This window comes from Typopeltis vanoorti, chromosome 19 (genome assembly GCF_054136105.1).
Source record: "Typopeltis vanoorti isolate ZY-2024b chromosome 19, IOZ_Tvanoo_1.0, whole genome shotgun sequence".
NCBI lineage: Eukaryota > Metazoa > Arthropoda > Arachnida > Uropygi > Thelyphonidae > Typopeltis > Typopeltis vanoorti.
In genome coordinates this window covers 3686897-3975254 of record NC_143567.1, presented here as the reverse complement: position 1 = coordinate 3975254, position 288358 = coordinate 3686897, and the positions used below count along the sequence as shown (strand labels likewise).

Here is a 288358-nt window from a genome sequence, read left to right as displayed (position 1 = left end):
TGTAACCACCACGACTGAAATAATTCAAGAGCTTTGTAAAAAGAAAAGAAAACTGGATTTTATTCTTTAAATAAATGTTTATAATCACCTAATGAATTTTATTTAATGAATTTTATTGAATAATGAAATTTAACGAATTTTAATTGAACGGATAAAAATATTTTTAATGCAAATTCATTGCATTAAAAATATTTTTATCCGTTCAACTCGGCCCCCCCAAGATTAAATCCTGGATGCGCCACTGAGAGAAACCATGTTTCTCTGGAGGAGAGTTACCAGCGGAGTCACGCAGGGCTTTGTTCTAGGACTGCTGTTGTTTAACTTGTTTGTTAATGATATTGAGAGTGATTTGCAAGCTGATGTTCAGCTGTTTGCAGATAATGCTAAGTTGATAAATTTTATTAGGAATGATGCAGATGTATTAGTGCTTCAGAGCGATTTGAATAAAGTGGCTATGTGGGATGACAAGTGAGGATGTCAATTAAATGTGAGGTTTTTGCACTTTGAATCTCAAAAAGTAAAGCTGTGTATCATATTGGAGACGTCGTATTACAGGAGGTGGAGGAAGCGAAGGATCTTTGAATATTGGTGGATGAAGAATTGAAGTTCAAGGTACATATTGCAAAAATGATAAAAACAACACAAAGAAATGCCAGATACTAAAAAGTTAAGATACTAAGAACACTGCCAAGTAGAGATGACGATATCGTCATTCCGCGGTAGGAAGTTTTGATTATACTTCAACAGGACTACTTGCATCGATTAGGCTATCTGCATGAGAAGCAAGTTGTGAAAAGAGTTCACAGACGGATAACAAAAGCAATATCAGGATTGTGTAATACCGACCGGTGGCGCACTCAGGATTTAATCTTGGAGGGGGGGCCGAGCGCTCAGGATTTAACCTTTGGGGGGGGCGAGTTGAGTAGACGTTTTGCGAATACACACTACACATCGCATACGACCTATTACTGAGCATCTGCAGTGATCGCTAATTCATAAGTAGCACACAACATAAATAAAAAAAATGAATTTTAATTAGGAAAAGATTTTTGGAAATTTTTCTAGTGTTTTTTCCTTTTCTTTGGGGGTGCCCGGGCCCCTTGCCCCCCTCCCCTCTGGGTGCGCCACTGATACCGACTATGACAACAGCTTGAGAGAATGTAAATTGCAGACTCTAGTAGGCGGGCGAGGGACGATATGATTGAGACGTATAAATTGTTAATGGTCATCAAATAGATACCCCGGATATTTTTCAAAGGGTTGAAGGAAGTTTTTCTTGGTTGAAAGTTTTCTTGGAAGTTGTATAAATGTGTGAGGCATAAGAGAATGCGGCATGACGTTTTTTGTACGGAGAGTGGTTGATGAATGGAATGCAAATGAGGTGTGACTGCGGAAACATTGAACCAATTTAAGACGAAGTACGATATACATTATCTCTGTTAGAATGTATCTTACTATTGCCTCCCTTGATGAGTCGTGACTCCAGGAGGTGTTTGTATAATAATAATAATAATAAATTCCTTAGGTTTATATACTTTTAACGGTACGATTCACATTTATAAAAATAAATATAGAAATTGAGTCTGCAGAAAAAGCAAAAATTGATTCTGGGTTCAATTGTTTTGATAATGAACCACTTTGTTTAGGATTACGAAAAGGAATGGGGCCAATTTATTACATCTATTAATTGTTTGTTTACTGACTGGATTCTGTCTATTTTATGAAGGTGAGAAACCGCAGTTTCCTTGAGAGAAACTCCTTTACCAATGCATGAGAATATCTAACTCGTCTTCAGTTAAAAACCATTGTGAACGTTATCTGAGGGAGGAAAGGAGGGGGGTGTACGTTTGTAAGCGAAGTTCATAAGCATTTATAATTTTTACAATCAAAGGATGTGTATTTCTTCCAACTTGGTTCTACTCTATTGTTTTAAAATGATTTAGCTCGTAGCTGGTCAACAAAATACAATCTTTTTGCATCAACTGCAATGCACATACACGTTGCCATCCTTTGAAAATAGCTTTCCAGTCAGGTACTCCCGATCATTCAAAAAATGGAAATCACGGGGTATCAAGAGCTGCAACATGCAGCGAGGGGTCTTGTTACAGCAAGAAAATCCTCGGGTTACATGGTCGGGGAACTCTACTATCCTATACACCAAAGGTTGGAATTTTCAAGCTACTGCACATTCTGGCAGGCAACTTCGTCAAGGAGCGTTAGCGGCTACTTGTCTTGGATATCTATTCTGCATCAGCAAAAGGCATCACACCAAACCTGTTTCCGTGTTTATTGCTTGAACGTCCTACCAACTGGTGTTTCTTTTTCTTTCCTGCTGGTGGGTTAACATGCAGATCCTACTAAAGTTTGCACAAATTAGTGTTTCAAAATCATCCTACGAAAAAATTAGATTAAATATAATAAATAATAAAAATAAAATTAAGAAATTAAAGCAGGTAAAGAAGGTAGGAAATTCATCAAAATAAAATTTCAAACTCGCTGCATTAAATATATATACCAACAGTCCTATCAGATTTGAAAACTATGAATAAATGTATTTTGAAAGTAATTTCGAGTGTTCTGAAATATTATTTCAGAAATAGTAACCCTTGTAACACAACAAGAGTGTTAGAATTACTTGTATCTTAGAAAGTATTTTAAAAAAATCTTGTAGTAAATCTCGAGCCTGATTTTGCAATTCAAATAACTTGTGTAATCACACGAAATAATGAATATTTTTAACTTCGGTTGTTCGCAGGATTGAAACCTCTCTCGTAATTTCAGTAATTTTGAAAGAAAATATTTGCTCTTATTCGAATAAAAACAATCGTAATTGACAATAATTCTCATCGAATGCATATCAAGAACGAGATATGCATATCAATGCATATCTCGTTATAACTCTAATGATAGACATAAGACGTTTAAAGTATATTTTAAGAATTTCAGAAAAGATTTAAACTATTTAGGATGTTGATTTATAGAGTACAAAAAAAAAACAATATAAATTACATTATTATTTCTGAGATATGAGATGAATTACATTGTAATCTATGTGCATCGCATCTTATCCCTCTAAAACTGTATCAAATAAACAAAGGTTTTATATGGCCTTGAACAACTCTTGGATCGCACAAGAGAAAATCTTGAGGAAATTAGAAGAAATCGCATTTTTTATGTGAATTCCACTCATGAAATGTTAAACTTAATAGTTCATTAGTATGATGGGAAAATAAGGTGTAGATAATCTAAACATGACTCACATTCCTGAATTATTTCATCGCTAAAAGTTCCATGTGTTGTCCGTCCAGAGACCAAGCACAGAACTTTTACAACTCAATTTAGGCCTCCAATAAGCAGGGAGGAGGTCTCACAATTGGGGAGTTATGAAATCAATCTGCTACTTCAAGACATTCACTAATATGCTATGAGATCCACTATAAGATTCGAATCCACAGCGTGTTATTTGGAAAGTGGTCACGGAATGCACTCAACCAGGTCAGTAGACATTCATACCATTAGAAATAAATTATTCATAATTCACTGTGTAGTAATTTATATTCCTTGTGAAGACGTCCATCTCAACTTTGCTAATACACTGCCAACGATTCCTTCCATCACAAAGAATGAGCAAGTGCCTTTGTGAAGTATGACATCCCGTGCCTGAGAATGACATTCCATGAATCCTCTCGTTGCGACATGCTGAACCTCAAAATTTCCTTTTCATGACCAGTTACGTTCACTTGCTGTCTCTATCGCTGTTACAATTCTGATAAACACGCTAACCTTTTCAACTCTCTCTCTCTCTCTCTCTCTCTCTATATATATATATATATATATATACATGCATGTATATATATATATGCACTTAAAAATAAAAAAAAATAAAAAATTGTGTTAAAAATAAATAAATAATAAATAAATAGAACTTCATCGACATAAAAATTCAAATCAAATGCATTAAAATGTGTGTCTGTATTGAACAAAGGGAGAGAGAGAGAGAGAGAGAGAGAGAGAGAGAGAGAGAGAGAGAGGGAGAGGGAGAGAGAGAACATCAACTTTAAAGCCTATGAATCTATAAAACGACATACCCTGGCTGGTTGGAAAGAAGTCAACGGACACCATTGTGTGAGGAACAAACAGCCAAGGCGCTCGCCTTAATACGATGTAGGATCACCTTTCTCTGTGATGAATGCAGCATACTTTCCACAAGCGTTCGATAGCGACCAGTCGGAATTTTGGACCATTCTTCCTGTAGGCATGTAATGAAGTCCTGAGTGTTATGGGGACCGACGTCCATTAATCTGACCCGACGCTCCAGTTAATCTCAAAGATGTGCAGTACTGTTCAGATTAGAGCTCTGTGGAGTCAGTTGTGGTGACGTTTATGTCCACAAACGACGGAATAACAGTAGCAGACTTATGAAGCGGTGAATTACCTTGTCGAAAGAGACAATGGTCAGCTCCGTAAAAATGCCACAAAGTAGGAAGCATTGCATTGTCGAGGATGTTCAAATACTTCTCGAAGTCCAATGTTTGTTGCTCCGCAAACAGTGGTCCGAGGCCAAATCAGGAAAAACATGACCATACCATACCATCACACCGCCACCTCCGAATTTCATAGTTGGGGTTGCACACTCTGGTAAGAAACGTTCACCGGGCATCTGCCACACCCAAACCCATCCATTTCCTCTGTAGTAGGTACAGCCTAATTGGTCGCTCCATAACACAACTTTTGAAGTTTCCACGTTTCACTGCAGACGCTCTTTGCACCACTGAATATTGGTATGGGTAATGTGGGACTTGCATATTACGGTCCTACCATGGAAACCCACGTTATGAGCTTAGGTTGCGAACATTTTAGTGCAGATTCTTGTTTCAGTCGATGCCGGAGTTCTTCATTTAAGCGTCGCCCGAGGATTTTAAATATCCTCCTTAGTAGCACCCTACGATCATGTTCGGTGAGTGAGATGGGTCATTCACCGAGGGCAGCACTGGCGGTTGACTCCCTACGCTTCCATATCGACATGATACCGATTGTTGATTTGAAAGGGCCCAATTTGTTAACAATTTGCCGAACAGATAGGTCTTTAAACTCCGTCAGTTCCCTTCTTACAGCTATTTCACCCGGACAGAGTTGCACGGACTTAGGAGCATCATATTCCTCCAATTTATACTGGGTATAAACACGTCACTCGTAACATGGCACTTTGCTCATGGGGGTGTCCACTGACTTCGTTCCAAACAGTGTATATCGAAATTAATTTTAAAAATCTTCTAAGAAATCTTGAAGAGTTCTTATGCTCCCAACTGAAAATGGCCTCCCTTCTTCATTTGATTTGTTCAAGCCAGCAGTGATATTATGAGATTTTCGCTGTCACTAACACTCTTTCTCCTGCGACCAGGATACCTTTTAATCTTCCTTTCCATTGATCACTTCTTAACTAGTTGTCCTCATAAAGAGTACTAATTGAAACCATAACTTATCGAAGTCTTCTTTCATCCACCGAACTCTCATCATTGCGTCCTTTGAAGCTATAATAGCTTATTTAGCGCAAAAAATATTCAAGACACTACATTCACCAATAAGAAATGAAACTAACCCAAACAAATTCAAAACTCGAATGAAAGAATATTTATTTTCAAAAAGAAATGAGTAAGCTCTACTCAGAATAATTGTATTAATGATTGGTTTTGCATATTGGTATTAACCAGTTTCAGGTGTAAAATGTAAAAAGTTAAATGCTATTTAACTTCTTTGTTTCATTTTGTTCTTAACATATTAACATGCTTCCTGTGATTTTATTATGTTATTATATTATAATAATATATAACATATGTTTATATAACATATAACATATTATATGTTTATATAATGATAATGCATTACATAATTTTTTGTACCTTTATGCATATCGTAACCTGGATGAGTTGTTACTTTTAGATTGCACATATGATTATGAAAATTTTGCACTATAATATGAAGCTTGCAATAAAATATATATACATCTAAAAAAAAATATTGCCATATGGGAAAACCTGCACAATTTCTATTTCTTCTTTCAACGGGTTCCTGCTCACCGAATAACTGAAATATTTGTACTGAAATGGAGGCTTTATCGACCATTCCAGCCAAAAGACAGATCACTATTTAAACTTCGTTTTCTAACGAATGTTCCAACGCAGTTCAAGAAAAGAATCCTGTTTATTGCAAATGACTCACAACCAGAACCCAAATATTCCACTCAGCCTCTCACGCAGCCTTTTTGAAGTCATTTTTGCGTTGTCTGGTGGCCCTTTTGCAACTTCTTCATGCTGTCTTGTGGGTTGAGTGAGATGCTGTTGGGTTTCTGGTTTTGAACTGCTTGCGATAAACAGGATTCTTTTTTTTTTCTTCAACTGCTTGGAACACGCATTGGAAAACTAAGTTTAAAGAGTGACCTGTGCTTGGTAGAATGGAAGATAAAAACCTCCATTCCAGTAACAATTATTTCAATTATTTGGCTGGACCGGAAACCCGAAGAAAAGGAAAAGGAATTGCGTAGGTTATACGATTTGCGGAAGGTAAATGCAACAAACTTGCCGTCTACTCATGTGGCAGTCGTGCTTTTTGGTCCTTCAAAAGACCTCAAAGACCTGAATGACCTCTTAGTATTATTCTTCTCCTCCAAGTCCTACACTGATAATCAGTGTAGGACTTGGAGGAGAAGAATCCTGAACAACTTGGATAAGTCAAATTTTATAGTTCTAAGGATATTCCCTCCCAGTTTTGCTTAAAATGCTTGTGCTTTTCTGAATTAACATCCATCCTATATCATCTTTACAATCTCTCATAATCATCTGGCACTCTTTCCTTCAGCATCAAAAGTAGCTTATATCTTACTAATCCCAAAGAAATGAGATAAAAATACGCCATCCAATTCTCGTTCCATTATACTCATCTTAGTTCTATCGAAAATTATGGAGAGCGTCATTAACAATCAAATCCCACACCAGCACTACCTAGAAGCCAACCAATTAATTAGTGACAACCAATATCGATTCTGCGCTTTCGCTCCAGAACAGATTTCTTTGCCAACATGACCAATCTATAAATCCAAGTTCTGAAAAAGTTTGGTGAAATCAGTGTGGCTGCTCTGGTTAGGCTTCTGATCAGGTCTGACACAAAGGACTAGATTATGAATTTCATATGGTCTCTTATCCATCCTTTGCGAGTGGATTGTCAATTTGCTCTTTGACATACACTGCATATTATGATCTTTCCACAAATTCCGTATTACCCCTATATCACTAACCTCAAATCCTATTCACAATTTTCCTGACGACAATACACATTTTGTCGTTTTTCATTCGACACATAGTATTTATTTCAAGACAAGATAAACATCCTAAACACCGATATTCTTTCTATTTAAGTGTGATCGGGACAACCTTCTTTACTTCAATCTTTCTACTTCTCTCCTCCTAAAGCAAAATCTTGCCTTATTTCACGGAAGAGAGCCTGAACTTCAAATTCCCTTGTTTTTGGCAATTTCCAGATTCCCAAGCAAGTTCAGAGATCTCTTCATGGACTGCCTTATACATCTACTCTCTATCCTATGCACATCACGGCATAGCCTCCTCTGCATCCAAAGGAACTAGTTATGCTTTTCCACTGAAAACATTTAACATCACATACCCAACTGCTAACACTGTACAAATCTCCAATCTGTTTCAGAATATGCTCTCGTATATGGATGTCGCACGAAAACCTCGCTATTAATGCTTGTTGCTGTCGAGAAGAATTAACTTCGGTTAACCTAGTTGCCTTTCTTTTACAGGCTCAGTGCAGCCACTTTATCTTAAACGCACTGTTTCTGCGCTGTGTCTCTTCCACAAGTTTTATTCATAGGCGTCTTTCCACCAAAATTGTGGATTCCTTTTCTCAAATACATAAAAAGACGAGCGGCTACTGGTCAATGTTCATTCACTGTCCAGTGTATTAGAAAACTGTTAATTTTTTGTAAAAAATATATAACTAACTTCTCGTCTTCCTCTTTCATACTTTGTACATGTATGCTCAGTCTTGAACACACAGTTTACCCCCTGAGGACTACAGCCTTCGATTGCTACGATGTCACGTAATAATAACAATACACCAGCAGGTTTCTTCGTTCTTAAAGACCATTTGCCTACAAATCTCGAAGTATACGTGGTACTGATGTACAATAGCTTTCGGAAACCCATCGCGTGTGACACTGATATTAGAACAGTAATAATAATTTACATTATGGAAGATAAGCGGCCTTGCAGTGTCCATACCACACTCCACATACCTGGACACGCGTCAGTATTTTGAAAACAAGATCAGTTCTTCTGAAATAACGAATTAAAGAAAGTGTTAATCACGCAGTTTATTATAGTATGACAATGCTGCACGTTACGTCAATTATAGGAAAAATTAAAGAATTAGAAATGACTATCACAGAGGTCCTAAAACAAGTCTCTCTCTCTCTCTCTCTCTCTCTCTAATGTGGGTGGCTGACTAGTCACGTGTGGCAAGCAGCCAGAACATTCCGGTCATTAAATGCGCTGTTTTTGCGTGAAGGATATTGCGTAATGCTTTTTCTGACCTTGTCCATAACGTGATTCAAACACGCTATGGGTGAGGTGATCGTCTCGTTATGGCAAGTAATGGAACGCGTTTACATTATGGAAGATACGAGGCCTTGCAGTGTCCATACCACACTCCACATGCCTGAACACGCGTCATTATTAAAGAAGAGACTGAATACTTTTTTCTGATAAAGGGAATACTCTGCTTGTTTATCTGTTTCCGTACTCTAAATCAGTTCAATTCGGGAGACTTTTAAATTGCCGTGGAATGTTTCGATTTCGACACATATTTCAGTTATTCTCAAAATTAGCATCACTGGACGAAATCAGGATTACGGAAAGAGTTTAAATCCCTTCCAAAGAACAGAAATTTGTAAACTACACGTACAAGCTAGGAAGCAGTGCTTTTGATTCTTTCCCTTCTTTATGTGCTGTGCATAATCAATATCCTCATTGCAATATCCTCATTCTTCTGCCTCCAACTCCCTCCTTTCATCCCTAAAATACCTAATTATATCGCTGCATATCGCAATAAAATCCTTTTCGATTTACATAATTCTGCGACTCAAAAGAAACAAGATACCCGTATATGTCTTAGGACATTTAATTAAAAATAAGCGATTATACTGAATATAATTCATAATTATAAAACTCTTTCCCCTGCATCGGCGTGGTCGTAAGCGGAATCATTGAGTGTTGCCAGGAGGAGAGGGAGACGTCATCATCATCAGACTGTGGCTCAAATCTCTTGTGGCGTGAATGTCTGTGAATATCTGTAATAGTAGATTAACATCATCGCTTTGTGTGAAACTACCATTGCTATGCTTATTGCAGGCGAAAAGGACTGAAAAATATATCATACTCAGTCTATAGATAGGGATTTGGATTATTCCCCTCTCCGTCTTAATCCGCCGGCCTACAGTTTTTTTTTTTTTTTAGTCTTTATTTGAATCGTGGTTGGGAAGACCACAATATGTCATCAAAATTTTCTGATATATTAGGAATATTAGATATTATGAGAGTCTAGCACATTTAAGATTTCATTGACACTGTTTAAGTGTGCATTCGTTCTTGAATACCTTCTTATTCTTCTCTTCTTGTTCTTTTTTTTTTTTTTTTCAAAGTCTCACGCCATCTCTTTAACGATCTTCCTGTCTTTCATTTTCCTTTTGGATTATAAACACTTGAAAAGTGTTTATAAATATGGCACTTGAAAAATATTCAAGTGCCATAATTCGTGATGTAGTGCCTGTAAATTTTTTTATTTTCTTTTTTTTTAAAAAAAACATCTTGTTTAATGCATCCTGCTCTTCTTAAAAAAATTCATTTATTTCTGGTGATGTTATTCTTTGTTGGTCTATTTTTTTTATCGTCTGCTTCACTCCACAGAACATAATGGGTTCATCTAAAACATTGAAATCCTGTATTTCTTTGTACTAAATTTCGTTAAAGATATAATTAATCATGCCTATAATTTTGGTTACTTTCTTAATTTTAGGCTTTGGATCTCTTTCTTCAACGTAGCTTATATTACAGCCTATATAATACACGAATACTAATGATATAAAATTCTTTTCTGGCGTCTTTATTCTGAATATACTTGTGTTATTGGTGTCATGTCTTCACCCCTTAAATTTTCCTCAAAACTCTCATGTCCAGTCTTTCATCAGCTGTTTTATTTATGTATATATTTAACACAGCTCTTCGACCCATAGGTTAAAATTAGTTTGAACACTGTCTTGTGTACTGTGGGATTAATTTTTTTGGCTCATTTTCTGTTCAAACTTTTTCAGCCATCTTCCGCCAAACTATCCCTACGCATTCAAAACGGAAGAGAGCAAATTTTAATTTGCTACCTACACAAAAAATTATTCTAAATAAATCGTTCCCAAATTGTTTTTAAAATTTGCCGAATGCTGTCTTGTAATTGTGTTTAACTGTCTACAAATGTCTGGGATTGTCTTTAGGTAGGAGACTGTGTAAAAAGTAAGTTCAGAAATATAAAATTAATAAAATAAATCAAAAAATTCTTTAGCCGATCCACGATGCTGAAGTACATGTTTACAACCCAGTCACATAAAAAATAGCTAAATCATCGTGTAACGTATTCTTTCAGTCATTACCGAGAATGCAGTTGATATTTTTGCTTCTATACCCATTAGTCTAGTTCTAGTCTCTTTTTTATTATTACTGTTGTTTCTGATTTTCCTATCATTTTTGTCTCTTTATCTAAAAGGATAATGTCATTTGTATAAAGGACTCAATTATCTTAGGTTTGTGTGTGTGCACACCGGCTTTGTCTCATTACTTTTTAATTCCCAGAATATTCCATTATTCTTATAATTGAAAATAAAAGAGAGCAAGCTGAAGAATTAAACGTTGCATAAATAAATGAAATATTGAAAATATTCAAGTGCCATAATTATTGAAAAATGGAAAGAGGCGCGTAGTTGCTACATATCACCTGGATTAGCAGCGGTGCCCTCCATAGAGGTTGCTTCACCTGTAAGGGCAACAGGGGCGTGGGAGAATCAAATACTTACGCAAGTAACAACATAAATCTAGACATGAAGTTTTCCCACAATGAGTTTTATTGTACACTTTGAGTAGCCGGAAGTTTCGTGGAAATAGAATTCGCCAAAATAGGTCATTACGTAGTGGTGGTGGAACTTGACACGAACAGCGTCAGCATAAAGTGTTACGCTTTAGTGTGTGTGTGTGTGTGTGTGTGTGTGTGTGTGTGTGTGTGTGCGTACATCGCATCTTTCACGATTTACAAATATTACTTGGCTAGCCACAATCTCCTTTCTAGATATGCAGTAAGCCACAGCCTTTAAAATTACAAAGAACTATTAAGAAAAGCGTACTTTCGCTATCTACTCTAGTTATTTGTAGCTGAATTTTGGCGAACAAGAAAAATTAACATTGTTGGAGGAAATTAAAATAAGATGGTCTCATTATCGAATGCTTATTAAAAAAAAAAAAAAAAAAGATACTCTCTATGGAACGACATTTCTTCCAAATATTTTAATGATTAAGCAAATTATGAATAACTTGGAACGAGAATGATATGAGAATTGCCTGCCGCGAATCAGCAGACAAAACAGAATTCAGTTTACACCGTTATATGAGGTTGTAAAACATTTATTCGCAGAAAATAATAAAAAACAAAAACATTTTTAAAAAAATAAACAGAATAAAAAAACCTTTAATTTTCCTCTTGGAAAATTAAGATTTTGTTCACGGATGGAAAGTTATGAAGGGAAATAAATGGTACTTTTTCGTTCACTATTCTAATATCATTATAGTTATTCGATCACACTCTCGTTTAGTCAAGCTGCTATAACACGGTGCCCTTGCGGCGAAGGCTATTTAGCTGATCTCATAAGGCGGTGGCAGAGATTCCCCACCCCCTCCTGGAAGCTCGGGTTTTTCAGGCGAACTGGAGAGTTTACAGAATTTGTATCCATTGCCTTAATTGCTTATATTATAAATGCAGGACGAAGTGCCTGGCGTTGAAGTGCCTGTTTCAAGAAGAGTTTGCATTCCCTTCGTCTTTGCTGCTAGAATGCAAGTGCACCGAATTGTTTCCGACTAAACGTGTAGTGATTTTAGTTTCAGAACTTATAAATTTTTACAAACAGAATTCTCGCTCCTGCTAGCAAAGTAGCACTTTAATGGATATGCAGCAACCGAACTTATTAATCTAGTTGAGTGATTTGGAAATTTTGAACTTTTTTCTTATATTCGTAAATGCGCTCTCTCTCTCTCTCTCTCTCTCTCTCTCTCTCCCCTTCTGTATTCACACATCCCATTAGAAAAATAAATGCAGAATTCTTAAAAAACCTGCTCTTCTTTTCTCCGAGTTTAGAGGAACCTTGATAAAAGCTGACCACCGCTAACTACCTTCAATTGAAAGTATTATCTGATTATTTAAATTTCGGTTTGGAGGTAGTATGAGGCTTTCAGCAAAATACGAAAGGAGGACAAGCAGTTAATAGAAGTATATGGATGGCCTCACAGTCTTACTTGCTTCTGCCGTAATACCTTCTGAACAAAACCACCGCTCCTCAGGGGAACGGCCACCTGCGGTTGTTTTTAGTTGTTATTATTTTCTTGTACTGCCAAATATTACAGGAACATTATCGCAGATATCATTAGCATACCGGTCATTTGTCCCAGATTTTCGTGGCCAGGCAGACTCTGAACCAAAACTTCTTCCAGCCTGTTCATACGCTCCATTTTTTTTTTTTTAATTAAATTTATTTCGCCTTCTGGATTATGATATTCACTATTAGGGATTATATTACCACTTCAAACAAAAATTTGCTTATCTTGCAAAACACTCAGAGAGAAGCTGGCACCATATCTTCATTTATTGAAGATGATACTTTTTTCTCTTTAAAAATATCCCACCTCCTGTTAATTAACACATTTAAATCGGCGTAAAAGTCCACTTTTAAATTAAACCTGTACAAATACAAATTGTTAAATTTTAAATGTACATTTTTTTTCTTATCTAAAATCGATAATTAAAAAAGGCTAAGATGAAGAGTATGTTTATTCTAAACATACTCTTCATCTTACTCGTCGAAGTGTGCATGTTATTTTTTTTTCTGTTTAATCATTTCTCAGTAGCATTTATTACTGACAAATTCACGACTTTTTTTTTAGCTCGAAACAAATCACATTAGTGTGCAGTAAACTACAGCAATTAGCATTTATTACTAATGTTTTGTTACGAATGGTGTTAACTTCATTCGCCCAATACGTCACTTAGAACATTCTAACTCTCACGAAGGGATTTCTTAAATGAGTGGAAGTCAATTACTGATGTAATTCCACACCACAGAAAAACAGACCTCGATTAGAAAACCTTTTGCCTTTTAGCGAGCAATTTACTGAGAACCCTCATTTTCTTTTTCTTGCCCCCTGTAAGATTTATTATTTGTACTCTCTTAGATATATTCGAAAGCAAAATTGTCGTTCTTATCCTTGAACTGACTTGCTATAGTCTGAAATCATTAATGTCGTCTTTTAGTTACAGTTAATAAAATGATGATGGTGTTTGATGCAATAAATAATAAATACGGTGAAATAAGCGAAGGTCGGCTGTATCTTTTGTTAATATGATACTATACAACATCGATTTAGCTTCCATTCCCAAGAGTGCCTTAATCTGTTGGAATAGTTTTTGTATGAAATATGAAAAGCTCGAAATCGATGCGTGTTCACTTTTCTCTCAAACACTGCAAACATATGGGTAGACTGTCCGTAACAGGATGAAAAGATTTAATGCCATTTTTAAACGCGAACAAGATAGTTCCGAGACAGTCGTTTTGTGACAAAGCATTGTAAGCAGTAGAAATAAATCAGCCATAAATTTCTGAGCAAAACTCTACCTAGCGACAATCAAACGCGCAACAAAACTGTGAGCCATCTTCGAACAAACACAAATGAAACATTGTAATAATAGCACTTTTAGCCCATCAATCAACTTCTTTGGCCTGTTTGCATCGCTTGACTTTGATCCGCGATGAACCGATGCTCCATATATTCTAGGCCATTTGCTAACCCCCCGATGTGTTGGGGCATAGAAAGAAAAACGTGCCCCTGAAAAGGGCTAACAATGTTGACAGGAAGCTCCTCTCTAAAAGTTGTCCCGACTACAGATGTGCTGGAGAAAAAAAAAAAAAAAAAAAAGCTATAAAAAACTTCCCCTCCAGTAGTGCTATTCACACCGCCCCAGGGGGTATCCCCGTATAGCTAGAAAGTTGTAGTCTCAAACTGCACATTAAAAAACTTGTACTCTCCACATAGTTTCTCTCTCTCTCTCTCTCTCTCTCTCTCTCTCTCTCTCTCTCTCTCTCTCTCTCTCGAGCTCCATTGAAAAGAACAAGAGTGGGCATATGAGTGAGCTTACCACTGCATCTGATACAAGCATTCATTCAGCCAACATTTCTGTGGGAATTTTTTGGACTCTGTGACCTGCCGTATTGTACGTCACACTGAAATATTATCCCATTGGTTGACTCAGAGTCGAACAACAAAATCTGCTGTGAAGAAATTCCACTGTGAAAATACACAACACTGGAAACAAACAATTGAGTGAGAGAATTTTATCTCGCAGGTGATCCTCGCGATGTTTTTGCTTTCGTTCTTTCAAACCTGTCAGCAAATCATACCAGATATTTCCAACCACGTGTCCTAAACGAATGAAGACATGCTCGCTAATACTTCAACGGTAAATGCATTTCAGAGAAAGAACTTATGCATGCGCAAAGAAAACTACACATCCAGTTTATTTACATAGTTCGAGACTATAATTCTTATTACTAATGCACGTGTTATGATCATTATGATACCTTAAATGTAAAGTAAAAGTACTGAAATTGTTTTGCCAGCATGGGTCTAGACATCGGAAGAATCCGCAATCCAGTGGTACTGCATTAACCAAAAACAGTTGTTTTTGGTTAATGCAGAACGTACAGTTGTTTTAAGTAACATCTAAAAATATAAAAAGCGTTTTATCGAAGCAATGCCCTATAGTAGGCTGAACTGTACGTTCTTCCAACAGGACTGTTGGGCAGTAGCGAATTCTCCATGCTTGCTATGCTTGCTGCGCAAGCTCATTAATTGAGAAAGAAGTAATATTTATTTGTTAATAAATGCATGTATTTATAAGCATTCCATTTAGGCTTTTATTTTTGTAGGCAGAAGACGTTTTAAGCTTGGAATAATTGAGCTTTGCGTTGTGTATCGAAGGCCGACGCTAGTCAAGCTGCCTTGGCTTGCTCGGTTGTGGGAGCATCCAGGTCCTCGCTTCAGCACTGTGATTTCATGAGCGCGCATAGCCATTTCCGCTCCCTCCACGTCATCTCACCCTGTTACTTAAACACGGGCCATGCGCAGTCAAAATAGCTCTAACCAGTGAGCTTCAGCCAGCCTTTACAAGTGTGCATGTTGCTTGGGAAAATTAAGTTACAACCAGCTTTTTATGACGATGTTATTGACCATTTCATAAAGAAGAACCGGAGGGTAGAATTTGTATTCAAGTAGCTAAATTGAAAAAGATAGAATATCATTTGTAAAATAAATGTTGTATTTGCATGATTGATTGTGCGCAAATATCTAAATACAGGTAACCCTTGTATAATGCAGTACTTATACAACGCGGTTTCGATATAACGCAGTCTAAATTTGTAGTAACCTTTGTTGAACGCGTTACTTATACAACACGGTTCCGATAAAAACATGTTTTCCAAATTGTAGTAACCCTTTATCTTTTCATATGTTTTTCACCGCGCGACTTAAAAATCAAATTTTATCTTCGTTAAATTTTTGTCTTCCTGTATCCTGCATGTAATTATAAGTAGTGAATTTATATTAGGGGAAATACCCTTTAGCACGCATGTACCTCAATTGTTTACCGTATAAAACGTTTATTGTTGAAAATTGTCCTCGTTTCTGCCAGGAAAGTGCATTAAAAATCAAAAGTGTGTTCATCTCAAGCTGAGTACTTTATTTTCTGGTGAGTTACATACAATATATAATGCTTGCTTTTTTTATGTAAGAAAATTATTTTTATAGTAATGGCCACAAACTGCAACGAAAGAGAAAAACCAACATTGAAAACAAAATTAATTTCTCTCGAAGAAAAATATTCTAAATCTTGGATCGGTTGAAAAATGGAGAAAAACCAGGAGTTTATGCAGGGACTTTGAATAATGAGTGCAAAGCGCGTTGCTTGTGTAGGCGATATTCTAATGGAAAAATGGAGAAATCTCTAATGATTTCGATAGAAGATTGCACCTCAAAAGAAAATTCCTGTGGATGGAAATCTTATTAAACAAACACTCTCACAGTTTATAAACATTTATAGTGCCGACCAGGTGTTCGATGCGGATGAATCCGGGTTATATTGGAAAAAAATGCAAAAACGCACCTATATTTCGAAAAATGAAAGATCAGCTCCTGGATTCAAAGTTTCCAAAGATAGAATTACTCTACTGTTTTGTAGTAATATATCAGGTGATACATGACAAAACCAATGTTAATTAACCGATCCTCAAATCCTCGTGCTATGAAAAATTAAAATATGCGCTGTATTTTATTTTGCCTAAAACATTTATGCATTCTGTGCAATGAAGTTTAAGCACAATTTGTAATTATAAAAATATTTTTTTGTTGGACATGTCATTGTTGTTTATATAATTAAAAAAAAAAAAACGATTTCGGAACATCACCCTAGTTTTTTCTCTGTGATCTGAGGCTCGCATAACGCGATTTATATAACGCCGCATTTCTGCGGAACCTAACATCCGTTATACGAGGGTTACCTGTATATAGTTTTAAATAGTCAGTAACTCATTATTCCACTAATCAGACTTCAATCACACCTCTCATTCCCTGAACGATAACAACAGCAAGCGTGAATTTCAAGACCAGCATTCGCCCTTGCTGTTGAGTTAACTTATGAGAGATTTGTTACTCGAAGTATTTTGGTTTTCAAGAAGGAAAATAAATTGCTATTATTACTCATATAATTATAAAGCAATATATTCGTGATGTAAAACAATAAATTGCTTTATATCACGAATCGTATTAAAGAATATTAATCGTATTAATTAAAGAATTAATACCATTCGTTATTAATTCTTTTTTGAATAAACGTTTGAGTGGTCTGACAGTTATTTCCCACTCGTGTGTCTTATCGGAAACAAAAAGGTTTAGCAATCTGAAAGTTACGTTTTTCGCAAGTGAACTTCCAATTTACTGCTCAGCTCGTAATAAAACGAAAATATTATTCGGTGAGTATTGTGTGCCATTTGTATATTTTTAGTACTTACTCCAACTCCTAAGGCAACTCAGTCTAACCGATTTCAGTCCTTTCCTGTCATCAACATCCAGCCAGGTGCAGTGGAATCTAATCTAGTGACCTATTATTTTGCTGGTAGCCGTCATACAAGCAGTGACCATCCAATATATCATGTTTGTGTGTTCCTGGGAAGGTCTGCTAGTTTATCAAAACGAAAAACCCACGTTCATGGGAGAATACACCTCTCTCTCTCTCTCTCTCTCTCTCTCTCTCTCTCTCTAATTAACTAAGTTAGACTTTTCTAATAAACGTAACTTTCTTTAGACCTTTTGAAAGCGTTGCCAAGTTGGACAACTTTCTCAAAACGTCTTATATAATGAGGTTAAGTTCCCGTTCTTCATCCAAGTAACATGAATACACGCCTTCGACAGATATAATACACTTCACAACTCCAGCCAGCTTGTGGCAAAATATAGGTTGCCTGGGTAGTGCATCACACCTAAGCTCAGATTCCTAACAAAATATTCGGTGGTGGGGGGGGGGAGCACCAGCTGTTACTGTATCATGGAGGAGAGGTATGATTTTCTTATATAAAAAGTGATAGAAGCTTTACAATGAAAACTAACAACAAAATTATTTCAGACCAAATATAATGAATTTTTGAGTAGGTTTCCAGTCGAAACTGCGACATAGATAATGTTTTTTTTTTGTTTGTTTGTTTGTTTTTTGTATGGCGCCACTTTCATTTGGTATATATTATTGGCATACCACAGGTAAAAAAAATAAAATAAAATAAAAACATGGAAACTACAAGCGCACAGTAAAAAGCAGTTTTGACTAGAAAATATCGCGGAAAACATTTAAGATTTTAAGAAGAAATTTAAATAAAATAGTTTTAATTAAATTAAATAACTGATAGAAGGAAGGATACGAAGAGCTCCATATTTATTAAGTAAAGGAAGAAATTGACTTCCCAAGGATAATTTCAAGGTATGCGCCATTCTCACAGTTATAATAAATAAATAAATAAATAAACAGTTAATTCATCCGGAGAACGCGCATGTAACAACAACACCATCACCGACTCTTAAGACTTTCGCTTCTAATCGTGATTCCAACCAACTGATTTTCTTCGTCTTTATTGTGAACTGCTAACTTGCACTTGTCGAAAGGAACTGCTTAGAAATGCCATCGTGGATTGGGTTTCATTGATAGTTTTATTGATCAATCAAAAGAATATGTTTTCTCTTGTTTGTTTGTTCTTTTATGAACGTTGTGTTTAATCACGTCCTCAAACACCTATCAACACTTTTTATCAAAAACAAATCAGATTTGATGAATTTTAAATATTTAAGAATATTAATAATTTTGTAGAGCAATCGTACGAATTTACTTTTTGTTAATTCGTACAATAATAACTACCCCTCATTAGATGAAACTTAAACACATTTGTCTCACTGTGCGAGTGTTAGGCACCAACTGATGTTGATCACTATCTCCTGATGTTATTTATAGCGGCGTTTGAATGCAGTCTTTACTAAAACGTCTTAAGATCGCGAATGCGCCTGCAGAGTTACATTGCACACACATCTCCTAAATTGTTTTTATTAACATTTGTTTTGAAAACTTTCTGCAATTTCATTCTCTTCTTTATGAACACTGTTCTTTGTTAAAGTTTATTTTCACATAAACCAAGCAGATAAATCCTCAAGATTTGAATTAAGATCTCCTCTATCTCTCCCTTTCCATCTCATTCAGACGGGTTGGATCTCCTCCTAATGAGGAGTCACGGCGAAATACTGCAGCCGGCACACCACTAATCGGCTGCATCTCTAATGAAGGTATTCATGGCTGTAGGCCATGTGTGTTCACGGGGCCGGTTTGCCTGCTTGCGGGATGAAAAAACCCCAGCTAAACCGGGGGTGGGGGGACCCTACTGCCCGCGTCCAAGACCGGCTAAATTGGCTTTGCTTGAGGAAGATCCTTAAGCTCCTCACGTCGTCGACGAGAATCGAACCTAGGACACTTCTTCCCCAGGCATATGGTTGCGAAGCGCAAGCCACTAGGCTAACCGCGGGGACGCATTAAGGTATATCAAAAAGAATAAAAAAAAAAAAAAAATAGAGCCTCCGTAGCTCAGTCAGTATACACGAAAGACCGGAATTCGATTCCCGTCAGTGACGTGAGGAACCTTTATCTGGCTTCTTTCAACTAAACCTGAGTTAGCCGGTGTCATACTAGGTGGAGAATTTTTCTTCCGGAGACTCGGGTTTTTCGTCCCTCAGAACAGGAAAACCGGCCCCCTGAACACACACACACACACACACACACACACACCTCTACAGACATAAAAATGCTTAAAATGCTCTGCGACAAGTCCGTTGAGATCGCGCGCGTAAAGTGGCATCATGTAAAAGGCCGATCCATAATAAATGGGATAAGGCACAAGAGGAAGAAGAAGATAAAGAGCACAAACTGGAATCTGTTTTAGTATACTAAAATATCTCGAGCTGATACAACTGATAAAATTCCTCAAAAAAAACAAAAAAAAACACGATGATACCTGAAATTGTTACACGTTATGGGGATTATTTTTCATAGCCATAACCACGTTTTCGTATTGACCCACACAACATGCGAAATCCTATTCTGAAAGGATCCCAAACGTATATTTACTATCATTCATCAGTATATCATTACATTCTCCAATACTTTCGTGTCTTTAACCTCGTCCACATAATCTTCAAAATTACGCTGCCTGCAGCACTAATACGACACATGCATCTTGAGGAGTGCCTCGAAAAATGTAAGAACCCATTACATTTGGTTCCATTCGCTTTGTACACCAATTGCTCTTGGACACTGCGAGACAGATTTTACTGAAATTCGTATTTGGAATCCTTATAAAAATTCATCAAGTCACATGAGCTGATTGCTTTAGAATTCAACCTTAGCTGCGTTGAATTACGTTCGAAGCAACTAAGCCTATGCCGCCAGTGTATGTTGAAGTGGGAATTTCTTCAGACCGTTTATTGATGAAAACCTGACTTTCCGGAAAAAATAAATCCTTTCACCTCCGCATGAAATAGACTCACCTACAAATGAAAAAAAAAAAAAAAAACCTTACAAATTCTTCGCGTCCTAGAAAGGATTCGAGCCAAAGGCGTTTTGGGCTGAGTCACCGAGACCCAGTTGCAACAAAGATGTTTTTGGTGAAATTTGGTATTCAGAATTTGTTTCGAAAATCTGTTAATTGAGCCATCCCAATTTTGATTTTCATCGAACAGTTTTCATTAACAAAAGTAGAAAAGACAAAATGATATCCCTACAGCACATCACACAATAAGTGAAAATCGTAGACAATCAAAAGAGATATGGAAATAATTGTATACGACAATAAAAAATGCGCGTTCCATAATCCACTCCTGGACTAGAAATATCATTCTTTGTTGCAATAGTTGAACTTGGAGCGGTTTTTAATGTCATTGTAATACCCAGTAAATATTACATTAAAACTTTCCAATTCTATATTAAATCCAATAAGATTTATTCCTTGAGATGTTAAAGCAACAAATCTTATTGGGTGAGCTCTGCGATACAGCTTATTCAGCTCCGAATAACGCTACTTTATATTTGCACTAGTTCTTAATTTTAAAAGCTTTAGACACGAATGGAACACGCAGTTCTCTTAAATAAACTCGACGGAGTTGGTTTAAAAGGAAAACATCAGGGTCACGAAGTGCCGTCTTGGCACTATTAATGCAGTTTCAAGAGACAAGAACCATTACTAAAAGAGCTCGCCAAGGTTGCGCGAAGGCTACGTCAACCGGAACCAACCGCCATCTTGGATATAAAGACAAGATGGAACCATACGATGTCCTGTCACCAACTTTCTTCCGAAGTGGCTGCAGCTACTTCTTTAATGGAACACAAACCTCTTCTCTGGTTTGTGTCCCATTAAACACAAACCACAGAAGAAGCTCGTCGAAACCGGTGGAACATGTAACCTGACAATTTTGTTTTCTGAGTCCCGTTTCAGCCTGCAAACAGATTATAGACGTCCGATCTGGAGAGAAAGAACTTAAATCATTACATTAATGCAAACTTATATGTCCGATTGATCATGTGTGGGACGCCTGGCTCGCCGACGGCCATTGTTTCGGTCACTTGATGAGTTAAGTCTGTTCTGGTGAAAGAAATAAATTTACTACCAAAGAATCTTATAGAAACCTTATTTGGCATTATGTCCAGCGAAGTCCACCGCTGTCATGCCTATTTAGTCGCTAGAGGAAATCACACGCCGTGCGGATATTGTGTGACCATATTTTCGAGCGTTTGGTATTCGCTTCTGTAATGTAATTTTTTACTAATTCTTATATTTCCCTTAGGTAATGTCCCTTATATCTGTTCGATATCTCTTCTCGCTGTCTCCGCATTTCATTGTTATTCTGTTATACCCCGCCATACGATATTTTGTCCTGCTTTATCATAAAATGTAATAGTTATACCACATTTTCTAATTTTTTTTTAAAATTTTGCCGTAAACTAACGCTGTATGACAATAGCCCTTTCATCATCATTATATTCATCGAACAGGATTTACAGTCAAAGAGTGCAAAAAAAAAAGTAACAAGTTAACCACATCTTTGACTGGCAGATGTTGTCTGTTCTAACCTTATTGGGAGAAGGACGTTCTGTAGAAAATGAAACATGGACCGGGTTATGGTAATACTTATCAACAGTATATTTGTAAGGAGAGCTACTTAATAAAAAGTCCAGGATATTGCCATAGAATGACGAAGATTATCAGGAATTCTGGTAGGTAGGCGAACAGAAATGTTAAATCGTTAGAGCAAGAGTAACTTCTCTTCCGGCTTGGCAAGTCTGAATTGTGAACGCTGAAATCACTTGGAAGATTGTCTCACTGTTGGGCTGACGTCTTTCAAAATCAGTGTTTAGCTTTTAAAGTAGCCATTAAATTAGCCAATATGAATGTTTTGTAGCAAATTCGCATCTGGTTAATACGATGTGGACTCCTTACTAATCTATTGTACAAGTGTTGTAAAGTGTATCATATCTGAGTATGAACTCATCTAGAAATTTCTAGATGGTTTCCTAGTACTTTTCGGGACATCTTACATTTTACGGCGATATCTAAGCCGTAAGGTTAGAAGGTAAGGTAATTTCCCTTAGGTAATGTCCTTTATATCTGTTCGATATCTCTTCTCGCTGTCTCTCATTTCATTGTAATTCTGTTGTACCCCGCCATACGATATTTTGTCCTGCTTTATCATAAAATATAATAGTCATATATTAAAAGCTAAACACTGATTTTGAAAGACGTCAGCCCAACAGTGAGACAATCTTCCAAGTGATTTCAGCGTTCACAATTCAGACTTGCCAAGCCGGAAGAGAAGTTACTCTTGCTCTAACGATTTAACATTTCTGTTCGCCTACCTACCAGAATTCCTGATAATCTTCGTCATTCTATGGCAATATCCTGGACTTTTTATTAACTAGCTCTCCTTACAAATATACTGTTGATGTTAGCTCTTGATAAGTATGACCATAACCTGGTCCATGTTTCATTTTCTACAGAACGTCCTTCTCCCAGTTATTCTCAGCCTCGCATCCTAATACTACACTGGTACCAACTGGAATAATCGCTACTATGGTTTAATTTCTGCTTCTGCTCTTCTGATCTCAGCATAGAAATTATTCTGTCTGGGATGAGTGCTTTTATTCCGCACTCCACTCCAAACCAAACCGTAGATCAACAACTGTGCCAAGCCAAAAATTCAAATTTTTTACAAAATTGAAAATAAAAAATGAGGGGAGAGTACTGTTATCAGCATAGCTTTGAATATGATTGGATGTCAGAGAGATGGTATCATTAATCTATAGGAAGAAGAATGGAAGTGAAAACACAGAGCTGCACCAGCATAGATTATAAACCTGATGAATGTAGACTATTCACCTTGACATGCAATGCCTTAGAAACATCAAAAAAGACCACGTCACTGTTTCCAAAATTTTCCATACATGTCCAAAGGCGGGTGAGATTGGTTAGGAGATCTGCTGTGGAACGAGAATGACGGAATTCATACTGGTGATCACTTTTTAATTAGTGAGTCTCCTAGTAGTGAAACGATTTACTGTTGATGACCTTTTCCATTATATTTGTGAGTATTGAAGTTAGAAAAATGGGGCTATAGTCTGATGTGTGACTTGCATCTCCGATTTTTTTTTTTTTTTTTTTTGCGGGGAAGGAAGGCTGGATAAAAGCTTGGTTCCAAGTTGTGGGAAAGGTGGCAGATGAGTACTGCATCTTGTGGAGACAGTACAATACGGGGGTCAGTTCTGGAGTACACACTTTTAATACAACTGTAGGATAGCTATCGTGCAGTTGTATTAAAAGCGTGTGGTTAGAATATCAGTAAAATGTATTAGTATCAAGGCTACTGAGTATTTTTATGAAGTTCTTCTGGTAAAATTTCAGAGGAGGCATACTGTAAATAGTTCATAGAACAGTGGGAGGAGATTTGCCTTGGTCGTTTATAAAGAGTTGGAGGGAAAAAACTGATTCTAGGAGGTTTGCCTTTTCTTTAGGAGAAGTTGCCATTGTACCATCAGGATGTAAGAGCATAATTGGAAACGTGAAAGAACAAAAGCCACGTTTACACAGCCTTGGCGACGGACCAGAAGACTCGATTGCTCATTGAACAGGAGACAAACACGTGCATTTTTTTCCCGAAGGGAATTAAAGGGATTATTCGGTTCTGGTTGTGATATCTGCATAACTATCAAGTTGTTAATAAACTTGTTGTTTATCAACAAATTTATATGTTTATTAACAAACTGTTGATACGCTGCTAACCTGTTAATAAAGGTTCTACTGTTGGTGGAAAATTGATATGCGTTTAAGAATTTTGAGAGAATGACTGACTTTCTGATGGCGTATGGATAGCAAGAGTTGAAGTACAGGTAGTTATCAATATACAGTATGCAGACTTGTTTAATCATTTTGTTTTAATATGGTTATTAAGTTGGTAAAATTTAGTTTGTTGCTGAAGTTATTGAGTGACATTTGTAGCACTGATATGCATTTTGAGTCTCCAGTACACAAGAGATCGTCTCCATAATGGTCATAAGAAAGTAATGTCGATGTAAGTATATAATGGAAGGTATTAATACATTGTATACCAGATGTACCAAAAACAGTTATGCTAAAATGGCCCCTGATGTTTTGTCCATACAGATTCCAAAGGTTTGAATGTAGAAACCATTCTTGATTCTAAAGAAATTTACCAAAACTATCAGACTGATAAGGGTTAGAATATCAGTGGAGTTAATTTGGTGCGTCATCTTAATGAAGCATCCTACAGAAATAATGTGGGAAGAAATGGGTCCAGCGTTTTGGGAACGTCAACATTAATAAATAATGCTGTAACATTTAGGGAGCTTCCGTAGCTCAATCGGTTTCGATTATGCCCTATGGTTGGAAAGAGCTGGATTCGAATCCCATCTAGGACGCATTGAACCTTTACCAGCCCTTTTCAACTAAAAGCTGGGTTACCATGAGTCATACGTTGGTGGAACTCTCTGAAACTCCGGTTTCTCCATCCTGAAAAGGAAGCTAGTCTGAAGAACACGAGCAATGTGCAGATACTAAGGGGAATTAGAATTAACCATCCTATTCCGTCAGGTTTGGTTTGGAAATTTTATCATGAATTTTGCTACGTAGAGATGATGTTATGAAAGTAAATCTGTCTAAAATTTATCCGGGAATTTTTTTAATTTTTTTTCACTACTGACTTATCTATTTTTCTTTCTTTTTTTTTTTTTATTTATTTTATTTATACCATATAAACGTATATACAGATAACATATCGTATAAACGGTATATTATCTGTTTTATAAGATGAGAGTCAGATCGTTGAATATTTTTCTTATATACGTTTGGGCCCTTTTAGAATCTCTTTTAATTTGATGTAGTAATCGATTTTATTTATGATGAGCACTGCATAACCTTAATCAGCTTTAGTTACCATTGTGTCCGAATTTCTTTTTAAACATGTTAGGGATCTCTGCAAATTGGGAGAAAGGATAGGTTGCATTTTTATTTTACTATTGATGATATTACTAATTTTGTTGAAAATAGCATTTTTTTATGTTGTTGTTGTTGTTGTTGGATCGGTTCCCAATTTAGTCTGGGGTCAATAATAATGCCATTACCCGTGACCTCTCTTGTGGCAAAAAGCAAATTTCAGTCCTTTATTTAATGCAGATTTAATGCATGGGAGTGGGGTTATAGTTAGATAAGTTAATTATCGAGTTTACAGACTTGCATTGTGTTTATAGTGCACTTTTATGGGGTTGTTCGTCACATTCCATTTTTAGTATGGTTAGTTCAGCGCTATTATTAATTTGTGATTGGATATGATCCCGAAAAAATGTCCAGGCACTCTGGTGTAATAGCACTTAGAGTCTATTTTATGTTTGTTGAATATATATGCATCTATATGTTTAATAAGAAATCTCTCTTTTAAAGGCCTCCTGTTTAATGAGTGTTTTAGAATGGCAGCAGATTTTTCTGTTACCTAAAATTGATGTATCTTATAGTGGATGGCACAAAAAAAGAGAACACCAAGGTGTCTTCACTCTCCAAGACTGAGATGAAATGCAAGGATATGACATGCAGGAAATACTCAAAGTTCACTAACTTTGATTTCCTACCTTTCTCTCATCCCCTTACGGGGCATACCTGACTGTCACACTGATTCAGCCTTGAACTTGAAAGAAGTCGATGCTCGGTTGAGGAGTTTCTCTATCAGAAAGGACGTAAGATCATCTGCAAAATGCCACAGCATTAACACTAGTTTGTAAAATGAGCAGCTAATGTGGCTTGGAAGAACAAACTCATGGATACATAATTTTTTTTTAGAAAAATGAGATATTGGGACTCCATTACCTACACTTCGAAGTTGGGATGGACGTCTATCAGTGAGATAGATGTCCATCCCAACAATATAAGGGAATTTGCAGAGTAAATCCCTGAAACATATTCAAGAAAAGCATCAGGACATCCTGTAGTAGACGTGTCAAGCCCTCGAAAAGCCAGGAATTCCATAAAAAAATTCGAAGTTACGTCGGGACTCAAATTAAAAAGATAAAAGAATTTTCAGCACATCTGAAAGAAAGCCTACCTAACGTTTACCTAAAACCTCATGCGGAGAACAGCAGCTGTGATAAGACGATTAATCAAGGTAATCAGAGAGTGCCGATGCATCTTTCTTCTTTGGAATGAACACTGTTCTTAACTGATGAAGATACAGTACAGTGGTATACATTTCGAAAATAGAAATAAATTTATTAGATCTTAAGCTGATGACGTGACTGGAATAGAAGACTTTCTTTCATCAAAAAGAAGAAGTTCTGTTTCTGGAATGGAATAGAAAGAAGCACAAAATCAAGCAGCTATATGATGGTAGAATGGAAAAGATCTAAAAACGAACATACGAGGGTGGTCTGAAAGGTTCTCGGCCTAACAATGAAAAAACTAATTTATAATTTCATTTTTTTTCCCAACATAATCTCCCTTAATACATTTATTCAAGCGATGCTCCAGCGCCATTATCTCGTCCCTATAGTGGTTCTCAGTAAGATCTCAAAATACCGCTCTACAGCTGCAATCACCTCTTGATTCGAAGAAAAACGCTGACCAGCGAGGAAGAGTTTTAGTTTTGGGAAGAGATACAAATGAGGGAGCCAAATCTGGGGAATAGGGTAAATGTTCCAACAATTCATAGTGCAGATCCCTTAATTTTCCCATTGCCGAAACACTTTTGTGGGCAGGTGCATTATCCTGATGAAAGATAATTTTTTTTCTTCTGCAAACCGGGTCTTTTCTCACGAATTTTTTCGTCTCGTCTGGTTAAAAGATCGGAATAATATTCCCCGGTTATTGTTTTACCCTTTTCAAGATAATTAATAAACAAAATGTCTTTAGTATCCCAAAACACCGAATGCCATGACCTTTCCTACCGATGAAACCGACTTTGTCTTCTTTTCTTTGGCACTGAACAACCGGCTTCTGTGCACTGTTTTGATTACTGTTTGGATTCTAGTGTGTAATGGTGAATCTAAATCTCATCCGTAGTAATAAATCGACGCACAAAATCAGTTTTATTCTTATGTTGAATTTTTTCTTGACAATTATTCATAAGACTATTACACTTTTTTATAAAATCTTTATCAAGTAGCTTTATTTTTATCCTCCTACATGTTTCGCCAATCTGTTTCTATTGGCATCCTCAGGGAATACAAATCAGTAAGCACAAAATGAAGGTTACAGACTAGGTTATAACCGATGGTTATAAATCATACAAAAAATTGGTATTGTGCATGACAATGTGCGTGTCTCGTTAACGTGATTTATTCGTGATGACTCATGACGTAATTGTTATGAAAGTTCATTTCTTTGATATTTAATGATCTGATAAAAGTTTTCCAAATTTCTGGTAAAATTAGAACTTGATTCTTGTTTAGGTTTTCAGTTTTACGGACGACTGTAGCTGCTTCTTTAAAGGTTCTTGAATGGTAGTTATCTTCTACGTATGGCATAAGACTCTTATCTCACTCAATGTGATGGTTAGTAGAGGCAAATTGGCATGAAAGGCCTGAAATATCTTGTCTGTTATTTCTGACATATCCTATGTGTTCTTTCTTTCCCGTTTCGAAGCTTCTAGCTGTCTGACCTACGTAACTAATACCACATGAGCAAGGAATATTATATACTCCAGAGTATTTGTAGAATGGGTGAGGATCTTTCGGTGATCTTAAAAATTTCCGAATAGTATTGATTGGTTTGAATGCCACTCTGATCTTGTATGGTTTTAAAAGGTTAGCTAATTTTTTTGGAAAGGTTGTTGACAAAAGGAATTGTAATTGTACTGATGTATTGGACGTCATCACGTTGTCGATGTGGTATATCAGTAAATAGAATCTTGTTATAAAGTCTTTTCGGGTAACCATTTAAAGAAAGTTCTCTGGATATTGTGGTTAATTCCGTTAGTAGGTCATCCTTGTCTGTCGTATGCTGTATAGCTCTTTTCTTGAGACTATGGATAATGCTAAGTTTCTGAGCTATGTGATGAGCTGAGTTGAAATGGAGGTAACGTCCAGTATTTGTAGGTTTTCTGTATACAGATAGGTTGATACTATTATTGGATTGTTTCTTTATTAAAATGTCAAGGAATGGCAGTTTTTTTATCTTTTTCCATTTCTAATGTGAATTTGATGGTATTGTGGACACTATTGATTTGGTTGAGGTAATTCATTAGTTCTTCTTTTGTATGATCCCAAATGATAAAGATGTCATCTCCATATCTGTACCAAATTCTCCCACTTACCAACTATCCAAGTATCTTGCGAAGATTTTACAACAACACATTCACGTCTCGGATACTTATATTAAAAACTCAAAACATTTTATAGATAAAATAAAAAACATTCCTATTTTTGAAGAGGATATACTAGCAAGCCTGGACATCACATCTCTGTTTACTAACATTCCAGTGGTTGAAATCATCAACATCTTAGACAAATTGTTCCCAAGAAATATCACTACTTTGTTCAATCACTGTTTAACTTCTAACTATTTCATTTGGCAAGAAACAATCTACAAACAACTCACTGGATTAGCTATGGGTAGCCCCCTCTCACCTCCTTGTGCTGACTTATTCATGGAAGATCTAGAGAAAAAAATCTTAACCCAGATCTTTCCAAAACCGAAAATTTGGTACAGATATGTAGATGATATCTTTATCATTTGGGATCACACAAAAGAAGAACTAATGAATTACCTCAACCAAATCAATAGTTTCCACAATACCATCAAATTCACATTAGAAATGGAAAAAGATAAAAAACTGCCATTCCTTGACATTTTAATAAAGAAACAATCCAATAATAGTATCAACCTATCTGTATACAGAAAACCTACAAATACTGGACGTTACCTCCATTTCAACTCAGCTCATCACATAGCTCAGAAACTTAGCATTATCCATAGTCTCAAGAAAAGAGCTATACAGCATACGACAGACAAGGATGACCTACTAACGGAATTAACCACAATATCCAGAGAACTTTCTTTAAATGGTTACCCGAAAAGACTTTATAACAAGATTCTATTTACTGATATACCACATCGACAACGTGATGACGTCCAATACATCAGTACAATTACAATTCCTTTTGTCAACAACCTTTCCAAAAAAATTAGCTAACCTTTTAAAACCATACAAGATCAGAGTGGCATTCAAACCAATCAATACTATTCGGAAATTTTTAAGATCACCGAAAGATCCTCACCCATTCTACAAATACTCTGGAGTATATAATATTCCTTGCTCATGTGGTATTAGTTACGTAGGTCAGACAGCTAGAAGCTTCGAAACGGGAAAGAAAGAACACATAGGATATGTCAGAAATAACAGACAAGACATTTCAGGCCTTTCATGCCACTTTGCCTCTACTAACCATCACATTGAGTGGGATAAGAGCCTTATGCCATACGTAGAAGATAACTACCATTCAAGAACCTTTAAAGAAGCAGCTACAGTCGTCCGTAAAACTGAAAACCTAAACAAGAATCAAGATCTAATTTTACCAGAAATTTGGAAAACTTTTATCAGATCATTAAATATCAAAGAAATGAACTTTCATAACAATTACGTCATGAGTCATCACGAATAAATCACGTTAACGAGACACGCACATTGTCACGCACAATACCAATTTTTTGTATGATTTATAACCATCGGTTATAACCTAGTCTGTAACCTTCATTTTGTGCTTACTGATTTGTATTCCCTGAGGATGCCAATAGAAACAGATTGGCGAAACATGTAGGAGGATAAAAATAAAGCTACTTGATAAAGATTTTATAAAAAAGTGTAATAGTCTTATCAGTTTTATTCTTGTTAAAACGCTCCAAGCACTGTTCAGAGATTTTCATGCGAGTGCGTTTTTGATCTGCTGTGAGCAAGCCCGGCACCCATTTTGCGCAAAGCTTTTTCATTCGCAATTCTTCATGCAAAATATATCCTACACAATCTTTTGAAATGTCTACAGTCTCAGCAATTTCACGCACTTTGACTCGCCGGTCAACCAATACCATATCGTCCACTTGATCAATGATTTCTGGTGTTGTTACACTTTTTGGACGTTCTTCACGTGGGTCATCTTCAAAGATGGCATGGCCACGTTTAAACTCGGCAGCCCATTTCTTAATTGTCGAAGACGAAGGAGAAGAGTGCCCATAAACGTTTATGAACTTCGAATGAATTTCTTTTGCCATTAAACCTTCTTTTACAAAGAATTTTATAACCGATACCCAATTTTACCCATTTCAAGAGATACAGACAACAATTTTGCATCAGACAGCTGCATACAACAAACTACTTGATAGAATGCAATTTCACATGGATGCTTATGACAGATGTATCAACTTGGAAAAAAAAATCTTGCCGATAGTGTTGACATCTATGGTCGAGGCCGAGAACTTTTCAGACCACACTCGTACACCTCGGGTATCTCAATTTGAGGAGGAGGTGCTCCATCCATAGTCGTTCTTCCATAAGCACTTTATATATTGCATGTATCCGGACATAAATGCGCTTTCTTTCTTTCGTTTTTAATTGATCAGATAATGCAGGATTTTCTCAGATGAAAGGAGGATATTGCCTAGCAAACTAAGTCTCCAAATAATTATTCAACTTTGCCATCAGAATGTCACTCCATTAAGTCTTTTTTTATAACAGAGGAGAGACATTCTGATATAACTGTTTTTACAATCTCGTGTCTACAGTGAATGAGAGAGGACTGATCCCGAGATATTTTAACAAGTTCTTGAATCAGGGAAGAAGCTATACTGCTCCTGCTCCTCTCTTGAGTTAGTAGCTGGAAAGATGAGAGCCTAGAGAAGGAGGCACTGAGATTTTATATACTCTAGTCACAAGATTCCACAAGAGTCTTGTGGAATCTTCGAACACAGATGTCCACATTTGCATCACGGATACTCAAAATACATTAATATTATCACCATGGATGATTCAGTTCACTAATTCAAGTTCTTGGATTACTAACTTCTTAATTCGTCCTCTTGTAAAGACCACACATGGATATTTTATCAAGAAACTTTAGGATTAAGCAGTGTGGTCTCACTTTGGCCAATAAAGTTCATCTACCACTTACAGGGTTTCGTACCCACCATGGAATTTGAACCTGCAGACCCTTGGTTAAAGAAGAATGTGCTTTCTCATTCTTACTCTCTAGTTAGTTAGCTTTCATTTCCGTGCATATTGTTTTATTTATTATTCTCAACCACTTGTTTTCTAAACCTGTCACTCTTTCTGCTTCTTTTCATTTAAAAATCCAATTCTTTGCACGAAAAAGAACTATGGAGAATTCAGATACCTTTGAACTTGGATTTCATGTTCGTTGAAGGGATGTATATTTTTCCAATATTTTCCAATTAAGTATGGCCATATGAACCAACCTTTATGCTATAATTAAGAGTTTATAATTTATTTTGTCTGTGAAAACGTTTAACCTGTTTTTTTGTTTCTTTTCCCTGTAGATTAAGTCTCTCTCTCTCTCTCCTGTTTTCACTGTTTTGGCTTTTTTTCTAATATTTCTCTGCGGAATTCCCCATCATTCTCATTCGTTCAGGACAGGCTAAGTGTTCGATTTAATTCTTTTCTTCCACGGGATTGAATTCTCTGCGAGTCTTGCCATCTGTTGGAATGAGGCAAGCCTGATCGGGTCATCACAGCTTAACATCTTCTGCCTCGGTAGCTTCTTACATTTCGTAAAAAAGAACATACAGCAGTCTTCTTTGCACGTATATCTCGAACCCCTGATTTCACTTTACAGAAAGTGAAATTCAAAAGTTTCTCATATACCTCGCACACGAAAAAAGTTTAAAACTTTAAGAAATAGATAATGAATGTTGTTATGGCAGTTTCAGATATTTTGGAATTCGGTTGAAGAGAATCAGCATTTTAACTCAACAACTGTCGGCTTGCCTTTGTCGTTGGGTCGCGTGAGCTTTTGTTAACACCGCACCAGCCATATACAGAGATGGAAGCAACAACCAGTAGAGGAAATGCGGGAGTGTGAGATCATTGACTTCTACTAGATCTTGGATTAACGGGGGTGAAGTGGCGAATGAGGTGAGGTTTAGATTCTATACGGAGTGGATGATTTCACCAGAAATAATTGACAAGTTTTTTTTTTTAAAAGAAACAAAAAAAAAAAAAAAAAAAAAACGCCATTTCTAATGCCCTGGATGGATCGAAGATGATGCTATTTCAGTAGCTGACCGTTTGTTTTAATTGAATCACAGAAGCATTGTAACAGAAATTACAGAAACAGCGGCCGATCGCGTAAATAACGTTCATAATTAAAACACAAAGTGAGCAATTATAAATTATAATGAATACTGAGTACCGAGGATTTAATTATAAACGTCGATTTTGTGTTTTTTTCCTGAAAAGTTTTAGTTTCCGAAAATCCCCGCATTACGATTTTTTAACTTTAATTTTTGGGAAAAAAGTGCGAGTTATATTTGAGTAAATACGGTACTTGAAATTATTGTCTATCAGAACATCATCTGCGTATTTTAAGTGGGTGATGTTTCTTCCATTGAGAGTTACTCACAGCGGCAATTCACAAAGGATTCTCAACCACTTCTCTGAAGAACAAGTTGATCTCTTCCTTACAAGTAAGGAGAGAGGGATCAACTTTGCCTGACTCCCCTCTTGGATAAAATTTTACTTGTTTCGGTATTCGTGAACGTTGTTATTGCCTCTGTAGTGTCTCTGTAGTACTTAGTGATTACACAGATTAAATATGGTTTCATTTTTTGTAGTGTTTTCATCATATAGTTTCTGTCTGCTGAATCGAAGGCGCTTGCTTGTAGTCATACAAACATACACTTTTTTTTTCGTTTCTTCTTTACACTCTTTCTTTATTCTGTTTCGAATGGTTCTAATAAAACTCGTATCTTGTATGCATGGCTCAGCAAGGATATGGGCCTGTAGCTGTCGAATTTTCTTTTCTTTTTTATGTACTGGGATGATTTCACTGAGTCTCCAATCACCAGGAATTTATTATTCTAATGTTAGGTTTTATAAATAGTTCAGGTATTATAGTCTTTATTACACAGTTCTCTTGGAATGCCATCCACTCCAGGTGCCTTTTCATTCTTTATTGATTTTATTGCCACGATATTTCTAGAATTTTTATTTAGCTGCTATTATTAATCTATTTGCAAGGCTTAAATGGGAGATACTGATGTTTCTGAGCAACTGAGGAAGTGTTTTGTCAAGATTGTCTCCATATCTGTCGGATTCCCGCGTATCTTGTCTCCGTTAAGCACAGCAATTGGGGGAAGAGAAGTAGCTCTTTGCTATTTGGGTGATTGTTTTGTACAAAGGTTTTTTTTTTTCCCAATGTATCTTTGCATTCGTGTCCTTCTTCATTCAGTCCCTGGGTCTTTCTTTCACTGCATTTCCGTGATTCGAACTAGTGTTAACACCAGTTCGAATCACATTTCCCATACAACTGAAACAAAATTGAAAATCTCATGGACATTTTCTTTCGTGTATCATCAATCTCAATTGGAATGCAGGGCTTACGTTACGCGCAGGATAAGATACACAGTAATAATCCAACAAAAATCGTTGCCACCATATGTGGATGAAATTTTTCGTTGCTTACTAATGGATTGAATCTTTATCTTCCTCCTCCGCCTAATACTGGTTCAGGCTGCAATTAACAATATCCAATTTTTAGTCCAATCAATCAGCAGCGAAATTATTTAAATTTCTATAAGAGATGTTTCTGAGCAACTGAGAAAAGTGTTTTGTCCAGATTGACCATATGATAATGTAATTTTTCTTTGATCTGGTTGGTTTTCATTTCAGCCCATGATGGGTTTTTCCCCCCTTCACAAACACGTTTTAAAACATGTTCTTCCTTCCGTTTTAATAACTCATCACCATAAAGAACTGCGGAGAGTACCATTGAACTATATACTTTGATTTTAAGTTCATTGAAGAGATGTGTAGTTTTCCATATATTGGTTGAATAACATGGTGTGGGGGGGGCATAATAATAATATTAATAATAAAAACCTGCAAATAATAAAAACCTGCAAAGTTGCAGGGTTATTATTATTATTAGAGAGCCCTCCAGGGAGTGATTATCAATGGAGGCCACATACTACACGCACCAGCTTCATTCACATTGCTTGCACTCATAACATCCAATGGCAATCCATTCCAATCATGCACCACCCTATGAGAGAAAAATCTAACCCTCATCCCTTCTTAGCGGCATTCATTCTCAGCTTCCAAGTGCCCTCGTGTCCTTTCCCCACCCTGCATAAATTGAAAAATTCCATCAAATGAAATCCTATATGATATTTTCAGACGTTCGCAAGTCTCAATCATATGACCCCCCTTTCTCCTGTTTGCTAGTGTCTGCAGTCCACAAATTCTCAATCCTTCTTTATAATCAGCATTCCACAATCTTGATATCATTTTAACACTCTCTCCACTATATCAGTCATATTATATTAGTGAATCCACGATACACAACAGCCTCTCACGATTGTTACTCCCCCCCCCCCTTCTTTTCTGATAGCCTGATAATATGCATGCTATTTCCTATGATTGTCAACTGCGTGTGTTCTTCTAGCAATTGGAACATAGTTTCGGGAAGGAAAAACTTTTTCGCCTCTTATGAGACCAGCTAACTCGACTTCAGTTGAAAAGCCCTTATAAACGTTTTTGCATCCTGGATGGAATGGAAAAAAAGAAAAGGAAGAAATCTGTTGCGTATTATGCAAAAAAGCATTTCACTATAGAAAAGGGAAAAATGAAAGTACTGATACTTTCATTTTTCCACAGTACTTGAGGTACTGATGCTTTTTTTAAATTTTTTTTTTAACATGATTCCATTCAGTTACTGCAATACATAATTTCAAAGGACTTTCCATTTGTGTTCCTGAAAATGATTCGATTGGAACGAAAATTGAAATGACTCAATAAATTTTTATAAAAATACACGTAGAACAGGAAAATTAGTTCAGGACAAGTAGAGATAAGCAATACGGAGATCCGACACCACCAAGAATCTTCATAGCTAAAAAGTGCAGTGGACAAGATCAAGAAAATGATAAAAGAGATAAGTTAAAAAAATTCAATAATTTGAAATCTCCAAACAAAGAACATGGATAACCCTCATTGAAGCACATGACTATTAGACTAATAGTTCAACTGTGATTTCTGTTCTTTATTTACTTCGTTAGTTAAGTTCATTAAAATAGTTCTGATAACTAAAGATTCCAAAAGATGACTTTCCAATTGCTAAAGGATTTTAAAAATTCGACACATAGAAAGGTCCACTATTAAGAAATAGAACACAAAAGCTAATTTCATGCAGAAAGTTCTAGTACGTAAGTTACAATTTGAACATACTTGTAGTATGAATGATGAATCAAAAATAAAGAACTCGGTTGTGTTCGGTTATAATGGATGGGTCCGAAGAGACAGATGACTTCACAAAGAGTATGTAAGCGATAGTCAATGGTGGTTGAAAGAATTTCAGAAATTAACACATTCTGAACCTTCTAAGGAGAGAGATGAAGAATCAACTGACAAGATTAGACATCAGCGGTGAGTTTGTTTCTTGATAAATCAAATTCACCTCACCATGTAGACAGAATACTGACAGTATGAACAGGTGGCGTCCACTAATTTTTACACGAGACCTATTTCTCCAATAAAATATCCCTCGCTGATCGTCGTTGTTTACTTAAGTTTTTTTGTCATATTTATTTTTGATTAAAAATTTTAAATTTTGTTTACACAACGACGAGGACTACTAAGAAGCCCGATAACTTTTAAATAAACTTTTCTTCTTTTTTTTTTCTCACAAAATTCAGACGTGTAGGGTAGGTCAGGCTTATTTAACATCCTAGGTCAGGGCTGTCCAACCTTAAGTAATCCGAGGGCCGCATTAGAAATAAAAAAAAATTACCCGAAGCCCGCATCACAATTGGTGAACAGCAGCCACACAACCTCGATAGCTGAACAAACGAACAACACTAACTGCGTACTCACGTTCCCCGTGGGGACCCGGAGCATGCGCGTTGGAACAAAAGTGTAAGAGCGCTTCTTTGACACATCTCACACAATATTTGAAAAAAAAGTGTATACAGTGATGTAAAAACACCAAATAAAATTATCAACATCGAGATTATCGATTAGTGATAGAATTAAAATTTTTAATACGCATTCGATTCAAAATAATTTTTTTTTTGCTCCTGAAAATCAAAAACCACAGGCGGCCAGCGAGCTTTGGACAGCCCTATCCTAGGTGATAACAATGGCTTTATGATAGTATTGTTAATAAGAGAAAATAATAAAAGGAAACAACTTTTTTTTTTAATTCATGGAGTGTCGAAATTTTCACCGCTTGTTTGGCACTGCAATGAATCCACAATCTTTTTGTAATTTGGTGTGCACCCTCTGACTCGTAAACACGAGTTTGAGGGTTCACCTGTCAAAGTGGTCATTTGGCTTAGTTATATTCATTTGTGAGAATGCTGCTTCGCACAAATACGTTGAAACAAACCAGACATACCATTTTTCTGCAAATTTTTAACAAAATCCATTTTTGATAATTACTGTCTTAAAAGTCTTATACGAATATATGAGACTTTGAAGACAGTAAATGCCTTATATGAATATATTCTAGGGCCTAGAATATGGCGAACCTATGACAAGCGTGTCAGCACTGACACACCTTGGATGTTGAAAAATATTGGTATTCTGATGAAAAAACTGTGATAAATCGTGTAAGAGCACTCTCAGTTAAGGCGAAGGTAGGTTTGTTCATTGAAAGAACTTTCTACCAGTAGTCAGCAACAGAAAAGTCATTAAATGTAATGTAAGTTTGTAATTTCAGTTTATTAAATTAATTGTATAATATGAATTCATAGATTTCATATCAATATCCCATTAAATAAATAGCCTAATATGATATGTATAAGTCATCATCTATGATAATGTAGTTACATTTATAATGCATGTATGCAAGTGGCACATCAACAAAGTCAATATTTAAAAACAAAAAAAAAAAAGTTTGACGCCTGGGTAAAAAGGTTCGCCATCACTGTTCTAGGCAATCGACGTTATAGACTTCATATACATTTTTGGCACCTTGAAATGTTGATTTAATGTGCCTGTGGTGACACACCAGTGTACTATTTGATTTCACCCACTCTCTACTGCGCGCCTTTCAGAAGTATGTATTTTATACGGTTTAGAAAATGTGCGCTTAATAGGTATTCAGCAAAGAAAAAAATGCTATGTGCTTAAATAAATTACTGCTCAGACAAGCAGTAATTCTTACTGTTGGCAGGTGATGCCAGAAGTGAACTATAATGTGTTTGACGCATCTTCCTCAGCAAGAATGACTAAGTACCAAGACTGTACCTCAGCTGTGCTTGATATTACTTTGAAACCACTATTGCGCTGACAAACAGAGATGGCTTATTCATAGCTATGCAAATATTAATAAAAATTAAAAAATGAATAAGACAAAAAACACATAAAACAAAATTTCAGCCAACATGCAAATGTTTAATACTGCTGTTAGAACCAAGGAGGAGTGGTTGAGTTTTTGTTGATTTTTTCCTTAGGAAACTGAGTATGAAAATACACGCAACATCCCACTGCTTAACAGACATGCTAATCATTCATTAAATCCACAACTAAATATAGTCTTGGTATTAATTTTATTTTTTTGTTAAATGGATAAAATATAATCATTAAATAAAATAATTTCATCACCTCCTTCCCAAACCAACTCCTTGTCAGATCATATTTCAAATGTAATTACTTAAAAGATAGTTATTGTTCCCCTAGTTTGGTATGGTTCAATTTTTGCATTCCAACTTTTATCCTGTGGTTCACTTCTGATGTATGGGACACAGCACCAACTCTTTACCTCTTTGACCTTGAATACGGAGGACTGTTTTACAAACACACTGGAATAGATTTAATTGTATATTTCTAATTGCCTGCAACAATTTCAACAATGCATTACATCAACAGTAGAACCATTTACCCTAACTCCTCGGGAAAAAAAAAAAAAAAAAAAAAAAAAAAAAAAAAAAAATCATCCAATATTATTATTATTATTATTATTATTATTATTATTACGGGCAACTCCAGGGAGTCATTAGACTCATCGAGGGAGGCCCCAAATCATTTTCATCACAACTATTCGACATTCATACAGTATCTATCATACCTCGCCTTAAACTCATTCACTGTCACAGCATCCACCACAGACTCAGGGAGCGCATTCCACTCATTCACTACTCTAAAAGTAAAGAACCCAGCTCTAACACCTTTACTAACCACACTTTTGCCCAGTTTCCATACCAACTCCTTGTCAGATCATATTTCAAATGTAATTACTTAAAAGATAGTTATTGTTCCCCTAGTTTGGTATGGTTCAATTTTTGCATTCCAACTTTTATCCTGTGGTTCACTTCTGATGTATGGGACACAGCACCAACTCTTTACCTCTTTGACCTTGAATATCCTAAACAGCACAAATGAACCATGGGACAAAGGACTAAGACAACCAAGAGAATAAACAGAACTATCTTTTACATAATGAAATTTCAATTTGGCACTTCTACTCTCCACCTAATATTGTTCACATTCCATTGCAGGCATGGATGTTGTGAATATTTTTATGTGGAAAACCATGTGTGAAAGTTTCATCCTGCTTATTAGAGGTCTCAAAAAATTTCCATGTTTGGTCTGCATTATGTAAAAAATTATGTAACCATCCTTTCTCAATGAGTTCACGGACACCATGGAGGTGTCACATAACAGTAATAATAGCACAGCAATGGTACCCACCTTTAATAAATGGGATTAACATAAATAAATGAAATTTGAAAAGTGAACTATTGAATTTCAGCCAGTCAAATAAAATGGGATGGAGACGTAATATTTAAGACATTTCTGAGCAATATATATATATATATATATATATATATATAAGCATGAAAGAAAAATATTTTTTCAAGCAAACCCAAGTATCACATGGGCATACCTGTGTTGAGTTTATTGTTTTGTTCGCTGTCAGTAAATATATTTGTTCTATACGTGTGTAGAGGCTTAAGTGCTGTGAGGACATCATGTTTGAGGCTTAATGGATTTTTTACAACACTCAAAAAGAATTAAAATAGAATTTAATACTTCCTATATTTCGTCCTAGTCACTAGGACATCTACAGGGATTACAAAAACAATTAATGTAACATATACACAAATAACAAACAATACGAAGCCCAACCACGTGGGTGACACTAAAGTCCTATCTAGGTAGAGCACCCTCTGAGGGCAGTAGTAGGTGGCCTGGAATGTAAGGTGGGAACTCTGGTGATGAGTGTTTCCCAAATCTTCGGAAGCTTAATGCAACCGTATTTATTGAGATTTGGTTGGTTTTTGAAAGCTGCTGCTGCTTCTAAGAAAAGTCTCTCTTTCTTGAATTTGCTGTGGTGGAGCATGGTGGTTTTCTTCCATGATACCCTGTGGGTGGTGTCCAAAACATGGTCAGCCAAGCCTGAATGGCCATAGTTGTGTTTGAAGATGTAAGACTTGTGTTCCTCTAGACGGATGGATGCTGATCTGCCTGTCTGTCCAAAGTACGCCAGCTTACAGGAACAGGGTACTTTGTAAACTCCAGGCAGAGAGAGAGAAGGGAGCTGATCTTTCGTAGAACGGATAAGGGTAGCAAGTTTGCGGTGGGGCTTATATGCTGTGTGTAGGTTGTACTGTTACAGTGATCACAGTATCAAAAAAATAATCAACTCCTCCCCCATTCCCCATCCTTCTCGTCAACAAGATTTTAAAAATGCCATCACCATACCCTACATCCGTGGCACATCCGAAAAAATAGCCAAGATACTAAAACAGTACAACCTACACACAGCATATAAGCCCCACCGCAAACTTGCTACCCTTATCCGTTCTACGAAAGATCAGCTCCCTCCTCTCTCTCTGCCTGGAGTTTACAAAGTACCCTGTTCCTGTAAGCTGGCGTACTTTGGACAGACAGGCAGATCAGCATCCATCCGTCTAGAGGAACACAAGTCTTACATCTTCAAACACAACTATGGCCATTCAGGCTTGGCTGACCATGTTTTGGACACCACCCACAGGGTATCATGGAAGAACACCACCATGCTCCACCACAGCAAATTCAAGAAAGAGACACTTTTCTTAGAAGCAGCAGCAGCTCTCAGAAACCAACCAAATCTTAATAAATACGGTTGCATTAAGCTTCCGAAGATTTGGGAAACACTCATCACCAGAGTTCCCACCTTACATTCCAGGCCACCTACTACTGCCCTTAGAGGGTGCTCTACCTAGATAGGACTTTAGTGTCACCCACGTGGTTGGGCTTAGTATTGTTTGTTATTTGTGTATATGTTACATTAATTGTTTTTGTAATCCCCGTAGATGTCCTAGTGACTAGGACGAAATATAGGAAGTATTAAATTCTATTTTAATTCTTTTTGAGTGTTTTAAAAAATCCATTAAGCCTCCAACATGATATTTGTTCTATCTAAGTTTATAAAATGAAAATATGAGGTAAAGCACTTAGGCATTAGATTAGATTTATAAAATTAGTAGTTTATTGGTAAAAAATTCGTATGAAACCAAACTAGGTATCATTTGTCTATCTTCCATCATCTTGATCATGCACTAAGAATGATGCACAGAATCATGGAAAATCTTGAATATATATTTGCAACTATTTCAAAAAACACCTTTCCTTTCCACCAAAATAAAGTACAAAATAATATCATAATTTGATCACATAACAACTACTTGCAGGAAGTAGCTTTTATTAATTCATTTATGTGGAGCACACAATAAAGTAATCCACTTAAAAAATTACAAGTCAATTTTGCTTAAAGCATCTGCTTTTAAGAAAAGCAATTAAAGGATTTCTAAACTAAAAAAAAAATCTAATACTGTACATTACATCTTTAAAATTTGTACTACACATCACAGTATATATGTGTGAAATATGAAATAAAATAATGCAAAATGTAAAATGTCTTTTCACAGATACTGCTTGAGCACATTTTCAGAGAGCAGAAAAAGTGTTCATTCAACAAACAAGTGAAAATAGAATATAGTAATATGAGAAGAAATAAATTGCATTGCATTTCAACCAAGAACACTAATATGGTATTACATGACATTATTCATGTGCTCATCAAAATTATCCCTGAAAAGTCTTATTTAAATGAATATCATACCCCCCCCCCAAGTTATTATTTTTGTTTAAACTTACATGTTAATAAACTTCAATTATACATTTTTTTTAAAGTCAACACATAAATTCAAAAATCAGCCTTTCATCTCCACACATAGCATAATTACACCTTGATGCAATGGCAAAAATATTCAAACTTAATATTCATTGAATGCCCTTTGGTTCAGTATATTGTTTCTGACAGATGTTTAGTGAGGTTTATAAGCAATTATGACTGGATGCCATTTGGAGGCACTAATAGCTTGAACTAACAAACTCTGAACAGCAATATCCAATAATAATAATAACATTTGGCATCATATTTTTATGAAGTCCTACTGTTAACATGGTAGACATGATCTATCATTCTGTGTTGAGGCTTAAGTGCTGTTAGGACATCATGTTGGAGGCTTAATGGAATATATACAACATCGGAGAGGATTAAAACTGATTTTAATGGCTCCAATATTTTGTCTCAGTCACTGTTCAGACATCTTCAGGGATTACAAAAAACTAATGTCATACTCAAATACAACACAATACTAAGTGAAACACGTGGGTGAGTCTTAAAGTCCTATCTTGGTGCCGCACCGTCTATGGGCATTTGTGGGCCTAGGATGTAATCTCTGATAATTAATTATCAGAGATTACATCTCAGTGACCGAGAGAAAATATTGGAAACATTAAAATCAGTTTTAATCCTTTCTGAGTGCTGTATATATTCCATTAAGCCTCCAACATGAGTCTATCATTTGCAATATTATGCAGGAAGTGATTAGTAATTAGCAGTGAGTAGTGTTTACCAGTGAAAAACTGTTCCATAGGTCCATTTGGCAAGCAAACACAATCACACCAGACAGTTGCTTCTCTGGACTGAACTGCAGTACATCTGTCACAAAGAGGAGCCTCACCACTTCCTATCTCAAAACTGCTAAACTAAAAATTGAAATCTGGCAATATGAGCAGGTTTAATCAAGTATGGTAAAATCACCCTTTTGCTCCTGGAACCATAGTACATCATCCTGCTGGGAGTAATTATTATCAAATGTGTATATGAAGATTTCTCCACTGTTATCAGCGGAGCTAATGTGTGCCAACAAAAGCACTTCCTCAACCATGTCACAATCATTATGCAACATCATCCCTAGCACAGCTGGTGAATTCATGCGTGCTTTATATATCCTAGAAAATATGTAATACAAAGCAGTGGATTCCATCGATAATGAGATCATGCAATATACTTGATTTTGTTATCAGCATTCAACCAGAGGACTAGTTACACCTATTCACTGAAGCTCCAATGTTGGTGTTCCATTTCCCACTGCTGCTGCTTGTGCTTGTTTTTAACTGATAGACGAGAAATTCTGAGGTCATTCTTTAGCTGTAGTCCATATGTGGCAAGATGTGACACATTGTGCATTCAAGTATATATATTTGTATTCCATTTGTACTGTGTGATTCTTGTAACAGTTGCTGACATCAACCAGCTACCTCTAACCACACGACCTCTGTTGTCTGATATTTTTTTTTTTTTTTTTTTTTTTTTTTTTTTTTTGCAAACTGAGTATTATCCTGCAAGCTAGAATATACTATGCTTGAACACTCTAGCAAAGCCAGCAGCCCATTAAAATACTCTAATGGGCATATTAAATTTTATGTCATGCTGCTACCAATAAATTGCATGGAATGAACATGCACACCATCACTGAATATCTGCCTACCTGTTTTATATATCCTGGAATTAACACATGGCATCTCACAAAATATATCAAAAGCACTTTCCAAAAATGTCCATGAATAACAAAGGCATACCTAATAAACCGTCAACCACATGTACACACACACACACACACACACACACACACAACAAAATGGTTTTTTAAGTCAAATGTGATGTTATGCTTCCATGTCTCATGGCAGCAACACATTCTGCTTATATGTGTGCAAGTGACAATTCCAAGACTACAAAAATTAATTAAAAAACTTAAAATTAGTGCTTGTAGTTTTGAAATTGTCATACAACTGGTGTGAGCACAACTTGCGAGAATTTTTTTTTGTTTAATATATATATATATAGTGATTTATATGTTTATTAATAATTATTATTATTTTTTTTTGTGGCCATCTAGTTAAGGAGAAAGAAGGAAACTATTAACAAGTTTCTTGAAAAGCTGATATTGTATTCATTTAAAGGCTGTTTCAAAGAACAGTGTTTTAAATTGCGTATTTACAGATTAAATAAATCATTTTTATTAACCACAAATCTTCATAAAGTCAGACTTGTACAAAAGCTTCACTCGACCAGCTTTAAACTCATTCACGCACTCTGGCAATGCATTCCACTCACCTACCATTCTCTTCATGTAAAAAATTTACTCCTTATTGCTCTCTTCATTACATATATAACTTCTAAGGTTGGCCCCTCATTCATGTCCTGTCATCTTCACATGCTATCTTATATAAAATCCTTTCTGTATTAAATCTACAAAATCTAAATACCCACTTAAATGTCTCTGTAATTTCTACTTTGTATAGCATATTCACTAAACTCTACAATTTAAATTTTCTCAACCGCTCTAATACCTAATTAATTCCAGAGTTCTTAAGCTGCGTTAGTCACTTATCTCTGACTCCTCTCCTGCATTTTCTCATCACAATGGAAACAGATATGCATACAACAGCCTGTGGTTGTACACTGAAGATACCACCTTGTATAATGAACAACAATCTTATCTCTACTTGTCAGCTATCACAGCAATAATATGCTAGGTAGTTTTTGCAACACTTACAATGTTACCTCTGAACTTCAGGCCTCTGTTAATCATCAACACAAATCTTGAATTTCATCTGTCTTCTGGAATACACTTCCAGTAATATAGTAGACCTATATACTCCAAATTACATGTTGTCTATATACACCAACTACATCATTTATTCATCTAAGCTAAAGGACTTTTAAATCTTCCTAAATGGACTTGGTGGCACCACTCCTTAAAATTCTTCACAACTTTGTCTCATCAACAACTGAATATCCTGTCAATTCAAGTAAAATATTAGTAACTAATAAGATGAACAGTGGTGGTTCCAGAACAGAAACCTGAGGCAAATGATTCTTTCCTTTACTGGGACACTTCTCCGGTCATAAACAACAGGCTGGTATCCTTCAGACAACCAATCACCAATCCATCCTCATTTGCTCCAGCATGCACACTCTAATTTGCCATGCAACAATCTGTTGAATGCCTTTGAACTCCCAGAATATCACCATATTGTCTTCCTTATTTCAGTATGCATCACATGGTCATAAACGACAAGCAGAATGTTCAGATTTGCTAAGTACTTAAATAATTTAACAGAAATAAAGACACAGGAATATAACTGAAAACATCTGTCTTAGCACCCATTTTATTATTATTATTATTATTATTATTATTATTCTTGATACCTCCAAGGAGTCCAAAGACTCATCGCGGGAGGACATCTACAAAAACCTCTACTACGAATCATCTCCATCAACGCCATCTACCGCCCACCTCCAACACCACCCCAACTAGTAATTTTTTTGTTTGTAAATTGCGTGTGTTCTGAAGGGCCGATTTGTATGTATGCGGGATGAAAAACCCGAGTTTCTGGGAGAAAAAACCCTGCTACCTCCATATGAGATCGGCTAACTCACCTTCGATTGAAATCGACCAGATAAAGATTCCTCCCGTCGTGACGAGAATCGAACTTAGGCCTATTCCAAATCGAAGGGCGCAATGTACCGTCGTTCTTCCAATTGCGCTACGGAGGCGCTATTTCAGTGACACTATTTTTCTTTCTCTGAGAACCTCTCCTTTGAGATCCTCCCTACTGCAACACTCATTAAGCAATTAGTCAAGAGTCAAACTTTTTAGTCAAAAGTAAACTTTTTTTTTTTTTTTTTGCACATCCTCTAAAAATAGGTGATAGTATGGCATTCAAACCCAATAATATCTAGCCCACTAAACCTTACACAGGTATGTCAGAATGTTAATACAAATATAAAAATAAAAGTCTTTCATTAATAAAAGTAGCAGTGCTGCAATTTAAAAAAAACACACAAAAATATGGATTTTGGCAGTCTTTTGTGTTTCAGGATGGGATATTTTGGTTATCATGTTTTCACTTCACTCATTCATTTATAAATATTGTATTTATAAATATTGTTTGATATGAACATGGGAGGCTAGCTATCATATGACATAAAATATCAGTTACTGAGAACAGAAGTTTAGCATGTATCGAATGATTACTAAAAGATTAGTATAGTTAAATGCATGGATATGGATCTACATGTCCATATACTGTCTTTGTGAATAAGACAATTCAACTTCATATAATTCAAACTTCATGCATTTCAAAATCATGTCATTTTTCAATCTGTAATCTTCAAACTGTGAATAAAGAACATTTTGACTAGTTGCAATGTAACATTCTGTTGTAGCTTAAAATTTAAAAATATCAATGCCTTCTTTCTGAAATGCTTTATTTTTCAACTGCAACACTTAACTGAGACATCATAATATGATAACACTTTATGTTGAAGACCAAACTTCATTGGAATTTTGCATTAATTTTAATCTGATTTGAAAATTATAAAATTTATGTTTCTGGTGATCAACTGCATTGGTTGGCCAGATTATAAGACTAGCTGGATATTGGATGACCAGATATTTGAATTAATGTATATATACACACACAGACTCTTCCCTACTAAAGAAAACCTTATGAATATGCAAATACTCCAATACCAGGAACATTTGTGTACTCATGAAATATATGTGCACCTAAATATTAATCACATATAAATAAATTTGAATTAATTTAAATACTGCAAGGGCTGAAAACCCACCTGCATTCCAAAAGAATACTTTTGTAATTTATTACACTGATCAGGTGAGCTGTGACTTAGAAAGTTTACTTACAAGAGACGATTCTATGACATGCTATAAAATTTATAGAATTTTTTCAAGTACATAGTTCATAGCAATACTTTGGAGCAATCAGTTTGTTCAATATAGTGAAACCTGTCAAATCTGGCAGCATCCTGACTTAGGCAGTACAACTAACTAATTGTGTAGCTTACCATTATACAGTCATCCTGGTGTTCATTGCATGAAATGGCTTTTTTTTTCCCTTTTTAAGAAAAAAAAAAAAAGAAGAAGAAACTGCTGCATTTGTTTTGTTTCTTATGCAGAACAGGGTCTTTATGCAATGCAAATTTTCTCTTAAAGTACTCACTTTAGAAAAATAGCCAGTTTAGTTATGGAATGAGATTTCTGACAATGAAAATAGTATATGATTATGTTATTATAATGTAATGTAAAATGATAACATTCAAGTGTATACAAGTATATACAAGTGTATGCATGTAAATATCTATGCAAACACCCATACATACTAGAAGACTAAGCATAAAGAAACTGCTTATTTTACTGAACTATCAGAAGAAAAAACAACAAATTATTTCTCTAAATCGTTTTTTATTGTCTTCTCACACATCCACACCTGAGGGCAATATATGAAATATGGCACATGGTGTAAACGCCAGGCAGCAATAGTGCTGGTTGTACATGTGGGACATGTAAAAAGGGAGGGAAAATAAATTGGGGAGGTAAGTGACCTTGTAAAATACAAATTAGACAAAAAATCAACTTAAGTAGAAGTCATACTAAACAAATACTCTGTAGCACAATTTAAAATCACAATACATACAGTCACAATCACATGATACAAAATGAGAATCTCAGACTGCGAGTCAAATCTAAGAAAAGAAAAAAAAAAAAGTGCGTTTATAAACCCCTTGAGTTCCCTGAGTTTAAACATAACCCCATGTATAAAGGGATTCTACTAGCAACTAAATAATAACTAAATGGACCCATCTAGGGAAGTTTTGGTACCACAAGCATGCAAAGGAGCACATACATTGAGGTAGACATAAAAAAACTTATTTTCAAATATAGTGTGCTTTAAAAATAAAATAAAGTGACACTAGTCAGGCATTTAATGAAATTGACAACCCGTGAAGTTATTGACAAAAGGACTTAACATGTATATTCCCAGATAATGAGTTTGGTAAAACTGTTCAAAATAGAAAGTTTTTTTCCTTAAAAAATGACATAAAAAAAAGATATGGCTTGCTTATTTGGCCAGGCTAGGGCCCATGATGGAATCTTATTTACCACAATTCATGATTTTTAAAACTTACTGTAGAAACTGCCTACTCCAATATATAACTCACGTAAAAAAAAGTCTTATTTACTATCTGTTAATAATAGCACCCTGAGTTCAAATACTGCATTCAGGGGTGACCTACATCGTTGCAGGCAAGGACGCTACGGAGGGACTTGGAGTTTGGTAATCATTTATTTCACTTTGTGGTGACGCAGGAGGAGGCACTTCCAGCTTTGCATTATTTTTTAATCGCTCCCACCAGATTTGTTCTTGCTGGCTTGTTAATGAAAGTGGTGTAGGAATTCCATCCACATAGGCAACAGTAGCTGACACAGGCATGGATGTGGAAAAAGAATTAGCTGAGGATGTGTTAGAAAGAGCTGTTGAAGGGAGGCCAAGGTAAGAAGAAGGATCTAGTCTAGAAAAATCATCGATACGACCACCATCTATGCCTGACATAAACTGGCCTCCCCCCATATGAGGAGCAATAGATACAGACTGATTAGAAGCTGACGGAGACTTCAGCCCAGGATTTGAAGTAGGTGTGCTCATTATCACAGGGTGTCCTGAGCTGAAGAGAGAAGCAATTGCAGGAAGAGAAACAGGATGACAAGATGAAGACAGAGATGTAGGAAACAGGTTATATGTATTGATAATACTTGTATATGTATTCATAGATGTGGTCGTATTCGATAAAAAAGGCTGCGATTCTGCAGACTCACTAGAATTTGTTCCAGTACCTACATTACTTGTAGGTGTGGAAGCATTAATATTGTTTGTTGTGCCAGAAGACACACTATCTGAGGATCTTCCATCTCCTGAATGATCAAAGGCCCTTGGGGATGAGGTATTTGTAAATGAAGATGGCACTTGTTCTTGTCCCACAGGCGACTCAGATGGAGAAAATGCTGAAGAACGATTCACACTCTGCCCTATAGAGGCATTTGGAAATGGTGAATGCGAAGGCATAGGAGACTGAGAAGTGACTGGAGCAGAGTATGGACTAACATCGGATGATGATGATGATGATGGATGGAAATACTGATTATTCATATTCTGAGACTCTAGTGACTGAGATGAGAACTTTGCTGGAGGAGTGGATGTTCCACTGGCACTTATAGGAAATGATTCTGAGGTTTGAGCATCAGATCCAAATGGCTGTTCAGATGGAACTCGACTACCTTCTCTTGTAGCTTCAGGACCATAGAAGGCACTGTATGGAAGACCATTCATTGGGTCTCGCTGATCCTCTACTGCTCCAACATATCCTTGCGGTTGTTCTTGTTGTTCAGTAGATGGCCGAAATTCCCTTCCCGAGTCACTTCCCCTAGAAAAGGGCCTCTCATTTCTATTTGTGCTGCCCTTTTGAAACTGGTGTGTTTCAGCTTGCATTTCACTTCCATGATTTTGTTGCAATGACTGCGGACCTTTAACCCAATGTGGAGTACCATCACTTGGAGGTGTACGAGAGGATACATTTGGCATTTGTTCTGACATAACTGGAAGAGACTGATTAACATAGGAAGACTCTTCGTGCTGAGGAAGACTGCTACCACTACCACCTCCAATGGCACTAGAAGGATGCTGCTGGCTGATATAGGATTGACTTGGGTGTTGAGATCCAGATGGACTATGAGATGGCAGTGGTGGCTGTCCACCAAATGCATGCATATTTCCTGGTGCAGAATTAAAAGTATGAATCTGTTCCTTCTGACTTTGGCGACTTTGAATTAAAGTTTTCAAACGAGTATTCATTACCTGATGCCTTGTTGGTCCATAGTCACTTAAAGTTTCTTCAGCAATTAATGGTCCAAGCCTACCAGAATCCATAGGTGGCAAATGTCCATTATATGGCTGCACATGCTGAGGCTGAGGCGAAAAGCTGCCAAAATGAGGATTCACTTCATATATTTGGTTTATTCCACCAGGCACAGATCCAACAATTGATCCTGGTACTCCAGGTTTCTGTGGTCCTCCAATGCCATAGTCCATATGGGAGAAACCTTGCATCTTAAAGGAAACAAAATTCACAGTATGTTATTATCATTAGTAGATTATATCTAACTACATAAGCAATATCAAACAGAACTATCAAAAACAACTTGAGTTTATTAATCCCCTCAATAAAATATATAAAAGTGCCATAAAACAAAACAAATTATGCAATATCAATCTTTTACCAACTGCCAATCAGTGAACTATTTAGGCTTAGATGTTATAAACTCCACATCATCATTAGTGCATATATATTAATATGTTCCAAAATAACAGCAAAGCCTAGTGGAAATATAATCTAATAATGACAAATTTACTAATGGCCAGCACACCATCATTAATAGTCATTACTTGTTATGCATACTACAAGTTTTTTTTTTCTTTTTCAATTCTAAATATTTTTATGTTGTCTTATTCTTGTCATTTCCCATTTTCTATACTCATTTCTTAGTTCTTCACTTTCTGCACTATTTTTCAATCTTATACTACTTTTAGCCCAATATTAAGTTCAACACTAAGAAAATAAATTTTAACTGTTAATTTAAGCATACAATTGGTTGTCTTAATGGGTTAATTATACAGGAGCAGCTCCATTTCTACTATGCCTAGCATAGTAGAAATGGAGCTGCCTAATAAATGTTATATTTGGTATCAAATATAACATTTATTAGAAATAATTGGAGCTACATGAAAAAATATTTTCAGAAATTGCAACAATTAAAATTTATAAGCATTTTTTTTTTTATTCACATTCATGAGGATAAGTTTAAATATAATTTTATTCAAAATTTTTAGGTAACTGATTTACAGAATAAGTTATAAATTGTTTATAAAAGGTATTCTAAAATAACATATGCAACATTAGATTCAGCAGAAACAATCCCAGTGTCTAAATCTCATTTGTGGATACACCATGAAAGAAGAGGAGAATCCCACAAGCCCAACAATTTATTTTCCTATGATGCAACTATGCTAATTGAGCAAAAGTACTACTTATACACAGTTTTACTTATTACAATTGCAATAAGGAGATTGATTTTCCATAGAAAGTACATCAAAATAAACTGTCATGGCTGACAATTTACTTTGGTAAACTCTCAGAGCCAAAACAAACTGGAGCATGGATATCAGCAATAATAAGTATATAGACTGATTAAGAAACCTCATTCCCAGAGATAAGGTAGAGAAAAGGCTACCACGATAGAAAAGAAAACTGTGACAATGTGAAATTTGTGATATTTCTGAACACCTTATACGTTGAAAATAACTGCAATGAAATAATTTCATTATATCAATCTGTTATCTGTATTTAAATTACCTCTTTTGATTCTATCAGTCCATCTGTCCGCACGGTTAGCCTAGTGGCTTTGCACTTTACAACCATATGCCTGGGGAAGGAGTGTCCCAGGTTCGATTCCCGTCGAAGACGTGAGGAACTTGAGGATCTTCCTCAGGCATAGCCTGGTCTTGGGCGCGGGCAGTAGGGTTTTTTCCGCAAGCAGGCAAACCGGCCCCGTGAACATACACTGTTACGGTCAAAAATATATCCTCCCAGTGGCAGACCAGGCGACAGGTCGGTTGCGAGTGGTACTAACAAGAAGTCGCATCCAAGTAACATGCGGACCCTGCATAGGAAGCGGGAATAACATGTAGTGAAAGAAAGAAAGATTCTATCAGTCTGTCTACTGGAAATTGAAGCAATGAATAAATTGTCCACAGGTGTAGCAAGTCAGCCTCTTATTTTTATACAATAAAAATATTTATCATCACTTTATTCATAAAGTAGTGGTGTTTGCACTCTACAACGCTTGACCGCACGACGAAAGGCGTTCGAATTTAGTTGCCGACTAGAGGAACTTTTTCTAGGCCTTTTCTCGACCAGTTTAAGAGTTAGTCAATCTCTGGCACGGGCTAGCGGGTTTTCCTCCCGGAAACTCAAGAAAATCGGCTGTTGAACCCACACTATTTTCAGACATTCAATTATTAGAGTATTAGGGTTAAGGGCCACCAGATGGCAGCACTTACTAGCTGCCTTCTTCACTGTGTACTAATTAATTAGTGATAGCCTTGGGCCAGCTAAGTCTGATTGGCTACCAGTGGAGATTGAACTGCCCACTCAGTCTCCAAAAATTAGATAGGGCTTAAAAACGACCTTACCTACTGCCTATACGAGAACAAAAAGGCGTTAGCTGATTTTTTTTTTTTTTACTTTATTCATATGACACACAATTTATTTTTTGTAGAAAATGCACAAATCTGCAGCATTTTGCTATACTTTTTTATTATTTTAGAATTTGGGACCAAAAAATCTATATCAATTTGTGAAATATTCAAGCATATATAAGATTATGTGTAAATATGGAAAAGTTTGCATGGGACAAACCACAAGAGATCTGCTTGCATCAGTGTTTCTTAATTTTATAACCACCTATGCTAAATCAGTACCATAGATAAGTTTGATATCCTGTTGGGAGCAATGTGGAACTTACTTCGAGTCATTTTTACAACAAACAAGAATGGTCTCACTCCAGGCAATAAAATTAATTTACCATCAAAGGCCACAGGTGGTTTGAGAAAAGTTCCATGTCTGGTTTCTACAGCAGGATATCCAGACTATGTAAAATATAGATAAAATACAAACACATTTAAAAAATTAATAAAAATAGAAATCTCATGTTGTGCCATCATGTGCATTTCTTCTATGCATTGAGATCCTACTAAATAATAATAATAATAATTATTATTATTATTTAGGCCTCCAAGGAGTGAAAAGACTCATTGCGTGAGGTCCTTCCTAGAAAACACAAGTCTATCAAGAGGTCCCTCCTAGGAAACACAAAGTCTATCATACCACTCCTTAAACTCAATGACCGTTCTCGCTCTCACCACTCTATCAGGCAATGCATTTCACAGTTCAACCACCCCTCACCCTCTTGCTCACAGTTTCCTTTCGTAACTTCCAGGGAAGGGCCCCTTTTCATCACTCCTTCCCGCTGTTCAACCAAGCGAAAGAACTCCCCAGTGTCAACCCTTTAACCACCTCTCAACAGTTTAAAAGTCTCAATCATATCACCTCTCTTTCTTCTATCCACCAAATTCTGCAGCCCATATTCCCTCAGACGATCCTCATAACTAAAATTGTACAGTCCTGAAACTGTCTGTTATCTATCTGCTTCTGTACCGTTTCCACAGTTAATTTATCCCCTTCAAATCTGAGAACAATAGTCTAAGTGTGGTCTGATCAGGGTCTTATACAATGGAATGATAACTCTTTTATCTCTGCAGGTCAGCATCCTTCTCATTATTGCAGCAATCCTCTGTGTTACCTTCACCACCTTTGCAATATGTCCCTTGAATTTCAGGTTTCTATCAATCATCAACCATACATCTCTTGTCTCCCCTACTTCCTCCAGTATATCCCCTCCAATAGAGTATGCAGCGTCCCAAACCTCAAGACCTTACATTTTGCTGCATTAAACCGACACCCCCATTCATTTGCCTATCTGTCAAGCTTATTCAAATCCTCTTGCATGACTACCACATCTGCACTATTACTAATAACCCTTCCCAGCTTCACATCATCTGCAAACAACTGCATATCCCCCTGCAATCCACTGACAATGTCATTGATATAAAGGTTAAACAATATAGATCCCAGTACTGAGCCCTGTGGGACCACACTTGTAACCCTCTGCCTCCTTGAAACTGCTCCACCATACACAACTCTCTGATACCTTTCGAACAGCCAATCCTAAATCCAGTTGACCAACCTGACATCCAAACCCATGCACTTCAACCTAATATCAGCTATATAATAAGTACAGGATGTTATATTTATTATTATTATTATTAAACAAGACCTCATGGAGTCAAAGACTCATCTGGGAGGTCCTTTTATCACACACACATCTCATCATACCGTGTCTAAAACACACTCAAACTCCTTGCAGACACCACACTCTCAGGCAAGGCATTCCAATCATTCACAACTCTGCACGAAAAAAACCTGCCTCTCACTCCCCTACTCACGCCCTCTTTATACGGTTTCCAGGGATGACCTCTGGTTCTCCTCTGATCTCCCACTATTCTCTGTAGAACTTCTCCACCATTGATCTTATAACAACCCCTTACCAACTTGTAGGTCTCTATCATATCTCCCCTCTTCCTTCTCTCCACCAGACTCTGCAAATTACATCTTCTCAATCTTTCCCCATACTCAACATTCCAGAGGTCAGAAACTACCTTAGTCAGTCGCCTTTGGACCTTTCCAACATTTCTTCATCCTTCTGAAAACCCGGTGACCAAATCAGGACACAAGAGTCCATGTGTGGCCTAATCAAAGCCTCATACAATGGAACAAGAATCTCCCTGCTTCTACACGTCAGTGTCCTCCACATCATTCCCAGAAGTCTTTGTGTTGTCTTCACAATTTTGGCGATGTGTCCCCTAAATGTTAGATCCTTATCCACTATCACTCCCAGATCTCTTATTTCCTACCTACCTCCAACAATATATTCTCACCAAACATAAATTCTGCATCCCATCTTTGTTTTCCAAATTTTAAAACCTTACATTTTGCAACATTGAACTCACATCCCCATTTGCTTGCCAAATCACTCAATTTATTCAAGTCTTCTTGAAAGGCCACAACATCTTCACTACTCTTTATGGTTCGTCCCAACTTTGCATCATCTGCAAACAACTGAATATCTCCATCCAAATCTTCGCCAATATCATTAATATACAAGTTAAATAGTAATGGCCCTAAAACAGACCCCTGAGGCACTCCACTAGTGACTTTCCTTTTCTTGGATATCTCACCCCCATACACAACTTGTTGATACCTATCAGATAGCCAGTCTCCAATCCAATGCACTAATCTAATATCCAACCCCATCTGCTCTAGTTTGACTGTCAACTTATCATGAGGTACACTATCAAAAGCTTTTGCGAAATCCAAGTATATTGCTGTGTATCCTTCTCCTCTGTCCAAGGAAGCAGTCACTTTATTGTAATAAGTAAGTAGATTACTAAAACATGACCTCTCTTTAGCAAATCCATGCTGTCCATCAAAGATTATACCATTGTTGTCAACCCAACTCTGGATCCTAGTTCTCACAAGCTTCTCCAACAACTTAACCACAACACCTGACACAGAGATAGGCCTATAGTTTGATGCTTGAGTTCAATCACCTCCTTTATGAAGTAGCACAATCTTGCCCTCCTTCCATTCTTTAGGAACTTGACCAAGTGCAAGACTCGTATTAAAAAAATATGTCAAGGCAGGTGTCAACTTTCTGGCACATTCCTTCAGAATATGCGGTGATATATTATCAGGTCCCACAGCCTTATTTATATCTAGTTTACTCAACTCCCCAAACACCTCTTGCTCACTTACAATCAGTCTCTCCTCCCCATCATCAACTGCTCTCAATCTCTCCATGAAGTCACATTCACAAGATTGAAAGATCTTTATGAGCTGCTCATTAAGTATCTCCACCACACATTCTGCAACAGCTGTCTTTATACCATTTCCTCCAATCAATGTCATCCTTCCATAATCATTCTTTCTTTTGCTGGCTACATATCGAAAGAACTCCCTAGGATTCTTTTTGGGTTCATTAGCTAACTGCTGTTCATACCTCTCTTTAGCTACTCTCACCAACCAAGTCACCCTCCTTGCCTGGTCTTTGTAGACCTCATGAAATTGGTTACTTCCACTTCTCTTTATGCTGCCTCTACAATGCCCTTTTTCTCTGTATCGCATGCTTAATCTCTTTATTCATCCATCTCGCACCAACTTATTTAACCTTCTCACCCGTGGAATACATTTAGACATTGCATCTACTAAATAGCTTTTGAAAATCCCCCAAACTGCATTGATCTCTTTTCCAGCTAACTCCTCATTCCATGCTACACCTGCAAGCTGTCTCCTGAGCTCTTCATAATCACCCCCCCCCTTGTAGTTCCACATATACCCTTTTTTCACAGGGATCCTTGCACATTTGGATAATAACAATCTGAGAAAAGAAAGTAACAATAGCATCAACACCAAATGTGAAGAGAAACTTGTTGATTGGAAGGCAATTTCAAGTAGCATTATGTGAACAAACTTTATTAGAAAATGAACAATGAAACTTTATTAGTACCCATGGCCCTACAGAAGGTTCTCAGAGTAGGTAATTGACATGAAGAAAATAGAAAAAGTCGTCCTTGTTAGAGATGTAAACAGCAGAGTAGGAAATGAATCCCACTAGGCATACAGAAAAATATTACAAAAATTTGGAGAAAAGGGCAAGGCAAGTATCTGCTGGATTTCTGTTCAGGATACAGAATAGTCATTACTAACACCATGTTCCTTCACTTGTTCACTATGCTGGTTCAGGATACAAGAATGTACAGAGGATTTGAAATTGGAAGTGACTATCATTTAGTACTAAGTAGGATATCATATTGAAAAAGAAAAATATGTAAGAAAGTTTTTTAAAAAAAAAAAACGAAGTTGAGTAGTTTTTACAGGTAAACTGTAGTATCAAGCATACAAACATTATTGAAGAAAAAATTTAAAAGTTCAAAAACAGGAACCAAACCTTGGTGAACTCTGATGAAAACATTGATTGATTCAGCTAGAGAAGCATGTCGTGAAGTCGCTTGTAAGGACAGACAAATAATAACCTCATGGTGGACACAACATGTTAAAAAAGCAGTCCTGGAAAATAAGAAAGCATACTAAAAGTTCCTGGCCAATAAGCTGGTAGATACCTAAAAGGAAAGAAAGAAAGTGTAAGAGAACTAAGCTAAAAGTAGCTAAACAAAAGTAATGGGAAGACTTCAGTGAAAATATAAATATCAGGGAGGAGGCAAAATGTTCCAGAGGCCATTGAAAAAACTTAGGGAATGGAGGAAAGAGTACTGCAAAAGGAATCAAAAATGATAAAGGCGACATGAAAACTGAAGACAAAAAAAAAAAAAAAAAAAAAAAAAAAAAAAAAAAAAAAAAAAAAAGTTCAAAAGCCGAAATGTGCAAAGGCAGCTGATATTTGACCAGAAATGTTCAGCTATGGAGGTTAAACGTTCTGCTGTGGCTTCACTGCATAATTCACAGGACCTGTTGAATTCCAGATGATTGGAATGTAGTTCTCATAATTCCCATTTATAAAAAAGGGCAATAAATCTCAATGTGAGAATACAGAAGATTTCTAAAGTGTTCCAGGTAAAATTGTGGGAAAATACACGAGAACTAACTCAGTTCAGGAGAAACAGATGTCAGATCAGATTTTCACTTTACAACAGATAGTTGAGAATTCATGGGAAGATAACAACGATCTTCTATACTTATGTTTTGTAGATCTGGAAAAGTGATATGACAAGGTGCCCAGAGAAAAGTTTTTCAGAACACTGCAATTATACCAATGTAAATAAAACATTATACGAAGCAATAATACATAGTCTATATTTAAGCTGTAAGTCAGCCATTAGTTGAAGAAAATACATAAAGATGGTTTGAGATAAAATCTGGTATAAGATAATGGTTCACACACACACTATCTCCATTCTTATTCATCATTTTTATGGAATGCATTATGAAAGAAAGTGGCATTAAACTTGATATTCAAGATATCAACATAGCTCTGCTTTACAGATGGCATTATTATCCTATTATATCCAGAATTCTGTAACTAAATTGAATAACAGCTGTAACAAATTTGACATGAAAATCAGCAACAAAAAGACAACTTGAGCTGCATCTCAATGAAGATGTAAACGTTTCAGCAAATTATATATGTTACTCATATAGATGATTACTCTCTTACAGATTCACATCAACTGCTATCTCACAGATGCAGTGTTTCAGAACAGTGTCTATTCTCTGGGTACTTCCACGTTCAATGCTCCAGTGAACTGGCAACTATCATTTCTCCAATTTTTGTTGCACCTGTTAATACAAGAGCAACAGCTGCCAAACACAGAACCTGTTTCTCCTCTTTGTCTTTTATTTTGTCCCCCTCTGTCCACTGGAATATATATATATATAAAGTTTTTTTACCTTGGGTATGTTATATGTATTAGAGATACCAAGCAATTTTAAATAAAACTTGGTTTTTATCCTATTTCCCAAGTAAGCAAACAGACAAGTGAGTCAAGTTCGCGCCTGCATGTAGTGCAAGTCAGGGCATCTCCGCACATAGCACAAGTCCAAGTAACTCGTGGTAAAGGTGGAATAAGCTTTGATCACTATCCTTGGTATATATATATATATATATAAAATGAAACCTGTATATATAGGATGAAATGTGTGTATATATATATATATACACACACATGAGAGGGAGGTCTGAAAAGTTCTAATAAACACCTAGAACAAAAATTTATATTAAAGCAACTGATATAACAACAAGAAAGAACATATCTTAAAACCCTTTAATCCCCCTGTTTCATCAAATTGTAATAATTTGTTATAGGTGTTTATCAGAACTTTCCAGACCCACTATGTACACTGCCTGGAAGGAAGTTGAAGGACATCCCCATGAGCAAAGTGCATTGTGCCATGTAAGACGTCATGTGTTTGTAGCCAGCATGAATCTGAGGAGTATGATATTCCCAAGTCAGTGCAACTTTCTCCGGATGAAACATCTGCAAGAAGGGAACTGACAAACTTTGAAAGACATGTTATGATAGGATGCTATGTTGCAGATCTATCTATCTGTTCAGAAAATTGTTAATAAATGGTGCCACCCCAGGTCAACAATCGGTGACACCATACTGAGATGGAAGTGCAGAGATTTAGCTGCAAGTGCTACCTGCAGTGGATGACAACACTCACCGAACATGATCAAAGGGTGCTATGAAGGATAACATAAAAACTGCCATTTGTCAGCCGACACTTTGAATGTGGAGTTTCAGGCATCGATTGGAACATGAAATTGCACAAAAACATTCAAAACTGAAGCTCACAACATGCAATGCCATCTTCGATGGTGAAAAGAGAATGCACAGCAGGATATGGAAGTTTCAAAGGCTGTGTTATGCAACAAATCTTGCTGCATCTTCCACTGAGTAAATTTGGCTTTGGGCCTCTATTTGTGGTGCCACAAACACTGAACTCCAAGAGCTATTTTAAATTCTGGACAAAGCAAATGCTTCAATGGAGCAAAGAGTGTGTACTTTGTGGTGTTTCTATGGAACTGACCACTGTCCCTTTCAACAAGACAGTGAACATTGTTATAAGGCTGCTACTCTGTGTGTTTTGTAGACATCAACGTCACCACACTTGACTGACCTCCACAGAGCCCTGATGAGTCGCATGAACTGGAGCATTGAGTAGTGCAGTGGCCATGGGTCCAGGAATGTCCACCACACAGGTCCAGGACCTTATTACATGCCTACAGATCCAAAATTCCCATTAATTGCTATTGCATGTTTGAAGAAAGTATGCAGTAGAATTGCTGCAGTCATCAAAGCAAAAAGAGGTCCTACATCTTACAAACTGGCTGTTTGTTCCTCACACTATAGTATCTACTGACTTCTTTCTAAGTAGTATGTATATATGGCTGATAGGCAGACATCAGCCATTGTATGGTGGAGGGGAATCTAGTCACCTTCTTTTGCCTTGATTCCACTCCACCATACACGGATGATACATGGATGATATGATTGATTCCACTCCACAGTACATGGATGATAGCCAGACCTCTGATGTCTGGCTATCATCCATGTACTGGCCATGGGCTCATTACTAAGACCACTACTCTTTAATTTGTACATTAAAGTACAAATTAAACAATGATATAGCAGAATATTTGAGGGAAGATATTCAGTTGTTCACTGATGATGCAAAACTGTGGAGAACAATAGTTGATAAAGATGATGTAGATATCTTACAGGATGATTTAAATAAATTAGGCGTGTGGAGAAAGGACAATCGTTATTGATTTAATGTTGTAAAATGTAAAGTAATGCACTTTGGGATGAAAAGATTATGTGCTTCATATCATATTGATGGTACTGGCTTACGTTAAATTTGATGAGGCTAGGGATATGGAGGTGATGGTATATAAAGACTTAAAATTCAGAGAACATACTGCAAGAGTTGGCAAAATAGCTCAGAGGACTACTTGGATGCCGAAGAACATACTGACAAGTAAAAATAGGGAAGTTACTATTCCTCTTTATAGGACTACAGTTCAGCCACATGTTGGACTACTGTGCACAGATTTGGTCACGTGCATTTCCTGGTGATCAGGAAGTGGAGAGGATTCAGGATAAGTGACCAAGATGGTGACAGGTCTGTGGAATGTTCCCTATAAAAAGATAGATTGAAGGTGTGTTTGGTTACAAAGTTTAGCTAACATGGAGGCAAGAGAGAATATGATAGAAACTTCATAAGTTACTAAAGGGGATTCTATAAGATTGACACAAAAGACATAAGACATTTTTCAATACATGGAGAATAGGGGGGGGGAAACACTTGGAAGTTGTCTAAAAGTGTGGTTACTAATGGTGTGCAGATAAGGTTCTTTACTTGGAGAGTGGTGAATAAGTGGAATGGATGTGGTTGTGAGTGCCCCAATGGTGAATAAGTGGAATGGACTGAAAGAAGTGGTTGTGAGTGACCAAACAGTGAATAAGTTTAAGGAGATATATGATACTTACTGTATTACTGGGTTGAGATCAGGGCTCTGTGGAGACCAGTCAATGTGATGTATGTTCATGTCCACAAACTGCACAGTTATAGCAACAGCCTTATGATACAGTGCATTATCTTGCTGAAAGAGACAATCATCAGTTCCGTAGAAATGCCACAGGAGAACACACACACACACACACACACTGTTTGGAAAGAAGTTACCGGACACTATAGTGTGAGGAACAAACAGTCATGGTACCCACCTTAATAAGATGTAGGACCTCTTTCATCGCAATCCTACAGGGCATATCTTCCACGAGCATAATTTAGTGATCAATGGGAATGTTGAACTATTGTTACTGTAGGCATGTAATGAGGTCCTGGACTGTTGTGGGGACACACCTTGCCCTTTGATCTCACCCAATGCTCCAGTTCATTCCACAGATGTTCAACAGGAATGAGATCAGGGCTCTGTGGTGGCCAGTCAATGTGATGATATTCATGTCCACAAACTGCACAGTTACAGCAACAGCCTTAATAACAGAGAGCATTGTCTTGCTGAAAGAGACAGTGGTTAGTTCCATAGAAGCACCACAAAAGAGGAAGAGGAAGCAGTGCATTGCCAGAATGTTCAGATACTTCTAGGAATTCAATGTTCGTGCCACTATAAACAGAAGTCCAAGGCCAAACGAGGAAAAACAGGACCATACTACCACCTCCAAATTTCATAATTGGGGTTATGAACTCTGGTAAGAGATGTTCACTGGACATCCACCACACCTGTCTATATGCTTGATAGAAGGTGTAGCATTATTTGTCACTCCATAACACAGCTTTCCAAGCTTCTATGCCCCACTATACAAAATATTTGCATCACTGAAGATGACGCTGCATGTTGGTTCAGGTAATGTGGGGCTTCCATATTGCAGTCCTACCATGGAAAGTCGTGTTGAGCCTCAGTTCTGAATGTTCTTTGTGCAGATTTGTGTTTCATTTGATCCCCAGAACTCTGCATTCAATATGTGAGCTGAGGAATAGTGGCTTTCACATATTATCCTTCATAGCACCTATGGTCACGTTCAGTAAGTGCAGTGGGTCATCCACTGAGGATAATGGATAACACTTGCAGTTGACTTTCTGCGCTTCCATCTCAGTGTACTATCAGTGATTTTTGACCTGAGATTGCCCAGTTTGTTAATAATTTCCAAACTGTGATGATATCACAGGAAAAAGACCATGATCTAAGTGGATTGATTCAGTTAGAAGTGCTTTAGAAGACTGAAATTTTAGATATGACAATATGTTGGAGGCTTAATGGATTTTTTTACAACACTCAAAAAGAATTAAGATAGAATTTAATACTTCCTATATTTCGTCCTAGTCATTAGGACATCTACAGGGATTACAAAAACAATTAATGTAACATGCACACACAAATCTTACAATACTAAGCCCAACCACGTGGGTGACACTACAGTCCTATCTAGGTGGAACGCCCTCTAAGGGCGGTAGTAGGTGGCCTAGAATGTAAGGTGGGACCTCTGGTGATGAGTGTTTCCCAAATCTTCGGAAGCTTAATGCAACTGTATTTATTAAGATTTGGTTGGTTTCTGAGAGCTGCTGCTGCTGCTGCTTCTAAGAAAAGTCTCTCTTTCTTGAATTTACTGTGGTAGAGCATGGTGGTTTTCTTCCATGATACTCTGTGGGTGGTGTCCAAAACATGGTCAGCCAAGCCTGAATGGCCATAGTTGTGTTTACAGATGTAAGACTTGTGTTCCTCCAGGCAGATGGATGCTGATCTGCCTGTCTGTCCAAAGTACGCCAGCTTACAGGAACAGGGTACTTTGTATACTCCAGGCAGCGAGAGAGGAGGGGAGCTGATCTTTCGTAGAACGGATAAGGGTAGCAAGTTTGCGGTGAGGGGGGGGTCAGAGAGTTGGCCAGCTGTTTAGACAGTCTGTAGCAAGGTGCATTGGTGGCATCTACTATAGGTCAGAGTGGGGAATTGGGTTTGTGGATTTTTGGTAAACCGTATATTCGGGGGGGGGGGGGGGGGGCAGAAAGGTTTAAGTTTTATCGTGATGTCAGGGGGCCAGGATGTTACTTTTTTAAGTAAGATTTTTAATGTCTTAACTTGTATTTTTGTGGCGTCGTGTTCTAGCGGGATATAGGTAGCGCGATCGCGGAGGATAATGTTCATTTTACGATTGTATTCACTAGTATTAAGAACGACTGTAGCATTACCCTTATCCGCTCTGGTGATGGCATTCCCCGTTCTTCTCATCAACAAGATTTTAAAAATGCCATCACCATACCCTACATCCGTGGCACATCTGAAAAAATAGCTAAGATACTAAAAAAGTACAACCTACACACAGCATATAAGCCCTACCGCAAACTTGCTACCCTCATTCGTTCTACGAAAGATCAGCTTCCCTCCTCTCTCACTGCCTGGAGTATACAAAGTACCCTGTTCCTGTAAGCTGGCATACTTTGGACAGACAGGCAGATCAGCATCCATCTGCCTGGAGGAACACAAGTCTTACATCTGTAAACACAACTATGGCCATTCAGGCTTGGCTGACCATGTTTTGGACCACCCACAGAGTATCATGGAAGAAAACCACCATGCTCCACCACAGCAAATTCAAGAAAAAGAGACTTTTCTTAGAAGCAGCAGCTCTCAGAAACCAACCAAATCTTAATAAATACGGTTGCATTAAGCTTCCGAAGATTTGGGAAACACTCATCACCAGAGGTCCCACCTTACATTCCAGGCCACCTACTACTGCCCTTAGAGGGCACTCCACCTAGATAGGACTTTAGTGTCACCCACGTGGTTGGGCTTAGTATTGTAAGATTTGTGTGTGCATGTTACATTAATTGTTTTTGTAATCCCTGTAGATGTCCTAATGACTAGGACGAAATATAGGAAGTATTAAATTCTATTTTAATTCTTTTTGAGTGTTGTAAAAAATCCATTAAGCCTCCAACATGATATCCTCATAGCACTTAAGCCTCTACACATGACGATATGACAATATTGGAGTGCTGACAAATAATAGACTAAGTTTGAGGAAAATTGTTGATAGAAGATTAGCAATAATGTAAACTTAATCATGTAAAGTTAAAATTGTTCACTCCTTGAAGGTATACATAAGGATCACGATGATGATAAAAAATAAATAAACTCTTAGTCTACCTACAGTACTAAGCTACTATTGGTCTGCAAAAACTTTTGTTTTGTGGGTGGAAAAAAAACAAAAAAAATACTCATGTCCAGAATTGGATTCGAACTCAAACCCTTGGTACATTTTTGAAAAGTGAGTTCAGTTGAATAATGGCCAAAGTAACTAAGGCTGACCACTTTGTATTATAAAAAACTTCTTTTTCTGAGAGTAAAACCCTTCCCACCTGTATATGAAACTGCTTAGTTCACTTTCAGTCGAAAAGCCTTTATAAAAGGTCTCTGCATTCTAACTGCAATTTGAATTTGGACCTATACTATGAAAAGGCATTATCAATATCGACTGAGCTGTTATAGATGCTCACTAGAGAACTAAAGCAGCAATTTGCTCAACCAGGCAGCTAATTACAATCCTTGATTTCAGCAGGAAAGAGGAGAACCTATGTCAAATGTAATAGGAGAAAGTCATAACATCAGCATTCTATGAGATATCAACATATCAACATTTTGACACAGGCCATTTTATCACCTGTACACTTTTCCTGGTGATGATATCAGAACATATATATCTTCACCTAGGCACAGTATGAATGTCCTATAGGTTTATTAGAAGCCTTTTGTGGATGGGAGTCACAAAAAAAAAAAAAAAGCAACAATTACAGTGTAACAGATGATATGAAAACATTCATAGTAACATTCGGGAAACTAATGTTGGACATAGCATAACGATTAAAAAAAATTCTTAGCTTGTCCACAACAATAAATGCACTATAGGTTTCGAACCTTTCACTGATGGGAATTGCATAAAAAATCCTCTTAAATTTTCATGGTCATATAGAGCTAACTGTCCCAAGAATGCCAGGGAATAAAAAGAGTTTGGTGAAACTATACTGCGCATCTACAGGGTGTTCGGGATAAATTTGACAGTTTCGTAAGGAAAAAGAAAATCTTCTTTGTATCTATTAAATTTAATGAATTGACAAAAAAACATTACAGGCAGAGTTAATTACAATACTATCAACAAGATTTACTCAAAATAACCACCATTAGCATCGATCACAGCTTCAATTCTGCTTCGGAACCTCGAACAAGCTGATGCTACAGTCTCCCTGGGAAGGGCCGCAAAAACTGTTTTAATTTTATCCATTAACTGGGCTTTTGTATTACTGGAAGTGCGATTGGTGTCTTTTTCAACTGCGCCCCATACAAAATAATCCATGGGGTTAAGGTCTGGGGAGTTTGGAGGCCAAACATTTGGACTGGTGAAGTCGTAGAAATTTTCAGACAACCATTTTTGACTTTTCCCAGAGGTGTGGCAAGGGGCCGAATCCTGCTGCCATACATACGGCCTACCATTGGCTACCCTTGTTATCCAGGGCTTGACTACAGTTAGCAACTCCACGAACAAAGCCCGAATTCCAATGCCAGGGTTCTTCAACACCTGTTCCTGCAGATTTGCGAGGAATTCTGCTGTACGAACGCAATCAGATCGTCTGCTAGGGATCTTTCTTCTTGCTACATCCTCGTAGTCACCATTGCAAGTCTCTAGTTCATGCCTGATTGTTTTTACTGTATTCAGGGAGCATTGGGCAGCAGTCGTAATATCCTTATTTTGATGGCGGGCACGAATCATCATGATACAAGTTATTCTCTTCCATGATTCAGGTGGGTTCCAGCTATCCATCCTTTCTGACATCTTGTATATGAATGAAGAAGGGTCCAAACTTTTAAATGAAGAGAAGTGTGTGTTAATACATGTAACTTACGGAAAAATATAATTAATTATAAATATGTCAAATTTATCCCGAACACCCTGTATATCTATATATATATATATATATATATACATTTTTCTTTTTTTTTTAAATTAGTTATCTCTATACACCTTTACAAAAATCGTCTGCTGTTTTTTTCTACTGACCTGAATGATTGTTCTAATATCATAAGATTTTAAGAATGAAACCAGTTTCTTCTTTAGCAAAAAACAATTTGAACACAGATATCCCCAAAATGCTTTCTCTGTTACCTCCCTAACCCCACCACCCACGAAAAAAAACATCGGTTCAATCATTTAACAGATTAGCTTAGGTGTTGATGGAAAATAAGTCATGAATAATCATGACTTATTTTTTAATGGTACATTTTTGTCTCCTGGACCATTTACAGCAACTATGGTGAATACAAAAATTAAAAAGATCCACGCCGGCTTCTATGTTTAGGGAACTCTCAAGATATATTCCCTAAACATAGAAGGACTATCTAAATCCAAATCCAAAAGTAATCGGCAAAATAGCCAAAGACAAAGCAATTGATGTCTTGGCTCTCCAGGAAACCCATGTGCCTGACACAGTCCTTAATAGACTAAACATCCCAGGCCTAATTCTCGTGTCTTATAACTGCCATCCCAAGCATGGCCTAGCCTCAAGGAATATAACCCAATGTGTACCTGATGCAAAATACTCCATAGATATTAAAGTTCAAAATACCACGATTTACAATGTCTACAAACCACCATTGCAATCCTGGTCTGATCAGATGGACTGGCCACCACCTCCTCCTGCTATCTATGTTGGTGACTTCAACTCTCATCACACCATGTGGGGCTATTCCTCTAACGGGACAGTAATAATCTAGTTAACTGGATGGATACATATAACATGTATTTGATTTACAATGCCAAGCAGGAAGGCACTCTCCACTCAGCCAGATGGAACCTACACCCCAGATCTGTGCATAGTCTCTAAAGACTCTGCAGACCACCCAACAGATTCCCTAATAATCAGCATTGTCCTACATTAATAGAGACAGGCACATCAATCCCAGTCATCAGTGGAATACCAATAGCTAGATGGAACCTTCGCAGGTCCAACTGGAATGCATTTCAGAAACAAATCGAGCAAACCATTAGAGCAATTCCACCCACTCCTAATTGCTATCCAAGATTTATTAAACTAATCAAAACTGCAGCCAAAGCCTCTATTCCTAGAGGCTACAGAAAACAATACATCCCATGCTGGAGTAGAGGAACTGATGAACTTTTAGCCAAATATGAGGAAACTGAAGACCCAACTGTTGCTAAGGAGCTCATAGCAACCCTAGATAAAAACAGACAGGAAAGATGGATCTCAACCATCCATGAACTCGATTTCACCACATGGAAAAGCTGGTCACTTTTGAGAAAATTAGGTGGAGCAGAACCAACAACACACAAAATAACAGAGATAACTCCTGATCAAATGGCTAATCATTTATTGAAAACCTCCAAGATACATCCCAGCTCTATCAGGAAAATTACTGTGCAATCTTCCATCAGACAAATCCTGAAGATGGGACCCAAGCTTCCTGAACTTGTACACCCAGTATCTCGGGAATAAGTACAGGTAGCCTTAAAACTCACCAAGAATGTCAAGGCTGCGGGAGTGGATGGTATCCTCCCCAAGTTTCAAAAACATCTCAGTCAACAAGGCCAAACATGACTGGCCGCCCTTTTCTCAGAAATTATAATGACTGGTAAACTACCAAGTCTGTGGCAGGAAGCCAAAATAATTGCCGTGCCCGAACCAGGGAAAGATCCAAATGATGTGAAAAATTTACGACCTATCTCCTTGCTTTGCTGCACCTTTAAGCTCTTTGAAAGAATTCTCCTAAAAAGAATTACACCACTCATCAAAAGAGCACTCCCGATTGAACAAGCTGGCTTCAGGACAGGAAGAAGTTGCTGCGACCAGGTCCTGGCCCTGACAACACAGATTGAAGCAAGCTTCCAGAAGAATCTTAAATCTGGAGCCACTTTCATTGACCTAACATCAGTTTATGACACAGTCTGGATCAGGGGCCTCCTCCTAAAGCTAAGAAATATTATAAGGTGCAAAAAAACTTTCCAGCTTTTTGAATCCATTCTCTCCAATAGAAAGATCAGGATCCATATTGGTGGAAAAAAGAGCAGGCCCAGATTCCTCCACAATGGTCTCCCTCAGGGCTCTGTGTTATCCCCTTTATTTTTTAACACCTATGTGTACGACTTACCACATACCAGCTCAAACAAGTAGATGTACACTGATGACCTAGCGATCCTACATCAATCTACCTCCTTTGCCAACCTGGAATCAACCTTGAACACAGACCTGAACATCCTAGAAGAGTACTTCAAACAGTGGTACTTGAAGCCAAATCCAACAAAAACTGTGTCCACAGTATTTCACCTGAACAATGCAGAGACAAATCATCACCTCAATCTTTCTTTTGTGAAAAAATGGTAGAACACGAGCCTCACCCGAAATACCTTGGAGTGAGCCTGGACAGAAGCCTAACCCATAAAAGGCACATTATCAACCTTTCCAATAAAATTAAAACCAGAAATAATATCACTTCAAGGCTTGCTGGAACAATCTGGGGTTGTGGTGCAGAAGTCCTAAGGTCATCTGCACTAGCCCTTGTATTCTCTGCAGCAGAATATTGTGCCCCTCTCTGGGAAAGAAGTACACACACTAACATTACAGACACCCAGCTAAATTCTACCATGCACACAATTAGTGGGACAGTGAGAAGCACCCCTCTCTCCTGGATGCCTGTCCTATCTAACATTACTCCACCAAACATACGGAGAAGACAAGCCTCGATTAAAGAATTTAATAAAGCAATGAGCAACCCATTTCTGCCCCTGCACCAGACTCTCATAAATACACCTAGTCTTCACCTAAAATCTAGAAAGACTCTCTGGTTCATGGGTGAACTCTCTTCAGCTGCCCTGCCATCAACACCTGACATCTGGAGAGAATACTGGTCCAACAATCTCCCAACAAACGGCTTGCTGGTAGAAGATCCCTGTGTTCTGCAGCCTGGTTTTGCTCTTCCTAGGAAGATTTGGTCATCAATCAACAGGATCAGAACTAACTAGGGCAGATGTGGCTACCTACTACATAAATGGGAGCTGTTAGACCACCCTTATCGTGATTGTTCTCCCATGGCTCAGATGATTACTCAAATTTTGAACGAGATCAACGAGAATCAATATAATTTCAAGGCTTGCTGGAACAACCTGGAGTTATGGTGCAGAAGTGCACACACTAACATTACAGACACCCCGCTAAACTATCATGCGCACAATTAGTGGGACAGTGAGAAGCACCCCTCTCTCCTGGCTGCCTGTCCTATCTAACATTACTCCACCAAACATACGGAGAAGACAACTTCACAGTGGTGGCCTACAGGACATCCACAAGGTGACAGATGAAGCCTTGGATTGGCTTTCCAGACTGGACATTAACCTGCAGTTGTTCTGTATTCCTTTTGCCATAAGAATAAATAAAATAAATAAATGGTACTAACAGCACCAAACAAACTATTTTATAAAAATAAATGTTTATTAACTGCTTATGTTTTGCTGAATTTCAAATCAGCATCATCAGAGCACAATACATCGTGTATATGTGAAACAATACAATTGTAATGGACAAAAGATCTTAAGTCCTATTTTGATGCCCTCTAATGTTGTATGAAATAAATAAATAAATGAAACTGATGAACATGGCTTTGGAACACATTCAAATCTCATGTTAAATTAACAACTCTGATCCACTCGCCTAAGAATAAACGTCAACTTTAGCACCCTGGAGTGTAAGAAGTTCCCTGTTACTGTGACTTGGTCCACTATGGATAGACAGGAAGATCTGTGAACATCCCCCTGGAAGAACATAAAAAATACATTTGCTACCATTATTATGGCAAGTTGAGACTGGGAGACCACGCTCTGGACACCCCTTCAGACAGGATTAGATAAAAGAAAACTAATGTGCTTTTTAAAAGTCAGTACAGATCCGAAAGATTATTTTTTGAGTCAGCTATGGCTATGAAGAATTTTCCTCACCTGAACAAATATGGTTGCATTAATTTGCCAAAAATTTGGGAGACTATTATCTTAAGAGCAACTCCCACACTGCTCTATTTTTGTTTTGTTTTGTTTTTTTACAACATTAGAGGGTGCCAAAATAGGACTTATTTAGATCTTTTGTCTATAACAAATGTATTTTTTCAATTACTCACTGTTGCATATACATGCTGTGTTGTGCTCTGATGATGTTGATTTGAAATTCAGGGAAATATAAGCAGTCAATAAAACATCGTTTTATAAAATAGTTCATTTGGTGTTGTTAATACCATCAAAAATAAGTCATGAATTGGTTCAACCAAATTGCTGAAATTCTTATTAATGCATCCTGCTAAGACTGGAAAGTCTAACCAAAGGGCCATAAATAAGGATCAAGCTGTCATTTAGCATTAAGAAAGCAAAATTGATGTATAACTAATATCCTAGATATTAGTTATACATCAATTAGTTAGCTATCAAAACAGTTATTATAATTATTAGTTTTTGCTTGGTATAATTATCAGAAGGAATCATCAGCAGAAATTATATTCTTTAGTCAGCAATAAATATGTAAGCAAATTTATTTTAAGCAGGTCATGTAGAGAAGATGCATTAACCTAACATGTTAATTAAATCAATAAGGTCTTCACGCACTTCCAATTCTTTTTTTTTTATTAAGAGCTTAATAAGCTTTTCTTAGTAATAAGATCTTTTTTTTTAGTAAGATACTTTTTGATTTGATTTATATATATATATATATATATATATATACACACACACACACACATACACTAAATTTTAAAAATAATATTATTATTATTATGTAACACCTCCAGGGAGACTGAGGACTCAATGTGGGAGGACACTTTACTTTGCTAAATACATCTCACCCCTCTCCACTACTACTTAATTTTTCAACTACAACACTAATACCATCAATGCCAGCTACCACCAACAGTATTTTTTACCTGTAAATTGCATGTGTTCTGAAAACCGATTTGTCTGTACGTGGGATAAAAAAACCCTGCTACCTCCATATGAGATCGGCTAACTCACCTTCAATTGAAAAAGCCCTTATAAGGATTCCCCCTCACCCCGGCAAGAATCAAACCCAGGTCTTTTCCAATCAAAGGACACAATGTTCCACTATATATAATATATTATATAATATATTTAAAATATATACTTAAAATATTGGGGTGCTTAAGGGTCAAAGCTGTATAACTGAGAGGAGATCTTCACGTAGCCTTTAAAGGAATGTGGAGAACCGACCAGGGCTTCTGACCTAATGTCCAATCCTCAACTTCTCGTGGTGCACCCAGTTGGGTATCTACCTGGATACTGAACGAATGAGGATGGGCTGGCAATTTGGGATTTAGCCGACAAATTGTAATTCTTATTGACTTAAATCAAATTACAGAATGATGGTACAACATGACAAAATTTCATGCAGGCTGGGGTGTCGCCCGGTTAAACAAGGCCCCCGTTGTTTTCACCAGGGTCAACAGCGAAAAGCCAGCTACTGGAACAAATCTGAAAAAACATCCAAACTCAACATCACCAGAGTTAAAGATCGGTACTATCAACATAAGAAGCCTGAATAGCAAAGAAATGGAGCTAGCTGAGGAATTAGATAAGTACCAGATTGACATAATAGGGGTGAGTGAAACAAAAAAGACAAAAACTGGTGAGATCTTTCTGAGCAATAAATACAAAATGTTATATTCAGGAAATGATAATCAAGGAAAAGAAGGAGTAGCCATTGTATTCAACATTAAATATGAGGCTAATCTTCTTGAATGGTAGGCAGTATCAAGTAGAGTGATGTGGGCAAATATCAGAATTGGGAACTGGACAATGAAACTTATTTGCGCCTATGAAGGTTCTACCAAGGTAGAAGTGGAGGAATTTTTTGAGGATTTAGAAAAAGCATCTGACACAATGAAAAAGGAAAAGTTGGTCCTTGTTGGGGACCTAAATAGCAGAGTAGGAAATGATTGTCAGAAATACAAAAATATATTGGGAAAATTTGGAGAAAAGAGCAAAGCTAATAATAATGGCAATTATTTGTTGGATTTCTGCTCAGGACATGGACTGGTTATTACTAACACAATGTTCCAACATAAAAATGTACACAAATTCACATGGAGAGAACAGGCAAGAAATAAGAAGTCTCATTGACTATGTTATTGTTGATAGTGATGTTTTCTTCCTTGTGCAGGACACCAGTGTATAGAGAATTTGAAATTGGAAGTGATCACTATTTAGTCTTGAGCAGGATAATTTTGAATTTCATATTGAAAAGAATAACATGTAAGAAAGTTTTAAAGCGAATAAAAGTTGAGCAGCTCTCAGATATGAACTGTAGACTAAAATACACAAAGATTATTGAAGAAAAAATGAAAGAGTTTGAGAACAGGAACCAAACTTTAGAGATTCAGTGGCAAGCCTTGAAGAAAACCTTGATTGATTCAGCCAGAAAGGCATGTGGTGAGGTTGTCTGCAAGGATAGAAAAATCAGAACTCCATGGTGGACACAGGAAGTTAAACAAGCAGTGAAGGAAAAGAAGAAAGCATATCAAAAGTTCCTGGCAAATAAGTCAGCTTGTGCTCTTATAGAATACAAAAGCTAAACACTATGTAAAACTAGCTAAACAAAAGTCATGGGAGGACTTTGGCAAGAACATAGAAAATAAATATCAAGAAGGTGACAAAATATTTTGGAGGTTGTTGAAAAAGCTTAGAAATGGAGGAAAGAGTACTGTAAAAGGAGTTAGACATGATAAAGGTGACATGAAAACGGGAGAAAAAAATATCCTTGAAGACTTCGAGAAATTGCTAAATGAAACAAGCAGTGATAGCACAGTGGTAAAAATCACTCAACAGGCATACAGTCAGGAATACATATCCATACTTGAAGTAGAAAAAGCCATCAAAGGCTTAAAATGTGGAAAGGCAGCAGGAGTAGATGATATTCAACCAGAAATGCTGAATTATGGTGATATAAAAGTCTTGCAGTGGCTGCACTGCATAGTTCAGAAGGCCTGGACAGAGGGATGAATTCCCAATGGCTGGAGTAGAGCTCTAATAGTACCCATATATTCTTCTTCTTATTGTGCTATCTTCTATCGAAGGTCAGCGACCATCTTGGCGAACAAACTGCGCTCTTGTGCTAATCTGAGCAGTTGTGCACTGCTCTTTCCTGTCCACGTCTTGATGTTGTCAAACCATGTTATTCTTTTTCTTCCTCTAGTTCCTTTGCCACCAATTCTTCCTAACAAAATAGTTTGTAGAAGTTGGTATTTGCTGTTTCTCATGATGTGGCCAAGATATGATGTTTTTCGTTTCTTGATTATTTGTACAAGATGTTCAGCTTTGCCAATGGATTTTAAGACATCTTCATTGGTAATTTTTTCTGTCCATGATATCTTTAGCATTCTTCTGTATAGCCACATCTCAAAGGCTTCGATTTTCTTGATGGTTGTCGCCTTCAATGTCCATGTTTCAACTCCATAGAGCAGAATAAACCACACGTAGCATTTCAGCATTCAGCATCTGACTTCCATGTTTAGGTCTTTATTGCAGAATAGTGTTCTCATTTTCATGAAGGACTGCCGTGCAACTTCAATCCTTGTCTTTATATCTATTTCTGGATCCCACCGTTCATTAAGCCAGCAACCAAGATATTTATATCTTGACACTTGATCAATATTTTTCCCATTGAGTGTCAGTTTCATTGATGAGGCTGGATGTTTGCTGATGATCATGTATTTTGTCTTGTTGATGTTTATATTTATTCCCATTCTTTGGCTTTCTATGTATACTCTGTCAATGAGTTTTTGGAGATCCATAATATTATCTGCAATTAGCACGGTGTCATCTGCATATCGTAGGTTGTTAACAATCTTTCCATTTATTGTGATTCCCTCTGGACATTCTTCCAATGCTTTTTTAAAGATGACCTCTGCATATATGTTGAACAGGAGTGGTGAGAGCACACATGCTTGTCTCACTCCTCTTTTGATGTTAATATCACTGGTGGTAATGTTGTCTAATTGAACGGTAGATGACTGATTCCAATACAGATTTGTTATTAGTCTTATGTCTTGTTCGTCTAGCCTTATTTGTTGAAGGACTTCTATTAAGTTAGTGTGTCTGACTTTGTCGAATGCTTTTTCAAAATCTATGAAACACATAAAGACAGATTTCTGTTTTTCTATGCATTTTTGTATCAATATTTGGGTACAGAAAAGGGCCTCTCTAGTACCAAAACCATTCCGAAAGCTGAATTGTGCTTCACTTAGAGTTTCTTCACTTTTTCTATAAATATGATTCTGAATTACTTTCAAAAATATTTTTAATGTTTGGCTCATTAGACTAATAAGTCGGAAGTCACCACAGGAATTCGCTTTGGGTTTCTTTGGGACAGTGATAAATGTAGATTTGAGCCAATCTGATGGAAATTCGTCACTTTCATATATTTTATTAAATAGTTTTTCAAGAAGTTTGATGTTATCTGGTTCTATTAATTTTAAAAATTCTGTTTGCGCACCATCTGGTCCACTGGCTTTTCCTGTTTTACTTGTTCGTATAGCATTCTCTATTTCGCATTTCATGATTGCTGGTCCTTGAATGTTATCTTTTATATTTATAGGCTTCTGTCTAGTATCATTGAAAAGTTCTGTTACATATTTTATCCAAATCTGTGCTTTATTCTCTTCTTCTAGAACTATTTTTCCATTTTCGTCTCTTAGAGACACTATTTGCTTTTTCCTCAGTTTTCCAGATATTTCGTTGATTTTCTTATACAAATTGAAATTATCATGTTTCTTCTGAAGCAGTTCAATTTCAGTACATAAATTTTTCATCCAATTTTCCTTGGCTTCTTTTATTTTTTTCTTGATGTTATGTGTTTCTGTATACCTGGCTAGGGCTCTGTTTTTTTACATTCTTCTTGTATCAGTAAGAGAAAGAATCTCATCTGTCATCCATTCCTGTTGTTTTATATTATTCACATAACCTACTTCTTCAATACTTGTTGTTACGATGGCATTCTTTAAGCTATTCCAAAGAGATTCCACACTTTTATTTTCTTCTATGTTAATCTGTTGTAATCGCAGGTTAAGCTGTGTCTTGGCACTTTTATTTATGTTCGGGTCTTTCAGTTTTTCTACATTAATTTTCTTTTTCTTCTTTTGTGATTTTTTAGCTGATTTTAATCTAAGACGTACTTCTGCAACTATGGGATTGTGGTCTGTTGAGATATCTGCTCCAGGATAAGTGTTTGCACTCTTTATACTACTGTGGAATCTTTTATTTATCAGTATATAATCAATTTGATTTCTGACAATGTTATGTTGGTTATCTTGAGGCGATTTCCAAGTGTACAGTCTTCTGGGTGGAAGTTTAAACCAGGTATTTGCTATTGTTAGATCTTCTTCCTGACTTGACTAGGCGATCTCCTCTGTCGTTTCTGGTGCCTAAGCCATGTTCGCCAACAATTTCTCCATCACCCCCTCTTCCCACTTTTGCATCGAAGTCGCCCATCATTATGTTTATATCATGTTTTTTTGTTAGGATTTTAATCTCTTTTAGGTATTCATAAAACTCTTCAACATCTTCTTCACTTTTGTCAGATGTGGGTGCATAAGCTTGGATGATATTTATGTTAACGGGGTTTCCCTTAAGTTGTAACAGCATTATCCTTTCAGAAAATGGAATCCAATTTATTACTGATTTATTGATTTCTTCATCTACTATTACAGCTACACCATGTCAATGTTTGTTCTCATCATTCCCAGAGTAATACATTGTCGTATTATCTTGTTGACACTTTCCAGATCCTGGCCATCTAGTCTCGCAAATTCCCAAAATCCGGATGCCAGCCTCTTCATTTCTCTTGTGGCATTTCTTAATTTGCCAGCTTCATACAGAGTTCTGACATTCCAAGTTGCAATTTTAAAAGTGGACACCATTTTGAGCCCGGAGATTCTTCGCACCCCTGTCCCATTTAAGGGACACCGGGAACTTGGGGCCAATTGTAAGGGTTTACTTGCCATGGTGGTTGTTCTGGAGATAAGGTAGAGCAGTAGTTTCTCCGTTTGCTTTCTGCTCTGCAGTATTACAGACATACACAATATAATCATATTGCCATCTGCAAATCTCTGATCACAAGCTTTTCCGTCATCATTTGGCTTCAACCTTGTGTCAGTACTGACAATGCTGCTTCCCAATGTCAGGGGAAATGACTCCAGCAGGTGCTTATTTAATAGCGGCACTACTCGCCATGTCACCGAGTTGTCATTGGGCTTTGTGAGGTTTTAAGTGAAACAGAGTTGCCACTTCTGCTCCCCCACGCCCTGATAGCTCAGTGGCTGTTGGTCCACGGCTGCTTATTCACCAGATTGCTCTGCTTATATCGCAGCTAGCCTCCATATCTGAAGGCTGTTCCCCGATCCGCCACCTGGGGACGCACCCGGTAGTAGTCAGCTCTGCCCCGGGACCCATATATAAAAAGGGAAATAAAACTGAATGTGAGAATTTCAGAGGTATTTCCCTACTGAGTGTTCCTGGCAAGATCTATGCCAGTATACTTGAGAAACGGTTGAGAAGAATTGTAGAAGAAAAGCTTGGTGAAGAACAAGCTGGATTCAGGCCAAATAGAGGCTGTCAAGATCAGATCTTCACTTCACAACAAATAGTGAAGAAATCATGGGAATATAACAAAGATCTCTATTTAAGTTTTGTAGATCTGGAAAAGGCATATGAAAGGTGCCAAGAGAGAAGCTATTCAATACGCTACAGTTATATGGTGTCGATGGGGCATTATATCAAGCAATACTTAGTCTTTATTTGAGTTGTGAGTCAGCAGTTAGAATTGAAGGAAGTACAGGAAGATGGTTTAATGTTAAATCTGGTGTGAGACAAGGATGTACATTATCCCCTCTGTTATTCATTATCTATATGGATCACATTATGAAGGAAAGTGGTATTAAACATGATATCAAAATTGGAGATGTTAATGTCAGCTCTTTGCTTTATGTGAACGATCTTATACTTATCAATAAATCCACTATGAGCCTGCAAGATTCCTTGACTAAATTCAATAACCGTCGTAATAGATATGGTATGAAGGTCAGCAATAAAAAGACAAAGACAATGAAAACAAGCAGAATCATTGAAAATGTCAACTGCATTATGAATGGAGAACCTGTGGAACAAGTAAAACATTTCATCTACTTAGGCACGATTTTTAGTGAAGATGGTAAATTAAATATGGAAATAGACAACAGAATCAATAAAGCTGGTATAGTAGGAAGTCAATTAATTAAATTGATATGGAATAAGAGAGAAATTAGTCAGAGACTAAATTAGCTGTATACAAGACAATGTTCAAAACAATTTTAACTTATGGATTTTAGAGCTGGGTCAGAAGTAAAACACTTGACCAAAGACTAGAGACCACAGATATGAGAATCCTGAGAAAGATTAGAGGCATGAACAGATGGCATCAATGGCAATATCATATTAAAAATGAGGATATTAGGAAAAAACTTGACATTGTCAGCATACAGGAATGCATTAGCAGAGCTAATCTCAGGTGGTATGGTCACTTAAACAGAATGGGCGAGGAAAGATTGGCAAAACAAGTGTTCTCTGCCAGGTTGTCAGGAAAACGACCCAGAGGAAGACCAAGATATAGGTGGATTGATACAGTACAAAGTGCCTTAGACGACGGAAATATAAGATCTGATAATATTGGAGTCTTGACAAGTAACAGACTGATCTGGAGGAAAATTGTAGATAGGAAGTTAGTAATGATGTAAATTTTTCATGTAGTACTATCATATCCTGTACATCCCTTGAGGGTACATGGCAGGAATATGATGATGATGACTTACAATCAATATTTAAAAATAATTAAAATCAAATATGCAACAAACAATAAAGTTTTTGATAACAGCACCAAAAAAAAAAAAAAAAAAATCAATACAATATTTCTGTTTTTTGCAAAACTACTTGATTCATGCTTCATGTTTGTTGTTTTCCAATTGCCAACAACAATATGACTACTGATGTAGATAAGTGCATCAGTGAGGGGCATATGAGCATGAATATACCAGATTTAAGATGACAAACAGCACCAAAAAAAAAAAAAAAGAATCAATACAATATTTCTGTTTTTTGCAAAACTACTTGATACATGCTTCATGTTTGTTGTTTTCCAATTGCCAACAACAATATGACTACTGATGTAGATAAGTGCATCAGTGTGGGGCATATGAGCATGAATATACCAGATTTAAGATGACCAGTGGATCAGTCCTTGCACCATTGCTGTTCAATTTATATATTAATAATAGTGGGAAGGATCTGACAGGAAATGTTCAATTGATTGTTATGTAATGATGCACAGACAGGTTGGGCAATCCGGGATGCTACTGATCTACAGCCCATACAGAATGATTTGAATAGGCTGGAACTTCGTGCAAATGATAATGGCCATAAATTCAATGTAAGGGTAAAGATATGCACTTGGGTGTGATGAGATATCCAATGGCATATTATATAAGTGGGATTATGCTTAGAGAAACTGCTGCAACTAGGGATTTTGGAGTTATGGTGTACTGAAATTTGGAGTTCAGTTTGAAGGTCACCTAGATAAATTGCAACAACCCAGAGTATTGTGTTGTGATGTTAAAATGAACAGTGGCATGAATGAGAAAAGGATTCGATGATGATATATGAGGATTAAGGAATGCAGATTATAAGGCCAGATTGAGAGTGTGTAGACTGTTGACAGAAGAAAGAGGGATGATATGATAAAGATCTATAAACTTCTGAAAGGATGTTATATGATATAAGTTGAAGAAATTGTTTGTTATATGGAAGGTGGAATGAAGACAGAGTGAGAAGACATCCATGGAAACTTAAGTTTATGTGTAGTTAAGAAAGGTCAAGAGCTATATTTTTCTCTCACAGAAGCAGTGAGTGAGTGGAACAGCTGACCTGTTGAAGTAGTGTGAATGTAGAAAGTGTGAATGATAGTATAAATGGTTTCTCAGAGAACAAAAAAGATGAGATAGATACATTGAGTGAGATCGCGTTGTTGAATAATGCGATAGAAAGAGCAAAACAGCAGCTAGAGTGCATGAACAAAAGTAGACTGAATGAACCAACCAATAATAAAAGGTATGACAGGAAAAATAGACGTATGAATGTGAACATGAACAAAATGAAGGATAGAGTGCTGTATGGAGACTCGTTAGTACGAGGTGTGTTAGTAGAGGATTTGACAAAATCGTACCAACCTGGTGCGACCATAAAGGACGTAACTGCGTCTATTAGAGAGCAAAAGGAAAGGGTGAAAGAAATGATTGTTGTGGCAGGTACGAATGATTTGAAAGGAGATAAAATGGAAATGATAGAAGACCTGAATGAATTGTTTGAGGTAGCAAAAGAAAAGAGTGAGAGAGTTAGAATGATTAGTCTTTTGCCAAGGTATGACAGTGAAATGTTTAAAAGGAGGGCTATAATTGCAAATGACTTTATGCGTGGGTTATGTATGACGAGTGGTGTGGAATTTGTGGATGTGTGGAGTGAGTTTGATGGGCGAAAGGATCTGTATAAGATGGATGGCTTGCATTTGAATGGTTACTGTAAGAAGACTTGAGAAAGTGTTGCTGAATGTAGTGGATGTGCAAATTCAGGGAAACTAGATTTGTTAGGGGGGGTGGGTAGAGATACAGTCCTTATGGAGGCAGTTGAATGTAAGAATGAATATAATATGCCAGAGCAAATAAGGACAACAAATCAGAGTGGGATAGTTAATATAAGGCATCAAGGTAGGGTTGGGGCTAATGGGGGTCTTAAATTCATGTACACTAATACTAGGAGTATTAGGAACAAGAAGGAAGAGTTTTTGGCCATGGTTGGCACTTCCAGACCACAGGTTATAGGTATTAGTGAAACATGGCTGACTGTAGATGATATAACTAGTGGGATTGAATGTGATGGGTATAGTGTGTTCAGGAATGACAGAGAGAATAAAATGGGGGGAGGAGTATTGTTGATGATAGCTGATGAGCTCCAGCCAAGGAGAATAGAAGTTGAATTGAAGGATAGAGAAAAGAGCACATTTGAGGCCATTTGGTGTGAGATTGTGGCTAGCAGAACTAAATATACAATTGGGTGCTGCTATAGACCAGGTGATGGAAAAGATGGTGGTGACAGTATGCACAAGCAAATAGAAGAAATGGGTGGAAGGAGGGTGATTATTATGGGAGATTTCAACTATGGTCGCATTGATTGGAGTGAGGAGAGGACACATGGGAGGAAGGAACTGGATTTTATGCGGTTATTAAGGGATAACTATCTGCGACAGCATGTAATGGAAAATACTAGGGGTCAGAGAGTGCTTGACCTAGTAATTACATCTGAGGATTTGGCTGTAACAAATATGACCACATTGCCACCAATCGGTGAGAGTGATCATAGGGTCTTAACTTGGGAGGTGGCTAAAGGTGTAGAATTTTCAATTAAGACAGGGTACATGTGGAATTATCGGGCGGGAAAGTATGACAAGCTTAGGAGTTTGATTGGTTCAGTGCCATGGCATGTACAACTGCAAGGACTAGAAGTTGATAGTGCATGGGAGGTAGTTAAGAAGTGCTTGCATGAAGCAATGGCTGACTGTATACCTAGAATCCGAATAATAAATCAAGTAGGGGTTAAATGGATGAATAACACCATTAAGCTTGAGTTGCAAAAAAGAAACAACTATGGAGGGAATTTAAGGAGAAGGGTGACCGGCAGGCACATGAACGGTATAAAGCGCAGGCCAGAAGGGTGACGAGTGTGGTAAGAAAAGCAAAAAAGGATTACGAAAGAACATTGGCCATGCAGGCTAAAGTGAATCCTAAACAGTTTTTTAGATATGTAGCAAGTAAAAGGAAAAATGTACCTGGCAGATTGATTTTAAAGAATGCCGATGGTAGGGAGGTAACTGAATCAGTTGAGATAGTTGAGTTACTGAGTGAGCACTTTGCACAAGTATATCATCAAGGTGGTGACATTGCAGAAACGAATAAACCAGTAGATTATACGGGAATTGTGGTTACTGAAGTGGAGGTGAGTAGTCTATTGCATAACCTCAATATCAATACATCTGTGGGATTGGATGGTATACCAGCTCGTGTTGTACGAGAAGCAGCTAAAGAATTGTCAGTACCCTTGACCATTTTGTTTAATTTGAGTCTCGGGTCTGGGTTAGTCCCGAGCGGGTGGAAAGAGGGGAAAATAGTTCCACTGCATAAAGGTGGTTCAAAGACTGCTGTTGTAAATTACCGACCGATTAGCATATCAGGAATCATTGTAAAGGTCTTAGAGAAAATAGTCAAAAGGAAAATACAAGATTGGACTGAAGAAAATGGGATACTGTATCGGGGACAGCATGGTTTTGTGAAGGGTAGGTCATGCCTCAGTAACTTGCTCACGTATTATAACACAGTGACGGCTGAACTGGATAAGGGTAATGGGTTTACGGTGATTCTACTGGACCTTGCCAAGGCCTTTGACAGGATTCCACATGGAATTCTAATCAGTAAATTGCAGCATATGGGAATGGACATAGGGTTGGTGAGATGGATAGGAGGGTGGTTGACGGAGAGATATCAGAGAGTGGTTTACTCGGGAGTAGAGTCCACAAGACGGCCTGTGACTAGTGGTGTGCCACAAGGATCTGTTCTTGGACCAATGCTGTTTAATTTGTTCATAAATGATATAGGAAATGATCTGAGAGGAACAGTTCATTTGTTTGCGGATGATGCGAAGTTGGGTAGGGCAATAGTGAATGCAGATGACGTCAAAATTTTGCAGGATGATTTGGATAGATTGGAGGTCTGGGCTAAGGAGAATGGATGTCAGTTTAATGTGGCAAAATGTAAGGTTATGCATTTTGGGGTGAAAAGATTGGAGGCAGTTTACTGCATTGGTGGAACCCTGCTCCAGGAAATTGATGAGGCACGAGATTTAGGAGTGTTGGTGGATAGGGAATTGAAATTTAGGGGACACATTGCAAAAGTGACCAAAACAGCTCATCAAATCACTTGGTTGCTGAAGAATACGTTGACAAGCAGAGACAAGCAGTTATTGTTCCTCTCTATCGAGCCTTGATAAGACCCCATCTAGACTACTGTGCTCAGATTTGGTCACCTAGGTTTCTTCTTGATGGGGAGGATGTGGAGAGGATCCAGAAGCGAGTGACCAAGATGATAGCAGGTCTGTGGAATGAACCGTATGAGAACAGGTTGAGGATTTGTGGGTTGCAAAAATTGGTTGATAGGCGGAGGAGGGGAGATATGATTGAGACATTCAAATTACTGAAGGGTTTCTATAAAATTAATTCAGAAGATATTTTTGAGAACAGGGCTGGTTGTGGGAGGACTAGGGGACATCCATGGAAACTGGGCAAAAGTGTGGTTAGTAAAGGTGTTAGAGCTGGGTTCTTTACTTTTAGAGTAGTGAATGAGTGGAATGCGCTCCCTGAGTCTGTAGTGGATGCTGTGACAGTGAATGAGTTTAAGGCGAGGTATGATAGATACTGTATGAATGTCAGATAGTTGTGATGAATATGATTTGGGGCCTCCCTCGATGAGTCTAATGACTCCCTGGAGTTGCCCGTAATAATAGTAATAGTAATAATAGTGAGTACATCTTGTCTGAATGAGTTTTAAAAAGAGTATGCCAGCTAGTGTGGGTGATGTATGGCCTCCCTAGATGAGTTCTTGACACTCCCTGCAGGTATCTGATAATAATAATAATAATACACTCAAAGAAAGTTTTTGCAACTGACTGTGTATGTAATCAAAGATTATACATTCAGTTAGCTTTGCATTAGGAACACCCACCTAATAACATGTTGGTCCAGTTCTGTGTGCGCTCACAGCCACCTAGGAACAGATTCCACAAGGTGTCAAATATCCTCTAAGTACAACTTCACTGATGTATATAGTGCAGCAACTCCTTCGGTTCATGCTCATTCCATGGAGACCAAAACATCCCATTCTTGCATATGCAACACATGTTCAATTCAGTTACAGTCAGGGGAGTTTCGGGAACAAGGCACTGTGGCAAATTCATTGTTGTGTTTCTTCAACCATTCAGTAGTTGTATGAGCCCAATGATAAGGTGCATTGTCCTGTTGAAAGATGGAATTGTAGTCGAGGTAGACCTCCTGTAGATATGGATGGTCACCTAACAGGTCCCTGTAGCATTCACCATTCAGTGTTTGTGGGATGATAACCAATGGACCTAGTGCTTACCAGGAAAAGCTCTCCAGACCATAATGGCACCTCCACCAGCCTGTTGAACCCTAACTGTGCCACCAGGGGATAGTGCTTCATGCTATTTATGCCAAATGCGAACCCGCCCACCATCATGGTGCAACAAGAAACAGGACTCATCACTCCAGATGACCTTCTTCCATCTGTCGAGAGTCCATTGCCAACATTCATTGTCAATACTTCTGTGGGATTGGATGGTATACCAGCTCGTGTCATACATGAAGCGGCTAAACAATCAGTGTCCTTGACCGTTTTGTTTAATTTGAGTCTCGGGTCAGGTTTAGTCCTGAGGGGGTGGAAAGAGGGGAAAATAGTTCCACTGCATAAAGGAGGTTCCAAGACTGCTGTTGTAAATTACCGACCGATTAGCATATCAGGAATCGTTGTCAAGGTCTTGGAGAAATTAGTCAAGAAAAGAATACAGGATTGGATAGATGAAAATGGGATATTGTATGCAGGACAACATGGTTTTGTGAAGGGTAGATCATGCCTCAGTAACTTGCTCACATTTTATAACACAGTGACGGCTGAACTGAATAAGGGTAATGGATTTACAGTGATTCTACGGGACCTTGCTAAGGCCTTTGACAGGATACCACATGGAATTCTAATCAGTAAACTGCAGCATATGGGGGTGGATATAGGATTGGTGAGATGGATAGGAGGGTGGTTGATGGAGAGATATCAGAGAGTGGTTTATTCAGGAGTAGAGTCAGTCCAAAAGACTGCCTGTGACTAGTGGTGTGCCGCAGGATTCTGTTCTTGGACCACTACTTTTCAATTTGTTCATTAACGATATAGGAAAGGATCTGAGAGGAAGTGTTCACTTGTTTGCTGATGATACAAAGTTGGGTAGAGCAATAGTGAGTGCACAGGATGTCAAAATTTTGCAAGATGATTTGGATAGTTTGGAGGACTGGGCTAAGGAAAATGGATGTCAATATAATGTGGCAAAGTGTAAGGGTATGCATTTTGTGGTGAAAAGATTAGCAGCAGTATATCACATTGGTGGAACCGTACTCCAGGAGATTGATGAGGTCAGGGATTTGGGAGTGTTGGTGGATAAGGAGTTCATCAAATCACTTGGCTTCTGAAAAATACTTTAACAAGCAGAGACGAACAAGTTATTGTTCCTCTGTATCGAGCCTTGATAAGACCCTATCTAGACTACTGTGCCCAGATATGGGCGTCAGGGTTTCTTCTTGATGGGGAGGAGGTGGAGAGGATCCAGAGACGAGTGACCAAGATGATAGCAGGTCTGTGGAATCAACCTTATGAGAACAGGTTGAAGATTTGTGGGTTGCAGAAATTGGTTGATAGGCGGAAAAGGGGTGATATGATTGAGACATTCAAATTACTGAAGGGTTTCTATAAGATTAATACAGAAGATATTTTTGAGAATAGAACTGGTGGTGGGAGGACTAAGGGCCATACATGGAAGCTGGGCAAGAATGTGGTTAGCAAGGGTGTTAGAGATAGGTTTTTTACTTGGAGAGTGGTGAATGAGTGGAATAAGCTGCCAGATTCTGTTGTGGGTGCCATGACTGTGAATGAGTTTACGGTGAGGTATGATAGATACTGTGTGAATGTTGAATAGTTGTTCTTGACATGATGTTAGGGCCTCCCTCGATGAGTCTGTCGACTCCCTGGAGTTGCCCGTAATAATAATAATAATAATAATTCCTTGTTGGTCTCCGGCTGTAAGGTACGGTGCATAGTGCTTGCAAAAATGGGTCGAAGAGCTCTGCTGTTGTACTGGTGGGTGAGCTGCGTGATTGTTGCATGTCATTGCTAAGATACCAGTAGTGACACCAGATGCTCACCTCTAGGATCAACTATGAGTGGCTGACAAATGTGAGCCCTTCTGCCAGATGTCTGTCCATGGGTGATAGAGTATTTTTTTTTGAGTAGTCTTGAACTGTTCATTTTTTTGATATGTTCAATCCACTTCTTTCAGCATTTGTATGCTTTGTCCAATATTGTCTTTTTTTAGTTCTTTATGTATTTCTGTGGTTCTTTTTGTTTATCCCAAGAGAGAGCATAGCCTGCTGTCCTTAGTAGGAATTTCATTTCTCTAGTTTCTATTCTTTTTTTCTTCTGCAGTTTTTATGGTCCATAATTCACTTCACTCAGTAGAGAAGATCTTGCCAAAATTTCATAAACTCTTTTATTATATAAATAAAACAAAATAAATCAGCTAATGCATTTTATTCCCTTAAAGGGAGTAGGTGAGGCCTTTATACCCTATCTAGCTTTTGGAGACTGAGTGGGCAGATCAATCTCCACCGGTAGCCAATCAGAGATAGCTGGCCCATGTCTATTACTAATTATAGAAGCCACTGATGAAGAGGCTGGCAAACAAGTGCTGCCATCTCTTGATATCTAACCCTAACAAGATATGTTACTGTCTGAAATCATGTGGGTACTATGGTCGATTTTCTTGAGTTTATGGGATAAAAAACCAGTTTCCAGGAGGAAAAGCCTGCTTGCCTGTGCCAGAGATCAACTAACTCGGGAATAGGTCGAAGAAAGGCTTAGAAAAAATTCCTCCAGTCGGCGACTAGACTTTAACTTAAGTCTGACTTCAAGCGACCAAGCACAGAGGATGCAAGCGCCACTTCCACTGAGCTACATGGTCCCTTTATACTTATATATATATAATGCATTTTGAAAAATGGAGAAGTAGTTGAATATGCATGATTTATTCTATAAAGATGATGGCGTACAAGGTTTTTATTGCTGAACTTTTAACAAAAATTTAAGTAATTTTAAATCATCAAAAAATTGCTACTAATGATTTTTCTGAGTTTCACTCAGAAACATCGTTTCACTACTCTGTAATGCCACGAAAAGGGAATCACACATCACTGCGGAATTAAAACTCGTTTAAAATTATACAGCACTATAGATTTCAGACAACAACATTCAAATGAAAAATAAATAAATAAACAATCCAATAAGTAATGCAAAGCTGCTCTACATCTATTAGCAATAATTCCAAGAATAACATCCCAAAATTTACCCTTTAGAATATCCTCTTAGGGTAAAATCCCTAAGAGGATCATCATCAAAACCGTACAACATAAACATGAAATGTTCGGCTTGTTTGCTGATATTCTGAAAAGTCATTTAAAGAAAATGAACAATAATCATCAAAAGAAGGGCTAAGAGACTTTGAACAATAATCCATAGCACAACTGGAAGAACAACATGTCCTCTTCAACTGGAAAAGAACTGAGTTCGATCCTCATCTTGACAAGAGGTAGCAGGATTTTTCCAGCCGTAAACTTGGGTCTTTCATTTCATTTCATACTGGCAAATCGACTGTCAGAACACATAATTTACAGACAAAAACATTGTTGCTTGTGATGGTGGATGGTAGTGTTGTGTAGTTGCAGGATTAAGCAGAGGAGATGGTGATTTGTGTAGTAGAATAGTGTGCCCTCCCATGAAGAGGAGGTGTCATGTAATAATAATAATTAAAAAAACAGTACGATGCCTTGAGCAAGAAATCGAAAAGAAATTCACTGTACTAAAGTATCTATTAAATTATCGCATGCTTTAAATTTAGTCATAAATGATGCAGATAAAAGTAATTTATAATCAGTTTTATTCTTATACAATTATATAATTTTTGTATCAGAATAAAACTGATTCTAGCAATTATATAATTTTTGTTGCATCAATAGATAAATGGCATATTAGAAAAATCACCAAATGAGAACCACTTATAACATATTCCTACATCCCATCCTATGGTGCATTTCCAGATTAACACACACACGTGTGTGTGAGAGAGAGAGAGAGAGAGAGTGAAACTAGTAATTAAACAGTTCTTTGTTCTGAATACGTGGTTCTCGCATGCTAAATGTGGACATTTTGCACTACGAAAACCCTCAATTAATAAAAAAAAAAAAAAAAAAAAAAAAAAGCTACCAACAGATTTTGGACGCACGTTGGGAACCAGGAATCGAAGCAATATGACCAATTAGACTTTTCTTTTTTTTTTTTTTTTGTTAATGTTGCTCCCACAGTTGGGCGATTTTTTTTTATGCATTAGTTTACAAACCAGTGATGATGCATATTCGCCACCGAAACATATTTGTAATTATAAGTTTAAAAGTGAATTGTAGCAGAGTAAGATATATTAAATGTAATAAATCCAGTGGACATACAATCAAGAAGAGACATTAATTTGCTGGGAAAAAAAGCCTTTAGAAAATACAATAAAATAATGGAAGAAACGTTTAATAAATAAATAAAAAGATGAAATAAATACAGAAAGATTTCACAAATTAAACAGATTTTTAAAAATAAGAGGAGCGACTAGTGATCTTTCAAATATTCTTCAAATACCTGAAAATTTCGTAACCGAAGCACAAGTTAAAAACACACAAGGAAAAAAAGAAAAGGGGGTCGAATTTTAATACCACCATACAAAACATTAATTACTTTTTTTGTTAATTCATTAATGAATTAATTCATGCAAAATTCACTTAAGCAACAAAACTAGAGTATAATAAATAAGGCGGCTAAGAAAACTCCTTAAGTCAATGCTTAACGCTGGAAATTTGATAAAAGCAATTAACACCAGGGCCATATCTGTTATGAGATATTCAGCAGGCATTGTTGAATCCTTCAACCTATCTAGAGTTGGAGGATTTAGACCGAAAAACTCGAAAATTAATGACAATGTACCATTCCCTCAATCCTCGCAGTGGCATTGATAGGCTTCACCTATATATGCATATCATGCAAAAAAGGAGGCAGAGGATTACTACAAGTAAAGCAAGAAGAAGAAAACGAAATCTGAATGATTATCTGCAGCAAACAATGGAAACATTTCTAATTGAGGTAAGGAAAGAAGGTTTATTTAAACCCATTTTTAGAGTACAAGACCAACCAAGTAAAAGTGAGAACTGAAAGATGGAAAAATAAGGTATTACATGGAAAGTACCTTCACGGCATAGATTACAGCGCTGACACCAACTTGACCTGGCAATGAAGCACAGTCGGTAATTTTTGCAGCACATGAGCAAGCTATTAAAAAAATGTTATGAAGGCAAAAATACAAACATAAATCAAGAAGACAGTAAATGTAGATTGTGCTAGGATAACGTAGCTAGGATAATTCACTGGCATTTATGTAAAAAAGTACGGGTTTAAAGTATATAAAGACTATTGGAAGCATAAAGTTGACCAAATGGTGATCGAGAATGAAAAAGCTAAAATGGTCTGGGATTTCAAAATCCAGACTGACGCTTGGAATGTAATACATCCAATATAACAGTGGTTGAAAAAAGTGAAAACAAGGGTGTTCAGTTTATCGAAATTTCAGTACCACGGGAGAGCCGAATTGACGAAAAAGAAACTGAAAAAAATTACAAAGTATCACGAGTTGCAAGTTGAAGTTGAACGAATTTGACAAAAGAAAACGAAAGTTGTTCCTATAATAATAGGTGCTTTAGGCGCTATCCCCAAAGCACTGAAAAAACATTTAGAAGCACTCGAGTTAGATTGATTAAAAAAAACAGGCAGTTGCAAAAGGCTGGTCTGTATGGCACAGCATTCATATTTAGAAGGTATTTCTACAATTCGTAGGCCCTTGGGCTCGTAGGCTAATTCGTAGGATCGAATTAGTGGAATATAACCAGCCTTTTACTTAAGGCTGAAAAAGCAAATCAAGCTCGGATGTATATTATATATATATATATATATTAAAGAATAAATATTTAATGACTTAAACCGAGATAAAATATGAAGTTTTAATGAAAATGATACTAGTTTCAGCCTTTTACAGCCTTCATTTTTCGCTGCAGTGATGAGTTTGAAAGGAAAATCGTGGAATTCAGGGAAATCACCCTTAATCCTGAACATTTGAACAACAATTTGAGTTACAACATCCCTGATAGCCATGCTGCAGTTGTTCAATACTGGCGTTCACGAAAACTTGCAAGCTCGCATGCAACAAACAATAGCGCGTTAGATAGAACAACTTGAAAAATACAACGTTTTTGAGTTAATTATGTATTGCATTTTTTGCTGTAATTCTCAGTTTTTTGTAACTTCAATTTTTATTACTGTGTTCTACCTTTAGTGGATACCTGAAGAACGCTGTAAAAGGCTGAAACTAGTTGTATGTTTTCATTAAAACTTCATATTTTATCTCGGTTTAAATCATTAAATATTTATTCTTTAAAATGTACCATTACAACCGAGTAGAAGCTCAGGAACACACGGGAGAGGACAATCACAAACATCCATGCCTATGCGGGATTCGAACCCTCAGTCTCTTGGCTGGAGAGCGGATACGCTAATCACTGCTTATTTTGCAGTAAAAAGGGCCAGAAAAGTATATATTTAATTTTAATTGAATATTAAAATTTAAAAAATACATAAATATTATTTTTAAAACTATATTTTAGTGTTGTGTTTTATTATTATGTTGGTATTTTCTTTAAATATTAAAAATTATATTGTGTTGATATTCTTACCGTAAAAAGTTTTTATCATGTTTTTTAAACTGTATCTCAGCCATAAAAACACCGTTTTTTAAAACATTTAGGAATTTCTTGAATTTTTTCTTGAATTTAGGAGCAACAAAATTGTAGATGTTTGCCGGCATCATGCACCTAACGACGGCCTGGTAATAACTCTTTTTACACGAAAAAGAATATTTGGTTTCGATAGGTTTAAAATATAAGTAGAGAACTATTAATGACAATTTAAAAACTTTGATATAAAAAATATCCATATTCATATAGTATTATTACTTTTATTATAGGACACCTCCATGGAGTTCCAGCAGTCGTCGCAGGCGGCCAAGATACACTTCAGAAAACTACACGAGATTATCAAACTAAAGTGCACACATTCTTCTTCGAAATAAATTACTTTTGTCATTGTCTGCAAAATGCAATTGTGTTCCGCTGAAAATTAAACTAGTAAATTTATTTTTTCATTAATGTTTTCTTTCATCAAAGTTAAATAAACGAAAAGCTGAAAGTGCTAATGAACAACTGGAAACATAATGATGATAAGGCAGTGTTTATCTGGAGCGTACTATTTTAATTGCAAAATTGAATGAATATTAAAGAATGCGAAAAAGTTGGCTTTTTCTTAATATTATTATACTGTATAATGATTGTTTACTTAACAAATAATATGTTAAAAATGATAATTATCTAAGACGAGTTGAAATAAAAGTTATAACTTTCATGGAGGCAGGAAGGGGGGGGGGGATTCAGCATCACACAACAGAACTCCAAACCAGACCGATTATTGTATGCTAGACCTTCATAGGTAAGAAAAGTTCAATCTCGGCCAAGGTGAACTCCATTGTGTATTCTGAAAAGCACAGAACTGCCACAGGATCAGTGAACATAAGGGTGCTAGGAACATAACGTTGTCATCCTGTAGCTGACCAGTCTTCCAAAGGGAATAAGAGCGCCGCCTTAGCGCTATTCATGGTCACTGAAGCAAACCCAGCCGCTTGGACAAAGGCCAACTTAGTTACAAAGCCCTCGTATCAAAGCCAACGACTGCATCCATGGCAACGCATGAGACCCACCTGATGGAACAACCGAAGAGTATCTCCCGTAGCAGCTACTACGATATTAGACGGCCTAGAAAACCATCCAGTCGGCTGTCGTTCTAAGAACAAGAAGAGATTAAATGAATAGAATAACAGCACCTGTAACGAAAGATTCTAAGAAAAGAAAACCAGTTTTTAAGGGCACGCTGGATGGAAAAGATAAAATGTTAAGCCATAGCTAACCGTTTGAATTATATGCCAAGTTTTGCATTAGTGTACTATACCTATTCCAAGTATGCAAGAAACCGAAAAACAGCTTATCGATTATGAATCGTCTGCAAATGACTAAATAACAGGCTAATATAAATAAACAACATTTATCACTGTAGACCGAAAAAGAAAAAAAAAAAAAAAACAGTAGGAACATGTTTATGCACTTAAAGGTTACAATTCTGTTATACTAGATACTTCTTTCAGGCATTATTCCGTCCAAAAAGAATATCCTGTAGAACTCAAGGTCATGGGATTTTTCTCGGTTCACAATTGGCTTTTATACCGAAATGCAACAAAAGATTTAGGGATGGTTTGAAAGGCCAGCGAGTTTCATTTTGCTTTGCAGTAAGTAAAAACTCAGAATTATCTTTCAGAACACATAACTACTGCAAATAAAGACTCGCGTGAATTACAAACTTCTAACAACAACAACAACAACAACAAAAGCTTATTAACCGGTTATTTCTCACATTTAAATGAATGAAATTTAAACACAGCAAAAGTTTCGTACTGTAACTCAAACTTCAATAAGATGCAACCTAATATTAACACTGCTTACCTAATATTTCACTACTTTTCTTATAAAAATTTCTTCCTCGTTGAGTATTTAATAAAGATTTCATGTTATCAATTGTTATACCTTATTAAGGTTAAATTCATACGCTCTGTATTCGGGTTTATTTACATTTATTTACAGTTATTTACATTTCAAGCATGCACTTGGCTCGATTTTACTATTTTTTTGGGAAAGGCTGAAGCAGATCATTGTAAAAATACGGAAGCTAAAATAATATGTTCGTACCCGGTTATAAAATAAAACGGGATTTACCATCTCCCTTTAACTTATACGGACTAAATTTCATGCTTTCTATTTGGATTTCACATTAAAAAAAAAATCATTTCTGGATGTTCGGGTGTTAAAAAGAGCGCGTTCCTTATTATACGGTTACTGGTCTTAATCAATAAAATATTTTAAGTTCTTTTATTCGTTTTAGATGCTGAGATAACACTTCAAGGAAAGGGGTGCAAGGAATTATTCTTCTTTACGCAGTGCTTTTGTTCATGCTTGTGTGAGTTTGAGTTTTGTGCATTACCAATGGTATGGGCGGTCTCCAGAATAAGGAGCCACCAATGAGCCCGCTTACTGGAGGCCTGAACTGGCTAGAAAAAGTTCCATGTTTGGCCTCTAGAGGTGTCCAGACTAAGTAAAAAAAATAAAATAAACGAAAAATAGAAAAAAAAATTATAAAAATGGGAAAAAAATCCTTAGCACCCCACAGTACAGATGTACCGTTTACTAATAACCTTTCGTGGGTGGGAACCACACACACACACATATATATATTCATCAATGCCATATATAATATTCATCAAAGCTTGATTTGCTTCCTTACTCCTAAGTAAAAGGCTCGTTATATTCCACTAATTCTATCCCTACCCAAGGGCCTATGAGTTGTGGAAATACTTTCTGAAAATGAAAGCTGTGTCGAACAAAGCGGCCTTTTGCAGCTGCCCAATTTTTAATCCATCTAACTAGAGTGCTTCTAGATGTTTTTTCAATGTTTCAGGGATGGCGCCTAAATCACCTATTATTATGGGAACAACTTTCGTTTTCTTTTGCCAGATTCGTTCAACTTCGATTTGCAAATCGCGATAGTTTGTAATTTTTTCATTTTCTTTGTCGTGAATCCGACTATCTCCTGGTACTGATATTTCGATAAACCGAAAACCCTTGTTTTCACTTTTTTCAACCACTGTTATATCGGGTATGTTACATTGCAAGCTTTTGTCAGTCTGGATTTTGAAATCCCAGAGTATTTTCGCTTTTTCACTCTCAGCCACTTTCTGGTGAACTTTATGCTTCCAATAGGTCTTTAAATACTTTAAATCCATACTTCTTACATAAATGCCAGTGGATTATCTTAACTACGTTATCATGCCTTTTGCGGTACTCAATTTATGCGATTTTGCTGCATCCACTTATAATATGGTCTACCGTTTCTTCCTCTCTTTTTTGCACAATCTACATTTACTGTCTTCTTGAATTTTTTGTATTTTCGCCTTCATAACGTTGGTTTTAATGGCTGTTCTTGTGCTGCAAAAATTACCGATTCTGTTTCTTTCTTTAGTGCTCCATTTCTCAACCATTGCCAGGTCAAGTTGCTGTCAGCGCTGTCTTCTATGCTGTGAAGGAATTTTCCATCTTTCAGTTCTCACTTTTACTTGGTTGGTTTTGTATTCCAATTTTGTCTCCATGGGTTTAAATAAACCCTCTTTCCTTAATAATGAATGTTGCACGAGTTGGTTAAAACCTCCTACCATTCAGATTTCGAGAAATCCTAATAAATAATAAATCTTTTGCCACAACAAAAATCAGTCCCCCCGCTGTTTTCTCATTTCATAAGCTGGAGTGTATGACTGCAGATTCTTGTTAGAGCCTACTAATTATCAATTCTAAAAGTTCCAAAATGCATCGCCCCTTCCCAATTTAGCTACAGATTAAGAGTTCTCAATATTGCATATAAAAATATACTTTTGGAAACACAAAAAACAAACAAGCAAAAAATATATAATACAGGTTTTAAAATAAAACGAAGTGCCTCCCTTTCGTGGTTCAAGCATGTATTTGTAGGGCAGCACAGGCTTTAAAACTCACTCTTTCTCGATCTACTTTGCTTATAAGTGATTCTCCCCTTTTCGTTTTTCTCCAAATGCGCGGGTTCTGCACTCTCTTGTTATTTTTCCTTCTGGCATCGTGTATCAAATTTTCTTTAACTTTCTTTCCTTCTCTTAATTTCTGTTTTCGTAATAGCTTTGCTTATCTGTCTCTCCATCCTTCTTATAGTGCAAAATGCCATTGCGACGTGAAGAAATTCGCCCGCTCAGCGTTTTTCATATCGTTATGGATAGAACATCGATTATATCGTTATAAATATCTTCAAAGTTCTCTGTGTTTCGCAATTTCTACTTTAAAAATTACCGATATAAGTAAATATATGAAGAGAGGCGTGGAGAAATTTTAACCCGCTATTACTTTGTTCGTTTGGTAATAAGTGAAAAATTGTTAAATGTCTTTATTCTGACACAAGTGCGAACCTTCCTATACTTCCTGCAAAGAGCAACCGACGACAGATTTAATAGCGGTATTGACGCTTCCTGCTGGCAGTTTCTTGATTAATTAATGCCTGGGTTCGTCACCTCCATTCTTTCCATTATTGATTGGTCACCTCGAATAATCGAACTTCCTGCTGTAATCGCTATCAATAAACACAAGACATCTGTGCGAGTTCCCACTTGATCAAATATAGGCAAGAGTACTCGCACACAACACAGCAGATGTTCTGAGGCGGTCTTGTGCACGACTTGGGGGATGTGTGTAGGGGGGAGGGAATAAGGGACTGTGAGAAAACTCCTCGGGACCACTCCTTCCTTGCAGCCCATCCCCCCTCGGAGTAGTGAATGCGACTTTCCTAACTGTATGAGACAACACTTGAGGGCAAATCTTGCGGTAACTTGCGGCAGTTTCTACTGGACAAAAACAACACGATTTCAGCTATCTTGAATCGCGCTTCAAACAGCAGAAGTTTATGTAGGCGGTTTTCTCCACCCCTTCCTCGTAATTTAACCTTGAGTTGTCTTTGTTGGCTCTCTTGTGCGTGAGACAATGATACCTGAAGAAATAAACAAATCAGGGCTACTTTGACAGCAACGTGTTTTTATCACGAGCAACTTACCGTAATCTGTATTCTGGTTATTTGTTAAATGAAAGTAACGAACAGATAAAGTCATTCACATTTTGAGTGGATGAACAAAGCAAAACACCGAAGCACAGTAATGAAAGATGAATTAGAAGGAACCGACATCAAAAAAAGAACGCAGATTCAAGTAGAAAAATTTTAAATTCGCCAACAGTTGCGGCATTTTAGGTGGTGATTTATCTTACAGCAGCTGGAAAACTGATGCTGCGACCCCCCCCACACACACACACACATTTCCCGCAAGAAACACACAACCTTCGAAAGCAACTGCATAACTGGCGATAAGTTACTTCGACAGGCGAGGAACAAAGTAAAAATATGATCAACTAAATTAAGTTTTAAAGTATGTCTTTTTTTCAAAAAAAAAAAAAAAAAACATATAAACGATTCCCAACATTTATAACGTAGCGTTGTTGAACTTTGTTATTACTTGGATGAATTTTATTCAGTGGCGCAACAAGTTTTCGTACGCCCTTGGAGACCTTATTACTATTTTATCGGGGCCTTCAGAACTTTTATAGTACCCACCCCTTAACGTACCAATTAAAAATCAGAAAGCGGTCGTTTTTCTGCCAATTTTTTGGGCGAGGGTGATTTACTGGATCAAATTCATCATTAATAATGATGAATTTGTGCAAACTTTTGGGCGAGGGTGATTTACTGGATCAAATTCATCATTATTAATGATGAATTTGTGCAAACAAATTCATCATTATTAATGATGAATTTGTGCAAACGCAAATGAAATAGCCGATACACGCCGTTGGCAAATTTTCTCGGCTGAAAGGAAATAGGCACAAGATTGTCTAGCGTCTCTATTCGGTTGTATTTATATGTGAAACCAAAATTCAAAATCAATTTTGGTGCAATAAACAAAAGACGTGTCACAGACGTCCTTGTATGTTAAAGGGTTAAGATCTAGGACCTCTCCCTCCCCCACTGCGAGGTATAGTGGCATATTATTTTCTTGTAATATGTCTAGAAAGAAAAACAATCTTGTCTATCACTAAACCTTCTTATGGTTCTTAAACTGAGGCAACAGAACTTCTCTTTAGTGATATCAAATATAAAACTGGAAATGAATCAAACTCGAAATAAAGAAATTAGACTGTTTATATATTATAAAGAATCCATCTATCGTGTTATTAATAAATTAAAAATACAATTTAAGATTATATTAATGTGAATGTATACTAATGTAATTAGTATACATTCAGATAATAGTAATGTGAATGTAATTATTATATGTATACATGCTATGTTAGAATCTCAGTGCATGTGGTAATACGTGGATAACCCAAGGATTATGCTTTACGCTCTATCAAGAGATGAGGAAGAGGAAAAGGATTTGACAGGAGTTGCCACCTTTTCTTTTCACTCTACCGGGAGTGAAATGCGCAATATACGAGTAGATCAGTCATTATTTCCATGGCTAGTGTTATATTGTTTGTTACACTTTTCAATAATTCAGCCTGCTCGGGTTTATAAAGTAAAGCAGACATTTTGCATGTCGCATCAAAGTTGAACTTGGTGCCCAATTCAGATATTGTGAAGGATAAAAAAAAAAATATTCCCCATAAGAGGAGTTGATAAGGATAGAAAGGATTTCTACTACCAATTTTGGTCATTAAATTCACTTAAAAATTAGCAGGATGGCAGAGAGAGACCAAGATCGAAATGGATTGATGCAGTGAGAAGTGCTTTACAAGACCGAAATATAATAGACTAATTTGGTGAAGGACCGTTGACAGGAAGTCAGTGGTAATGTAGTATAAACTAAATAATGTAGAACTACTGTATCCCCTCCCTCCTTGAGGGTACTTAAAAGGAATTTGCTGATGATCATTTAAATTCTCAGTAGATTATTACCGCTTTCTCAACAGACAATCAAAATGCTTTTAATTCTTGATCAGTTTTCATTCAAAATGATGACAGTTGACTCCCATCACATAAATTATCCTCATTCGCTTTCATCTTAGATAACTGAAGTCGTTATTCTTTAGCATTTCTAATAATAAAATAGTGAAATAGATTAGCTGTAAAATTGTACCACTTCTTACCTAAATTTTTATTTCCCGAATCAACAGATTTTCACCTTGAATTTACTCTCCTGCTAAAGTAATTATCTTTTAGCCTACATTTAAACTCGGCTTTTTTATTTACACGTTATATCGTTAATTGGAGCGCCCGTAATCGTGTTCGAGTTGTAGTATCCGGACACTCCAGTCTAGTAATATTCGTGAAACGTGCAAACTATAAATAATATTGTACCATTTCTCACAGCAAGGATAAGCTAACTTTGGTCTTGTAGCACATCTAATTGATCTTGCACAAACTCCAGATTGTCTTCTTCACTTTGCTTCACATCCTGCACTTAAAATATATGCAGCATTTATTTTAAGTGCAGGAATGAACTTCTTGTTACCGCATGCTGAAAATCTTTCCTTCCATTCTTCGAAAATTCGGCGTGTATCGGCTATTTCATTTGCGTTTGCACAAATTCATCATTAATAACTTTTAAAATTATTTTTTCTGCTTCAACTGTTAATGCATTTCTGGCAGTACTGTTGCGAATAACTTGCCGTTTTAAAATGCAATCAAGGCAGATAATATTTGGAGAATTCAAGTATTGGCTAAAAACTAATACTTTATAAAGTATTAACTTAATGAAATGGCGCTTCAAGTGTGTCATGATACGGTTATGACAAAACGATACTTTCGCCAATGTATTTGTCTTTGTCCTTCCCCGGTCAAAATAATCAAGTGCTAAAATTTTCATTCCACAGTCAATGCTTAAACAGGTCTGCTAGTGATGTGATTGTTCCGATGTAAATCTGCGATATAATCGTTGACAAGTTTGGCTCTTAGGAAGAATGCTTATTCAGAAAACAAAATGCAGTCAACCATAGTATCATAGTGAGTCACATTTCTTTTTATATTTTAAGATGTGTATATATATATATATATATATATGAGTTTATTCCACCTTTACCACGAGTTGCCCCAGACTTACACAACTTGCAGGCGCAAACTTGACTTACTTGTCTATTTGCTTACTTGGGAAATGGATTAAAACCAGGTTTAAAATAGCTTGGTATCTTTAACATATATTATATTATACCCAAGGTAAAAAACTTTCTACATATATATATATATATACCAAGAAAATTTCTTGGTATCTTTAGCATATATATATGTAGAAAGTTTTTTTACCTTGAGTATATACTATGTTAAAGATACCAATCAATTTTATAAGCCAGGTTTTAATCCCAAGTAAGCAAACAGACAAGTCAAGTTTGAGTCCGCACGTAGTGCAAGTCTGGGGCAACTCGTGGTAAAGGTGGAGTAAGGTCCGATCACTTCCCTTAGTATTTCCCCTAATGCAAAGCACATTCCCTTGCGGAGATGTATGATGCTATGCATTCAAGGCCAGGGTCACTACACAGACCGGTTTCGACCTTTATTGAGGTTTCGTCAGTGGCGCAAACTTGACTTACTTGTCTGTTTGCTTACTTGGGAAAAAGGATTAAAACCTAGCTTATAAAATTGCTTGGTATCTTTAACATAGTATATACGCAAGGTAAAAAACTTTCTACATCTTACTCTCATTCTGAGATTTTTATTTAATAAGTTCAAAGCACCTTGTGGCAACTTGTTTAGGTAAAATTTATAAGCTCTGCATTACTTCAACCTTGGCATTTTTAGGTCTGGCTCCCACTGACGAGACCTCAATGAAGGTCGAAACCGGTCTGGGTAGTGACCCTTGCCTTTAATGCACAGCATCATACATCCCCGCAACGCGCTTTGCATTAGGGAAAAATACTAAGGAAAGTGATCGAAGCTTACTCGACCTTTACCACTAGTTGCCTCAGACTTGGACTATGTGCTGACGCAATTTGACTTACTTGGGAAAAAGGATTAAAACATATATATATATATATATATATATATATATATATATATATATATATATATATATATATAAGCTCTGAACTTGTTTACCATCACTGGTTTCTGAAGTTTATCGACCTACTAATAGAACAATTTTATTATTGTTTTAGGGGAAAAGTGTGAAATGTAAAGACATCAAAACTGGCCTGTATTTAATTTAATAATCACAAAATAAAATGAAAGTAGTCCGATAAATCATCAACAGATCTGTCAATTGAAAATCAGTCAGTGGCGTACAGTAGCTTGTCTGGATAAATAAGAATTAAACTTAATTAAATGTGAGATGCGACTATTTGCTTTGATTAAATGCATATTTAGCAAACAATCTGCATATTCACCTGCATGTTTTTCAACTTACTACATAAATACCACACGATCTACCGCCAGCGTGTGCTATGCTTTCCTCCTAGTACACAGTATTTTTGTCTGTCAACTGCGTATTCTATTGCCCTTTTGACGAATGAAATCCTTCTATCTCCTGGAGACATTGGCTAACTAATAATCAATTTAAAAAAATGCTTCCGCCATGACGATAATCGAACCCCGATCTTTTCCAATCGAAGGGATTATATCCCCTCCTTCTAAATGCACTCCTTAACAAAGTTCGATTCTTTTCCCACATTTTTTTTTTTTTTGTCATAAATCATCTTTTTGTAATTTCAAAGGAACACTAAGTCTGCAGTGGACGATGGGTCCGGAGAAGTAGAAAGAGTCATGCATTGGCATGGTTTGAAATAACTGCTAATTTCTGTAAGCAAAGTTACCGATCCTTACTATATATCGCACTGCGAAAAAGAGAAAAAAGTCTGCAAGTAATACGTATACATGCATGCACTGGATTAGGACTATTCTCAGTCAGTCAGAGTATGATCATACTTGTACAGTATTAAAGTATGTGCAGTACCATATGCTAACAGGGTGCCAATGAATAAGTGCTGTGCAAACCAGAGTGTTCAAGTTGAAAGTGATGAATGACCATCTCAGATGTGGTACGACTTTTCAGGGCTCGCATTCTGCTAATATTACGACATCAACACAGTTGATGTCATAATACAACTATAATATAAAATATGTGTGGATGGTCCAAATTGCGACCCTCCTTCCCATTGACCACATGACGATCAGTGTGATATAGCAACAGTTTACAGGGAATCACCTGCACTTTGCAATGCTGCATTTGTTTACAGATTGAAATGGAATCTTACAAGATTTTAGCAAGCAATTTCACTAACACTGTAAAGAACTGGTTCAAGTAATACACGGAGGGCCATCCACATGGAATGACCAACGAATCCACTGAATTTCAACAAAATCAAACACATCTGTGGGATTTTTCAGAAACACGATGTAGGATAGACAGACACTGCACACTCAGGGTTTGACTGATTGACACATTTAGGGGATGTAGGATGCCTCGCAGTTTTACAGCTACGGATCCGCGCCGATTAATTAAACCTTATTTCTTAATTAGACATCCATGGAAAATTAATGCAACCTATGGGCTGTTATCTGTAAACCTCCAATCACAAATATTGAAAAGATAAGTGATTCAAAAGAAACAAAAGATATTCAATAAGAAAAAAATGTACCATACAGACTCGAGGTTGAGCGATTCAAAATACGGAGACATCTTTTGAAGATCTTTACGTGGATGGGAAACAGTAATTCGACACATGCAAATAAGAATCTGAATCTCCATATTCTTTGAAAAAGGTAATTTTGTAACAAAAATACTACTACATGCAGAGTTGTGGAGAGAGATGTATTTGGTAGACTAACTTTCTCAAGGAACTGGTAGATTCCTACCTGGAGCACACTGTTCAAACCACATTCAATTATGACCATGCTCAATCTCTGACTGAGTATGATCATTGCAAGTCCAGTCCAACAAAGTAATGTGTAACTGCACATGCCTGCAGAGTGCGGAATCGTGTTCCCAATTTTACTAACGAAAACCAATTTTTCAAATTTGCTATTAAACACCTAAATGTGAAGCAAAACTGAAATTACTTGAAACACTTCAGCACAGATCGTAAATACCAAATTCCATATACAGACAGAGCGAAGATTTTTTGTATTGTAAAATATTTTGCCTGTAAAATGGTTTGATTTAAATAAAATTGATATAACAAGACAAATTTGAATAAAACTTCCTACATATCAAATTTCAATCCAATCGAACCTCTTTCTTTTAATGGCAATATAATTCATGAAAGTCGTAAACTTATAGTATTTTAGCATGCAGATGGAATGGACTGGACGAGATTCAGACGTAGGCCTTACACCGCAAAGAACACTATCGTTGCTGAATGAGCTAAAGAGGCAAATAAGTGTACATCACATTTTTTGCTGTTGCTTTTATTTCACATTTTCGTTTTCTTCACGAGCAATAATTTAACGAAAACTGGTTTAGATTTTCAATAATGTAAGATGATGTACTACGTATCCTACGGTCGAAGTTTTTTTTTTTCCATTTAAATCTTAAATGTATAAAAAATTAAAATTCAATGTTAATTAAATTAAAATTAAAAAATTAAATGTACCGTTCAACTTTAAATGTATAACTAGGGCGCCATTCTTCTTTCATTCAAATGGCAGGGAACGAGATACAAAGCTTCGGAATAGTAAAGGGAGATATTCATATTAATAAACAATGGGTAATATTTGAATAAGAAAAACACAAATAAGCAATATATAAAACTCGTATACAATATCCGGCCAATTTCGTGTGTGGAACAGAGAGACTGCACTGTGACTGGATCCAACCTACCCGCGATAAAGAATCGAAAGCATAGACGTGGATTCCATTCTGTAGCTCAGCCAGCAACGATGACATTTGGTTAGAAAAACCTGGGCTCTAATGCCGTCTACGTCGCGAAGAACTTTTATAAAAGCTTTTCAGCTGAAGGGGAGTTAGCTGGTCTCACAATTACCAGATATAATAAACGGCCTTATCTGTATCTGATATGGTTATTGACCAATGGTGTGTATATATAAATATAAAACTGGTCCATTTGTCAAATATATGGGGAATGTACGGTTTTTATTTATCTTTCTGAATAGCAAAATTATTATCAAGTCAATGACTATTATGTACAAAGAAGTATTAGAACCAAAAGTCAAAATACTCTAGCTCCGGTTCTAAGTTAAATTTTATCAGTTTAAAAAATTGAATTCAATTAATAATAATAATAATAATTGGTGCACTGTGAAAAAGAGAAAAAAAAATGACTAAAAATACCCCACTTGCTGATGTACATCGTTTAAATGATTTCGACTAAATTACCAAAGGAATTAACCAACCCTTTTGTTATCTCGTTAACTGACACTTTTTTTTTTGACAAGATAATCACTTTTTTTAAAATAACGCGGGATTTAACATCTACTTGATTTATATAACATGTTTTAAAGCGAAGCAGGGAAAGCAAAGTTGCAAATAACTTGGACATCGACCGAGCAGCACACAAAAGCAGTGTTGACAGAATTTTCCTTTCTATTACAACCCCCCACCCAGCTACATTTTAGTACCACGAGAAATTCAGCCAGTAGGTTGATTTCTCCTGAGACTTTCACCCATGTTTTCGTTTCATTTCATCTTCAGGTAATTAGAAATGAAGAAGGGTCAAGAAGAACTTTTATTTTAGGTACGATCCAATGAAGTCTTTTCAGCTGATTTTAAATAATTTATCTTTTGAACTGAAGATAAAAATTAAACCACATTTCTAACTTTGATAAATGGTTTCATTTTATTTAAATTTTATTTTAAAAAAGTTTAAATCTCAGAAATTTCGAAAATGCTGAGGATATCAATCACGTAATCTGTGCAAGCTTTTTAGACCACGCAAATATGACAGTTTTTTCACATCCGAAAATGATTCTTGAAAAAAAAAAAATACTATTTTCTAAAGTTTTTTTTTTAATATAAAGAAGGCGTGAACACAGTGCTAATCTTATAGACTACAAAGCTATAAGTACACTGTCTAAATGATGTCGACTTACCCTAGGAGGTCCCTGTGGCGGGTGATCTTGACCTCCTTCAGGAGGATAGGGTTGGGCCCCACCCGGGCCATTCATACTACGGTTTCCCTCCCCACTGTCCATTACACCCCCTACTGTGATAGGAGCGTTCTGGATGACTTTTCCTGCATTTGCGCTTGCAGCCTACAGAGAAAAGAAAAACGATATGGTCATAATTCACTACGCGATGATACTGCATTGTAAAATAGATTTTATGATGTAAAGTAATATATTAAATCGTAAATAGTTTTGAAGTGAAGTTATCCGTACGAAATAAATTATACGGGGTGAAGTCATTCATGTTTATAAAAAACACTTTATAAAAAACAACAAATTGGGGATAACTACAGTAGATGTGCAACCTTCAAGAGATGGTTCTGCCCTAAAGGTGGAGTTAAGTTTTTAAAAATCACAAATATAATTATGCATTATTTTTTTCATGTAACTGACACCCACGAAAGGTGGGTGGACCTTTTAGTACAGTGGATGGACCAATTTTTTTTTTTTTTGTATTTAATAATTCAATAAAATTCGCTTCATTTCGTTATTTATTTATTATTTGAACATTTTAAATTATTTAAATTAAAAATTTATATTCAAATTACAGGTCATTCATATTGAATCCATATAACGTCATTTATTAACAATTATCATTTAATATCATGACATTAACTAGAAAAGGGATGACAAGCATCATATTCAGAAAAAAACTGTTCATTTTTAAACGTCATACTACCTAAATTTAAAGCATCTGAATAAACATTGGCGAGAGAATTACTGAAAGAACATGGAAATGGCAGACACATGTACACAAAAACGAGAATACCCGATGAATATACCTTGTGAAAACGAAATCAAAAGTGTTATAGCTAGCCTAAAAACAACCAAAACTTAAGGATCCGATGGTATTAACACTATAGCATTGTGAAAGAATGCCAAATGTACATAACGGAACCTCTAATGTACATTTTAACTTATCACTGATGACAGCCACGTTTCCATCAGAGTTTAAGAATGCCGTAGTTGTACTTATTTACAAAAAGGGAAACAAAAATAACTTGAAAAATTACAGACCGATCATCCTTCTACCGGTGTTTTCGAAAATATTAGAGAAATTGTAAAAATCAGACTCATGAAATTTTTGGACAAAAACAACTTCTTTTCAAAGAATCAATTTGGGTTCAGGCAAACATTTAGCACAGAACATGCTTTACTGAACTTCACAAACACAGTTTACAACTCCCTTGACGAACATAAATTAACATTAACAGTATTTCTAGATATACACAAAGCTTTTGACTCTGTATCACATGAAATTTTAATAAAAAAAATTAGAAGTTATAGGAATACGAGGTACTGCCCTAAACTGGTTCAAAAATTACTTAAATGCCAGATCACAAATTGTAAAAATAAACAACAGCTATAGCAGCTCCAAAACAGTAGACTGCGGTGTACCACAAGAGACAGATTGACAAATTCAATCTGTCTTAGGACCAATTTTATTTAATATTTTTTATCAATGACGTCTGCAACCTTAAACTAAACAGTAAAATTACCTTAAACAGTAAAATAAATACTTTTGCAGATGATACAGTACTAATTTTCTCTACAAACACAGCCGAACAAATGCAAACCATCGTGAATGCTGATCTTTTGAAAGTAACAAATTGGTTCCTGTCAAACAAACTCAGTCTGAATGTCTCAAAAACTAAACATGTAAATTTTAACTTGCGAAATACAACAGACAAAATGAACTTCACTGCACAATAAATTTTGCATGATTGGAATTGCAGGACAAATTCAAATTGAAACTGCGAGGAAATAGAAAAAGTCAGTGTAATAACTTACTTGGGATTAAAAATTAATAGTAATTTGAGCTGAAAACCGCATATTACTATATCGACAGAGGCGGACATAGCTTATAATTTAAATTTAGAAGAGTTTATAAACAGTTTTATTGTGTGATAGAGCAAACATTTAATTAATATTATTATGCAATTGTTTTGTATTAATGTTTCTTTTGTAATAAAACCAATATAGTATTTGGATATTTTCTTATATTTTTGTCTTATGATCCATCAGGGCGATATTTAACTGTTTGCTTCAGGGTATTAGAATAAACGGTTTAGAAAATTTCCATGTTTTTGAACCTAGCTAGGTTATGAGATTTACAAAATGATTTGATTTTGTATTTTGCTCTAGGATTTTTTTTAAATCTATAAAATTGCAAATCAAATAGCCGTTCTTCTGCCTACTGAATCTTGAGGTCTTCATATGTACATTCAATACCATCTAATCTGGCGACGGTGTTGAATGTACATATGTGTATATAATGAAAATGCATTGCATAAATTTTTGTAACTTTATGCATATCGTAACCTGGACGAGCTGTTGCTCTTAGGTTACATATATGATTGTTCAACATTTTGTACTATAATACGAAGCTTACAAAATAAAATGTCAAATGAAGACCTCAAGATTCAGTAGTCAGAAGAACGGCTATTTGATTTGCAATTTTATAGATTTTAAAAAAAATCCTAGAGCAAAATACAAAATCAAATCATTTTGTAAATCTCATAACCTAGCTAGGTTCAAAAACATGGAAATTTTCTAAACCGTTTATTCTAATGCATCACTGATATAACACTGAATTAACTACTTTCAACCAGATTGGGACTAGCCAAGTCTACTACAGTGTAAAAGTACGAATAGTATAGTTGGATAATATGATGTGAAAACCAGTGTTAAAGTTACAGCACGCGAAAAGGTAACAATAACACAAAGGTCAAAAACAACACAATCTTCAGATACCTCCATGTCAGATGTCAACAAGGAATTCTTGTTGGCCTCTCATAGCCCACAGTATGCATAATTGTGGCAAGCCAAACAGACGAAACCACCAAACGACGACGAAAGTGTGACTTGTCGGCACCTGCGACATTATTCATGACCCCACATTACGACGTCACCTATCAATCAGTCCGGACAAGGCATTTCCACCTTTCTATTGCCAGCATCAACTTTTACACGGTTCGCGAGCAGAAGGACCATCTCCTCACCAAAGGTCATCGTCTGAAATGGCTGAAACTGTGTCAGGAGCACGTCAATTGACCACGAATAGAAAAAAGTGTGTTCGCCAGATTAGCAGCAATTCCTGATGCACCAAGCAAATGAAGGCCACGTACATGGTTCAGACACCCTTCGATGATTCCCTCGTACATAGTATCAACCTCCAACTCTAGAGGAGGTATCATGTTTTCTGCTCAGAATTAAGACCCCTATCACAGTAGCCAACATCTTACCAGTATAGACTAACGACTCGTAACGCACATTTTGCCTTGTGGAGCCTATTCCAATACTGAGATGGAGTATTCCAGAAAAACAATACGCCATGTGACCGGGAAATGATTCGAGGAAAGAACCGCTTCAGTGGCCGGAGCAATAAGTGCTATGGATCTCAACACAATAGAACAACCGTGAATATCCAGTAGAATCAGCGCCATGAGAGTACACACCATTATCGGTGTGAAAGATGGTGCAACATGATGTTAAACACGCAATCAGAACTGAATGTTATGCCTAAGTGTAAATATTGATGTTTCTTAGTAGGCTCAAACTGTGAGCTCAAAACACATTTCTTAAAAAAAAACATCTACGATTCCCTTATAATTTTATTAACATCCAGATCCTCCTATAAGCTATCCTTGTTATTTTATTTTATTTATTTATTTTTTTGTTATGGGTGTTAAAAGAACAAATATTACCTCAGTCCATAAAGGAGGGGGAGAGGGGAGGGGTAACACTTGCTCTTTTTCAGCCAAGTAGAGCTTCCTCAAAATCTAATGACACCTTGTGGGATGTGTATCTCATGATGTTCATTAAGTTTTATAGCTCCAAATTGTTTCTCAAGTTCATTCTCAACTTTATCAAAATATCTTTAATTCTGCTATGTAAATTATATTACTAGATTCATTTTTGTCTCTCAGAAACTACAAAAGTTTGTAAATACCCCTTTGGAGGGTTTACGAATTCTTTTTTATACATTGTTTTGCATTTTTATTTATTTTTTATATCTGGAAACCCTGTTCTAAAGAGCAAACATGGAACATTTTTCGCGCCATTTCAGACAACCAATAGGCATGGCGGAAATTTTAGGAACTACTGGAATCTCACTGCAATATTACGTAATCTAGAAGGGCGACAGAACCCTGAATTACTTCTAACTAAATGTGCTTTTCTGTTTTGATAGTTAAAAATGAATCTAAGCGTATCTGAAAAATAATGCAGTGATAATACTTTACCGCGAAATTCCACAATACGACGAAGGCTTCAAAATCATAATCAATGTTACTAAAATAACGTAATATTTTGTAGTGTTTCACTAAAATCTTTTATTTATTTTTTTTTTTTCACTACTCTCGCAAGGATATTTATTATGAATAGTTTTATATAGAAATAGTTACTGAGTCGGAATTTGGTTTGCTTTCGTTAGTTCGAATTACAGCCACTGGAGCTACGAGAACAGTGCATTATGAAAATCTGCGCTCTCTAAAATAAATACGTTTAAACTTTTGGCGATCGCAATAATAAATTTTGCGAATTGTATTACTTTTTATGAAATTACCTGCAGTTCTTCCAGAAAGTTTTTATGCTTGGTTACAAAGTATAATTTTTAATCCTTTGCGTCTCAAGTATTTTTACGATTAGTCGACTACACACCAACTGCTTCCGAATCCCATAATGTGCAGGGATCATCTCCAAACTCTGAGTGATCTAAAAGATTCTAAACCTTACTGAGGATCCGCAAGGATCACCCTAAACTCATCACTCCTGGCCACAGAATGGTGACTCCGCTGACTGTCAAACGTCGGCTCTACCCAGTGACAGGAAAAAAACCTAACACCGAGCAGATCCCCAGCTCAGCCCAAAGACGAACATTATTAAAACGTCATCGGTGGGAGTTAATACTGAAGAAGATACTGAGGTCAAATCAACGCAGCAGTCATATTTTTTCATAAACGAGGGAAAAAAGAGTGTCTCACCATATTATTACATTACTTTCGATAAGAGGTAGTTGTGGAAATTTATTTTTCGCTTCATTATAAAGTACATTATACTTGACAAGAAATTATATGCTTGGGTAAAGGATTGATGCAAAAATATAATTTTTTCTCAAGTAACGAAAGAATTTTCTACAACTAACTCTGACCCAGAGTAATTTAATAATACCGTGACACGTCATTTTACTACCTGTATATGGAAACATATATAATGACTGTACTGATTTAAACTTAGTACCTTCCTGGGTCTAATTCCCACTGATGAGACTAAAGAACCAAACTGGCTGGGATAGTGATAGTTAAGAAACTGATGTGACGTCACCAGCCTCTATATACAAGTAGATTACTCGTGAGATATTTCACACGAAGTCCCAAGTTGTGTTGGACCTTCTCCTATGCAACATCAACATTTCTTTCACACAAAGCATATGAGTTATTTTTCTATTTTTATTTATAAAAATATCAAAAATACTTTCGGAATAACAGTTTTCGTTCAAATACCACATACAGGATGATTTTCGTTATTTATTTTTTTTAAAGGTTATAAACATTTAACGGCAATACATTTATAGTACATTGGCACCGTGACTGTAATAAGTTTGTTGTGTTTTTTTATTTTTATTATTTTTAAGAAAGAAAATATGTAAAATATATAAGTATTTATAAAATATGTAATTTATGAATTTTTAAAGCTACTCCAAGCCTTCCATAAGCATAAGGTGCTTTCAGGCCAAGAATATGAAATTCTTGATTTTTTCCATCTACTGACGTCTACAAACATCCATATTTGGGAGGTTCGAACCAACTTAATGGTTACAGAGTGGAGACGGTATCCAATCGACTAGCCAGGCCGACAGTTTAGGGTATTTGTGGTCTTTTCTTTCTTCATTTTTTTTTTTCGCTGTCCTTTTTTCTTTGCAGTAAGATATTTAATCATAACAACTAAGTATCCCGTATTAGCGAAAGCCAAGCGTCTATTTAGGCTAAGATAGTTGCCTAAACCGCATCTGAATCTAAAGCATTGCTGAATAATATGATATAAAATAACGGCATCGACTATTCGTGTTTATTTCCATCATCGGTGATTAGCGTACTGCTTTCCAACCAAGAGAGTTGCTGTTCGAATCCTACCATGAACATGGATATTTGTGATTGTCCTGCTAACTCTGTGTGGAAAAGAAATCCCTCCCACGTTTTCTAGCATTTCTATCTAAACCGTATGAAGTGCAGGAGTGACCATGTGATGTCAGATGTAGATAATTAACTATTATGTGTACATCGGCAGTTTTCTTTTTTTGATTTTTTTCTTTCATCATCGAGAGTAGCAATCCAGTGACCTTTGCATGAGGTATAAGGGTCACTGGATTGCAACTTTGCGAAATGTTAGGATTCTCTTCTGTAAATCCTCTCAGTGAGATACATCTGAATTCCTTACCCTCATTTTAAAAGCATAATACAAAATAAGGAACACTAAAATATGATTATTAAAATCGTAACATTTCCACACCTTACAGGAAAGGCTTTCGAATGGCAAAATATTGATAATTTAGTAAGGTAACTACTTTCAAGGAACCGTGGTCTGTAAAAATTAAATTTATTGACATACAACTACAATTACGGACACTGCGACTGGGTGAGCAGGCAGTAAAAATCAATAATCAGAAATGGAACCGTAACATCACTCTTGCTTGATGGAAAAGGTCTCTGCCAAATTGGCTTTTTTTTTTTTTTTTAAATCAGCGGAGGAAGGGGAGAAATTTTCGACGATTTTTAAATGAACTTTTACATATGCGCAGTCATATTCTTTATGAAGTGAATCAAATCCACCATCATCAAAATATATGAATATTTGTTTCGCATTAAAACTCTATCGTAAACAAAATTCATTTTAGTATATTAGAGGACCCACTGATAATTTATAATAAAGATTCAGTAAATAAACCTTAAAAAAACTGTGTTTATTTGTTTTTTATGATAAAGTGTATAACCGATTTTAATAATCATATTTTAGTGTTCCTTATTTTGTATTATGCTTTTAAAATGAGGGTAAGGAATTCAGATGTATCTCACTGAGAGGATTTACAGAAGAGAATCCTAACATTTCGCAAAGTAGCAATCCAGTGACCCTTCACTTATACCTCATGCAAAGGTCACTGGATTGCTACTCTCGATGATGAAAGAAATAAAAAAAAAAAAAAAAAACTACCGATGTACACATAATAGTTAATTATCTACATCTGACATCACATGGTCACTCCTGCACTTCATACAGTTTAGATAGAAATGTTAGAAAACGTGGGAGGGTCACTGATTTCTTTTCCACAGCAGGACAATCACAAATATCCATGTTCATGGTAGGATTCGAACAGCAACTCTCTTGGTTGGAAAGCAGGTACGCTAATCACTCGGCCAACTAGGCCCGTTATACATAATGAGCAGCCAATACGTATGACTTTGCTGATTTTTTCTAATCAGGATTAGAAAGGAACCGGAGCACACATACGACCTTTGTTTTCTGGTCAAGTTCTTTTGATTGGATAACTTATTTAAATTACTGACTACCGAGGGAGGGATGGAAGAGAAAACCTGCACATGCATTCTCTGATCTAATCTAACGGTTCTGAACCTGTCAGTAAGTCTCTACAGGAAACAAACATTTTCTACTAAAATTCATTGGCTGATTAAGGATTAACCTTTGGGTAATTTTAAATTAGGAAGAAGTAAGGCTATGAAGCCAGTACATTATATAAGTGTGTTAACTGCGTATATTCTTCTAGCCAGTTTGTATGTTTCAGTTCTAGAAGGGAAAATTTTCTATCTCCGTATGAGACCGGCTCACTCACCTTTGACCGAAAAGCCTTATAATGATGACAAGATTAGCTTATCATCATAATGGTTAGCTTTCTACACATAACTCCATTAAAAAAAAAGAAAAAAAAGGATGAACTTTTATGAATGTTGCAGATAATTATGCAAGTATACATGAGAAGAAGCTGCGAAAAATTCTGGAAGAGAAATTTTAAGAATAAACCAGGTTCGATGCCAGATAGGACTGTCATCAGATTTTCAGTTTAAAATGCCAAGAGAGTTCAAAACTAAAATTATATGGTACACAGTTTACAGAGCAACACACATAAACAATCAGCAGTTACAATTAAAAGGAGGCACAGCGCAGGAGATGATTTAATGTAAAATCAGATGTAAGATAAGGACTCACACTATCTGAACTCTTATTCATCATCTATATGAATCACATCATGAAGGAACGTGGCATTAAACCTGACATCGAAATCGGACATATGAAACTTAGCTCTTTAAGAGTATAACAGCATATTTATGCAGATGATGTTATACTCTTCAATAAATCCAGTACCTTCAGGATTCCTTAATTAAGCTGAATAAATGCTGTAATAAATCAGTCATGAAAACAGACAGGAACATTGAAAACATCAACCGCAGCCTAAATAGAGTCTAGAAAGTTAATAATAATAAAAAAATGAAAAAAAAAAAAAGAGTAAAATTTCAGCTATTTTGACATTTTTTCGTAAACATGGCAAATTAAATTAAATTTGGAAAGGTGCTATTGCGGGAAGCAAAATGAAACAGAGAAATTAGTCGAAAGACTAAATCAGTTGTGTATAAGATTGTAAGCTGAACATCTGATCAAAGATTAGATCAAACTGCACTGTTAGCGGTGAAGAATGTGTGCGCAGAGCTGTCACAACAAAATGGGAGAGGAAACTTGAGCAAAAGAGATGTTTCAGGACAAGATGCCAGGTAAAACACCAGAGCAGACCGCGATCTAGTAGTGAGTTAGAAGTGTCTTAGAAGACAGAAATATAAGCCATCGGAGTCTTAAAATATAACAGACTAATTTGGAGGAAAACTGTTGGCGGGAAGTTATAAGGTAATCTTTTTATGTTATCCTGTTAGCATATTATATTATCCTGTTCACTTCTTGAAGCTACAAATCAGGAATTTGATCAATGGCAATGATCAAGGAGAAAAAATTGTTATTGGGGGTTAACAATAAAGAGATGTAGAGCAGTCGCTGCGTGTGCTTTTACAGATTTAAAGGGCAGTGAGAGAATTATCGATGGTAATTATGATCAGATGTCCAAGGAGATATCTGTAGAAAATGCAAGCAGCAGCGAACAAACGTCGGTGGGAAAGAGAGTAACTGCTGAGAGACGAGTGAGTCATTAACCTATGTATTTTCTTCCGTACACACCAAGTTAAGGATTTTAAGGAGCTCTTAGGGGCCTCATCCCAGCTATCAGAACAGTATTTAATGACTGAACGGAGTTGTGCTTTATATAGAGTTAACAGCTGTTCATAGGTAAGCTAACGAGTGAAAACTTGATATTTTGGAGGCTGAGAAGACGATACTTGTAAGATGTTTATAACATGAAGTCCGAGTTATCCCAAGAGAAGTTTCATTTTGTCTAAAGATCCCTGCTTGTTAAATGTAAACTAGAATTAAACTAGGGTTTTAATTATATTAAATTGACTGCAAACCACCATCTTAACAGAATTATCAAAACATCGCTGGAGAACGGTTTGCCGATCAGAATTAGTGATGCAGAAATGATTTTTTGTTTTGAGGTTTTGATGAGGAGGGAGAATGTGATATCATTAACAAAACTATGAATTGGATTCACATTCAACTTTAGGAAGTTATTAATAGAAAAGAGAGCAGATGAAAAAACGGGGATGTTTAACAGAAATTCATCCAAGTTCCAGCTTAATATCTGATCAGCGAGACAGCTGGTCTCCCAGTTGTAGACGTAAAAAGATATTCCATAAGATGCAGCTCGCTTAATCAGTCTTTTTGTCAAACGCGATTTCTTTACACTTTTCTCGGATATATGTCTAAAGGTGGCGATATGTACTTTGGATATCACCCATATCCAGCTAATCTCTACTTAATAGAGAGTAGAATGAAGAGAGAGAGAGAGAGAGAGAGAGAGAGAGAGAGAGAGTGGAATCCATACAGGCAGTCTTTCCTTAGTCGAAGGGAGATGGATCTAGGTGGCGTTGAAGTTAATGGTCTTCTCCATTACTTCAGAAGGAAATGAAGTGAGAATAAACTGGACGATAATTTGAAAGGTAAAGATCCGTTTCCCTTCTTCGTGATACCTTGAATATAGGCTAACTTCAAAGAATATATATATATTAGTCGAACAGCTAAGAATTAAAAAAGATGACACAGAACGGAAGACAACTCTCCAGCGCAAGCTTTCAGAACAATCGCGAAATGCCGCCAGCACAGAGCAGTTTTGTCGGTATCCAGTTTGGACAATATTCTCGCCAGGCCAATTAACAAGGCGAACCCGATCTCAGTTCTGTTCTGCTGATTTGTATTATTCTGTCGAATAACAGCAGCAAAATGATTCAGGAGATAATCTGGTAACCTACTAAAGCGTTTTCATTAGGTACGGTTCAGTATACCATCTGGGCTACGGCATAACAATTTTAAAGCTAACGGTGGGGGGGGGGGGGGGAGATGATTGAATAAATGAATAAACGCTGAATCTAAATGGTGTCTGAAGAAATTGAAAATATCACTCACAATATCGGCCTGATCGGCAGACTGGATAGCCTATCCGCTTCTGATCAACAAATTAAACCGACATTTTGCTCTGTATTTGAAGCTTTAGAAAAGCGAGATGGCATTAGAGTGGATTACGACAAACGTGATGGGATTGAAACAGGACTGAATCTAGCACAAAATAATACCGCTGGTGGACTGCACATTAGTTCAATTACCGTTTTGAGCTTCAAGATTCAGCCAGTTTATATCTGCTAATAGCGCATCGTATACATTTCGAAAGCACTGTTTACTTTTAGATCCCTTTAGGGATCGATCTACAAGTAAACAAATGCACAGGACGATCTTTATTTTCTGAGAATATTCTAATATATTCCGTACTCGTAATTCCATAACATACATGCCACAATTGAAGTACATGAACCTAGAGAAGAGAAGAGAAGGGGGGGGGGGTCAAAGAATTATCGGCTGAATTCAAGTAATGAAATTGTAGAAAATATCAATTCAAAGTTGAAGATAAATCACGAAATATCGCACAAGTCTGGAAAGATTTACTGGTAAACTGAGGTCAGTTTTAACCCGTGGAAGGAACATAATCGAGGTCTTAATTTCAATTCTCCAACTTGAGTTCGATGCCTCGCGATCGACGCTGCTGTTCTTACAAAATATCTTACTTGTTTCTGTCCAAACAAATCAACAGCAATAATAGCTTGAGACAGTGAAAGTGGTCTGAACAGCTATGCCTAACTTTGATCCATCTTGCAAAAATAAATAAATTAATTAAATTAAATAAAAGCGGGAAAACTGCATGGTTAGCATTAAATATATATCGTTTTGTTTTCAATTATTGCTAATATTCCCAGATCAGCTTTCTTTCTTTTTTTACTTCAATAAAACAATTCCACAACTGTTTATTTATTTATTCCATGCGTATATTTGCCATTTTCAGTATATCTGTATTATTCAACGTGATGACAATGGATGATACAGGATATATAAAGAACAGTAAAAATATCTATAATTTTTATTTATTTGTTGGTGTGTGAACAATACTAACTCTGGATCCTCTCCTTCCTCTGGGTAAGGGGAAGAAGAAGAAGAAGAAAGACGTTTAGAATTGAGCCGAATAACACTGTATACAGCAGTTGTATGTGGACAAAAAAAAAAAAAAAAAAGAAAGGAAAAAAGTTCATTCAATTTTGAAAAAGAACAGCACACTTTGTTCAAATTATATTGCAGAAATAAATTATATGGAGACTGCAGACAGTGTTAAGTGGATCTGTTATCAGTGGAAATCGTGACCTCCAGTAGTGCGGGTTCAACTTCTGTGCGAGACAGAAAATATATCAAGATGCGTCCTAGATTTAGTATTAAACCGCTATAACGCAAATCCTACAACGAAATTGTTTTAAGTCATAACAAAAGGATGATGTGTATACTGAATTCTTTTGCCTAGATGGCAAAAGCTACTTAAATGGTAAGAGCTGGGAGTTTTTAATGAAGCAGACGAACAATGGCAGTTTCCGGATTATATAATCTAGAAATCTTCTGGAGACTAAACGTGGAGGTTTTTTTAAAGGCTTCCTCCTATAAGCATGGTGAGGATGATGAAAATCGTCCAACACCTAAACCCATTCACAAACATCCATGCTACAGTGGCAATCGAACCGTCTTTCGGCTAGAGACCAGTGATGCTGTCCATTACGCTATTGTTCACTCATTTCGTGAACTGCTAACGACAATTCCGAAATTCCAGAGTTGACTTCATCTTGAGATGTGGTTTGACTTGGTTTTGAGATGTGGGGAAGAAAAAGAAAAAAAGAAGTTATTAACTCCACTAACTGCGTTAATTTTGTTGCTTGTGAAATCTGAAACCGAAACGAACAGTAAATTTTAGGTGATATAGGATGCAGTCACCCAATTCTTTGTCTATGGCATGCTTATTTCCAGGAGATACCGTTTCCTTTATATAAAATAATTTATTATGTGTAGTACTCCTTTCATATTTAATCCCACCTGATCCTGTTCTAGTTTCTAGAGTAGGGGTCGGGAGCCGCATGCGGCTCTTGGCTGAACAAAGTGCGGCTCTTTTATATTGAATTAAAAGATACATAATTAATACAAATAACTAAATATTGTTTTTTTGACACGGCCTGTTCGTGGTGCTAGATACTATGCATGTGAAGTGTGTTACTAAGGCTCTTAGAGCCTTAGCGTTACGCATGTTGCGCATGCCTAAGGTAACTAGCGCCAAGGCGAAAATTTGAATTGATTGATCAGCTGTCCTGTCAAACACCACGGTTTTTAGATACATACCGATTTTAACTGTCAAAATAAATATTCTGTTAGTTAACTTATTTATTGTGGTACTAAACTGGTGTTTAATTTAGTGTCAGGTAATCTTATGCACAAAATAATTTTTATTATGTTGAATTCGAGTTTTTACTTCCAGATAAATTTGTGATAATAACCCTCCTAATGTGTTCAAGAAAAAAGAAAAATAATCGAAGAAAACAGAAGATTCAATAAAATGGGGATAGAGAAATTTCCATTTATAGAAGTAAATTGAAATCCGCAATGCTCAATTTGCCATCTACGACTTCAAAATAACAAATCGAGTAATGTCGAACGACATTGTCGAGGAAAACATTTGGACTTCAGTAAAAAATATCCTGAGGGTGATAATAGAAAAAAGCTATTGAAGAATTACAAAAGAAAACATTGCTTCAGCAAAGAAATTTGTCAACTTGGACAAAATCTTCGTCGAATAGTACTGAAGCAAGTTTTTTGTTATCCCTTGAAATAGCAAAAGCGGGAAAACCTTTTACCGATGGTGAATTTCTAAACAATTCATGTATAACGGCTCTGAAATTCTATTTAAGGATATGAAAAATAAGGGCGAGATACGTAAAATAAAATTAAAGATTTACTTCTTTCAATGTATGGAAGCGAAATCTGGACAATAAAACAAAAAAAAAAAAAAAAAGATTAACAACAGCAGAAATGAAGTTTATGAGAAAAACTGCAAAGTATACCCTATTTGATCACAAAAGAAACGAAGATATTATGAAAGAATTAAACCAAGAACCAGTAATTGAAAAAATTAAAAAATATAAACATAAATGGATGGAACACATTCAAAGAATGAAAACAGAAAGATTACCAAAACAAGCCTTAAAATACAAGCCATTAGGAAAAAGAAAACCAGGACGTCCTCTTAAACGATAAGGCCGGAACAAGCCATGCTAGGCCTAAATCCGTGATACGTATGATGATGATGACTTCTTTCGGCTAGAACTGTCAAGGAACGGGTTGTAACAATTTTTGCAGAAGTTTCAAATATGCAAATTATGGATATTAATTCTGCCGATTTTATATTGCGGTTGATGAATCAAATGATATTTCCGATATGCCACAATGCTGCGTGATGGTTAAATATATCACATCTTCCGGTATACGAGAAGAACTTCTTGATCTGCTAACACTTAAAGGACACACTTCAGGTCAAGATATTTCAGAAAACCTTCTAACAGTTTACGGAATAAAAATATAAATATTAATAATATAGTATTTTTGCGACCGATGGCGGGCCTTCTATGATTGCGAAAAATAGGGGTTTGTTAAATTATTCTCCACTCATATTCCACATGGAGTTATTTCATTTCATTGCATTTTGCCTCAAAAAGCTTTTTTTTTTTGAAAATAATTTGAAAATCTAAAAAATTACAGATTGAATTTAAATCAAGAAAAAGTTGATTGCAAAATATTCTCTGAAATGATTACTGTAATTTTAGATTCATTTACAAGATTTCAGGATTTTAAAAAACATCAGATGATGATGAAATTTATATTACATACGTTAAATTGCAATTTAAAATTAATAGATATTGAAGTTTTTCCTGGAATATCAATTGCAGAAATACAAATTGGAGCTTCTGGAAATTCAGAATAAAAGTATCTGGGTACAAAAACTTCAGGAAGTGGTATCACAAATGGAAGAAAATGAGGAAACTATGGAAGAAACACCACAGGAAATTATATTTAAATGTTGGAATTCTTTCCCAACTAATTATTCAAATGTCAGGGCGACTTGCTTTTGGGATTTTGACTCTTTTCGGTTCAACGTACAATTGCGAACAATTTTTCTCTTCAATGAATTACATTAAAAATAAGAATAGGAACAAATTGACTAATGAAAGTTTGAAAGCTGAATTACTATTAAAGTGCACGACATACAATCCAGATCTAAGTAAATTGGCTGAGAAGATGCAAAATCAAGTCTCATTAGTGAATTTTAAATTAAAAAACAATCAAATATCTTAAAATACATAATATTGTATTTTTGTTCGGACTAATTCTTTTTGCAATACAAATTCTGACTTTTTTTGCAATATTATACTTACTTAAACATGTTTTGTGATTAAAAACTTAATCAAACTTAACCCCTTAACATACAAAGACGTCTGTGACACGTCTTTTGTTTATTGCACCAAAATTGATTTTGAATTTTAGTTTCACATATAAATACAACCGAATATTGTCTAATCTTGTGCCTATTTCCTTTCAGCTGAGAAAAGTTGCCAACGGTGTGTATCGGCTATTTCGTTTGCGTTTGCACAAATTTATCATTATTTTTGTAAATAATGATAAATTTTTGTAAATAATGATAATGATAAATAATGATGAATTTGATCCAGCAAATCACCCTCGCCCAAAAAATTGGCAGAAAAACGATTTTTAATTGATACATTAAGGGGTTAATGTTGTTTTATTTATTAAACATATAAAAAATGTATATGAAAACATAGAAGTGGTATTTGATATCTGGAAATACTGAATTAAAAACAAATTTACCTAAGTTTGAACTAACTGCAACTTTGAGTCACCAGGAAAAATCGAATTGAAGTTGCGGCTCCCAAAATTTGTTTTCATTTTTTTGGTGGAATGGCTCTTTGGTTCAAAAAGGTTCCCGACCCCTGTTCTAGAGAAACAGCTCCTTCCTTCCTTAAACTACAATTATCAGCACTTTAAGGATCTATTAATGCAGTACTTCCTTTAAGTAGTGTATTGAAGTACATGAAGTACAAATTATTAAGGTTGTGAGAGACCCTACCGTGAGGACATCTCCAGCATCCAAACAATGCTTTGTTCTCGTACTTGAAAACGAAATTTCCCGACTTCGATAACCAGAAAGAGATATGATTCAATACACGCTTCCTTTTATGCAACAGCGTGATATTTCTACGATGTGGATTGAATTTCACGTGGTAAAGAACAACATTGCCTTTCTAAAGCAAATGGACTCGGTATTAACCGTAAGGCTACAGCGATACATGGCCTTAAAGTGACCGAAAAATAATAAACAAATAATGACGTTTATAAATCGTGCAAAGAAAATACGAACACCGATAATATCGTGCGTTTCTCCATATTTCTTTTTCTGGAACCATGCGGCATCATAACTAAAGCAAAACTACGTGAGCTATGATCTTCTCGCTATTGTCTCCAGCGGACATTAGTCTTACGGTGACATCATAATTTGGCCGCAAAACTTTCTACTGAGAGCTTGAAACGGCCAGTCTATTTTATATGGAAATCCCCTACTAAGCAAGACGGAAAAACCTTCGGAAAAAAGAAAAAAAAGTATGATCACCAAGACTGTCCACCGCACTTAACCAATATTACAAGATGAAGATAAACAAAATTCAGAATAATTAGCCTTCCGCAGCAATTACCACTAAATGGTTACAATAAAAAGTACCTCATCAAATTAGCGTTCGAAGATTGCTCCCAGGACCACAAACTCATTCATGCGAAGTCGACGTAAATTCCTTTAGCTCTTGTAGCGTCAAACAAGATTGCAAAAAACTGTCTAGCATGTCATTATAAAAAAAAAAAATTAAAAAAAGAGTTCACTTTATCCCTCTTCATCATGTGGCAACTGCTGCACTATACAATTAACTATTAACTCCTGCGACCTTAAATTCTACCTTCATATCATTCTTTAATGGAGTCTGATAACGTGTTATTTTCAGTGAGACGCAATTTTGTCAGTTTCACTTCTTGTAAACCAAGAACTTTTTTTTCTTTCAGTCTTCATTTATCATCAAATTCACCCTCAAGATATATGCATAATTCTATGATAGTATTTTATTATTATGTATAGCAACTTCCCCCGCGAGAAATCTCATCAGCCATAACACAACAGGGTGTGTAGGGGCAAGATTAGAGAGAGAGAGAGAGAGAGAGAGAGAGAGAGAACAAGCATCTGTTATTGTATCTTTTTTTTTATCTACGTCTTGAAGAGGTGGGATTGTATTCATAGGGGAAACTGTGTGGGAGAAGACTCTTCCAAAGCACAGTTATATGGAATTAAGGAAGAAGATGAGAAGTTGGTTCGGTGAGTCTGGGGCTGCCGTGTTCGTGCGTGGTTAGAGGAAAGTGGCGGAATGATAACGGCCAGTTCGATGGAGCAAAGTCTGTGGAAATACCTACAATAAAGACATAATGCGATGCCCAGGGACTCACTTAAGTGAATAAACTCTTTTCTGAACACAGTACAGCATTCTGAGGAAGGTTTTGGTGCACATCCTCAAGATGTAAGAATATTATTCCAAGGATGAGAAGATTTGGATTTATGAAGTGTTAGTGTCGAGCAGAAAAGGTACAACGCTTATTATATATAAAAAAAAAAAAAAAAAAAAAAAAAAAACACCGAGCAGCTTTATGGAAGCAGAAGAGGCTTCAGACGTGATGTGCTTTTGCCAGAAGTCTAATAAGTACATGTAAAAAACTCAGTGAAGGGAGAGCTGATCTTGGCTGATGAGCGTAATGTTATCACATGTGTGTGTGTGTGAGAGAGAGAGAGAGAGAAAGGTATGGTCTTTCTTCGGGGAAAGAACACAGGACTGTGTTTTGGGAGCATCAATATTCCCTAAATTATCTTAACCCCACTTGAGAAGAACTACATAAGGACACAGGCCATAGAAGTTCTTGAAGTGCGAGTCATCTGAGAATTTGTAAATGACGATGCGGAATGGCGTATACTGTCATCAGAAGCTGCGAAGAGGATTGGACGTTAATAAGAGAATACAATTGATATATAGGAGGAAGAGAGTATGTGAAAGGCTTCGACACCTTGGGGTACTCCTGATTGGTAAGATCATATCAGAAGGAGCCATTTATCAAGGTACGCAATGAACATGAACGACCAAAGAAGCTGGCAATGTACTTACAAGCACAGGAGGGAGACCATAAGATGTCAATCTGGGAAGAAGATTGCGATGCCAGAGTCGACAAATGCCTTGAAAATATCAAGCGACCATTTGAGTTTCCCCAAATCTTCCCATGATGCGTATTCAAAGGTGGACAAAGTAAGCGAGTAGGTCTGCTATAAAACGAGGAATCAATATGTACAGGACGACCTTCGCCACCACTTCTGACAGTAGTACTCAGGTGAGGGCGATGGGACGCTAGTTTGATGGTTGTCCTTTTATCTCCCATTAGGAATAAGTTGGATAAAAGCATGCTTCCACGCTGTTGGATAGATTCCAGATGAGTATGACAGCCTATAAAGGCATTGAATCTAAAGATAATCTGTATCAGATTCACGACCATAGTAAAGAATCATGCTATCACTTATTATGCCCTGAAGGGCACAATCTAGCACAGAATAAATGAGAGCATTTTAAGGTTTTCCTCAGTCTCTCTCTCTCTGTGTATGCTTTGATGACGACTTCAAAATGCTATCGTTAATTAAAAAAAAAAAAAAACATTTATTATCTAAACAGCCATGTTAATGCAGTGGACCACACATTTATAGGCATCTCGGAAAGATTTGTTACTTCTCGCAGAACCTCAGCTGGAAACAGCTTTCCCATCACGTATTAAGCCTGGTGGCCTAATACGTGATGGGAAGAAGAAGATATATCAATGACCTGCTCAACTGACCATCATTCTGATACACACTTTCGCTGACTACAGTACACTACACTCCTTCTCACTTGACAAACTTTGCATCAAGCAAACCACCAGAACATACAGAGCAACAACCATTACAAACCTAAATTTTGATCTTCAAACCATTCTTCGATGATGCTCGGATAACCTTGTCAATTTCAATGCCTGCAAAACACAGTTCTGCCTTATTTCCCACAAAAAAAAAGATCAATATACTCCCAGGCTTATCTTTGACAACACCCAAATCAAGATGAGATTTCTCTCCTTGGGATTACCTTGATCAAGACTCCTGGCACAAATACATTACAGGGTGTTCGGGATAAATTTGACATATTTATAATTAATTATATTTTTCCGTAAGTTACATGTATTAACACACACTTCTCTTCATTTAAAAGTTTGGACCCTTCTTCATTCATATACAAGATGTCAGAAAGGATGGATAGCTGGAACCCACCTGAATCATGGAAGAGAATAACTTGTATCATGATGATTCGTGCCCGCCATCAAAATAAGGATATTACGACTGCTGCCCAATGCTCCCTGAATACAGTAAAAACAATCAGGCATGAACTAGAGACTTGCAATGGTGACTACGAGGATGTAGCAAGAAGAAAGATCCCTAGCAGACGATCTGATTGCGTTCGTACAGCAGAATTCCTCGCAAATCTGCAGGAACAGGTGTTGAAGAACCCTGGCATTGGAATTCGGGCTTTGTTCGTGGAGTTGCTAACTGTAGTCAAGCCCTGGATAACAAGGGTAGCCAATGGTAGGCCGTATGTATGGCAGCAGGATTCGGCCCCTTGCCACACCTCTGGGAAAAGTCAAAAATGGTTGTCTGAAAATTTCTACGACTTCACCAGTCCAAATGTTTGGCCTCCAAACTCCCCAGACCTTAACCCCATGGATTATTTTGTATGGGGCGCAGTTGAAAAAGACACCAATCGCACTTCCAGTAATACAAAAGCCCAGTTAATGGATAAAATTAAAACAGTTTTTGCGGCCCTTTCCAGGGAGACTGTAGCATCAGCTTGTTCGAGGTTCCGAAGCAGAATTGAAGCTGTGATCGATGCTAATGGTGGTTTATTTTGTGTCAGGAGATGGAAACTGTCCAGAGGCTCTTAGAAACTGTAATCATTTCATTCCCGGTTTGAGAGTATGTGTTCAAAGTTCAAAGTGCCTTTGATAATGATAGCTTGAGCTGGCAAAACGTCAGAGTGAAAAAAAATTAATTTAATTAGTAATTATTTCTTTCATTTCAGTTTCATGTAGGTTTATTCCGGAAAGTTCAACATGAATCAGTAAGGCATATGTATAGCATATGTCGAGCATGGAAAAATAAAGAAACAGACCATTAGCATCGATCACAGCTTCAATTCTGCTTCGGAACCTCGAACAAGGCATCTCGAATCAAGTCTTTCTGCGAAGACATCTTCGCAGAAAGACTGTTCAGACTCGCTGGAACTGTGCAGGAACGAGTTTTTCAACCATCTCCCTTAGGAAGACAGCTGCAATTACTTTTCCATAACTTTGAAAAGACACAACTCCTGCGCACGCGCACACACAGAGATCTGGGACAAGAATTTCGTATAAAGTATGCTGTAAAGTAATAGGGGAAATCAGAGTAAACTAGATATATTATATTCTTTACTGTTACAACAGTAACAGTAAAGAATATAATAAAAGGAATAATCAATATATCACTTCAGAGATATTGCAATCTCTAAAGTGTCTCATATAATCGGGACCACACCAGCGCGTGTGCTTTAATCATTTTACAGAAATTAATGAAAGGCGATCCAAAAAATGTGCCACTATCATGAAATCAATAGCCATGACAAGAAACTGAACAGTACAAGATATTTCATATATCCTATACCATCGGATATAGTTTCATATATCTGATGGTATAGGTTAATTCTTATTCCCGTAATCTCCTATGTTTGTATATTGCATATGTTCTTCTGGCCGGTTTGCCTGTTTTATGGGAAGAAAAAAATCCTTTTACCCCCATATAAAACCGGGTAACTGACCTTCATCTAAAACGTCCCGATAATTATACTTAGATGGGATTCGAATCCAGGTCTTTCCATTCAAAGGGCATCGTCAAAATCGTTTAAGCTACGGAACTCGTTTCCGCAGATCACCAAAACATTTTCCAGTGATATAAGACATCAGGTACTTAAAAGTTTGTAACATTTTTATCTGACTCCACCCACGAAAGGTTGTAAACTTATAATACAAATAGTACCATGGAGAGCTCATGATATTTTTATATTTTTGTTAATTTTATATTGTGGCTCAAGTGGAAGTGAGGTTTGCATCTAGGCCGCTCGAAGATAGGCTAAGTTCAAATCTAGTCGCCGACTACAGGAACTTTTTCCAGGAACTGCCAACTGTCTACAAAATTTAGGGCTAAAAAACCCTCGCCTACTCCCTATAAGGAAATAAAAGGCATTAGCTGATTCTATTTTTATATGTTTACAATACAGTCACTTCATGTCTCCAATAAGTGAGCAGGTGATGAAGTTCACTTCCCACCTAAAGAACAATCACAAATATCCATACCCATGGCAGGATTTGAACCAAACCCCTATTAGATACAGCAGATATGCTAGCTACTCGACAATATTTGACCACTGGATAAGTTTTCTGTTCAATATTTTGCGTACATTCCCCTGTACGACATAAACTAAAGGTTTATGGCAACAAAACTTGCCTTGTTAAAAATGCTTTTAGTACAAAGCTTGACAATCCTTCATGATTTTAAATTTGGCTGTGACTAAAAGGGTAGCAGTTAAATGTCAACAGTACTAACTGTTGACATTTATTGTTGAGAGACATTTATCCATAAATGCATTAAGTAGAAACGTATATTTTGTCATGAGACAATTATTTGACTTTTTCAGCATTTGCAACAAATATAAACCAGTGGTCGAATGTGTTGTGCTTTTGTAAGGTCACATTTCAATTACTCGAAAAAGGCCTCAGAGAATTTCTATTTCTACACATTAATATTCAATATTTATAATTTATATACAATGTATATAATTGCATCGCGCATCGCTTCAAATGCCTGGTCGCATTTTTAAGTTTTGGATGGCATTTTAAGATATGCAGATGCAGCATATAGTGAGGTGACAGTAGAGTATATGAGTAGTGTTTGGAAGAAGCTGCTGAAAATATATGCTTACACTTTCACAAGATTCGACCAAGACAAAACCTTACAAGAGATTGGTGACAAGATAATACTGCTGTCCAAAGAGTTGGAGTTTAAGATTGACAATGAAGAATTTGTTTGAAACTGTGTAAGAAGAGCCTTCAAATGGCTCGTGCTCCTAACCCTTACAGACCTAGAAGCACGAAGTTGCAGAAGAAGAGGAGAAAAAAGAAAAATGGCAGAGGTATTTGCTTCTGTTAATAAGGCAGTTCGGTTGTTTGCGGAAATGTATTCCAACAAGGAAAGAGCAAAGCAGTCAGAATGAGAAAGAACGTAGCGAGTAATTGCTTTGAAAAATCTATGCTAAAAAGAAAAAAGAAAAACTGCAAACGTCATGTAGCGATTTTTAAACGGGGCCCCGTTGCTTCAAAAATTTATTCAGATTGATAAATCATCCCCAAAACGCTCGGTTGCAATTCCCGAATTTGATGAATTTGTTATTGATAACTTATCCACTCCTGGACCTGAGGAATTATCCAATTAATAAAGCAGCAACCAAATTACGCCTACTCCGTTTCCAACGTATTACTTGAGTAATAAGTGCACAGAGACTTATTTCACCATAAACAAGAGTAAAATCAGTTAAAATATCTGAGAAAAGGCCTACACATTTTAGCATTTATTCAGCCATGTTAATTATTAACATACTTGTGGCGTATAGTGATTTCCCACTTACGATGTTTTTGACATATGACAAGATCGTCGGAATGGAACCTTCGTAATCGAGGACTGATACATTTATATCCTTCTCAGATTAACCGTGCTTTCTTTAGCAATTCCTCCCACACTGGAGGAATCGCACCTTAAAAAAAGATCTGAAGACATTTTCCATGAAATATCCAAGACAGACTGTATGACTGGGGTAATTTAGACTGAAGCTCAGAAGTCTAAATCTTGATGGTTCTAACTACCCCATATGTAGGAAGCCGAATCTGGCTGACGGGTGTCCAGTCTGCCAGAAAAAAAAATAAAAAAAAAAACATCATATAGTACGCCCACAGATTCTAGATCCTTCGACACTTCTGCGCATGTCAACAGGAGAAGAATCCATTCCGATAATAGGGTAATCAGTCCGTATTGTGGGATGAGTTGTTTATTATTATACGTTAGAAAATTAATTTCTCTTTCATGATCATTATGGTTAACTATGTTGCTTGTATAACATTGGAAAATTTTACCTATAAAGCACGTGATTTCGCGTGTTGGCGACCAATTCGTACGTCCTTCATTTCTTTCTCCCCTTCTGCATGAATCAACTATTCTTGGCAAAACGCCAAGCGGAGATCTACAGACTGTGGGCGAACTATATATACCAGGAAATTATTTCGGAGTAAACAAATATAAGCAGAGGTCGAGGTGTGATGAACTTAGAGGAAAAGCCAGTATCTATGGTACTAGATACCACCAGTTGGCTGGAAAATCTGGTTTTTACTTTTTTTCAAGCTACGATTTGAAGAATTCAGTATTATATATTCAATGTCTCTGTCAATTTTAATTCTAAAAACAACCGTGAAAATTCAAGCAAAAAAAAATACACGTGTAGTGAGTACCATATATGCCTATAATGTTCACTTCCATCTGTAATTTGCATTTAAACCCACGACCCAAATTTTCCTTAAAAAAAAAAAAAAAAAAACATTCTTTTCCCAATTGTACTCGCATATTATGGTCTGAAACTCAACACCGCTATTATATGATTTTTACACCCTTTTAACTTCAAATGGAATCTACTCATGAAAGCAAGGTCATGGTTACAGTCAGTCCATTCCGAAAAACTATCAGCTTATTGCATTCTCCTGATGAAACCGATGAGAATGCAGTTGCGATTAACTTCATCGCCTGGAACGCCTAAATGGTCAAATTTAAACTTCTTTTTCGTACGTAGCTGAAATGTATTTATGCGTTTCTTCATACATCATTTTCGAAGTGCATTGATCTAGCAGGCAGAGATGATTAGGAACTTGCTCATGTCTATCCAACAATTGCAAACTGTTTATATGACTAGAAGAATACCAGATTACCCTAGCCAGTCTTCGAACACACTAATCACTTCATAATGACCCCTCTGAGTATAATGACCACAATCTAGTAATAATCCTTCTCTCATAGTTATTCACATATTGCCTGACATTATAATAAGAAAGTGGAACGTTCTTCATGAATTCTATGCCTTATTTTCGTGGTTTCAGCCTTCTAATGCAAACATTTATGCTAAACTATCGCCAAATTTATTGTAACTGGCATGGAACATTCACACCTCATTACATTTTCATTTCTCTGCCATGAAGTTAATCCGTGGTGCGACAAGGTTCCGTGACATATTACAAGGGAAAATTTAAGCATTTAAGATAATCGGTTTTCATCTCCTTTTTCGCTTTTTACTAAACCTCCAAAGAGTTATTCACAAATTATCAGCACATCCAAAACTAGTTTTAAACGAGTTAAAACAGAAAACTTGCATCAGACCTAAATAAAAACCTAGTCTCTTTGCTACTGGCCATTAATTTTGTTTAATTATCCTATCACCGGTTTTGCACTGGGATGATTCATAACACAGAAAATCTTGCTCAATTCTTGCTGTGTGATCTTGGTAAGCATCACTCTACTATTCCAAATATGCAACGTTCACTTTGATTTTTCGCCACAAAGAGAAATCGGAAGAATCTTGTACGAACTGAATACCAAAAGTCTCCTGGTCCTTATGGCATCTACCATTTAGATTCTTTCCTATTCCACTAGTACCTGTTCTGCATCTCAGAAATTAGCCACAGTGAACCCGCTCTAAGATCTGAGACAAATCTTTAGCTTAAATTAAAGATACCAAGAAATTATATACTTGGTTTAATCCTTTATCCAAGTATAAACCAACAACGTTTGCGCCTGAAATATTTTCAGGACTGGGGCAACTCATGGTAAAGGTAGTATAAGTTCTCATCACTTGACTTAGTATCATAATGCAAAGCACATCTGCTTGCGGACATGTATAATGCTATGTGGGAAGGGTCACTACACAGACAGGTTTCCCTGTTTAAGTGAGGGTTACCTCTCCAAAAACTCGTGCGATCACCCAACAATGAGCGACCTGAGTGATCATTTAACTCAGCGGTGGCTCTGATCAGTGACAGCCATCCTCCCTACACTCACCTACCATCAAGCAGAACCGCTCACACTCCAGGAAAAGCATCAGCCAAGGAAGCCCTAATACAGGCCACCACAACAGATCCAAATCCCTGGATGCTCAACAGCTCCCTAAGGCAAAAACCTTAAAGGAGCAAAAACTCTACTCCACAGAATCAAACCACCAAATGGTTTCCCTGTTTAAGTGCGGGGTTACCTCTCAAAAAACTCGTGCGATCACTCAGATGACCTGAGTGATGATTTAACTCAGCGTTGGCTCCCCCCCTCCCCACCACCGACCAGAGCCATAATCTCAGCGGTGGCCCCACTCAGACACAGGCAAAACCCTACCCCCAAGCAGAGCCCCTTCTGCACAAAAGCACATCCGTGAGAGCCAGATCCGGAAACAGCAATAGCCCAGTCTCAGTGAAAACTTCATTGACTACAGCTTTGCCACAAAGACTTCCGCACAAAAGCGCATCAGTGGGAGCCAGACCCAGAGGTGATACCAAGGTTGAAGTAATGCAGAAGTCATATTTTCATATACGAGTTGCCAAAAGGTGTCACACCTTATTATTTAAATATTCTGGATTACAGATAATTAGTCGTTGAAAGTTTTTCCACTTGGTTATACTATAAATTAAAGATACCAAGAATTTATATACTTGGTTTGATTCTTTATCCAAGTTAAGCAAACAAAGTATGCACCTGAAGTTGGGATACATAATGGGATACTAAGGCAAGTGATGTGAAGTCATACCACCTTTACCACGAGTTTCCCCAGTCCTGAAAATACTTCAGGCGCAAACTTTGTTTGCTTGCACTTGAATAAAGGATTAAACCAAGTATATAATTTCTTGGTAGCTTTAATTTATACTATAACCAAGTGGAAAAACTTTCAACAACAAATCTTTAGCACTAAATTACCATCCAATTTCTATTGCTTCAATTCTTTCTAAATACTCGACTTTTATGCTACCCATAACCTTCTCAAGTAACAAATGAGGGCCAGTGGATGCTGTTACTGACAGTCAACAGGGGGGGGAGGGGGCTTCTTGCTTTTGGACAAACTGCATGAAAAGAGTGAGGATTTCATGGAGTTGTTCTTGATATCTCTAAGGCCTCGTTCTAATTTCTCTAAGGGAATGTGTTTCGCACAAAGGTGTATATGTACGCTCTCTATCATATGGCTTCGAACTTCTCTCTGGGTGCATGTTACGTATGATGGATATTTATTTATCCCCTAACTCTAAACCAATGGAGTGCTTTCAACAACGCCGTTATTTTTTTATTTTTTTATTTATTTATTTTTTTTTTTGCCGTCTATCAAGACCTTCAGGTGAATTTCAGCTTATTTGACAAAATCCTGCACTATACGATATTATCAATGATAGTAAAACTCGATCCTGTCTTATTTCTTGCAAAAAAGAAAAAAAGCTTTTGTTTCGGATTCTGAATAGTTTGCGGGCTATAATGACCAGTATGAGGACTACCTTATCTTCAGTTGAAAAGCTCTTATAAAGGTTCTTCATCCTAGACTGGTTCGAACCCGGACCTTTTCAACCAAAGAGCATCATCGAAACCGACTGAGCTTGTTTCAATCTTAATTTTTAAAAATCTCTGGCCAAGATGATATTCCTCGTCCTGGGATAATTCATCTTTCCAGTCTTTCATAGTATAAACATATTACAAAAATTGCCTCCTCCGAATTTAAAACAAGAGATTCCTCTTTCGCTCAAGGCGAAAAAATTACCTCTAAACAGTTACTAACAAATCAAAAAGCCATTGAACTGATGAATACTGTTCTCATATTTGGATGATACCCTTATGATACACCCTTGGATGATATCCCTAAACATATTTCGATGGTCGGAGTTCGTCAGAATTGGCGACAATCAGTAATTTCCCACTTTCCTCTCAACCTGTTAAAACATGAACAGCGGTTATTTTACAACGTCACAGTTTAACTCAAAATTCATGGATTTTCCCCCCATTCTCTTCATTCATTCCTTCTATATTCTGGAAAAGAGAACAATCTAATCTGCAGTTCTACAAATCAATTTTACCACAGTAATACTATACTGTCTGTTGAACAATTTCTTGCTTATGCAAGAACACCACAAAAAAATTAATAATAATAAATAAATAAAACAACAAATATGTACTTTTATTTTGCGTTGTAGTAGATATTTAGTGGATAACGAAAAATTATGAAGAATCAGGCAATAAACTGCTTCATCGTTGCCTAGCGTGAACGCCCTTTTGCTTATTTACAGGGTTTGCCTCGAGGATCTCACCCATCCCCTCTGCTCGCCTATACGTACGATTCTGTTATAGCTTTATACCTTTTGTGGGTGGAGTTGCAGCCGTCGTAGCCCATCAGTGCTAGTACACGCGGTAGTGCTAAAGATATGCAGAGTTGATGCACATGAGTGCGTCTACTGGTAGGTCAATCTGTAATATGATTCAAAAATAAAGCTCAGTAGTAGCTGGATAGCACCCAAAGTACACTTTCCTGAAGAATAATTTAAGATTTCGAGGAATTAGTGATAAGAAGCAGACTGTGACCTCTCATATTTTTTGAGGAAGGGGGGGGGGGGGTAAAACGTTTGGCCTAAAAATATTTGTTGTGGAAACAAAAAGATTCATTTATGTGCGAAGCGCATGCGCATTCAGACATGTCAGCATCGTAGTACTCAAAAGGAACCGCAGTATGAATCTGTAAAATTTCAGGGAATAATTCCTTCCGTGATTTTAAGTAAGAAAATTTATATTAATATATTAAAGTATTTAAAATAATAATAATAATAAATAAAGGAATTGGTGTGAAAGGTAGTCAGCGACTTCCTTTCTAAAATAAAAATATCAATATTTCATGACAACGTTTGTGTCATGAAATATTGATATGCGTGTAGCTTGCCGGTTGCAGAGGACTTTTGTGTAATTTCGCAACTCTGATTTCATCTGGAATCTCTTTGGTTTTCTTGTAATAGTGTTTTTGCGTTGTTTTGTCATCGTTAAAACCAAATATTTCACGTTGCTCAAAACGCATCGGATAAGGTCAGAAGATCTAACTAGCTAATCAAATGGTTCGATCGTCATAATTCTGATAATCGCAAACCTGACATGACATGAAAAAAGGTGGTAAAGTTCCATCATAATTAGTCCAGACCGTGTAAATGCAAGGGATCGTTTTGGTGGAATTCCTCTAATTTAAGATGATTACTATCGATAAACTAAACCCTACTATAAACTCCCCAACAAGAGAAGAAATATTCAACACTTCACTAACACAATCATGCATTGACCATATCAACATACGGGCTCCCAGCCATACATATACATCATCAGTAATTAACGTCAAAATTGCCGATCACTACTTTGTCTCAACTTCGTTTCATTATGTCACCTCCCGCCCCCTCCCAACACCACAAAACTTGATCATATTAAAGAGCATTGTCGACAACTTTGTAAAAAATACAGACAGGAATTGCCTACTTAAAATAAACGATCCTCTAACTTTATATGAGAACTTCCAACTAATGTTCACAGATACAACGCCTACACAAACGAGGCGACAAACCGACAATAATCCACGGATAAATGGCGACATTCGAAACTGTATTACTGTAAAGGAAAACATGGGCTACACTTAACGAATTACTAACTCGAAAAAAGAAAACTTCACCACGAGATTTTATCGCAAAATGCTTTGGTCAGGATGCAAACCAAATGGAACTTTCTGACTTATTCAACTACTCCATCATACTCAATATCACACAATTCAAAAAAGATAATCTACGAATGATCAATAAAAAAGTACCAACACAAAGTCAACAGCAAACCATCTATTTTCCACTAGTAACAAAATAGGAACTGGAGGAACCGCTATTACAGCTAAAACAAAGACCACTCCAGGAATAGACAAAATAAGACTAACAGACCTTTTAACACACTATGAACAAAAAATCCTACACTTCTGAGACTCGTCAACATAATATTCGACACAGGTATTATTCCACAACATTCAAAACCTGCAATAATCACTCCAATTCACAAACATGTGAAAAGAAACAATACACAGAACAAGAGACCAACAGCTAACCTAGTCATTCTCCAAAATTCTTGAAAAAATAATCACACACACTAGACAACAGAACTATTTACAGAAGTACAACAATATCTGACAAAACCAATACGCCTTCCAGAAAGCAAAAAGCATCATCAGCTTATTAGAAGATATTGCCGACACCATTAGCATTGCTATCGACAAAAACAAGTTTGCTGCCCTTATACTTATTGACTTAACTAAAGCTTTTGATACACTTGAACATGATATACTGCTGACCAAACTACATTCAATCGGAATAAGAGGAACATTGCATACGTGGTTCAGGAACTATCTCTCAAATAGAACACAAGTGACAAAAATAGGCATACATTACAGCCGGGATATAGAGATAAAACACGGAATCCCACAAGGCGTTATATTATCAGCTACCCTGTTCAACATATACATTAACGACATTCACAACTTGACCACACGAAGTAAAATATATGAATACGCAGACGACACCGAGCTACTAGCAGTCCACCAACACATCAACGCCGCTCTTTCCAAAGCACATTAAGACCTAAATGAAATCACAGCTTACTTGTACTAAAACTCAATTATAATGAATAGCACTAAAATGCAGATGTTAATTATACATAACTCTAGTATCATGGGTCCCACACTACTGTCACACATACCACTGATTAACAACAAAAATAGTTGCCGATGTCCCGAAAATCACACACTAAACACATGCAAAATACTGTACATTCGAATTTACATAGATTGCAACTACAAATGGACACAACATATAGAATATCTACATACGGAACTCTGCATCATCGCAGCAAAACTTTTCCAAGTAAAAAAAATTATTCCATATATCGTAAAAAAAACTCCTATATCAGGGTATCTGCGAATCGCTATTCAGGTATGGCATAACAATCTATGCTCACACATCAAACAGCCATCTAGAGAAAATAGAAACATTACATCGGAAAATTGTTTCAACAGTGATTTGGAGGCCTCACATACAACAGCCAATAACCGAACCATATATGGCGATGCACAAAATCCTGAACATAAAAAATCTGAAACACTACTTAATGTTACTCAAGGATTACTTCAACACCTATTGTAAGAACAGAAACATATATCGCATAACAGGACCCACCACAACCCTTTACACCCAAGATCCTTCGATAATTCATATGGTTCTGCAGTGAGATCACATCTCATACCCACGCTACTGAACAACCTACCACAAAATTTAAAACACAGACAATTACAGCACATTATTACAAGAACTGTGAAAGCTATACAACACAATTAATATAGCACTCACACCTATTTTTCACTTCACAAACCACCGCAATGCCTGCTTTCCACCCATAAAAAATACCAAACATTATAAATAGTGTATGCTAATCCCACTCTCTTTATAAAAGCTAACCCTAGCTTCGAAGTGAGCAAGATTAGCACAGCTTAACCCTCTCATGCATAAGGGGCTCATATGAGGACATATTTTCCCTAATAATAATTTATTCATTCATAATTTAGTGCTACTGTATGCATGTAGTCCCCATCTGGGGAGACCAGTGCTCTTAGAAACCACACCAGATGGCAGGAGTTTCAACAGAGTTACAGGAATACCAATCTCTCTGCAATGCGATATCAAGGAGGAAGTGAAAAGCTGCTGTTTTGTTGGTTTGAATTTGGCGATGTTATGGGTCCTCTAGAAAGGTTAGTATGGCTTTATATATTGTTATACCTTGTAGATGAAGTGTGAATATTTAATTTGTTCATGTTTATTACCATATTCAAAAAACTAACTTGAAAATAGCCTGTCTCCACATGAGGATAATATGTTCGTAAAGTAATCTCATGTAGATTAGCGGAGTGGAATGGATCTTAAAAATTCTCTTGTGGCATTTTATCAAAAAGATACCAGGAACAAACGATGGTACATGAGCATTTTTTACCATATGTTGAACGTACTTGTTTGTGATGCACGGATCATTTGGAAATGGGAAGAAAAAGGAAAATTAGATTTGTTGGAATTCAAATCAAGAGTGGCAACTGCTTTGATATATCAAGGTTTAGCACAGCTAGGTACAAAGAAACCGGGATGCCCTTCAAGTCAGACACCACCAGCACTAAAGAAATGCAAAACTCACTCTGTGCCACATGAGAAACGTTTTGACGGCGGTGGACACTTCCCAAAGACGACAATAAGTGCTAATGCCAATCGTTGCAGAGATGTACACTGCAAGAGTAAAACAAGATACATCTGTGGTAGATGTGAGGTTCCAATCTGTCTGGAATGTTTCAGTGTTACCATACAAAATGAGGCAAAGAGAATAAGACTGTTTTTGATTTACATCGCTCTACTGCAAATTCTAATTGTTCTACTTTTTTGTATGTACTAAGTAATCCAAATTTTGATCATTCATGAAGTATTTCAGCCAAATATAAATTGTTTATAATCTCTTTTGTCATACTTGTAATGTCTTTCAATGAAAATAAATTCCTTAGTCTAAGTCATTTCCATAGAAATATGTCTGTAGTCTGTTGGCGTTAGTGCACGATGTCCTCAGATGAGGACATCATTTTTACCATATACAGTACAGGACACAAATTTAGCAAAATTAATGAATTCATGGTAATGTAAGATTAAATGGTACTGTATCATGCCATTATAATTTTTTATAAATGAATATAATTCATGCATGAGAGGGTTAATCAAATAATCATGATTAGCCAATCACTACAATTAACTTCGAAGTCGCAATACCTTAACCCACTGGTTCTTAACCTTTTAGTAGTCGTGATCCCCTAAGTATCCTAAAATATTTTCGCATCCCCCCTAGTTTGTAGTGACATAATAATAATTATTATTTTTTTAAATAGTGGTTTTACTTTCTGATTATAATGAAAAAAAAATCAGAAAACAGAAATCAACTTTACTTAAATATTATGTAAAAAATTTACTGTATTTATATTTAGGATATCAAATAATGTTCTTTGTTTGCTCATTTTATAAGGGGGTAAATTTTAAGAAATAACAAATCAGTATTACAGCACTGAAAGTTTCGAATAGTAATTGCACTTAAGTAGTAGCACTTAACAACTTTCAGTTCTATGCATTCGTACTAGAATTGTTTAACACTTCCGAGAATCACTTCTATCACACGTCCAGTAGGCAGACTTGCAGTGTTGCTAGCTGCGAAAAGTCGACTTGTTGCGCCACCACAAAAGAAACTACTGTATTAACCCTGCAAAGTCGCGGCTGATCTGACAGATACAAACAAATTGTTTAATATAAATATTCTTACACATATCCAGTGTATAGCTTGGAGGTCATGAGTAGCTGCGCATGCATATATTACGAGTGATATTCCACACTGTTTATGTGTGTTTTGGTCAGTTTTGGTTTAACACGTGTTATGCAAAGGTGTGTGATATTTGATAGTAAACTGTATCTGAGAGATACCGCGACCTCCGATGTCAGTATAGTATTGGTTTAATTGTTTGTATATATTATTTACCGTTGAAAATGGCTGGAAAAATATATCGATTGGATAATCCATCAGATGTTGAAGAGATTCAGCGATTTTGTTGAGTCCGATTATGAGAATGATAGAGTCGAATGCGAAAATGAAAGTGATATTTGACAGTAAATCGTATCTGAGAGATACCGCGAACTCCGATGTCAGTATAGTATTGGTGCAGTTGTTCTTTTTTTCTTTGTTCAATAATTTCTAGATTGTCAATGAAAATAAATAAACCATCATGTACTATATTTGCAGTTTTTTTTTTTTTAAAGTTTTATCGCATTTTAGCACATGCTAGTAATGATCGTATCTCTCAAATACACGAGACCTACGCTGTAATTTTTTCGACCGCGACCTCCGCAGGGTTAAACTGCATAATTCAAAGTACTAATACAAATTGTTACAAATTTGGAACAAAGTAAAATAAGGTGCAAAAAATAATTATTTTAAGATATTTAAAAATTTAAAAAACTAGAAACGTTCTATAAATTTTCCGCGGCCCCTTGGTTAAGAAAAACTGCCTTAACCGATAATAATATGGATGATAATTATTATTATATAACATTCTGTACTACACCGAAAATACAGGGTTAGCCTAAAAGAAATAGACACTTTAAAAGTTTTACAGAAAGAAGAGTTTTAATAGCAAGGCTGAAATACTTACATGGTTTGATGAGTACATCCTGAAATTTACAGGGGTAAGTTACAAGTGTTCTATGAGTGACCCTTTTGTAACACAACAAATATTTCTGATGTAACAAACAAATTTCAATTGATAAAGCGTTTAAACTGTATATTTATTTCTTTTAGGATAACCCTGTATAATATGTGACTATTCGAAATGTAAATAGCAGTATGATAAAGATAACACTTTGTCAAATAAAAAAGGGAAATAAATAAATAAATATATAATAAAATGTAAAATGCAGCATGTAATCTTATCAACTACCTTATTTAACTGCGAACTATATTTGCAAACGATTACTGTGATCGTTATTATTCTGTTACATGAATTCCACATTATGCAATTATAAAGATATTAAGAAATGTGTAACATAAGAAATTATAGCACTGTTGCCAAAATATTAGAAAATATGTCATTGTACGGAATTGTACACATTGTTAGTACAGAATTGTAGTCTCTGTTGTTGTCGATTTTTTTATTTTTATATTTGAATTATTATTGTGAAAAGTGAAATGAATGCATATAGCATTATCTATTGCATGTTAATGTGAATAAAAAATGAATTGCAAAATTAAAATGTAATTGACAAAATGCAAATAGCTGTTTAACTGTTTCAATGCAAAACTGTAACTGTAAATTATTTTTGTTAGGATTACTCGTATTACTTTAAACATTAATTATATTACGATGTCCTAATCATAATAATTTTAATAACATGTAACAAAATATACCCTGCATTGATGTAATTTCTTTGAAAGATAATAAACTGTGTTAAATACAATAATATATTTACTGATTATACTTTTTTTTAAAAAATAAATAATTAATAAAAAAAGAAAGAAAAGAAAAACGAAACTAATCATGAAGTTTTTCTCTCTTTTTTTTTTTTGTTCAGTAAAATTTCCAAAATTTTATCAAATTTTAAGTTTCTTCCTTGGTCGCAAAGCGCGTGGTCTGAGTGAGCGTCCAACTGATCCAATGGACTTGAAGGCTGGCTCCTGATCATAATGAAAAAACATACTGTTCCGACTGTACATGCCAGAACTCTGAAGATTTCTCGTAAAGATTTTCACGAGACAATAAACGCTGTTTACGAGCATTTTTAATTCCTTCTCCAGCCCTTACTTAATCGGCGAAGAAAATGTACCTGCTGAAAACCGATATGAGACGAAAACGAAAAAAGTTCACTCGGGCTCATAATCTGCTCCCTCTTGCAAATGGACGTAAACACCCTTTTTTAATCATGGATCATTTTCTCTTTTCTTTGGAAATTTATTACACGAAGAAAGTTTCGTTGCGGATGACATTATTAATTGCTTGATTTTAATTTAATTTTATTTTATATTTTCCTGTGTATTAGTAAATAATTAAACAGCTACGTTTCTCTTTTAACGATTCACTCAGTTCAAACTCCTCAATGAAATGTTCTTTCCTTCCATTCTCCATTCATTCAAACATGCATTGGTACGTACGTACGCATCTGACTGAAAGGTTTTGTACTCCGCAATAAGCCCTTATGGGACTGGACCGTCAACTGATCTGCCCACTCAATAATTCATTAACAATGGACGTCCCTGTTATGGCATAAACCGAGAATGATTTTTTTCTTTCTTATTCGTAAATCGCAATCAGCCCACCTCTGCTGCCTTTGTAACGCGTTTAAGTATTACTGGATGGTATCGCTGATGCGTATGTTTGGTAATACATGTGCTCGATGCAGCTCCACAATCGCTCCACAATGGATTGTCAATGGTCAGACGCGAGCAGGTCACTGATTTCTTTCTTTCCTCTTTTTTTTTTTTTTTTTTTAATTTTCGTTTTTTGGTCAACAATATCAAACAGGATGTTTGAAAGTATTGTCAAACTTGAACTGAACTCCAGGACTTAACGCTTTCTCCTCTGCCCCACAAAAAAAATCTTGAGTGCGGTTTAGAGAACACTGATGCTCCGACATCATGTCAATACAAAGTAGATTTCATATAATTTCAAAGATTGTCACGTCAAGTCAGTGCATTAAGAGATCATTTCCGTAGATACGCTAACGTACACCCGACTATCCGGATAGAAATATCGTGTCATATTAAAAACTTGGGTGTGTGTGGGGGGGGGGGGGGGGAATAGTTATGCCCTTAACGTAGTTAAAGTGATAGATATTCACACATACTGTTTTCCAGCCATTCGAGTGATGGATGAATCATCCCTTTTCCATCTACAAAGAATATAAAGTGGATTGTGACGAACAATATATTTAGCAACTTCCCCAACCGAGACGTTACACCCATTCTTGAGGGAAGATTCAAAATATCATCCTTATTAGTTGGAAATAACGAAGTTCATAAATTTCTATGCATTAAAAATTGCTAATTAATTTTTAATGTAAAATAAAGTTTTTGCTGTTTTCCGGCAGAGGATTTCTGTCTGGTTAATCACAGTATCACGTTTAGATTCTCGACAGATTGCCAAGAGAAGTTCCTGACCAATAGGTCAGGAACTTCTCTTGTTTTTTAGCTGAAAAGATTTTTTTAAAGGTAAATAAAATAAAGCGATTATTGAAAATGTTCATCACCAACAGGAATAAGTTCTGCATAAAAGGCTAAGATAATCGCGTATGCAATGAAAAACATTTTAACAATGCTAAAGAGAGTCCGTCTACAGAGAGGTGTGGCTAGGGAGTAAGTACCTGCTATTACCGCTGTAGCCCAAACATTTAGTGGCAAACTGGCGCATTCAACTGAGCGACTAACAGAGTTATCAACGGTGACTCAACCAAGCCAACCAATCAACTGTGAAAATGACTCACCTCGGTTGCAGCTGCATCACTCTTTAAAGTGTGCGCATTACGCGATTATGAATCAGAATATGCGAAATTTATTATTCGATGGGAGATGTCACAATGCTGACCAAACCACAGAAATTTCGATAATGTGATCCAGACAGATTTTAAACAGATCATTCAGGTTTCAACTATTTGCTCAGATTAAAAAAAAAAAAAAATTAAAAAAAGATAGTTTAATACCGTCATGGATTTTCTCAGGTTAATAATTATCACGACAGAAACCAAACTGCTGGTTATTAGTTTCATAAATACGAATTAGTGTAACTTAAACTGCGGTCATATTATTTATAGCAAATTAACTAAATGAATAAAGGAGGGACTTCCAATTCTGCAAGTCCTTAGCTAAGCAATAGTTCACAACTCCTACACACTGTATGTAGTGTGTAAATCCACTATGGGAATATCATATGATCATACACTACATACACTGTATGTAGTGTATGATCTAAAAAGACAAAAGCGATAAGTTTTACTGCCAAGCACACTAATAATTACTGTTATTCCAAAATTAATAGACTTGTCGGATGTTTACTGCCAGTAAAACAGACAAGTACACCTGGACGGTTTAATTTCTTTGGAACATGTTATAATATTTGTGTATTCTGTTTCTTCGCAATACGTCGTGATGCTGGGATAACTAAATATCATGAGGAATATAAATATTAACTAAAGACAAGCTGCCATTCAAGCGATCGGAATGCGTATCATTCTGCTGCAAGTTGCTGAATGAGATCACAGCGAACAACCGAGAATAAAATACTTTAATTGGTTTGAATTAGCTCTAATAACTGAATGAGCGTAGTTTATTATTTATCCAATGATTGAGCTTTACGTCACAAAATATTGTATGTGTATATATATATTTGCGTTTAAAAAACTACCGCTATGTCCGAATCACTTTACAGCTGCCGAGGGGAAAGCCCATGGGTAAAAAACTACAGTGATTAGTCTAGATTAGCCTTTATTTTCATTTTATTGTCGCTTTAAAATGGTTTTACAAGAACCAATATATATATAAAATGATAAGCTTTTTTATTAGATGTTTTTTGAAACGTTTTGAAGCTCAGGGGCTACCCTGAGTGTCGAGTCTTCAAAATTCAAGGAGAACCGGCTTAGTAGGCGCCAGGGGGGGGGAGTCCCCCTAGTGTGTGTGTGTGTGTGTGTGTAATGAAACGCAATCAGCAATAAAAAAAAAAGAATTAGACTCAAAAATTTTATCATTAGCGGAGATTGCTGAATTATAAATGGAAGCCCCTAATAATTCTCCGCACTAACCAACGGCTTTGACATATGATATAGATCCAGATTCGAATGGGATTTAAGGATTATGAGTACTGTTTATAGGTGACCGTCAGTATAAATACATTTCTGCAAACATTTCTGATCCGTCTTATTTTTAATGAGCGGTCAATGATAGCTGGAAGCCAAGGCAACTACTACTGTGAATGTTTCTCTAACTCATGCTATAAAGTGAGTGTATGAAAACAAAGAAAGCATCACTTAGTCCCCATACAAAATTATGAAATTAATAAGCCTCGATAGAAAATTTCCATAAATAACATCACAAAGTGAAATGCAATATGAATTAGACCAAACATAAGGGGGGGAGTCTGGAAAGTTCTGATAAACACCTAGAACAAAAATGGTATTAAAGCAACTGATATAACCACATGAAAGAACCTACTAGTAGCAGAGTTATGAAGGTTACTTATGCTCTTATATTCGTATGAGGAAGGAGAGAAATGAACCGCACACGAAAAAAAAAAAAAAAAATCCTATATCCTTGTATGCTCTTTCTCGTGGTTATTTCAGTTGCTTTAATATCACTTTTTGTTCTAGGTGTTTATCAGAACTTTCCAGACCACCCACCCTCGTAATTTATAGTGCAAGCATTTTGTTACTGCAATTATTCGGGAAGCAGTTTACGAATATCAACACAGGCCAAAAAAAAAAAAACGATTAGTATCCAGTAGTAACGGTATTGAAAACCTATACGACATAGCAGTACTAAAACGCATAGAAGTAAATAAATAAAATTATTACACTTCCTTATTAAAACGGTTTGGAAAGTTAATACAAACATAGCAAAGTTTAACACTTTTAGCCCTCTAACGGTACGAAAAATATTCGTAATATTTTTCGTACCGAAAAATACGTTACGTACCGCTAAGAATAATACTCGTATATGTTTATTTACAGGGTAGGATCCACTAAAAAAAAGAACTAAGTATATATAACTGCACTGTTGTGCACATCGAAGCTAATCTACAGCAGCTATGAATTAACTATTATATATAGTTTTATGAAGCTTTTCCAGACATAACTTTTTATGTCTGGAAAAGAAAAAAAGCTCTATTATTAGAATAGTATTCGGTTGTAACCTGCAGTCCGAGTCCCCATGTGCCATAATTTTTTTGTCTTGGATGTATACTTTTTTTTTTTGTCACACAATTCTGTTAGTCCTGAATCATCTGATACTTTTGTTTTTCCCTTTCACTACAAATTGCATATCAGTGTTAGGCGTGCTAAATTTAATATGGCGCTTTCTTTCCAAATAAACTCATGAATGGTTTCAAGAGAGCACTTCTTTCATTCAAATACCAACGGGAAAACAATCTTACAAAATAAAAAAATAAAAATGTATGAACTGAGATTAGGAAATCCAAAGGTGTTTTCGAAAACAAGATCCAAACCTCGGAGACAGTAACAAAATCTGAAGGAAATATTGACTGACTCAGTCAGGAAGGCAGGTGGAGAAGCTGTTAAGAATAGAAAAATCCGAATTTCATGGCAAACTCAGTACTGATCAGCATATAAAATGTGGAAAGGCTGCGGGTGTATGATACTCGACAAGATATGATCACATGGGTGGTATTAAAATTTTGCAGTGACTACACAGCATAATTCACAAGCCTTCGTCAGAAAATCGAATTGCAGATGACAGGAGTAGCACTCTCACTGTACCCATCCGAAAAATGGAAAAGAAAACTGAATGTGAGGGTTTACAAAAACATTCTGTAATGAGAGGCAAAATTTATGCAAAGCATACTTGAGAAGCGGATAAGAAAAATTTTGGAGGAGAAACATGGAAAAGAACAAGATGGGTTCACGGGGGAGGGATTGTCTAGAACGAATTTTCACTTCAAGACCAGGAATCATGGAATATAACAAGAGAACAAAAGCAATACGGAAAGGTATCGAGAGAAAAGCTCTTCAAAGCATTATAAATATATAGAGTAAACGGGCCATTCTACCAGCGCAATCCATATTCTTCTAACTATATAGATCTTACAAAATCTCACGGTTTCAGAACATACCATTCACTCACAACTTCAAAAGAAACGTCGAAAACAAATTCCCTCGCGTTTTTTCCAGTCTTTATTAATCCATCCAAAGCCTTTGACGCAGTCGGAAGCTCTCTGGAAAACTTTATCAAAAGTTGCCTGTCAAACAAATTCATGAAGCGTGCCAACCTGATAACACACACACACCAGCAGGGGTAAATGAGCAAAAGCTATTTCATCCATTCCCCGTGAAAATGGGCATGAAGCAAGCTGTCTTAGCACGATGCTGTTCACTGCCTTTGCAATAATTCACACCAATGATGGGAAAGCGACTTCCAGTGGTTGATATAACCTATAATACAGAGTGAATATTTTCTTAATATACTTCGATCCCAAAAATAAAGTTAATCAAACTCCACTTGCGAAACTTCAGTACAATATGCTGTCAATGTCTGACTTGGCTAATTTTTTCGTGGAAAAAAACTGGCCAAGTAGAAAAGGAAGTAAAGTGCTTCACGCTGATTTAGTACATTACCTCTCTCATTCATAGATGGAATTACCCTGGAAAATGTGAACCATTCCTTCTATCTCACAATCTCTCAGCAAATGCTGAATATTAATAAGAAATTCCGTGGCCTTTAAAAAAGTCTAGTCATATTTTGGAGGTTTGGGAAAAAGAGTCTGAGAATGATGACCGGGATATCTATGCTGCAACCAAACCCTTAGTTTATAGAAGTGTTTTATTCCATCTTGCTGTAAAAATGCATACAACAATACCTTTTAAGAAGCATTAAGATCACTGCAATAATAGGAAGCCTACAAAACAGTCTTCGCCCAAGCTAGCTGCACTAATATTGTGGTGGCAGCCATTCGGTGAATGGTTGAGTCACCCATATCCAGTGGTGAGCTATGGAAATTTTAACAAAGGATTCGCATCGTCGAGAAAAAAAAAAAAAAAAAAAAAAAAAAAAAAAAAAAAAGCCGTATTTCACACAAACTTTTATTAATACAGCTTGTGTACAAATTCCAATCAAAACGTATAAGAGGGAAATCAACCTCCAAGGACTACCATTTTTAAACATATATTTCATGATCTAAACATGAAATATTTGCACACAATCAGCTGTGTTAATTTATCTTACATAAGAAAAACATTTTTTAACTATCAAAATATAATAAGAATGAAATCTTTTATAAAACATTTGATTAGCTACTGATTTAACCATACGATTGACTACCAGAAGAGAGAAGGGTAAAGATAGCGCATGCACTTATTTTATTTTCAAACTTGGGGGCATTTGTTATAGAGGAGTTGAAACAAATAAGCTATACACTGCCGAATAGACTAACTTTTGTTAGGTTACCGTAGGAGTTTGCGCTTAATATGTTTCAAAAAAAATTTTTTTTGAAAAAATAAAAAAGTAAACAAGAAGAACAAGGGGCTCGCAAATTTCAGAAAAATTTTAAAAAGGGCTCGCGCGAGCCCCTTATAGCTCACCACTGCCCATATCCCAAATACTGCACTCAAAAAAAAAAAAAAGTATTCTTGGAACTTAGAAGGTCAAGGGGTTCACACATTAGTCTAATTAGCCACCCTCGGAGACAAATTTTGGAAGACGGTCGTAATTGTTCGTGAATATATATATATGTGTGTGTGTGTGTGTGTGTGTGTGTGTAGAAAGTATTTTACCTTGGGTATAATATGTTAAAGATACCAAGCTATGTTAAACCTGGTTTTACTTTACCATGAGTTGCCTTGGTCGTGCACTACGTGCAGGATCAGCTAGACTTGCAACACTTGCAGGCGCAAACTTGACTTGTTTGCCTGTTTGCTTACTTGGGAAAATGGAGTAAAACCAGGTTTAAAATAGCTTGGTATCTTTAATATATATATATATATATATATATATATATATATACACACATATACAGCACCAGAGTTAAAATTCGGGTGCTGTATATATTTATTCAGGTACGACGATATGAGGAAATTTCTTCCAATATGCGAAGTAAGTGGAGAGTCATGCAAAAATTACGAGTAGTATTTACATCAGCGTTATAGAAGAGTGAACTATTTTATTGGGGGGGGGGGGGCAAATGCCTAAATGAAAATGATTAGTATCATTATTAGGCGGGGAGGAAGGAATTGCTGGGGAGGAAGATGGGCGGGAAAAGGTTTTAAAAAAAGTTTAAAAACTCCAAGGAAACCACTTTGCATATTACGAGGAGCTGAAAAAAGCAATCTCCAAATAGCTTCGACATAAGAGCGATATGATTATTTACGAGGTCAGCAGACAGCGTTTAACTTATCGATGGCAAAAGTGTATCGAGAAGACTTGAAAAATGACAGAATCATCGCGAAAAGTTAAACGATTAATCCACATCAAAACCACCGTTAAATAAAATTTGTCTCCTGATGATACCGGAGGGGGGGGGGAGATCACTTTCACAGAGACCCTTATATATTAATTAAGATGTTAAAATCAGAGCCAGCTACATTCAAATAACGGTAACGAAATAAAACTGTTCAACAGGTAGCAAAATCATTTACGCGTAGTACGTACTATTCAGAGGAAAGCATTAGGTTAGGTTCATCATATCTTACGAGGGTGGTCTGAAAAGTTCTCGGCCTCGACCATAGCAACACTATCGGCAAGATTTTTTTTTTCTAAGTTGGCACATCTGTCATAAGCATCCATGTGAAATTGCAAGTCATTCTATCAAGTAGTTTGTTTTATACAGTTGTCTGAAGCAAGAGTGTTGTTTGTATTCCTTGAAATGGATAAAACAGAGTATTGTATGGTTATAAAATTCTTTGTAAAAGAAGGTTCAACGAGAAAATAAATTAATTCGAAGTTCATAAAAGTTTATGGGCACTCTTCTCCTTCGTCTTCGACAATTAAGAAATAGGCTGCCGACTTTAAACGTGGCCGTACCAGCCTTGACGTTGATCCACGTGAAGGACGTCCAAAAAGTGTAACAACACCAGAAATCATTGATTAAGTGCGACGATATCGCATTGGATGACCGGCGAGTCAAAGTGTGTGAAATTGCTGAGACTGTAGGCATTTCAAAAGAACGAGTAAGATATATTTTGCATGAAGAAAGCTTTGCGCAAGATGGGTGCTGGGCTTGCTCACAGCAGATCAAAAACGCACTCGCATGAAAATCTCTGAACAGTGCTTGGAGCGTTTTAACAAGAATAAAACTGATTTTGTGCGTCGATTTATTACTATGGATGAAATTTAGATTCACCATTACACACTAGAATACAAAAAGCAGTCAAAACAGTACACAGAAGGCCGGTTGTTCAGCGCCAAAAAAGACAAGGTCGGTTCCATCAGCAAGAAGGGTCATGACATTCGGTATTTTGTTTATTAATTATCTTGAAAAGGGTAAAACAATAACCGGGGAATATTATTCCGATCTTTTAACCAGACTAGAAGAAAAAAATCATCTTTCATTAGTGCAATGCACCTACCCACAAAGGTGTTTTGGCAATGGGAAAATTAAGGGATCGGCACTATGAATTGTTGGAACATTCACCCTATTCCCCAGATTTGGCTTCCTCTGACTTCTATCTCTTCCCAAAACTAAAACTCTTCCTCGATGGTCAGCGTTTTTCTTCGAATCAAGAGGTGATTGCAGCTATAGAAGGGTATTTTGCAGATCTTACTGAGAACCATTACAGGGACGAGATAATGGCGCTGGAGCATCGCTAGAATAAATGTATTCTAGCGATGCAACATAATCTTAAGGGAGATTATGTTGAAAAATAAAAATAATTTTGAAATTATAAATTCGTTTTTTTCATTATTAGGCCGAGAACTTTTCAGACCACCCTCATAATTCCGAGTGGTTCAGGTATTTGATGAGAGAATAACAACAAATAACAATACGCGATATTCACAGGACCATCACAGGACTTGCCCACATCGGCTTTCATAACAAACGATAACTATTTAGGCATAATGATGTTAGTAATGTAAAGATTAGTCTTAGGCCTAAATAAATATCCTTCTGTGTATTTTTGCGTGTTTTGCCGGATGTAAAACCTTCCTTCCGTATAAAACCGAATAACTCACCTATAGATGGAAAATCCTAATAAACCTTCTCCACATCCTAGATAGGTTTCAAACCCAAGATAATTTTCACGACCAAAAAGGCTTTATCGAAGCCTACTGAGCAACAGAGGTTCTTTAATGAGAAAATACCTACTTGAATTCCCCAATGTAATTCTGTAAACAATATAGGCCATCTCGGTTTATTGTCAAATACTTCAAGCCCTTCATTTGCAGTGTGAAAGGCAAGATCGACTTAAGCTTTCTTTGCTTCTTGATATGACGATTTGAAGTATTCTGCCAAGCAGATTTCCGCAGGCGGACTGTGTTTTCTATATAACAAATACTTTCGCACACGAATAAATTTTGTAAACTCCTTTTTTTCTTCTTCTCCCCCCCCCCTTTAAAAGAGGATATTGCGATTTAGGTGGCCGTAGAAATATGGAAATCTTGCCTACAAAGTGCAGGCTATCTTTATTTAATGCTGCTTCAATTACTGTTCTGCGTTTATAATCAATTTGTAACAGGGCTAACTGAGGAACTATAGTTCTTGGTTCATCATCATAATCGGAAATGTATGCCTTATCAAGTAAAGTTCTCATTTTTTTTTCCTTTTTGTATGGATAGTGATTTACAAAGAATTAATTTCATGCTACATATCTCTATGTCCCACCTTGTTACGATGGCACGGTGTTGGAGGAATCTCCCGGCATAGGCTCATTTCCTGTAGATATGTAGTTTATTCTGGTCAGAGAGCCTTAGGAGAAAATCTAAACATGGGAGTGTTGACTTCTAATTCTACAGTAAAGCAGATGTGAGCGCGAATTTCAACCGTTAAACTACTCTGTAAATTGTTACATTTGTTCATAAGATCATGCCAGATGATAAAAATGTCTTCGACATACCGTAGCCAAATTCTTGGTTTTATCAGGTAGTAATGTAAGCTTGTCTCTCACGAGACTCCATAAATAAGTTTGCTGGCAGTAAGGAAAAGCACCCAAAGTCAAACCTTCTGTTCGTAATGTCTACTATCAAACCGGTTTAAAAAAAAAAATAAAAGAAAATCATTGTCTAACCAGTGCTTGTAGAGGATCGGGTAGGAGGGCTGCCATCACTGGAAACATTCATGAACAACCTGATGATATTAAGGGGCAAGAGTTGGCTGGTTTGAGTTTTCTTGGCTAAAGGACAGAAAAGGTCAAATTGCATCGAACCACAAGATACAGCAGTACTCAAGTAAAAAATGGAGTGCAGTTTCACCGAGTCTGATAAGATTTGCTTGAGTGTGTATGTACTAATCGCAGCCAGATTAGTAAAACTTTCATTCCTTTCTCGAGTGAAGTGAAAAGCATATTGCATTTTTCACAGACAGGTAGGTGTGTGAAAAATAGAAAAACTAGACTAACAATTCTTACTACCAGGTTTAATTTCATGCAATTTATTTGTCAGTGCTTCCTGCCATGATGGTTATTTAGCTTTTGTCTCATAGACTCTGTATAAGGGGCTGACAAACAATACGGATGAGCTGATCTAGCAACTGCATTCTCATTTCCGCAATTCCAATGCGGTAGAAATCCAGCACAACCGAACATCCAAAACTAAGGATCTTCATTTTGTACAACAGTACAACCTAACAAAGCACAGGATGTGGATCATACATGGGAGAACTAGATAGCCTGTAAATAACCCACTAAGTTTGTATAAATCATGCATTTTGGTAGTAGTTTTCTTTTATGTGTAAAAGAGCAAGCTAAACGGCGTGCAGCTCATCTGCATAATTACCACAAACAAGGGGAGATCAAATGGGAAATCCAGTCAGGAAAAACAACAGCACACCCAACAGAGGACTTGGATCTTGTACCATGTGAGTATAGACGAGTAAATCAGAGTATTATGCTCTGTGCACATTAAATGACTGCAGACATGCAGGATATTTTGGACGATACTATTTTTAGGACATAATTAAGAAACAACAGTTTTCGTCTAAGTGAAAGAGCAGGTCCATTTGCTCCGACGGAAAGACTCAAGTGCGAAACTCCCTAATAGCTAATTCGTATACTCTGATATGGACAGAATCCAACTAGCAAACTTGGGACGCATAATCGATCTCTGATCGCAACAAGTACACAATACAGGTGAAGCAAGCAAAATCGATCCGCGCTGCATTCCGCACAGGATAGACTACAGAAAACATTCAATTCAATTTTGGCACTTTTCTCTAAGTTGACGAATGTGGGCAAGGAATAAGCTTTTTTGTCAAGATGAGTCTTAAAACCTTGGTTCCTTAATAATAGTTTGTCCTATTCTTAACGCCGGGTCTGGGTGAAGAGTGCGAACAGAAATGTACACAGGCACTCTTTTCTAATGAAAATTTGAACCAAACGCTAAGAGACCAAGAAGAGATATGTGAGGAGTTTTTCAGTGATTGAGTTCACTTTGCCAGAAAAGATTGTACTTAAGACCTAAGGAACCCTAAGGAACGCTCTCATCATGTGGTTCTCACTCGGACTTGGAAAGTTCACCAACAGAGAAAGTTCATGATATAAACAGGATGATTAATCCCAAGACCTAGGTCATAGAGATCTTTTAATATGCTTATTTCTCCAGGCTGTGTCATAGGCTTTTTTTTTTTTTTATGTCAAAGAACATTGAAACCCGATGTTCTCTTTTCAGGAATAGATCGCTTACAGATGTTTCTGAAATGGTCAACATTGTAAAAGGTATTTTCTGAATGACGTCACACATATCGGCCACTGAATTAGAAACTTTATTTAATACCTTGCTGGTCCTCCTTTAGCCTGCATTACAGCGCATCTGTGTTTTGGGATAGATACCACAAGATGTTGAATTGCATCTATGCCTACAACATACCACGCATTTACAAGACAGTCATTTAATTTGCTCACATTTGATGAGATGACTTTGTTCAAGGATCAGTTTTTCTAACATGGCCGATATATCCTCAATGGGGTTCAGATCCAGGCTTTGTGGTGGCCAGGGAAGATGATGGAAGTGGCTGTCATGTTCGCTGAACAATTCTTGAGCAATGTCGGCCATCAGACAACCGCCACCTGTTGGATAAAAATTCAACACTGAAGGATGGACTTGATCGGCAACAATGTTCAGATTATTCCTTGGAGGACACCCAACTTTCCAGAAATATCAGAGGAATCTTTCCTTACCAGCACAACATGACACCACCTCCAGAACCTTGAGTTGTGTTTACAAAGCAAGCTGGGTTCACTGCTTCATGATGCTCCGTCAAACTCTCTGCTTACCGTTGGTACAGAACAAGGTGTACCTTGACTCGACGGAACACGAATTTTTTTTCAGTCTTCCAGTGCCCAGTGTATTTTGCATATACGATGAGTAAGTGACGTTTACTTACATTTGCATAAAGGTTTCTAATTCAGTAGTTGGTATAAGAGAGTTTCTGAAATTGTCCATGATGAACGATGCCTACTTAAACCACATTGCGTGTTGGAGAAAATATCGTTGATTTCAAAATATCAGAGAAGACTGCCATTTATCATTGTCTTCAATAACTTATATGAATCCCGAAACTCCTCCTGGTTAACTATTCCCTTGTACACTGCAAGAGAAGGAGATCCGGTGAATATTGGAAGATGTTTTATCTCCTTCTGTCATCTGGCTCTACCGCACAGACAGGAGACAATAAAAACAGCATTTTTTTTTTCCATTTCTTCCATAACAAATAGCTGATTGTACTATTCTTGCTCTTTTGTAAAGGAAGTTGAGCCACTGCTTTTCCTTTTATTCTTTCAAAAATTCAGGAGGACAGGAAGTTGCTAAGATTCTAACAAAACTTTCCCCTAGAGTTTCTGCAATGGCTATAGGATGAGCAACAACACCAACACATCCATCATTTTCCAGAGTAGACGAATGATGTGTTCTATATCTACCCTTCATTTTCCATGATCTTGGCTGTTGCACTGGCTGTACGACACATAATGTGGTAAAATATTTGCGAAATATACTGATTGGAAAGAAGTCAATGGGCACCATAGTGTGAGGAACAAACAGTCCACCTTAATAAGATGCAGGACCTCCTTTCGCTGGGATGACTGCGGCAATCCTACAAGGAATACTTTCCACAATCGTATGATAATGGGAATTTTGGACAATTCTTCCTCTAGGCGTGTAAGAGGGTACTGGACTATTGTGGAGCGGATGTCCTTTGACCTCGCCGGACGCTCCAGTTTTATCTGGACCCACAGATGTCCAATAGGGTTGAGATCAGGGCTCAATTGTGGTGACGTTCATGCCCACAAGCCATGCAGTTACAGCAGCAGTCTTATGACACTGTGCATTGTCTTCCTGAAAGAGACAATAGTCAGTTCTGCAGAAACACCAGAAAGTAGGAAACACTGCATTGTCGCGGATGTTCAAATACTTCTCAAAGTCCATTGTTCGTAGCACCACTGTACAAGCTCTTTGTACCACTGATGATGACGATATATGTTGGTTCGGGTAATGTGGGACTTGCATATTACGGTCTTACCATGGAAATCCATGTTGTGGGCATCGATCGCTTCTGAATGATTTTGTGCAGAAAAGTATTCTAATCGATTTTCGGAACTCCGCATTCACCGTTCACCGTGTAGGCCGACGAATGGCGGTTTTGCATATCTTTCGTGGCACCCTACGAACAAGTTTGCTAAGTGTGGTGGGTCATCCACTGCGAGTAGCACTTGCAGGCGACTCCCTGCGCTTCCATCTCAGTATGATATCAGTAATTGTTGAACTAGGATGGCCCAATTTGGCAACAGCTTGCCAAACAGATAGGCTTTCAAAATTTAATCATATCAATCACAACCCCTCTTTCAAACTCTGCCAGTTCCACTCTCGCAGCCATTTCACCTGTAGGCACAGTTCCACTAATTTGGTAACATTATATTCCTCCAGTTTATATCAGCTACAAACACGTGACTCGTTACTTGGCACAGGTAGCCTTGCAGATGGGGATGTCCGTGGACTTCTTTCCAAGCAGTGTACACCACATGATCGGTCTTGATCTTTTTTGTTAAACCAAGGAATGATAGTTAAAACCAGAAATTTGAGGATGCTTTTGAAATTCACGCGGTCTTATCCAATGCAGTAAAAATCAAAAACCAAGTTTGGTCCTCCCTAATCAAATATCTGAAAAAGTGAGATTTGGATGTGCTTTTTATCTCAGCAATACCTCATGCGAATGATACTGCTAACTTTTATTCTGTTGCCAGTTTGTACGTTGTAGTTGGCTATGGTTTTAACATCTTAATTCATGTATTCCCACCTTCCCGAAGTCACAAGTAATGCGAAGCATTTTTCTTGTTCTATGTCGCTAATTCCAGCCTTATTAACATGAATTCATATCACAAAACTTAAGAGATATTCACAATTTGCTGATGATGTGAACGTGAGGCGATGTAAGGAACGATTCTGGTGCAGTCTTTTCAAGATTCCAACAGACTCCAAAGCTGTTTGAGGATATCAACAGTAGACACATGAGTTCAGGAATTCATGATACAATCATTAAAGAGAAAATTAAATGTTTGTACACAGGTTTGGCCAAGGTAGGAATCCACCTTTCACAAGGCATAGTTCACAAATGATGGCAAGTGGAAATACAGTATATAGGTTTATTAATATTAAACTAAAAAATAAATAAATAAAGGAATGTCAAATTTATTTCTTTAAATTCTTTCTAGGTAAGACGATGATTTATATCATTTTTAATAGGTAAACTTTTTTTAATTTAGTCGGAACGATTGACTGACGTTCGCTAAAAAAAAAAAAATCTAGACTCTATTAGAATGGGTGAGAAAATATTCTTTCCGCAACCAAAATAGACAAACCACCTTGAGATTACAAGCGGTAATAGATATACCGAATTGTTGCGCTGAGTCGAATTCTGAACAACCCCTGCGCTTAAGTAAGATTAGTCACTTAACTGTTTCCCTTTCCTCAAGCAAAATTCTTGAAAATGCACTATCAAAACATTCAAGAAACCATGAATAGCAGGTAACGTGCAAAATATAAGTCAAATGAACACAGAGAACTATTTTTAATTCTGCAAATGTTCTGTGCCCTAACTTGTGGGTGAAAAAAATTTACACAGTTAGCAAAAGAATCTCGTGGAAATCGTAATCAGAAAATAATAAAAATAAGCTTGCTTTCAATAATTAGACATATTATCAGACAAGGGTTTTTCTCTCAAATTTTAATCATTACAATGCATAAGGAGAACAAAGTCAAGGCGTATTTAAAACTTCTGGGGGAAAAAAAAAAATATATATATATATATATATAAATATATCTCAGTGACGTCGCGTGACCATTTAGGTTGGATGCGCTGTCGTGCGGATTATACAACCCTTGCTACAAAATTCAAATTTTGATTTGAATCAAAAATCAAACTTTGATTCAAATGAACAACAAGTTGAATTATTGAAGCCTTTGACTCTTCGTATAATTAATAATTTGAATTTTCAAATTATTGTTCAGTTTAAGTATCCGCTCTCCAGCCAAAAGGCTGCAGGTTCAAATCCCGCCGTGGGCATGGATGTTTGTGATTGTCTGTGAAAATACTAGTGGTGGGCGGTAGATGGCAATGGTAGTTGCACACGGTTCGTTGTAGTATTGAGCAGTGGAAACAGAGAGCTGTAGAGTAGGTGCCCTCCCTCGATGAGTCTTTGGACTCCTTGGAGGTGTCGCGTAATAATAATAATAATACGCACAGAAATCGTAAAAAAGTAATCACTTGGGAAATTATTATTTTTCCGGATTGAACCGAAGGCTGAAATAACTCGTTTCACTTATTATACACAAGTCCAACCTCATTAGACTATAATCATACAATAAATTATTTATTTATAGAAATTTAAAAATTAAAATTAAATTTAAATTAAATGTAAACATTTTAAATTATAGAAATTACTATAAATTATTTATAGAAATTTAAATACATATTTATTTATTTCACAAGACCAGTCTGATTTCTTTATGCAGTGTCCTACCGCCTGTATCCCTGCAAAATGTTAAATGCACTATTAGCTGATTCTTCAGCTAATAGTGCATTTAACTATTATAATGACTCCATACTGATAAGATAATGTGATGTCTGAAATATTAAGTAAACCTAATGTTAAGAAATCCGACTGGATGAAATACAGAGGGGGGGGGGGTCTGAAAGGTTATGATAAACACCTAGAACAAAAATGATATTAAAGCAACTGATATAACCAGAAGAAAGAACATACTAGTAGCAGTGTTATGAAGGTAACTTACGTTTTTATATCCTCCTATGTTTTTTCTTGTGGATTATACCAGTTGCTTTAATATCATTTTGATTCTAGGTGTTTATCAGAACTTTCCAGACCCTCCCACCCCCACCCCTACCGTAAAAGACCAATTTGTTTCTTCAATGAGTCTTGCAAATCGAAAGCTACACAAGTGTTTAGGGTTATGCTGTTGTTTTGAATTATGACGTGTGTTCTACTGGCAAGCTGGCTTGTATTGTGGGGATATCATCATCTTCATCATCATCAGCCATTGTCAATCTAATGCTGGAGGAAGGGTCTTTCCAAGATGACCACAAAACTGTCTATCAATGGCTCTCCTTTCCTATGTTACTGCAAATCTGATGATTTCATCAAGCGATTTTGGCTGGCGTTGTATTCAAGCAATATGCCCAACCCATTGCCACTTCAGATGTTTCACTCTTTCTATGATGTCAGGTCAGACTTCGGTTTGATTTCTTATCCAAGTATTCCTTTTGTCATCCAGTCTTGTAATACTAAGCACAATTTTTTTTTCCATACTAAATTGTGTTGTTCATAGTTTTTGAATTTCCTTTGCATTTGGTGTCCGTGTTTCACAGCCATATGTCAATATAGGAAGAATACATTTACATTGGTTAAAAACTTTCCTTTTGGAGCATAATAGTGATTTGCGTTTGAATGTTGACTGCAATTTTCCAAATGCTTTCTGCCCAAACATTTTGCGACGTTTAATTTCGTCCATAATATTTTGTTCCATTGATATCCATTGTACTAAGTATATGTAATGATCTACTTGTTCAATTTCAGCATTATTGATTTTTATTATTTCTGGTTGGCCATAGCTATTGAACAGAACTTCGATCTTCATTAGGTTTATCGTCAGGCCAGCGGTTTTCATAGTAATTTGGAGTTCATGGATACGAGTCTATAATTCATCTGCAGTTGAAGCAAGGATAACTATGTCATCTGCTAAGCGTAAGTGGTTTAAATATCTTCCATTTATTCTCAGAAATTGTCCCCAGTCAAGAAGTTTGAATATTTCTACTATGTATGCTGTGAATACTTTTGGAGATATTGTGGCACTCTGTGTTATACCTCTCTGTGTTTCCAGGACATATGTATTTCTTGGGAAAAATAAATAAATAAATATATATATATATATATATATATATATATATATATATATATATATATACACACACACACACACTGTATATCCCCTAGAAATACAGAGGTGTAAAACAAGATGACACACGCGCACGAGCGGTGTTGCTGTTGAGTTATTTTTGAATTATGACTGAAGCTACTACGGCTACGAGGCCAGTGTATTTTGACTGTTAATTGCGTGCATTCTTCTGACTAGTTGGTTTGTTTTACGGAATGAAAATCCCAAGTTCCCGGAGAAAAATCCATTTCTCCTCCATGTGAAATCCGTTAACTCACCTTCATTCGAAAAGCCTCAATGAAAGTTATTCTTCACGTCCTCGGCGAGACTGAAACCAAGGGCTTTTCAACTAAAGAACATACCGTTATCGACAAGCGTTCTGGGAGCTGATGATTTTAATCTCTTACTAATCTTCAGAACCTTTTTTTGGTTATTAATGAGCAATCATTAATTAACAGGCTTTAATATAAATATGACTGCAACAGACAAGAAAACACCAGTCATAGTGTAACAAACATATCACCTTTAATTAACTGCCAAGGGTGTTCAGAAAATCGTAGTACAAATAGCAGTTGTAACAAAGTGAACCAAGTATTGTGAAGCAGGAGAAGATTAGCTGCAATTAAGCAGCAGCTGTTTTACTAAAAAGTAATTTTTAATAGTAATTCTGCTGAGTTTCAGGAGAATTTGCATTCTCGTAAACAATTAAAACAATCCGCTAAGCAGCTGCTTCATTATTCATATAATGGACTTACTAATAATACTACTACTACTACTAAAGTGCCTACGAATGTTAATCCATGTTATTACTTATCTAGGGAGACCTCCTCAGAGATAACCTGGTATCGAAGATGCCGTTTAATTGCGAAAACTGACGCTCAAATCTAAGATTGTGAAGAACCTCCATAAGAGACTTTTCAACAACTCGGGATATTTTAGATGGTCTCATACAGAAGTGAAAAGATTTTTCCTTCATAGTTACCTCAGGTTTTTCATTTCAGAAAAAAAAAAAAAAAAAAGGAAAACCGGCCAGAGGACAAGTGCAACAAACACCCATAATACTCTAAACCTTAGTTGCTTTCATACACTAAAGCAACAGCAACTTTTCAAACGTCGCTGCCGTTAAATCAGTGTTAAATATGATTAATAATAACAATAATAAACTTACTACTACTGCAAAAAAAGATCGTTTTCTTTTCTTCCACAGATACATCTGTAGCATCCTTCACACTCAATCAATTTCCACACATTTTTTTCGGGGGGGGGGGGTGTATTTTTTAATACTTTGGTGAGAGTTTCCTGAAACAAACTCAGTCAGCTCAATCGCACTCAAGATGATTACTGTTGTGTGTGTGAAGAGAGAGAGAGAGAGAGTTTGCCTTAGTTGCAGATACCTCTACAAGCTTTCTCCGAAAAATGCAGCTCAGCTGGACTAAAATGAAAAGGGAATGATTACTATTGTGTCCGCGAAGGTGATGTAAGGGGGTGGGGGGGATTCACCTTCTACTCCGACACCTCTACAAGTTGCATCGTTCAATCGACATCGATTAAATTTAGAATGCAGCTGTTTCTTACATTGCTAAAGACCTGAGAAACGGAGAATAACTGGACTAAAATGAAAGGGGAATTGTAGGGAATATGTACAGGTCGCATCGTTCGGCCAAACTTTGAATAGTTCCTTACCTTAAGGTCACCTGAGCATTACCGGACTAAAAATGGACGGCTTGTAAAAGAAAGGGAAGAAAGAAAACGTCACGGACGCTATCACCACTTCTACAGATTGCCTCGTTTATCCGATTTCGACCACTTGCTTTTCGACTGTTTCACTTACTCCAACAACAAGCATCTGATATATCAGAAAGCTTACCTAATACTGAGGAAACAGCAGATTAAGCAGGCCAGTTACATATCGGATACTTGGCTGACACTATTTAATAGTTCAGATTCAGAACGTAAATTTCTCTCTGAAATTGATGCAGTATCATGACAGCAGCAAAAGTAAAGAGACTGCTTTTATGTTATACCAATTTACTTTCGCAATACTTGATTCACTTCTTCGTGAGCTAATTCTTGTTGTGAGCTGTGAAATATTATAGATATATTATAGTTTTTAGTTTGTGCCAATTTTAATTTCTGAGTTTATAATTCCCGGTTTATTTTGTTAAGGACATTATATTGTAAGAAAAGTACAATCAATTATTTTTTTTTAAGAATGTATCGTCTATTACATACTGTACATGCATGTAAGGTTAATACTGAAATAAATGAAATGCATTAATTTGATTAAATATTTATTTATTGAAAAGAATAATTGCAATTTAATGTAAATATATTCATGATATGAAACTCTTACTTTTGCGATGAAAAATATGTTTCTCGCACACTTGAAGTGCACGAGATTTGCTGTTTTCAAGTAAAGCGCCATAATTACAACACGTAATGGCGAGTTATTGCTCGCTTCATGACCGAAACGAAAACCGGAAGTATAGCACTTAGTGAAGCATGCGTAAAGTGAAAAAAAAAACACTGTAATATTACAGTGAGAGAAATAAAAAGTTTTTTCTAACTAAAAAGCAGATATTTATGAAGTGATTCCATATAGAAAGAAAGAAAAACATTTACAGTGATCTATTGTTACGTTACGACAATGACGACAGAACTGTTGGGGGGGGGGGGGGTGATACGGTAAGTTTAGTTTTTAATTATTATGAAAAAGCGAAGTCTTTCATATAGAAAGAAAAATAAAGTTCTGAACTTCAAAAGAAAAGATGGAAGAAAGTGAAGATTTACGTTATCACTTTTAGAGAAAACCGGTAACTAAAATTGCAAGGGGTTTTCTCATTCTTTAAAAGCCTGTTGTTCAAATTAATGATTTCAGATCCGAACGTTTCCAGAAATATCCAGAGCCGTTCGTGATCAATAACTTAACAATGAATGAGACGATATTTTAAAATTTAAAGAAAGAGGCAGAAATTTCACCTAGAACTTTGAGTTCTAATGATTGCATTTAACAATTCAAATTTTCTATTATTTTTATAATGTTCAACATCTTGATTTGTGTGATTAATAACGAATGTCGTTATGTTTGTTGTAATTGTTATAATATAATAGTAGTAACGTAAATTACTTCGAGGCGTCGTATGGAATAGCGGCGCCCCTGAATATGAGAATCTTAAAGCAGTAACAGCTTTACACATCGTGCATTACACACTGTGGGCGCATTTTATGAGTTCTATAACTAGATTTCACTTCAAATCAGTGGTATCGCGTGTGGGAGATTCAGAATGTCAAAACCCCCTCTGCGAAATAATAAATAAATAAATATTTATCTTTAAGTATTTGACAGACTTGCTTAAAAAAGGTTGCCTGCGTAGAAAAAAAAAATTGTTTTAAGACTATCATTATCTGTGATGTGCTGGTGATTTACTGGGTTTAACCACTAGTGTGGTGGGAGGATATTTTTAACTTTTTTTTTTTTTTTTTTAAGGAACTTTCGTATGAACTTGGATACGAAACTCGGAGATCGAAATCTAAGAGTTTCATGCCGAAGAACTATCGGTGAGTCCAAGCGTAAGTCATCACTTAGGTAGTACAACACTATGACAAATTCGTGTCAAAGGTGGAGCAAGCTCCATCACTATCCATAATATTTTCTCATAATGTAAAACGCAGCTCCTAGGAGATGTATTACTGTTTTACATTATGAGGAGAGGTTTCGACCTTTATTGAGGTTTCATCAGTGAGTAGGTAGACCTGGAATAACAAGGTTTAAGTGAACCGAACTTACATATACCCCTACTATTAAACTTTGGTATTCCAGGTCTACCTACTCACTGATGAGACCTCAATAAAGGGACGAAACCGGTCTGGGTAGTGACCTCTCCTCATAATGTAAAACAGTAATACATATCCTAGGAGCTGCGTTTTACATTATGAGAAAATATTAAGGATAGTAACGGAGCTTGCTCCACCTTTGACACAATTGCCATAGTGTTGTACTACCCAAGTGATGACTTACGCTTGGACTCGCCGATAGTTCTTCGGCATGAAACTCTTAGATTTCGATCTCCGAGTTTCGTATCGGGCTTTAAAATAATGAGGGTTTTATTATCCCCTTAACTTAATTTATGCTTTCGTATGAACTTGTTTTCCAAGGTAATATAAAATAATAATAAAATCAGGTCATCTAACTAGTGGGGAAAAGAGAGAAATTCAGTGAATGAGAAGGGCTTAAATTTTAGCAGGTTTCAATTCCAATAACAACCCAGAAAAAAATGAACTGCTGTATGAGTTCCACCTTGTAACATACGCAGATTAAACCAGAAAGACATATTTCTATAGACTCGCACACACAGTGAAGGATAATTTTGTTGGAGTCGGGTTGGTTTTAGTATCTGTTGCATTATTCGTCAGAAAATGTATTAATTGTCCATAAACTAGTGAGGCGATAAGTTTACGTTTGAAACTCAGATTAATACTCCCTTCTACGATAATTAAATATCAGAAATGAACAAATGTGTATTTAGTTATATGTATATGTAGCATCTCTCTCTCTCCCCCTCCCGGAACTACATTTACGATCTACAGTCATATGTTTGTTTATTCGACTTACGAAACGTACTGGAAGCATTCGGGGATGATAACATCACAGTGTTTGGGCTAGCTGCCCAAGTGGAAAAGTAACATGGTATAGCTGAATGACAGAGAGAGAAGTAGGGGGAAAAGAAAAGGGGGAACCCAGTTCATGAGTCATGCAAGAACCAATCCACCGAGCATAGTGATAAGCCACAGTGTGACTCACCTACTGTACGCCAGTACTTGCCTGTTATTTCCATAGCTTGCAAACAACACAAAAGTAGATCTGTTTATTACAATACGTTCATGTGCATGTTCTTATTTTCTGGAGAAAAAAAAAAAAAAAAACGTGGCAGCCAGAAAGGGAAAACATTTTATCATACACACAGCAGCAAATGTTACATGCTAATAATATCAATGACTAAAGCTTTATCAATACTTTAATCTTATTCTTATCGATTTTAAAGGCCGTTAGAAGAGTTATATTACACCATAAAAATGTTAGATCACCTTACACAACAAACGAGATTTTTCTGTCGCTTGCTTTTTAAGAAATTTAGAATTTAAAACCTAATAAAAAAGTTATCTAAGATTTGGAAGAATGGAAACTTTTTAATTTAATCGGGTTTTTTTTTCCCTTCTTCTGCAGCACTAAATGACGACTGCTTAAGCGAATTTGTTACGACAGTTGTCGTTATTAAGTTATCAATGCGAAACAGGCTAACTGGCTAGCTGAAACCGACCCTTCACCGTTTCACGAACTATAACTTCGTGAAATATTTATTGAGCAATGGAATTTAAATAACAAACAAATGGAATTCTAAAATGAATTGACTCGGATATTTCAGTGAATCTTCAAGCAGTACTGGAATTCAACTCAAACTGCTTGATGCAGTTGTTCCAGTTACGTTATCTAAGTTAATCTAATCATGCGTCTCCCACACTTTATCAACTGATGATACTCGAAAGACACACACCGATGTGTTATGCCCAAAAAGTCCTCGATTTTCTTAACAGTTCGTACTAGAAATCGGGATCGTTCAGTAACAGAATATTAATGAAATGTCAAAGACATATTTCAGAGCACATTTTTCTTTATTAATTAGTATATAATAATTAAATAATTTACAATCCACTTTAATGTAACAAGAGAATTTAATGAGACAGGAGGTTTTTTCAGTAACACTTGTCTTCCCCTCACCCCAAATTATGAAGTCAAATTTTTTAAATGCACGAACTAAATGGGTCTCAAGAACTTAGGTTCTTGAGACCATTTATGGATTCATGGCCAAATAAGAATGTGTAGAGTTCACAGATATGTTTCAACACTAATTGCGAAATAGCAATATACTTTACGAATCTGAAATTCACTAGCGCTTCTTATGATATCGTGATATACTGTATATGTGCGAATAAACTCATAAGTTGACAACAAAGACAACTTTAGTAGGTATTCTTTAAGGTTTATTTTTTTTTTCATGTTTTTATGTTACATAAGTAGAAATAATCTACTTATGTTTCATTTTAAAGATAAGTAAAATTTTAAGCGTATACAATACGCATATAATATCTTTTATATATAACACAAACATCTCGACCTATGGCGAGATTCAAACTTGCTGGTTTAAGACAGGGTACGGTAAAGTAGTCAGCCAACGAGGCCGTCGATTTCATTTCACGAACACGTTTCATGGAAGAAGTAAATTCGACTTCATTCCCGCCTCTTAGATGTAAATGCAAGACAACTGGAACTTTTTTTCAAGAGACTGTCATAACAAAAATCAATAAATTAAAATTCGATTGGTTCCACTTTCACGATGAATGTTATTAATTAAAGTACTTGATAATTCGATCTGTCGACTAAAAAAGCAGCCCGCTTCTTGTGATCTCCACTCCATAGGTTGCACTGTTTTACCAACTAAGCAACGTTTCTTGCGTTGCATAATTATTACAAAAGAAATTTCAACACAATCCGAAAAGGAGACTAAAATTTTCTGTAAATAAAAACACGTATTCCGTATATCTGCACATGTCCCATGACTGGGTAGGATACCATAAACCACAGCTTGTAAACCGATGCGTGAAACTGATATACATCAGTGACATAAGAAAGCTGACACTAAGAAAATTCGTTACGTTTGAACTAACTTACATTTGCAAAGTTATCGCTTTGCTTTTCACCCTACGAATAAGAAATCACCTTATTAAAAATTAAATAACATTTACGGTATATTGCCTACTTCGAATACTGCAAAGTCACCGATATATTTGCAACCTCTCCATCCCGCCTCTCTATTTGTCAATGTTAACAAACATGGAATTAATTAAAACTCGCTCTTGGCTATTTTAAGAATTACTGAGAAAGCAACTTCTAACATTTTGACATATAAATCGGTGCATTTTCAGATAAACCTTATTTAATCTGAAGAAAAAAGCCGACAAAACACCTTTGCTCACAGTTTAAAAAATAATCAGTTTCGATACATTCAACTTTATTTAGTTTCAACTGTCATAAGCAGAACCTAACCTAAAAAATAAAATTCCCGGCCCTTTACCAATTCACAGTCCACCCCACCCTTCGGGACAACCCGAAGGGTGAGGTGAAAAGCCTATTTTTGGATCAACGATCTTCATTGTATGTATTTCGAACAATTTTATTACCCAGTAGTTGCCACTGGCGTAATAACGAAAGGGGAGTAGGAAATGCGTTTCACCACGTGCACTACGATGTTATGATTATTTCTACTTTTTGTGTATTCCAACAAATATATTTCAAAGCATAACACGCTGTTTACGACCTTGAATAGTTTACATAAACTCTGAATAAAGCACACCGTGACTTCTTTCTTAATAAGATATCTATTTTTTTAGTTAATTTTCTCATCAAAATTATTCAAATAGCCATCACTAATAAATAACTAACCATACAGTTATAGATCTTTCACATTTATTAATGAATTTACATGAGAACTCATATCATTTACTTTTAGTATGCATTTTATAAGTGGATATAAAACTTTCTTAATAGTATCAAATTTCGTTGCTTGCCAACTCTGCGTTACATAAATTTCAAAATCATAATAGAGAAAACCTAACAGAGAAAACATGTCTGCAAAATGAGAAATGGGTCAATCCAACAGCAGCGTTTAAGCACTTGCACAGCACACCTCTGTTTTTCTGCCTGTTCTCTTCTGTGCATTACTATATTTCCATAATCAACTTCGCATGTGCAAATTATATTATATATAAATTTATGCGGATCCCTTGAAAAGTTGTGAAACTATCGCTCATTTCTTAGTAAGGTAAATAATCTAAAAGTCGAGCTCTGGAGACTAAGCTCGGCAGATAGTATCCACTAAACAGTTGTGATCAAAGATTGGGCGATGATATTCATTTGCCAACTGAAGATATTCACTGGGATTGCAACCCGAGCGTGGTAGTTGGAGAGCAGGTATGAGTCAGTGTTAACTAACCTGATTGAATGGGCCAATCATGGCCAGATAGATCTGCAAAAAAACTTGTTTCATTCCTTGGGGGGGGGGGGGAGCTCCTTTGATTTCGATAGTTGTTCAGGTGTTCAAAACCCCAAGACAAGATTTTCCTTCGTCATAATGGCCTCAAGTAGGTCCAGCTTGAAACCACTAGTAACGATGAATCTATCATCTGTTTATGGCAAAGATTTGACGTCAAGCATTCGACTGTTAACGGAAGACTGAAATCAAGGTTAATAAAGGCTATTCTTCCGAAGTTTATTTTAAGTAAAATGCCTCTTGTAAGTAGCATTTTAGTTAGATATTAATATTCTACTGAATGCATAAATGATTGAAACAGCAATAAAATATTTTGCCACGACTCACAATGCACGCAATATCATTTAATCAATGTACTTGCGGACTGAAATAAGGGAGTAGTAATCGGGTAATAAGAATCAACGAATACAGACAACTTGAAACTAATCCGGTAGATTAATAAACATTGTTATTTCTAGGAAGAAATAAACAATGCTCCATGATTTTCTGTGATAGCAAATGTTTCAGTTAACAGCTGAAATGATTTGCTTCTTGGTACCTCTGTCAAGTACGATGCTCCCCGGTTACAGCGGCGGTATACGGAGAACAAACGTTAAACACAAAGCGCATAGTTGCCAGTACAAGGGGAAATTTTCTCTTAGGCTGGAAAGACCTGGCTTTGAATCCTGTTTACGGTGCAAGCAATCTTTATAAGGGTTCTGAAAATGAAAGTGTGATCAGCAGGTTTCGCACGATGTGACAGACATTTTCCTCATACAAATATATGCTTTTATTCCCATCAAACAGAAAAGATAACAGCAGGAAGATGCAGTGAACAAACAAATCATACTGGACTCATATTCGCCTCGGCCATACTTTCAGCTAACACGTATATATAAAACGCCACATGGATGCATATATGATGAGATTAATCGCCAATAACAGTGATGTTTATTGCGTATTTATACCAAAAAATGTGACTTCGCAATACTGAAATATTATTTGGTTGGCCTTATTTGATATGAATAAGGCAAGAGTGCTCAAGAATTACCAGTTCGTCAATATCATTTCTATTCTTTCATACTCAACTGGCGATTTAAACCCGTAGAAACCCAGTGTTTGGAAGCAAGACTATAATCAGCCCATTTCAAAAAACGAACATAAAAACTTCTGCTATTCACGCTGAAATAATGCAACCTTTCACACACACACAAATCTTTCAATTAATCCTCTGAATTAAACAGCAAATTGAGAGAAAATTATTCAGTATTTCCTTCAACAGTGATGAGGGCTCTCTCTCTCACACACACACACACAACCTTTATATGTGTGTGTGTTGTTACTAAACATAAAATACATAAAGAGAAATGCCGAATGTGTGTTAATGCAAGTTTCTTGGAGAAAAAAAAAAAAAAAAAAATATATATATATATATATATCCCCCCCCACACACACACAAATGAACAGAATATTGGGATACACCATAATACTATTCTAATTGTTCATAAGCGGGACGTTCATTTGTTCGAAGTATGTGGAAGCAGCTGTTTTAGGTGATGTCAGCGACACCGAATTATCATCGACAGTTGTTCCTTTCACATCTCCCATAGTTGGAATCTGACGGGCAGTCTGACATATTGCAGTTATTTTTATCTCAACACATACTAGAAGGCAGAAGTTGCGAACAAGGTCACGGAGCCTTTCCATAAGGCAGCTCACTAACATTTTCTATAAGTCGTGGGTTAAAAATCACCGTTTTGTTGTCTATATACACATAAACGCGGGATGTTTTTTTTTTTCACGAAATATTTCGTTTGAATAAAAAAAAATAACTTATAAAATAATATCCAAATATTACTTTAGAATGAGAAAATAATCTAACATCTTAAATAAAATAATTAGTTCACACATTTAAAGCTATTCTGAGAATTTATTTATTTTTTTTTTTTTAATTAACAACGAAGCTCTAATTTTGGAAAATTCAAAATTCAGGAATTTTGAACTTCAGCCAAAATTCCTTAAGAGTAAACGTATACAACGAATATTATCCATGAAAATATTATTCATACCAATAATCAATTGTCTTTCTCTTTCGACCCAGCGAAATAAAACTATTTCATGATATTTGAATTTGCTCAGAAAATTCAAGTCTATTTAGAGAAGCGAAGACCCTGAGAAAAGGTATTTTACTATCGTTGGGTTCAGTCTAATTATTTAATCAGTGATTAAAGAATTAACATTAACTAAGCTAAACAATAGCAAAATTCCCGTTATAAGAATTCGGAGTAATCAATGAACTATTATTTAGTGCGCCGAAAATAAATTCGCTTTCAGCTGTAACTGAAAGCGAAGTAACTTTCGTTAAGAAATAAGAGAATGAGATCTTCCTCGTTCAGCTAAACTCGCATTCTTCACTTATGCCCAAACCCTGCTTTTTAGGTGCAGCGCATAAGCGACTATTAAATAATTGGATACTATATGGAACCAAAATCAAAATGAATAAACAATCTCCATAACTGTGCTTCATTTCTTCGAAAAAAAAAAAAAAAAGTGTTTGCATAGGTCTTTAATTTCGCTTCACATTTCATCCGGTCTGGGGAAAGAGAAAATTCAGCTGTGGCCCGCAACCGCAGTATGATAGGGTGCAGAGACATGAATCCTTTTCGTAAACTGCCAAAGGTAGGAAGCAATGGATTATCCAAATAGTGTACATCCATGTTCATCCTTCCAGGCACCAGAACCAAAGTCCTACAACGCAGTAGTTTACTGGTATTCAAATATAAAGAGATTAGATAAATACGATTCTTACCAACCGAATGCAGCTCTAGCGTCCTCCTTATAGGGCGGAACATTTTCGGTTTTTTTTTTTTTTTTTTTTTTTTTTTTTTTTTGTAACTTCCCAACAAATATAAACCTATAGTATGTTAATACCGTGAATGAAAAAACGCCTAGTTTTTATTTATTTAAATAAACTTATTTTGCATTTTTGTCTCTTTTTTTACATAATCTGAAAACCCCTGCTCTAGAGACTGAACACGGTTCTTTTTGAAGTAATGTCAGGAAGTTCGCAGGAAAGTGGCCCATCTGAAGATCCCCAAACGTCCCCATGCCCAGAGAAGGATTATAACCAGACATGCAAAATGAAATAATAGTATACTAGAATAAAATTATGGCATAAGAGATTTTTGAATGCAACAGATTTGTCTCCCATACAAAGAACACTTGAACTTATCTATAATTTATCCGTCTTCGCATACACCGAATTTTTAAAGCACATTCTTAAATAGAGTGCCAAATACTGGTATGCAAAATAAACTGTATTTTCTAAGTCTGTGTAGGGATAAGTTTCAACACTATCATTAATAATTAGGAATCATGATACTGGCTTTCAATTCAAAGAAATAATCGCCCATAATTCCGAATTAAGAAAACAAAACTTCCATTACATGACCAAAATTTCGTACCTTGTTTACATAATAATGTCAAAATCCAGCTTGTAAAGCATCCTTTGTCTGGACAGAGGTAATCTTTCGGAGAACAGTTCGTCTCGTCTATCGTGATAAACATTTTGCCTGAAGGAATTGTAAGCTATGGAACAATCGTGCAAGCTTCAGACATAACATCCGGCTATTAACGCAATCATAAAAGGTAAATAATGTATATTCTTGCTAAAGCAATTTGTTTTTCTTTCCAAAAAATCATAATTAAAAAGAAAAAAAAAAAGATTTTAAAAAAATGTGGAAATATAAAACATGTATTATTACTGTTAAGTTTTGTTAATTCACTGAACCACCTTTCTTCATTTTATATTCATTCCAGAAACTTCTTTTTTTAAAAAAAAGCTCTGTTCAATTCGGTAATACACCTACCTATCTAGTTATAACTTCAGCACCGGACGAACAATGAGTTTAAATAAAATAATAAATTTTATCATCTTGTCAAGAAATATCCTTCGAAAAGTAACAATGGAAGATCAAACAAAATTAAAAACGGATCCAAATAAAGACCTATTTTTCAAAAAAAAAAAAAAAATGAAAGAAAGAAAGAAGAAAAGAAAACAAAAAAAAAGAAAGAAATGCCTGTTGTTAATATTATTGCTAGCCAAATAATTATAAAACATAACCTGTCTTCTTATCTGCTTAAAACTTATAAAATCCTTAAAAATTAACCGAGATATAATGATAACAAAATCAGATAAAGGTGACATGACTGCCCAAAAAGTATACCAAAGGACCAAAACACACATCAAAAGATAGTTATCGATCCAATATCTAACTCCATCAAACAGCTGGTCAAATCATTACTGAAGAGAAATCCAAGTAAATGAAAGAAAACATATAATAAAACTTGATCAAAAATGCCACGAGTACGCGTTAACTAAATCGAAAATCAGCATTTTCGACCAAATTAAAATCCACAATCATCTCATATAAACACAGTACTACATGACCTTTATCTAAATATGTGTTTAACCCTCGGAGCTCGCAGTGGTAAAAATTGTAGCGTAGGTCGCGGTATATCTGAGAGATACATTCATTTCTAGTATGCGCTAAAGTGCAATAAAACACAAAGAAAAAACACTGCAAATATAATACATGATGGTACAAATTAAGTGGATATTGAATCCAACATTATTCCATAGCCGAATATAGAAACTACAAGAGTTTTGTGCCGAATATATAGACCTTATACTTGCATAAGGTCTATATTAACAACCTTATGCTTGCATAAGGTTGTTAATACTGTCTAAACCTTATGGGCAACTCGTAGTGAAGGTGGGGGAAGCTCCAGATCCCTTTCCTTATATATTTTCCATAATGTAAAGCACATCTTCTAGAGGATATGTATGATAAATAAGCCTTTGGTTCTCTATTTCAATAATACACGATAGTGTATTTATTTTCAGTTACAATCTAGAAATTATTGAACAAAGAATTAAAAAACAAAAGTAAACCGTACTATACTGACATCGCGGTATCTCTCAGATACAATTTGCTGTCAAATATCACAAACCTTTACATAACATGGGTTAAACCAAACTGACAGCAAAAAATACAGTGCGGAATATCACTCGTAACATATGAATGCACAGCTACTCATGACCTCCAAGCTATACACTGAATTGTGTAAGAATATTTATATTAAAATCAGCTGCGAGCTGCGGAGGGTTAACCCTGCAGAGTTCACGGTCGAAAAAATTGCAGCGTAGGTCGCGTGTATCTGAGAAATACATTCATTACTAGCATGTGCTAAAATGCGATAAAAAAAATAATTAAAAAAAAACACTGCAAATATAGTACATGATGGTTTATTTATTTTCAGTTACAATCTAGAAATTATTGAACAAAGAAACAAAGGGAAAAAAACAACTAAACCATACTAATACTGACATCGCGGTATCTCTCAGATACAATTTACTATCAAATATCACTTTCGCATTCGACTCTATCATTCTCATCATCGGACTCGAGTAACAAAATCGCTGAATCTCTTCAACATCTGATGAATTATCCAATCGATATATTTTTCCAGCCATTTTCAACGGTAAATAATATATACAAACAATTAAACCAATACTATACTGACATCGGAGGTCGCGGTATCTCTCAGATACAATTTACTATCAAATATCACACACACCTTTGCATAACACGTGTTAAACCAAAACTGACCGCATAAACAGTGTGCAATATCACTCGTAATATATGCGTGCGCAGCTACTCGTGACCTCCAAGCTGTCAGATGAGCCGCGATCTCCGGGGTTAATTTACTGAAATATGAATTAGCCAACTTGAGGTTCATGATAAAAAAAAAAAAATAGAGACCCATAAACTCATTTAGAAACTTAACCCTATTGCCGAATGATACTTTATTCTCCTTCATGAGCTTTTTTCCTCTATGCTAAGGGGGGGGGGGGGGGGGCGAAGCAATTGTCAATATTAATTTATTTAAGAGCACAGCTCCTGCATTTACTTGATATTCCATCCAACAAATTTCAATGTAATATAGAACTAAAAGCACTTCCAACTTCGGCGTTATTATTAAATCGTAAATTATCAATTGTGTTTACGACTACAGTGTAGTCACTGCATTAAATGTTAATTTCATTTAACGTGTAAGATTATTCTGCATATCTCGGAATATATATTGTATTTCTATTTTTGCTAGGCTACTCTGCAGATCATTATCTTTCTCTGATTAGATAAATACTGCGAACTGTTTTGTAGCAGCAAAACTGTTGAGGAATCTTCGTAAAGAAGTCGCTTATCGCAGTTCATTCCAATACCATTGCCGACTCTACAATTAGAAAAAAAATGTGACGAAGAAAACGCCCAACCATCTCATTATATATTTTTATTGTCATCAATATTATACTAAGTTAGCAATTTAAAAGTCGTAGTCTTTAAAATAAATATCTCGGTATGCTACCTTACTCTTAGTATGGATGAAGTAATAATTGTGTGGTATAAAAAATAAATAAATAAAACTCTGTAAAACCAAGAACATCTTAGTTTTTACCAGAATAAAATATATACTAAGAAAACGACAAGTCAGTGTTCAAAAGTGCCAAGGCGCAAGCTTTTTTACAAAAAAAAAAAAAAAAAAGGGGACGTCTCTTTAAAAAGTTTTTAACCCACTGCTCCAAATTAACTTGCACTGATATTTTTATTTGATTAATTTAGTTATATATCAGAAAACGCCTTCAAATTTAAAGATATATACGATTTGAGAGTCCGCGCGGTTAGCCTAGTGGCTGTGCGCTTCGCAACCATATGCCTGGGGAAGGAGTGTCCTAGGTTCGATTCCCGTCGGTGACGTGAGGCCATAGCCAAGTTAGCCGGGCGTAGACAACAGGGTTTTTCTGGGGGTTTTCATCCCGCAAAGCAGGCAAACTGGCCTTGAGAACTTAACACTACAGGCCATAGGCTATACCGGGGCATAGGGCCGACCACCTTATCCTGTAAACGGAGTGAGGTCCGATGATCAATGGACCCTCGACACCGCAAGGTAAAAGTGGGTATAAAGAAGATGAGATGAGATACGATTTGAGGCCATAATATCAACAGCAAACGTGCTAATAATTCTGAGCACAATATCATGAATCCATCTCTATTTTATAAAGAAATCCGTCATTTTCACGCAGCTTATAAATTTTTCAATCCCCCTACAGATCGAAACCAAGAACTTAAAACACAGATCTTTCTAGTCAAATCAATCATATCCGCAGAACGATACTGTTTTGATGGGTGAAGCATAAATGCTTTTCATATTCCCCCTCCATCTGAAAAGGTAAGTTCTTTGGGTGGAGAATTATTGAGCTTTAAGCTCGCCCTGAAAGGGCAGTGAGATTAAGTGTGTTCAGCTGAACATAGAATTGATTTGGGTCTCTTGTATTTGCAGAAATCTGCTTCATTATAGTCGGAAGCTTGCTTGATCAGTGGGCTAGGATGATTAATCGTCTTAATGAAGAAATTTTCAGCTAGGTCATGAAGGAGAGATGTGATGTAGGGAATGCTGACATCTCTGTGAATTTGGGAGTTTCTGACAAACCACGGAGCATCCAAACTCATTCTCAGACATTTGTTTTGTATTCTCTGCAGCTTTTGAATATTTGTTTTCGATGTATGACTCCACACAGGAGATGCGTAAGTTATGACTGGGCGTATTACCATCTTGTATATGAGCAGTTTGTTCTGAGTATCGATCATAAATCATATCCGCAACAGCTAATCGATTATGTAAAAGCCAGTGCAGTTCTCCTTCACAACAAACAAATCTTATCTTTCAAAACGAACTACAAATCAGCATATTTCTACAGAAACCAAACAAAGCCTAGCATATTTGATTATCATAACATATGGTCTACAGCTTTCAGTGCCAATCTGGGTGCAGTTCTGTATGCACTGGATCAACTATTAGATCACTATGGTCCCGATTATATGAATATTTCGGAGATTGCAATATTCCAGTTCCTGAGTACTTAAAAATAAATATAAATAAATATATAAAAACTACAAATCAGAACATAAACAGGTACATGCAGCATGACAGCTAGGTCTTTAGCGCCCTTGGCAAATTCGTAACTAAGCGCCTTTTATGTGTCAATTTCGAAAATTAGTAAACCATCCTGCCTCGGGTGCCCATGACAACTGCCCTAATACAAAAACTTTCTTACGCCTGCGGGAGGAAACTACTAAAAACGCATTCATACTTGATGTTCTAAATAATGAAATAAAACTATGCATATATCAGAAATCCTAAGGCTATAAATGTCCACAAACGCTACGTTATATCAGCCAATTAGCAATTAAACCAAATAAAATTAGGCCCGCAATTTATAGCAAATTAAATACACTCCGATCTTTGGTGCCATTCATAAAACTCTTTATCCTTTATAATTTCTTTTCCGAAGACTGCCGAATACATATAAAGGTACTATTTCACTCGCCTTACCACTTTTTTTCTCTTTAATTTATTTATTTTTGGTGAGTGAGTGAAAGTGAGAGAGAGAGAGAGAGAGAGATGGGGGGGGGGGGGTTTGATTCACTACATGCTTAGGAAATACAAGCCATCCATAGTGCATTTCAATCACTTACAATTGATCCCAGACTACTTAATAATTTAATTCTACTGTAATTAACTTTTAAATGCAATTCATCAGAGTGGTTAATTCCTACTTGACCGCGTTTTATATAGTGCACATTTTTATGTTCATGGTCAATTACTATCCAAATTTAAATAGAAGAAGCAATCATCCTGTTAATTATAATCTTTGAAGTAGGTCCTTTTCTCTATTATTCTGCATTCCAATCTAAAGTACTCACTTATAACTTTTAAGCCTGAATCATGTCAGATAGTTTCACGGAAGATTATCTAGGGATGTTCTATAAAATACTTTGCTATATACTTGTGTGAAAGTATACTTTCAGCATTGAAAATAACTTTTATGCATGCTTTTAAAGAATATTCTTTGATTTTTTTATTTATTATTATTTTTTTTTTAATATCTACAGCGTGGGTAGACTTAGATTTCAATAATCTGGAAATCCTTCTTGTGAGACCAAACATGCAATATTTTCAAATCACCTGAGGATTCTAATAAGCAGCCTGAGCGTCTCACACACCGCGCAATGAAATCCGATTAATGGATTAACTTATAAACTGTTGAGTCCAGTAAGAGTAGCAAACGCAGATGATCCCAATTACCGTGCTCACACAAAGTGAACCTGTAAGGTGATTTCTTAGGGAAATTTCTTAAGAACAATGCATAAAATAAATAATTCCCACATGGGTGAACAAATGAAAGCAGAAATTACAAGTGCCTGAAACATTTGATTACCACGCTGCTTGCTGAAGATCTAACGAGATTAAATGATTTCATACGCCCTAGGACGAGATTATCGAATTATTAATTTAATCCTTGTCTACTAATGGTACCAAATGTGCAATACATAAATAACTTTTCGTGGGTGGGATATGTCTATTACTATATAAGCTATAGCTTTTCTAGCTTATGAGTTAATACGGCCATAGCGTGCGTGTCTGTGTGCGTGCGCGCGCACACACAGGCACGCAAGTTAATTGTTTTTGAAACAAAGTTCTGGCAAAGTACATTTTTGTTAATACTTCTCTCGAATGATAGTAGTGATTCAATAATATTCAATCTGGAACACCTTTTATCAGGTCGAATTTGAGCTTTAATGATTCATGTAATAATAGTCGGTGGCTCCATACAGTATTTCCCTAAGAAATACTGTATGGAAATAGCTTCGACTTGACTTGAAATACAGAACTGGATTTGATACAGAAACTGCAACGGATGTGGAGGCTAGTGATATTGTCCACACCCTTAACATGGACTGTAACAGAAGTGACTATACAGAAAACTCCTGAGATAGTTCAAGTTCCCATATGGACGATACTGAATGTAAAGAGAGACGAGAGGTGGACTAGTTGAAATCGACAAAACGTTCCTCAAAAGTTCTCGAACTGCATGAAAAACACCATAGATTTAATTTAGTAACAGATCGTTTCCTTCAAAGTGGTTCAGTTTACAAATGTACCATTTCTGGAAATATCGCTGGTAATCTTTCTCTGATTTACATTCAATTTGGTCTGGATCCTTAAATCCTTTGATTTGCAGAGAAGTGACGAAGATCCAGGTCTAGGAAATATGGACTACACCATATTATTCTTTGTCTAGAAGTGTTGCACCATACAATCCACATCTTTGTTATGGTGAAGTAACCAATTTTGCGTGTGCTAATTTTCTGGTCGTTTTCGGCAAACCTTTCCTTCAACCATTAAGACTATGTAATAAAAGTGTTAATTGGCGGCTTGGTCTGAAGGAGCGAATTATGGACAAACTGTCGGTGAAAAAAAAAAAATCATCATGCTCTTGATATTCGTCTAACTCTGTTTTTTCTTTGAACACGATGTGTCCCAAAGTTTGCATTCCATCTAGGAATGCACTTTGATTTTTGCATCACTCTTATCGAATATTTCAAAACGTAAATAACCGATAACAGAACCCTTCGGGACTCCACTGGTAACTCTCCTCCTCAAGTACACCACCGTTTGATATCTATTAGAAAGCCAGTCTTATCCATTCAACCAACTGATTATCTAATTCCATTTGCCGTAACTTATATACCAATTCATTATATTATAGCCTGGCAAACGCCTTTGCAAAATCCAGAAGTATCACCGTATACGAATCGCCCCTATCCAGATCTGTAATCACTTTATTATAAATGTAAGTAAATTAGTAAAACAAGATTTCCCTTTAATTATTATTATTTGACACCTCCAGTGAGTCCAAAGACTCATCGAGGGAGAGTGTACCAACAACATCGAACGATTGATTCCCCTTCCAACTACAATCGCGCTCAGACTTGATCAACTTTTTGCTGAGCCATTAGTAGCAGAGGCTCTACCAATCGACCAACCTTTGACCTCCCTTTAATAAACCCATGTTGACCTCTACACAGAATTTTCCTTTTCCTTATCCACCCAATCCAGTATTCTATCCCTAACCAGTCTCTCCAAAACCTTAACCATTCCAGAGATACAAACAGGTTTGAAATTTGAAACATCTGTTTTACTTCCACCTTTATAAGTTTTACTTTTACTTCCACCTTAGTGAGGCATGGCTAACAGAAGTTGATATAGTTAGTGGGATAGAATGTGAAGGGTATAGTGTGTTTAGGAAAGACAGAGAGAAAAGAATGGGAGGAGGAGTGTTATTGATGAACTGCAGCCAAAGAGAATAGAAGTTCAACTGTAGGATAGTGAAAATAGCACATTTGAGGCTATCTGGTGTGAGATTGAGGCCAGTAGAACAAAATATACAGTTTGGTGCTGCTATAGACCAGGCGATGGAATAGATGATGGCGATAGTATGCATAGGCAAATAGACTCGATGAGTGGAGGGCAGGTAATTATGTGGGATTTTAACTATGGTAACATTGATTGGAAGGAGGAATTGACACATAGGAGGAAGGAAATGGATTTTATGCATTTACTAAGGGATAATTACCTGAGACAGCATGAAATCGAATATACTATAGGATCGAGAGTGCTCGATCTAGTAATTGCATCTGAGAATTTGACTATAACGAATATGACCACGTTGCCACCAATTGGTAAGAGTGATCATAAGGTCTTGAGCTGGGAGGTGACTAAATGAGTGAATGAAGACAGGGTACATGTGGAATTACTGGGCTGGTAAAACAGCCCTTGGTTTTACATGCCATGGCATGCAAAACTGCAAGGGCTGGATGTGATAGTGCATGGGAAGTGGAAAAGGAGCGTTTGAGGGAGGTAATGGCTGGACTAGAAAGTGTACAAGATTGGTGGAGACATAATTCAAAAGCAATTCTAAGCTGTGCAATTGAGGTGCTTGGTGAAACATCCGGAAGGATTACAGTGCAGGAGGGTTGGTGGTGGAATAATAATGTACAAGTTGCAGTGACGGCTAAGAGGAAGGCAAAGCAGAAGTGGGACGAGTCAAGAGTGGAAGAGGACAGAGAGAAAAAGTGAGAAGCCAAGAGAGTTGTTGCACAGGCGAAGGCCATCTCAAGACCTTTATGATCAATTAGAAACAAAGGAAGGACAGAGAGAGATTTATCGATTGGCAAAATGTAGAAATAAAGCATCAAAGGACATCTTACATGTGAGCAGATAAAAGACTCTGGAGGAAGGGTATTAAGGAGGGATGTGGATATAAGAAACAGATGAAGAATAAACTTTGAAGGGCTTTTGAATGAAGAAAATGCAAGGACTCACAGAGAAGATGGGGAGCCTTATGAGGGGATGGTGCAGAACATTAGTAGAGTGGAAGTGAAGGAGGCCATAAAGAGGAGGAAGAATGGAAAATCGGTGGGCCCTGCCAGGATCCCAGTGGAGGCACTGGGGGAAGAGGGAATTGACCTGCTGTAGGACCTGTAAGTTTTTCAACAGTGTTAGAGCTAGGTTTTTTACTTGGAGAGTGGCGAATGAGTGGAATAAGCTGCCAGAGTCTGTTGTGGGTACCATAACTCATATGTTTATTATTAGTATTATGAACATGTTCACAATAATATTATTAAGATATTTATTATGAGTATTCATAATAAAAAACAAGCATCTCAGAGTTCAAAGGCTCTGTGGAATGCCCACACTAATTATTATCCATACAATACCTATCCTGCCTCTTCTTAAACTCATTTGGTGTTACAGTGCACTTACAACCAACCACTCTAGCAATCCCATTCCACCTCTTCACGGATCTCTATGCAAAAAGTCTAGTTCTTGCATCTTCGCTAACCACATTTGTTTAGCTAAGTTCCAGGGATAAACACTTATTTCCCCTCCCCCATCAGAATTCAAAAAATTTTTTTTTGTATCTATTCTATAAAAATCCTCAAATCTTTCTGACATTTGCCTTTTTCACCATTCAATATTTTTAACCCAGAAATCTTCATCTAGCCTTACAGAAAAGAAAAAAAAAAATCACTAATTCCTCTCTCTAAATCCTCTCCCTTAGTTGCTCACTTTCAAGAAACCCAGGAAATTTGATAATGTATTTGAAAGGTGTGGAATTATTATAAGTTTTAGGAATAAAAATTTAATGTACAATACATTTTGTCAGTGTATTAATGATATCAGGATAGAAGGCACAAGTGCAAATGGTATAGAGACTGACTACAGCCACTGATGCAATCCTCTGCTCCATAACAGTGCTTAACAACAACAATCTCCCATAAACCACAAATAGGAATGGAGTTATTATGATTACTAATGTTCATAAGTCTAGAAAAATTATTTTAAAAAGTCTTTCTAACTTGCATATTATTACTTATGTGCATTTTTCCCCAGTTCATCCTGTATGTGTTGTCAATTAAAAAAGCCTGTTTTTTTGAGTGATAATTCCATCCCTGAAAGAACCCTTATAAAACCAATAAAACAGGCCAAAAGTTAGATAATTGGGAAACTCTGCTCTAGTGATAAACAGGGTACACAGACAAGATGCAGTTCAGGGTTTCTTCATAATCCAATTAACAATTTTCAAAAACCAGATATAATTCCTTTGCTCCTGGCATTATAGCAGTTCTAACAGTTCATCCAAAATAAGGTAGATTTAGTTGAGAATACAAAAGGATGATATTTCCAAGTAATTTTCATCTAGTTCTCAGATTATTATGGTGTCAAGAAAAGATGATTTGTCAAAAAGAAAAGAAATAGATGTTAGCAAGAGGTTTTTTTGTGTTGTGAGGTCAGAATGCAAACATCACATTGATGTAATATATTCATATGAGAGCTTTAAGATCAGCTGCTGACAAATTAGTCACCACTGATTTGGTTACAGAATGGACTGCATGCAGTTAGAAAAATATACTTTTCCTACCAAATTTCAAATCACATGTTCTCTTCAAAACAGTACATTTTTCTGTATGCAGTCAATTCTGCAACCAAATAAGCAATGATTAATAATATGTTTCATTATTCATAACATAATTAGTCTTAAGGTTTTACTTGATTAAGATCTTCAGTTTCTGCATATTTTTATATAAAATAAGATATTCATGTCTACAAAGAATTCTTTAAAGAACTGTAGATAATTTTCCAGACCATCATAAGTGGAGTCATTTTCATTATAATGCAATAGAGTGTATGCAAGTATGTACAGTTCATGAAATGTTTTTGCAATTCATTATTATCTGAGGATGTACATGGAGTCCTAACACTCACCACAGAAGGCCACACCTCTCCTTATACAAAAATCTCATCTTCACATCATTGTTAGCCCACACTTTGTGTCTTTATATCCTTTCCTACTTTATGTCTAAGACCTCCCTAAGCAACTTATGTATTTCTATCATGCCCCTTTTTTAATCTGTCAAACAACAACTAAACCTTCATCTATCCCCATAGGAAGCATACCACACACCTGTCACCATCTTGGCCACCAAATCTTCTACCACTTCCTCACCCCCACAAAACCCCAGTGACCAAATATAAACACATTAGTCCATATGGGGTCATAACAAAGCCTTATTTAGAAGGACAATAACTACTTTTCTTATTCCTATGACAGTTGGATCCCCATTTCATCAATTCCTTCATCCTACACAAAACTCAGAGACCAATAAATAAATGGTAGCTGAGATGTGGTGATAAAGCCTTACAAAAAAGAATCTCATCAATGTAATATACAGCTTGTCTTGTAAGTTCGTTAACTCAAACCAACTGGCATCCTTTGCCCACAGTGTCAGTCTACTCGAATCATCCTACAGGATCTCTACAATATCACTATTATTTGCTATTGCCTTCCTACACTAGCATCAGCAAAACTGGATACTTTCTTCAAAAAACCCACAATATTATTAACATACAAATTAAATAGCAGAGTGGGTGATATCCTAGTCACCTGCCATCTCCTTCATTAAGGCCATTATCATTAATGATTAAGCAGTGGGATTAAAAAGAGTATGTAATCCATCAGATTATAATTTCCTCTATTAATCTGGTTATGTCATTCTTATTATGCTCAAGGATCTTTTAGCCTGTGCATAATATAATTCATGAGCTAGTTCATCATGTTTTCCCTTCTTTCCTTTTCACATTTTATTTTATGATTCTAATTATCTATTTAACTCCCAAGTGGTTTTTCTGGTATCTCTGGGTATCCAGTCTGATAATTCTTCCCTCAAATGCCATCATTATCATTGCCCATTGGTGTCTGATGCTTATTTCACCATTCTTTGCCACTTCTCTCTCATCTATCCACTCCCACCTTGGCCACCCTCCTCTGTTTATATTGTTCATAGTACCAGGAATCAATTTTGTTTTGATCTTTCCACTGTTATCCATTCTGCAGATATGTCCAAAAAAAAAGCTTTAGCAAATTATTTTCAACATTGGATTCTCTTTGCAGTTTACATTTGTTTTTCATTTGTTATCTTTTGCACCCATCGAATTCACAGAATCTTTTTATATTATTTCGAAAGCCAATATTCATCTCACAGAGTCGTTGAACATTATCCATGTCTCATAACCATAGAGAGCACTTGTGAATATGCATGGTTCCAGCAAACTGCAGCTTATGGGAAGGTTCACTAATTTACTTTTCCATATCATTGCCAGTAGGCTTACTTTCACTTTTGTTATCTCAGATCTTAGCTTTTTTTTACAGACTGAATCATGTGTCATGTTGTACTTCACTTACATGTGTCATGTAAGTGAAGTGCCTAATCTGTTCCATTTCATGCCCATTGATCATTATTTCCTTTTAAATCAACTTCTCTCAAAATATCATTGCTTTAGTTTTTACAATGTTTGTTCATTGTCAACCCATATCTCTTTCCTTCTTCCCTTAACTTCAGCACTGTTCTTTCCAGTTCCTCTTCATCTTTCCTTAAACATCCCATTGACTATTTTCCATGTGGTGATAATACATTTCTCTTATAGTTTCTGATGCTATGGCAACTTCCATCACCCACTATGTAATGTAATGTCACACACACACACACACCTTTTTTTTAACTGAAAATGCCCAAGCCTGGCTACCACTCTGATCAAGACATACATTCTCAAATCACTAAAAAAAGTCTAATTGAGTATAGAGCCGGGGTCGGCAACCTTTTGAGTCGGAAGAGTCAAAAATTACAATTTACAAAATTTCAAAGTTTTTAAAGAGCCACAAAATTTTAAAAAGTTTTTAAAGAGCCACAAGATCTTATTGTCTTCAAGGCATTTTTGCACGACATTCGCTATATCTTCCCCTCTAGTTTGTTAGATACTACAAATATTAGATACTTAGTTTACGAGTAAAGGTGTTATGCCCAGCTATGCCGAAATCAATGAAAATTGCCAAACATATAAACTTCCGAGAGCTTCCGACGGACTGACGACAGTGACGATGCGTGTCACGGGGGAGGGGTGCGGTGAAAAGCGAGTACAAGTGGCTGAGAGAGAGAATCGGTGCCTAATCCTCGTTAATCGATTCAGAACGATTTTTAAATTTTTTTTTTGATAAAATAAATAATATTTGCGTATGGAACTAAAGAGCCGCAGCTTCACATCCAAAGAGCCGCATGTGGCTCGCGAGCCGCAGGTTGCCGACCCCTGGTATAGAGCTATCTCATATAGTAAATTATAAAAATAAAGGATAGTATAGATACATCCTTATTTCATGGTCAAATAATTCAATTTGAAACTTAAGGTTTAAAACTGACTATGAATGAAAAACCTTCTTAGTGTTTCTCTGCCCGGTCACTGATGAGAACCAATAATTCAAAACAGTTCTCAGGCCACATCCCTCCTCCTTATCTTCAGTAATACTGAGATATCCAGGTCAGTGAAACATAAGCTTGTGAGAACTAGGATCCAGAGTTGGGTTGACAACAATGGTATAATCTTTGATGGACAGCATGGATTTGCTAAGGGAGGTCGTGTTTTAGTAATCTACTTACTTATTACAATAAAGTGACTGTTTCCTTGGACAGAGGAGAAGGATACACAGTAATATACTTGGATTTCGCAAAAGCTTTTGATAGAGTACCTCATGATAAGTTGGCAGTCAAACTAGAAGAGATGGGGTTGGATATTAGATTAGTGCATTGGATTGGAGACTGGCTATCTGATAGGTATCAACAAGTTGTGTATGGGGGTGCAATATCCAGGAAAAGGAAAGTCACTAGTGGAGTGCCTCAGGGATCTGTTTTAGGGCCATTACTATTTAACTTGTGTATTAATGATATTGGCGAAGATTTGGATGGAGATATTCAGTTGTTTGCAGATGATGCAAAGTTGGGACGAACCATAAAGAGTTGTGAAGATGTTGTGGCCTTGCAAGAAGACTTGAATAAATTGAGTGATTTGGCAAGCAAATGGGGATGTGAGTTCAATGTTGCAAAATGTAAGGTTTTAAAATTTGGAAAACAAAGATGGGATGCAGAATTTATGCTTGGTGAGAATATATTGTTGGAAGTAGAGGAAATAAGAGATCTGGGAGCGATAGTGGATAAGGATCTAAAATTTAGGGGACATATTGCCAAAATTGTGAAGCCAACACAAAGACTCCTGGGAATGATGAGGAGGACACTGATGTGTAGAAGTAGGGAGATTCTTGTTCCATTGTATAAGGCTTTGATTAGGCCACACATGGACTATTGTGCCCAGATTTGGTCACCTGGTTTTCAGAAGGATGAAGAGATGTTGGAAAGGGTCCAAAGGCGACTGACTAAGGTAGTTTCTGACCTCTGGAATGTCGAGTATGAGGAAAGATTGAAAAGATCTAATTTGCAGAGTCTAGTGGAGAGAAGGAAGAGGGGAGATATGATAGAGACCTACAAGTTGGTAAGGGGTTGTTATAGGATCAGTGGTGGAGAAGTTCTACAGCGAATAGTGGGAGATCAGGGGTCATCCCTGGAAACTGTATAAAGAGGGTGTGAGTAGGGGAGTGAGGTCATCCCTGGAAACTGTATAAAGAGGGTGTGAGTAGGGGAGTGAGAGGCAGGTTTTTTTCGTGTAGAGTTGTGAATGATTGGAATGCCTTGCCTGAGAGTGTGGTATCTGCAAGGAGTTTGAATGTGTTTAAGACCCGGTATGACGAGATGTGTGTGAGATAAAAGGACCTCCTAGATGAGTCTTTGACTCCATGAGGTCTTGTTTAATAATAATAATAATAATAATAATAAGCAAAGCACTAATGAAACACAAACATAGGCTTCTGGACAGAATAAGTGTCTTTTAAGTAGTGCAATGTAAAAACAACACCAATGCCAAAGGCTATATTTTCGTATGCTCTCTGGTTATATTTGAAATCTTTAAGTTTCAAATTCAGTTACAGTATTTGGACAGATGTATACTTCAAGGTTTCAATCATGAATGTTTTTAATATAATGTAAAATCCATATTAAAGGAAAGTTATTTTTGAATAATGTGTGCCAGAAAATAAACTGTGCCAGTTGTTGCTATGATGGAGTATTGGAATTTGATTTTTGAAGTGTTTTGTTTTGTATGCAGCACTAACATGATATAAGGCAGGAGGAAACCTCTTGTATAGGAGTGACTGCAAAATTATTTACTCCTCAAGTAGCTGAAAGCTTCATTTACAGATGCCTGAATGGGATGGCACGTCAACTGATGACTAATTGTATGTTTTTATGATAATCCTAACCACACTAGCTATATTCCCAGTGGAGCAAGGACAACCTTGCAAACTTCAATGCCACAAAAACTGAGTTCTGTCTGATCTCTCGCAAGGAGCTCACATCCCCCCCCCCTACCTTCAGTAATACTGAGATATCCAAACATGATCAAATTTCTCTACTTGGACTGACCTGCACCACCGATCTTCCCTGGCACAACCACATTTCAACTATAGCTTCCGCAGCTGCCAAAAAATTCTGTGAAAACTTTTTTGCGCAAGACGCTACTTTACACCTGCTAATTCTATACAATGCCCAAATCTGCCCAACCATGGAATATTGCTCCCATATTTGGGATGGAGCACCAAAATCCTTTCTAAGATTGTTCAATTCTATCCAGAAGAGGGCAATTACGCTAATTGATGATCCCTCTCTCACAGATGTTCAGTTTCTGCTTTGTGCTTCTTCCACAGATATTTTCATGGATAGTGCTCTGCTGAATTGGCCACTATTATTCCTCTACTCTCTCTCTCTCTTTCAAAATCATTAAAACAAGAGCCACTGCTAAACCAACACCCTTTCATAGTCCATCTGAAACTCACCACACCTCACTACTTCCTCTTTCATCCCATCTATTTCTGTCCCTTGGAACAGTCTCCCCTACTCTACCTTCCCCAAACATTACAACCCTCAGTTGTTTGAGCAAAACAAACATCCTTCCTTTCTTCTAATTCCTCTTGCCCACAAGGCACTGATGTGCTATAGGTCTTGTGATCTTTCATGTCTGGATAATATTAATATATATATATATATATTATAAATATAGCACATTATAGACATATAGCACATAGTACCTTGGATAGACCAAGGGTTAGATAATCTGGGAGTCTATTCTAGACACAGATCTCTTTCCAGACACTTCACATCCAGTAAGCAGGATATGGTTAAAAAAAATCATATACCATAAGAGATAGCCAAACATCCATGCTGCAAGAGTGAAACCTAAAAACTAGACAGCATGAGATACTATTCACTTGACCAACCAGGCTTGCACGACACTATAACTAATAATGATTGCTGTGTGCATACATGTTCTTTTTTTTATTATTTTATGTAAATTGCAATTACAAGAGCTATTACATGATCAAAAGAATGGCAGAGGATCAGACACTCTGGCGTACCATGATTGCTAACCTCCAAATTGGAGAAGCTACTTAAGAAGAAAGTGCAATACTGATTTTGCAGAGGAACAAATTTAGACAGTTCTACATTAGCTAAAGATTCTTTGCTCATTTCAATACAAGTCTGCTTGTTATACTTTGTTGGTGGTGACTGTTCAGACATAATTTGCCATAAAAGGAATAACTAGTGAGTAATAGGTGTGTATATTTTATGACAATTTTTCAGTTTGCATTTGTATTTATTTATTTTTTCATTTGTTGGGGATCATATTCAAAGAACTTAGCTGTAAACTATGTTGACATAAAAAAAGTGTGAGCAAACTTTGTTTGCTCACACTTGGATAAAGGATTAAACTAAATTTATTATGTTGATATATTTTTAAATAAACAACACATTATTAGGCAAAAGAGTTCACCTATGAAATTCTTATTTCATATTCCAAATATCATTCATACAGTATAATCTTATATGAATACTATTCTGAAAACAGTAACTAGCAAACTGATCAAAACCCAAAAGATTTGGCTTTTTAGTGCATCTGTCAAAAATAATAACTTCAAATATCAATATTTACAAAACTACATGCTCGTTATCTGAATGCACAGAGAATTTTGCTCTCTCCAAGCAAGTCTGCAGGTTTTTCTGCATCATGTGAGACAGTGTTTAATGGAAGACTGAGCTGCATGAATGTTTAGTTTTAACAACACAATTCCCTTAGCCTACCCATGGAACAATATGTGCTATACATTGCCAACCTTTCTTCCAACCTGAGACTGACAGTTAAAAATTAGTTGTTCTTACTAGGTCAGTAAAGTACATTGAGAAAGGTTTCAAAATCTAGACCAAAATATTAGTAATAAAACTTTTCAGTCATGCACTAATTTTGTATGTTGTCTTTGCCTCTTATCACACAGAAACAACAAATTCCATTAAATATTCTTATGCTATCTCTGACTCCTTGTGAATGTTTGAGCTTGTTTTTCATCCATCATAAACCATACTTTTTTTCAGTAAGGTGTTATATTACTATGGGATCATACTAAATAAAAACTCGTTTCTGTTCTAGGTGACTTAGTGAATAGTATCACTGTAGCATGGAAGTCTATTAAGCTGTTTCATATTTATGAATTTAGGGACACAAAACACACATGTTGAAAATATTATTTTACTAATTATTAATAAAATAACTTGACATTTCGACCCCTGTATTGAGATCATCATCAGAAGGATACATGTGTATAGGAACCAAGCTACATGCTGTTGCACTCTATAAAAATAAATACTTTCCCCCCAATACTGAACTTTTATATGGAAGACTTTGGGCAATGAGCTCTAGAGTTGGCGTGCCTAAAGTCCAAAATTTGGCTCAGATACATCGATGATATTTTCGTCATTTGGCCCCACGGTCGCGAAGCACTAAATACATTCCTTAGCCACCTGAACAAACAACACAAATGCATCCATTTCACCATTGAAATAGAAAAAAACAACTCTCTTCCGTTCCTAGACACACTCGTCACTCGTAACAGCAAACCTACACACACACAGGTCAGTACATACACAAAACTTCTTATCACCACCTAACACAAAAACTAGGGGTCATAAGCACCCTTAAACACAGAGCTCAAACTATTTGTTCAAATGAACAAGCTCTTAACAATGAATAAGGGATCATCAAACATACCTTTATAAAAATGGATACAGTATAAAAACCATTCACAAGATCCTCCACAGAGATACCACTAATAACAAAAAAGATTTCAAGAATGCTATTGCCATACCATATGTTAGAGGCATTTCCGAAAAAATAGACAGAACACTACACAAATACAACATCAAAATCACCTTTCAACCCCCAACAAAATTAAGACACCTAATCAGTTCTTCCAAGGATCCTCTGCCACACCTAGCCCACCCAGGGGTTTACAAAATACAATGCACATGCAACATACCATACATAGGGGAAATAGGGTGAACCATCCCAATCAGGAAGGATGAACACAAACGACACATTAAATACCTCCATTTTGGAAAAACCGGCTTTTCTGACCATGCACTCCATACATACCACAGAATTCATTGGAAAGGTACCAAGTCCCTACACCGCACCAAAACCTGGTTCGAGCGGAAATTCAGGGAAGCATGTGAAATGCTCAAACATAATCCAAATCTGAATAAAAATGATGGTCTAACATTCCAAGAATGTGGAGGACCCATCTGCAACCTCCATAGCAACCACAAAGAAAAATCTCAATACAAGAAGACTTGGTGAAGTGGGTTTTTTTGTTGTTTTTTTTTTCCTGAACATTCAATAGCAACCTGAACTGTACAAATCCAGAAGATAATCGTAATATAACAATATGAACTGTACAATTCCAGAAGAATCTTAGTACGTGAGGACTTTAGCAGAGTTTATTGTAGTTTTTATTTCTTTCTTTATTTTTTTTTTATTATCACTAGAGGTCAGGCTAAGAAAAAGATTAGTTAACAACGTAGACTAAATTTATCTTTATAGAGTGCAACAGCATGTAGCTTGGTTCCTATACACATGTATCCTTCTGATGATGACCTCAATACACGTGTCGAAATGTCAAGTTGTTATTTTATTAATAATTAGCAAACTAATCTTTTGAACAAGTGTGTTTCGTGTCCCTAAATTCATAAATATGAACGCTGATCACAGTGTAATCTTAAAAGAAAGAGTTATTAAACTGTTTGGCGGCAGATTATTTTCATCACCCACGACAACCACTACCCACCATCTAAAGACGATGCCAATAGTATTTTCCTGTCTATGAATTGCATGGGTTCTCTAGAATACACCTGTATGCAGGATAAGAAACCTGCTACATCTGTATGCAATCAGCTAATTACACTGAATTGGAAAATAAAAAAAAATCCTGAGAGTAAACTTCATAAAATTGTGAACTTATTAAATTTTTCAGAGAAATCCAACGCCACCCATGAAAAGCTTAGAAAATTTGAAATGTACTAATACTATGGGCAGAGAGGAAAATAATTATCACATCTGCCTTGAACCACTATAGACTGAAGTTTCTGAAAAATACTGAGAGTGGATGCATGTTCTGTAGAATTGAGGTTGCATAAATGAAAGAAGGGAGGAGTAATAGTAGTATGTGGAGAGTTTAGAATTGGAATTTGCATTCCAATTCTGAATAGCAGCTGGTCATGTACTGACAAGTTCTGAGAGGGATCACAGAATAACTGATGTCATTTCAGTTCAAATGATCAACATGCAGTGATTTTTCGCCTATCTAGTCTCAATGGAAATTAATTGTTGGTAACTTAACTGATGATGCAGATCACTGAATCTAGTGAGTGCAATATGGGTTGGCTCATATGTAACTAATTAAAGACTGGTTAATTGGGTTTTGGTTATTTGAGGGGGGGGGGGGTAAAGATTTTTGTCACGAAGATTTGCGAATTCTCTTTAAACTGTGTACTGGTGGCCAGGAGGCGCACAGTCGTGACAGAAGCAGACGACGCTTGGGACTTCATTAGCAAAGTTTGCGCTGTGTGTGGTATCCATTTTTTTTTTTAAATGTGCCCGAAGTGAAAGAATAAGTACAACATTAGTGTTTGAAAGCAAATTACAATGTTTTTGTAGTTTCAAGAATCTTGTAAAGCAAGTTTGTGTCAAGTTTTTCAGAAATAAATAACATCACTAGAGTTACATCAGTGAAATGCGTATGAATGTGTTCTAAAAGTATAATTATAAGCGAGCATTCATTCTGCGTAATGATCAAGACTTTCACCAGCTTTACCACTCATCACAAGTCCGAGTTTTACTGGCGCAGTCGATAGGACCTACAAGGTGAGAGCAATTCGTTATGTAAATGCATGCTCCCATGTTTTAGAGTTCAAAACAAAAAAAAAATAGTGTTCGGAGTTTGTTCCATCCTGGAACAGTAGTAGTTTTGATTTCTCGGCAGAGAAAGAATACATCAGTATTCAAGTTTTGTTCCATCCTGGAACAGTAGTAGTTTTGATTTCTTGCCAGAGAAAGAATACATCAGTATTCAAATTTTGTTCCATCCTGGAACAGTAGTACAACAGTTTGGATAAATGAAAAATACACCAGTGTTCAAGCTATATTTTCATCCCAGATAATTCAGAATAGTTGTGTTTTTTTTTTCATTTTAAATTTATTTTGTTCTGCAGTTACCGATTTGTCCTGTTTTGCATGTTACTTCCATCTTGGAACAGTCAGTACTTGTGATTTCTCGCCAGAGAAAGAACACGACAGTGTTATCATAGTTAATTTTTGCATACTGTTTTGATAGTTGTGTTTCGAGATTTCAGTTATTATATAGTAACGGTGTAAAATCGGAACTATTTTTTTGTTTTGGTTTTGTTTTTATATATCCACACAGATATATATATATATATTTGTGTATTTGAAAGTGTAGTAAATAGTTGAAGTTTTTATCTGATAATATTGTAAGATTTATCTATGTTTACAAATGATATGTTGAATTTAATTATGAGTCCCATAATCGCCAAATATATACATCTCTTTTTGGGCATTAAAAAAAAAACATTGCAATTGATTCTTTTTTAAGGGTGATTTTTTTTTTTTTTTTAATCAGTAAAGAGAGTTATTGTTTAGCACCATGGCTTATTTAGCCAAAGGTAGAAAGGAAGATTTACGTAAATTGGCTGAAGAATTGGGAGAGAAGCCAACTGTTGAAATGAAAGTGATAGATCTTAAAATGATTATTACGGGAAGTAAATTTTATGAAGAAGAATTTGTTAAAGGGATGTTGGAGACGATTATTAGTACCAGACTCGATGAAGAAAGAAGAACTAGAAGCCCAATGCCGGAAAGATGAATTGGGAGCCCAACAGAAAAGAGAACAAATGGAGTTCGAGTTGAAGAAACGGGAAATTGAAGCGCGTGTTCAACCAACCTCAACTCCAGTATCCAGTGACAATAAACCATATTGTCTTGAGCTAATTAAGCTAATGCCTAGGTTTAGATTACAAGAGGATGACATTGTGATATACCTATCCCTGTTTGAAAGACAAGCTAAGAGAACCAAAATAGATGTTAAAGACTGGATATCATGTCTCTTGACTTTGTTACCATTTGATATTGTCCAATTAATTGGTAGAGAGTCAGAAGAAAATTGCGAAGATTATGAATATATTAAAACAATTCTACTAAAGAGATTTAGACTGAATCATGAAAGTTTCAGAAAAAAGTTTGTGAGGCACCAAAAGGTTGCTGAAAAATCTTGGAGGGATTTCTGTTGTGAAATAACTAATTATTTCGAAGAGTGGATTGGTGGCCTTGATATCAAGGATTTTGAAGGGTTAAAAGATCTAATTATTATGGATCAACTGAAGAAGAAAGTACCACATGAAGTGAGAGAACATCTCTTAGACGACTGGGCAAAATTCGTTTCTCCAACCAAGTTAGCTGACAGATAGGATGAATACGACAGTGTTCATAGTACATCAAGGAAGCCCATCGGAGCTATTCCGAAGGACAAGGTTACTGAAAAGTTTAGACCTTATACTCCACCTGCTGAGCGAACATTCAAGAATAAGTTATTATCTCCCTCTCAAAGTCCACCAAGATGGTACCAGCCGCGGCGAAATGATGATTCATAGAAGCCTCACTACAAACCCACTTGTTTTACTTGTAGAAGGGAAGGTCAAATCGCCAAGTTTTGTATGAAAAATTTTTTGTATGAAAGGTACTCCTACTACAGCACACAGTAACCTAGTTCAAACATCTACCACTGAGGATGACAATAAATCAGGTGTGTTGACTGCCAAAATTTCCATTCCAGTATCCAAATCAGTGGACATTGAACGAAACGTAGATGATTTGAAGGTCGTCAAAATCAAATGTGGAAGTAGGGTTTTAAATGGAATAATAGATACGGGAGCGCAAATATCGGTGGTGCACGAAGATTTAGTGGCAGATACGCCCCATGATGGAGAAAGTAAGATAGAAATATCTTCTGCTTTCGGAGAAAATGAAATAATACCCTTAAGGATTTTTGAAATGAAAATTGATGATAATTTACATGGTAATGTTCCAGTCACCTGTGCCGTCTCAAGAAGACTGGTTACCGATCTGCTACTGAGCTCCTCTGCCTATGAAATGCTGGTCGAAAGCGTCGAGCTACATGAGAGTAGTCATCATTGGGAGACACCAGTTCTGAAATCAAAAGATTTAAGTGATAAACGGTCAGAAGATGATGAAGACGAAGACATGCCTTCGAAAATAACCAGTACAGCATTGGCAGTAAGTACGATAGAGTCCCCACCAGGTGCAGAAAATGAGTGTATACCAGAAAAAACAAAATTCGAATTCGGCAAACTTCAAAAGGATGATGAGACACTTCGAAGGTGTTTTGAATGGGCAAAAAGGCAGAAAAATTCCTATGCGTTTGACAATGGGGTTCTGCTTCATAACGAACATATTTGTGGGGAGAATATTAGACAAGTAGTGCTACTGCGTGTGAAATGAGAGAATGTCTTAAAGATGGCACATGAAATCCCTCTTGCTGGCCATCTCGGTGAAAAGAAAACCCGTCAGCGAATCAAGTACTCATTCTTTTGGCCTACCATTAAACAAGATGTGAAAAAATATTGCGAAAGCTGCAAGGAATGTCAAATGAGAAGGACTGCTACATATAGAGATATAATCCCCATACGACCTATCGTCAGACCAGAAACTCCGTTTGAGGTATGGAGCATGGATTGTATCGGACCGTTAGAACCTCCATCGGGAAGAGGACATCGATTCATAATATGTGCTGTTGATTTATGCACTAGATGGGCCGAAGCCATACCTGTCAAGGAAATAAGTGCTAAAACCACATGTAACATTCTAATGAGGATTTTTACTCAGACTGGATTTCCTAAAATGTCTGTACTGACCAAGGTACAAATTTCACATCTAAACTCACTCAAGCTTTTGAAGATCTGCTAGACATAGCTCCACGTTTTTCCACTCCAGGACATCCTGAGAGTATGGGCACTGTTGAACGTTGGAACAGAACTTTAAAAGAGATGATAAATAAGAATATACAGGAACATGGAAGAAACTGGGATTTACATCTTCCCTATCTTCTATTCGCATACCGAGAAGTACCACATAGCACTACTGGGTTATCACCTTTCCAGTTGGTATATGGAAGATTACCTCCAGGCCCCTTATCTTTGTTAAAGGAAATTTGGACTGGTGGACGAGGCATCCCAACCACTGCCTCTCGCTCGATTGAAGATTATTTACAAGAGCTTCTTGAAAATCTAAGAAAAGCTCATGAAATTGCATCCGAGAATGCCAAAGGGTCTCGAGAACAATATTCCACCAGATATAATCTTCGTTCCAAAGAAAAATCCTTCATTGTTGGTGAAAAGGTTTTAGTAATGTTACCTTCATCCTCTCATAAGCTTCTAAATACTTGGACAGGACCTGCTACAGTCGTTCAACTTACTAGACCACATTCTGAGAAGGTTGAGATGAAGGATGGAAGTACAGGGAGCTCCACATAAATAAGCTTCGACCATATATTCAAAGAATTAATCATGTCAGTCTAGTTTTCGAACTAGATGAAGATTTCGGAACACTCCACTATGCACCCGCTGACAAGATCAATAAATCAGTTGAAGATATTAGGAAACACCTTGAGGATATGAAAGCTCTCTTGACGGGAGAACAAAAACAAGAACTTTTTTGACATCCTCCAGAAATATGCAGATGTTTTTAGTTCCAAACCTGGTCATGCCAAAGTTGATGGACACTCCATCAAAGTTACAGAGAACTGTTCCCCTAAGAGACTCAAACCCTATAGGGTGCCAATCACTCTACAAAAGGAAGTAGATTGACAAATCAAAGAACTGTTAGATATGGGTCTCATTGAGCCAAGTGTCAGTGAATGGACTCATCCCGTGGTTTGTGTGGCTAAGAAAAATGGAAGTGTCAGACTATGCATTGACTTTAGATTGCAAAATAGTTTTATTATTCCAGATGCTTATCATCCAATGAAAATAGCTAGAGATTTATTATTTGAGGTAGGACAAGCAAGATTTATCACTGTAGTTGACCTCACCAAGGGATATTGGCAAATCCCTATGGAAAAGGAAGCAAAACCCTTCACCGCATTCTGGTCACTATCAATGGAACGTCTTACCATTTGGAATGAAGAACGCTGGAAGCACATTCCAGAAATCATTAAATAAAGCACTAGCTCCTCATAAGGCATACTGCCGATCTTATATCAACGATTTGCCTACATTTTCTAAAACATGGTCTGAACATCTCACCCATATAGATAAAGTCTTCAAAACATTAAGGAGAGGTGGGTTTAACAGTAAACCTAGAAAAATGCGAATTCGGGAAAAATCAAGTGAAGTTCCTAGGTCATTTGATTGGATCCAGTCAACATTCCCCAGACCCAGAGAAGGTCGAGGTTATAAAAGGTTTAGCGCACCAGCGACAAAGAAGGAAGTAAGAAGTCTACTTGGACTGGCTAGCTACTACCATGACTACATACCACGATTCTCCCTAATTGTATTACCACTGACAAATCTGACTAAGAAAAGTGTCCCAAACAATATTCCTTGGACCACTGATGCTGATGAAGCTTTTAGGAAACTCAAAGAAGAGCTTATAAAAATGCCTTCTTTGCATACTCCAGATCTCGACAAGCCGTTCCAGTTGTATACGGATGCATCAGAAACAGCAATTGGCGCATGCTTAGCTCAAAACAACGAACACTGAAAAGAATTGCCCATTGCTTTCTTCAGTAAGAAACTAAATTCCTGTCAAATGAAATGGTCGACCATTGAAAGGGAAGCTTTTTGCATCTTGGAAGCATTGAAAGTTTGACACATGGGTATTTGGTGCTGAAATACAGGTAATTTCAGATCATAACCCTCTGACCTATCTAACTAAAAGTGCCCCTCATGGTGCCAAGTTGTCCCGATGGGCTTTAGCCCTACAACGTTACAATATGACCGTTACATATAGAAAGGGTAGTCGTCATGGTAACGCTGATGCCCTTTCCAGATTAAAAACTGATATAATTAATTAATGTTGTTGGCTTGTTTCTTAATAATGATTATATATTTTCTTGATGTTTAGTTAATGATGATTATATAGTTTTTTTTTTGTTTGTGGGAGCTGCATCGCACCATAAAGCTCTCACCTCATTTCTTGTATTTTAGAATCAATTACTCACCTGAGTTTTCTTTTAGATGCAACATCGACACTCCTGTGACGGATGTGCTTCCCCCAAAGGGAGTTGTAAAGATTTTTGTCACGAAGACTTGCGAATTCTCTTTAAACTGTGTACTGGTGGCCAGGAGGCACGGCAGCGGTGACAGAAGCAGACGACACTTGAGACTTCATTAGCAAAGTTTCCGCTGTGTGTGGTATCCATTTTTTTTTTTAAATGTGCCCGAAGTGAGAGAATAAGTACAACATTAGTGTTTGAAAGCAAATTACAATGTTTTTGTAGTTTCAAGAATCTTGTAAAGCAAGTTTGTGTCAAGTTTTTCAGAAATAAATAACATCACTAGAGTTACATCAGTGAAATGCGTATGAATGTGTTCTAAAAGTATACTTATAAGCGAGCATTCATTCTGCGTAATGATCAAGACTTTCACCAGCTTTACCACTCATCACAAGTCCGAGTTTTACTGGGGGGGGGGGATGATTCAGAAATCTTTGTAATTATAAGAAGAAAAGAGTAAAAACCTGTGTGTGTGTGTGAGAGAGAGAGATGCATGGGATACACAAAAAAAATTATTTTTTAGGTGAACAAAAGGTTGCAAATCCATAGTATATGAATGTAGTGGTGGGTGGGTTATGGATTATTTTTCTATTATTAATTTTATATATTTTTTGTATTTTTATTAAATTACCAGATTATGTAAAAACCATTCTAGAGACCTCCTAATATGGAACTTTATCAAGTCACTTCAGTTCTAAAATAAGCAAGGTTACTGGTCCCACTCTGTGTGATGAAGTTCATCTCCTACCTAAAGAAAATCACAAACATTGTTACACACAGTGGGATTGCAGCCTGTGGGTTGTAACGTGGATACACTAATCACTCTGCCAACTCTGGCTGACAATAAAACTACATAAAATCATTGTTTCTCAGTCTTGTAACCTATATATAATTCTTATAACTGAAGTCAGGAAGACTTTTGGGAACATGGGAAAAAAAAAAAAAAACTTGTTACATGCACTAGTTTGCTTGTATCGACTAATACAGTGCTTCCCAAACTTCTGAATGTCAGGGCCCCCTTTCCAAAAATTAAAATATTTCACGGCCCCCCTCGAAAAAAAAATCGCAATAGAGAGATATATTATTATAATATTTATTGTATTTATATTCAATACAAAAGATACACAGCTTATTGCAAAAATCAAATGCATATATTACATTTTTTGCCTCTCACCATTTGGTTCTGAAGACGATGCGGGCTGTTCTGGTAAAATATGAAATACCGTCCTTTTTTTTTTTTTGAGTCTGTTTCTGATTCTTCTGGTTGTTCGCAAGAATTTTTTTTTCAGCCACTTATCCATCTCAGGGTTAAATTTTTTAACGTAGAATAGATCAAATAATATCACCACTTACCGATACTGGCACACCACAGACTGATAACATGAAATTAGTGAATATTACCTGAACAAGGGAATCCCCCCCCGGACCAGGAACATTTTTCTCTTTTGTGACTTTTCTCCCTTTATGGTAATTAAGCCTAACGCAAAACAGACAGCAAAGGCAGGTTATTAAAACGTGCATATGATTCGTGCGGTATTAACAAAAGATCGCGCAACCAAAAGAAAAAAGCATAGCTGACAACACTTTTACGGATTTTAACACGTTCGGTTGAATTTTATTGCTGGCTTGGGAAATCTAACTCACACACATCTAATTAATAACAATAGTTTTTAGTTAGATACTATGTTTGCCCATGCAACATATGGTTTTCTTTCAGTCTATACAGCATAGTTTCTGCATGATGGGACATGTGATTCATTAATTAGTGTTTTTATCCCAGTTGTCTGTAATTGCACTATTTGTTGAGAAATATATTACACAGACTCCTCATACCATATTCACTGGCATAATAAGAGTACTTGTTTTTATTGCCTCTGCAGTATAGTGGCCGTTAGGGAGGGCGTGTTGTTTACCACTGCAAGCGAGTTACTATCTCCCCACATGAACTTGTTTAGGCTTTTTTTCATGTGTGAAGTATATGCGAAACTTTTATTGGTAACAGAAAACTAGCTCGGATGACAGTGATAATATAAAACGAGTTTTGATATGTATATAAAGTCAATATGAACAGTCCCTGATTACGAACGCATGATCAAAGGGACAGGAAGATTTGGAGCCTCCCTGGAGAGCATTCGAAGTAAATACAATTAACCACTGCTTTGAAATGAAACATATGAATAAGCAATATTTACTAATATTCATTAAGCGCCGAAATACGCAGGAAGCAAAGTTTGCGAACCAACACCAATGTGCGACTATTTCCATTAAAATATAAAAAATAACAAAAAAGAAATAATAAATAATAAAAGTTACATACGTTTCTTTTAAAATAAAAAAAAATCTACTTAGTCTTAAAACATTTTAAATTTGTTTTCATTATTTCGCAGCCCCCCCCCTCAACAAAACTTATGGCCCACAGTTTGGGAAGCGCTGGACTAATAAACATACCAAAAAGTTTTTGCAAGAAATTCTTATGCCAATTTCTGAAGGACATCAAAAAATGCAGAAGAGTACAGAGAGAGGATTCGGTAGCGCAAGTACCAATTAGAGACAAAGAATGTCCAGCACACATGTGAATTCTGCCAATGGATTTATTTCAAGAATTCTTGCTTGCAGTCCTGTGTACTTGCCTGACATGTCACTAATGTTATCATATGCCTGCCTTCTGCAATTTGCTACATCAATTCCAACCTCGTTTAGTGAAGTCAAAACCGCCTCTCGTAACTCTTCAGATTTCTGACTTATGTTAGGAATGAAACGGAAGAAACACTCCACAGGAGTTCCATGTTCTTTCACATATCGTACAATGAAGGATCAACATGGGACAAGTCTGGTGTTGAGTCAACACTTATGGAATAGTAGTTAGCTATTTTAAGTTGTTCCACAATAAATTTGATTTCTTGCTCGCCCATTATTTTAATAAATTCGTCATACGTTGCAAGGAAAAGGAAACGAAACATTTTCCTTTTTTCCCCACTTTTGGCAATGTGCTCAGCAAGAAAGGGATCAAATTCATCATCATCAAATTCCTGACATGTACCCTCAAAGGGGGTACAGGATATGATAGTACTACATGAAAAATTTACATCATTACTAACTTCCTATCTACAATTTTCCTCCAAATCAGTCTATTTCTTGTCAAGACTCCAATATTATCATTATCAGATCTTATATTTCTATCGTGTAAGGCACATTGTACCGTATCAATCCACCTATATCTTGGTCTTCCTCTGGGTCGTTTTCCTGCCAACCTGGCAGAGAACACTTGTTTTGCTAATCTTTCCTCGCCCATTCTGTTAAAGTGACCATACCACCTGAGATTAGCTCTGCTAACGCATTCCTGGATGCTGACAATGTCAAGTTCTTTCCTAATATCCTCGTTTTTAATATGATATTGCCATTGATGCCATCTGTTCACGCCTATAATCTTTCTCAGGACTCTCATATCTGCAGTCTCTAGTCTTTGGTCAAGTGTTTCACTTCTCAGATCCATAAGTTAAAACTGGTTTGAACACTGTCTTGTATACAGCTAATTTAGTGTTCCGACTAATTTCTCCCTTATTCCATATGAATTTATCCAATTGACTTCCTACCATACCAGCTTTGTTGATTCTGTTGTCTATTGCCATATTTTATTTACCATCTTCACTAAAAATCGTGCGTAGCTTTTACTAAAAATAGTAAAAAGCGTAGGTGAAATGTTTTACTTGTTCCAAAGGTTCCACGTTCACAAGCCCAGTTGACATTTTCAACAATTCTGTCTATTTTCATCGTCGACTTTAATACCATATCTATTACAACAGTTATTCAATTTAGTCAGGGAATCTTGCAAACTTGTAGCGGATTTATTTAGAAGTATAACATTGTCCGCATAAAGCAAAGAGCTGACATTAACATCTCCGATTTTGATATCATGTTTAATACCACTTTCCTTCATAATGTGATCCATATAGATAATGAATAACAGAGGGGATAATGTTCATCCTTGTCTCACACCAGATTTAACATAAAACCATCTTCCTGTACATCCTTGAATTCTAACTGCTGACTTACAACTCAAATACAGACTAAGTATTGCTTGATATAATGCCCCATTGACACCATATATAACTGTAGAGTACTGAATAGCTTCTCTCTCTTGGCACCTTGTCATATGCCTTTTCCAGATCGACAAAACTTAAATACAGATCTTTGTTATATTCCCATACTTTCTCGACTATTTGTTGTAAAGTGAAGATCTGATCCTGACAGCCTGTATTTGGCCTAAATAGTGAATTTGATCAAATTCACTAATCCCTGTTGCTTTGTGTCAAGTTACCGACAACAATACAGAAGCTTTTCGTGCACGTCTCGGTCTGTATAATTATGCAGAATCTGATTACATGCCAATATGCTTGCAGACTAAACTTACAATGAGGAAAAGAAAAATATTTCTCCACTTGTGAGCAGTGCAGCATATAAGGAACATGTTATAATTACAAATATGAGAGCGTGGAAATTTTCGCCGCCCCTCAAAATTTATCGCTCTAGTCCCAGACCTATACAGCCTATACCTAAATATGCCACTGATCATACCTATCTTTGAGAATCTTCACTGAAGATCATATTAACATCCACTGATAGCCTATTCCATGCACTAACTACATGCCATGAGAAAAACCTACACTTCTCATACTTCCTAAATGGTTTCTAAAGAAGAATGAAGGTTTCTAAAGAAGGAGAGAACTGACCCAGTCATTTCTCTTCCTTTCTTTCTCTCCACCTGCCATTAGCTGTAAAATTGCATGTGTATATAATGTATAAGCTCTATATATGTTTCTGCCAATATCAGTTCTCTATCAACTGTTGCTGTTGTCCAAACTCCAAAAATCACATTCCCTCAATCACTCCTCAAATGTACAATTCCAATTAAAGCCTCTAATGCTGTTTATTCTCAAAAGGAGCAGGTAATTTCTTTAGCCCCAACTTTTTGGAGAAGTAGGCCTCTATCCTTCATCTTTCACTGATAGTGAGTTCAAGCTATCAATGAATCCAAGCTTTTAAATTAAAGATGCCAAGAAAATATATTACTGTTCAATCCTTTATCCAAGTGTAAGCTAAACATTCAACAATCAAGGCTTTTCAAGTGAGAAAGGGTATAGGAAGACAACTGCTACCATCTGATAGCCCTAAACCCTAACACTTATAACTATCTTTATAGCATGAGTTTCTACAATTGATTTTCGAGATGCAGGATTAAAATTTTGAGTTTCTTGGAGTCAAAATCCTACTTGCCCATGCCAAAGTAAGGCCTAGAAAAAGTTCCTCTAGTTGGTGACACTAGAATCAAACTTATAATGGTCTTTCTTTAGGCAGCCTAGAACAACAGATGCAAATGCTATTTCCACAGAACATATATCATCTTGATTGCTCTCTAGTGGATCCTTTTCAAGTGTCTCCTGATCTCTTCCAAACCCAGGTGATCATATCTGAGCACAGTAATCAAGAGATTGTGTTCTCAAAGTATTCTTCCATTATATATCTGAGCACAGTAATCAAGAGATTGCGTTCTCAAAGTATTCTTCCATTATATACATGGAAGAATATCTTCTTTATTCTTACAATCACTTGTATTCTTCAGCACCAGTTATGTGAGGTGATGACAACCACATTAGATATGTAATCTCTAAATTTAACTCTAGCCCCCCCCCAATCTCTAAATACTAACTGTAGGTGACCAATTGTAGTGAATGCCTGCAATGTCCATAGCCCAAAATGCATAACCTCTGCAGTTAGTAACAATCAACTGAGTGTCTTCATTAGTTGTCCATCCAACCAATTAATTCAGATCAGCTTACATGGATTCAGTATTACAAATATACCTTAACATCCTTCATAACTTTGCATTAGTGAGAAATAACTGTATAATTGTCAATGTTCAGCAATTTAGTTACATGTCATGATGCAGAATGACCCATCACTGTGGTTGTATGATAGACAAATCTGGATTTCTATTTTCCCTTCTTTTCCACCTCTTTAACATGTTCTGATATCAGGATACCTCTGGATCAACCATTTATCCTAGAGAGCACATTCACATGAACAGTGGATTTTATAAACTCCAGATATAATTTAAGAAATAAATGAGGTGGTTTAGGAGTTAAAAAATCTAACATATAGAAGTGAACACTACTTTCATGTCATATTGTCGAAACATTTCCAAAATTTTGTCTGTTACAATGTTGGATATAAGGAAGGGCTACTGCACCTATGTATTTTTGCTTATTTAAAATTAGCATTTTAATTATTACTATCTTTTGCATGGATTGGCAAGGTGCGGTATGGAGTTATCTTCCAGTGCATTTAGGCTTTCTTTAAACCGATAATGGGTTCTCTTTGGAGACCTCTAATATGTCAAGAAATAGAAGCTTGCTGTCGAGTTCAAGAATGAAATTTAAGCAGGGCTGTAGTCTGCGAATTCTTATAGTTTTGTTGAACCTAGCCAGATGATGAATATATCATCCACATAATGTAGCTTATTGAGGATGGCATAAATTTGAGTTTGCAATTTTTGTGTATATGTTACTTCTACCTGTGAAAGGTTATTTGCTAAACTACAGTACATTTTGTACCATGGGCAAGCTAAAGATTTTTTTCTATTTTTAATCACTTTTACATATATATTGTTTGCATTTTTTTTATTTTTTACATAGTCTGTAAACTCTGTTCTAGAGACAAAGCTGGAACTTTTTTTCAAGCCACTTCACTTTAGACTTCCAATAAGTGGGAAGTTTCTCCAAGGAAGAACTTCCCACTTATTGGAATGGTGGTTGATCCAAGGAATCTATGGGCTCATTGACAGAGGGTCCATATGGTAGTTGATTCCACAAGAACCAGGACATCTAACAAAATCCCCATCCTGAGTTCTACTCTACCATACATAAGCTGCAAAATCTCATTACCGTTTAAACTGTAAGCACACCTTACTTGCTTCCTGCTCAACCAGTAGTCAAGTCTTCTGGTTCATCACTAAGGCAAGGATGAGGATCAGAAAGCTCTACTTCTATCCTTCTTGGCTTCCACTTTTCGCTCACATCCTGATGCCATAATGGTAGCAGTCTCTTCCTCCAACTGTTTTGTTTAGACAACCAAGGCTGATCTCATGCAAAGGCATAAATCTTCAGATCTTTTGCCAGAAGGAGAGCAGAAAAATCCTCATTACTCAGTCTTGAAGTTTTCTAATGCAAATGATATCTTTCCAGTATCGCTAAAAACTTGTGCCCCAGAATTAGCATCTGGAATCTACCCAACAACATGGAAGCAACCCTTTATCAAGCCTCTACATAAAAAAGAAGATAAAAGTCGCCATCTAACTATAGCACCACTGCTACCTGAGTACTCTCAAAAGTGATAAATAATCTTCACTACCTCAAAATCCATCAATTATTAGCTATTGCCAATATTAATTCTACCATTCTCAGTTCTCTTTGCTAGCCTTACTCATCTTTGGACACAGGCCATGGAAAGATTTGGAGAAACCCATGTGCTTGTTCTCAATATTTACAAAGCATTTGATCATGTCTGGTATCAAGACCTTCTTACCAAGCTATCCATCTTATGATTTCCCTCTTTCCCCTTGTGAATGGACTGTCAGCATTCTCTGGTCATTCACTGCATGTCATGTGGATGGCTTCCACTCATCAGCTTTTATTTTCAATGTTGGAGTATAATACTCCAGCTCAACTCCTAACACTTTATAAATCTCAAATCTGACCAACCTTAAGATACTATTTTCATGTTTTGAGCACAAAACATGCCTAAGAAATCTTGATTATATACAGAAGAGGACAATCTATCTAATAGGTAACCCATCCTCTCAAAGACTCCCTCCAATCTGCTTTTTTCTCATAGGTGCTCTGTTTCTTCATCACCTTCTTTTATATAGCTACTTTCATAGGTGTTGCTCCACTGAACTGGCCACTACCATTCCTTCACCTTCCTCTATGTGAGAGCTAGTGGTCATGTAATTTACCGCTCTTGTGAAATTAGCGATTTTTAATCCGTTTTGTTGTGATTTTTCTTCGGAAAATTGCAGTGACGTCTGTGTAGGAGGAGAGTCTTGGACCAAAGGATGTTGTGGTTTGTTGCTTAAAGGACTGTATATCTAAATTAGAAATTTGGGAAAGTTTGAATCAGGATAACACATTTTTTTTTTTTTTTAATGTTTACTCTTCTAATACTTAGCAATATGACATCACGTGGCGCGTGTTATGTATGAACGATCAATTGTTCGTATTCCACATTGTTTTTTAAAACTATTCTTATGTAGCCACTGAAGATGGTCTGTAATATTCAGACTGAAATATTTGGCAAAATAAACATTATTCTTGTGCTAACGTGTATATATTTCTAAGTATATTCGTGTATATAGTGTATTCGTGTTAATTTTTGTGTTTTTAGAGTATTAGTATATTTATAACATTTTTATTGTGATATTTATTGCAATATTGTCGGCATGGCACCAATGCAATGAACAACAGCAGCAAAGACCGCCTAGCCTGGTTGGCTGAGTGGTTGGAATATCTGCTCTCCAGCCAAAAGGCTGCGGGTTCAAATCCTGCTGTAGGCGTAGATGTCTGTGAAAATACTAGTGGTGGTAGTGGACTGTAGCATTGGTGTAGATGATGATGATAGTTGCAGTTCGTTGTACTTGGTGAACAGTGGTGAAAACAAAGAGAGTAGGTGCCCTCCCTTGATGAGTTTTTGGACTCCCTGGAGGTGTCACATAATAATAATAATAAAAAAAAGACCATGTTGTCCGGTGATTGGAATTTGCAAGATATTATTCAGTGCAGTGTATGCGAAATATATGTGTCAAGAAACTTAAAGAATATGTGAAATGAAATTGAAACAGGAGAGAGAGAGAGAGTATGTATTAAGTGTTTTGAAAGCGAGTGTCTGTTAGGTGACAAGAACACAACAAATGTCAACGATAAGACGGAAAATGATGTTATAAATGTTGAATGAGTGAGTGGCTGTGGAAATAGAGGAGAACGAAATGGATATCAATAAAGAAATAGCGTGCTTAAATGTTATCCTTCATACAACAAAGCACAAAATTGAAAAACAGCAGACGTGGCAAGAGTTAAGCAGGGCTGAAAAAAGAAAGAAGCAGGAAAATTTAAATAGGATGTCAGTATGGGCAAAAGTTAATGCGTGTCAGTTTAATGTCGAGAAATGTAAAGTTATGCATTTTGGGATAAACAGATTACAAGCTGTGCAACACATTGATGGCATTGTATTCCAGGAAATAGATGAAGCTAGAGATTTAGGGGTGGTGGTAGACAGAGAGTTAAAGTTTAAAGAGCACATATTGCTAAGGTTGCTAAATTAGCCCATAAGATTACTTGGCTAGTGAAGAATAAATTAATAAGTAGAAATAAGGAAGTTGTAATTCTTCTTTATAAGGCCTTGATACGTCCACATCTGGATTACTGTGCTCAAATCTGGTCCCCCCCAGGTTTCTCAAGGATTAGGAAGCAGTGGAGAAGATTAGGAGGTAAGTGACCAAGATGGTGAGTGGTCTGTGGAATGTTCCCAATGAGGATAGACTGAAGATGTGTGGATTGCAGAAGTTCGTTGATAGGAGAAAAAGTGGGGATATGATAGAAACATTTAAGTTGCTTAAAGGATTTTATGGCGGAAATGTTTCAGCACTTGGCTAGAGGGACCAGAACAAGGGAATCATCCCTGGAAGTTGAACAAAAGTGTGGTCGGTAAGGATGCAAGGACTAGATTTTTTGCTTGGAGAGTGAATGAGTGGAATGGGTTACCAGAGTCAGTTGTAAGTGTTTTTTCTGTTAATGGGTTCAAGGAAAGGTATGGCAAATTGTGTGGATAGATTGAGTCTTCCATGATGAATCTTCAGACTTCATGGAGGTGCCTGTATAATAATAATAATAATTACAGAGATATTTCTCTGTTATGTACGAAGTAAAAAGTATTTACTTGTTTCTGAAAAACAGATTAAAGTCAGTTATGGAGAAGATAACTGGTGTCTACCAAGAGGTTTTAGAAGAAGTCAAATCTACTATCATTTGGTTTGATGGCATAGTTGGCAACACTTGAAAGTACAATCTAAACCATTAACCTTTTATATATATCATCAACATCATATTCCTGATATGCACCCTTCTGAGATGTAAAGGATATTATTATTATTTTGGTAGCTAATCTCCATGGAGTCAATAGAGTTGTCATGGGAGGCCCACTCAACCAGCAACGCCCATTATAAAGAACGTTGAAGTTATTTACACTATATGCATTCACAATGCATTCCACTCACTAACAACTCTGCACGTAAAATCTATTCCTCACACCATTCTTCACCACATCTTCATACAACTTCCTGGGATGGCTTCTCGTTCTTGCCATCTTAACATCCACTCTTTTTATAATTCCTTCTGTATTAATCTGATAAAATCCCTTAACTAACTTGAAGGTCTCTATTATACTCCTCTTTTCCTCCTATCCACCAACCTCTGTAATCAACATTCCATCCCATGTTCTTCATAAGACACTCCAGATTTCTGATATCACTTTGGTCATTTGTCTTTGGACTCTCTCCCTACATGTCAATGTATTTTTTATCATAACTGCTGCAATAATACAACATGCAGTCTTTGCAATACGCTCTCAAAACTTCATATCCCTATCTATCATTACTCCAAGATCTCAAATCTTATCCAATTTCTGAAGTACAGTTCCACCAATACAGTATGTAGCCTTATATCTTTGTATCACAAAGTGTAACACTTTGCATTTATTAATATCAAAACTGCAACCACACTTATCTGTCCAAACTAAAAGTCTATTTAAATCTTTCTGTAGAGAATTAACATTGCACTATTCCTGATAATTCTACGTAACCTTGCATCATCAGCAAACATTTGAAGATCCCCAGTTAATCCACATGAAATATCATTAACAAATAAATTAAACAGTAGGGGTCAGAAAAACAGAATACTGAGGCGCACCACTGCTCACCTTCCTTTTTTGAAACACTGCTCTATCATACACATCTTACTGGTATCTTTCAGAAAGACAATCTTCAATTCATCTAACCAATCTGCTATCTAATCCCATTGGCTGCAGTTCACACACCAATCTGACATGTGGTAATCTATCAAATGCCTTTCCAAAGTCCAAGAAAATTACTATATGTGAATGTCCCTTATCCAACAACGCTTGTCACCTTATCATAAAATATAAACAGATTGCTGAAGTAAAACCACGCTAACCATCACAGGGAATCTTATGCTCATCAACCCAATCCTGTATTCTATTTCTAACCAATTTTTCCAACACTTTGATCACAACTGCAGATATATTATTCTAGTACCACATGAAGATATTACATTTTTGCTAACTTCCTATCAACAGTTTTCCCAAGATTAGTATATTTTCTGTCAGAACTCCAATACTGTTCAGATCTCATGTTTCAGTCTTCCTCTTCTTCTTCTTCAAGATAGATTTTAATTTTCCTCTGAGTATTTTTCCTGCCATCCTCAATTCAACCACTGCTTTGTTATCCTTTTATCCCTATGTCCTTTGACTGCCTGTCTATTCACACATTCTCAAATAGCAACAACTTTCCAATATCTTCATTTTCAATATGATGCTGCCATTGACTATCTATTCACTCCCCTAATTTTTCACTACACTTTGATCAACTGTTTTATTTCCAACCCAGCTCTCAAATCTATAAGTTAAAATTTGGTTTGAACACAGTCATGTATAAAGCTAGTTTAGTGTTTTAACTAATTCATATAATATTCAGTTCACTGGCTACCATACTAGCTTTGCTAATTCAGTTTTCTATTTCCATATTTAATTTGGCATCTTAACTAATAATTGTGCTTAAATAACTGAAATGTTTTATTTGTTCTACAGTTATTTCTCCATTCAGGATGCAATTGATATTTTCTATTTTCCTGCCTATTTTCATAATGTCTTTTTATTGCTGATTTTCATAACAGAATTTGTTACAGCATATTCAAATTAGTTAAAAGGAATCCTGCAGACTTGTACTGGATTTACTTGTATAATGGAAAATGCTCAGATTAGCATCTCCATTTCTGATATGCCCAATGCCACTTTTCTTAATAATGTGATCCATACAGATGATAAATAACAGTAGACTGTATGCATCCTTATCTCACATCTGATTTTACATTAAAAACCACTTTCCTGCATACCTTCTTCAATTCTAACTGCTGACTTAAACACAAATACTAATTGTGTACTGTTCAATATAATGTCCTATTCACATCATATAATTGTCACATTCTGAACAGCTTTTCTCCTAGCACCTTATCACATGCCTGCTCTCAGAACTACAAAATTTAAATACAGAGCCTTGTTGGCCGTAAGATTTCGAGGAAAAAGTGATGGATTTTCATCGCTATGTGATTCAGTTTAGGAAGGGCAATAACTGTTATACCTAAACTTTACCGTATTTATTTGAATATAACTCACCCTCGTGTATATCTCACACTCCTGATTTTACTTTACAAAAACAGAAATTAAAACGTTTTGTATATACCTCGCACACGAAAAAAAGTTTAAAACTTTAAGAAATAGCATTTCAACTCAACAATCGTCAGCCGTAAGATTTCGAGGATAAAGTGATGGATTTTCATTGCTATGTGATTCAACTTTGGAAGAGAAATAACTATATGTTATCATAGTTAATACTGATCAAACACCCCTCTATTTTGACATGCGGCACCAAACAACAACAGAAAATGCTGAAAAAAACTTAAGTGAAAAATTGTTATGCACAATCATGCTCTGAATTACTGCAGATGGAAAAAAGTTACCTCCTTACATAACATTCAAAAGGAAAACAATGTCTTCTTCTTCCTAACATGGAATTTAGGCCAAGTGGCCTGTTCCGGTCTCATGCCATCTCTTTCTTGTTCTTTCGATTCTTCTTTTTCCACTTATTTTGTATCTGTATAATATTTTTGATAGGCTGCTGTTGTCCATTCGATTTAAATGTTCTAGTCATTTTTGTTTATACTGTCTTATGTAGTAATTAATTGGTTTTATTTTCAGGGATTGTAAGATTTCTTCATTTGTTTTGTGGTCCCACTTAGTATATCCGGATGTTTTACTGAGGAACTTCATTTCTGCTGTTTGAATTCGTTTTTTCATCTTTCCTTTTCATGGTCCATGTTTTGCTTCCGTATAGTAGAGTTGGTTTTGACAAGACATTATATAGTCTGATTCTAGTGTGTATTTGTACTAGGGATGGTTTAAATATATTATTTATTATGACATTTACTTTGACAAAGTTTGATATTTTAGTGTCTATGTCTTTTTCTTCTTCGTATGATAGATCACATCCCAAGTATCTGAAAGTGTTTACTTATTCTAGTATTTTATTATCTATCACTATTTTATTTCTTATTGGGTTTTCTCCTTTGAATGCCATTATTTTTGTTTTTTCTTTAGATATTGTCATATTATATTGCTTTGAGATATCATTTAATGATTTTAATGATCTTTGTAAGTCATCTTCTGATGTAGCTAATACTATTTGGTCATCTGCAAATAGTAGTGTATCTATCTTCATTTGTGGGGTCATTTGTATACCGAATGGGTTATGCTGTTTCCAGATTGTTATTATTTCATTTATTTATATTGAAAAGCAGAGGTGAGAGGGTACATCCTTGTCATACTCCTCTTGATATACCTTTCCATTCTGAGATGTGTTCTAATTTAACTGCTATTTTATTTTTATTATTATTATTATTATTCGTGACACCTCCAAGGAGTCCACAGACTCATCGCGGGAGGACACCTACAACTGTCTCAACTACTACACCGAACCTCTACTACGAATCATCTCCACCACCACCACCATCTACCGCCCACCTCCACCACTACCACAACTAGTATTTTTTGTCTGTAAATTGCGTGTGTTCTGAAGGGCCGATTTGTCTGTATGCAGAATGAAAAACCCGAGTTTCCAGGAGAAAAAACCCTGCTACTTCCGTATGAGATCGGCTAACTCACCTTCGATTGAAATCGTCCAGATAAAGATTCCTCCTGTCGCGATGCGAATCGAACTTAGGCCTATTCCAATCGAAAGGCGTAATGTACCGTTGTTCTTCCAATTGCGCTACGGAGGCGCTTAATTTCCTGTATATATTTCTTGAATAGATTGTAAAAGTTGGTTTGGTATGTTTAAATCGGTTAATCAACAATCAAGTGAAAGTTTATTGATTATGAAAAAGTAAGGCTTTTTCATAATCAATAAAGGCCACATGTGTTTCTTTTTGAAATTCTCCTCTCTTTTCTAATAATAATTTTAAAGTAAAAATTGGATCTATGCAGGATTGGCCTTTTCGGAAACCATTTTGTTCTTCTAGTAATTTGTTGTCTTCTACAATGCTGCTTAGTTTCTCTTTTAATATTCCTGCATATATTATATATCCTGTATTCAGTAGGCTAATTCCCCTATAATTATTGCAATTGTCTTTATTTTCTTTTTTATAGATTGGGATAACCAGTGCTTTTTTCCAAGAATTAGGGGTTTTTCCGGACATCCAAACCATCTTAAAAAAATTTCAGAAGTCTTTCATTAAATTTTTCACCTGCATTTCTGTATAGTTCTATATTTATATTGTCTTCTCCTAGTGTTTTCCTATTTTTCATCTTCTTTATTATACTTTTCAGTTCTAACATTGTGATATTTTCTATTATGTTATTCTTTGTCTTATAAAATTTTATTTCTTTGTTCTCATCTGTCCAGATATTTTGGAAATAGGTCATCCATTTTTCTAAATCTATTGTTTGTATTTTTATCTTTTTCTTTTATTTCTTTATTCGTGTATTTTATTACTTTATAGGTTTTGGAATGTGGCTTAAATAAATCCTTTACTAGTTCTGTTACAAAATTGTTCCATCTTTCTCTATGTTTTTCCTTTACTTTTCGTTTTGCAATTGCACTATTTCTTTTATACTCTATTTCTGCTTCTATTGTTTTGGAATTTAGACATTTCTGGTAACGGTCCTTTTTTGGTTTTTATTATATTTTCTATTTCTTTGTTCCAGTCTCGTAGTCCTCTTTTTCTAATCCATTTGTGCTTTATTCCTAAGGTTTCTGTTGCTGCTTTTGTGAGAATTTGATTCAAATTTTCCCATTACTCTTCTATGTCACTTGATTCATTTGTGGTTTCTGTTTTTAAGTGTGCATTTTTGATATTGTTGTCTAACTTGAGGATCCTGTAATGAAGAAATTTTATAGCTTGGCTGGTAAGAATTTTCAATTCTATGTATTTTTACCAACTTGGGTTTAAAACAAATTTTTGCTGATACAATATAATAATTCAAAGCCTCAATATGCTCTTACGTCTAAAATTAACTCCGCTAATTTAAAATTTGTGTCTGTAAATCGCATGTGTTCTGAAGGCATTTGTCTGTACACAGGATGAAAAACCCGAGTTTCAGGGAGAAAAACCCCTGCTCCACCGTATGAGATCGGCTAACTCACCTTCAACTGAAAAAGCCATATATAAGGATTCCCCTCATCATGACAAGAATTGAACCCAGGTCTTTTCCAATCGAGGGGCACAATGTCCCACTATTCCTTCAATTGCGCTACGGTGGCTATAAGATATTTCTCATACAAGCTTTTGTTTCCTTATGCTTGAAGAAAATAAGGGGTGAAAACAAGTTTTTATTAAATATAATTATACTTCTCAAGCCAATAAGAATACTTCTTGTAATGTGAAAGGATATCAACAGAACTCCCTTTGTCCAGTTAGGATACAGGGTACTTATCACTATAGGCAAGCAAAAGGAAGTATAATACAAAAACACAACAATGTGAATGTTGTATGGTGACTACTCCAGAGATTATACTGGTATTACTTATTGAACATTGTGTTAGTGTATATATCATATTATTATTATTACCACCTCATGGAGTCAAAGACTAATCCGGGAGGTCCTTTTATCACACACACACAGCTCATCATGCTGTGTTTTAAACACATTCAAACTCTTTGCAGACAACACATTCTCAGGCAAGGCATTCTAATCATTCACAACTCTGCACGAATAAAATCTGCCTCTCACTCCCCTACTCACACTCTCTTTATACAGTTTCCAGGGATGACCTCTGGTTCTCCCCTGATCTCCCACTATTCTCTGTAAAACTTCTCCAGCATTGATCCTATAACAACCCCTTACCAACTTGTAGGTCTCTATCAATACTCCCCTCTTCCTCCTGTCCACCAGACTCTGCAAATTACATCTTCTCAATCTTTCCTCATACTCGACATTCCAGAGGTCAGAAACTACCTTAGTCAGTCTCCTTTGAACCCTTTCCAACATCTCTTCATCCTTCTGAAAACCAGGTGACCAAATCTGGGCACAATAGTCCATGTGTGGCCTAATCAAAGCCTTATACAATGGAACAAGAATCTCCCTACTTCTACACGTCAGTGTCCTCCTCATCATTCCCAGAAGCCTTTGTGTTGTCTTCACAATTTTGGTGATGTGTCCCCTATATTTTAGATCCTTATCCACTATCACCCCCAGATCTCTTATTTCTTCTACCTCCAACAATATATTCTCACCAAGCATAAATTCTGCATCCCATCTTTGTTTTGCAAATTTTAAAACCTTACATTTTGCAACATTGAACTCACATCCCCATTTCCGTGCCCAATCACTCAATCTATTCAAGTCTTCCTGTAAGGCCACAACATCTTCACTACACTTCATGGTTCGTCCCAACTTTGCATCATCTGCAAACAACTGAATATCTCCATCCAAATCTTCACCTATATCATTAATATATAAGTTAAACAGCAATGGACCTAAAACAGACCCCTGAGGCACTCCACTAGTGACTTTCCTTTTCCTGGATATCGCTCCCCCATACACAACTTGTTGATACCTATCAGATAGCCAGTCTCCAATCCAATGCGCCAATCTAATATCCAACCCCATCTGCTCTAGTTTGACTGTCAACCTATCATGAGGGTGACAGTCAAACATTTTTGCAAAATATTTATGCAAGTCATGTGGAAAGGCTTATGCGTTTGTCACACATGTTGATTGGATTTTAACAGTATAGATGCAAACATAGATTGATAAGAAAATAACTATTTATTAACTTAAACGCTAATATTTCACTGGTATTATATCCAGAATCTTCAGAGCATACAAACAAAGTGTGTTACAGTAGCAAGACAACCGCAATCCGGTGTAATAGGGACTAGTATGAGTAACTGTAATGTGCAACACAAAGACTAAAGTCCTAATTAGGTGCCATCTAAGTATAAAAAAAAAAAAAACAGAATATGAAAGCAAAATGCACGCACTTCTCCAAGACCAGTCAACATATTAAATTACAGACAGAAATCCCACCAACTCACAAAAGAATAAGGTGTGCTCCACATTAAAACACCCAGGATATATGGAGCTCCAAAAATTCACGAACAAGGTACACCTTTACGCCCTATTGATAGATAGTATAAACAGTCCCACATATAAACTGGCTAAACATTTTGCCAAACTACTAGCAACTTGCACAAACAATTCTCCCTCTTTTGTTAAAAATTCTACCCACCTAAAGAAGTATTTTAAAAAACCACACCTTAAAAAATTCAGACTTAATGGTGAGTTTTGATATCAGCTCATTATTCAATGTACCATTAACTGAAACTCTTAACTTACTAAATTCACAATTTCCCCCTGATATATTTCAGCTATTTAAATTCATAGTACAGGCAGGTTATTTTACATGGAAAGGGAAAATATACAAACAATTAGATGGGACAGCTATGGGATCCCCCCCCCCCTTCTTCCCAGGTAGCCAACTTCTGCATAGAATATCTGGAAAAGCTAGCTATCAACACAACCACTCTCAAACCTAGTCTCTGGCTACGCTATGTTGATGATTTGTTTGCTATTTGGCCACATGGCCTAGACACAGTGAATACATTTTTAGTGCATCTAATTAGCCAACACCCTAAAATCCACTTTACAATGAAACTAGAAGCCAGTGACTGTCTACTCTTCCTGGACACACTTATCACATGTTGGAAGACGTGTGAAGGTAGAAGGTTCCTTATCATTCTCGGTTTATAGAAAACCCACACATACAGGGAGATATTTACACAAACAATCACATATCATCCTTCTCAACAATATGGTACCTTAAGAACACTAACCCATAGAGCTAGAGCGATTTGTTCCAATGAGATTGCCCTCACTGCCGGACTTTCTCACCTGCATCACACCTTCCTGACCAATGGCTATAATCCGAATAAGATAGATAAAATACTAAATGCCTCCCCAAAAATCCCACAGAAGACTACAACAAACTACCATCCCATACATTAAAGGCACATCTGAAAAGATATCTAGGGTGCTTAACAAACACCAACTACGCACTGTATTTAAACCTTATGTGAAATTGGCAACTCTCATCCGTTCACCTAAGGACAGATTCTCTCCTCTATCCAGGAGTCTATGAAGTGCCCTGTTCATGTCATCAAGCCTACTATGAACAGGCAGGAAGAACTGTGGACATCCGCCTCGGTAAACACAAAAAATATATCCGGCAGTATCTTTATCTCTTTCATTGACACCTTTCTTCTACTTTCAATAGTATGTTTCTTTTCTAAATGTCCCAGCATCCAATTGAATTCATCAGATTCCTCAACCACATCATCCTCATTAATTCACTTCTAATGGTGTTCACTCATTTTTTCTTTCACAATAACTTCATCATCATCACTACTCATTTGTCTTTCTACTTTTCCACTTTGTTTTGCATCTTCATCTTCCTCTTTCTCTAAAAAAAAATATAAATAAATAAAATAATAGTGAGTGCATCTAGTGTGAATGAGTTTAAGAAAAGGTATGACCTCCTTCGATAAATCCTTGACTCCCTGGAGGTTTAATAATAATAATGATTGTAGCATTCTGAACAGCTTTTTGCAATTGCACCTTGTCATTGCTGCCTTTTTTTTCAGATATACAAAACTTACAGATACTTTTTATATTCTCATGATTTCTTACCAATCTTCACTCTACTGTATCAATCACTACCATTATATCATATAGAATCCATCTGCCTTGCTTATAATATAGTTCACAATACTTTCAATGGCTTCTTTCATAACAAGATAATTTGCTTGCTTTTCAGAACTATTTCTGTTGCTCTCACATTGCTCTTTTATATTAATTTTCTTACCTAGGAGACAAGCCTATTCTCTTAGAGAATGTACTTAAATCCAGCACAAGCTTTCAGCATTATTTAACTAAATGGAATAAATTTAATAAAGTTCGGTGGGAAAATCAGGAACAAAAAAAAAAAAAAAAAAAGGCACACTGTGAAAATTGTCATTTGGAGAAAAGAGCAAAGCTAATAATAATGGCAAATATCTGTTGGATTTCTGCTCAGAACATGGACTGGTTATTACTAACACCATGTTCCAACATAAAAATGTGCACAAATCACATGGAGAGAAGAGGCAAGGAATAAGAAAAGTTTCATTGACTATGTTATTGTTAATAGTGATGTTTTCTCACTGGTACAGGACACCAGAGTGTACAGAGGATTTGAAATTGGAAGCAATCACTATTTAGACTTGAGTAGGATAAAATTGAATTTCATATTGAAAAGAATAACATGTAAGAAAGTTTTAAAGCGAATAAAAGTTGAGCAGCTCTCAGATGTGAACTGTAGTCTAAAATACATAAAGATTATTGAAGAAAAAATGAAAGAGTTTGAGAACAGGAATCAAACCTTGGAGATTCAGTGGCAAACTCTGAAGAAAACATTGATTGATTCTGCCAGAGAGGCATGTGGTGAGGTTGTCTGCAAGGATAAAAAAATCAGAACTCCCTGGTGGACACAGGAAGTTAAAGAGGCAGTGAAGGAAAAGAAGAAAGCATATCAAAAGTTTCTGGCAAATAAGTCAGCTTGTGCTCTTATAGAATACAAAAGCTAAACACTATGTAAAACTAGATAAACAAAAGCCAAGGGAGGACTTTGGCAAGAACATAGAAAATAAATATCAAGAAGGTGGCAAAATATTCTGGAGGTTGTTGAAGAAGCTTAGAAATGGAGGAAAGAGTACTGTAAAAGGAGTTAGAGATGATAAAGGTGACATGAAAACGGGAGAAAAAGATATCCTTGAAGTATGGAGTAATTACTTTGAAAAAGTGCTAAATAAAACAAGCAGTGATGACAGCACATTGGTAAAAAACACTGACAAAGCATGCAGTCAGGAATACATATCCATACTTGAAGTAGAAAAAGCCATCAAAGGCTTGAAATGTGGAAAGGCAGCAGGAGCAGATGATATTCGACCAGAAATGTTGAAGTATGGTGGTGTAAGAGTCTTACAGTGGCTGCACTGCACAGTTCAGAAAGCCTGAATGGAGGGACGAATTCCCGATGATTGGAGTAGAGCTCTCATAGTACCCATATATAAAAAGGGAAATAAAAATGAATGTGAGAATTACAGAGGTATTTCCCTACTGAGTGTTCCTGGCAAGATCTATGCAAGTATACTTGAGAAACGGTTGAGAAGAATTGTGGAAGAAAAGCTTGGTGAAGAACAAGCTGGATTCAGGCCAAATAGAGGCTGTCAGGATCAGATCTTCACTTTAAGACAAATAGTCGAGAAAGCATGGGAATATAACAGAGATCTGTATTTAAGTTTTTTCGATTTGGAAAAGGCATATGACAAGGTGCCAAGAGAGAAGCTATTCAATACGCTACAGTTATATGGTGTCAATGGGGCATTATATCGAGCAATATTTAGTCTTTATTTGAGTTGTAAGTCAGCAGTTAGAATTGAAGGAAGTACAGGAAGATGGTTTAATGTTAAATCTGGTGTGAGACAAGGATATACATTATCCTCTCTGTTATTCATTATCTATATGGATCACATTATGAAGGAAAGTGGTATTAAACATGATATCAAAATTGGAGATGTTAATGTCAGCTCTTTGCTTTATGCGGATGATGTTATACTTCTAAATAAATCTGCTACAAGTCTGCAAGATTCTCTGACTAAATTGAATAGCTTTTGTAATAGATATGGTATGAAGGTCAGCAATAAAAAGACAAAGACAATGAAAATAGGCAGAATCATTGAAAATGTCAAACCTGTGGAACAAGTGAAACATTTCAGCTACTTAGGCACGATTTTTACTGAAGATGGTAAATTAAATATAGAAATAGACAACAGAATCAGCAAAGCTAGTATGGTAGGAAGTCAACTGAATAAATTCATATGGAATAAGAGAGAAATTAGTCAGAACACTAAATTAGCTATATACAAGACAGTGTTCAAACCAGTTTTAACTTATGGATCTGAGAGCTGGGTCAGAAGTAAAACACTTGACCAAAGATTAGAGACCGCAGATATGAGAGTCCTGAGAAAGATTATAGGCATGAGCAGATGGCATCAATGGCAATATCATATTAAAAACGAAGATATTAGGAAAGAACTCGACATTGTCAATATCCAGGAATGCATTAGCAGAGCTAATCTCAGGTGGTATGGTCACTTAAACAGAATGGGCGAAGAAAGATTAGCAAAACAAGTGTTCTCTGCCAGGTTGGCAGGAAAACGACCCAGAGGAAGACCAAGATATAGATGGATTGATACGGTACAAAGTGCCTTAGACGATAGAAATATTAGATCTGATAATGTTGGAGTCTTGACAAGTAACAGACTGATTTGGAGGAAAATTGTAGATAGGAAGTTAGTAATGATGTAATTTTTTCATGTAGTACTATCATATCCTGTACACCCCTTGAGGGTACATGGCAGGAATTTGATGATGATGATGAAAATTGTCAAGAACAAAGAAAACAGCAATTTCATTTTCAATGGAGAACTAATCAAACAACTAAAATATTTAGTGAAGATGATAAATGTGTTCCTACCATACCAACTTTGCTTATTCTATGGAATTTAATAACAAAATTAGATGGAATTAGATAATAACAATGAAACAAATTCATATGAAATACTAGAGAAATTAGCAAAACACTAAACTAGCAGAATACTAAAAATCTGAGTTTAACTGATGCATCTGAGAGTTGGATCAGAATTAAAACATTTGATCAAAAACTAGAGAGATCAAGGATATGAAAGTTCTGAGAAAAATCAGAATGCGCAGTGAAGATTGCATCAACAGTAGAATCATATGGTCACATGAACAGAATGGCAGAGGAAATGTTATCCAAGCAGGTTTTCAATGGCAGGAAAAGACCCAAAGGATGACCAAGATTTAGATGGATTGATTCAATTGTGCCTTAGAAGAGCAAAATATTCAATGGGACCATATTGGAAACTTGACAAACTTGAAATTAATCTGGAAGAAAACCATTGATAGGAAGATTAGCAGGACAAACAATCATGCAGTACTATCAGAGTATCCTGTATATCTCATGAGAGTATATATCAGAAATCTGATGATTACAATGATTTAAGACAAATCTATAAACAATGTATTGTTCTATAATGCTCTATACTTCTATAATATCTTTCTATAATATGCTTTATTATTCTATAATAATAGTAGAATAACATATTATACTATGTTATTATCCGGCCAACAGGCCATGCTTTCAAATCCAATTGTGGACATGGAATGTCTGCAAAGGAGCCAATGTATTAGTTTGGAATGGTTTGAAAACGTTCCATGTTTGGTCTCTAGAGCAGAGTTTAGAGATTATCTAATTAGCCAAAGATAATTTAAGACAAACTGTGCTGAAAAGTTTCTCAACACAGCCTACAATCATAAAAATTCAGATATTTTCAAAAGTACTGTTTATCTGTCTGTAGTGTACACAAGTTGTCAAATGAAAAAAAGGTGTGTGTACTGTCATCAGCAAAGATGCAGATATGATTTCTTGTCAGCTGGAGAATAGATGATATATAAAAGGAAGAAAATGGAATGAAATCCTCTAATATCAGAGTATAATTTGCAAAGTTTGAGGATCAAAGTCTGCCTTTGCGTAACAAGCAACCAATAAAAAAAATTGCAATTTAGTTACAGAAAGCAAACCTACTTAACACATTCACATCTGGAAGCAATATCATGCAGGAACACACACACGTTCTCTCTCTCCCCCCACACACACAACCCAACAGCTACATCAAAAAGAAAAACAATCTATCTATTTTTTGGAATATATAAATAACCAATAATTACGAGAATTTTTATATTTGGGTGACACATTAAAATGATTCAAGGACAAACCAAATCCATTTACACATTAACTCATCATGTGCAAAAGGATGATGCATTTAAAGCAGAAAAAAGAAGAAACTATTAAAAAACTGATTTGATACATAAGATATAAAAAGGATACAGGATGAATGGAATTACATGATATGACAATCCTAATTGAAAAAGGAATATTCATAGGAAAAGTCACTATAGGGGGAAAAAAAATTGTAAGGAGAAGCATATCCATCTGACCACAACATTATTATATTACGTGATACCACCATGGAGTCTCAGAAAAAAAAATCCCCTCCACAAATGGATTTTTTTCTGTTAATTACACAAGTTAAGACTGGTTAACTCATGTCATAACAAGTATAAAATTTACATCTTTTTCAAATGAAGGGCATATGTCACATTGTTCATCAAGTTATGCCATGAAGGCACATTTTTTTTTATTTATATCCACTGTGTATGTATGTATATTATTGTTTTTTTTCTTTGCTTCAGGAAACAAAGGAAGAGACTTCCTTTAATTTTGAAAGCTTATTTCGAAAAAGCCTTTGCTAAAGTTTTTTAATCCTCTTTCTGGATATTATCTGAAGTAACAAAAGATGGAATCAGAAGTGTGAAAATTTATGGCAGAGGTTGCATTTTGAAACCTGTTAACAGCTTTTATTTTTTTAATTTATTTTCTATATAAGCTACACACACGAAAGGTCCCAAGACCTATGACACAAAAATGCCATATGTCCGCAAGCGATAAGAAAGAAAAAAGACATTTTTTGATGAGTTTCTTGAAAACTTGAGGATTATAATCATCGGGAAAAACAGTATGGGGGAAGCATCTGCTCGTGTACATGATTAGAGGACAGTAGAAGGATGGTAGCAGCCAATTCAGTGGATAAGCATCCATGGAAATACCTTTTAAAAAAAGGACATAATGCAGCAAGAGAGCATCTATGGAAAAGTAACCGGAGGGAATTAGTGAGAGCAGGGTCACAAATTAAGCAAATAGCTTGTTTTTCTGAATACAATCAAATATTCCGATGGAGGTGTGCACCACCTCGAATGTGAGAAAAAAGGTCTCAGGCAGATTTATAAAGTCAGGAGTTGAGCAAGAGAGAGAGAGAGAGACTCTTTGGAATGATAAAGAATACCAAGCTTTTTGGAGGTTAAAGAGGCTATGGATCTGATGTGTTTATGGCAGAATAAGTGTTAGATGTGAGAGTTAGCCCAAGAAGAGAAAATTGGTCCTGAGTGGTAAGCAGAATATTGTTGAAAGTGAGGCATGGTCTTTTGTCCTGGAAATAAGACAGGACTCTGTTTTAGTGGCATTAAAGTTCACTCATACCACTTGAGAATGGTCAGATCAGTATTCATTGCATCAGTTAAAGAATATCCATAAGTGCTAATTAACTGAGCATTACAAGGTTTAGAAAATGAGGAAGAGAGTGGAGAGTACTGTTGTCAGCAGAGCAATGAATAAGATTGGATGTCAGAGAGAGAGAGAGAGAGAGAGAGAGAGAGAGAGAGGAAGGATCACTGATGTAAAGGAAAAATAGTGTAGGTAAAAGTACAAAGCCCTGGAAAAACACCAGCACTGATAGAAAAATCTGATGACACCATCTGCCATGACCCCTCAATAAATGAGTGGCATAAGGCACGAGGCTGAGAACAGCTGGGAGACGGATGATCTGTAAAAAAGGAGACATGGAGAAGGTTATGGTCAGATTTGTCAAGAAATGAGAGCTAACATCTGTGGTGTATTTAAAGAAAAACTGGTTAAGAAATGGTCCAAGGTGTGAAATGATGGATTATCAAGAATTATGGTGAGTTTGCGAACAATTTGTGTTAAATCATTACTGATTAATAGTTTGGATTCTTTTTTTTCCAGTTGGATCTGTGAAGTGAGAGAAGAGAAGTTAGCAAATGTGGATGTTGAAATTACCCTATCTCATCATTAGGATAATTAGACTGCATATGATCCACTTTGAGAAATAAATATTCAAATATGTAAGATTATATGCAGACTGGATCATTTGATTTTTAATTGATGAATGGAGAATGGTAGAATAACAGCAAATGAAGACAACAAAGTGAAATAAGAAAATATTAAGTAAAAGTAGATCAAACAAAGAGAATTCCAGGTCTGATACCTCTGGCATGGGATATCAGACCCAACAAATGTGAAAGTTCCACTTTTATTGCAAAAGCATCATAGAAGATATAAACAGAAAAACTGAGGTTGAGATGTTATTGTAGAGAATGCCAGTTGAGGTTCAGTGATGATTAACTTATTAGGTTTGGTTGTTTGTAGGTGGTGCACATTACTGATATTACAATTTTGACCTTGAATGTTAGTAAAGTCAATTTGGAAGTTTTATACAGAATGGAATTCTAATGTTTTTTTGTTAGATTATTTTTAGGATGGGGGGATATTTCTAGGGTTTTTTCTTGCAATTTTTTTACATGCATTACATGCAGACTAGAACATTTGATTTTTAATTGATGATTGACATTCCATGTGAAATCATTAAGGGGTGAGGAGGAGGCTGGAAAATCGACCGTGAGATGCGGTGATTAATACCCTTGGAGGGTAATGGATGGCAATGCTGTAGCCAATGAAGTTCTAATTTTTTTATTTTAAGCGCCTCCGTAGCACAATTGGAAGAACAACCGTACATTACGCCCTTTGATTGGAATAGGCCTAAGTTCGATTCTCATCGCGACGGGAGGAATCTTTATCTGGATGATTTCAATCGAAGGCGAGTTAGCCAATCTCATACGGAGGTAGGAGGGTTTTTTCTCCCGGAACCTCTGGTTTTTCATCCCGCATACAGACAAATCGGCCCTTCAAAACACACGCAATTTACAGACTAAAAATACTAGTTGTGGTAGTGGTGGACGGTAGATGGCGTTGATGGAGATGATTCGTAGTAGAGGTTCAGTGTAGTAGTTGAGACAGTTGTAGGTGTCCTCCCGCGATGAGTCTTTGGACTCCTTGGAGGTGTCATGAATAATAATAATAATAATAATTAAATTAAAAATTAAATTGAAGCTGCATAATGTATTTTGATGAAAGTAAGTTACAGGAAACCTTGCTTAATGGGATTAATTAATCCATGCTAAGCAAAATCACTTTAAGCGAATACAATAAACAACAGGATAATTATAATTCTTAATTATAATTATAATATAATTATAATTATAATCCATCAGTTAGCGTAAATTTGAAAAAAAATTACAGTGTAAGCTATATTAGAGGATAAAATCATCAAAGTTAAGAAAAATTGTTGCTTAAATTTTTATTTAATGTCTAAACATTTGATTCAGCTACTTTTTACAAAAAAAAATTAAGTAAAGATGTTTGAATCATGCTCGAATTTTTCATCTTCTCATGCAATCTGCAATTGCTGGCGATCGCTTTATCAAGATTTTGGCAGACTTTGAAGCTTCATTCCATATCAGGATCAGCATCGAACAAAATTTCCTTAGTATGCTCAATGGGACTGAAAACTAGCTCAAGTTGTTTTGCAATTAGCTTCTTAGTCATAACATTCTCTTTTTGTTTGCACTCCTTATCATCTTTTTCATATGCACGCTGTTCTTCTAGTTGAAGGAAAGCATTCTCACTTAAATGTTCTGAATGGGAATCGAGCAAGTTTTTCACATTTTCATTATCCAGTTCATTAAATCCAAGTTCTTTTCCAATTGTGCTGATTTCTTCAATAATGTTAGATCTTGGATTTTGTGCACGATAAACTAACATAGGCTTCAGTTAAAGTCACCTTCTGCATTGCCTCCTAATAAAAGTGTAAGACGATCTTTAGATACTTTGTATCCCAGTTGAGATGCTTCAGTTTTAGCTAGGAAAGTTTTTGTTGGCATACGCTTCCAAAAGAGACCAACTTCGTTGACGTTGAATATTTGCCAATCATCATAATCACCTTCCTGAATTATCCTTTGCAATACTTCAGGAAACTTGGCCGAAGAATCTTTATCAGTACTAAGATTCCCCAGTTATTCTTACGTTATGCAGTCCAGTTCGATTTTTAAAATAGTCAAAACATCCTAAACTCACAGTAAAACTTTCACATTTCTCTTGAAATTTGGTCTCTTTCAATGAGGTAAAAATATTCAGAGCTTTTGCCTGAAGATTCCTTGTACTAAAAGGTATTATTTTTTGGTTATAATCTTCAATCCAGAGTGACAGAAGATGCTCCATCTCAATCATTAAATGTCTTCAATTTCGGGTGATCTTTAAGCTGCATGCTTAAAGAGGCAGTAGCAACCTTTCCTTGTTCTTTTTATTCTTTGCTCTTATTTAATATACTCCAAACTGTAGACTCGCTGTATCCCAGGTCTTGCACAATCATTGTATTACTAGCGCAACTTGCGTGTCTCTTAATGACCTTAGAGATTGGCGACAAAAAATTTAACATAATTAAAAAATCGCGTTAACTGATTAATCAGTCGCTTAAAGTGGGAAATGGTATCGTTTCACTCAATCATGCATAATAAATTTGCATTAGCAAGGTGTTCCTGTACTTGGTTAAATACATTGGTTACATAGAAGAAAAGATTTTTTTTTTTTTAAGTTTTGTTTTCATCGTTTTAATGGCAGCAATATTTATTCAGCAGATCAAAATTTTTAGTTTAGATAAGTTTAAAATTAATAAAGCTTATTTCCAGAAATGTCCAATTTCTGATTTTTGTTATTTTACTGTGCATTTTAATCTCAAGTGCGTTATTTTTCAGAGACAAACTAATTTTTTTCAGGATGGTAGCCATGTATGTCCAAAATCGATCACCTTGATTAATGTTTTTTTTTTTTTTTTTTTAATAACACTCTCACACACACAACAGATGACAAAACCCATAGTAAACAAATGCTGTATGTGGGCTGGGGTCAAGGGCAAAGTAATCTGTTGATTCTTGAAGAGCTGAAGACTTGGGAAGGTTTTAGAGAACTGAAGCAGATGAAATAAGATGATAGTAACAGATTCGACAGGTCTGCGGTTCAACTGAACTGTAAAAGGATATTGGAAAGCTGATGCTCGTGTTCCTCTGGGTTTAGCAGAAATTGGGGAGCACTAATTACAGACATTAGGTACACTAATTCTGATGAACAGTGACCATGGAAATATCTGTAGCACAGACACATTGAAATTGACCATGTATGCGATGGTGAGATGAGTATTATCAAAAGCAAATGGAGAACTAAGTTCTAAGATAAAAAGCCAAATGGCTATTTTTTCTGGCGAATTTAATTAAATTAAGGGGATAAAAATCCCTTATTATTTTACAGCCAGTATGCGAAACTCTGAGATCGAAAACTACAATCTAAGAGTTTCATGCCCAAGAACTATTGGCGAATCCAAGCATAAGTAAACACCTGGTAGTACAACACCAAGGCAACTCGAAGCAAAGGTGGAGCAAGATCCCTCACTATCCTTGATATGTTCTCATAATGTAAAACACAGCTCCTAGGAGATGTAATACTGCCTTACATTATGAGGAGAGGTCACTACCCAGACCAGTTTCGACCTTTTTTTTGAGGTCTCATCAGTGAGTAGGTAAACCTGGATGATATCAAAGTTTAAGTGAAAAGAACTTACATACCTTCACTATACGAATGCCAGAAAGATGTGCCCATATATTATAACTAAGATAAAAAGCCAAACGGCTATTTTTTCTGGCGAAGTTAATTAAATTAAGGGGATAAAAATCCCTTATTATTTTACAGCCAGTATCCTTTCTGGCATTCGTATAGTGAAGGTATGTAAGTTCTTTTCACTTAAACTTTGATATCATCCAGGTCTACCTACTCACTGATGAGACCTCAAAAAAAAAGGTTGAAACCGGTCTGGGTAGTGACCTCTCCTCGTAATGTAAGGCAGTATTACATCTCCTAGGAGCTGTGTTTTACATTATGAGAAAATATCAAGGATAGTGAGGGAACTTGCTCTACCTTTGCTTCTAGTTGCCTTGGTGTTGTACTACAAGGTGTTCACTTATGCTTGGATTCGCCGATAGTTCTTCGGCATAAAACTCTTAGATCGTAGTTTTCGATCTCAGAGTTTCGCATACTGGCTGTAAAATAATAAGGGATTTTTATCCCCTTAATTAGAACTAAGTTCTTTTATTGTGATTTTTTTTTGTGAAAAACAAAACTGTTTCAGAAGCATTGAAGGTAACTAGGTTACTGCCATCCCATTGCAGGATGGAGTGAAGATCACTGTTTAGAACCCTTATAATAGTTGATCATGAAGTTTCAGCACTGCAAAACATAGAGTGCTATCATTAAAAAACTATGAATTAGATTTGAGATCAATGAGAGCAAATCATTTATATATATATATATAGGGAAGAGGATTCGTGAAAAAACAAAGCTGTAAGGTACACTTGCATTAAAAAAACTGAACAAAATATGTTAACCATTACACATGAGGGTGGTCTGAAAAGTTCTCGGCCTAACAATAAAAAAACGAATTTATGATTTTGAAATTATCTTTATTTTTCAACACATAATCTGCCTTAAGACTAATACATTTATTTCAGTGATGCTCCAGTGCCATTATCCCATCCCTGTAGTGGTTCGCAGTAAGATCTACAAAATACCCCTCTCCAGCTGCAATCACCTCTTGATTCAAAGAAAAACGCTGACCAGTGAGGAAGAATTTTAGTTTTGGGAAGAAAGCAATCAGAGGAAGCCAAATCTAAGGAATAGGGTGGATGTTCCAACAATTCATAGTGCATATCCCTTAATTTTCCCATTACCAAAATACCTTTGTGAGCAAGTACATTGTCCTCATGAAAGATGATTTTTTTCTTCTAGTCTAGTTAAAAGATCGGAATAATATTCCCCAGTTATTGTTTTACCCTTTTCAAGATAATTAATAAACAAAATGCCTTTAGCATCCCAAAACACTGACACCATGACCTTTCCTGCTGATGGAACCGACTCTGTCTTCTTTGGTGCTGAACAACCAGCTTCTGTCCACTGTTTTGACTGCTGTGTAATGGTGAATCCAAGTCTCATTCATAGTAATAAATCAACACACAAAATCAGTTTTATTGTTAAAACACTCCAAGCACTGTTCAGAGATTTCCATGCGAGTGTGTTTTTGATCTGCTGTGAGGAAGTGCGGCACCCATCTTGTGAAAAGCTTTTTCATTTGCAATTCTTCATCAAAATATATCCTACACGTTCTGTTGAAATGCCTATAGTCTCAACAATTTAACGCACTTTGACTCGCCTGTCATCCAATACCACATCGTGCACTTGATCATTGATTTCTGGTGTTGTTACACCTTTTGGATATCCTTCACATGGATCATCTACAAGGCTGATACGGCCATGTTTAAACTCGGCAGCCCATTTCTTAATTGTCAAAAACAAAGGAGAAGAGTGCCCATAAATGTTTATGAACTTCGAATGAATTTCTTTTAGCGTTAAAAGTTGCAAAGAATTTTATAACCACACAATAATCAATTTTATCCATTTCAAGGGACACAGACTTATGACAGATGTACCAACTTAGAAAAAAATAAATCTTGCCAATAGTGATGCCATATAGATGGTCGAGACCAAGAACTTTTCAGACCACCCTCGTAGTTGAATGACCTGAGAGAGATATGAAAATACAATTACAAAGAGAGGAAGGCAGGCTATAAAAATTATATGGTCTTGGTAAAGAAGGAGGAGGTGACTTGTCTTCATCATCTATGTAGGAGTCAGATGAGATAAATGATGCCAGGAGGTCAGCTTTATCTTTATGCTCATGAATGAGAAAGAAAAATAAAAAGAGGTGAAAAATTAAATTTTTCACCTCTTTTAATTTTTTGAGAAGTTTTGATGGAAGTTTTTTTAAATGGATGGACAAATATTATATCTAACAACTTTTGCTAAGGACCAGAAGACACACCTCCAATGGCATGGTTTTTTTACATTTAGCCCTACCAAAGTCAGAATTAGATCTTCTTAATGATGGTTTTGCAAGTATTGCTGGCTTCAGTGTATGCTGTGAATGAATATGGGGTATTTGTCCGAAGCCATCACAACAAGATGTTTTCTTTTCTTGGAGCACCCTCGCACACTTTTAAGAAAACCATGGATTGGATATAGGGTGGAAATTTTCAACAAAGTGAGGAAAGCTGCATACTCTATGGGAGAAGTTATACTGGAGAAAGTTGGAGAGACAAGAGATCTGGGGTTGATGATTGATAGAAATCTGAAGTTTAGGGGACATATTGCAAAGGTGGTGAAGGTAACACAGAGGATTGTTGCAATTATGAGAAGGACACTGACCTGCAGAGATAAGAGGGTTATCATTCCGTTGTATAAGTCTCTGATCAGACCCCACTTGGATTATTGTTCTCAGATTTGGTCCCCAGGATTTGAAGGGGATAAATTAACTGTGGAAAAGATACAAAGACGGATGACAAAGATGGTCTCAGCACTGTACAAGGATAGTTATGAGAATCGGATGAGGGAATGTGGACTGCAGAGTTTGGCAGATAGAAGAAGGAGAGGTGATATGATTGAGACTTTTAAACTGTTGAGAGGTGGTTACAGGGTTGACACTGGGTAGTTCTTTCACTTGGTTGAACAGCGGGAAGGAGTGATGACAAGAGGCCATCCCTGGAAATTACGAAAGGAAACTGTGAGCAAGAGGGTGAGGAGTGGTTTCTTTGCATGGAGGGTGGTTGAGCTGTGGAATGCATTACCTCATGGAGTGGTGAGGGCGAGAACGGTCAATGAGTTTAAGGAGTGGTATGATAGATTTTGTGTTTCTTAGGGGGAACCTCCCCTCGATGAGTCTTGACAGACTTTATGTTCTTAGGAAGGACCTCCCACAATGAGTCTTTTGACTCCATGGAGGCCTGAATAATAATAATAATAATAATAAAAAGTGAGGAAAGGAATGAAAACCTCCATTCCAACATGGATAATTTCTGTAACAAGATCACAACAAGTATCTGGATCTGAAGAATGAAAACCATATTCTGACTCTGGAAAGAAGTAAAAGCAAAGATATTCCCACTTGGCACTGTTATAATGTCAAACTACAAGAGGTTGTGAATGGCTGAGAGAAGGATGTTCCACAAGAGATGAAACTTGGATGAGATTGTGATCTGAATTACCAACAGGAGTCACCTCAACAGTATACCTGGAAGAAGAAGAAATGGTTAAGAAAAAATCTGGTGTTTGGTATGTGGAGAGGATTGTCAGGGATTGGGAAATAAATAATTTGTTTTAAATCATTACTTACAGCATAAATCTCTTCCAGCTTAGTCAACGAATTTCATTAAAAGGGGATGAGACAGACTCTTAGATATGTTGCCCATACAAAAAGCATCCAGATTCCAAATCATTAATTATGTGGCCTTGACAGTGCCCCTCTTATACTATTACTCAGCATCCATCTATGCAACAAGCTGGCAGTCATATTATAAAATGTATTATCACCTGATTAAGTGTTGTACACTATCTGGTGGGCATGACAGACATATTGTAGAGATCCAGTACATTCCCCTTAAAGATGGGGAATGTACTGGATCTCTACAATATGTCTGTCATGCCCTTCAAGGTTACAACTCGCACTGCATGATGAAAGACCGAGAGGGGGGGGGGAATAAACTGCTCTAGGAACCAAACATATCAACATCAGGTAAAAACACATGATTCTGAAAAACTGGAACAGCATATTCAATATGGGCTGAAATATGCTGCTATAAAAAGTTTTCAGTGGCTGCACTGCAAAATCCAGAGGGCTTAATCATAAGGGCAAATCCAGATAATTGCAACATAATTTTCATTATAAAAATGGAAATATAACTGATTGTCGTATTGTACTGTTAATAAAGTCTCACAGTTCAGCATTAATCCTGTTGGCAAGACAGCAATGCAAGTTAAGATGTAATTTGCATTGCTAGTTTGTCAATGACAAATCCAGTGGAGCATACATGCTTTCAAAGTAAAGTCAAGGAAGTTTTCTGATATACACATACAACTAGATTTATTAGTCAACTGAATTTGTTACTAACAAACTAGATTTTATGTCTTAACTTACACTGATCTCTCACCAACAGGATTAATGCTGACTATTATGATCAATATGACCTACCATTCTTTCCACTATGCTATTCTCTCTTGTGGAGACCATCTAAAAAATAACTGAATATATCATCATAAAGTGATTTCTCTTCTGACTGTTGTAATAAAATATGTTAAAAGGAAACACAAGCTGAGTATGAGACAAACAGGAGTTTTCAAGATTTTTTACTTGATTTCTAAATAATAAACATGTGAAGGATTTTTATTTAAGCTTTGCTTATCACAAAAAACAATACAATAAAGCATCACAGAAAACTGTTAAAACACAATCTATATGGTGTAAACGCAGCCTGAACTTGCAGCCTGCCTGAGTAAGCGCAGTTGGAAGAGCAATGGAATCTGTGTATATGGACTTAACACACTGACTAAGTTTTACTAAGTAAGCCTATCTCACATGGAAGCAGTGGATTGGAAATTTCTCCAAGAAACTCAGGATTTTTATCCACACAATTAACAGATAGAAATACTATTAACGAGATGTATGCAAACAATTTTCTGCTGGTATTGTAGGATAGTGAAATGTGTGGACAGCAGACATAAAGTGTATAAGTCGGCAAGAGATGGCATAATTTGGTTGATGAATCATTCAATGTGTGGGTAGTGTTGAGTATCTCATCTTCCCTGTCAGAGTCAGGTAACTTGTCAAGTAAGAAACACTTGCAGAGCAGTGTTTCTTAAATTGCTTTCTGCTGAATCCTAGGGTTCCACCAAAACTTTTAGAGGTTCCCCAGAGCAAGCAGATATTTATAACTTGTATTAGATGTAATTTCTGAGAAAACTTTCCATGAACAGGAAAAACATTATCTGAGAAACTGCATGGGGATGATGTCTGTTGTTGCTAGGGAGCAAGTATTAGAGTACAGTGAAGGTGTTAATATTATTGCAATTATTTATTAAATTTATTTACCAATATGAATGAACAAAGCAAGTTAGATTTTTTTTATGACAAATGTTAATGGACTGCTACCAACAATGCCAAAGAGAAAGCACCAATGAGGGATCTAAGAATTAAAAGCTCATATTTCTCATTAATATTTATGCATTTAGTGAGTGAATTTTTTTTTTTTTTTTATTAAACTGCCTTATTTCCAGAATATGTATGTTACTTTATTACTGATAATATTATGCATCATAGTTTTCTTGATTAAAATATTTTGCATGTTACTGTTCATTGTCACAATTTCCTTTCTGATTGTTTTGTATATTTTCATAGGGATTCTGCAGAAGACAGCATTTTTATATATGGTTGCACAGTGATGAGTCCCTTCTGTGATGAGTCATTGAACTCCATGAAAGTATCACATAACAATAGCAGTAATAATGGTAATAACTTTAAGTTGCAGTTAGAACCAAAAGTATTCAGGATGAAGATGCTTAATATTAAATAGTAAAGCAGTATACTGTCTCCATTAGCATTTATAATTTCTATGGACCTCATTATTAAGGAGAGGCATATTAAACCTAATATTCAAATAGAAGATATAAAGCTTGATTCTTTACTGTGACAAGTCTTCAAGAGGCTTGAGTCAATTAAATAAGCAAATCTAGTATGAACATCAACAATAAAAAACTAAAAATTGAGAAAACAAACAGCAAGGAGAGCCTCTGTAGCTCAGTAGGTATAGATGAAGCCCTTTAGTTGGAAAGACCTGGATTAGAACCCCCATCAAGGACATGAAAAACCTTTATCAGGGCTTTTCAACTAAAACATACATTAGCTAGTCTCATACAGAAGTGACAAGGTTTTCCTCTGGGAGGAAAACCCTGTCACTTCTGACTTACTCCTAGAGGGATGCAGTGAAATCGCCTAAAACCTCTAATTAGAACCATCTCAGACAGATGAGAACTGGATGGTAATATGAAGGCAACAGAAAATTTCGATATTCTCACAGAGAATGTGAGCTGTCTAGCAACAATTTTTAGTCATCATCATCATACGTATCAAGGATTTAGGCCTAGCATGGCCTGTTCTGGCCTTAGAAGTCATCGTTGAATCGTTTAAGAGGACGTCCTGGTTTTCTTTTTCCTAATGGCTTGTACTTTAAGGCTTGTTTTGGTAATCTTTCTGTTTTCGTTCTTTGAACGTGTTCCATCCATTTATGTTTATATTTTTTAATTTTTTCTATTACTGGTTCTTGGTTTAATTCTTTCATAATATTTTCGTTTCTTTTGTGATCAAATAGGGTATACTTTGCAGTTTTTCTCATAAACTTCATTTCTACTGTTGTTAATCTTTGTTTGTCTTTTTGTTTTATTTTCCAGATTTCGCTTCCATACATTAAGACCGGTAAGGCTAATGTATTGTATACTTTTAGCCTAGTTTGTTTTTGAACTAGGTTTGGTTTAAATATAGAGTTAATTACACCTGTTATTTTTAAATATTTTGCAATTTTTACGTTTATATCTTTTTCATTTTCATATGTGATCATACATCCTAGGTAGTTAAATGAATTCACCTGTTCTAAGATCTTGTTATCTATTAACAAGATCTTAGAACAGGTGAATTCATTTAACTACCTACAATTTTTAGTAAAGTACCAACAATTTTTAGTAAAGCTATTAAATTATATATGTAAGGAAGTAACATAATAAATAAACCCTGTGCAGTTAGAAGCTAAATAAATTGATCAAATGACCAAGCTAACAGTATATATGAGTGTTCAAATAATTTTTAACAATTTTAACAAAATAAAGTTAATCAAAGACTGGAGGACAGGACCACAGAAAGTTCTGAAGAAAATTTGAATGACAGGACATCAGTGGTAAACTTTCCTATTAAAAATGAAGATACCAGAAAAAAATTTGACCCTAGGAATAATCAAGGATGTGTAAGAAGAATTAATCTGGGTGGTATGGCTTCTTAAACAGAATGGGTTATTAAAGATAAGCAAAACAAATGTTCGAAGCAGAACTGAAAGGAAAAGAACCAGAGGAGGATTACAATATGGGAGTATTGATGCAGCTAGGAATGCATTAAAGACTGAAATGCAAAGATCTCTTGCATAATAAACTAGTTATGAAATAGTATTAGGATGAAATAATATGTGATACTCTCCTTAAGGATATACATCAGAATATAATAATTATGAAATCATACAGTAATTTACAACTACCAAGCACATTTTGTATGTATGTTTTGCAACTAAAGTTGCAAAATACACACACACAAATGCAATTTAATAGTCTATATCGAAATAAATAAAACATATAGACAAAAACAGGGTAATGATCATGAATTCAGAGTGAAAGAACTCAGTGTGTTGGTGAGAATGTATAAAAAATTAAGGAGTATAGGATGAAATTTCCTTCTTCATGTAGACATGTTTTCCAGGTGGTGCAAGACAAATAGCTATTCATCTTATACAATGTATACTTTGCACATGGAAGGAATGAGTGTCAAAGTTGGTGGTAGGCACAAATGACTTCAAAGGTGAGCAGAATATTATCAAGTGAAGAAAATTATTGGTGTTGCTTAGGCTGAGTTAAGAAAGAGAGCAAAGATGATGAATGCCACAAACGACTGATAATAAGGCAAAAGTTGCACAAATCATGAGTGTAAGAATGTACAAGAATGAGGGTGGAAGAACATAAGGCACAAAGAAGCAAGAGCTATTAGTTGTAAGAGAGATGTTGCACAATACACACAGCAAGTAAAGAAGGATGATGTATGCGAGATGGTCTCAAATAGTGAGATCAGTCTCATCTAGGCAAGTAAAGTACAGTGATAGGAAGAGAAAGCCGGCAAGGTCATACACTGGCAAGATAGTAAATGTGAGAAATGACATGAGAAAAATTTGGATTTGCTTTTGAACAACACCCCTTTAGATACTGGGAATGTAGAAGGCAATGAACTTTAAATATTCAGACAAACAGACAAGTAAAAAGATGAATTAATGGAGAATTTTGATTATAGGAAAACAGAGTTAACTGCAGAAATAAGGATAAAGATAATATAATAGCTTCTACTGAAGATAAGATATTCTGGATAAATTACTTTGAAAGACTGTTAAATGAAACAAGGCAAAAGAATAATGGTATGTGTAATCAAGACCACATATCAATACCTGAGGCAGATAAAGCCATAGAAACCTGAGATGCTGAAAGTATCTAGGGTAGGTGATCAAAGGTAAAACTTTACAGTAGTTGCATTGTGTAATTCAGCATGGTTCAGAGAGTGAAATTCCTGATGATTGAGTAAGGTTCTCATAGTAACCATCTATAAAAAAACAGGAGGGGGAAAATAAAACTGATTGCAAGAATTACTGAGAAATTTCCCTATTGAGTGTTCAGGTAAGATTTATGCACGCATCTTGAGACTAAGAACAACTGGAAAAGAAACCTACAAGAACAAGCTGAATTCTGACAAAATTGGGATTGTTGGAAGCAGATATTCACTTAAACAGTTGAGAAATTATGGAATATAACAAAGATCTGCATTTAAGTCACATAGATCTAGAAAAGACAAATGACAAAGCGTATTGGGAAGAAAAAAAGCTCCTGAAACACTACAATTACATATATGCTGTAAATGGGATATGGTATGTATAAAAAATACATCATCTATATTTACATTGTAAATCAGCAGTTAGAACTAAAGGAGGTATAGGAAGATGATGTGAAATCGGGTATAAGATAAGAATGCACATTCTGTGTTATTCATCTATATAGATCATATTATTATTATTATTATTATTCAGGCCTCCAAGGAGTCAAAAGACTCATCGAGGGAGGTCCTTCCTAAGACATAATGTCTGTCAAGACTCATCGAGGGGAGGTCCCCCCCTGAGAAACACAAAGTCTGTCATACCACTCTTTAAACTCACTGACCGTTCTCGCTCCCACCACTCCATCAGGCAATGCATTCCACGGCTCAACCACCCTCCACACAAAGAAACCACTCCTTACCCTCTTGCTCACAGTTTCCTTTCGTAACTTCCAGGGATGGCCTCCTGTTATCACTCCTTCCCGCTGTTCAACCAAGCGAAAGAACTCCCCAGTGTCAACCCTGTAACCACCTCTCAACAGTTTAAAAGTCTCAATCATATCACCTCTCCTTCTTCTATCCACCAAACTCTGCAGTCCACATTCTCTCAGCCGATCCTCATAACTATCCTTGTACAGTCCTGAAACCATCTTTGTATCCTTTCCACAGTTAATTTATCCCCTTCAAATCCTGGAAGGAAAGTGGCAGTTAACATGTGGCAGTTATTATGAAGGAAAGTGGCAATTAACATCAACATCACTTGCTAGCAAAGGTTGGTCAATTGGTAGAGCCTCTGCTACTAATGGCTCACGCAAAAAGTTAAATTTCAAAAAGGAATATATATCCATACTTGAAAAATATGGATATATATTCCTGAAAGTAGTAAAAAGCCATCAAACACCTAAAATGTGAAGAGGCAGCTGGAGTAGATGAAATTTGACCAGAAGTGCTCAAATATGGAGGTATAAAAGTTTTACAGTGACTGCACTGCATAATTCGCAATGCATGGTCAGAGGATCAAATTCCAGATGATTGGAGTAGAGCTCTCATAGCTCTACTCCAATCTACTCCATTTATAAAAAAGGAAATAAAACTGAATGAATAAAACTAAGTATTTCACTACTGAGTGTTCCTAGTAAGATTTATGCAAGTATACTTGAGAAACAGCTAAGAAAACTTATAGAAAGGAAGTCTGGTGAAGAACAAGCAGGATTCAAACCAAAATTAATTTCACAAGGATTTGTATTTAAGTTTCATAGATCTTGGAAAAAGCACATGACAAGGTGCCCAGAGGAAATCTCTTACAAATGCTACAGTTACATGGTGTAATTAGGACATTATATTGAGCAATACATTGTCTCTATTAAAGCTGTTCATCAGCAGTTAAAATTGAAGGAGGTACAGGAAGATGGTTTGATGTTAAGTCAGGTGTACGACAAGGGTGCAATTATATTATTATTATTACCATTCAGGCCTCCATGGAGTCAAAACATTCATCGAGGGAGGTCCTTTCTAAGAAACATGTCTATCAAGACTCATCGAGGGAGGTCCCTCCTAGGAAACACAAAGTCTATCATACCACTCCTTAAATGCATTGACCGTTCTCGCTCTCACCACTCCATTAGGCAATGCATTCCATGGTTCAATCACCCTCCATGAAAAGGAAAAAACCACTTCTCACCCTCTTTCTCACAGTTTCCTTTCATAACTTCCAGGGATGGCCCCTTGTCATGACTCCTTCCCGCTGTTTAACCAAGCGAAAGAACTCCCCAGTGTCACCCCTGTAACCACCTCTCAACAGTTTAAAAATCTCAATCATATCACCCCTACTTCTTCTATCCACCACTCTGCAGTCCACACTCCCTCAGCCGATCCTCATAATTAACACTGTACAGTCCCAACACCATCTTTGTTATCCGCCTTTGTACCCTTTCCACTGTCAATTTATCCCCTTCAAATCCTGGCAAAACCAGATCTGAGAACAATAGCCTAAGTGTGGTCTGATCAGTCTTATACAACGGAATGATAACCATTTTATCTCTGCAGGTCAGTGTCCTTCTCATTATTGCAGCAATCTTCTGTATTACCTTCACTACCATTGCAATATGTCCCCTAAATTTCATGTTTCTATCAATCATCAAACCCAGATCTCTTGTCTCTCCTACTTCCTCCAGTTTAACTCCTCCCATAGAGTATGCAGCGTCCCATCGATGTGTCCCAAACCTCAAGACCTTACATTTTGCTGCATTAAACTGACACCCTCCATTCATTTGCCCATCTATCTAGCTTATTCAAATCCTCTTGCAGGGCTACCACATCTGCACTATTACTAATAACCCTTCCCAGCTTCGCATCATCCGCAAACAACCGAATATCCCCTTGCAATCCACGGACAACGTCATTGATATAAAGGTTAAACAATATACATCCCAGTACTGAGCCCTGTGAAACCCCACTTGTAACCTTCTGCCTCTTGATATTGCTCCACCATACACAACTCTCTGATACCTATCAGACAGCCAATCCTGAATCCAGTTGACCAATCTGACATCCAGACCCATGTGCTGCAACTTGAATATTAGCTTATCATGAGGCATCCTGTCAAATGCCTTTGCTAAGTCTAGGAAAATGGCGCTATATGCCTTTCCCTCATCTAATGCTCTTGTAACTTTGTCATAAAAGGCTAGCATAATTATCCCCAATGTTATTCATTATCTATATGAATGACATCATGAATGAAAGAAAGTGGTATTAAATTTGATATCAAAATTGGCAATCTTAATCTTAGCTCTTTACTTTATGCAGATATTCTAAATAAATCTAGTGTAAGTCTGCAAGATTCCCTGATTAAATTGTTGTAATAAATGAAGATATGAAAATCAGCAATAAAAAAGACAAAGAGAATTAAAATAGGCAGAAACATTGAAAACATCAAATGTATCCTGAATGGTGACCCTATAGATCAAGTAAAACATTTCAGCTATTTAGGCACTGTTTTTAGTGAAGATGGCAAATTTAATATGAAAATAGACAAGAGAATTAATAAAGCTGGTATGGTAGGAAGTGAGCTGAATATCATATGGAATAAGAAATAAATTAGTCAAAACACTAAATTAGCTGTATACAAGATAGTGTTCAAACCAATTTTAACTTATGGATCTGAGCGCTGGATTAGAAATAAAACACCTGATAAAAAACTGGAGACCACAGATATGAGATTAATGAGAAAGATTGGTGGAGAGTGAACAGATGGTATTGTATTAAAAATGAGGATATGAGAAAAGAATCTGCATTGTTAGCAGAGCTAATCTCAGATGGTAATTGCTTATCTTACCATCTGAGTGGTAAGATAAGCGATCATACAGAATGACAGGAAAGATTAGCGAGACAAGTGCTCTTTGGCAGGGTGGCAGGTAAAAGACCCAGAGGGAAGACCGAGATGTAGGTGGACTGATACAGTAAAAAGTGCCTTAGAAGACAGAATTATAACATCTGATAATGTTGGAATCATTGACAGATAGCAGATGAATTTGGAGGGGAATTGTCAATCAGAAGTTAGTAATATGAAACATTGACACCAAGTATATAGATGCAACTTTTTCATGTGGTACTGATAGTACCACATGAAATCCCGTAAACTCCCTGAGGGTACATATTGGGAATGTGATGATTTTTCTGAATAACATACATAGTGGAGGGAGAGTGGCCATTACTTCATAAAAGTCAAATTCGATTTCTAGTCTTGGTTTTTTTTTTTTTTTTTTATTTAGTAACCTTTTAATTTCCATAATTTTTTTAATTAATTAATTTATTTATTTTCTATATCTGTGTCTTTTAGATATGTAATTATGTAACCCAAATAATTAAACTGCATTATCTGTTCTACTATTTTATCTTATATGATTAATTTGGATCTAATATGATTTGACCTTTAAATGCCATGATTTTGGGTCTGTGTATATGGTATAAAGTACCATTTATACCACATAATGGTGAATGTATTGCCAAATTACTCAGATGAGTGCTAAACAATAATTATTATAGGTGACTTAAATTATCCAAATTGGGTATTAGAGAAAACTCTCGATAAGAATGAAGGAGAATTTATTGAGCTGTTGTGTGACAAATTTCTCAAGCAGCATGTGAAAGAAGCAACTCGAGGCCAAAGAGTGTTCAATTTGATCATAGCATCAGGTGTCTCAGTTAAGGATGTGACTATTTAATCACCAGTTCAGGACAGTGCTCATGCTGTAACTGCCCTGGGAAGTGGCCAACTATATGGATGTTCCAATCAGGGCAGGTTATATTGCTGAACCCCAAACCTGGAAATTATAACAAACTCAGGAGAATACCATCTTAGGCTCCATGGTATCAGTTGCTGAATGGGAAAGATATCAGCAGTGCATAGGAAGCTTTGATAAGATGCTTAAATAATGCAGTAGCTGACTGTGCCCCAAAGTTTGAAGAAGAAATAAAATGAGGATAAAACAGATGTGCAGTCTCATTAAACAAGAGATCCATATGAAGATTATGATATGAAAGGAATATCATGAGAATGAGAGGAGTTATGAAATAAGTTATTTCATAAGGAATTATAAAAGAAATTGGCTGCACATCTTATTTATCAAAAGAATTTTATCATTATGCTGCAGGTAAAATAAACAATGAATACAAAAGAATAAATTTACTGAATGCAGGTAGTATACCTTAGTATCACAAGCAGATGAAGTAGTTCAAATAATAAGTGCTCACTCACCAAGATCTATCAACCTTGTGTATATAACATAATGCGGAGTGCTATCACTACATTGAATGAAGAGAAAAAGGTGCATCAGAAGTTCTAGAGCTGTTGCATAACCTGAATAGGTACACCATGATACTGTGGGACTTTGCTAAGCCATTTGATAGGATGCCACATAAAAGGTTGTTGCATAAACTAGAGAATATGGGACAGAAATACGAACCACTGGCTTGGATAGTTGGGTGGCTAACGAACAGGTATCAGAAAGTGGTATATGGGAGATGTGAATCTGCCAGATTTAAGGCGATGAGTCGTGTGCTCCAGGTATCAGTCCTTGGACCATTGTTATTGAATTTATACATTAATGCAAAGATAGTCAGGGCAATCAGAGATGCTACCTGATATACAGCATTTACAGGGTGATCTGAACAGGTTGGAAGTGAGGGAAAACAATAATGGTTGTCAATCAATGTTAGTAAATCTATAGTTAAGCACTTTGGCTTGATGCAATATCCAGCAGTATATTCTGTATTGGTGGGATTATGCTTGGAGTAACTGACAAGGCTAGAGATCTTGAAGTTCTTCAGTTAGGTGGATAAAGAATTGAAGTTCAAAGGTCACATACCAAAAGTTGCAACTCAGATAATAATTGCAATGTTGAAACAAACATCAATATGTAAGGATATGGAGGTCTTTTGCCTCTTTACAAGGCTTTGATATAACCGCACCTGGGCTACTGTGTGCAGATTTGGTCTCTCAGTTTCAAAGGGATAAAGAAGCTGTGGAAAGGCTGCAAAGAAAAGTCACAAAGATGATAACTGGATTAAGGAATGTAGATTACAAAGACAGATTGAGAATATGTGGACTGCAGGACAGGAGGAAGGGGCAATATGACAGAGGTCTATAAACTTTTGAGTGGGCATTACAGGATATTATTTGATAAAATTTTTCATTACATGGAAGGTGGGAAGAGGACATCTGTAAAAATAAAGTTTGTGTGCAGTTAAGAAAAGGGTAAGAGTTGGATTTTTTTCTTACAGAACCATAAATGAGTGAAACAGTTTGCCTGTTAACATAGTGAGTGCATCTAGTGTGAATGAGTTAAAGAAAAGGTATGGCCTCCTTCGATTAAATCCTTCACTCCCTGGAGGTTTAATAATAATAGTAATTGCAGCATTCTGAACAGCTTTTTGCATTGCACCTTGTCATATGCTGCCTTTTTCAGATATACAAAACTTACAGATACCTTTTATATTCCCATGATTTCTCAAGTTAAAGTGAAAATCTCATCTTGATGACCTCTATTTGGCTTAAACCCAGCTTGCTCTTCTCCAAGTTTCCTTTCCACCATTTTACTCAAACTTTCCCAAGTATGCTTGTATAAATCTTACCAGGAATATTTAGCAGGGAAATGTTTCTGTAATTCTCACATTCAGGTTTACTTACCTTTTGGGTAAGATGGGAGCCATGAGAGTTCTACTCAAATAAAGTAGAACTCTGAAATTTGACCCTCTGACCTTCTAAATTATGTATCCACTGCATAACTCTTAAACCTCCATATTTGAGCATTTCAAATAGCATCTTCTATCATGGGAATGATAGAAGAGAAGAGAACACTGAATGAAGATTATGATGAAGAGAGGGAGCGAGAGAAAGTTATGGGAATGATAGAGGAGGGGAGAATGGAAACAGGAAATGAGAAGAATGCGAGGGAGTGCTGGAACCAGGGACAGAGTGATGCCAGGACAGCAGGCAAGCAGGGAAAGAAAGGGTTAGAGGAGAGAGAGAGTGAGGGATGCAGGTGAGCAATCAAGGAACAAAGTGGTAAGAGGTGTGATGTATGGAGACTCATACATCACACCTCTTACCACTTTGTTCCTTGATTGGTACAAAGTGGTAAGAGATCTCTGGTGTGCAAGATAGGATGCCAGAGGTGTGTTTGCCTGGAGGGATGATAGAAAATATGGCTATGGCAATTACGAAGGGTGAAAAGGATGGATGAAATGATTGTGATGGTGGGAACGAATGACTTGAGAGGCAATGTAAATCAGGCTGCGAGAGAGATCTGAGATTCTTTCTTGAGGTGTGCAAAAGAAAATGCAGAGAGGAAAGATTGTGCGTGCGTTGCCCAGGTATGATAGTGATGAGCTGAGCAGAAGAGCAGTAATAATGAATAGCATAATAGCCAGAATGTGGCAGAAGAAAGGATTGGAATGTGTGGATGCTTGGAGGGTGTTTGAGGACAGAAGGGAACTGTATGCGAGAGACCACTTGCATTTGAATGAGGAAGATGAGGAAGAACGAAAACATCTGGAGAGATTGATGTTTCCTGAATGAGTCAGTGCGTCAATGCAGGGAAACTAGAACTCCCAAAGTGGATGGTAGCAGGGGTGGCCTCTTGGAATGGTGCTTGGGGGAAGGGGACAACATCAGGTAATACAGTCCAGTTGGGTCAAGAGGGGGAAATGATAGGTATAGAAGCAGTGACATTTTTATGCTCTATACCAGTGTTTCTCAAACTTCAGATATCCACGTACCCCCTTCTTAAATTTTCATTATTACCAAGTACCCCTTATCAAAATAATAATAATAAATAAATAAATAATTAATTAAAGTATATTTCATTGTAAATGTCTATTTTATTTGAATTTATGTTCATGTAAACAAAAAATATGATTTATTTTTAATAGAACAAAATTTGGAATAGGTTCCTCTTCATTTAACGTCCATGAAAATCCACATTTCAAGTAATTCATATCATACTTACGAAGATTTTTCATCTTCTTCTTAGCTGGTTCTCTAGAGATGTCCGACGACACACTCTTACAATTTCATTTAATCCAGATGCAATATCAACGTTTTCTTGCTGCGTACAGCTACTTGTATTTGCTATATTGCTCTCTTTTGTGCGTTTTATAAATCCAGTCTTTAACCAATGATACTTAATAATACTTAATAATAACCAATAATACTTAAGAATTTGAAAGCTAAAAAAGTTACCATATTTACTCGAATATAACTCGCACTTTTTTCCCAAAATTAAAGCTAAAAAATCATGGTGCGAGATATATACGGGAATTTTCGAAAACTAAAGTTTTCAGAAAAAAGCTGAAAATGGTGTGACTTACCAAGAAGCTCCTATTAGCTATCGCTACTTTTGGCATCAAGAACAGTTTCCTTGTGCATCGTTAAAGTCATCTACCCAAATAGCTTCATCTTCTTTCCCATTATTTCAAGCAAAAATTATTAGTAATTTACAAGACTTGAGATACATAATGAACAATCTTTCACAAATGACTAATGAGAAGTAAAAGCAGAGCATGAAACAGAATAGTAGGCCAGTAGAGATAGAACAGCTATGAAGAAGAACATATGATTGGTGTGGTATTAACAAAAGATCAAGTGAACAAAAGACAAAGGCAAGCCAACAGGTGAGAAATGCTAATTCTCTTCAGCCGAATTCCGTAATATCTGAAACGGATTCACTACATATTTCTTAGCTTTAACACTTTCACGACGGGGTGGTGTCAAGCAAAACCACATGTTGAACCGGCAACATATGGTTTTGCTTGAATCTATACAGCAATTTCTGTTGGAGGGAAGATGCGATTCATTAGTTAGTGCCGTTTATATTTCCAGTTGTCTCTAATTGCGCTATTTGTTCAGAAATATATTACACAGACAGCAAAGGTCTCTGTACCTTATTCAGTAATACAATAAAACTACTTATTTTCTTGCATCTTCACTATAGTGAAGCTGTTGAGGAGGGCGTGTTGTTTACCGCAGGGAGCGAGTTATTATTGCCGGGACGTGAACGTCGTGGTGATACTAACTCGCAATTTGAGAAGGAGAATTCATACATGTAATTTATGGAGAAATATATACGTTTAAAATAATTCTTTTTTTTTCTTAATAATGATTCCATGCGTTAATGATGCATAGCCGAAAATTGCCACGTACCCCCTGAAGACCTTTCGCATACCCCCGGGGGTACGTGTACCACACTTTGAGAAACACTGCTCTATACTAATACTAGGAGTATCCAAAATAAAGGAAATGAATTGGTGGAACTGATAGCATCAGCCTGGCCAAAGATTATCGGGATCTCTGAGATGTGGCTGACGGAGGATGATATAACAACAGGAATTGAATTGGCAGGGTACTGCAATTCAATTCCTGTGAAGGAAAAGAAGAAAGCATATCAAAAGTTCCTGGAAAAAGAGTCTGCTTGTGCTCCTGGAAAAAGAGCCAGTTTTACACAGTGTTTAGCTATCTTACATTTGTCTCTGACAAATGTAAGATAGCTAAACACTGTGTAAAACTGGCTAAACAAAAGTCATCTGAGGACTTTGGCAAGAACATAGAAAATAAATATAAAGAAGGTGGCAAAATATTCTGGAGGTTGTTGAAGCTTAGAAATGGAGATAAGAGTGCTGTAAAAGGACTTAGAGATCATAAAGGTGACATGAAAACAGGAGGAAAAGATATCCTTGAAGTGTGGAGTAATTACTTCAGAAAATTGCTAAACAAAACAAGCAGTGATAGCACAGTGGTAAAAAAACACTCAACAGGCATACAGTCAGGAATACATATCCATACTTGAAGTAGAAAAAGCAATCGTTTCTACTTGAAGTAGAAAAGGCTTGAAATGTGGAAAGGCAGCAGGAGTAGATGATATTCGACCAGAAATGCTAAGTATGGTGGTATAAAAGTTTTACATGTTCAGAAGTCCTGGACAGAGGGACAAATTCCCGATGATTGGAGTAGAGCTCTCATAGTACCCATATATAAAAAAGGGAAACAAAACTGAATGTGAGAATTACAGAGGTATTTCCCTACTGAGTGTTCCTGGCAAGATATATGCAAGTATACTTGAGAAATGGTTGAGAAGGATTGTAGAAGAAAAGACTGGTGAAGAACAAGCTGAATTCAGGCCAAATAGAGGCTGTCAGGATCAGATCCTCACTTTATAACAAATAGTTGAAAAATCATGGGAACATAACAAAGATCTGTATTTAAGTTTTGTCGATCTGGAAAAGGCATATGACAAGGTGCCAAGAAAGAAGCTATTCAATACGCTACAGTTATATGGTGTCAATGGGGCATTGTATCAAGCAATACTTAGTCTTTATTTGAGTTGTAAGTCAGCAGTTAGAATTGAAGGAAGTACAGGAAGATGGTTTAATGTTAAATCCAGTGTCAGACAAGGATGTACATTATCCTAACTGTTATTTATTATCTATATGGATCGCATTATGAAGGAAAGTGGTATTAAACCTAATATCAAAATTGGAGATGTTAATGTCAGCTCTTTGCTTTATGTGGATGATGTTATACTTCTAAATAAATCCGTACATGTCTGCAAGATTCCCTGACTAAATTGAATAACTGTTGTAATAGATATGGTATGAAGGTCAGCAATAAAAAGACAAAGACAATGAAAATAGGCAGAATCATTGAAAATGTCAACAGCATTGTGAATGGAGAACCTGTGGAACAATTAAAACATTTCAGCTACTTAAGCACGATTTTTAGTGAAGGTGGTAAATTAAATATGGAAATAGACAACAGAATCAATAAAGGTGGTATGGTCGGAAGTCATTTGAATAAATTCATATGGAATAAGAGAAAAATTAGTCTGAACACTAAATTAGCTGTATACAAGACAGTGTTCAAACCAGTTTTAACTTATGGATCTGAGGGCTGGGTCAGAAGTAAAACACTTGACCAAAGACTAGAGACAGCAGATATGGGAGGCCTGAGAAAGATTAGAGATGTCAATAGATGGCATCAATGGCAATATCATATTAAAAACAAGGATATTAGGAAAGAACTTGACATTGTCAGCATCCAGGAATGCGTTAGCAGAGCTAACCTCAGGTGGTATGGTCACTTAAACAGAATCGGCGAGGAAAGATTAGCAAAACAAGTGTTCTCTGCCAGGTTGGCAGGAAAACGACCCAGAGGAAGACCAAGATACAGGTGGATTGATACGGTACAAAGTGCCTTAGACGATAGAAATATAAGATCTGATAATGTTGGAGTCTTGACAAGTAACAGGCTGATTTGGAGGAAAATTGCAGATAGGAAGTTAGTAATGATGTAAATTTTTCATGTAGTATTTTCATATCCTGTTCACCCTTTGAGGGTACATGGCAGGAATTTGATGATGATGGGTACAGCATTTTCAGTAGGATAGGAAAGGGAAACATGGTGGTGGAATGCTGCTTATGATAAGTGATGACTTATGTTCTCTAAAAGTGGTGGCTTTGGAAAGCAGTGACACTAATGGTTTTGAAAGCATATGGTGTGAGGTAGAAATGGCCAAGACAGGATATTTAGTGGGGTGTTGCTACAAACCAGGGAGCACAGAGGGTGGGGAGCAGGAGATGTTTAAAAAATTGAGCTTGGCAAGTGCAAGAAAAATTATTGTTATGGGAGATTTTAACTAGAGCAGTATAACCTGGGAAGAGGGAAATGCATGTATTAATGAGGAGATGGAATTTCTAGAATTCTTGAGGGCAAATGTCTTAGGCAACATGTAATAGAGGAAACAACTGTTTTGGATTTGGTCACAGCATCAGAAGAGCTGATAATAAGTGAGATGACATCTCTCCCACCAGTTGGAGAGAGTGACCATGTGGTTTTGACTTGGAAAATGAATAGACATGCAGGTGTATCAAAGAAAAGGGAATGTATGTAGAATTATAAGGCAGGTGATTATAATAGTCTTAGGTATAACTAGGGGCAATTCCATGGAGGGCAGAATTGTAAGGCCAGGATATCATTAGTGCTTGGGAAATTGTGAAGGAATATTTGTTAGCAGTGATAGTAAGCTGTATTCCACGAGTGAAGAAGCAGACACAATTTGGTGTAAAGTGGATGACAAACAATATCAAACAGGAACTGCAGTTGAAAAAGAGATTATGGAAAAGATATAAGGAGAGGGGTGGAGGGAAGATACATGAAGAATATAAGACATAGGCCAGGAGAGTGACCAGTATGGCGAGGAAGGCAAAACTGGAATATGAGATGAGATTGGCACTAAGATCCAAAGAAAATCCTATGGAATTTTTTAGCTATGTGGCCAGTAGTAGGAAAAATGATTGTGGAAGAATGACATTGCAGGATAAAAATGGGAATAGAGTGACTGATGCAGAGGACATAGTGGAGTTGTTCAATGAGCACTTTATTGGAGTATTTCATCTTGGAGAAGAAGGTTTTAATACTAGAGGGATAGGGCAGGCTCAGGGTTTAGAGGTGCAAGAGGAGAGTGCATTCCAAATATTGAGTACTCTGGATACCAGCAAAGCTGTGGGAATGGATGGTATTTCACCATGGGTTTTGACAGAATGTGCTAAAGAACTAACAGCTCATTGACCTGGCTCTTCAATAAAAGTCTGGCTGCAGGAAAGGTACCCAAGGAATGGAAGGAAGGTAAGATAGCGCCACTGCACAAGGGCGGTAGCAGACTGGAAGTGTCTAATTATAGGCCAGTTTGTGTGTGATTGTGAGAAATTAGTGAGGGACTATATACAGCATTGGGCAGATGAGGGTAATGTTATCTGTGAGAATCAACATGGATTTGTTAAGAGGCATTCTTGCTTTAATATGATTGCCTTTTATAATAAAGTGACAAGAGCAGTTGATGAGGGAAATGCATATACTGCCACATTTTTCTGGATTTTGCAAAGCCATTTGACAGGGTGCCACATGATAAGCTGATATTTAAGTTGCAGCACATGGATTTAAATGTAGGGTTAGTCAAATGGATTCAGAATTGGCTGTCTGATAGGTATGAGAGAGTTGTGTATGGTGAGGCAATATCTAGGAAGCAGAAGGTTACAAGTGGGGTTCCACAGGGCTCAGTACTGGGACCTGTATTGTTCAACCTCTATATCAATAACATTGTCAATGGACTGCAAAGGGATATTCAGTTGTTTGCAGATGATGTGAAGCTGGGAAGGGTTATCAGTAATAGTGCAGATGTGGCAGCCCTGCAAGAGGATTTGAATAAACTCGACAGATGGGTAAATGAATGGGGGGTATCGATTTAATGCAGCAAAATGTAAAGTTTTGAAGTTTGGATCCATCAATGGGAGGATGCATACTCGATTGGAGGAGCTATACTGGAGGAAGTAGGGGAGACAAGAGATCTGAAGGTGATTATTGATAGAAAACTGAAATTCAGGGAGCATATTGCAAAGGTGGTGAAGGTAACCCAGAGTACTGTTGCAATACTGAGAAGGATGCTGACCTGCAGAGAGAAAAGAGTTATCATTCCGTTGTATAAGACCCTGATCAGACCACACTTAGACTATTGTTCTCAGATTTGGTCTCCAGGATTTGAAGCAGAAAAATTAACTGTGGAAAGAGTACAGAGGTAGATAACAAAGATGGTTTCAGGACTGTACAATGTCAGTTACAAGCATCGACTGAGGGAATGTGGACTGCAGAATTTGGTGGATAGAAGAAGGAGAGGTGATATGATCGAGACTTTTAAACTGCTGAGAGGCAGTTACAGGGTAAACATTGGAGGAGTTCTTTCACTTGGTGGAATGGCGTGAAAGAGCGATGACAAGGGGCCATCCCTGGAAGTTATGAAAGGAAGCTATGAGCAAGAGAGCACGGAGTGGTTTCTTTGCATGGAGGGTGGTTGAACCGTGGAATGCAATGCCTGAGAGAGAGAGTGGTTAGAGCAAGAACAATCAGTGAGTTCAAGGAGTGGTATGATAAACTTTGTGTTTCTTAAAAACGACCTCCCACGATGAGTCTTTTGACTCCATTGAGGCCTGGATAATAATAATAATTATTATTATTATTGTTATTATTATTAATAATAATAATCTGCTCTAGCTGCCTTTCATTTCAGGTTTTTGATGTGAAGTATTGATACGGACTTCTGATTACATTCTTATTGAATGTTTTCTACAATTGTACTGTCACTGCATGTTCCATTTAGCAGCAGTTCAAAGTAATTACTCCAAACATCTAAAATATCTTCACTTTTTATGTCACCTTTATCATTTCTAATTGCTTTTACAGTACTCTCTCCTACATTTCTAAGATTTTTCAATGGCTTCCAGATATTTATTTTCTACGTTCTTTCCAAAATCTTCCCATGAATTATGTTTAGCTGCTTTTACACATTGCTTTGCTTTCTTACATATTTCTTTGTATTCTCTAAGAGCTGACTTAGTTGCTAGGAACTTTTTATATGCTTTCTTCTTTTCCTTGAATTCCTCTTTAACTTTCTGATTCCACTATAGAGGTCTGATATTTCTACTCTTGAAGCCACATGCTTTTCTGGCTGAATTGAGCAATGTTTTTACTTCAGTATTCACCAAATAAATCAAGGTTTTCTTCTTGTTTTCAAACTCTTTCATTTTTTTTTTTCTTGAATAATATTTGAGTCTAAAGTTCACCTCTGAAATCTCCTTAACTTTGCTTCTTTTTAAAACTTTCTTAAACCCTTTTCTTTTCAATACAATACAAAAGTGTGTAAGAAAGTTTAAAAAAAATCAAATTTAGGAGCTTTCAGGAGTGAACTGTAGACTCAAATACACAAATATTATTCAAGGGAAAAAAAAATATATCAAAATTGGAGATAATCTCAGCAGTTCAGTTTATGCATATCTGATACTCTTAAATAATTCCAGCACAAATCTTTGGGAATTCCTCAACTAAATTGAATAACTGTAACTGCCGGCAAAGGTTGGTTGGTTGGTTGGTTGATTGGTAGAGCCTATGCTACTAATGGCTCAGTTAAGTAAGTTTGAGCATGGTTAGTAGTTGGAAGGAGACCAATCATTCGATGCTGTTGGCACACTCTCCCTCGATGAGTCTTTGGACTCCCTGGAGGTGTCAAATAATAATAATAATAATAATAATATGACAAAACCAGCATGAGAATTAATAATAAGAAGACAAACTATGAAAATAGATAGGTGGATGAAAAAATATCAGTTGCACACTCGGAAGAATCGATAGAACAAATCAAATATTTCAGCTATTTTGGCATAATTTTTAGTGAAAATGACAAACTTAATATGGACATACACAGCAGAATAAGCAAAGCTGGTATGGTCTGTTGGGGAAGGGGGGAAGTAAGCTGAATAAATATATTGGAATAAGAGAAAAATTAGTCGAAAAAACCAAACTAGATGTATATGAGACAGTGTTCAGACCCATTTTAACTTGCAGATCTGAGAGTTGGGTTAAAAATGAAACAGTGGGCCAAAGACTTGAGACGGCAAATGTGAGATTTCTGAGAAAAATTAGGATAGTAGATAGATGGGGAGGAGAATTTTGAATTATGAAAGAACTTAACACTCTTTTTTAAGAATGTTGAAGATGAGCTAATCTGTGATACTAGGATCATAAGAGGAGGACAGAGGAAAGGTTAGCAAAGCAGGTGTTGGACACCATGAAAAAGATCCAGTGGAAGACCAACATCTATGCATAACGATGTGGTTAGAAATGCAAAGACTGAAATATAAGATCTGACACAAACAAAAGGCTACTCTGGAGGAAAATTATCAATCAAAAATGAATAGTAATTGTAAACTTATATAATTCTAGTGAGTATCCTATAAACTTCTTGAATGGTATATATCAGGAATTTGATGACAATGAATATGGATTGGAAAGGGAATAAATAGTGTATGGAAGGAAAGAAAGAATGATTTCTAGAGTTTGAGAAATAACTACTTTAGGCAATGTGTGATTTTTGAATGAGCTGTCAATATCACAGGCTGAACAGTGGAGGATTCTGGTCCAAAAACGATGTCAACTATGTGCTTACTACACAGAGCTAGCCATGAACAACTATATCTTAGAAGATAAATTGTGGTAACTTGATGAGGACACATCAAACATAAGCAATGTACAACTGTACACACAGAGCCAGGTAATAATACGGTAAACAGAAATCAAGGAACAGTAAAATTAGGCAAGCAGGATGGAAAAGGTCATTATGAAGTATGTATGTATGTATGTATGTGTGTGTGTATGTATATATATATATATATATATATCCTATTCACATGTAATATATTACCATGATATTTGAAAATATTATTATTATGCGAAACCCCCAGGGAGTCCAAGGACTCATAGCTGGAGGGCACACTGCTCTACTTCGTCTAATACATCTTGTCCTCTTCACCACCACTTAATTCTCCAACTACAACACTACTACCATCAACGCCATCTATTGCCCATCATCACCAACAACAGTATTTTTTGTCTGTAAATCGCATGTGTTCTGAAGGGTCTACACGCAGGATGAAAAACCCGAGTTTCAGGGAGAAAAACCACTGCTACCACTGTATGAGTTCAGCTAACTCATCTTCAACTGAAAAAGCCATATATAAGGATTCCCCTCGTCACGACATGAATCGAACCCAGGTCTTTTCCAATTGAAGGGCACAATGTTCCACTATTCTTTCAATTGAGCTATGGTGGCTATAAGATATTTCTCATACAGGCTTTTGTTTCATTATGCTTGAAGAAAATAAGGGGTGAAAACAAGTTAAATATAATTCTACTTCTCAAGCCAATAAGAATACTTCTTGTAATGTGAAAGGATATTAACAGCACTCCTTTTGTCCAGTCAGGATACAGGGAACTTATCACTATAGGCAAGGAAAAGGAAGTATAATACAAAAACACAACAATGAGAATGTTGTATGGTGACTACTCCAGAGATTATAATGGTATTGAACATTGTGTTAGTGTATATTTCATATTATTATTACCACCCCAAGACTTCATGGAGTCAAAGACTCATCTGGGAGGTCCTTTTATCATACACACACACAGCTCATCATACCGTGTTTTAAACACATTAAAACTCTTTGCAGACACCACATTCTCAGGCAAGGCATTCCAATCATTCACAACTCTGCACGAATAAAATCTGCCTCTCACTCCCCTACTCACACTCTCTTTATACAGTTTCCAAGGATGACCTCTGGTTCTCCCACTATTCTCTGTAAAACTTCTCCAGCATTGATCCTATAACAACCCCTTACCAACTTGTAGGTCTCTATCATATCTCCCCTCTTCCTCCTGTCCACCAGACTCTGCAAATTACATCTTCTCAATCTTTCCTCATACTCGACATTCCAGAGGTCAGAAACTACCTTAGTCAGTCTCCTTTGGACCCTTTCCAACATCTCTTCATCCTTCTGAAAACCCGGTGACCAAATCTGGGCACAATAGTCCATGTGTGGCTTAATCAAAGCCTTATACAACGGAACAAGAATCTCCCTACTTCTACACGTCAGTGTCCTCCGCATCATTCCCAGAAGCCTTTGTGTTGTCTTCACAATTTTGGTGATGTGTCCCCTAAATTTTAGATCCTTATCCACTATCACCCCCAGGTCTCTTATTTCCTCTACCTCCAACAATATATTCTCACCAAGCATAAATTCTGCATTCCATCTTTGTTTTCCAAATTTTAAAACCTTACATTTTGCAAAATTTAACTCGCATCCCCATTTCCATGCCCAATCACTCAATCTGTTCAAGTCTTCCTGTAAGGCCACAATATTGGTATAGATGCTGTGCAAAACCAAATGTAGGCAAATGCTACATGTATTTGAAATGAATGTGCAATGCGAGATGTTGAATATAATCCAGTGATCATCATAAGAATACAGTGTTAGATGATATATCATTACATATATTTAGGGAATATGCAAATTAACTGACTGGACCCTTGACTTAGTAGTTTAATGAGTATCTTGTGACAGAAGGAAGGGCTCCCAAAAGAGTAGAAAGAAAACAAAATAGTGCCATTGCCCAAAAGTGCTTCTAGACCAGATATGCCCAATTTTAGACTACTCTGTATATGTGCAATTGTGGTTATGGTATCTGAGAGATTAGTTAGGATTAGAAATACAAGACCGAATTAAAAAACATAATGGTCAACATGGTTTTGCAAAGGATAGACTTACTTTAGCAATCAACTTGCATTTTATCAAAAAGTAACAAACATGCTAGATAAGAGAGAGAGAGAGAGACTTACTCACAGAGATAACTTGGAACTTTGCTGTTGTCATTCAAGCTGAAAGAAATGGAGATGAAGAGATTTGTCAGTTCAATAGGAAATTAGTTTTCCAAGTGATAAAAGTTGTGGAAACAGAAGGTAACCAGCATGTACCATTACTGTTCTTGCAGTGATGTGGTGATGATTCAAAGTGTGTGGAGGAATTATATGAGAAGTGATGTCATCCATTCAGGAAGATTTAAACACACTTTTAGCTTAAACAAACAAGTGTAGTCCATTGTCATGTTATTACTAAATAACTTAAGGAATTCACAATGTATACTGGAATATAAATTAAAATAAACTTTAATATATACTTCCTATATTTCGGCAACGTCACGCTGCCATCTTCATGGGAACATAAGATTAAGACACGTGCAGGCAGGCACTAAAACAGCAAATGAGGTCAAAGAGAGGCAACTACTGTTTTTCCTAAAGTCCTGATGGTGCCCCCTAGCGAGCTATAGGTATTCTTGGCCATTGAGCTGAAGTTCTCAAGATGTATGTCTCCCAAATTTGGGGCAGTCTCGTGCATTCAAATTTGTTGAGGTTTGGCATGTCTTAGGACTGAAGCTGATTCTATGAATAGTCTTCCAAATTTATACTTGCTGTGGTATATTACTGTGGTTTTCTTCCACCGTATTCTGTGGCATGTATCCACTCTGGGCTGGCAGACCATGTATCCACTCTGGGCTGATATTTGCTGTCCTGCTGTTTGGCCAAAGTAGGACAGCTTACAGCTGCAAGGGACCTGGTATACACTAGGAAGGTCTAGGGAAAGTGGTTAGTCTTTAGTGGAGCAGATAAAAGATGCAAATTTTCTATATGGTCTGTAACAAGAGGTCAGGTCATGTTTATTCAGGATTTTGGTAATTTTTTCCGAGGTGCCCTGGATGTAGGGAACGGTGATGGATTTAGAGTAATCTTTATTGTGTGGGGGGGGGGGCTGTGGTTTACTGGTTTTAATATTTTTTGGGGGTTGTAGCCATTGACTGAGATAATAAAACCAGTAAACCACAGTCTCCCCCCCCTCCCCTTCACAAAAAAGATTACTCTAAATCAATAACCATTCCCTACATTTGAGGCACCTCAGAAAAAATTACCTTACTCCTGAATAAACATGACCTGACCTCTTGTTACAGACCATATAGAAAATTGGCATCCCTTATCTGCTTCACTAACCACTTCCCCTAAACCTATCTGGTGTATACCAGGTCCCTTGCAGCTGTAAGCTGTCCTACTTTGGCCAAACAGGCAGGACAGCGAATATCAGAATTTCGGAACACAAGGACTACATCCGGCTTCACCAGTACAGCCACTCTGGGCTGGCAGACCAGCCACAGAATACGGTGGAAGAAAACCACAGTAATACACCGCAGCAAGTATAAATTTGAAAGACAATTCATAGAATCAGCCTCAGCCCTAAGAAACATGCCAAACCTCAACAAATTTGGGTTCATGAGACTGCCCCAAATTTGGGAGACATACATCTTGAGAACTTCAGCCCAACAGCCAAGAATACCTAATATAGCCCACCAGAGGGCACCATCATGACTTTAGGAAAAACAGTAGTTTCCTCGCTTCAACCTCATTTGCTGTTTTAGTGACTGCATGCATGTGTCTTAATCTTATGTTCCCATGAGGATGCCAATGTGACGTTGCCAAAATATAGGAAATAAATATTAAAGGTTATTTTAATTTATATTCCAGTATACGTTGTGAATTCCTTAAGTTATTTAGTAATCATGTGCAATCAATGTATAAGCCTTTCTACAAGAATCATTGTCATGTTATTAAGATGAAATGAAAACAAAAGTGCAGAAATTATGCACTGTAATGCAGCAATTACTGTATTGTTGGAAAGCTCCAGGAGGTGAATGAAATTAACAATCTCCAGTGGTAGTTAAAACAGACCTGAATTCAAAGGGTACATTGCAAGAGTTGAAAAGACTACACAGAGTGTTGCATCTGTGATAAGGAAGGCAATCACAAGTAGATAAGACTGCTGCATAAAAAAATTTACAACAGAGCAATGAAATGTTGGTGGACAGCCAGAATGACCAAGATGTTTAATTTGTGAAAAAATTTTAAAGGATTAATGCAAAAGGGATTATAACAAATGGAAGGTGAGAGGAGTAGAATGAAATTCCATGAAAGTCATGCAAGTGTGGTAAAAATGGGAATGAGAAGTTTTTTAAATGAACAATGATTGGTTCTTCACTGTGAAGGATGGTCAAAGAGTAAAGGATTCAAGATCACAGATTGATAGATGTGGTGTGTTCAGTTAAACTTCTACAATAAGTCTATGAATCCATGGAGTTGGAAGTTTGTGAATAATAATAATAAAATCTTGTGTAGTTTTGTTCAGAATTAAGAACACTCCAGAAGCAAACTGATTAAAGATTTCAAAATATCATACAATTTATGTTAATGGTTTTTTCTATTAAAGCCATACTTACCTTTTCCTTTTTAGTTTTCAACTGATCACACTTTCTCATCTTGCATATCTGATGACTGCGTACACTCTTACAAGGGCCACACTCCCCACAATTTTCTTTTGTAAGACAACCTGGACATTCTCCACAACGTTTCCGCTTCTTCCTTGGAATTTTTTCTCCTTCTGGAGTTACAGGCACATTAGGTATAGGAGGTGCATTAATTTCTTCCCACTGTTCTACTGGTGGTGGAGGGGGAGGCATTTGAGGAAGAACTTGGCGTGGTGTTGTAGAAGACACAGAAGGCACTTGAAAAGAGTTTTCAGTGTTCCCTCGCATCTCTGCTGTAGAAGAATCAGGCTCCATTTTTAAATGTTTGGCATCTGCAAAGCCCATAATTGGAATGGCTCCTGGGTATGTAAGTGGATGGCCATGCCCAGGAGAATGCATAAAAGGTGGGGTACCAGAATATGGAGGATGAACAGACGCATTAAAATGAATAGCAGGATTTCCTAATTGAGGTGCTGATACTGCTGTAGTAAGTATTTGAGCATGTGGTGTCATCCTATGCAAATTTTCTTGATCTACTAATGGAGTCTGTTCATCGTTTTGGTGAGTATCATGATTATCAGTAGGTGAAAGAGCTGCAGATATGCGTGATGCTGGCCTCGTTGGTGTTTCTCCTGACGGTGGAGGTAACTGTTCACCCATGTGACTTGAGTGGGTTAGGAATTCTTGGTTCTTAAAAGGAGTCCTACTTCCTGATTCACGTGAAGTTGGCACACTAACACTAGAAGACTGTTTGTCTGCATGGGCACTTGGTGGTCTTTGGACTGACACTGAATCTTGCATTCCTGGTGTGGACTGAGGCGTGGATGGCTGACTTTGGGCAAATTCCTGACCTCCAACTTGTTCCCAAGGCCTATAACCAACACTACCAGCTGGAGTTCCTTCTCTTGATGGTGGCGTTGATGCTGGCACATCATCACTCGAAGGAGGTGCAGAACCTGGACTTTTTGACAAGAGACGGGCTGTAAGTCCTTCAGCCTGAATTTCTTGGCTTGGCACTGAGGTGGGGATTTCATTTTCTACACCAGGTCTTGCCGTTGTTCCATCACCTTTTGGAAAGTTATTGCTGTGGTAGGGCACATGAGATGAAGAAAAAGATCCACTGGAAGTAAAAGGAGTTGTTGGAGCAAAACTTGAGGGTGATGACACTACTTTTCCAATAAGAGGTGACTGCCCACGAGGATCTAAAACAGAAGTATGGTGTATAAATCCAGGATGAGGAGACTGGGATGCTGAATTAAAACTTGATGGAAAAAGTCCTGGCCTAATAGAATCTGTAAGAGCAAAATCAGGTGGACATGGTGTTGCCATCATAGAGTAAGGAGGGCCTAAATGAGGGGGAGGTGGGCCAGTCATCCAGGCATCCTGTCCTAAGAAAGGGCCTGACCCAGGGCCAGGCCCTACATGGGGTGGGGGAGGTGGGGCATAGCTCCCAGGCAGGGCTGTGGGAACAGGGGCCTGCCTCCCACTGTCATTCATACTTAAGATGATACCATCTGTAATGTGGAAAATGAAACATATATATATAAATTACAGAGTAAGGAGACTATATAAACACCAACATTAATTAGTTTAGTATTTCTTCAATTTAATCATTGCATTTAAATGATCTCAGGTCATCAACAGTTTCAGGAGATTAAAAACTTGATTGATTTGTGGAATTTTACATAATACTATCCAGTTAAAAGCAGAAGACCCATAGCTAGGAATTTAAAATAATTTTGTTTATCATAAAAATAGGAAGGATTTTTTTGCATATTATGAAATTCTTATCAGGTTGTTCTTCTTCTTTCATAGCAATCAATTTTTTTAAGATTTCCATATTAAAAAGCAAAAGATTTATTATTTTTATACATTTACATGCCTAATACGTCAGAGACTAAAAAATGATTAATCTATAACTGATTATTGTAAAACTGCTTAATATATTAAATCAGTGTTTAAATAACTTTATTTTCATTTACTTGAAAAAATTAATTTTCACGTATATAAATAAATAGCTTATATAATAACAAAAGTTTGATTTAATATCAATAACTATGCATGTCAAAATTTTCTAGCCTGTTGTATACAAAATAAATATACAATAGGTAAGCAAATGCACATAAATATCTTTAAATTATAATTCAACTGTTAATTTTATTATCCTTTTAAATATTACACTTATTATAAATATTGTTTTATCAACATATAATTTATAAGTATGTAATTTCAATTTTTTTTTAAAAAAAAAAAGAATTACCTTATTTAGTAGTTTCATGGCTATGGAATTTTTATTTAAACTATCATAAATTATTGAAAGAATTAAATCCTCAACAATTAGCATGATGAACAAAAAAAAAAAAAAAGAAAGAAAAATTTTCAATGTCAAAATTAAAAAAATCTCAAATGTTTAAAAAGAATTTATCAGAAATATGATAAAAAAAAAACCACAGTGTAAGTTTATCAAATAGAAAAATAAGAAAAGAAAGAGCAACACAACAGTCAATGTCAAGTTTCTACAGTTAGCCAACACCCTGAGCCTACAGTATAGAGCTTCGACCAATGAAGTAGTGTAAGGACGGAGTAGTAGCAGCCAATGCTGGCTTACTTTCTTTTGACCAGATGTGTCTTGTAACATGAGTAGACTGTGAAGCATTTGGTGGAGTGGGCCATTGCACTCACACTGGGGGAAGGTAAGCAGATGTGTTACATATAAAGAGCACTAGCATTCTCTACAGAAAAACAAAATACCACAGACGAAATGCGTGTATAACCAAACAAAGCACCAATAAGATCTTATCTACACCGTATCATGCATGCATGAAAACACACGTTCAATAAAACGTGAAATAATAAAACTACATTGTTTCAGTTCAGTACAGTCCGTTTGTTAAGCATGACCACTTGTAATAAAAAAAATTAAAGTAAACATTTTGCATTTGATTGCGATGTGTATATTTTGATATCTATCACTTTCAACAGAATTAGCTTACCTTTTGTGAAAGAAATCTTTTGGCATGTTTCTATTCCGACAAGTTAACAGAATAAGTATCAATAGGGTTGTTCTCATTTGCAAAGTCCTTTTCGTTACCTAGAAACAGTGTGACAAAGCAGCTCGGCTCGATTCAACAAAATTGTTGAATCGAGCCGAGCTGCTTTGGAATTACGCAGATCTACTTTCCAGAATATGCCCCTGATTTTACAAAGTTCACTGTCGGGTATCGCAAAAAGCAATTTGAGAAGGTATAAATTTACTAGTTTATCCGATATCAGATTTTAAAATTAAAATATTTTCACTCTAATGTCTGACAACATTTTTTTTTTTGTTGAAAATATTTCGGAATGGGAGAGCATTGTGTCAAATCATTTGAACGAATGACAACTAGAAGGCAGTGAAAATCCAAGCACACCGTATTGGAGGAAATAAAATACAATGGAAGAAGGCCGTGTGTTTTTTATATTAAAAATCAAATTTACAAGTGAATTCATCTTATCTTCTTATTCATTTTGAAACTCCAAACGCGAGGTATTTAAGATAATATTTTGCATAACAATAACAGCGGCAAGTTAGTAATATCTAGTGCAACTTATTCAGCAATTAAGTGATTCTTCATTTAAAACTGAAATAAATGTAATTAAATAAAATACACAATAAAAACTGCCCAACTGAACATACAAAAATCTTTTCTTCTGATAAATATTTACATTTGTGTGATTTATATATATATATATATATATATATATATATATATATATATATATTTTATGTGATAATGACATAAGCTGCTAAATTATCGTTTTTAAATAGTTGTTAAAAAAAAAAAAAAGAAAGAAAGAAATGATCACAAGCAATCGCAAAAAAAAAAAAAGTATTTCGTAATAGTCACATGACTGTCACAACAATGGAGCCTAGAGCCGATTTTCGTAAACGTTGTAGACATAATCTAGCTTTGCCTACTTGTTGCCATTTTGTAAAAATAGTCCAACTGAAACTCCAAGAGAAATTTTAACTGTGATCCTCTATTCTAAACTTCATTAAATCACATCAAGTCTGGGAAAAATTATAATAATTTCAAATTTACGGTCTGGTTATAGCAAATTCTGCAAAGATTTCATGTTGCTCCAAAATTAGATTGAAACAGAGCTGCCCTTAGATATCAAAATGGCAGGCTGCGTTTTAACACAGGTTATAAATTACTAAATAAGAGGTAGTCAGGAAATTATATTGTATATATATATATATATTAGAAAGAGTATGAAGTGTTAGATATACTGTACCTGGGTTTTTGGTATGGAATTTGATAATTGTGCCAAAAAACAGTACTAAATTTAAAATAACATAAAAATCAGAACCAATGAAAAAGATAAAGCGGCAAAAATGAAATATAAATAAATAAAATGATAAAAGATAATTAGTCAAAAAAATTAACGATTTAAAAAGATAAGGGAAAAAAATTTAAGAAAACTATAAGAAGGCTGTGTGAGGATATGCTGGCCGATAGAAATGTATTATCATTACAAATTGTTTTGCCTAGAAAGAAACAAAAAAAATTACTGCATCTAAGATTAGTTGATGAGTGAAACTTACTATATTTAATCAAAAATATGGGATACGTTGTTATCCACGTAATCAACAGAACATTAAGGATAGCTCGCTCTTATAACTGCATACATACGATACAGTCTGAAACTGTTCGGGGATGAATTTCCTTTGTCCATATTTTAATTATTTCCCGCTAAAACTATCATAATTGTCTGAAATAAATGTACGTCACTAAAACGGAATGACGATGAAAAACACAAGTTTACCGAGGTGAGGGGAGGGGGGATGCTGCAAGCTCTGTACGGAACTGCCACACTCACTTTGAGATTTTCATCTGAAACATTACGAAACAGCACTACGAAAACGTTTCTTTCTGAAGTGCAGCTTTATAATCCATGAGTTTGACACGTTCTGCTACTTCGCACTCCTACAAACGATCCTGAATCAAAAACTGAGATATTCGACAGATTTTTATAAGTTACGCAATTTAGTCTGGGATGACCCAGACTAAATTGCGTAACAGATGGACAAACAAAACGAATCTAAAGTTGCGCACTTGATGAATACGAAAGATCTATACTCATTCTTCTATTATTAAGATATTATAAAATATGATTGAATTGAAATCTCAATTTTCAAAAAACTATACCATTTCATACACACACACACTATATATAGAAAGAGAAGAAAGAGAGAGAGAGGGGTGGATCGACAATGGCTGATAATGATGATATACAGTATACACACACAAACATACAACACAGAACACATTATGTGTGGTCTCTCTTATAATAACACAATTTAGTATGGAAAGAAGCATGTTTGGCAGTGGCGCGCACCCGGGGGGACCAAGATGCCCCTATCCCCCAAAGAAAAAGGGAAAAAAAAAAAAAACTACGAAATTTTTGAAAAATCTTTTCCTAATTAAAATTCTTTTTTTTTTTTTTTAAATTTATGTTGTGTCGTGTCTTCTATTTCTATACTACTTATGAATTAGTGATTATTGCAGATGCTCAGTCATATGCGATGCGTTGTGTGTATTCTAAAATCGTTTACTCAACTCACCCCTCCCCCAAGATTAAATCTTGAGTTTGCTACTGATGTTTGATATCACAAGACTGCATTACAAAAGGAATACATGGATAAGAAATCAAACCAGAGTCCTCTGACATCATAGGAAGAGTGAAATATCTGAAGTGGCAATGGGCTGGGCATATTGCTCGAAGACAAGGTCAACGATGGATAAGAGAAGTACTAGATTGGATTCCACGAGAGGAAAAACGACCATGACGACGACCTAAATCACGATGGATTGATATATATATATATATATATATATATATATATATACACACACACACTCAAACATACAACACAGAACACATTATGTGTGGTGTCTCTTCTTGTCCTGACCGCAATGTCCACCCTTCTTGGCATACATAAGTTTCTGATAATACAGATAGAGCATCAATTTTCCACATGAATTTCTTCAAACTATATCGCAGTACAGCATGGGACATTATACCAACACCACACAAACACAAATGTGTTCCACAAATTTCCGCTGTGAAGAAAGCTGTGCATTATCCAGAAATGTTGGCTGCGACTGGAATTTTAGTGCCTCGAAGAAGGAATGCCAGCCAGGCACTAAAATTCCAGTCGCAGCTCTAGACCATCATGCCTCTGCAACAAACTTCAAAGCTGTAACGATCCACTAGACTAAGGATTTCACAAATGTTTGCCGGCCAATAAAAATTTATTTAAAAAAACAAAAAAGTGTAGTCTAATATATTATTATTCTATTGTATTACTCTTATTATTCTATTATATTACCTCTATTATATTACTTGAACGTAATTTTGAATTATGGCCAAAGTTAAGGCAATTGAAGCGAGCGTATTATTGACCATTACGCATGTGTTCGTCTAACCAGCTTGCTTGCTTTCTAGGATGAAGGGAAAAAATAAAATAAAGTACACTTTCTTTGAGGAAAAGGCCTGTCGCCATCTTTGGAAATGGCAGCGTAACGGTATGCTCAGCATATGCTTGGAGAGTACCAGACCCGTTGTGGCAATGTTATGGTAACAGCTTTTACGTGGAAACGAGAAGAGAATAACACCGGAGCAGTGTAGTGGTCACCACGTACCACTGGTATGAAATTAAAGGGAGAACAATCAGAGAGGAACCAGGGGAACTTAATCAGTGATGCTTAACGTTAAAATTCAAAAGTGAACCACGGCGCCACCAAATTTTTTTTAAGACATGCTTTAATAAATTCAACAGGCTACAAGCTCGTCCAGAACAGGATTTTACAAACATGCATGCATATATAACTTCCAAAATCCGATCCAGCCTTTGCGATAAAACAGAATTTTTACAATGGAACTGCCAAAAGCGTGCCAATTTCAACTCAAGAACGAAGTTTAATCCAATCATTTTGATACTTTTGCCGTATTGATTTTTTTTTTTTTTAACTTGTAGGTGTCATATTGGGGAATACTAAAAATTGCTTTCTTTCGTGTAATTTAAAGAATACTGTATCCTCCCATAAAAATATTAGAGCCCATGACCGCCAGCGTTGGAGTACACCAATAGGGTTCTTAAACTTCTACAGCGTAAATTTATTATTATTGACTATACTTCTTGAGTTTTCTGACAAAACAGATTCTTATTTCTGTCGAGATAAGAATCTGTTTATTTCTTGATTTGAATTAAGTATCTAAAAACATATATATAGAGAGATATATAAATTTAGTTCCGTGTTAATCCTACTAGGAAAAGTAGTTTCAGTTTTTTGAACTATGGAGATAAAGCTATTCTAGAACTTAATGTCAGCCCTTCTAAACGAATTTCTATCAATAGCAAAATTAAAAATTAAAAAAAAAAAAACTTCGAAATAAAATTATTCAGTTCAGTTAATAGATTGGCAAGATATTTTTTCCCTCTATTATATTAAGATAAATTATGAAGAGGACTACATTTCCGGATAAAAATTCTTTGACATTCCTTGCAGACAGTTTATTTTATTATTTCATTATTATTTGTAATGCATCTGAACAGATCTTCTCACCAAAGCGTTTCGAAAGCCCAATGTTTTGTCTCACTATGCCCATTATCTAGTAATACGTTATGGCTTAAGTTCTGTTTTTATTCTTTAATATTTAAAGAATAAAATCCTTTGGTCTGTCGCTTGAACAGTTTTTACAACTCCTTAAAATACAAGACATTTGTAAAAACCTTTTCAAAATCTTGGTCCAAACCAACTATCCTGAGAACACACATCTACAGGTATAATAGGTTTGGCTACCGTTACGTAATCTCACATACATCTGGTGTAGATGAATTTCACGACCGATTTGTGTGGAAGCAAATTACCGAGGTTGCTTGTGATAATTACTTTCAGGAAAGCTCACTATTGGGAAGCATATCGATTATTTCATTCTTAGTTATAATTAAAGATATATGTGTGTGTGTGTGGAGAAAAAATTAAAAAAAAAAAAAGCTACTGGAAGGTACCTGAATATTATTATATGTAGGCGACAAACAAAACTCCGAAACCTAAATTTATACTTTTCGGTATGAATGCTAAAGCTAATTTTAATTAATTAGCAAGCATATTGCACTATTGTAGTTTAAAATGTGTAACAAAACTTCACAGGCATGCAGAACTAAGCAGCCCTTTCTCTCTCTGGCGGGGGGGAGGAAGAGACAGCGAGGACTGCAATTTCGGGTGGAAAGACCTACATTCGAATCCCGTTGTAGTACTACAAGTGATTTAGTAGATTTCACGGGAATACATAGAATTTTTTCCATTCGGAAATTCAGGTTTTTCTGCTGAATGCCAAGCAAACAATCAAAGAACACGCGCATGCTGAAGTCATGTACTTTCAGCATGACTCGTTACTACACTAGCATGGCGTGTGTACCCACAGCCAGAGATAATATACTAACATGCTCAGCTGCTGTGTAGTGATCTATCTAAAGCGGTGGGAACGAACAGAACTGTAACTAGCTCTTTCAGCGCCAAAGGCAAGAATAAAAATTGCGCATCCTCCCCTACCCCAATAGTTTCACAGCATTATTTTGCAGGAAAAAAAAGGAAGACAGGGATGCAATGGTTGGCGTGAAATGATGCAGAATCTCTAGTTCTTTTCTTTTATTTTTTTATTTATTATTATTTCAAGCCTCCGTAGCTCAGTAGGTATAGACGAAACCCTTTGGTCAGAAAGACCTGGGTTCAATTCCCGTCTATGACGTGAGGAACTTTGATCTGGTCTCTTTCGACTAAAGGTGAGTTAACTGGTCTCATGCGGTTAACTTAGTTTTTCATCCCTCAAGACAGGCAAACCGGCGCCGTGAACATAAACGGCTACAGTCATAAAATATACTACGGCAAGGGAGACAACGGGAAATCACCTCGTTCATTATCATCTCCTTAGTATGGTAGCATACAGCCATACCGCTGAGGGAATAGAATAGGATTATTATTTTTATTTTATTTATTTTTAATATAATAAAAATAATGCTGTTACGGTTCTGGAAGAGTAAGAACAAAAAAAAAAAAAAAAGCATTTTTTGTTGCTATTTTAACACACTATTTAAGCTTATGAATGCAGCGTGTTTCAAGAAATGATCGCTAAATTATTATTATTATTCGCGATACCTCCAAGGAGTCCGAAGACTCTTCGCGGGAGGACACCTACAACTGTCTGAACTACTACAAATGAAACTTTATTTATTTTTTAATCAACTGTAAGAAACGCTTAATTTATATTACAACCCAAGACGTGAAACTCGGAAGACTTGCACAAATAGGCATTTTTTTCCCCTCATAGGAACAAATTATATCGTATGGTACCGACCGAACTAATAATATGAATTCGATTTTAATAATGTTGTTCAAACTCGCGGCTTATTTTGTTTTTTTTTTATGTGAATTCCACCCAAGAAAGGCTGTTAATTTACAACTTCTGGTTAAGTACTCCAGAAGTTGTTCAAGAAACTCATGCCACTTCTGGCTTATGATGTGAAACTACCACTCTGGTTTAGCAGACTGGTAATCTTACATCGCGACGAAATACATCTATCACTTAGAAGACTTGCATATGACACAGAACTATGCCTAGAGTGGAATGCAAAGCCACAGACTATTCTGTTCTGAGAAAAGACAAAGATTGTTTACTTGATCATTTATGTTACATATAAAATACTGTATAAAATGAGCCGTTCGATTCTCGTCATGACAAGGGGAATCTTCATATGGCCTTCTCACCCCCCTCCCCCGGGAGGGGTTGCAGTGTTTTTCTCCGGAAATTCGGGTTTCTCAGGATGGCTGCCTGCTCGAAACAGAAGACACTCTGGAAACCGCAATATACTATGTCGCTGTTTTGGATCTTTGGAAACTTATCTTTTGTCATGTTACAATTTTATTGAACTTTTATTCTACCATAAGCAACTTTTAAATATTACTCATTCAGGTTTTAAATAATATTCAATGTCGTATACTGAACTGTGAGTTATTCGACTTCGCATTCTTTATCTCGTTAATATAACTGCATTATTTTTTCCAAGTTTAAAAAGAAGCAATAAGCCCAACAATTATACTAATATATATAATATAGGCTTTGGATCCCTAGAGGTGTCATAATAATAAATATCATCATCATAATGCTAAATACAGATATAGACCTTATGATCTATTCATGTCTGTTTTTTATTAAATCTAACAGCCTCTTCTGAGAGGTCTTCCCGATTGTTTATTTTATTGTTTAGTACACATGGAGGTCATTATGCTGTTTACATGTTCTGTCTAATTATATTTATATCTGTTTAGTTTTTCTTCTATTGATTTTATGTTTAGTCCTTTATTTTATTTTTTTTACGATTCTTCTCGTGAATTTCATATCACTTGTTTTTGTTTTGTTTTATCTTGACAAACCATTCATTTGTTGACTAACTTTCGCTGCCATATAATAATGTAGATACTGCTAAAGTATTAAATTTTTAAGCGTGTTTCTTTTGTACAAATTGAGAATTGTGTTTATCAGGCTTATAACCTTCAAACATTTTGAAGTTTTTAATTGTTAATTAAAATTGTTTAATTTTTAAATGTCCGTAAGGATATGTGCGTTGCATTATGGGATACTAAGGCAATCGATGTGGAGTCATTAGCTTCTATATATACAAGTAGCCCACTTGTATATAATAGAACATGCAAACTTTGCTTACACTTGGATAAAAGATGAAACCATGAATATAACTTCTTGGCATATTCAATTTATATTATAACCAAGTGGGGAAAACTTTCAATATTCTACTATAAATTTTGTATCATGTATTCAATAAAACTAATACATCTGTAATTGGTAGGTTTTCTTTTATCCCGTTAAAAAAAAAAAAAATGGTATTTAATATTACTGGTATTTGTCGTTTCTGATGAAATGTTTTCCAACAAATTTATAGTTTGCAGTTTCATTCCGTCTTCTACTGCTAACCGTCTTTTACTTTACTTAGGTTGTTCTTTAATTCTGCAAGTTTTTGGTGTAATTTTTATATTAGTATCATGTGTCCAACGCCTAAAGTAATCTAGGAATTATTTTAAGAGATATTTTACATATGATATATAAAATACTGAAGCATATGAATTGCATTCATATGCTTCAGTATTCTATATTCATATGAAGAAAATTCAGTATTTTCTACATACGATACAAATTTTTCTCACCTTTCTGTGTCTCTTTCTGGTTTCTCATTTGGCTACTGCTCGTCTTCTTTTATATTCAATTTCGTGTTCTTGTTTGTTTTACTACTTCTGTATCTTGTAAAGGCTAGGTTTTTATTTCATTCTCATACGTGTAATTTTTTTAATTATCGTTTTATGGTATACCATGTATACGAGGAGCAACATGAAGTTTAGAAAACCCTAAATAAGCAATATCTCACTATAAAAAAAAAAAAAAAAAAAAAAAAAAAAAAAAAAAAAAAAACATCCGACATGTAAAAATAATAATAATGAAATAAATTAAAATAAAAGCGAGCTAAGTAGGAAGCAGGGGAGCTGGCTGTAATTTCAAAAAAGAACTGCAAATTTACAATTCGTATTTATAGGTGATAATTATTTACATAATTACAGTTTTAAATTTTACTCGCAGTTGAATATTCAAGACGATATTTCCATTGTTTTCGCAAGAAACTATCGTGGTGGTTGAGACAAATTTGTGGTATTCAAAAAAGGCGCTATCCACGTCTGTAAAAATTCGCCGCGTGCGTCAAAATAAATCGCGTTTAATGAAACTGCGACCTCTTTTTATTATACTGCACACACTATAGATATATTTTTATTAATAATAATAATTTAATTAATATAATTAGTATATCTAACGTGTATATGAATTAATAGTAATAATTTCCAGCTACAGTTAAACAATATTATTACAATTAGATTGTTTTGGTTAACATATAGCACAGAATGATATACATTCAATTTTTTGATAAATTATAACCTTATTCCAAAGATCTACTAAGTTTAGAATTCTTTTTTGAAAAAAGTTTTTTCTTTGGAGGCAAAAAATGATATCAAACTCCTTTGGACATCATCTTGCGAACGGAAGGTTTTATTCTGTTATTTCTATATTTAGTTTTTATGCTGTGTTCTAAAGACCTGAATAAGTGATAGTCACTAGGGGAAATATCCAGCAAATATGGAGGATGTGGTAGAAGTTACCATCCTAACTGCCTAATTTTTTCTTGTCATTCTTACAGAATATGGTTTTGCATTATCTTGCTGCAAAATTACCCCTTTTCGATTGACAAGCGCAGGACGTTTGATTAACAATGCTTGATGCAGTCGCTCTAATTGTTCACTGTAGATGGCTACTGTGATAGTCTTACCTTGTTCCATGAGTTCGTAATGAATAATTGCATGAATATCCAATTATTCATTGCAACCAAACACACAACAGAACCTTTTGTGGATGAAGCCCATCTTTAGGTGTTGGAAATGGAGAAAGTCTCTGTTTTTTGCGTTTATTATTCTTACACAGCACCCATTTTTCATCACCAGTTACGATCGTTCCAAAAAGGGGTCATTTTGTTGTCTGGCCAACAATGAATTGCAAATCGCCCGTCTCTGTGCTTTATTGTCTTCTGACAGTTCATGCGGTACCCATACACCCTGTTTAAGAACCTTGCCACTCTTATGTAAGTGCTCTTGGACAGTTGACCATGATGAATTAAGTTTCTCTGCTAATTCTTGTATGGTTTGTTTTGAATCTGATTCAACGAGAGTCTTAAGAGCATCGTCATCTAGAGTAAGAGGTCTTCCAGATCGAGGACGATCAGAGAGATCAAAATTTTTTTCTGCAAATCTCCTAAACCATCGCTGACATTTGTTAACTTTCAATACGTCTCCATAAGTTGAGCAAATGATTTTGGTAGCCTCGGTAGAATTCTTTCCTTGGTGAAACAAAAACAGCATACAATGACGTAAATGGTGCTCTTCAACTTTAAAGTCCGCCATATTAAAATTTTTTTTTTTTTAAATAGAAAAGTAATGCCGATATTTAAAAAAAAACCACATTTAATAATTTATGTGTTATTTAAGAAAAAACAATGCTAAAAATGACCTATTAAAAATAACTGACTACTTTCTGGTCCCCCTTATATAATGTCTACTGAATTGCTGGTGCTCATAAATACCACTGAAGTGGCATATGAGATGGATGGACCGACAACACACACAGGGAATGCTATGATGCTTTACAGAGCTGGAAAAGCTCGTAGAGTGGATCTTAGTAAAGTTGTATGGGATGTTGCATGCTCGCTTCTTTCATAGTGAGGTATGTCCTTAAGGCCCTTTTTAGGATCTGTAGTTCACAAAGTTTTTGTTTAACATATCTTGGATGAAAAAGCTTAAGGTGGCTTTCCCATAGTGATTGTTTTATTTATCTGATATAATTAGTTTTCTTCTTATACAATACGTGGGTCTGGCTATTCTGCAAGTTAGCAATGTAATGTTTCAATATAAGTGTGTAGCAAGTATAACATAGTGTAGTAGTTGGTTGTCAGTATTTTATGTTCTCTCATTGATGTACAGTAAAAGTTAGCATCATCTCTCTGTTCCAAAAAGATTGACTTTATTTCATACTGTAGGGATATTAATCTATTTAGTTCATAGTCTGCATAGATTGCCATAGCTTACCTTTATACGTTTTCACATACTGTCTCGTATATATATATTATTGCTTTCATGTATGTAAGCGCTGTCTTTTAGTATGTAGAACTTGCTCGGCAATTATCTGGCTATTTCAGTTTGTGAATCTGCATCAAAGTAAATTCCAAGCTGTTGAATTCTTTCAACCCAAATGGTGATGATGACATTCTTAACCATAATGAACAGAATAATATCAATCGTATGCCTAAATATATCTATCTATCTATCTATCATGCAATATATATATATATATATATATATATATTGCATGTGTGTGCGTGCGTGCAAATTGCATGTCTCCTGGGCGGTGGTTTGTTTAATTGTGTAAAAAACTTGAATAGCCCTGATAACGGTTCTTCTCATGCTATCCTGTCAAAACAAGTGGAGGTACAGGGGTACCTGAGTGATGGTTGTACTAACGTGTTCTGTATGTAGGGAGGTGGATGTCAGTTTGTTATACAGTATACTTATATGTCAATTATGGACCGGATAACCGTTATGCTATTCTGGAGATGCCAAGCTATCTGGTATTTATTCCTATTTAATACTTTTCAAATTACATTTTGGAAAATCTTTGCATGATTAGGAAATCACAACTGATTGTGCCCACATGAATTTGGAATGAAATACAGATATAAATTCAATGCTACATACACAGTATGAGAAGACAAAGAGAGAAAGATGTCCTTGAAAGGTACTGTGGTGTCATATGCTATTATCAATTCATAGAGATATTATTTCCCATATGAATTGCATCATATATATGTTTGAAAGATAAGATTGTATGGAACAGAATTCTTCCATGATATAAATGTGACAAAGCATACAAAAAAGAACTAGTAGGATAAAAGAAAATGCCTGCTTTAACTTGCAACAGAAACAAACAAAATACTGAGAAGCACAATAAGTTTCCTTTAGAGATAAAAGACATATCATTTTTATTTTTGATTTTTAGTGGAACCTGGCATAGTAATTAAATAATAAAGCAACACGTTAAAACCACAGTGATTCTTTAATTAGTAAAAGGACAGATATTTCTTACTCAAATTAATAGTACATCTTCAGTGTCTGTAACAGTAACGGAATACAAGCAAAACGTTTGGTGGATCACCTATTAAAATACAATTGTTACTGCGTGCTAGGAAATAATAGAAATAACAATTTTAATCTATTAAGATAAATGGTTTTTTACATAAGATAAAAGTCTCCCAGATCTTTGAGAGAGACAGACAGTCATTTCTATTTAAATTTGGTCGGTGTAAGATAGTTTCACATGGCATAGTAATTAAATAATAAAGCCACACGTAAAAACCACAGTGATAGCTTTAATTAGTAAAAGGACAGATATTTCGTACTAAAATTAATAGTGAAACTATTAATTTTAGTACAAAATTAATTATTTGTGTAACTATATTACACCAACCGAATTTAAATAGAAATAACTGTCTTCTCTCTCAAAGATATGGGAGACTTATCTTATGTAAAAAATCATTTATCTTAATAGATTAAAATTGTTATTTCTATTATTTCGTAGCACACAGTAACAATTGTATTTTAATAAGTGATCCACCGAACGTTTTGCTTGTATTCCATTCCTATTATTACAGACACTGAAGATGTACTATTAATTTCAGTATGAAATATCTGTCCTTTTACTAATTAAAGATATCACTGTGGTTTTTACATGTTGCCTTATTATTTAATATCATTTTTAGTCAGTGGGATAAGCATCTCTGTAACATATCCACATAGTGAGAATTTTTTTTTAACTCTTTCTGTTGTATGAATAAAATTTCAGTTTTTTTTTATTTTAATTTGTATTATGATTCACAGTATCATATATGTAGTGCTTATATATAACTGAAAATTCCCAGTACTATTTTGCTCTGATTTCATGTGTGTGTGTGTGTGTGTGGTTGGGGGGGTGATGATCCACTGTGGCGATTTGCTGCTAGCATAACAGTATTCATTTTCAAATTTATCTCCTATATCACTAATCGAAATTACGAAGAGCCAGCTATTAATACAAAATTCATCTAATGCAGTTGTAATTAAGGTTAACAGTGAAACTGAGATTCTGCCATGATTTGTCACATCATATTAAGAAAGTGTTGACTAAAAATTGATACAGGTATGTAGAAATAATGACAATTGGATGGAATTTCTGATGAGAAATTCCATCCAATTGTTTTATTTGCACAAATAAAGAACACTCCATTAACTGCTTCAGTCTCCACACCCTTTCATGAAAGAAAGGAAACAATAAAAATTCGCTCTCATATCTCAAAAATTAATAATTCTTATCAGTTCTTATCCACGATGATAAGTCTTCTATTTTCTCTTTTGAATAAATTTATCAGTTACTGCTCCCAAATATAAAAAAATCAGGCTTTTGTACTCACATTTTCTGCGCAATTCCAAAGTTGTTGTGTCCTACCACAATTTATCAACTTCCTACAATGAGCCTGCTGATTCCTTGGCAGTTGATGCGATGATAATTTTTTATTTATATATATATATATATATATATATATATACACACAGGACAACTCCAAAGGTTATATCTCCTTGCCATATATTAGCACACTATCCAAAAAATTGAGTAGAATCTTAAAGAAATTTAACATACCAACGTGCTCCTCGACTCTTCCAAAAATAAGATCAAGTTTCAGCAACTACAAACAATCTCACAACCTTCTACAATTCCCAGGTGTATAAAAAGTCACACGTGAGTGCGGAAAACCTTACTATGACCAAATGGAGAAATCTATCCTCCTACGTCTCTAACACCAGAGAGACATTGCTTACAAGAGAACCAGAGCTACTCCCCTATCAGGCCATGTCCTGTTTTCAATAAGCACAAACAACGAAAGCCACCAACATGAAGTAAATTAGACAACAACTTCAAACCTACACATTTGCCACGATGAGGTAGAACGCCGCATTGTCGAGTCAAAAGAAATCACCTTGGACCCTCTTCATATGAACAATAATCTCAGCTATAATTTGCCTGACTCTTTCAGCTCTACTATCAGATACTGGAGATCACGTGGTTCCACAAACGCACACATGTACAACAATAGAACTTTAACACGAACTATAGCTCAAGTTCATAATGACTGTAATTTACAGTCGAATATTATGGCTTTATAATTGTATAGCTTTAGAGCACCTCAATGTTTTTCTCAGTGTCTTTTAATAGCCTTCTATGTTCTTAACGCCTGATGAAGTCAATCCTGACGAAAAATGTTGCATTTTCAAATAAATCTCAATTTGTTATAATTCTAGATATTAAAATGATCACATCCAACCTCCGAGTTAATAGTAGTAGTCATTATATATATATATATAATGAAAGAGATTTAATAATCCAGCAACAAAAAGGATGCTGTTTGGAAAGACATGGGGTCTAGAATGGAAATTCAAGTCTGTCAAAATAAATGCACAGGACTTTTAATACTTTTCTTTGCATGAAGGTTAGTTAGCTGGATTTATACAGAGATAGCAGGGTTCCCTTTCTTGGAAACTCAGATTTTTCATTCTACAAAACAAAAATTGAGGAATCAGAACACATGCAATTGACAAGACAGACACAGACAACTGTAAGGAAAAGATTAAGTACTCTATCATAATATTATACCAAGTTACTTAATTTGCTCATAATACACAATGAATGAGCAGAAAGGAAATTGGTAATCCACTCACAAAAGGTAGGAAAGAGAGAGAGAGCAGCGTGGAAAGGTCGTGATACCAGATGCAATCAAATGCCTTGAAGATATCAAGACCAGCCACAAGAGATTCTCCAATCTTTCTGTCATCATGGCCTGGTCTTCAAAAGGTAGGTCAAGTTTGCAAGGAGATTTGCCATAGAATGGTGGAAGAGGGTTAGCACATGTGTCAAGAGGCACTCTTGTTTCAGCGATTTGAGTACCTTTTATAACAGAGTCATAAAAGTAGTTGATGAGGAAAAGGCATGTGTACTGCAATTTTGAAGTACAGTATAACATGCTTTACTCTCATCACTCATAGATCTGGATTTTATTAAGGCATTTGACAGAGTGCCATCTGATGAGTTTTTATTGAAGTTGTAATCACACAGCTAATTTCCCATTCAATCCAGATTACTTATTTGCAAATAATGCTCAAGAAGAAACTTATTCCATACAACAGAACACAGGTAACAGGGATGAGAAATTAGCAGAGGTCTAAAACTGAACTGAATACTGATGGTGACTCATTGCTATTTAGATTTCCACAATTTTGTGAGAGAAGTAGAATTATACACATAATTTTGGGCAGACAATGCCCGTGTGGGTGGTGAGGACCACAATGCAGGTACCAAACATCTGCTAAAGAATGAAATGTCTTCAATCATTAATCAGGCTGCACTTTGAGGAATTTAAGGTGTTTTTAGAAGCATCTCACAAAGAAATATTCCACACCATAAAAGATTTGCAAATTGAGGATAGCAGTTATGCAGATAAGAATTTATTCAAAGTTGATAAAAAATAGTTCAGCTATATAGATGCAGTATGTTTCTTCTGCATATCTTTATGTGATATTTGAAGTAGCAAGCAGAGTGAATTACTGTATATTGAGAAAGGAAGGAAGGACTGAGTTTGGAAAGTTTGATTTTGACTACATTATCTATCTTTTCCACACTGGTGTGATCAGTATTCAGAAAAGTGAAAGTATTTCTAGCATGCCAAGTAAAGAAGATTGTGCAGTTTACTGTAATCTGCTAATTTATGAATTTGCTGACAGTGAAAGAAAATTATCAATGTACAATAGAAAGAATTCAGGTCAGAGAAGCACTGAAATTGTTTGAAATAAAATATAAGAAAAATATGCCTGCTGTGATAAAAATCTTCATAATGATTTTATGGATGATGTATAAGAAATTGATTACTGCAATCCAAAGTGGTTTCTCCAAAAATGAAACTACCTTGGACAATAATTGTATATAACTACAGGAAAACAGCATTACTTTTTTCAGTTGATAATATTTTATGTGAATGAACAATTTAAACTTTAAATTCTTGGATGAAGACTAGCTGGATTTGTTTGAACAAATCAAGCAATAGTATTTCTGGTAAGCAGTGACAAACTAAATTTATCTCCAAATAATTTTCCTTAAAGGACTGACACTATGAAGTGATTTAGTTTTAATTATTTGAAAAATCTGTTCTCATAAGTAAAAACTAAATAGGTGGAAAACAACATACAAGAATTAGCAAGCCTGCAGAAAAAACTTTACATCCTATGAGGTTGCAAAGGAAAGGAAGACAACAGGAAAATGCATATAAACATAAAATAATACTGCTGAATCTGTTTTATTCCACCATAAATATCACTACACTGTGTTTAACTAACATGTGGCTTAAATTCCTCAACTAATGCTGAGGATAGAGAGATGATCTTGACAAAACTCAACAGACAGAAATCGTGTGAAATATGATCAGAAAAGCAATATAAAAAGCCATTTCACTTGGTTAGAAAGTAAATTATACTTGCCAAGAAATTATATTCTTGTTTAATCTTTATCCAAGCATAAGCAAACAAAGTTTACATGTGAAATATCTTCATAACTGAGCTACTGGTATATATGCTGATGAATTCACATCCAATGCCTTAGTCAAGTATCCCACTGATGAAACCCCAATAAAGGCCAAAACCAGTCTGGGCAGTGGCTCTCCCTTAATGCTTGACATTATACACTTCCAAAAGGAAGTATGTTTGACATTATAGAATACTAAGGCAATTGATATGAAGTCATCACCCTCCATAGACAAGCAGCCTAGTTGTGAAGATACTTCACATGCAGACTTTGTTTGCTTATGCTTGGATAAAGGATTAAACAAGAATATAATTTCTTGGCAAGTACAGAAGATCAATATAGTTGTGAAATGGGAATGCAAAGATTTTGTCCTTTTGGATAAATATCTCGGAAAAACCATATCATCTGTATTATCTTTTGGACTGAGCACTCCTATTAACATATAGAAATTCATTAACTTGCTCAGTATTATTGGGTTTATATAATTAATATTTAAAAAAACTGAAAGATATTGTTGAAACACTGTTTTCTGTTAAAGTATGAAAACAGAGAGCAACCATTTCTAATTTCTTCAACATACTCTTATAGATAAATGCATACCACTTCTTAAACTACTCTTTCATCCAACAGAAAGATTAATACTTTATAAACAAGGTTGTCAATTTCCTGATCTTAAGCCAAATTAATTATCACTGCTAATCTCAGGTGGTATGGTCACTTAAATAGAATGGGAGAGAAAAGATTAGCAAAACAAGTATTCTCTGCCAGGTTAAAGACCTAGACCAAGATATAGGTGGATTGATACAGTAAAAAAGTGCCTCAGAAGACAGATATATAAGATCTGATAATGTTGGAGTCTCGAGTTTGGAGGAAAATTGTAGACAGGAAGTTAGTAATGATGTAAGTTTTTCATACAGTACTATCATATCCTGTACATTCCTTGAGGGTACATGTCAGGAATTTGATAATGATGAATTTTAAATACTTTTGAAAATGACTGTGATCAGCTTCCCTGGTTCATTTAAATAAGGCATTAGACAATTTGTTCAAAAGTCACAATGAGACCAACATGTTTTCAACAGCAAATTTCCTCACCACCTGGAGGCAAACCACCTAATCAGTGACTGACAATATGAATTTCACCACTCTCAATCCACAGATGATATTCTACCCTACACTATCCACCTTTGGACTGGAGTCATGAAAATGATTTGGGAAACTTCAAGTTGGTCATTTTATTGCAAACTAGGTTACCAGCTTTTCTCACTGGTTGCTCACTATGTGTCATAGAACACAGTTTCTTCTCACCCAATTCCTCACCAATGGAGGAGCACCCTGCATTAGTGGGTAAATTTGTTGAGGTCTGGCAAAGAGGGCTGCTGGCAGACTACCATCCCATGGTCAGCCTTATACCCTTTGCAATTGGGTTGGCAGTTTCCTCTCCTCACATTTCCCCACCAATGCAGGAGTATCCCAAAACTATATACTTTCACCCATTCTCTTCCTCCTGTACATAAACGACTTGCTCTCGCCCACTTCATATCCATAACTTTGCTGATTACAGTGCACTCTTTTTCATTTGATAAACCTTGTAGTGGTCAATTATTAGAAGCTAAGTCTTAGGAGAACATGGTCCCCTATAACCAATGCCCTAAACTGTGATCTCCTATACTTCAGTGGGATGAGAAGACAACCTTGTAAACTTTGACATATCCAAAACTCAATCCTGTCTAAGAAGGGGAAGTGATATCACATCACTTCCACTTCTTGATACCAAATATGATCAGATCACCAATTTTTTAGGTCAACCTACACCTGCAGCTTTTTCTAAACACATCTCAGCTAGAACCTTAGCAACGGATATAAAACCTGACATTTTTGGTGGGAAGTAGCGTCTGCCTTGATCACTCAAGGCAGATGCTAATTCCCACCAATTATGAACACTGTATAAATCCCAATTTCACTCAACCATGAAACACGCTTACACATTTTAGGTATTGTACCTAAATCCTTTCTAAGATAGCTTCATGCTGTACAGAAGAGGGCAATCTGATTAATTGATGATCCCTATCCCTCTCTCACAGATGTTCACTTCTGTCTTGTAACTGTTCTACAGGCACTTTCATCAACAATGCTCTGATGAATAGGTCACTCCTTTGGATGAATTTCTCCCCAAACTGTAAGCTGTGGTCAAACCCATGATGGCATTTCTTATGATGATACCTTCTTTACTATTATTATAAGAACAGCCATTTTAATTTAATATTTTTATATAAATTGTAAATAAATAAATTGTTATTAAAATGTAATAAAATTAAAATAATATTTTGCCCATACATGCCATATATAGTCCAGCCCCAAACCAGCTTCTGTCTCCTATTTCATTCCATCTACCTCTGATCTTTGAAACTGCCCCCCTCACTATGTTATCTCCAAACACTACAATTAAAAAAAATATCCTTTCTTCTGACCATCTTGCCCATACATGGCACTGATGTGCCAGTTTCTTGCAGCCTTTTTTTGTGGGTCAGACCCCCCCCCCGAAAAAAAGCACAGTAAGTTACCAACCAATCAGATAATCTGCAACTCAATTTTTATTCATTACTATTATGTCCTGCTAAAAGGTTGCTGTTTACATGCTCAAAAAATGTTAGACCCTGCCAGATGCACTGTTCGTTTAGTAGCTACTCCACCTCTCCTCTCAAAATATTTTCCACACAAAGTCAAGCTTTGAGAATGGTCCTAAACAATATTTTAACAATTATACATAAAAGTTATATAATGTTAATTGCACAGTATCAGATTTGAGCTATGTTAATTTGCATCTTCTCTCATAGAAATTAACATAGCTCATAATCGGCCTCACAGACAAATCAGCCCTTCAGAACACATGCAATTTACAGACAAAAAATAGTAGTTGTTGTGGTGGTGGAGGTGGGCAGTAGATGGCGTTGATTCGTAGTAGAGGTTCGGTGTAGTGGTTGAGACAGTTGTAGGTGTCCTCCCGCGATGAGTCTTTGGACTCCTTGGAGGTATCAGGAATAATAATAATAAGATTTCTCATGACACTGACCAAGATGAACATATATTGTGCACCACACACACACACACTAGCATTGCTTCAGTTCAGCCAGCACTTCTTCAAAAGGATAGAGCTTATGTCTGAATTGTTATTGTACTTGTAAATTTTTTTGTCTTCCAGTTTTTGTCCAGCGGTAAAAAGAAAAGTATATATAGCAGAGATCCTTTAGCTAATATGGATGGCATTTCTCATAATGATATTCTCTTTACTATTATAAGAACAGCCATTTTAATTTTCATTTAATATTTTTACATAAGTTGTAATTAAATTAATTGTTATTAAAATGTAATAAAATTAAAGTAATATTTTAATTTAAAATTATGGCTACCGTTAGCATGTGTTTACAGTGCTTTCATTTTGAACGATGATGATTTTTTCACCAGTTACAGTAATGTAACAGGTGGAAAAATAATGACACTTATTAAAGCAGCAAAAATTGATGTGGAACTATATTGGCCTGGCCTCTTCGAGGAGTTGATTTGAAATCACTAATGTTGGTGCAGGTGCTGGCTTTTCTTCTTGGCTGCTGCAGAAAACAAAGCAGCATCTAAAGAACATCCCAAAAAAAGAAGAGAAAGAATCAGAGGAATTAGATAATAATAAGGGTTTTGGTCTTTTTCACTGATTGGTGTTACAAGTCCTATCTTTTCACTATTTGTACAATCAAGGAAAAAGAATAAATATTTTCAAGTTGTTTGTTAAAAAAAAATTGTTGTAAATCATAATTGTTATTATGCACTTGTGTGCAAAAAATGTATATGATCTCTCAGTTCACTTATCTTGTCTAAATGCATCTTCTTAAACTACTCTTTCATCACCATTCTTTCTTACTTAGTATGCCAATTACCAAAATAACACCCCAAAACATCATTTCTGGAAGACATTTCAGAACTCGCTGTAAGAGAATGGTGGTTGTACTTTGCCATGGAATATTCACTTGTGCAATATTAATTCAGCAATTAACAGTGTATGTAAGTCTCTTTAAATTTATTATATTAACTACTCTGCATTTATTTTATCCTTCCCAGGGCATATTCTTCTTGCATCATTATTTCCAAGTAATAAAGTCAAATATTAACAAACTTCTCATCTAATAGTTTTTGTAATAGAATACTTATAATAAAAAATAACTGAATATTTAATTATAATATAACAAAAATTAAAAATCAAGCTTCACCAGAACTAATTACTGTTAGTATACAGCAATAATATCCTCAAAAAGTTATAACAGAAGAGTGATATGACTGAAACACAACCAGATGGTATTCCATCAGTTGTAATTATAACCATGCTTCTAATTACAACTGATGGAATACCATCTAGTTTATTTTCCCTTTAGCTAACTAATAATATAAAATCTAAAGAATATCAAGATCATTCAGCACAGATCTTGATTTTTTTAAAATTAATTAGTGACTGTTCCTTCCCTCCCACTTTTTCCCTTAATATACAGGGTGTTCGGGATAAATTTGACAGTTTCGTAAGGAAAAAGAAAATCTTCTTTGTATCTATTAAATTTAATGAATTGACAAAAAAACATTACAGGCAGAGTTAATTACAATACTATCAACAAGATTTACTCAAAATAACCACCATTAGCATCGATCACAGCTTCAATTCTGCTTCGGAACCTCGAACAAGCTGATGCTACAGTCTCCCTGGGAAGGGCCGCAAAAACTGTTTTAATTTTATCCATTAACTGGGCTTTTGTATTACTGGAAGTGCGATTGGTGTCTTTTTCAACTGCGCCCCATACAAAATAATCCATGGGGTTAAGGTCTGGGGAGTTTGGAGGCCAAACATTTGGACTGGTGAAGTCGTAGAAATTTTCAGACAACCATTTTTGACTTTTCCCAGAGGTGTGGCAAGGGGCCGAATCCTGCTGCCATACATACGGCCTACCATTGGCTACCCTTGTTATCCAGGGCTTGACTACAGTTAGCAACTCCACGAACAAAGCCCGAATTCCAATGCCAGGGTTCTTCAACACCTGTTCCTGCAGATTTGCGAGGAATTCTGCTGTACGAACGCAATCAGATCGTCTGCTAGGGATCTTTCTTCTTGCTACATCCTCGTAGTCACCATTGCAAGTCTCTAGTTCATGCCCGATTGTTTTTACTGTATTCAGGGAGCATTGGGCAGCAGTCGTAATATCCTTATTTTGATGGCGGGCACGAATCATCATGATACAAGTTATTCTCTTCCATGATTCAGGTGGGTTCCAGCTATCCATCCTTTCTGACATCTTGTATATGAATGAAGAAGGGTCCAAACTTTTAAATGAAGAGAAGTGTGTGTTAATACATGTAACTTACGGAAAAATATAATTAATTATAAATATGTCAAATTTATCCCGAACACCCTCTATATATGAAGAAATATATATTATTTCTTTGCATTCTGTTCCATAGCATGATGACAGGTTTAAGGTAAGGGAATGTCATTTTGCAGAGTTTGATAAACAGGCATAACAAGGGTGATAGGACTGAAACATAAATCACTAAGAGTAGCTTAGCTAGTACATACTGTTATTTTGTGAAAGGATCAGGTCATTCCTGGAAACTGCCGCATTGATGTATTATAGATCTATATAAGTCATTCCTGGTAATTGCATAAAGGCATGCTACATAAGATCCAAACATAGCCATAAGCACTACTATAAGTATTGTGACCTTTCCTGGGATAAATAGGGGGGGGGAGGAAGAGGCATACATGCATGGTGAGTAGAATGAGCTGTCAAATTAGATGAGTACAGACACTGAACCCATTTAAGGTAAGATTATGACAGATACAACGGTTGAGAGATTACTTCCTACTTTTACCTACCTTGAGGAGTGCAACTGCAAGAAGTGTTTGGGAAATAAATTGTTGGTGTACTTCATTTTTAAAACGCGGTAACTTATGTTAGTGTTAGACCTCTCGCAATAGTGCACATATTCGGAAACCCTTGGTTCTAATAAAATAAATATAATATATATAATCTTTTGACCTGTCTGTAGTTTATAATTAATAAAAATATACAAATACAAAGAAGTTACTAAATGAAAACTCGTCCACTCATTTAAAAAAAAAATTTTGTATACACCTTACTAAAAATAGGACTAAAATAAGAGCTTTAAGCAGAAATAATAAATATTATGCAACGAAACGTAACAAAGTGGGGCTTCACGAAATCCAACTCGGGTTATTTGAGGACACTTTTAATTGTTTGGATCTGTCATAAAATTTAACCACCAAGATATAATCTGATATCTTTCTTTCATTTAATAAATTCAGAAATAATAATAAATAATCATTATTTAGCTATTTTTATTGTGCACTACACATAACGAACAGCTAAAATAAAATATATTTTGTATTTGAAAGACTGACAATAAAAATTACAATTCTCCAGTACATTTGTAGCACGTAAAGAAACTTTGCGAAGGCTTTTAAAGATGTTTTTGCTTCATACTCTTTCTTTTCTTTTTCCATTTTTTTTTTCCGTCATCAGGAAGTGCTTATGTACCCAGAGGGTAGACAGCCATGTGCTCATGAAAGAAACTGTCATGGCTGTCAATTCGTGAACCTTGGCCTGCTTGCCTTGCCCCCAGTGGTAACCATCGTGAATAAACTACGAATGACGACTCATTCATCTTCATGCTGAAGCAAGCTGAGTTTTCATTTGTACTACGATTTAAATGACATATCAATTTAAGTTTCTCAGCAGTAGCACCACAATTCGTTAATATCTATTACAGTGCGCACATATACAGGAAATCATACTTCAAAGAAAAAAAAAAAAAGAAAGAAAGGAAAAAATACGCACGTTGGAGAAAGTTTACGTTACCCAACGTGCTCAGCTTAGCGCAAGACTACACGACACCAGTCTAGCGAGCCTATCGAGTAACAAAGCGACAAAGGGAATGAGAGCAACGCTAAGATAATCGACGCCCAAAATTTTACAAAAGCTTAGTCTACGCGGCTAAAAATTAGACAAATGTTAATTTCTCAAAGTGGGCTACGGATTCTATTTCTAATCATATAGTTATTCTTACCTCTGTATCAATCCATAGCGCTTATCCGTCTGCGACCTCTCCTTTGTCCCGCATCAGTTCCCCTCCAACTTTGTCAAGTCCCTTATGCAAATCAGCCCGCTCTAGTGATCACGTGACTCAGCGGCTCGATTTTTCCGGTTCCTGCATCCATTGGGCTATGAGAAGCAGCCAGTGACAGCTGTCGAGCTACGATTCACGCTTTCTGTGATTTGTAGTACTGCGATCGAGCAAGAAACTGGTTTAGTGAAATCAGCTTAATGGAAAATGCTGAAAGAAAGAAATAACCATATATTTTAGACTATTCAATTTCATAAATATGACTAATAATGAAATATATTTTCATTAATCTGTATAAATACTATATTCCAATAATATAAATATTTAATACTATTTTGGATTATTATCATAAAAATTTTGTAATTTTACCATAATCATAGTAAAAATTTTCACGTTAAAATAGTCTAATGAAAACGTTTCTATTAAATTACAGCAAAATATTATTTTAAAAAATTACATGGTACTGTATTATTTCATATCGTAATCGCTAATTCTATACAAGGTATAGCAACTTGTGATTATGCGCTTATTTATGAAACACGGATACAAATTTATTAAAAAATAAAATCGTATCGGCAATAAGAAAATCCGTTGGAATGTCAGTTCTTCCTCGTTTTTCACGTATCAGAAGAGTATAATTATATTCAAAGTATAGTAAAATTTATATTATATATCATTTTAGGGTTATATTATATTCAGAGGAGTATAAGATATCGATACTTGGTTAAAAACAAAGAAAATTAATATATGTTGAGAACCCAGTAGAAAATAAATAAACTTCCATTTATTGATGCTTATTAATAATGTAGTTTAAATGATATTTATCTGATTTCCTACAGCGGCAATCGTTTTTCTGTTTATCGAAACTAGTACAGTACCTTCAAAGAGAATGTAGTTATTGTGAAAAATAATCATTTTCGCTTGTTTTTCGTGGTTTGCAAGTTTTATTATTAATACCATTCGCTAAACTAGGACATTTTCTTCTTTTTTTTTTAATATATATATATATCCTCGCATCAGACCATCGATCTGTTAATATTTAATAGCTCTTTGAAAGTAGTTGATATACTCAGTTTCTATCCAGATGGCTGACAGGAAACGATAGGCTTATCCGGAAGTCTCAATAGGAAACTGAGAATACAAAATTCATTGGTGGAATACGAAAATAAAATAATAATTATTATTATTAACAATTTAAGTTTATAAACATGTACTGATCTCATCTTCCTTGTTAGGCTTAATGACCGGTCAGGGTCAAGTATCCTGGCTTTATGGAAACCTAATAAAATAATTTGATGGGGAGAGATATCATTTGCATTGCTTACTATGTATGTCTTGTGGGATGAAAAACCAAAGTTTTCTCAGGGAAAATTCTGCCATTTCTGTATGAGACGGGGTAAGTCACTTATAACCTTTCTTGAAATGAAAATAATAGAGAAATTGAAAATAAAAATAGTCCAGTATACATTTCTGAGTAATTTTGACGAGTGTTTGTCATTTACATTCACCAGCTTGCTACTTCAGCGTTTCATCTGTGATTGGCGAAAAATTAAAAAAACTCCAGAATGAAATCGATACACTCTCTTCAGTTAACTCCTCTCCAGGGGAGACCCTTGCATAGGCACTGCGGAACTGCAGCACCCCTCCCCCAATTTTTCCCAATATATAAATATATTTTTTAATTTATTTATATTTGCTTGTAATATTTAATTTTATCATCAACAATCCTATACAGTTCTCTTAATTTGTATAAAAATAATAATAAAAATCCATCTTGTAGCACTTAGGAGGGCGAAGGACGCTAGCAGCACTGTGGTTACCACAGTGCCATATTGCTACGCACGCAAGCATATGCACGTCATAGTGAGATGCGAGCTATTAGCGTAATGCGGCACTGTCCTTCGCGCTGTTCCACTGTTGTTTATATGCAGTTTGCGCCAGTAGTAGAGTTAGTGCTTATCGTGTTTACTCCGTCTCTATAAAAATTTGGACATTACAATTACAGATATAACATTTGTTATAGTTTTTATTTTGGAACATTATTGGGGTTATCGACAATTATGACCTCAGAAATGCAACCTCAAGAAATAAGTTCTGTGACAGTAGTGACTGTAAGTGAACTACGAAAACTTAAATTTTCACAGTCGACTCTCGCTGAGAAAGTTTCTATCAAAATAAGAGGCCGTCTTTTACCCATATTCAAATATCTCAGCCAGGAATAAGCATAAATAAGCTAAATTATTTAACAAGGATAAATTAGCTAATTTCAAGAATAAATTGCCTACAGAAGAAATAATATTGACCACTGAAGCATATCCCATGATCAACAACGAAAAACGTGAAACTGGACTTCGAGTATTCTACAGTAGCCCGACATGCATGATTATTGTAAATTAATTGACTTGTTAAAATTTATAACAGAAAATAATTTAGATTGTGTTCTTATTGATAAGAATTCTCTTTGGATGTGTTCGATCAAGTATTTGACTGTATATGTAAAGTTTTTTTAATACATTTTAGGTAAGTACTTACTTCAGAACAGTGGCGGCTCGTGGCTTGAAATCGTGAGGATGCTGCAACTTTCGAAATATACATACACACTAATTCCTATGACTACATCAGAGCCTGAACGCTGATTTTCAACATTAAAGAGAATAAAAACATTTCTGAGGAGCACCATGAATAAGGATAGGTTAAATGCAGTTGCGATGATTTCAACGGAGAAAAAATTCTTCAGCAGTCACACAAACATCAAGGAAACAGTTGTTGACCTTTTCGCTCGAAACAAAACAAGAATGGATTGTAATTTTGAGTACTTTTAAATTATACTAAACTGTATAATTTTATCGATAATAAACAATATTTTTTCATGTTTAATTTTTTTTTTAATTTTTACCATAATTTTGATATTTTATCTAAACACGTATACACTGTACTTACAGTGTGTATGTATATTTCGAAAGTTGCAGCATCCTCACGATTTCAAGCCACGAGCCGCCACTGTTCTGAAGTAAGTACTTACCTAAAATGTATTAAAAAAACTTTACATATACAGTCAAATACTTGATCGAACACATCCAAACTTAAAAATTCTAATCATCAAGGATAGTTCACTAAGAAAATCATAAGCCATCAATTCCCTATCTATAATCACTCAAAACTCTTAATCAGATCTCTTTGATTAACGAGGGTTTACGATTGACATTTCTGACATAAAGGGTGAAGCAAAATGCTTTTCATACTCACCGCTATCTGATAGGAAACAGGAAGTGGAAAAATTTATGAGCTAATTGAATATTAAACATCAGAATTGGAGTTTAAGATAGCTTTTGGTCTTTTATGTTTGAAGTAATATGTTGCTTCGTAATTTGCAGCTGGTTGAACCAATTGGGCGTACAGATGTTTTTGAAAAGAACTTTTTTGCTATAGTTTGCAGGAAAGTGGACGTCTGTGTATAGGGGACATCTGTGTCCCGATGGAGTTGCACATTTCTTACGAACCATGGAGGGTTTGGGATCATTCGTAGACATTTATTTTGCACACGTCGTAACTTGAGAACATTAGTATCAGGGGTATGGCTCCAAGCCGGAGAAGCGTATGTGAGTATAGGACGAACCATTAGTTTGTAGATAAATAATTTAATTCTGGTGTTTAGCTTACTGTTCCTGTTGATTAGAGGATAGAGTTGAGCAATGGCTTTTAATGTCTTTACACAGAGAGCCTTGATACGGTAGTTGAAAGTTAGCCTTCTGTCTAGTAGTACACTAAGGTATTTGACTTCTGTTTGCCACGGGAGTTTTGTGTTAAACAGGAAGATATCCCCTTTAGGAAGCATCGGTCTTCTGGGGATTCACTTGCAATCTCCATTTGGCGAACCATTTTTCAATCAGTAGTAGGTTTCCACAGACTGGCACTACCACGAGTTGCCTCAGACTTGCACTACATACAGGCGCAAACTTGACTTGTCTGTTTGCTTACTTGGGAAATAGGATTAAAAACTAAGTTTATATAAAATTACTTGGTATCCTGAATACATAATATACCCAAGTTAAAAAACTTTCTAGGTTTTCTTGCAGTTTTTTGATGGCAAGATGTGGCTGTACAGATCTGGCTGTATCATCCGCGTAAAGGGCCATGATAGAGGACAATGGGTTGTGCGGGATATCACACACGTATATGGAAAATAGAATCGGTGCTAGTAAGGATCCTTGTGGGACTCCAGCCAAGATCTGTGCTGATACTGCACCGTTGATTTGCATACGCCTGTCAAAAAGGCATGATTTAGTTAGGCGAACCATTTCCAATGGTATTCCAGTTGAGATCAGTTTATACAATAATCCGAAATGCCAAATTTTATCAAATGCACTGGCTATGTCAAGGAAAACATCACCAGTGCATTGATGCCAATTGTATCCCATGGAGATGTATTCGACTAGTCTATGTATCTGTTGTGTGCTACTATGGAATTGACGGAACTTAAACTACTCTTTAGGAAGAATGTTTAAATTCTGTACGGAAGCTTGGAGTCTGGTAAGAATAACTTTCTCTGCAATTTTACCCAAATTTAAGATGAGGCTGATTGGCCTATAATTTTGAGGCGGGTGCGGGTCTTTTCCGGTGGATTGGAATTATATCTGCCACCTTCCATCAGGAAGGGAAATGTTTGAAACAGAGGATGGAATTAATTATGTTGGTCAGATGTACAATAGCTATACGAGGCAGCAGCTTTATCTCCTTGTTGGTGATGCCGTCAGGTCCAGGAAACTTTTTTTTTTTTAATTTCTTGATTATATCATATATTTCTGCTGGTGATGTGGGTGCAATTTGATTGGAGCAGGTTACGAAGATTTTAATGAACATCTGAAATGTCGATGGATCTTGTGGATGTGATTGAAGTCTAGATGTTCATATGAGGGTTTACATTGATTGCCTAGGTTTTCTGCTATTGCTTCGGCTTTATCTGCATCGGTGCGGATGAGGCCTAGATCTGTTTTTGGAGAGGGGGAAGAGTTTTGTTTTTGATCTTTCTGATTAGATTCCGAATGGAGTGATTGTCAGGAGAGATAGAAGTCAATCATTCTTCCCACAGTTGACTTCTATGTGCTTTAAGGGCATCTCTCGCTGCAGAATTGAGCCTATTCAGGATTCGTTTGTCTTGTGGGACGCGGGTATTGTGAAACCTTTTTATAGCCTTATTTTTCTTTTTGGTCAGGTTCACGATATCGTCTGGCAAGTGGTTGGGCCTGAGGGCAGTTGTGGAAGTAGTGACTGCTGTGTTAGTTCGTTTGGTCAGGCCTTTAACAGCTGTTTCAATTTCTTCTTTGGATTTTATAAGCGGAACAGGACCAATATATTTCGGGAGTATTTTGGTCAAGCTTTCCCATGATATGAATGAGTGTGGTTGGGAGGAGACAGTTTTTCTTGGTTTCCCAACTGTAGCAGTATTGGATTGTGATCAGATGAAAGATCATTAATGTCATTAAACTGTACTGGAGTTTCACATTCTGCAGTATGACTATGTCCAAGACATCAGCCGTGCCATACGTATCATGATGGATAGGTTCAGTGGGACCTGCCACAACCGCGTTGTTGGATCCTGTATAGTTAGCAAGTATGTGGGCATTTTTATTGGTAGTTTGACTGTTCCAGGCGGGATGCTTGGTGTTTAAGTCACCGGCAATGATGACAGGTTCTCTGATGCCCAAGATGTTCCCTGATGTTCAAATCCGAGGACAGTAATGATTTTAATGGAGGATTGTATGCTGCATAGATTTTTAGTCTACCAGCCGAGCTCGTGAGAACCTCTATACCTGTAACCTCTAGATCAGTAGTAGGTGGGATATTTACAGAGTGATGACTAATGTAATTCTTGATTAAAACGGCAGTGCCGCCGCCTCTGTGGGTCAGTTCTGTACAGATGATATCCTCTGATTTTGGGGTTGTTCGATGATCTCATATGCGTTTCACTTATCAAAACTACACCGGCTGATGTCTTTGGGTGAACTCTTGGAGCTCCAAGACCTTATTTCTGAGGCCGTTCGCGTTCCATGCGATAATCTGCAGTGAGTCTGGATTTAGTTTATTCTTTAATAAATTTAGTTTAATCCTTTATCCAAGTGTGAGCAAACAAAGTTTGCACCTGAAAATATCTTCAGGACTGGGGTAAGATAGTACAACACCGGGAAACTCGTAGCAAAGGTGGACCAAGCTAACATCGCTCCTATCTCGGTATCTCCCATAATGCAAAACACATCTCCTTGAGGATATGTATAATGTTATTAAGGGAAGGGCCACTACCCAGACTAGTTTCGACCTTTATCGAGGTCTCTTCAGTGGGAGCCAGGCCCAGAAGTGGAGATACCAGGCAGAAGCAATGGCGAGGTCATCTTTACCTATAGGAGTATTAAAGATTCTCAAATTTTTTGAGAATCTTTTTCAGTCTATTTATGGCTCTGTCCAGTGACTCTACTAGGGCGTCAGCGTCAACCCCACTCATACCGAGAAAACGAGGTGCAAAATCACTGTTTGAGATCGTGGGTCCTTGAGTCCGCGTAGATATCTCGTAGACCCAATCAGTGGTCTACCCGCAAAGAGAATCCAGCAACCGCAAAAGACTGCCAGCAAAACCAAGCATTGGAAAAACGCCCGAAGTAACAGCAATTTTTATTTTTATAGTACCCTAATAAAATGGGAAAGGGGGTATCAAGAACACTTCGCCACAGAGTGAAAACCTACCTACCTACCTAAAATACCATACATCCACCACTGGTCCTCATAGCAGGTGGGGCCTACACGGCCATCAGACCTCGTACATTTTTCATGTAGAGGGGGAGACAGTAGGTTTTAAACTGTGTTAGCAATGTGAGTGCAACGTGAGTTCCCGAAAAATCTTATATAAAACTCAATCAGGTACAGCCTAAAATAACACCTCCGATCATATCAAAAGTCAATAGAATCGAGAAAATTGAATCACCTGAATTCAGTTCATTCCAGATCTCTTTGAATCCCTCCTTTATTTAATTTATTATTATGCGACATTTAAAAATTGTGTAAAACTAGCGCTGGTTGATTTTTATTTATAATAAATTTTTATGTATGCGTTTTATTTATTTATGTTTACTTATGTATTTTATGTTTACAAGTATTCAGTAGCTACAGTTAGCTACATACTTTTGTTACTTTGACTATGAAGTGGGCGAATAAAATAAAACAGTGTGGGAAACTCTACGGCCAGCAATGTTGAAATATAGAGATATAAAAGCTCTCCATAGCTAAACTGCATAATTCAGAATGCCTAATTAGAAGAGATCAAATTCCAACTGACAGAGTAGAGGTTTCATAGTTAATTTTCATAAAAATTATATATATATATATATATATATATATATATATATATTCAAGATACCAAGTAATTTTAGTAATTTGGCTCTGATGTAGTCATAGGAATTGTCAAGAGAATTTTTATCAATACAGTAATTTCACTAAGAACACAATCTAAATTATTTTCTGTTATAAATTTTAATAAGTCAATTAATTTACAATAATCATGCATGTCGGGTCTACTGTAGAATACTCTACGAACGCTCCACGAACATTCTACTGGCGCAAACTGCATATAAACAACAGTGGAACTGCGCGACGGACAGTACCACATTACGCTAATAGCTCGTATCTCACTATGACGTGCATATGCTTGCGCAGCAATATGACACTGTGGTAAACACAGTGCTGCTAGCGTCCTTCGCCCTCCTAAGTGCTACAAGATGGATTTTTATTATTTTTATACCAAATAAGAGAATTGTATAGATTGTTGATGATAAAAGTAAATATTACAAGCAAATATAAATAAATTAAAAAATAGGCCACTCAATCGTGGGCGAAAGACCGTCCATCTCAGCGTTGGCTCCACTCAGTGATGGCCTTCCACCCACCACCACCGAGCAGAACCGCTCATATTCCGAAGAAAAGCATTCACCGACAAAGCCCCTCACCGGGCCGGGCCGGAAAACACAACCCCCGGACACTCAAATTGTTCCCTTAAGGCAAAAACCTTAAGAGAGCGAACTTATAATATAATATCCCCCACGGGTTTCGACCTTTATTGAGGTCTCGTCAGTGGGAGCCAGGCTAGAAATACCAAGATTTTAATAATACAGAGGTTATAAGTATTTTACCAGAACAAGTAACCATAAGGTGTTTTAACCTTATTAAATAAAAATCTCCGGATGAGATATAAATGTAGAAAATATTTTACCTTGGGTATAATAAATCTTAAAGATACCAAGCTATTTTAAACCTGGTTTTACTCCATTTCCCAAGTAAGCCAACAGACAGACAAGGCAAGTTTGCGCCTTCACGTATTGCGAGTCTAGCTGACCCTCAAAGTAGTGCAAGTCAACTCATGGTAAAGGTAGAATAAGCTTGACTTGCACTACTTTGAGGGTCAGCTAGACTCGCAGTACGTGCAGGAACTTGACTTGTTTGATTGATGAGACCTCAATAAAGGTCGAAACCGGTCTGGGGGTAGTGGCCCCTTGCCTTTAATACATAGCATCATACATCTCCTTCAGGAGATGTGCTTTGCATTATGGGTAAATATTAAGAATAGTGATCAGAGCTTATTCTACCTTTACCATGAGTTGCCTTGACTTGCACTACTTTGAGGGTCAGCTAGACTCGCAATACGTGCAGGCGCAAACTTGACTTGTTTGTCTGTTTGATTATTTGGGAAATGGAGTAAAACCAGGTTTAAAATAGCTTGGTATCTTTAACATTTATTATACCCAAGGTAAAATACTTTCTACATATATATATGACTAATACCGAGAGATAAAAAGATGACATGATATATTTGAATAGATACTACGTTTACTAGTTTCGTTGAATTGATCACCATCTTCAGGTATCACAATCAAAGAAGCATATAAAGAATTACAGACTTAAAATTGTAATAACAGAACAAGTACAAAAAAAACAGTAGCGTGTTTGAAAACAAAATGCGAGCTTGAGTTCCAAACAAACGTATACTACGCGCTATATATATATATATATATATATATATATATATACCCGGTGTATCCATTTCCTTTGAGGAATCGAGTATACTTATGGAATCAAAGAAATCGGCAATTTCATGTAGGTTTGACGGTTCAGCAGGCAAATAGAAATTGCAGTTTCTCCATGTGCCGTTGGAAGACCAGCATGTATCGTATATGAAGATCTTGGGTTCGAATCCATTTATGATACAAGAAGGATTTATAACAGCTTTCCACTTCACAACGAGTTATCCCCGTTTCATAATAAAGTAACATAGTTTGCCTTCAGGGAAACTTGAATTTTTCAGCAACAGCAGAAAACTTGCAAAAGTTCTAGAGGACTAAAACTCTTAAGGTATTGGGAACATACCCATTGACAGCGTCTTCAAAAGGTGGTCATCACAAACCGCGTGATTATTACGAATAATGATCTAAGGAAGATGGGGAACGCATTGTTCCTGAATATTTGACGTTTTCAGTTAGGTTTAATCCTTGCTCAGCATAAATATTTTTCCAAGTCTTGAAAAATACAGAAGGAAAAACAAATGGGTGGGAGGAAATGCATTTTTGAAGCATGGACTGGAATTTCGTTAAACATACTGTACTGAAATGTATTTACATAAACATAGCTACAGTTTATAATTGTTATGCGTTAACCAGATATTATATATATTATACAATTCCAGTTTATTCTTAAATCTCCAACTTCTATTTCGGTTCGCCCGTTATTGCTTTTCTCTTCATTCACAAGCCAATACTAATATTCGATAGACGCATGCGCATTCTGCTATTTTTGCATTCATTGCTATGGCAACGGAATGATTAATATATATTAAAGAAATGCCGTATTAGAGTAGCAGTTGGAAACAGTACCATTTTTGCCGAAATTTGTTTTGTAAAGCAATATCGTAATATGGCATTTAGTTCTATATATACATCAAAATCATGCTAAATTAATTTGTCTATCTTACTTCTGTTGGCAAGTTATTATGACCGACTCTTTTAAATTCCATTTACTGTTTCATAATCGTACAAATCTTATTCTCTTTTATTTTCAACATAAATACTTGAAAAATCAAATTAATAGATCTCGTTAAGACTGCGCTGCTTATGTGAACTGTATTTGAACAATTGGTTTGAAGAAATGGGTTTGAAGTTACGGCTTCACTTAGCCAAATATTTCCATTAAAGGGAAGAATATTTCTTTTGTAATATTCTAATGTTCTGATATGAGAGTGCACACGCTATATCTGATTATAATATGGTCAAAGTCGAATAACGTAATCCTCATAAAGCTCCTCTACTGCTGACCGATGTTTTTCTGAATCAATGTATTCCGATGCACCATTTCCCCCTCCTTCTCCAAATGGTAATATCTACTCCCAAGTTCTCAGCTGCAAAATCTTGATCACATGTCTGTCGCCTTGGCAACGGAGAAAGGCGCACTAATTTATTTCGTCACGATGGCGGAACTGAATGGATGTATTCTATCGAATATTCTGGACTTCCAGTCGCTGTTGGATCCGTAGGGTGAGGGAGAGAGGGAAGGGAATACTGAATAGGTATAGCTTGAACGTATCTTCCTTACAAATATATTTACACACACACGTATATAAATAAATAAATATATATATATATATAGAGAGAGAGAGATTTATTTATTTATTTATATACCTGAAACAAAGTTCAAGTCTAAAGATGGTACAACACCATCTTTAGACTTGAACTTTGTTTCAGGCGCAAACTTAATTGTTTCCATACTTGGGATTAGGAGTTAAAATAATCAAGTTTATAAAATTACTTGGTTATCCTAATATATATATATATATTAGCATTATATCATAATGCTAATATATATATATATTAGGATATCAACATTATATATTAACATTATATATTAACATTATATCATAATTATCAACCTTATATATTAACATTATTATTATTAACATTATATATTAACATTATTATTATTAACATTATATATTAACATTATATCATAATTATCAACATTATATATTAACATTATTATTAACGTGTGTGTGTGTGTGTGTGTGTGTGTGTGTGTGTGTGTGTGTGTGTGTGTGTGTGTGTGTGTTAAAAATACCAAGCTATTTTAAACCTGGTTTTTACTCCATTTCCCAAGTGAGCAAACAGACAAACAAGTCAAGTTTGCGCTTGCAAGTGTTGCAAGTCTAGCTGACCCTGCACGTAGTGCAAGACCAAGGCATGGTAAAAGTAGAATAAGCTCTGATCACTAATCTTAATATTTACCCTTAATGCAAAGCACATCTCCTGGAGAAGATGTATGATGCTTTGTATTAAAGGCAAGGGGCCACTACCCAGACCGGTTTCGACCTTTATTGAGGTCTCATCAGTGGCAGCCAGGCTAGAAATACCAAGATTTTAGTAATATAGAGCTTATAAGTATTTTATATTTTACCAGAACAAGTTACCATAAGGTGTTTTAACCTTATTAAATAAAAATCTCAGGAGGAGATATAAATGTAGAATGTATCTTGGGTAAAATATTTTACCCAAGGTAAAATACTTTCTACATATATATATATATATATATATATGTATGTATATATATATGTGTGTGTGTGTGTGTGTGTGTGTAGAAAGTATTTTACCTTGGGTATAATAAATGTATAACGGTTATAATATATATATAGGGGAAAAAAATATAGAGAGAAAAATATTACTTTCTTCCCTTCCTCACTGGCCTTTTCAACCATACTCAACGAGGCTGGTCTTGATTCAAAAGTATGCGTAATCTGTGTTTATTAACATTGTAAACCAGTGCAATTATAACCATTTCCCATTTGCAGCAACTCTCAGCTGTGGTGTTATGGAAACGTGTACCTTCTCGGACAGATTTGCAGCAACTATTTAGTCGCTTAAGCATATGTCTGTTCACGACAGTAAAACGTGCAATCCCTGCTTTGAGTGATAAAAGTGATTACTGCAGGTTGGGGTGACCTTGAATAATAGATTGTCTCCTTGCGTTGGCGTTGAGAAAATCACGTATAAATAAAATTGAAAACACTCTTATATTTAAACGTACATTTAAAGTAGTAAAGAAAAAGTCGG

The 288358-nt window shown here is 36.1% G+C and overlaps 1 protein-coding gene across 2 annotated transcripts; it reads right to left on the bottom strand.

Moving 5' to 3' along the window:
• Positions 1-46391: 46391 nt before the first annotated feature.
• LOC150095824 (uncharacterized) lies at positions 46392-276243 on the bottom strand. Of its 2 annotated transcripts, XM_090408906.1 has the most exons (5): positions 276171-276218; positions 272462-272680; positions 249714-251254; positions 102566-102727; positions 46392-50042 (listed from the first exon to the last, which is right to left on the bottom strand). In XM_090408906.1, exons 3-5 carry the CDS (start codon positions 251235-251237, stop codon positions 48171-48173), a joined length of 3558 nt encoding a protein of 1185 aa, XP_090265032.1. In that variant the 5' UTR covers positions 251238-251254; positions 272462-272680; positions 276171-276218; the 3' UTR covers positions 46392-48170. The 2 variants fall into 2 exon arrangements, with proteins under 2 accessions (XP_090265032.1, XP_090265030.1); XM_090408904.1 differs by lacking the exon at positions 272462-272680 and having other exon boundaries at positions 276171-276243.
• Between the last annotated feature and the right edge of the window lie 12115 nt (positions 276244-288358).

Excerpts from the sequence above, each read along its gene's own strand:
- LOC150095824 (XM_090408904.1), bottom strand. The coding sequence starts at position 251,237 with ATGAATGACAGTGGGAGGCAGGCCCCTGTTCCCACAGCCCTGCCTGGG. Across the intron at positions 102,728-249,713 it reads TGAAAACTAAAAAGGAAAAG|GCTGCAAGCGCAAATGCAGG; the intron begins GTAAGTATGGCT and ends TTTTCTCTGTAG. Across the intron at positions 50,043-102,565 it reads CGCCACAGGGACCTCCTAGG|ATGCAAGGTTTCTCCCATAT; the intron begins GTAAGTCGACAT and ends GTTTCCTTTAAG.